The sequence below is a fragment of the Crassostrea angulata genome, chromosome 10 (genome assembly GCF_025612915.1).
Source record: "Crassostrea angulata isolate pt1a10 chromosome 10, ASM2561291v2, whole genome shotgun sequence".
NCBI lineage: Eukaryota > Metazoa > Mollusca > Bivalvia > Ostreida > Ostreidae > Magallana > Magallana angulata.
Genome location: NC_069120.1, coordinates 47,521,159 through 47,747,482, shown reverse-complemented (window position 1 = coordinate 47,747,482; position 226,324 = coordinate 47,521,159). Strand labels below are relative to the sequence as shown.

Genomic DNA, 226,324 nt, shown 5'->3' with positions numbered 1-226,324 from the left:
CGTATCTGAAAAGATGAACTCCTGAACAACTTTCTTAACGTGTACCTAAACGTTACCTTTTCATATCAAATAAAATACATGAATAAGTTTCATTGTTAATTTTTAAAATTAATACGGTGAGAAAGTATATCCCTCTAACTATTTTTTGAATCGGTAGGACAACAAAGTAGTGCCCTTATGCAAAATAATACCTATACTTGCAGAGTGCTTATACATCTATTGGGACACTTTAAATTAGTCAATGCTTGACATGTGTCAGAAAAGAGGTATGCAATTTTAAAAGCAAGTGTCAAAATTTGATTATCATTTGAAGGAAAGAATTGAATTTGTTTGATGTACACCCTTTCAAAAACTGTGAAATTCCATACTTTTACTTTCATTTTCAGAGTTTTTAGATGCAGACGCATTTTGCTGACTTCACATCACTAGATTATTACAGGCGAGAGAGAATTTGATGAGCTTTCATTCAAGAGGTTCTTCGTTGCTGAACGAAAATTATAGCCCGAGCCATGAACCCTAATGTTAACATTACCGTCTATGGAAAACGTATTTGTTGACTATACCTACATGTATACGATGATTTCGCTACCCGCGATGTACATTTTTCACCGAAACCGAGACCGGATGGCGATGTTAAATATGTGCTTAATGGTTACCTAAATCATAACATTAATCGAAAGCAAAAAAAAATTTCATTATTAAATTTAGTGACAAATTCATTCAGAAATATACGAATTGAGCAGAAAAACTCATTGCCTGTATTAGTTTGAAGTCATTGCCAACACTTTGAGAAACGCACAATTTTATTTGCAGGAATAGTGTTAACTAATCGTAGCATTTTGGAAAATCCCAATCTATTTTTAGTCCGATGGACAAAAAATCAAAAGATATAATCAGCTCGAAATATTAGCTCATGAATGTAAATAATTTTAAAATAAAATGATACTCCAATGCAGGATTTCGACTAATCACATGGCTAGAGAAAAAATCAATCATATTACAAATTATCATAAAATCACAAAACGAGCACGTACATTTCAGAATTAAGAACATATTATATTATTTTTTAATCTCTTTTTACATAATTATTTATGAAACAAAATCGATAAAAAGGTCATTATAATTATGATCATGTTGATTATCAAATATGTACAGTGTATATGTTTTCCTAATTTGAATCACTACAACTCTTTCGATTCACCAAAATTTGAATTTATTTTATTCCTCCTCCATCATCTCGTAATTTATCGCAGTGTGTCCAGATTCCGTAAATCATCGAACGCAAGGTGATTTTACTTAAGGTGATTCGAAAAATCGTACAAACATGTCTGAAACCCGTTTAAAACACCATTTTGTTTCGGATTGATAACATTCTGTCGTGGTACGAAATAGTTATCCAACGTTTAATGTCAGTCAAGGGTTTAAATATTTCTGAGCAGGGTAACGCACATTACTGTCGCAAAACACAAATGCTAAGTAAACTGTTCGAGGATACATGTTTTTATATATCGTTTTTATTTTAAAAAATACTAATCATGAAAACTATTTTTAGTGAAATGAATCGTTAGAATAATGTTCAAAAGTATTTTAATCATTTCGCCATTTCTTCAAAATCGACTTTATAATTGCATAAAAACTATTACTTTGGTTTTAATTTGGCAAAAAGTTAACTAAAACATGTTTCTTCCATCGCTGAAAATTAAAAGAAAATCGAATGTTTGTAATTTTTTTAAATATCAAATTAAAAAAGAAAACCCCCTTTTTCATATATATATATATATATATATATATATATATATATATATATATATATATATATATATATATATATATATATATATATATATATATATATATAAAATCCTGTATAAAATGTCGGGGATGCTTCTGACATACGACCAAAATTAATAGATAACTATCCAGTCAATTTACTTCATATTTTACACATAGTTTACTCAGACGTTGACCTTTTCACTTTAAAAAAATACAAGGAAATAGTTTGTTTGAAACATTCTTCTCTGAAACTCCTTGATTAAACACTTCTTACGAGAGAGATGAGATAAAGAATGAAATCACGAAATCGTTATTTTCGTTCTTCCGCTGTTTTGTACAGAAAACGTGAAATTTAAATTGTACATGTATAGTGTCCCAGCTATTGGCAATATACATTTTTGTCATGTCATCTGCCGCACAATAGTATACGTTAATTACGGGTGATATAGGTAAGCAGATATGATATTTTAACGTAAACTGTAAATGTATGATGAAGATAAAACTAAATTTCAATCTTCTGAATTGAAGCTTACTGCACAAATGTAAATCTTTGGCAGTAGAAGACTTGCGTTGGAGGTATGGTAAGAGATATGTTTGGAATTAAACTAATTTTAGTATTTTAATTTTAAAAAGTTATAGTAGACAATTGCAGTGGAAGATTTGCAGACAGATGTTTGGAAAGGAATACATGTATGTCTTTCACTACCAAATCACTATGGACAACTAATGTATATATTGATATCCGTATGGTTATTGATAGGGATGTCAATTTTACTCGGTTGGCTTAGTCGATTAATCGGAGGCTTTAGTCGAGCGATAGTCGAGTACTCGATGAACTAGTAGTATTAGAAACCTTGAGTCCTTTTAAAATCAAATAATTTTATTGGCACATACATCTTATCATCAACTAAAAACATTAAAAACTTATGATAACATATACCAAATGTATTTGATTTAAAATGAATTGAAAAGTATTTTATCTAAATATCCGTTAGAAAATGTCCTAGCTTTTCCTTTTTTCATTGTAACGCTTACATACTTACGGATCAAACATGTCTAGCAAAGAAAACTGATATCTACATTCGTAGAACAGAAACTGCCGGGTTGAGAAAAAATAAGTCATCTTTTAAAAATATATTCACTTTGTTACGAGTAATCGACAAAGAAAATTTTAGTCGATGATTGGTGTGACAGAGCGATAGTCGAGTACTCGTTGACATCCCTAGTTGTTGTTAATAATTGACTGACAAAAAACTGACATAAATTATTCTCTTATAAATGTCTGCCTATGTAAATCCAAAGAAATCAAGTGTTAGCCGCTTCAAAAATGCACAAGGGACATCGATAGAAAAGAGCGTAACTTACGAATCAAACATGTCTAGCAAAGAAAACTGATATCTACATTAGTAGAACAGAAACTGCCGGGTTGAGAAAAAATAAGTCATATTTTTAAAATATATTCACTTTGTTACGAGTAATCGACAAAGAAAATTTTAGTCGATGATTGGTGTGACAGAGCGATAGTCGAGTACTCGTTGACATCCCTAGATATTGTTAATAATTAAAGCTGACATGAATTCATAAAAGCATTTGGTCGCCATATTAGTTTCGATCGCTCCTCTACTGCCACTGGGGTTTATGTAATGGATAAATAACGAGATAGTGTTGAATAGTTTAGAGAAAACATTCCCTCCGAGGGCCGAAGGCCCGAGGAGGGGATGTTTTCTCTTAACTATTCAACACTATCGAGTTATTTATCTTACTTAAAAAAATTCCCCCATTGAACCTCAAAGAAGCATTGACCCATTCATATATCCAACTGTGCTGTAACACAAAAGGATCTAGCTCATTTATGATTCAAATAGTACCATACATAATAGCCTAACCAAACACACCCTTTATTCATGGACGAATGAACAGGTGCGCATGTTTAAGTAAACCATTCCGCTGTACTGAGCAGACTTAAATTTAGATGATGAATTTTTTAACGCAAAGTGCATTAAATGTATTTAGAGGTCTACACTACCGGGAAAGACGCGGATACCATTTGAATGATATTTTAGACTTGCAAGGAGAAAGGACAAATCAGAAATTTGATGAAAATCAACAGACGATTATTCGTTAAAAATTTTGATAGGAGTCTTATAAAGTCGTAGTACGACAATATTCATTAAATTGTTCAAACTAAGGAAAAGGAGTGATATGGTTCAAGGTTCAAAGAGGAAGTCTACAAGTGTTTATGGGAGTGATTTATATGTGATCCCAAATCTATCAAAATTAAGAAAAGGAGATATTTCTGCTGAAATTTCATTCGTGGCTTATCGGATTTATATTTATGGATGACAGGATTCTGTGTATGTTGGATTTATGTTGGAAATACACGTTTCAACATTTTGTCATTTTTATTTGTTTTATGCACTGTTGGATATTTTGAATATCCAACCGATGGGCGGTTGAATATTAAAAATATCCAACTCCCATCAGTTGGATACTTATATATCCAACGACTGTTGGTTGAATAGTAAAAATAAACGTTGACTAAATACAATGGGTGACGTCATAGAAGTTTTTTAAATACCGGTTGAGAAAGTTACGGTCGGTTGCTTTCCGATCGAGGCATTCACGTTGCTCGGACTTCTAAATGCATGGACTACACATTGTAGTAAAATGTAGTAATAAAGAAAACAACAATCAATGAAATACAAAATATATTTATTCTTTGAAAGGATGTCCAAGGTATCCGTATTATTTTGCACAGACAGTGCTACCTTACTTCGCATGCACATCGAACACGTGTTTTGTTCATACAGAGTGTATAACGTCTGCATCTTCTTGAAAACCCCGGCGACACTACATCCAACACAGTAGCTAAATGATAGTCAGTAAATCCAAGAAAGTAACAACGTTTAAATCCGTTCCAACAAAAACGCCCCGTTTCTAAAATCCATGCGATAATTGACATTGCTCGATCTGCCACAGTGTGTGGTTTGCGCATGCGCGATGTTATAACATACACAGAAAAACGGTCTACAATTAGTGAGGAATTTTCGAAGTATCTGCGTCTTGATTTCAGTCCGTCTTGTTTCGTCGTTTATTGGATATATCTTGCCAGTGCAGTGCTTATCCATTATTTTTGTTCAAAACGCGTTTTTACAAGTCTGTTCGTCCAATGTAACGTGTTCGGGTATATGAAATTCCTGACTGCGGTGAAGCATGAATAGTGCTCTCGGCATTATATAGGGGGTGTGTAGCGATGAGCAGAACAATAGAAATCGAAAACTAATATGGCGGTAGTCGGAGATAAAAGGGAAATAATGCGTATTTATGAATTCATGTCAGCTTTTATATGGTACATATGTACTTTCAAGAGTTTACCCCTGAAAGTTTGTTAAAGCGATGAATATATATAATGCAGTCATCAAAAATAAAATTTGTTAGTTTCAAACATTTTTATTAGCACTACTTACAAATGTACCTTATATACATATTAAGCATGGACTTGTTCCTTTTTAATCTATATTGGTGACTTTCATTAAATTGGTACCAAGATATTTGAGACTAGGTAATTTTTTTTAAAAAAGACAACTCTTCAATATGATCTTTCATACAAATTCATTTCTTCATTTCATTAATTCACGAAATTTGTTTCATATTTTTAGATTTTTAAGGATTCCGTCCAACAGTCTGCCTTACAGCAATTTTGTATTTTTTATATTGACAAATGTATATGGATTCCAATAAAAATCATATTTCATTCATGATTATATACTTAATAGTTTTCATTTTAAGGCTTTTAAACATTTCTCTTTCAAAAGATCTTTAAAACAGGAATTTTTGAACAAATTGAAAAAGTTGTTATCTGGAACATGAATGATATTTTAAAAGTTTTCTAGAAAAAAAGTATAATTTACTTTGAGGTCTTTGTTGTTGATATTATGCCTGCTATTGGTATTTAATACATGCAAAATCAATCTCATATACTTCAATTGTGTAGAGGCTCACCTTAACTTGTATGTGAGTCCAGTGACAGTACTCTGCTACGAGAGATGAATCCGTGTGTCTAGAGTTTAACAAAATACACGGGCGATGTTCCACCTCTATACCACAGACTGTGAAGTGTGAGAGAACACATATATTACTGGGAGGGTGGATTTCGGTCAAGTGTTCAAATCACCACCTGAACGAATGTGAATATCAAACAGAGTGATTTAAGGTGTTTTATTTCTTATATAAATAGAACATTAGGATTTCTTTTTTTAATATCAAATTATCGGTTTATTATTATGATATATGATATAAATTCTGTGTAATAATGAAACATGACAACAACAAACCGCCATCTTAAAAATCCTTAAAACGAAATGAAAATTCAAAGCAGAGCAACACGGACCTCTAAAAAGATAAAGGTATGATCAGGTGCCTCGGAGGAGTGAGCATCCTCTGGTGACCGGTCACACCCACCGTGTGTTCTTTGTTGTACATGTAATCAGGTAAAAACGGAAAATTCCATTCATAATTAAGGGATTAATTATGGTGAAATAAATAGTATGAGAAACGTAACATAGTAGTATCAATTTTTGTGGAAAATCGTAAACCTCGATAATAATGATAATAATCGTTTTTGGACGATATATTGATGTGAATCATACGTAAATTGGATACAACTATTAGTTATCAAAACCAATAACTTCTTTAGTCTTTCGCGAAAAGCGAGTTTTCTGTAGCATGCGTGTATGTTTTCATGTGCGCTTACACGTTAATATTGTGGTACCACAGCCCGACTGCAATTCTCTCCCCTGACCTCCATCTTGCCAGACGTGTGCTGCTACATATCTTGTAACTTAGCCTATATCTGGAGGGATTTGTCTGGTAATTTCATCGTCCATTACAACATTGGCGTCGCCGGTAGCTGAGGAATCTACGATAACCTCGTTTTCCAAGTTACCAACTTCAAAACAACTTAATTTCCCGTTAAATCAGACAGCCTCACGAACCCGTGTTGCCAGTTTGTTGATTTTCAATTCGGGGTCAATATTGATAAGTATTGATTCTTAAATTTATTGATAGTTATTTTTGTGACATTTATAACCAAAACCGTAAAGTTTCTTGAAATCAATGCAGAACGTTTGATATTTAGACCGATTTTTTTTGTGCTAAAATTAGTCATGTGACCCAGTTTCCCTCATTTTTGTAAGTAGGGTGCGCAGTTCGTGCCATTATAGTTTACGCATTTCGGAACTGAAACAACTTCTATTATAGAATGATATACTGAAATTTAAAGGAATTTTGTGGCTTTCTTCCAATTTTTTTTCTATTAATCTTACAAACCATAGCCCCATATTTTTTTAGGTATTGGGGCCACTGGCTCTGCTTTCACTCACTTATTCTTCTACTGCAAACATACATATTTCCATAAATAAAATATTTCAAATACCATTTATGGCTGCAAATACGATCAACCTCTGGGATGCCTCTGAGGCTGACCTGAAATCCTTGGATGGCAAAGGACAAGCTAAAGCCAATAGCATCCTTCAGCTTAGAGAAAGGAAAGAGGATTTTAATTTCTATGATGTGGCTGACGTCACCCAGACTGAGCCATCTAAATGGGTAGCATGGAGCAAAGCGGGTATTGTGTGTATAAAGAAGCTCAAGGCGGATTCTTCGCCGAATCCACCTTTGCAGTTGACAAGCAATACACTGTCCACCACAGAGCTTAACTCAATCTTCATGGAGATGAACAAAAACATCAAGCGTCTAAATGATGAAGTAAAGTTTCTGAGGGCAAAAGTTCTCCTAAAATCGGAGGTGGATAAATCTGTGTACAAAACACCTACCGCATTAAACATTGAACTTGAGGATGCAGAGGAAAGCCTGGACAATACACTGACCCTTTCACAGAGCGAAAACCAAGCAACAAAAGAGGTTTCGGACAAAGGTACAGACCAGAAGCTGATCAAAGACAGTCAGATATCGGTAATTCCCTCGTCAGGCTTCATCTCTGATCCATTCAAGGTAGCAAAGCCTAAAACAGGTACACCCATCAATAGGGTGCTGGAAAATGCTGATTTCCAAACCATTTCTCCAATACAATCAAATTCTAAATGCACTCAAGTGCCCAATGCCAATTCTAAAAGATTTGTGAGCAGTGAAAACCAGCATCTGACAAACAGTCATCAGAACCTATTTCCGAGTCTCAAACTTCACAGGACAAACCTAGTGCTGTGGGGTCTCAGACTCCCAGGGAACCAAGCCGGGGTAGAACGACAAAGAAAACCAAGCGACGCAGATCGCGCTCTACCAGTTCGTCATCATCGGATAATGCTTCATCTAATTGGACCCGTACCTCGAGAAGCAGGTCAAGAAGTAAAAGTCCGCAGATACAAACGATGCCGGTATTCAAAGGTAGTGACAGCCCAAATTGGGAATCTTTCATATACCAGTTTGAGCGAGTTGCAGCGCACAGAGGATGGTCTGCAAACAAGAAAGCTTTTCGTCTGCTGGATTGTTTAGGAGATGTAGCTTTAGAGTACGCCCGGAGAGTAAATAAAAATGGCGACTACAAAGACCTTAAACGGCACCTCAAGCAGAGATTCAGCAGGAAGGAAGTGCCAATTCTTGCTCGTCGTCAGTTACCCTTCACTAAGCAGCTGGAAAATGAAAACGTTGAGGAGTTTGCACAGCGCGTCTACTTTTTAGTACTGGATGGCTATGAAAGTTGTGAAGGAAACATGATTGAGGAAATTGCAACAGAAACTTTTCTACTTGGCTGTCGAGATAAGGAGGCCGCCATGATGGCCATGGACAGAGAACCAACAACTATGCAAAAAGCAGTTAAATATGTAAAAAATGCTATTGCCAATTACCGTGCTCTATATGGAACTAGAGGAGCTAGCGGAGCAACTGCCTTTTTTCAACGCCAAGTCTCTATTCCTAGCAGGGAGGGGTCCCCAACACGTGATTGTTCTCCTTGTAGGGCTGAATCCAAGCTGTCTAATGAGAAGGATAAAAACAATTGTTCATTGGATGAGCATGTCAGCCAACTTACCTCCCAAGTTGAGAAGTTGACATCTAGTGTCCAACAATCACTCAGCGGGAATCAAGTTCGACGCAGCTCACTAGTACCAAGAGGCCTTCCCTTTGAGAAAAATCAAAGTCTCAGTAGATCAGCAGCCAGAGGACAGCGCTACCTTTACCCTACCCGTAGCAAGAGTTCCAACGAAGCTAAAGGCCAACCAGCAGGGGATTTAAACAAGAAGGGATCAGGCTATTAGGCCAACACTTGACCTTTGATAAGAGTGGCCTAACTGATCATGTTATTACTATACGACGTACTTCAGGAAGAAGTATTAAGCTGGATATCACCATGGAAGGGGGGAAGTCTATAGGCGCTTATTATAGATACAACTGCAACGATAACACTTATCAACGAGAGCTTAATCCCATATAACCAGCTAGCCACGAAAGAGCTCATCAAGTTAAAAGGAATAGGATCCCAGATAATGCTTGGCAGGTTGATAAAAGGAGGTGGTTTTGCAGTTGGCAATCTTCATGTCTCCTGGGACTGCTGCGCTGTTCCAAAAGATGATGAAATGATACTAGGACTCGTCTTTCTGGCAGCGTACCATGGAATTGTCAACATTAAGGAGTGCACCATTTCGCTGGAGAACAACACATTTCCATTAAAGCTGATATCGGATCTAAAACAGCACCCTAACTCTTATGTCCAGATACAATGTATTCAGCCAAACACCATAGTTAAAGTACCTGTTCAATTAGAAAACCACTTAACAGGTGAATATGTTGTCTCTCCTGTACGCCTAAACTCGGAGTTGCTAGAATCTTATACCCTTGGAAGGGGCAATACCACAGCTATGAGCTTTATAAATGACTCTAGTACTGCGGTTAGACCACCAGTGGTCCCTGATGTGAAGGGACCCAATCCCCAGTCAGTGTCTAGGGTTTCATGCTTTGACACACATTCAACACACACCGGGAAGTACCACTGTACGATCTGTAACACAGGCCTCCACAGGCACGTTAAGCGCCACGTGTTGCGTAGCCACTTGCCGTGGTTCTGGATTGGTAGCCTCTCCTGTTGGAAATGCAGACAGCTTGAAGGATCAGTCCTAAGCCTGACCGTTAAACATACAATGTCCCACACGGGAGAACAGCGTTCTTTTGATGATGACAGCTTGCATGAATGGTGCCAGCTGTTTAACGGATCCCTACATTTGTTGAGAGAGTGGTTTGGGGCCGAGGACTTGGATGAGCTGCTTCATATGTTGTCCGTCTACCATAGTGGTGATTCAGGAGAGTTCACAGTTGCAGAATTACAACTAATGAGGTTCTACTCTGCCCATTATAGCACTACCAGGCCTGCACAGTTCAGCGTCTCCCCAATGAACCATATTGCATGCGTGCTCCACTGGCAAGTTATTTCCACCGTGTTGAGAGCCCAGACAGTAGAACGCCAAGTGGCTTTCCAGAGCCATCAGTGCCGCTTGCTGACCAGTGGAATGACAATAGACAAACCATTGCGATATGAGGAACCCGCCATGCTGGTAGATAGCCACTTTCACCTAGACAAAGTGCTTGGGCGTTCAGGCTACACCAACTGGGACGATCTTCAGAGAGACCTACAAGGCAGAGGGCACCTGGAGCTGGTGGTGGCCAATTACGTATTTCCTCAGGATTGGTGCAAATGGGATAGACAAATAGGATCCTCAAGTACCTAAAGGTTTCCTTTGGGCTTCATCCTCACGTGGTGTGTGATGCACCGTACGAAATATTGGACAAGCTTGGCATGCTTGCTAGCTTACCACAATGGTGTGCAATTGGAGAGGCTGGGGTAGACCTGACTAAAAAGTGCCACTGCAGTCCCTGTGGTGATCCTCACGAATGTCGGCACACTCGACTGTGGAAACAGCTAGATTTCCTGTCTGAGGCCCTCCAGATTGCAAGGAGTTTGGGCAAGCCAGTGATCTTGCATTGTCGAGATGACGGTTCCGAAGAGGCAGCCGCACAGACGCTCCCCACCATCCAGATGATGGACAGGTCGGATCATGTTTTCCACCTCCACTGTTTCACTGGCGAGGCCCAAGAGTTGCGTCAGTGGCAGAAGAAGCTGCCACATACCAAATTTGGAGTAACAATGAAGTCAATCCAAGACCCAAGGACGGTAGCGCTAATACCACCAGAGCGACTTCTTTTGGAGACTGAAGCTCCGTATTTGCCCCCTGCTCCTAGATGTCGCCTCAACCATCCATGGAATGTGTTGTCCCTGGCCAAACAAGTTGCCTTCATCAGGAACACTCCACCCTCACTCCTCCTGAAGGTGGCTAACGCCAATGCCATGGACATATACGGATGCCCCTAAACCCTTCATCCTGTAGATGGTCTACAATACTGATAAACTCTGTATATACCTTTTTTCGTTGCGTTTTCATATGTGCTTAGGGAAAGTATATATAACAGCAATATTTTTGGTGTTGTGATCTGGGCCATCCAGTTATAAAGACTTTACAATTTTTTTTTTATTTTTTTTTTTTGGGGGGGGGGGTTCTCTCTTCGTTCCTTACACCACATACTGCTCCAGTACTATTGAAATTGATTTTTTTTTACTGTGTAGGGGTTCTATCTCTCACAGAACTTCATTTATTTCACACCGAGTACTGCAGAAGTTAAGCATTCAAATGTCTAATCTAAAGCATTACTGGACATAATTTTTGGGAGGTGTGGATTTTTCTAATTTATAGTTATTGGATTCGCCGATATCATCGGCTCTACAAGAAGGGGAGGAGTGTGGTACCACAGCCCGACTCTTCCGTGAACGACTAATGCAATTATCTCCCCTGCCCTCCATCTTGCCAGACTTGTGCTGCTACATATCCTGTAACTTAGCCTATATCTGGAGGGATTTGTCAGGTAATTTCATCGTCTATTACGACAATATTTACATTCCAAATATATTTTGCATGTAAAGTGTGTGAAAAGACACTGCAGATATAATACCGTAACACACACAGGGTACTCAAAGGTTAGAATTACTAGTTTTATTATGACGTCACTAAGGTTGAACGCTGTAAAATGAAACGTCACAAGCGAGAATCAAAGTTCACGTTTGTGGCTGTTACAGTGGCTCTTCCATTAATTTGAACTTACCCTTAGGATAAAACAGAAATTTTGACCTATAAATCACATTTGCAGACAAGGCAAGAAGTTAATAAAATGTAAATATAAGCATTGAATCATGATTTTTTTAAAGATATAGTCTCATAACTGCAGCGGTGTGTGCATACAAATTTTCATAACGCGCTAGCGCGTGTTTCTCAATTTGTATGCACACATCGTTGCAGTTATGAGACTATATCTTTCAAAAAATAATGATTCAAAGCTTAAATATTTACATTCCAAATATTTTTTGCATGTAAAGTGTGTGAAAAGACACTGCAGTTATAATGCCGTAACACACACAGGGTACTCAAAGGTTAGAATTACTAGTTTTATTATGACGTCACTAACTTTGAACGCTGTAAAATGCAACGTCACAAGCGAGAATCAAAGTTCACGGTTGTGGCTGTTACAGTGGCTCTTCCATTAATTTGAACTTACCCTTAGGATAAAACAGAAATTTTGACCTATAAATCACATTTGCAGACAAGGCAAGATGTAAAAAAATATAAATATAAGCATCAAATCATTATTGTTTGAAAGATATAGTCTCATAACTGCAGCGGTGTGTGCAAATTTTCATAATGCGCTAGCGCGCGTAACTCAATCTATATGCACATACCGCTGCAGTTATGAGACAATATCTTTCAAAATATAATGATTCAATGCTTAAATAATACATTTACAAAAATGCCTCCTTTCATGAGGCTATAGAATAACGAAAACGATCAATTCTGTGTAAATCCTTTTACATGTATGATGTCACAATGATAACCGCATGCACTTTTTGCTTGAGGGTTACAATATTGTAAACATAAAAATCACCGTAATATTAATAATTTTGAACAATTTGCCATTCTCAAAACGTAAATATAAGTCATAAAGAGCAATGTTAAAAAGTTTGAAAGGATATGATTTTGGTTGGAACGTGATAAAACCTTCTGAAACGCCCTTAGTGCTTCACAGGATTTGATCAATTAACCCTCAAGTTCATATCCCAGTGCTGTTCTTTTCATATATGAACTTATATTTTAACAGATGTTTTCTGATCATTTTTACACTCAAAATGCCAGATTTTAATTAAAGTCTTTTTATAGATGCAAACATTTCTAATTGTTTTCTTTTAAATAATTAGAGTGTCGTTTAATCCAGCCCAATGAAATAAAAGCACAATAAAATTTTTGTGTTTAAAAGACTTTGTATTTGTTATCAGAATTTGGGATATTATCACATTAAATGAGGGTGAAAACCTTTAGAAATATTTATTAATGTCCAGGCATTAAAAAACAATCTTTTAATAATAAGTAACTACATGTATGTCATGTTCTTCTCATTGTGTCAGATCTAACGTTAGAATCTAGATTCTAAAATCAAAGCCCGTGAATCATAATTCGAATAAAAATTATCCAACTTTAATTTGTTCTTTAAGTTACCATGGCACAGAAATAATTTTATATGGCCTCAGTAAATGATAATTATGATATAAATACACTGTAAAAGTATGCAAATCAAAAACATTTTTAGCACGCAACAATTACCACATAATTTTCTTCAAATTAACTCTTTTTGTCGTTCAAAACAAAACTCTTTGATAACTATTTTTTTCCCAAATTTACAAAGTATAAATAATTTTAATAAAACATGAAGATTTACATATACTGTTAATAAGCAAGAACTTCTACCGTAAGCTTTTGAAGGATTTTTTGCCATTTACTATTAAAAAAAAAAGAAAGAAAAAATCAACTATCTTTTACTTTACATTCGGGATATATTTCTTCATCTTTATACCGAGCTTTTCTTCTTAATAAGATTCATATTATCATATTATTCATATTCATAGTTTAAAAAAAATCACGATTATTAAGCAATCTTAAGGTAACGTGGAATAAATCAGGTTGGATAAAAGTGAAAGTTTAGTTTGTTGGATATTAAAAGTTTAACTTTCTATAAATTCATTATAATATACTATTTGCGGTACGTTCAAATATCTGCCCCCGATTTCAACCAATTTTTAAATAGTATCTTATAAAAACCAAATCTTAAAAAATCATTGTACAGAGGATGCCTATCATTTTAAGGAAGGCGTCTTTTCTAATTTTTGACTTGTCAGACGTAAATTTGATTAATTGTTCATTAAATCAAGATGAAACGAAATAAAATAGTATATTTTACTTTCTTATTTACTATCATACAACTTGGCATAGAAAAACTTATCAATGTTTAGAATCTAATATTTTTGGCGTTATATTGGCGTAGGAAAATATCACATGTTTCGCAATTCAGAGTTGCTGCAGAATAATGAGTCTGATTCAGCATTTTAAAAACAATAACATTAATGTTGGATTTTTTTTACTAATGTGAACTAATAATATGATACTTGTGTTTCAGAATGTGTTTTTAAAATATGATTTGCCTATCAAATTACATTTTTATAAGCTTTTCAAAGTGCCCATTCTTTACAGTGATTTTTGTGAGAGAAAAAATCACTGAAATCAGTTTTTCTCTCTTATTAAATAGTCAATATATTAGCTTTTCTGTCATTTTATATTAGTATATAAAGTCCTCATAAAACATAAAAATGAGAAATATTTTATTATTGGAAGCATAAAAAAATAATCAAAATTTCTTCAAAATTTCAGAAAATTAGAGGGCTAAGCAATATCAATTTTAGTATAAATATTTATTCTAATTTAGTAGTATATGTTAATAGAAAATCTGATATTCTATCATTTCATCGAAAAATAGAATCTTCAAATCTTATACAAAAGTCTACAGAACTACAAAGAGCTACACGTATTTTTATCATCCTTTACGTTGAGGAAAAAAGGTAGTGACCTTGACCTGACCTTTATGCTAAAACAAAAAGGTCAAATGTGATTCAACTGATAGAATCATTTGGTAATATGATCCGTTTGACTCTGTCAAAATTTCATAAATTTCCTATTATAAGAAGTATGTTTGATAGCGAGAAGACTCCTTCCTTTATCTTGATTTTAGTTGTCATTGCTTATTTGCTGTTATCAATGACGTCACTTTTAAAAATGACCAAATTCCTGCAAATTTGCAAACAATGAAAATATTCTCATTTTTGCTTTATATTCTGCATAAAGAAGTATAGAACGCAGTTCTGCTAAAGTAAGATTTTAACATATACTTTTCTTCAGAAAGTTATACACATTATACTAAAAACTGGTACTTCAGCAAGCCTGCGTTCGACGTTTCCCAGTCGAAAAACCATCGGAAAACACCAATATTTTTCATCAATTTATCAAAATAAGGCAATCTTTATGACGTCATTTCTACATTATGACGTCACTGTAGTGATAACCTTTTACAACTTTATTTTCAATATGCTTTTAACTATCTTTCGCCTTATTTTTAAAGCTCTTTATAAAATGTTGATTATGGGGGCAAAAATGCACAAAATCCGCACATAGTCCTATGTTTACAATTCCATTTAATTCCTTTATATCAGAATTTCCATACACATTTCTTTACATTTAAAAGACAGAGTATTACAATTATATAATTAGCCAATAATATAGTGATCATTTAAACACTTCTGTTCATTATGAGTTCGATATACTCGAATATAATGACAACATTCTTGCATGCATGCATTCTAACATTCATTAATAAGAAAAAAGCAACAAAGTAATATTAACAAAAAGAACTAACAGATACAAGAAAAAAAATCGATAATTCATGTAAAAAGTGACAAAATATTAAGGCACTAATTTTATTAACTTGAAAATGCAAAAATTAATTGGGAAAATAAAATTATTATATTCTTTATTAATTTGTTCGTCCTTGTGTAAAATAACAATCCATTTTCCCTCTGTCACATGCACTTAACTTATGCATATTTGTGCAGTTTTATTACACTTCAGTTGTTTCTAAATTTTCATACTGGGGGTTTTGTTCGCTCATTTCCGATATTCTGCCTTTCGAAGAGTTCCTGGCATTCTTCTGTCGTTCGTGTTGACTGAGGGCCAGCGCGAGGGGATTGTCATTCTCGGCCATAGGTCCGTCTTCTTCGAACATATCCATTACGACTTCCTTATCTTCCAAACGGCTATCAAAAGCCATGTTGTGTTTTGCATATTCAAAATCGCTTGGGTCCATTGAATCATCGCTATATAACATAGTATTTGTCATAGAATTAGAATCTGTTTTCATGGAAAATATTTTGTTAAAAAAATCACATCAAGTCTATCTTAAGTATCTAAACTTTATATTTTTTTTATTTCTGTTAAATTACCTTCCACATATGCTTCCGTTATCCATTTTGTCTAAGTTTTCCATACTTCTCTTAAGTTCTTCGTCTTTATTCATTAATGGATTTTTCCTTTATCAATGAAATTTGAAAATCAATTATACTCAAGCTATATTTTTAACAAAATTTGATACTGTTCTATAAGTTCACATATAAACGTTTTGGTTTAGAACCATAACTTTACCATAATGAAAATTGTAAATCATATTCAAAAAATATAAAACTACTGGTGCTAGTATATTGTGCGTGGGTTATTTTGTTATTGCATTTCAACATTGTTTGCATTGATGTATGTACTCTTAATTTCTCGGTTATGATAAAATGTTAATTATAAATAGTTGTTTAAAATGATAAATGTCAACAGGTAAACAGATATGCTTAATAACATTATAGTATTGTTTCAGAGTAGTAGAAATATTGAGAGGCAAACCATGGAGGACAAACTATATTGAATAAACGGCTTATTGATTTTTTCAACACTGTTGCAAATTAGTAGGCAAACTTGTGTCTGTGCCTTGATCAGTTTGCTTTATAGACATGTAAAAAGTCATCTTAGAGACGTATGTACAGTAGGAACTTCAGAAACTAGGTTGAGATGAATAACATCGTCATTTCTTTTTAAGTATATCTTTTATTTTTAAAACGTGTAGTAATACATAATTTTTGCAATATATGTCATTTTCTGATAATTTGTTAACAAGGAATGTACTCGCATACTCATCCGACCAATAGCGCAATTATACCGAATATTTAAGTCTAATGTACATATGAAAACTTACGTGTTTGAATATACGTTACTACCCGGTAGATAAAGACTTTGTTTATTCTCTTTTTTGGAATCTGAAAATATGGAACAATCGTTAGTTAAATTCCGTACTCAAACTGCAATTATGGAATGGTTATGGTGGGCAATGAATGAAGATATATTTCAATGTAAGTCTGCATACCCACTGTTGGCACATTGGCTGCTTTTAGTTTCGTCTTGTATCTGAAAAAGAAGATTTGTTGTAAACCTTAATAGTAACAGAAAACAAAGAAAAAGTTTTTTTTCATATTAATTTATCTTTTTTTTAATATAGAAACAGAGATAAGCCTAATTTTGTTTTGATTTAAATTATTCAACACGAAAACAAAGAGATATTTTCTTTAATTTTAGAATTATAATAAAATGTTCTAACTGTGCTAATAGCTGCCGCCTTCCTGGGTTTTTTTTTAAATCAAAAAAAGCAATGGTAAGGTATGTGTCAGTTAAATATCAAATCATATTTAAACTATGAATTAATTTGACTTTCAATAAATTGTATTCTTTAGTGACATGAGACATCCTACTTGCTTACCTTTGAGTACTCTTAATGTAAAAGTAAATAACAATGCACAAAACCAATGACATCAGAGATATGACAGCAATCAAAATATACGTTTCTTTTATTTTGAATGATTGGACATTTCTTTGAGACTGCATATCCTGTGAATAAATTGTTTTATTATTGATACGATTCAAAAGAAATGGCTTAGAGAAAGTTCACTTATTTGGTATGAGAGTTTTATCCGTTTGATTTTTTCTTGAATTAGTAAATAATCCTCAATGTTTGCGAGCCCAACTTACACTTATAGATTGAATTGAGTATTTGTTCCTTGCCTCCGCTAGAGCATCGCCTTTTAATCTGTCAATTTTTCTGAAACAGATTATAAAAAAATTTATTCAACGTTTCTACAATTTAAAAATATACGCAGCATGACAAGTATTACAGACTTAAATATAAGATTGCGTGTAATTAAAAATCTAAAAGATCACTTTTCAGAACTTCATTGTAAGTAGTTGCAGCTTTACACATGTATAAACGAAACATTCATAGCAATTGTAAGAATAAATGTTGTTGTCACGAAAATTAAAATTAAAAGCATAGATACTGCATACGTCACTACATTGGTGGCCTCTAGAACTTCGTCAGTTTTTCTGTTCACCACATGAAATTTAAGTAATGTTCTAAAAAAAATTTAAAAAGAAATAACATAAATATAGAAACGGTAGAAAAATTGCATAGATTTAATCTGCCATAGGTTTCATGGTGAATTAAATTTTTTATCCATTTAACTAAGAATGATGTTTATTAGTTTGCATTATAAGTGCATATAATTCGACTCTAGCATATGAGGGACAGCCCAAGTGATTTATATAACTTTGTACTTTCAATTAGTACTCATTGGTGAAAGATTGAGGGGATTTTTCAGATTATTCGTATTTCAATTATATTAGCTGTAATTAAACCTTAAAATCAATTGTCCATTATATTTTGTAACTACGTGAAAATTTGTTCACTACTAATCTTTTTTTTTATTTTTTTTTTATATCAATGGGCTTTAATTCATGTTTGTTCTAATTTCTTATAACAACAACGTATTAATACAAAGGGACAATAAATTAAATAAAATTAATTCAATGGATTTGTTTTTAATTTTATGATTTCTTAAGACTGGATAAGATATGCACACGATTTACAAAATATATAGTAACACTTAAAAGGTAATTATTTCCATACGTGAATGGGTCAGGTTCTCCATTTTCCTTCATGTAAGTTTCCATTTCATCAAATACGCAATCATATCCAAGAATCTTTGAATACATGCTGTAAAATAGTCATCATATCAGTGTTAACGACATACAAAACTCTACAGAATTACTGTAAGAAACATTTGTTTGAGGTATATTGTAATTTTGAATTGTTGACTAGATCGAATGTTACTATTGATGTAGGTCTTACCTAAGTACGTCGAATTTTATTTCATCAACTTGTGGTTTTGTTTTAATAATATGCATTGCTACAACCTGTGAATCTCCGATCACATATATCTAAAAATACGCAAATTATACTTTTAAAATAAGTTAATATTGGTAGTTTTATTTCAACCTGTGCTTTAAACGATAATGTCATAAAGGTTTCTTTTTACCTTTAATGAGGCTGTTGTGCTTCCTGCAGAGTCATTTGCAACAAGTTGCAGTTTTGCCACTCCTTTCATTGTGTCAGATATCACAAAATTTGTCACTACTGTACCATTTGCGTTGACGCAAAAAGCCTCGCCACAATTTGTTTTGAAGGTTTTGTCTTTAAGCTCTAGTTTCAATGTTCCTGTATATGAAATGTTTGTAGCAAAGAATTTGTGTTTACGATTCTCTGTAGAGCTGTCATTGTCTATCACAACTTCCTGTAGTAAATTGAGAATAATCTTAGCATTGCATCAATGCAAATCTCGTTTTCTTTTCTGTAGTTGCATTTCATATTGAAAAAGGTATTTATTGTGTATAGTTAATTTTTCAATAGAAATTAGAAAAATTTAGCCAAACAATCATTTCGGCATTTACAGTTTTATTTTTAATTCTGTCAATTTTCAGAGTTCTGTCTCTACATAAAAATGTACATACACAGCTTGAATATTCTATATTTTGATATGCAAATCTTACCGTCAAATCAATGACAACCGTTTCAAACTTTGTGTTTCTCAGAATTCCTTTCGAAAATTGAGAGTTCTTGAAAATTGGAGGATTGTCATTTATATCCTGTACTGTTATAACAACTTCCATCTGTACTGTCGTATTGTTTTGCAATTTGATATTATCGCATTCAGACAAAATATTGGGTTTAGTGACGTCAGTTGCTTCGATCATCAGATATATTTCATCATTTGCCATATTTTCCCTATCCAAAGGTTGATCTATTGCTATTTCACCGGAGGAATCATTGATTTTGAAGAAATTCGAAAACTTGCCTTCTAAATTAAAAAAAAAAAATTAGAGAACCAAGTGTGTAGAAAACATCTTAATACCTCATTTAAAAAGACTTTCAACTATGGAAAATTCTATAATTTTATCATATAATATTCTAAGACGAAAATACCCTAATCTAAAATTACCTTTGATGGCGTATTGGATAACTGCCATAGAATCCTTGTCAATAGCTGACACCTCGGTGACAATTATATTTGTCTGATTTTCTTTTATGTTCACTTTTGTTACATTTGTAAGAAATTCAGGAGGATTGTCATTGACATCTATGACTTGGATAATTATATCAGGTGAGGTTGTAAATAAAGGCGGTTCTCCGTGGTCTGTGCATCTGACATTAATCTATATATAATACATTAAATTTATATCTGCGGTACATGTATGTTAAAATACTTTAATCAATTGAAACATACAGCACAATTAACTTTTTTCAGCCATTTGAAATGACATCAAAAATCAATCATATCTGACTGTAAATTTTCATTCAGATTCATCTTTAAAGTGTTCAAAACACATAAAACAATAGTTTTACATGCAGTGATTTTTATAAAAATGAAAATATATTCTGGTTATTTAATAAAATACCTTGAATGATTGTTTCTCTTCACGATCTAAACTTCCAATGAGCGTAATGAATCCAGTTTTATTGTCAATACTAAAGGACTGAAAGCGTTGTCCAGTTGACGAATTTGAATAGAGAAATTCATACTTAATTAGTTGATTGTTGTAGTCCTTATCTTCATCAGTTGCATTTATTGCTGTTACTTTCGTACCTTTTTTGGCACACTGCAAAAAATTATGTGTATATGTACACTCAGTAATAGTTAACAAGATGATCGGTTATTTTATGATTAGTAAATGATGTCATTTAAAAACCCAGTGTTTCATGATCAATAGAATATTTTATACATGTCAATTATTTATCTAAAATCTCTCTCTCTCTCTCTCTCTCTCTCTCTCTCTCTCTTTCGTTTAATATTTTTCAACAAAGCATAATCAATAAAATAGGTTAAATATTACACATTTACTATGAACTCATTAGTTTCTTTAAATAAAAATTGACAAAATCAACAGCAGCATATGTTATTTATATATAATTGTTTCTATAGTATAAAAAACTTCACTATAGATTAAGACACGAATGTGAATATGGCTTAACATAATATTCTGATTGATGAGATTTGACGATTTAGAGCAGGTCGATTGTGAACCAGGTTATATATTATGCAAAATGGGCTTTGGGCATTTCTCCGTCTATACGGTAAATCTAAACCCGGCTAGGTTTTTAAGTGAAGATTATGCTAGGGAGAAGAAGGGGCCTACATTTGATTAGCAAAAGTATGAATATTTCTGTAACTGACAATAACATGTTTTGACCCATTAAGGTATACGATTACTCAGAATGGGAAAAAAATCCACTGATGATAATGAAAAAAACATCTAAATGTGTTAAAGACCTTTCATGATAGTGCTATTTTTCACTTTCAAAAAAGTAGGTCAATGACTCAAACCCTGAGTAAACAAGGTCCTTAAGCTTCAACAAAATAACGTATGAATATTATTAGAAAAACGTCTTACATTGTCGATGGACTAACGTTTGCTCCTTTACAGAATTCATAGATAAAAGATCAAGAGGCATAAGGGCGATATTGCTCACCTAAACAACATTCCTTGTAAAATTCTATGTTGTGTCATATGCAATTTCTGCTTGAAACTTTGAACCCCTTTCTGGGACCCCAGTATTGGTCCGTGGTTTGTGGTTTATGGTTGGCTTTAACAATTTACACCTCACTACACTATTTGAGGATCCTTGCATAGTAATCTCACAAACTGTACATTGTAGTTCTCGAAAGGAAAATTTTTAAACATGTTTCCTGTATATTTCCATGTTAAACTTTGAACCCCACTTGGGGCCCCAGTATTAGACCGATGGTCACAGGTTTATTAATCTAGAATTTATATTACATGTATTTAAGGAAGCTCCCATAATAATATCACAAATTGAAGTATTATGTTTCCTGAGAAGAAAATTTTAAACATTTTCCCTCTATATTTCTATGCTAAACTCTGGAGCCATTCTGGGCTACCAGTATTAGATCAAGGGTAACAGCTTTTATAATTTAGAATCTACACTATTTGAGAATGCTTACGTAGTAATCTGACAAATTGAAACAATGTAGATTTCGAGAAGAAGATTTTTTGTAGTTGATTTTAATTAACTCTCTTATGCAGTTACTCTGGCAAACCGAAAATGAAACAGTGTTTGAACCTAAGCACAAATCATCACCGCTGACAAGACTTAGTTCTTGAAAATAATCCATAAATTCGATGAAATGTACGCTAAAGCATTTTTTAAACAAGAAAACTTATTTATAAATACCTTGGAAATAGTCAGATTTTAAATAGTACGAACAATTTAGAAGTTTTTTGCATTCGTGTGTATTCCTACGCCAGAGTTCAATATAGTCTCGTTCAACCATCGGCTGTCTTCGTACATCTCCGACAAGCAGAGAGTCAATCCATATTTAGAGGTCGCATCATCAAGGTATAACATGACCCGGTATCTCTTACTTGTCGAAGATTAATGGAGACAGCTGAGCATCTGGTTGCACGAGACTAGAGTTCATTATTGGTTGGATCCATTCAACTTTTGAAATATTTCGAATACCGATACATAGTTTGATGAAATCAATTCTATTTTAAAATATTACACTACATGATTCATAAGAGGTTTTCTCGAAATTTTTGTCGGAAAAGTCGGAGAATTCATAATATAAAAATGTGCGTAATTCAAATACAGCTTATAAACTACCTGCCAAGCAAAATAACATATTGTTGATTTTCAGATAAATAATAATCGATAAAATCAACTCCCGCCAGTACTCCAGTACTTTGATTAAACATGTCCCTCTATACTTTAATGTTAAACTTTGAACCCCTTTTAGGGTCATAGGATTCGTCCGGGGATCACAGTTTTAAAAATATTGAATCTACGTTATCCAAAGATGCATGCATAGTAATCACACAAACTGTAGCATTGTAGTTCTCGTGAAAGATTTTTAAATATGTTTCTTTATATACTTCTATGTTAAACTTTGACCCCTTTGAGGCCCCATTTCAGTCCGGTGGTCACAGCTTTGTTAATCTATAATCTACATTATTTAAGGAGGCTTGAATAGTAATCAAACAAATAGAAGCATTGTAGTTCTTGAGAAGAAGATTTTTAAACATTTTTCTTATAAACTTCTATGTTCAATTTTGAATTTCTCTTTGGACCCAAATATGAGTCTGGGGTTAGGATTTTATCATTTGAAATCTACTATAGGCAAAGATTCTTTCATAGTTATTCCACACAGCTGCACTGTAGTTCTTGAAAGATTTTTGAACATTTCCCCTATATGTATTCCCTATTTAATACTACGTTGAACCCCTTCTGGAGATCCAGTATTTGTCCGGGGGTCACAACGTCCACACTGTAGAATCTAATTTGAAGATGCGTGTATTTAATCTCACAAACGGTAGCATTGTAGTTCTTGGGAAGAATTTAAAAAAAACATTTCCCAATATCCTTTCATGTAAAACTTTGAACCCTTTCTGGGGCCTTAGTGTTGATCAGGGGTCAAGGCTTTTACAATTTAGAATTTTCTGTATTGTAGGATCACAAACTGTTACATTGTAGTTCTGGAGACAAGTTTTAAACATGTTTCTTATATATTTTTATGTTTAACTTTGAAGAACTCTTGGTTCCCAAGTTTAAGTCCGGGAGCCACGATTTTAACAATTTATAATTTACATTTCTCAAAGATGCATGCCTCGTAATATCCCAAACTGTTGTATTTTGGTTCTTTATAAGAATATTTTAAATATTTTTCCAATACATTTCTATGTTAAATTTTAAACCCCACCTGGGGCCCCGGTTGATTTTTTACAATTTAGAATCTTCACTATATATACAAGCTTTTGTGTTAATATTGGCATTTCTGGTGCAGTAGCTCTCTCGAGAAGATTTGTTTTCCTTTTTATATCCTTGATCATCTTTAAACCCCGCCTTCGGCCCTAGGTTTGGTCTATGGGTCAAGATTTTTATAATATAGAATCTTCACTATATATACAAGCTTTTGTGCAAAAAATGGTATATCTGGTGCAGTGGTTCTGAAGAAGAAGATTTATATTTTTTTTATTTTTTATATCTTTGTTCAGTTTAAACCCCGCCTTCGGTCATTGCTTGGTATATGGGTCAAGATTTTCATAATTTAGAATCTTTACTATATATACAAGCTTTTGTGTAAATAATGATTTTTCTGGTGCAGTGGTTCTTGAGAAGACTTTTAAACATTTTCCTTTATATTTCTATTTGGTATAAAAACGTGAGATAGATCGTTTACGTTTTATGGACAGCACTCAATTTGTTTTTAGAATTTTAAAAGAAATGTTCCCTTTAAGTGATCACATTACTTATCAAAACTGTACAGACATTGTATGAGTTATTGTGTGTTATCTGTTTTTTAATTCACGTAATAACTCATACAATGTCTGTACAGTTTTGATAAGTAATGTAACAATTAAGTAACAATTGATCAACAAACCATGCGACAAAAGATTGAACATATAATATTGTCAAATATATTTCTATCATATTCTACATTTACTCATGAGACAGCATACTATAAAAAGCATGTCATTCTTAATCTGAACATATTATATATTGGGAAAAAATACCTCATAAACGCTGACTATTCTATCCTTTGGTAACATTGTGATTTCTGGTCTGTGAATGTTTTCGTCCAAGATAAATATATCTAACAACAAAGAGGAGTTCATGGGCGGAGACCCATTGTCAATAGCCAGGACTTCCAATGTGTAGTTACCAACCATGTCTTTAATACTTCCATTCAAAGATATTGCACCTGTGACATTATCTATAACAAACAATTCCAAAGACTCATTACCGTTGCTTTCAACTCTGTAATGAACAGTACCATTATTGCCAAAGTCTTTGTCTGTCGCTGATACTGTTTTGACCACGGTTCCTAATTGTGTGGTTTCCTTTACTCTAATTCGTTGTTTAGAATTAGAAGTAAAAACTGGTGCGTTATCATTAACGTCAAGAATATTCACGACCACGTGTGTTGAATTTCGTTTTGTATCTGCTTTCTCTATTGGGTTGTCATTTATTGTAACCACTAGCTCAAATTTTGGCATAGTTTCTCTATCAATATTACCGTTTATAAACAGGCTACCCTGAAATATAAATATGAAACATACATGAACATATTGTTTGTCACTTTAATAACTAATATTGCTTCATAATAATCATCGTTGATATTTTTGGAATATTTATATTTTTTTCACAAGTTATTTTTTAACAGTCAAACGATCATGATTATAAATGTTACTTACCTTTGCATCTGAGATATGAAAATATGATCCAGCATTGCCTCCTGTGATCTTGTAAGTAATGTTCTGGTTTGGGCCGGCATCAAGATCCATTGCATAAAACTGTCCAATTTGTGTTTGACTATATTTTTGTTCAGTCACATCAAATATGTATGATTCATTAAGAAAAAACGGCGTATTGTCATTAAAGTCTAAGACAGTAACATTAAGTTCAGCTGTAGCGTTATATTTGGAATCTGATGCTCGAATTGTTATTATCCAAAATGGTTTCGTCTCACGATCAAGTTTTCCTGTTTTTGTGACGTAACCTAGGATATTAACATAATATATTAAAAACCAAATTGTTGGTTAATGTAAAAAGTAATCTTTTAATATGATCGTGTCTCATCATCTCGAAGTTTACCATTGTTAGGATTACTAAAACATGTTATTAAAAGAATTTAAAACAACTTTGTTTTGTTTTTGTTTTCAAACAAGAAAGCCCTTCTAATAGTTGAATATTTTGTTTTAAATGGTACCTGTACTTGGATTTATTGAGAATGGACATTGTTTGTCATCAATGTAGTAGCTAATGTTTGTATATTTTTTACTGACGTCAATGTCGGACGCTGCTATGGGTAGTAGAGTAGTGTTGTCACGAGCATTCTCCAATATCTCAGTTGTAAATGTTGCATTTTTAAAAACTGGTGGATTATCGTTCTCGTCTGTGATCTGTATTATAAGTTCGCCTGAAATTTGAAACATAAAATATGTCAAGAAGATTATATATTTTAATGGTCAAAAACATCATTGATAACATTGTTAAATCAATTATCTGCATAAAAGTAAATTAACATGTGTTAGGTTTGTCTTTTAAGATGAAAATTAATGCATTTTGTATTAATCAAATCCATGATAACTGACTACAAGATGTTTTTTAAAATATCAAAATAAAGTGGAATTACAATAACTTTCTTGATTAAAATAAATGTTTAGATTAAAACAAATATATTAAAACATTTAAAAACCGAGTTTTTTCACTTGCAGGATTTGTTCATGTACATTGGTCATCTTTATTTTGAATTTGAATCTTTAAAAATTTAAATACTGTATTTGAAATCTGTATATTCTTCATAACAATACATGTTTTAACGCCTGCTTGTTTTTAGACGTCCGAATGAGTACAAATTTTAAAATCGGATTATTTTAATGATTAATTACATTTGTATATATAGCAGTTGAATGACTGATATATCATTCAATTTGCTGCTATCTGCTTATATGTTGTACGCATCTTCTTGGGTACCATTTTAGCATATACTTTAATACTTTTGTGCATGCGGTGATGCACTTGCATTGTGATAGTATATTTATTTATTAATAAATACTAGTCTTCATTTATATATATATATATGAACTGCAAATCATCTAATTTGATATATTGTGCGACTTGTCCAACATGTGGAGAAAATTATATTGGCCAGACTAACCAGCTCAACGCCCGAGTGAGAGTCCACAAACAACAAATAAAGGACGAAACAGTGAGAAACACTCCATGTTCCGAACATTTTGCGAAGTGTGGAAAGGGAACATTTAAAATATTTCCGTTTTACAAAATGTGGACTTCAAATGAAATCGCCCGAACCACAAAAGAGGACTATTTTATTAAAATATTTAACCCGAAACTTAATCGAAAATAGATGCATTGCTTACATTTTATGCTTAACTGCATTGATTAAGTTCACGCCATCGCTACCTTGATGTACATTGTGACGTCATAATGAACTTTAAAAACACGACGTCATTGACAACATATATATATATACATATATATATCCAGAGTCTCTTTTTCAATGAATAATAATTTAATTCTGGTTGTAACGCGCTTTCTGATTGGCTAAAAAATTATTTTATATCGTATAAAGAATGTTGCCTACGTCATAGGAAGACTAACGTCTAAAATGTATCAATACGCCTGACGTTACGTTTGAATTTTGTACACTTTTACGTCATTTTAAAGGTAAAATGACCGTTTATATATACAACGAATAATAAAAAAATTAAATTATAAGCAATGAATTCAAAATTTATTAGCTTTGTACGATATAAAATGGTTTGTAACAGTTTACGCTTTTTTATAAACCGCTTCGCGGTTTATAAAGCGTAAACTGCCCCAAACCATTTTATATCGTATAAAACAAATAAATTTTGAATTCATTCCTTAAATTAAAAACTTTTAAAACACTGTTTTAAAATATTTCGACCGTGTTACCGGTCTTCATCAGCCGGTGTTTATTGTCTATAGCAACACAACGTAGAACATATACTATGACGTCACAATGTTAATACAGTCTGGCAAGTGACGTCATTTAAGAAATAAACAACGTTATTTAGTGAACATGGCGTTATGAATAGCAATTGCTCTGTTGGCATATTCCATGATGCGCGCTAGCGCATCATGGAAAATATGCCAGCAGAGCAGTTGCTATTCATAACGCCATGTTCACTAAATAATCGTTGTTTATTACTTATATTTGCATTTTACCACTTGCAAATACCCTGTATTAGCCTAGACCTTGACATTTAGCTATTGCATCAAAAATAAACATTCAGACTGTAATGTATCTTTTTAATTCACATAGATTTGTTAACAGAATCAATGATATGTTATAACAGTAATTCCTTTAAAATGTTATTATAAAACATGTTTTAATATTAAATACATCAATTTTATGGAGTTGGAGAAAAACACTTGATTTATCGTATAGTGGTTTAAATCTATAACGTCATGGAAAAGTATATATAACGTTACACCTTTATGACGTCATAGTATACAGACAGAGCAATTGCGATTATAGAAAAATAATTGCAGCTCCTCCGTATGGGCTTACAGTGGGAAAGAACAATGGGAATGCAAAAATACAACAATATTGCGCCAAAAACATATGAAATATAGGTGAGAGTCTATAGGAAGCACATTGATAGCCGTAATTAGTACATAAACAAGTAAAATATGAAAAATGTATAGATAACGGGACATAAAAAAAAGGAAATGTCTATACAAACTAGTAATAATGTAGTCTAAAGACAATAATGTTCCCTTTTGTTGATACCAAAAGGCATATAAGTATTTAATTTTTTCTTCCACAAATTTTCTCTGAATTTTCTGTAAGTTTCATCTTTGTACAATTTTTCGATACCTATTACAGAATAATCCTCAACTGTATGTTCGTCAGTATAAAAATGCATTGCTACAGGGTCGTTAGTTTCTCTCCTGATCAGTGACAAATTTAAAACATGTCTTTGATATAAAGTCACCCCCGTTTCCCCAACATATGCAATTTTGTTACACTTTTTACAAAACACCCCATAAACAACATTTCTTGACTTGCAATCGATATGATTTTTAACTTGATACGTTTTGCCCTCAGTCTATGAGATTGATCAACCCAATATATTTCCGTAGTGAGTCAGTAACTAACCTAATAAGTGTTTTGTTTTCCCGAGGACTATCAAGCGACATATTTATTCACAAATAGCGTTGATCTACGCAAAGCCATGTACAACATGCCTCCAACATATTTTACTTGTTTATGTACTAATTACGGCTATCAATGTGCTTCCTATAGACTCTCACCTATATTTCATATTTTTTGGCGCAATATTGTTGTATGACGTCACTTGCCAGACTGTATTAACATTGTGACGTCATAGTATATGTTCTACGTTGTGTTGCTATAGACAATAAACACCGACTGATGAAGACCGGTAACACGGTCGAAATATTTTAAAACAGTGTTTTAAAAGTTTTTTATTATATATATATATATATATATATATATATATATATATATATATATATATATATATATATATATATATATATATATATATATATATATAAACTAGGAGCATTGATGTTTCGCTTAAAAGCCTACTATATGGGCTCTTAAACTCTGTTGATAAATGATTCAACACAAACAGAAATATCTTAAAATGCACATAGAAATGCTTGTCGGTGCTAATTAAATAAGTATATTCATACTTGTGAAGAAGTGTGTTAATAATTAAATTTGTTGAGAACGTTGAATCAGGATTAAAAAATCAATCTTTCAACGACAAACGTTTGGTGTGGAGGTGAATAAAACTTTATGTTACAGTTTATATCCATTTAATTTAACTGTCAGTTATAGTAATGATAGGTATTTGTTTATTTTATTGCATAAAAAGTTTTCAGTTCCCTTCATCATTTTAAATCAAAATATTTTCAACATACTTTTGGCATTTGGGTCATTTTTTGTTGTTGAAGTGTCGTTGATAGTAACTGTAAGCCTTATTGTCACTGCCACTTCTGCATCTAGATTATTCACAGACACAACCCCCGTGGTACTGTTGATAGAGATATTTCCCTGCAGAATCTGTAAAAAAAATTTAGACAATTACCAATATTTCTTTTTTTCTTTCATTCTACTGGAATTCAAATATTTAGGCAAAACAAAAACAAAAAAATCCATGCATCCTACCTTAATCAAAGAGAAATTTACAAGGTTGCCATTGCTATCTAAGGCTTCTTTTATCCTAATTGAGTAGACTAAAGTATGGTTGATGTCGGAGTCATCTCCTATACATTTGAATATAGCGGGTTCTGTAGTATTTTCCTTTACGGTAGTTGTGTTAGGTAAGTTCAACCAACGAGGAGGAGTATCATTTTCATCGGTCAAACTAATAAACACTGTACTTGTTCCAGTATTCTGAGGATCCCCTTTGTCTATTGCAATAACTGTTAGAGTGTATTTAGATTTGATTTCCCTGTCAAGGTTTGCTCCCACTTGAACGCTTATTTCTCCTGTCTTGCCATTTAAAGTGAATTGATCTGACCCACCCTTTTCAATAAAGTAGGAATATTTATTATTCGGAGCTGTTTTATCTGCATCTGTTGCAGAGACAACTGTAACATTGGTACCTGAAATCAAAATAATGTAATGTGTTAAATTTGGACATTAAATTTTATAAGATAATTTACATCCAAAATGATATATTTGTAAGAATACAAAATATCAAAAAAAATTATCATTTTCTACACTTTGCTGTCAAATCAAACCTGAAAACTTAGTGTATCCTTGAACAATCAAACTTTAAAAACTTTAAAGTTTGATATCACTATTGTTTTCTTATTATCGTATAACCAACGTGTATTTGTTCTCCAATCTTCTATAATGTTTTAATGCGTTTGCGGTAGTGTTTAAATGCAACAAACCTGACAACAGGGCAACAGTATATCTTCATCATTTCATCATTTGATTAAAAATCAGCACAGTAATGAATTTTAAGATAAGATGTCTCTTACCACTAGCAGCATTCTCACATACACTGGCGTTGTATGTTTTCCCTCTAAATTCTGGTTTATTGTCGTTTAAATCCTACAAATTACACAGCATGGTTTTTAGAAACCCAAGAATATTAATATTATTTGGAACATTCATATTTCTAATGATCTTAATGTATTATATACGTTAATTTAAAAAACGAATTTTGACAAATATACCTTGACTTGAATCGTTAACTGAACGGACGAACTTTGTTGCGGTTTCCCATGGTCAGAGGCTATGATTGTCAGGTTGATATAGCCGTTGGCCTCAGTTAAGTTTTCATAATCTACTTCTTCAGTAATTGTTATTTTTCCGGTTGACTCGTTGATGTGAAAATGAGGAGAGTTCTGAAGTAATTTGTAACTGATCGTTTTGTTTTCTGAGAGGTCTACATCGTCCGCCTTTTCATGTCGATAAAAATGAATAATTGAAAATCAGATCCAAGTTTATAAAACATAGATGATAAGAGTATTGTCTATATTCACAAGCATTGCTTTCAATACTGGAATTACAATGTAAATTGCAATATATATTGCGAATTCCACATTTTGTAGTCTGTAAGTTGCAATATACATATATTTATTTACCTGTATTTCTAAGTCCTCTTTTCCATCCGAAAATGTCTTTCTGTTTTCTAGAAGTCCTATTTGATAGGAATTATAACGAAACTTTGGCCTATTGTCATTTGTATCGTTCAAGTATATGGTTATTGGAAGGGAGGTTCTTCTCCCTCCTCCATCAATCGCCGAAACTGTCAAGTAGTACCTGTCCTTCTTCTCCCTGTCCAGACAACTGTTGTCACAGAGAGAGTTATTGCATCCCCTTGCGCAGCTGTTTTTACATGAGACATAAACACGACCAGTGGTGGCTTCAATTTTAAAACTGAAACAAATAGGTACCTTGAGTATATTATGCTTCTAAATTTTGTTTTAGAAATTAGAAATAAAAGAGTTCTTAAGAGTTTTGAAATAATTATTCAAGTTGAGACACAGTGGATAATACGTTTTTCATATACTCCATACCAAATTAAAATAAACCTATAATTAATATAGCAATCATGTCTTTTATGTATTTTTTTACATCATGCTTCATATAATGACGACTTTGTGCCACATGATACTCTCCTCCCTACCTGGTATTCCTATCTAGACGATATTCTATTTTTCCATAATTTCCAGAGTCTATATCAGTCGCCTACAAATTGTGCAGAAAAGTTAAGTTTTAGTAAAGAGTATCCAATCTTTTTTTTGGCATAAAATAATTAATTTTCAGTTCTATGATAGTTCGCATTTGTACACAGGTAACATAGATAACTGGTAAATTTCTGGTCATTATTAATTCAATATAGTTGATTTTTTACCGTTATCTTTCCAACTGTTGTGTTAAAACAACTGTTTTCTGGCAAGAAGAGGTCATTGTCTCTGCTTTGGAAAACAGGATCATTGTCGTTGGTATCGTTTATTTTTACGTTGACTGTAGAATTGTTGACAAAGCTGGAATTATTGGTGTCCTCTGCTTTAATCTAAACAATGAATAACAATTACATGTATTTTATTCACATAAACGTTTGCAGTTATCCACCTTTTGTAAATCAAACCAAATGCTGTCTTTAGACAGTAATACCCACACCAAGTGTTTGGTAAAAGTGAAGGCTACATGCAATTTCTGGTATTCTTAAAAATCATAATTTTCATAAAGGATGAGATTCCATCCCATAATACACATGAGCGGCCCTTTATGTACAATTTGGGATTGAACCTTCATTTACATGAGAATTTTAAGTTAAATTATAATCTGAACATTTCATGTCATAGAAAGTATGGTTTATATGATTATTAAAAACAAAATTATTTCTCCTTGGCGGTTACCGGCTACAGATCCTTGCATGGGATAAATGTTAATTTTCCGCTACTATTTGACTACCAGTATTAAATTTTATTTTTCAAAACATTATTGCACATTTATAGGCCAGCCATAATTAAATCTCAAGATGTGACGTGTCTATTCATTAAATCTTAAGAACTCTGGTATCTAGGGTTTTTGTAAGTGATAAACATGAATTCCGTGCTATTATTTGACTCCCCGAATGAAATTTAAATAATTAAAACCTTATTGCACATCTATCAAACAGCCCCTATCATATCACAAGATATGATGTGTCTAATCATTAAATCATAAAAGGAGTTCTGAAATTGTTTGTGTGATAAACGTCAATTATTTGCTATTATTTGACTCCCGGGATGAAATTTAAATTTTTGAAACCTTATTGCACATTTATTTATAGAACAACCACTAGCCAAATCTAAGAGATACCGTAGCTACTCCAAAAATTGTAAGAGGAGTTCTGGGAATCATACTTTTTTGGTTGCCCACCGATCCCCGTGATAAAAAAAATTCTAAAACCTGATCACTCTTCAAAAATGTTACCCCCAATCATATTCTAGAAGATCATTTCCTACTTCAAAAAATGTTGACGTTAGGAAACGAGATTTTTTGTGAATAAAATGTCATTTTTAAGCCACCAAATGACGCCAGGACAAAACCAAAATTTCCAAAACCTTATTGTTCATCTAAGGTACATTGTATATGTCATGTTGTAAATTTTTAATTTACAGGGTAGGTGTTATACAAAATTTATTGTAGTAAATTGTGTATTTACAGCCACCCAGTAAATCAAAATTTACAACATTACAGATACCAAAAAACATATTCTAAGAGATGATTTGTCTATTGTTAAAAATGTAATTGGAGTTCGAGGGAGTAGGTTTTTTTGTGAAAAAAAAACCGTCATTTTTGTATTACTTATTTGACCACCAGGACTACCAGAGAATTGTTAAACCTTTTTACAAATCAACATGACACCCCCAATCAAACTCCAAGAGCTGGTTTATAAGATGTAAAAGCAGTTTGAAAGAGTAAAACGTGACTGACTGACAGACAGACGGACAGACGGAACAGGGCAACAAGAATGTACCCGAACTTTTTTTTTAAAAGAGCAAGTATAATATCTTTACAATGTAACAATCGTAGCATTGCAGCTTCTCTTAACCCGGGTATCATTGTGTAATTAAAAAAAACCTAATATTTACACTACATGAGGGAGTTTCGAAATATTGTATTGTATTTTTAAATGTCACTACATTTTCATTAATGATTAAGTATCTCCCCTTTTAGGTAGGCATGGCTTTTGAACAAACTGAATCCCCTTGACCTGAAAATGCTTTATGCCAAGTTAAGTGGAAATTGGCTCAGTTATAATGGAAAATTAAGTCGACGATAAGAAATGCAAAATGTTTACACCAAAAAGGACGACGACGATAGGCAACGGATAATTTAATCAGAAAAGTTCACTTGAGTCTTTTGCTCAGGTGAGCTAAAACGGTAGGCTGGTCATTGTGTGCCCATTTTACTAAAACTAAAATTACCTTACTTTTATTACAAACTTATTTTTACTTCATACAGAACCAGAGGACGATGTCCTTGCATGCTGCAAACATATTAATTTTCTCTACATTTTTGTTCAAACTATTGACTCTGTTATTTTTATCGTTTCATTGCCCAGCTCTTAATCAAAAATCAGTAAACGTTTGTTTGTTTTGAAATAGCAAACATTATTTTTAGCTTAATTTTTTGGGGTGTAAAATGTATGATCAAACAAGCCCAGATTTCTGTACTCTTAATACTTTGGTTTATCATAGGATGCGCTTCAACCAAGCATCCGCTTAAAAAATGAAGTAACAAATGATCAGACACTATATCTATATCTATATTATATCTACATTAAAAAGTATTTATATTTTTACACATCACATTAGTAAATCTGATTTTCTGTTTTTTTCTTTGATTTATCATTTTAGATATTACATTGAAATGCAAGTAGATCATTCGTTGAAAATCATGTAAGTCAATTTGTATTCACACGTACATCACTGTAAGGATGAACTTAACATTTCCTTGTTTGCAATAAATTTGAATCTCTGATATCAAATAAGCAATCTATGATTCAGTATTACAGGGTTTTTTTAAACAATACATTATTGTATTATTAAAGAAAAAATAGTAAAATACCTACCAAGAAAGTAATATTTTTCTCATTTTCATAATCTAGTGGATTAGTAAGACGAAGAAGAACAGTTCCATTGTAGATTACAGAATCTGGTGAGGGTACAACGTCTGTCCTATTGAGTACCGTCAGCTTTATATTGTTATATCCATTCTGTTAATAATCGTAGGATATCATAAGATTAAAAGTTAAATCTTTTCATCTATTTTCATTTTCTGGTACTATTAATCTATTGTTTGAGCAACGTAAATTTTGTGACAATCTCATACTTTTGTTTGTAATATGCGTATTTTCATACAGAATACCTGTGAAAGATTTTATTAGAGGGATGACTTAACATTTTCAAACACAACAAAATATCATAACATATATAATACAATTTATGTATAAATATCTACCTATTCATCAATATATAATTTATGTATCTTTATATATTTTAACTTATTGATTTATTTATTTATTTGATTGTCTATGTTTGCTCAACCATTCAATATCCCTAATCAAATAAAAGTATTCTTTCTTGAAGTACCTGGTCTATGTCAAAAACCTGTATGTTTCCAGGAATCGATATTGTGATATCTCTCATGTTTTCTTTTACGGAACCTTCATATTGTTTTTTGCTGAACTTTGGTCGATTATCATTCTCATCTTGTACAGTGATTGTGAATGGCTTCGTTGTTTGACTGTTTTTGTTGGCAGTTGCATTTGTAATTTCCGATGCCTGAAAGTATTTTCAGATAGATGTTCTTTAAATCAATCGAATGATTTTTTGTCACAAAATCAAACCGACGAAAGTCCAAAATAATATACCTACAGTAACGTTTACAATACAGATTCCGTTAAGACGTTTAATTGTTCCGCCATCTCTGTCCATTAGTTGTTTGATACTTATCACACCAGTGATGCTATTGATCTGTAGAAAGTTGTCACATGCTGTCTCATGTGATTGATCTAAAATGTGTTATAATTGTTTCAGGAGCTATGTCAGGAATAAACTTCTATTAATCTCCTTTTCCTTCCCTACTCCCTATACTCCTCTACCCCCACTCTGTTTGTCTGTCTGACTGTCTGTCTGTCTGTCTGTCTCTCTCTCTCCGTTTTAAAATTAATTATTCAAAAAGCTGGGTGAATGAATGATTTTTCGTTTATACAGAAAAACAAACACGCGCATATACACACATTTGTACAACACGATAAGTTAATGAATTCTATATTGTAAATGAAGGGTAATATCTTACCTGTTAAGCTGTAGGTAATGTTATCTGGGATACCAGTATCTCCATCGGTAGCAAAAATCTTATAAATGCTTGTCCCCTAAGCAAAAGTAATAGGTAAACATAATTATATTAATCAACATAATCAATAAAACCATATGTAACTGGAAGGTCAGATATCTTGCAATGTTGAATGAATGTGGCGTTTTTGAAAAAATACGACATACGTACTATTGGCGTGGTTTCTGAAATGGTTGTCATGAACGGCAGTCGCTGAAATATTGGCGGTGTATCTTGGACGTCCTTCACCATAATGAGAAGGTCTGCCGTACTGTTTAGTTTAGTTTTAGGATCTCCGCCATCCTAGATAGATAGATGATAGATAGATAGATAGATAGATAGATAGATAGATAGATAGATAGATAGATAGATAGATAGATAGATAGATAGATGGATGGATGGATGGATGGATGGATGGATGGATGGATGGATGGATGGATGGATGGATGGATGGATGGATGGATGGATGGATGGATGGATGGATGGATGGATGGATGGATGGGTGGGTGGGTGGGTGGATGGATGGATGGATGGATGGATGGATGGATGGATGGATAGATAGATAGATAGATAGATAGATAGATAGATAGATAGATAGATAGATAGATAGATAAGTAGGTAGATAGATAGATAGATAGATAGATAGATAGATAGATAGATAGATAGATAGATAGATAGATAGATAGATAGATAGATAACACCGTGTAGAATCACACATAGAGGGGCTGCGATTGGTGTAACACTGGGACTGTGATTTAGAAGCGGTGAAAGAAGGTCATCGAGTATTTAAAGATAATTATTGATAAACTACCCCTAGTAACATGGAAGTTGAGATATCTTTGGAAAAGCTGCAGGTGGGGTGAGCGCCACGTATTAATTTCAGGGTATTTTATTCGAAATTTCGAATCCTACCGCAGAACTTCAATGTTTTTTTCGCCCAAAATCATTCAATATGAATATAAACATCTACATTTATAAAAGAAAATCATCTCACATGTATGAATTGAAGAGTATTTGATAGAAAACCCGATGTTGCGTAGGGGCTGATGATCTTGTGGCAAAGAAAGGGGGGGGGCTTTTTTTTAAATTAGAAATTGTCAAACAAAAATCCATATGTATATGTCAACCACTTAGAATTTTTTCTTCATCAAAGAATATCTACTATAACTATTTTCGGTGTAAGAAAATATAATAAAATGTTTTTTCTCAAAACGCTTTGAAAAAAAAATCTGTCACAACAGCGTTACGTTACGATCTTAATTTTTAATAGTATTTTGGCGATACTATATACATTTGTTGTATAATAAAGGGAAATATGAAGATTCATTCCCCCCTTAAAAATCATATTTCCCGAGGGCAAATCCTAAAACAAATGATTATTCTGGGGGAATAGATCTTCATACATCTCTCACAATCTTGAATAAACTGATTATTATACCGAACGACAGGTGATAATTTAGAATACATAGATTTCTAAACTTTCATTTTTTTTTTTAAATTCTAGTAAAGCAGAAACGTAGTTAATGTTTAGTGGTTTCTTTCTATGGCAATTTTCTGATATAAAAAGGATTTCATTTTAATAGAGTAAATCACTTAATTACATTAATCATATAATAACATTGTATGCTCATCATCGAGATTTTTCAAAAGCATGCAATGAAGGGGATGGGATGGGATATGATAGTAAAATGATGATGACAGGGAAATATGAAGTTGTATTACCCTGGGACATGATTGTCTTGAACTAATCAGATGTCGCATTATATAGAATTATCATATTGAGGTATAATGACAGTTTTTACAAACATCTTGCGTAACGTCCGTATTTGCTTTATCCTTTCCGGACTATCTTGCGAACAAGATTATAGGTTAAATTTAAAAAATAAATATCACTAAACTTCTGGAAATAAATTGATAATAACATCGTTACAGGGGCACATTTAGGCACACTAGAGGGGGAGGAGGCATATGGAAAATTACGAGGATTGTTTGTCTATTCACGACACCATTTTACCAAGTCTTTTGAAACCTGCATCGACCGAATTAAAACAAATCTGCTGTCTCTTTATACTGTTTCGTTTTTTACCCAATTTTAGAAATATCAAAAAAGAACACTGTGTATTAAATGTAAAGTTTTGTCTTTTAAATAACAAGTGAACAAATTGTAACTCCATGACACTTGTACATATGTGCTACATGCACTAAAGAAGTTTCTGTCTAAGTTTTGTTGTTTTTCACATCGATAAACACAAGGATTGTTGAATTCATCCTTAAATTTACCTTTGTCGAAAACACGTTTTCCGTCCATAGAGGAAACACGCTGTTTTTGTTTCCGTCTCATGAACAAATCATGCTATTTTTCCAGTTTTACATTTTTTAATTTTTTTTAATATTATTTTGAATTTTTCGTTCTCAATTAAAGTATTTCATTTTTGATCCTCGTTAAAAAAAACAGGGTCAGTAATGTTTGGATCGTTCTCGGGATATCCATGAAATTCAATATAAGAGCACTCACGAAATCTAGATTACTATCCATACATATACATGTATGTTATACATTTACTTTCATGGCAATTTTTTTTTAAAATACAATGTTCAAAGGTAATCCTTTTTATTAATATCATGCATGCAGTTTATATTTAATTTTCCAATGTTTCCATTAAAAAAATCTTTTTCAATATTTTTTACACAGAGCAGCTAGGGTAATACTTTCTCTAATAAATATGAGAATTGATTTTTATTTAATATAAATTTACATATATCATTGTTTTTATTAGCTCACCAGATCTGAAAGCTCGAGTTAGCTTTTCTGATCAAATTTTGTCTCTCGTCCGTCTGTCCGTCCGTCTGCCCGTCTGTAAACTTTTCACATTTTCAACATCTTCTCAAGAACTACTGAGCCAATATCAACTTAACTTGGCACAAATCATCCTTATGCAAAGGGGAATCAAAGTTGTAATAATTAAGGGTCAAACTTTTTTCAAGGGGAGATAATTAGAAAGTAATCAAATATTTAGAGTAATTTTCAAAAATATTCTTCTCAAGAACCAAAAAGTCAGGAAAGCTGAAAATTGTGTGGAAGCATCCTCAGGTAGTGTAGATTATAAGTTGTGAAAATCATGACCCTCGAGGGAAGGGAGGGCCACAGGGGGGGTCAACGTTTTACATAGGAATATATAGAGTAAATCTTTGAAAATTTTCTTCTCAGAAACTAATCAGCCAAGAAAGCTAAAACTTGTGTGATAGCATCCTCAGGTACTGTAAATTGAAAATTGTGAAAATCATACCCCCGGAAATAGGGTGGGGCCACAATGGGAGGGGGGTCAAAATTTTACATAGAAATATATAGAGTAAATCTTTAAAAATCTTCTTCTCAGAAACTAATAAGCCAGATGATTTTTTATAATTGTTAAGTCTATGACAATTCTTAAGCCTCACAAGAAGGTTCAGAGTTTGATGTAGATTTATATCCTATATATAATCAATTGTTAAGGATCTTTTTTGAGAACTGCAATACTCAACATGTGATATGACCATAAAATCATCCTGTTAGAAAAGGGACTAATGATTATAAACATAAGAATATCCTGGGGGGAAATGGATTTTATTTATACATGATCTACATATTCTATTGTACATTGTCCAGATAGTTTGTATAATGACTCCATTAAGCTGATTTTATCATACCTATTGTTCCTCAGGTGAGCGATGTGGTCCATGGGCCTCTTGTATTAAAATGAATTTAAGAAAAAATAAAGAATACAAAAAAAGGGTGAAATTTAAACAAAAAAACGGGACTAAAGATACGTTCAATAGATATAAACTTTATACCACATGTACAACGCTATAGCAAAATGTCAGTTTTGTTTGAAAAATTGGCTTACATGTTTACGAAATAAAGTCACAGCACCCGCACCCCCCTTCGCCACAAGATCAACAGGCCCCTGCGCCACATCGGGTTTTCGATCAAATACTCCTCATTTCATACAAGTGAGGTGGTTTTCTTTTATTAATGTAGATTTTCTATTCACATGGAATGATTTTGAACGAAAAAACTTAAAATTATGTGATTTCATTCAAAATTTTGAATAAAATACCCTGAAAATAATACGTGGTGCCTACCCCACCTGAACATTGTTGAAGTGTTTGAGTTTTTCAAAGATATCTCAACTCCCATGTTACTAGAGGTAGTTTATCAATAACCACTGTCTTCTGTGCGATAATTTTGGTTGTCACAATCGATTTGAATCGATGACCTACTTTCACTGCTTCAACAACTCCCATGTTACACCAGTCATGTTATGATTGTACCTTATGTTTGATTCTAGACGGTGGGAATTGGGGTTCTGTCTCAACAAAAAGCATATCACTTTCCATTCCACATCTTGATTTTAGGTCATACACAGTTAACTCTTGGGTTCAAGTTATAATAAAGTGTAGTGATTGGAATAAACGTTTCACAGTCGTTGTCCGAGTAGTATGAGTAATGTGCATTTTATTTAACCTCATCATCTGTATTTTTTTCAGTTTACTACCTATAATCAGATATATGTACTTGTTATGCTTTTATATACAGCCTTGGACATATTAGCAACTATCGAAAGTCTCGCTTGACGCGATTTCAAACGTCGTTTAATCGTCAATTTTCTTTTTTTTTTAATTGAAAACATTCACGCAATATCCTTTATAAGGAATGTCTCATTTTACTTCATTCCTGTATAGGATGATAATACGATAATTTTAAAAATTATCACAAGTCGTGTCCAAAATGACGTTAAAAGCGAGTTTTTATTTTCCTTATATCTCATTTAGTTTTGAACATGATAATTCGATTTAATTGTTAAAAAATTAAATCGCTTTATTAGAAAGACCATTGTTTGGGTTTTTTGGGGTGATTAGCATACCCCAGTAGCTACCTTGTCAATTAGCCAACCCCACTGCACTTTTTGTGATCGGCTTCGGCCGATCACTATTGTGTCCATATGAGGCATCCGGCAAATGCCTCCACGTGCGCACACATTCCGCTTGCATAAGTAGTTCTTACAAAAACTTGAAGTTTGGTTTAGTAGTTATATAACATTTTACTCAGTTTTATTTAAATTCATTTACCTAGAGAGATGCAAACATACATAAAATACAGTTCGACCTTTTAATTCAAGAATGCACATTTTGTCTCACGCGTAAGATTTCGATCGAAAGATTAATTCAGTAATGCAGTTGACCTTGATGAACTGACCTCAATCATAAGAAGATACTCCATGAACTGACCTAGCTGCAGGACTGTAGCTCCCGGTCTGAAAAAATTCGGATGGACGACCTGGGATCTACAGTGCCTCCCATAGTAAAAAAAATGCAATTTATTGCGCACAAAAAATGCGCTAGTTTTGGACCGATTAATCTCATTTACGATCATATTCTGTACAAATATTTGATCCCAAAATATTCCTCGGACATTTTACTACAGATATTGTCACTTCACTTGCCTCTGATATTCTTTTAAACACCATCAGCAGCCCTGTAAATTAAAGTGGTGCAAGTTTGTTTACATTTAAAAATGGGAAAAATTAACATACCTCATTTTCCGAGGTCGGTTATCATTTTTAAGAGAAAGTCTGAGGCAAGTTAAGTGACGATATCAGTAGTAAATTGGCTGAAGAAATTGATTGTACTAATTCTTTTTACAGAATTTGTGTGAAAATAAGGTTAATAAGTCCAAAACTAGCGCAATTTTTTGTGCGCCATGAATTGCAGATTTTTCCTATGGTAGGCACTGTAGCTCCCAAGTCGTCCATCCGAATTTTTTCAGACCGGGAACTACAGTCCTGCAGCTAGAACTGACCTCGACCTATTGATGTTGCATGATAGAAGCTAGGAAGACGGCTTGATTTATAAACAAGGTTACGTTATAATGCGACCTCAATAGCACGTTATGATGGCATTTAAGGTGGTATGGGACACTTCCATGTTGTGACGTATTGTTTATCGAAATAAACAGTAAAATAAAGTGTAATTATATAAGTAGTTTCTTTCCTAGAATGGTCACCTAACTCTGTAGCGCAGTGGGTTAGAGGGTTTACTACGAACCTGTAAGTCATGAGTTCGAATCCCGCTGGGGGTTTTTACAATTTTTACCTTTTCAAATATTTTTAAAAGCTATTTTTGGTTAAGTATTGTAAAATTTGAAAATTTTAAACCAGTGAAAGTTTTTCAATTATATAGTACTTTAATCCACATTAATATCGACAGATGTCCCATACCACCTTTAGTGTTTTTCAGTCGCATTAAATCATTTTAATACAAATCATTCTTTCTATACATGTTAATGCTCTTTGAAGAGCCCTACTCAGTATTCTGAAGAAGAAGACGATACATTAACATTTAATAATCACGTTAAAAATATAAAACTAGACAAGGAGTTTACGAACGGCTTTCCCCAAATTTATTTCGAAATTAAATTTGTTGACGGTTTATAATGATGAAATTATGGTGTACAGATTCAAAATATTCTATAGTTTGTAAAAATACAGTACTTTTTGAGGTTCATCGCTATCAGCGATGTAGCCTCGTTGCTGTCAGCTCACTTCTCTCGGCTTATATATAAGCGGGGTCATAGAACTCAAATATCCTTAACTCATTACAACAGGTATCTCCTTTACACATTGTAAAAACATTAACATCAATGAAAGAACAAACAAAAGTTAATACGCAAATGAGATAGACTGGCAATGCCTGCAATGCGATGTACGTACGATAGGGATAGAGGACCAGTCAACCGATGAGATAATTTGCATAACAGTTCGTACTTCAATTAAAAAGCGGCGACGTTAATTGTTCGAATACCGGAGGTAAAATGTAATCATTTCGTATATAAAATATTTGTATTAAATGAGAGTAAGTGGCTGTCTTCCTATAGCTAGGAACAGATTTCGTATTTCATCACTTGATAAAACAAATAAGACGATGTCCAACTGAATGAGTAAAAAAGCGCGCAATATGGCAGGGGACAGTTTTTGATACAATTCATTGTAGCCAAGGGATGCATGTCTTCGGAACTCTGTAACTAGAATATCCTCTGTTCCCATTTAGCACAAATACCTTAAATTCACTCATTAATTTCTGAAGAAAATTACTAGTCAAAACCCGTAAAATTCTCTACATACTGGTTTTCATGAGATTTTAACCCTTTCATATTTTGCTAATTTTTCATGATTTTTCAGCTTTTTAGACCTCCTCCAGCTAATTCCCGGCAGAGGGTTGACCTTCTGTACTGCGTGCATGTTGCACTATCACAGTCAGAAACATACCGGTGTATAGTTTACAATGTCCCATCCACCTACTTATCGTGTTATTTTATCTCCTGTCTGTAACTTGCAATTTCACTGTGTAAAGTCAACACAACAGTCATAGCCGCAGGTTTCGCATTTTACTTTTGATTCTCATGTACCTAACATAAGGGGCCTACATATTGCGTATCAATTTCAACAAGAGACACCCCTCTAACTAATGATGATCATTAAAAATCATTACATGAATTTTAGCAACACTCATAAGCCTTCAAGTACAGCAACTCTCAAATTTTACAAAAATATTGACCGGGTACTTTATCCGAAACTGTCCCTTGCTACCCAACCTTCCCCATGTAGAATGGCGATATTTAACAACTTGTAGTGATGTTTTAGCTACCTTCAATGCGATGCGCCGCTCAGGCCTTCAGGCCTTTGATTTAATTATTTTACATCGAACTGATAATGTTGATTGCTTCTAGCTATCAATATATCATTATTGCCGATCATTCCTTTAAAAGGAATACTTGTTTTTCCTTTTCATCGACGGAGTAAGGCAGACGAGAAATTGCATATCCAGTTTGAAATCTGTTTATTTTAATTCTTTATTGTTAAATTTACCCACCCGCCCACACCATTTTTTTACTATAGTAACTGATATAACATAGACATGATTATTCCCAATAGACATGATTGTGAATGTTAATATGTCAATGTGCTTAAGTTTTCTCTGATAACTCAAAATTTATTAAACAGATCCGTATGAAAAAGAAGGACACATTCATTTGCTTTAATTAGAAGCAATGTTTTTGAGATTATTTTCAATTTGAACTTATTTAATTTACGACGATTGACAAACAAGTTCCTATATTTATGTGGTCCTTAATGTGGGTGAAATGTCACTAATGCTTTCGCTCTATGCAAATAACGAACTGCATCTACATTGCAGTACTTCTCACACAAATGTTTTATTCTTACAGATGTTCTTAAAATGCTACTGCAATAGTTTTTTCTCGGCATTATTTTTTTTACGTGGCACCTGTCTCCATTAACACAGAGTGGATGATTCTTGTCGTCAATGAAAGCGTGTTTACACTCAGATATAGTTACGGATGATTGCTTTCAGTTCAGTACATATTTTTTCATAAATGTCTTCAATTTGAAGAGCAGACGAGCATAACATAACGAATATCGGAGTAAAATACAAAAAACACAATCATGTATAAAAACAGAATATTAAAAAGGTGTTTAAAAATGCCGTTAATTTAAAAAAATATCTTCCCACAGATGTAATTTAACCAATGCACAAAAACATCATGTGTGACATAGCGAGTGGTTTCTCCTACTGAGCTATCCAGAACTTACTCTTTTCGATGTTATAATAAAACACAGGATAGAAATCAGTTTTAAAAATTTTGTCGGTTTTTTTTTTATTACAAAATTTTAACCCCAGGTCCTGAGTACCTCTAACAAAATTCTTAGTTTATTCCTTTGAACAAAAGCTATCAATTATAATATTTCAAAATGTTTTAGGGGCAAACCGGGTCTGAAGGATATCTAGGCCAAAGACCGTGCAGAAATATACCATTTTACTTTTGTCAACAAAACGTAGGTACGTTCTTTTCAAATTATAACAGAGGCAGTTAAATCTTATTCGGAAATGTCTACCATATAACGTGAATCCTATATAAATACATTTTTACATGACACAAATCTTCACACGAACAAATGATTCGAAGAAAGGGAAGCGGGTTTTCAATTTAGTCCTCGAACAAGATAATTTTCATTTTGACATTAATAAAGTTTTTGTTCAGTCTTTTTGTTTTAATTTCATTTTTTTGGAGGGGGGGGGGGTGGAGGTGGATGCGGATGCGGATATTCTGTCGGTACAGCGTTAATAATATACAGTAAACATCTTTAAATCCACGTGTCTAAATGTCACGGTTTGTTGTATCAATACCTTTCACGATCGTATTCTTTTAACGGAGAATCGATTTTTCTGTTCTTAAATAATCAAGACAAACTTAATTCAAATATATTTTGCACAATAATTACAATGCAAACATGTTCATGGAAAGTTATCATGCATCACAGTACGATTAAAAGCACCGTGATATATTACAATACTTCGTCAGGAATTATTAATAAAATCATGACTAAGATACTTTAAGTAACATTAAAAGCATGAATTCACAGACCGATCTCCGGTTTCCATGGAAAAAAAATTAATTATAGACAAAACTTATTAAATAGAAAATTTGGTTATTCCTTTTTGTAACGAAAAAAGGGTCTTTTAATCTATCAAATATCTTACTTACGGTGGCTATTATCTTGTACTGGTAGAAAGTTAACGTCTCGTAATCAAGGTGTTGTAACAATTTTATTTTTCCATTTGATGGATCTATGTCAAATGTTTTATTATAGAGTCCAGAAGCCTGAAATATTCAATCAATAAATTATTTTCAAGCATTGCAATTGGTGCTGCACAAACCATAACACTTTATCTTGGACTTTTATATACAATGTATATGTTTTTCCATAATAGTGTTGCATTAGCTATATCAAAATATAATGATATATAATGATGTTTTATGATATTTATTTAGTTACCTGACCAGCAGGCTGAAGAAGAAAAAAAATAAAAATATTAATTTATAAAAGCAAATATATACCGTACATACCAATAATTTGGTTGTTAAAACAAATTTCAGCACTTTAATTACAATATCACCTGTAAGGTGTAGGTCACCAGTCCTCCAAGTCCGTTATCAGGATCCGTGGCGGAAACATTGGCACCGATGTCATTTGATAAATTGTGATTCTGGTAAATCAAGTTACATTGTATATACAAGTATACATTCATACAATAGAGAGGATGATGTTTCAAACGTGTACGGGTACGTGTACGTGTATTAGGGGAATCATCTAAACTCTTCGTGTACTATGTCATCGGTTTTGTGACGACATGGTTTCTATACGTTTTGTAAAATTGTAAAGTGCCGTCTACACGTAAGAATAGATAAATCTTATTGATGAGTGAATATATTCTTGTTATACATTATATAGATTTTTAAAACTTCATTCGTATGAAAATTGATAAGAAATTTACCATTTATGTGGAATAAATTAAATAATTTCATGTCACAAAACTGCGTCGATTTACGTACACGGTTTTTATCTCATGCGTGTGGTGTATACATGTACTTTCCGTATGATAAAGCTTTGCTGTATCAAACGGCCGATGCTTTATCAAATACTTCCGGTCCGAACTATTTTTGACACAGCCCCACGCTTCAATGCTTCAGTGACCTATTTTCGAAGATTTACTAGTTTTTGAACATAATTATATCTAATATCAAATATAAATATTAATATAAAATTGATTTTGTTAAAGATTTAAATTACAAATATGAAGGAAAACACATAACTGTGTAGCAAAGGCGTCTGAACCGGGTGCAATAGGGGTAAAGCTATAACTAAGGCCCCCTCCCACTTTTTCTGCAAACTTATACATAACCGAAACCAAAGACCTTTTTTTGCTTTTCAAGATTTTTGATAAGTTTAGCCCCCCCCCCCCCCCACTTTCAACTTCCTTCCGACGCCACTGTGTAGTTTATAAAACTGAAAATCAAGTAAGCTATCGTGGAGTTTATCCTGACAACGCGATGGAAACAGAACGTTTGGTTGTGTTAAGATACAAAAACTTACCGAATAATGTTACTTAACACTTTTAATTTTCCACCACCAGTAAGCTAATTTAATAGAATGCAAATTTTCATTTTCAAATCATTAGGATAGTGTTTGTTTTATAAAACATCAACATTGAACAACTGTTTCTCGTTCGAGTCAATTTAATCAAGTCTAGCATTCGAAACTGTGTGTATATCAACAAACTTGATTATTCAAGTCTTCTGATCGGCATTTCCACTTAATCAAGTGCATAAGCTCTAAGAAAAATTATTCAGAGCTAAAAAAATATTTCAAGGTTTATTTCAGCGAAACTTTGCATTTAAACAGTAAGATTTATCTCCGTAATGACGTACTAAATTGTATTTTGTACTTTTATGCTAAATACTAAAATCTGATTGGTTTAGACGCAGTTGATAATTCGTTATTACCCTCAGCGTTAGCAACACACTTGGCAACGTGTAACACAATGAATTGTTACATGCGCGTAAATTATGCGCGTACGGTTCGCCGAAGAATTCACATATTTTTATATAAAAGCAGTAAAAAAAAATTTAAATTAAGACATTCAGTATGATAAATTAAATAGAGCCTGCTTGGGAGGATAACAGTTTAAATTGACACCCCTCAAATACCATTGTCAACCTCCGCTTCGCGAGTTTTCTTATGTGTCAATTTTGACTGTTACCCTCCCAAACAGGCACTATTTATATATATTGCGCAAGGTCACAAAAACCACATAACATAATGTTGCATCGTTGTTTTCATTCTTTAAAAAAATCAATTCGGGTATATTTGCTTTACAACTTGTTGAAATGGTTATATTTGCTTTGCAAGCCTCGCGAATATATATATATATATATATATATATATATATATATATATATATATATATATATATATATATATATATATATATATATGATCAATATATATTTATAGATAGATAGATAGATAGATAGATAGATAGATAGATAGATAGATAGATAGATAGATAGATAGATAGATAGATAGATACACCATTCCAGCTCGTTTGATAAAGCAAGTATAAAATCACACAATATAGATATCCTCTAGCTACATGTTTCCTATAAGTTAAGAAATATCATCTGATAAATTTCAAAAACGTGTACGTCTACGTATAGTTTTAACACACGCACGGGTACCCGTACACGTTTTAAACATCAAATTATCTAATATCACATTTAAGAAATGCATTTAATGTGAATATACTATCGCATAAGTCAGCACAATATAATAGTTTTACCTCCAGAAGTTCTTTCCTGTATGCAATTTGACTAAATTTAGGAGGTTCGTCATTGATGTCCAATACAAACAGACTCACTGACAATTGAGACTGGAATTAAGAGTTTAATATACGTAAACATAATAAATACATTTCGCTTCTTAAATGTTTTCATTTCTAATTGTACATGTAACACTTACTGAGGGAAGACTTTGATCATTGCTTATAGCTGAAAACTTTAATGTAAAGCTCGACTTTGTCTGTAAAAAATATTAAAGGGTAAGTTAAAATTAAGAGCACTTAAGTGTGTGTATGCAAAACTTTTTAAATATAATATCATTTATCTAAATTATAGATTAAATTAAAGGAAACTTAAATATCGTCCTCCATTTACTACATTGTAATTTAATTGCATAAAGTATACATTTTACGGACATTAAATTCCATTATAAGATAGGGTACCTCTTATTTAAACCAATGATTGACTTTAAAATGCTTCGAACCGCTGATCATGTTATGTGAGTTTTGCCTTTAATTCCTTTAGCAAGGAAAATGTATGATGGTTAAAACAATACGGAGTATCCTACTCTATCTAATGTTCATTTTATAACTAAATGTTTGGACAAAAGTTCTTCGGCGTGAGCATCTATGCTGTATTGTTTGGTGTTTGTTTTGTTTCTGTTTGTTTTGCTTTTCTAATCGCATCTAAATACGCATGCGAAAAATCATCAAGTGAAATTCTTATTTCAATGATTGTACAATAAACAGATTAAAATTTTGATGCACATTTCTGGGGAAAAGATTTACATTTTGTTCTGGGTTTTTGTAAAGGATAACGTTTACTTACGGTTATGATGTTCAAAAAATAGTTTAACAAAGTTTAAAACCTGAAGTCAGCTTTAAAAAAAAATAACACAGGAAACAAATGTTATGACCAACTCTTAGTATTCTGAATTAACATACTCTAACAAATGTAGATATATATTGGTAAAAACTGCCAAACCTCTCTGTCAAGTGCCTTTTTCAGGAAAACGTTCACAGTAACAGTGGCTGTGTTGTTTGTTCCGTTTATTTTCACAATATCATTTGTAAGCCCAGTCGGTATAACTTCTACATTTCCACCATTTAATTCTTTTGCAGTAATTGTAAAGAGTGTCTTATTAAGACCTAATGAAGAAAAATATTATCAATTTGTGAAAACCATTACATGTATTTGTTGTACTGTTTCGTTAGGGTGAAGAAAGAGGAGTTAAACTTTAAGAAGTTATTCCAATCGGACAAAAGACCACCAATGCATGACATAAGATGTCTCTAATGTATTTTCGACCGTCTGTATCTCTTTATAGACAGATACAGGATACCTGGGCTACTTATAGCCCCAGTCACAACGAAGCGCACGTCCTTCTAAAATCGTAAGATGTACTTGCGTGTCTTTCAAGATTTTAATTAAAATCCGCCCGTGGAGCACCGGTAGAAGCATGTACGCCCAGTTGTGACTTTAGGATTTAACAAGATTTTAAGGCTACGATGAGCCACGGTAGTCACAACTTGCGAAACCCGTCGCACAGGCATGATAACAAAATTCGTTCTGTCGGCTGTGACTGACGCTAATGATGGTATGTTATGTTAATGAGATATTTATGAGAACGAAAAACCATCATATTATCAGAAAATCACTGTTTAAAAAGGCAATGGATCCCATACTTTAAGTATGTCAACGGTCAACAATAATTTTTTATAAAATTACTATTATTTTAAAAATGTTCAAACGTAAGCAAATAAATTTGAGACTGTCTGATTAGCGTAAATTGATCATATCTGTATCAATTATTTTTAGACTTTGTTTCGATGAATTTCATTCTGCTCTTTGACCAGTTCATTTCATAATAAAACTGAATAGAAAGGGTGAATCTTAATACAGTAGACGATACCTATATAAAGAAGTTAGATCTGACACGATTTGTTACATACATCACGTAACAACCTTTACTGGCCCAATACTACCAGCTAAGGGAAATCTTAACGATCAGATATAACAAACGTTATAAATCTAACGTACAAATAGTGTTTTTGCATATATGAAGGATAACAGCATATGCGGTCATTTCAAACACCCTTACTAAAATATATGTCACGTGATGTAATAAAAAAACAAGGATCAGTATGAAACGTTGAGCGAATAATCACCAGGTTAACAACACCAGTGTATAATAGGGATGACCAATGGGTATGTTCACCCTACAGAGGTTAATGTTATTATGTTTCTCTTCAATATTTTATCTAAATAAAAGGGTATAATGAGGAGATTCTATAAGGGTACATTAAAGGTTAAATAAAGGCAACATAAAACAGAAATAGGAATATTCATGGGTTTTTTTTTTTCATTTTAATGGAAGGCTTTAGGTTTATCTCACATATTTCTTACAAAGTCAACAATAATTGAGCTTTAATATTTTATCTAAATAAAAGGGTATAATGAGGAGATTCTATAAGGGTACATTAAAGGTTAAATAAAGGCAACATAAAACAGAAATAGGAATATTCATGGGGTTTTCTTCATTTTACTGGAAGGGTTTGGGTTTATCTCACATATTTCTTACAAAGTCAACAATATTTGAGCACAAACTCATTTACTTAAGTCTTATGAAGTGAAAAACAAATGCAGAAAAATATGTTGATGGAAAGCATAAATAAACGATACATTAATATTTGTTTGATATCATGACACACTTTAATACACTTTATGCTACCATCATCAAATTCATGTTTTTACCTGAAGGTCCTTCCTCAACTTGTTCAAATTGTTTGTCTGCGGTAATACTCGGAGGCAACTTAGATGCAAGACTGGTATCTTAATGATCAAAAGAAAAAATAGTGTGGAAAAATAATTGAGAAAAGTATGACATTTTTATAGATTTACGGGAGCGTAAAAAATGTCGATACTCACAGATAAGCATGAAGAAACTTAATGCTAGTGTGTTGGTAATCATATTGTATCCACAAACGATCAAGTGATAGCCTAAAGAAAATCAAAACACAGAAAGTACTGACGGTAGTTTTTTTTCTTTTTTCATAAAACATACATAGTTTGATACTCATATCGTATAAATATATCTTATATGTAATAAGCATAGTTTTACATACATGAAAAAAAATACTATTGTACATATTACTACTATGTAATAATTATAATAATAAGTATTCATCATGAACATACATCGTAATACTGTATCACATATCATAAAACATATATAATAAATATGGTCCTTTATATACTGTTTTGAAATCATAGAAAGTTTACAACATTTTTATAAAAATCGTTTTTATTTCTACCAATACTGGTGATAATTACATTCTGGAGGAAAAGAGTATTTTTAAGCTTGTGACTTAGATCTTGCTCACACATTCTTTCTCTCTGAATTCTACATTTCATTTTAAATTTATATATTGTAAAAGTAATGAAAGACAAAAAGTTATTCAAAAAAGAAGTCTTCTCGCTAATAACATTGTATAAGCATAGTACAACAATTTTCCATGTGACGTCAAATTTTAAGTAAATGCTTATTCTCTCCCAGATATGTTTGACAATTTTGCAATCATACAAAAGATGTTTTATATCCTCGTTAACATTGCACACTTCGCACAATGAAGAGACAGTTTTGTTTCATTTACTGACACATACATTATTGTTTAATATACCATGAAGGAGTTTGTAATTAAATTCTGAGATTCTTTTTTCATACATTTCTTTGATTTTTGCAACATACACATTTTTAAAAACTTATCTCCATCTATATTCATATATTGGTTTTTGAAACTTTTTATCAATATGCAATGCATAATGAAAATTACTTTTAACACTGTTAACTGAATTTACGGTATTGTTTCGAAATAAACAAGATACACAAGGTTTGATTTTGACGTATTTTGAATAGCTGCAGTCAATTTTTTCCTAATAAACTTTAAATGCTTTTCTAAGCATGATATATTCACATAAGATATTGTTTTTTTCTAACCAGTTTTTGTGCAAAGTACATCATATCATAAACATCTCCATTTTCATCAAAAATATCTTTTACATTCAAAATTCCACTTTTTATCCAATTTTAACAACATAGTGGTCTATTTTCATACTGGAAAAGGTTATTATTCCATATAAATTGACTCAAGAATTCGTCCCTATTTAGCGTATTCACATTTTTTTGTTTTTTACATCTGTTAAAAGCTGAAAATACATTTCCGTAAAAAACAGGAAGTTTCAGCATTTTTAAAAATGATGATTCCAAAAAGTTGTACTGACGGTAGTTGATTTATTCAGAAGTAAATAAAAACATTAGAAAAAATGACCTGACAACATGAGGAATCCATGTTGGATTTCTTTCATCATTAGACATAACGTAGAAAAAGCAATGAAGGTATCCTTTTCATAGCAAACCGAGTTTTTGTTCAAGAATTCGAAAATAGATATTAAACTACTTTACAGATAATGTGTCTCGTCGCTAGGGATTAAATGCCTCCAATGTATCAAGGAACAACTTACTAAAATATTTACGCCTAAACAAAAGAAGAAAAGCGAATAAAAAAATAACATGCACACCAACTTAATTATAATTGATAGCTCTAAATTTAAAGATTTTCCAATATGTGGTTTTTATTATACATAAGCAACAGCATGGACATAATATTTAGCAAGTAATATACGTATTTTTATTTTTGAGAGAGAAGAAGGAGGGTCTTTGTGTTTATATACATATTTTTTCATTCAATGTGTTCTGTCCTTTTCACTAAAAAAATCACACCATCGTGAATTATTATATATGTATGCTTCCATGTATATTATATGTTAAAAATGTAGAGATTCCAAAGGAAATGGAGTTGTAAGATAGCTGTGAAAGTCATGAAACTACAAACTACAACCTAGAATTTTGTGATATTGTGTAGAGTTGTACATGTATATCCAGGTAAAATCCTTTAATTTGCAACAAAGACCTTTGCAAAAAGGCGTCATTTTCCTCCATATGCTTTTTTATGTGCATTAAGAAATTTTTTTCAAAGAGATTGCTCTAACGCTCTCATATAGTGATTTAGGAAAACTTTCAGTTACCATACAGTTGCAACAGGCAGTAATTCAGATTTACATACAAGGTTCTATGGATAAAGACATTCAATAAATATGGAAACAGAAAATAATCTGAAGGAGAAAATTCAATTTATTTATTCATTTAGTGTATTATAAACCTTGCGAAATTCTGAACCCGGATTCTTAATATCGCCGCAAATTACTAAACGCTCCAATCCCACCCACCCCCACCCACAAATGAAAATTTCAACCCATTCAAAATATTATGCCTGCAAACTATTGACCCCCTTTTACTTCTCAATTCATGTTGAAGAGGGTGTTAAATGTTATTGTCACAAAATTTTCATTTTCAATTGGAGAGGAAGTTTAAGATAGTATGGCAATGAAACATTAAACCTCCGTCTATTGACAATTCCTATTAAAAAGGGGATTCAAAATATTTTAGCTGCAAAATATTAACACCCCCACCGCCTTTGACAGACATAACAGCTTACAAACATTATAAATAAGAATACACTCAACACTTGTAGATAGACAAATGTACTTAAGAACCAAGTATTACCGACTAGGAATATGGGTATATTAATATATTTAGAGCAATGATAATTGAATAAGATATGCAAAACGATATTCCAACAAAAGCCATGAAAACTATATTTTATGACTATTATATCTCTATACATAATATAAAAATACTATCCTGTCGATCTACTTCCTCCATTACGTTTATAATGATTCAATAGATCTTATATACTATATGAAAACTTCTAGAAATATCAATGATTAGCGTTTTGTAACATTACATTTGTACAAACGTTAGTAAGCAAAAGGGAAGGGTGCAACACTTGTGGTTTGTAATTTGGGGAAAAGCATAACTTAAAATGAATTGATTTTGGTATAACTTGACTATAGTTTGCCCATTTTTCTCTCTCGCAATTGGAAGCTTTGTGGTTCCCCTTTATCTGTTTAAGAATGTGTGGCTCATTCGTCTCTTATTGACTGTGCATTAAGGTCAAGATCTAGTAAATGATTTCAGATTGTCTTTTTGGTTCTAGAACCATTATGACGTCATAATTGATTTGATGAATTTTTTCCCGTATTTTACATCTTTAAAGGAATTATGTAGAAAATAAAACAATATTTTGACATTCAATATTTAACCAGGGGAAAAGTAATCCCGGTACCTATATTCTATTTGACAACATTTTAAAGGGGAGGTCAAGAGCTTGTTTAATGCCGTTTTTGGAGAGACTCTAGGCATTCTAGATATATTTCATTAGTCAAAAATGGACAAAACTCTGATATTTGTTACTTTTATCCTTCATATTTCATAGAAAATGATTGTTTAAAACATGATTTTTCATTGTGCTTACCAAAAAATTAAGCCCCGGTACACCCTAAGAAACAAAGATATTGTTATGAAGCATCATTAAAAGAGTTTATATCTTGAATTTCATAAACCTGTAGGCACCTTTCATTTACTAGATCTTGACCTTAAGGAGCAGTTTCGGAGTAAATCATTACTTCTACATAGCGTTTTCACAAGAGAAACGGGACTCAGTTAGATAATACATAGATTGCACGAGGCCACATATCATTTCTTTATCAAAACTGTCAACGTAGAAATAAGTCCCAATCAATGTAATCAATATTCTAGAAGGACAATTTTCATATGCATATGAAGATTTTATTATGAATACAAAATACTGACAAAAGCTTTGGTCATAATAGTTTGAGATTTTAGCTCGCATGAAAAAAATATTCAATTACTAGCAACCCTGATTTAGTAATTCAGTATTTAAGTTCCATCATTTTATCAGAATAAGTCATGTTTTTCCAATCAATTTTAATCAATTTTTTCTCATTATTTCAACGCGGATTGTTAACGTATTCCAGTTGGTTGTATGGTCTGTTATAGACGTTTCTACGAAAAGCAGTTGTTGGTAAATCAAGTGCATTCCTAAATGACATGTATGTATGTTTAATAGGTATATTCTTGAATAAGTATATTTATATCAAAGCTAACTTGTTGAAAATTCAAATTCGTATAGATGAATTACAGGTTAAATGAAGTATATTGACTGTATTTTTAGCTCAAGATACACAGGTAGTTGGAATGCATCGTCACTGTTCTTTATAACATAAAACTACTCTTTTCAAACATAAAATTTAATCAGGTTAGTAAAAAAAAACTTCACACACTTGATCAATTTTTTCTGTGTGCGATAATTTCTGTCTAACTCCTCTAACGTCCTAATCTTCAATAAAAGATATGCTTGGTTTAAAGAATGGGGAGGTGCAAACATTCAATTCAGATAAGGAAACATAGGTAGACTTGGTTTTATCATGATTAAGGTTCACATTGAATGGCAAACTACAAAACGTAATACCTTACACAGGAAAAACTTCTGCAATAATGTTTTTATCAAACGTATACAACAAGATTTGGGTTTAAACGGGTGTATTTGAGCTTTATAATGAACGGATTTAACATTTTTATTCAGAGAGGATATCCGGCATAGGCAATGACATAATTGAATTTGCTCTATTATATTTTATATTTCTAATATATTCAATGTTCTTAACGATGAAAAGGGATCTGTCATAGTATGCCAACAATGTTTACCTTTTGATAAATTTACATTGCCCGCCATTAAACCGATGGTATACATGTATATAATTATTATAGCAATTCGCCGTTGTAATGAAACAAACTTATTCTTTAAACACTTAAACTCACCTATGTTGTTCGTTATATTTCTAATTGTATTCCATAATTTGTTTAGTATCTTTTCTTAATTATTTCCAACGCTGCCATGCACTTCCCGTTTGGACGTAAACCAATCGATAACATTGATACCGAACTCACGTGACTGATAACATAAATTCCCCAAGGGACACTGTTGACTCCTGAAATAAAATCAATTTAGAAAAGAATTTAACCACAGGTAATAAGATGGCCTTTTATCTAATATCAATGAAATTGTTATCAGACTTCACGTATTGTCCTTGTAGAAAGATTAACAATTCTTATTAAATCTTTTCCGAAAACTAGAGAGAATGAAACCTTCCTACCCGGTAACCACCCTTGATAACATATCAAGCTGTAATATGAATCTATCGTTCGCTACCCAGCCAATGTTTTAAAATGTTAGATTGTGTAAAGCGATTGAATAGTAAGAACCTTAAGTAGCAAAATCGACCAATTTCCTTATTTAGAATTAGATTTAAAGATTTTTGTACGATATTCTTTATCTTATGGAAGACAGAAAATTTGTTTTAAAAACTTATATCTAGGTAGGTTTTTTTTATTTGAATGTTAGTTATTTATATTTTCTTTTAAAAATATGCTCATTTGAAAAATGGTTAATAGAAAACAAAAGAGTAAATGCTCGAATTCACGGCAACTTTGATATTTTAACTCCCGTTTATTAAATTAAAAAAATACAGTTGTTATTTGGGGTTTTTTCTTGGTCCAATATTAGAATTTGGTTTTTAAAAAATACAGGTAAGTTAGCACTAAATAAATGGCTATTTATATTTAACGTGACACTCAGGTGACGATGCTTCTTTGAGAATTTTTGCTATCAGTCACCTGGGTCCTTTGTTTATCTTTCCGATATGCTGGCGTATATTTGGCAAGTTTATCTTTGAAATAAATAGGTGCATCTATATTACACATTAAAGTAAATCAGAAAGACACAGGTAAGTTTAGACATTCAAATCATTCTACGATAACTTGTTAATTGGTTCACTTTATTTACAGATTTTGGGTCAAAATTTATACACTTATAAAGTATACATTTTACAATCGAAAATCGAAAAAATTATACGGAATAAGTTTGTAATTAATATGCATGAAATGCTATTCTTTCGTTATTTTTGTTTTCATTATAAAAACTTTAAATTACGAAATTCATTGACGCTTACTCACAAAAATGATAACTTACTAGTATCAAACAAAACATACATTAGCAACATTGCAATTTGTAGTTTTGATATATTTGGTAAAATAGTTAAAAACAAAATATATACGATATTATTTTTTTAATATAAAATACAGTCTACTTTATAACTAATGTTCAAATAAGTTTGACTGATACACAACATTGTTGTTCGTGTATAATCAACAAGATTTCTGCCTTATAATCCAGTCCTCGATTCCTTATCTTAAAGCTAACCCTTTGACGTCTAATTTTTTTTTGCAGTTAATGTTCTTCTCTATATAGAAAACATTATACCACCATAAAAATATTTATAAATAATTTCTAACCTCTAGTTAAAATGCAAGATATTTGATCTTGTTTCTTCATTGATATTTGTCGTTTAAAAAATGCAATACTAATATCTGGATATTAAATATGTTATTCACAGATAAAAATTTAATATTTATTTTTAAACATTTTTTCTTTATCGATTTTAAACAAAATTCAAATTTTAATTCCAACGAAATTATTTTCTCTCTTTCCACGTTTCCTACATTGTAGGGACAATGGTCTGAATATTCTAAATTGTACAAGCAAAACAAAATGCTGGCACTAAATTTTTGTCAGGGAAGCGAACTAAATATGTGTTAATGTGGTTGTTCCATGTTTGTTTCTTATCCCTGATTAAGAGTGTATATAATGGCTTTACAGCGATGATACACATATATTACATAGACACAGACATCAGTATGAATAAAATATAAGCACTGAATGTTATTTGTGGATGACGTCGGTCCTATACAAAGTGGTGCAAGTTTGTTTACATTTAAAAATGGCGACTCTCGATCTCGACGTAAATTAACATACTTAATTTTCCGAGGTCGGTTATCATGTTTTAGAGAAAGTCTGAGGCAAGTGAAGTGACGATATCAGTAGTAAATTTGCTGAAGAATTTAATGGTTCTAATTATTTTTACAGAATTTGTGTGAAAATAAGGTAAATAAGTCCAAACCTAGCGCAATTTTTTGTGCGCCGTAAATTGCAGTTTTTTACTATGGGAGGCACTGTAACTCCGAGGTCGTCCATCCGAATTTTTTCAGACCGGGAGCTACAGTCCTGCAGCTAAAATAACTCTACATCCGTCCGATTTCCAACTTTGATTAAGCATTATATAATATACCTTTGAAGTATTATAAACAATAAAATAAGGACAATTTTTTTCCATCTAAATAAGTGACAAGATCTCTTTAACAACTGCTTAGAGGTCATACGATGCGATAATACACGGTGGTTTTCTAATAAATACATCATGTAATTGAAATTCATTTTTTCATGAATGTCATGTATGAAAAATGAGAAAATCAGTGAAAAATCAGCACCTGAAAAAATTGAATACATCGTTCCCAGCACAGTATAAACAATGAATTAATAATTGTGTAATTTCACAGTAGTTTATCGAGTTACTTTTAGCTATTTTTTGCACTAATAAACTGGGGTGGTTTTTTTTTAGCTTTCTAAATTCGTAGTTCGTAGTTATTCGTACAAATTTGGAAAAATGGACCCCTTTGAATAACTTACACTAACTTACTCTCTCTCTCTCTCTCTCTCTCTCTCTCTCTCAATTATAATGTTCTTGGAAAAGGGATTTTTGTGTGATCTGATATGACCTTGACACTTGACCTACAAACATCATTTAAGGTACCTGCACGTTCTTTGACCAATAGACATTCTGTGAGTAAAGTTTGAGCCAGGTTGAAACATGAAGGAAGAAAATATGCCTCCGGCAAGGATTTTATATATAATTCTGCTATGAGCTTATTTATAGACCTTGAAGCATGGTTCAAAGTCACTTCTCACCCTTTACCCATTGGCACTCTGTAGGTAAAGTAATTAAGAGCCAGATTGGACCAAGGGGAAAGAAGATATGCTCCAGACAGACGGACAAAAGGATGGATTGACAGAAAGACGGACAGATGTACGGACAGAATGATCACTTTAGGGTGCCTGCAGAGCGGGGCTCTAGTAAAGTTTCTCAATATGAACCATACTCGTAGAAAATACATGTTTCAGGCTAAAAGTTGATTTATTAACAGATTCAAAATATACAATATACAGTTAAACTTCGGTATCTCGAACACCGATATCTAGAATACCACGGATATCTCGAGGTACGTCTGTGGTCCCGGCCATTTTTACTGTATAAGTGATTATAAAAAAAAAACTGGTATGTCGAACACGACAATCTCGAATACCTCGCTGATTTGTTCATTTTAGATTTAAAAAGACAAAAAAATTTTTTTTAGTGTTTATTATACACAATGAATTACAATAACAGAAATGACTATTTACAAGTGTGTATACGCATGAGTGCATGATGGCTTTGTGACTTTCACTACATCCTCTTATTCATAATACGGGTGCATAAACTTTAAGGTATTTTTGTTTTATTAGATTTTATATATTTATTAGTCTCTAACTTAGAACTGTAGAAATTCAGTATTTTAACTTTTTAAAAGTTTTGATACCATACTTATTGGAAAATATTTAGTGATAGAAGTGGACACATGTCAATGAGGAACCATAAGTCATTCTTCGTGCCGCACTGAATGCCTGAAAAATTGTGATGGACGAACTAGGAGCTAAAATACCGCCTATTATCATTAAATTTTTATTGCAATTTAGTATTGATATCGTCTTTTTACTTGTCTCAAGACTCTCTCCGGAACACGCTACCGACCTCGAAAAAAGAAAAGAAGTAGGTTAAATTCACATCGAGATCGAGAGTCGTCTTATTCACATCCCTGTATTGGGCTGTTGGTGATGGTGTTTAAAATACTCTCAGAGGCAAGTCAAGCAGAGAAATCGACATCGTTTATATATAGACAATTTGTGTTCGTTTCAATCGTTTACTTTTAACACTGCACTTTACATAAACTAGCAGTAGAGCTGTTAGCTGCAGGTCTGTAGCTCCCGGTCTGAAAAAATTCGGATGGACGACCTGCCTGGGAGCTACAGTGCCTCCCATAGTAAAAAAAGAAACTGCAATTTACGGCGCACTAAAAATGCGCTAGTTTTGGACATATTAACTTTATTTTCACACAAACTCTGTAACAAGTATTCCTTTTAAAGGAATAATCGGCAATAATGATATATCAGTGGCGTAGCTACCATGTATGCTTATATGCCTGAGCATGCACATTGTTTGGGGGAAAAAAGGAAGACACGCAGTAAAATAAATCAAGAGTTGTATTAAAATAATTTAATGCAACTGAAAAACATTGAATGCCATCATAACTTGCTATTGAGGTCGCATTATAACGTAACCTTGTTTATAAATCAATCCGTCTTCCTAGTTACTATTATGCAACAATTGCATATCACAGCTAATTGTGCCACATACGTTTCACATATGTTTGAACTTAACACACGTACAACATACGTTAAACATACGTTACACACATGTTACGTCACACCGTATGTTACACATATGTTGAGAAACGCATGGTTAACATACGTGTGATAACATACGTTCAACATCACATATGTTTAACATACGTTAGATTTTACATATGTTAAACATATGTGAACCATATGTTTTACATATGTAGATCTCAACCACATGTTACACATATGTTAATAAACACATGGTTAACATGAGTTCTAAAAACCATATGTTACACGTGCGTTAATAATATATATGTTTTACATATGTGTGAAGGCATGCATTTGAATAACTTTACATTAAAATTATCTGCATGCGCGGATCTAAGGGGGCGGGCAGGGGGGTCGGAGGGATCCCAACTCCCCCCCCCCCAAATGAAAGTTAATGAAATTTACACAGTAAAATTATCGCAAATATGCCTCGGATCCCCCCCCCCCCGGACAAACACAATTATCCTTCAGACCCCCCCCCCCTCCTGGAAAAAAAATTTCTGGATCCGCGCATGATCTGCACGTACCAATCGCAACTTCTCGGGCCTTTCCGGCAAGCTCGGAGTCTGCCGGAAAGGCCCGACAAGTTGCGATTGCTGCATGCACATTATCACTCATGTCTCTGAAATGAATGCATGTGACTGAACATGTGTGAAGAAAAGCCTTGCTACTGTGCATGTTTATTGGTTTAAACTTTATATGTAGTTATGCATAAATAAAGTTGTTTCATTAACAGAAGCCACGTGTCTTCTTAAAATTAATTCGATAACGAATCCGGAATTAATACGAAATCGGTTTTAGTTCTGTCGATGACAAAATACAAAATGTATACGTCACATTTTTACGTCACGGAGGCAGAAGATCGAACTGCAGGATGAATTTAGCAGAGGTAAACTAATGATTGTCAAGCATTCGTTTTTATTTACTTGCATTTGAAAAATATATCGTACAATTACCGATGTCAAAAGAGTAAACATGTAGCACGGAGCTGTAACTGTGTTCTCCGGGAAAATTCGGGTTGAATTAATAACGATAAAAATTATGTTTCCCCAGAGAGCTACAACAAAGCAGCTATTTGGTTTAGTTAATTTAGAAGAATCAATACTTATTAAAACCCATAAAATATATGTCGATCTTGGATAAGACGCATTTGAAAACTGAAATATTTGAAAGCAGAGAAAAACTATAGAGCAAAGTCTATGCAAAGTAACGAGTAGGTCTTCCATTGCAACTAAGTGAAATGATTATTGAATTGCCTTCATTAAGTTGTATTCTTATTGCATGGTAATTAAAAAAATGTTTATAGGCATGCATTGGCTGCTTGACTTATCCCTGGAAGAAGACATCAACTAGCTAACACAGTCAATGACAGATGTCTCTTTGAATTGATAAAATCATAATGTAAGTACACATACCATTGCATTTCACAATTTCATTATTTTTTAAGGGTCATCAACACCGCTGGGGAAATTTTTTTCCATACAAATCCAACCTAATAAATAACTCAAAGGTATGGATTTCTATGACATACTTCATTAAAAGTAGAAGTCACTGGGTGTTCAGGATCATTAATGATAATCTGTTGCATGACACCTACACCTACACTTACATTTGTATTTCTTAGTAAGTAAGTGTAAAATTTTGATATATCTATTTATCTAATGCATGTATTATATTTTGTAGCAAATGGATATAATACAGAAGTTTTTTGTAATGAATGATCCAGGTTCCAAAAGTTCTTGCGGAGTTCAAAGACAGTTGCAATGTGGTTGCTAATTTAGTGACAGATTAAGGTAATATTCAATTTAGATAAGGATAAGGATTAATACAGACTTGTATCCAGTCACCCCCCCCCCCCACCCCATACCCCCCTATTTTTTTTTTTGTTGCAGCAAAGATTTTTCTTAAATGTTCATATAAAAAGTGAATTATCAAGGAGTTGCCCCCCCCCCCCCCCCATGCATGCACACACACACACACACACTTTTCTGGGGACTATGTGAAACTATGTGTAAGTGTACTTTAGAATATCATTTCACCCAACTGATTCAAGCTTATTTGCATAAAAAAATATTTACCTGTATACGTTGTTTTCCGCTTACATGTATAAATTATATTTTTTATCATGTATTTAAATGATTGTATGTACTTAAGTTTGTATTAATATTTTAGAAAGAAGTTCAAACAAGCATTGTCATGGGAAAACATTAAAAAGGAAGAAGTTGGAGGTGGACAAAAATCAGATGAATATACTAGAGGTAAAAAATTATTTTGTCAAATTACCGGTAATACTTGTGATTGACCTATTTTGCCCCCTTTATCTCTCTCTCTCTCTCTCTCTCTCTCTCTCTCTCTCTCTCTCTGAGAGCTTGCAAATAAAAGAAATTATTAACAATTGTAAACTTTCTTCATGTTGTATTTGCAATAAAATCTAAATGGATCCTGCTATTCTTTAACAATATTGTTGAATAAAAAAGCAACCGAGGCATTTGTTAATTTTACTTTATCATAAAATGAAATTTAATGTAAAATTCTTTGGGTTTTTTCCAGAAACTATTAAAGCACAGAAGAATGACAACAATATAAATCTAAATGTAATCATTCAAGGAATTAAATTCATTTTTAATCTCGAAACTGTCTTTTTTCTGAAACTCTAATTTTAGATTAACAAGTAGCTGGAAATGCATAGTGAATGTTTCCAAAGATCCACTGAAGTTACTGAGTAATCAATTAAAGTGATTCAAGCAGCAAGATGAAGTATATCAAGAATGAACTGAAAAATTAAAAACATTCAAGAAATTTAATTTTAAGCAATTTACATGTGATACGTATGTAATTCATGTGAAAAACGTACGTTGGATCCACATACGTGAAACGTATGGAATGTGTCACGTATGTCTAACACACGTGTAACATACGTTTCACATATGTTCATTAACGTACGTAAACACACGTGGTACTTAAATCACGTAAAACGTACGTGAGGTCACATACGTATCACACATGTTTAACGTATCTGAAACGTATGTGGCACATTTTGCTGTGTGATATAGGCCCTGTTTGTATCCTGTCATTATTTGTACATGAACATATTTATCGTTTTGATTTTCTGGTCTGAATAATTAAATAAATGTAAGTATACAGTAGTTTGCCATAAATGAGTTCACAAAATGGCCGACGTTTATTCGAGTCTCGTCATCACCTGAATCTTTTGGACCAGCTATTTCTAACGACAAAGTAAAAATGACTATGGCCCTTTTTACGTAATCATTGGGTATAAAAAAAATCTTTGAAGTTTCTTCGTTAAGCAATTTACAGGCTCCGTATTCAATAAAAAGCTACTCAAAATTTCAACAACATCTCTTCCTACCTCACGGAAAATTCAGGAGGATTTCAATTTTGGACATGTGTACCCTTCTAATAAATATTTTCCTATGCTTTTGATTATATTAATGTCTGAACGTTATGTGTGCCCCCCCCCCCCTTCAAAAAAGCGTTGTTTAATTGGACAAAGAATTCGTGTTATATCTTTTTAAACACACTATCGGCGATATGTAAAGTGACGAACAACTACTGGTTAGAAACAGTCAACTTACGGTTTTATTCAACACATTAGACACCGTTCTTGCAATAAATCGATTTAAGATTCCTAATAGAATGTCTTCCTGTTATTTCTGGGGACTGTTAACTGGGATTAAGTCATATTGCGGTGTCCTTTTTCGACAGCTTTCACTTCGAGTTACGATTTTAGAATAACTCCGTTCTTAAGCATTTAAAAAATGTTGCCTAATAATTTTTGCTGTTTATTCCGATCATCCTTCCAGTTTTATTCATGTAAAATCAATCATTTTACATATGTATGACGACATGTTTCTGCCTTCCCATAATTTTTTCTTCTGTCGGTGCCATGTTGGTTTGAAAACTATAATTGTTTACAATATGGCAAAAACTGAAAATATAAAATCAACGGAAGCAGAAAAAAGTCAGAGAATTATCAGATGAATTTTTAATTCTGGTTATCATAGAAAATAGGCTTTATTTCCTTTTTAAATATATATCTTAAAGAAAAAGGATGTTACGGCGGCCATAATGCGCACTCGTTAAGGCACGTGACTGTCTGATGTGTGTTTAGTTATCCTGAAATGATATAATCGTGAAGTAAATTAAACAGAGAACGAGCCGGGTACAACAACAATACTATACAAGTGACCCTCGTTTTCGACTCACTATATATGACAGATCCCTTTTTATCGTTTAGAATATTAAACATATTATAAATATCATATACCATGATATAATAAAGCAAATTCAATATTTTCATTGCCTATGTTGGATGCCCTCTCTGAAAAAAAATGTTAAATCCGTTCATTATGAAGCTCAAATACACCTGTTTCCACATCATGTTGTATACCTTTGATAAAAAACATTATTGTGGAAGTGTTTCCTGTAGTCAGGTATTACGTTTTGTAGTTTGCCATTTAATGTGAACCTTAATCATGATAAAACCAAGTCTACATATGTTTTCTTATCTGATTTGAATGTTTGCACTACATAATGTACCAACTTATCCGCCCTATTCTGTAAATCAAGCATATCTTTTATTTAAGAATAGAACGTGAGAGGAGGTAAAAAAATGATTGCACAAGGAAAAAATTGATAAAATGTGTAGTGGTTTTTTTTATTTACTAAAGCTGGTAGTTTAAATTATAAAGATCATTAACGATGCAATCCAACTACCGGTATATCTTGAACCAAAGATACAATAACAGTCAATATACTTCATTTAACCTCTACTTCATCTATCGAAATTTGATTTTTCAACAATTGAGTTAAAGTGTATATGAATATACTTATTTAAGAATATACCTACTATACATACAAGCATAACATTTATTTATCATAAAATGCTTTTTGGGAGTTGAGTTTTAATCAAGTCTCCCTTAGACAAACCGGAAGTAAAACGGTGTTTGTACATAATCACAAAATCATTACCGTTGAAAAGAAATAGTGAAGCAAGTAATTGGAAAGCAATTAGCAAGCTTGTTGTTTAGAATTAAAATTGTGTAATGTCTTATTTTTTTCATCACAATTGTACAATTAAATGTCGTTAATTATAGTTTGAAATAAACAATAATTTCTTTGGAAGCTTCCCGTCTAATGCCTCGAACATTGCTATTCAAGAGAGAGAGAGAGAGAGAGAGAGAGAGAGAGAGAGAGAGAGAGATATTACATACATCGTACTTTTCATAAGATAGTATTTTCATATTATGTTTAGAAATATAATAGTCATAAAAATTAAGTTGTCATGGCTTTTGTCGGATTCTCTATTTGCATATTTTATTGAATTTTCATTGTTCTAAAAATGTTTATATATCCATATTCCTAGTCGGTAATATTCGGTTCTTGTTGTACATGCACATTTGTCTATATATGTTGAGTTCATTCTAATTTATAATGTTTGTAAGCTATTCTGTCTGTTAAAAGGCAGTGGTGGTGTTAATATTTCGTGGCCACTATATTTTGAATCCCCTCTTCAATGGAAATTGTCGATAGGAGGAGGTTTAATGTTTCATTGCCATTATGTCTTAAATCCCCTCTTCAATTGAAAAATGAAACCATGAGGGGGTATCAATATATTGTGGCAATAACATTTTAACTCCCTATCCAATATAAATTGAAAAGTAGGAGGGGGATCAATAGTTTGCAACCATAATATTTTGAATGGGTTGAAATTTTCATCTTGGGGATTGGAGCGTTCAGTAATTTGCAGCGATAATTAGAATCCGGTTTCAGAATTTCGCGGGGTTCATAATACACTAAATGAATAAATAAATTTGAATTTTCTCCTTCAGCTTATTTTCTGTTTTCATATTTATTGAATATCTTATCCATATAACCTTGTATGTAAATCTAACTTACTGCCTGTTGCAACGGTACGGTATTTTAAAGTTTTCCTAAACTACTGATTTGGCATTCGTGGTTATATGATACTGTTGGACCAATCTCTTGAAAACAATTTCTTAATGTTCATAAAAACGCATATGGAGGAGAACGACGCCTTTTTGTAAAGGTCTTTGTTAAAGGATTTTACCTGAATATACACGTACAACTCTACACAATATCACACAATTCTAGTTTGTAGGGTATATATTTTTTATTAAGATACCTTCACTGCTTTCTCTCTTCCATGTCTAATGATGAAAGATATCCAACATAGATTCCTCATATTGTCAGGTCATTTTTTCTTATGTTTTTTATTTACTTCTGAATAAATCAACTCCCGTCAGTACTTTCTGTGTTTTGATTTTTCTTTAGGCTATCACTTGATCGTTTGTGGATACAATATGATTACCAACACAATAGCATTCAGTTTCTTCATGCTTATCTGTGAGTATGGACACTTTTTTACGCTCCCTTAAATCTACCGAAATGTAGTTTTAATACTTTTCTCAATTATTTTTCCACACTATTTTTTCTTTTAATCATTAAGATACTAGTCTTGCATCTAAGTTGCCTCCGAGTATATCCGCAGACAAACAATTTGTACAAGTTGAGGAAGGACCTTCAGGTAAGAACATGAATTTGATGATGGTAGCAAAACGTGTTGTAAAGTGTGTCATGATATCAAACAAATATTAATGTATCGTTTATTTATGCCTTCCATCAACATATTTTTCTGCATTTGTTTTTCACTTCATAAGACTTAAGTAATTGAGTTTGTGCTAAAATATTGTTGACTTTGTAAGAATTATGTGTTATACATGCAAACCCTTCCAGTAAAATGAAAAAAAACCATGAATATTCCTATTTCTGTTTTTATGTTGCCTTTATTTAACCTTTAATGTACCCTTATAGAATCTCCTCATTATACCCTTTTATTTAGATAAAATATTGAAGAGAAACATAATAACATTATCCTCTGTAGGATGAACATACCCATTGGTCATCCCTATTATACACTGATGTTGTTAACCTGGTGATTATTCGCTTAACCTTTTATACTGATCCTTGTTTTTTATTACATGACCCGTGACATATATTTTAGTAAGCTTGTTTGAAATGACTGTATATGCTGTTATCCTTCATATATGCAAAAACACGATTTGTATGTTAAATTTATAACGTTTGTTATATCTAATCGTTAAGGTTTCTCTTAACTGGTAGTATTGGGCCAGTAAAGGTTGTTAAGTGATGTATGTAACAAATCGTGTCAGATCTAACTTCCTTATATAGGTATCGTTTACTGTATTATTAAGATCCACCCTTTCTATTCAGTTTTATTATGAAATGAACTGGTCAAAGAGCAGAATGAAATTCACCGTAACAAAGTCTAAAAAATAATTGATACAGATATGATCAATTTACGCTAATCAGACAGTCTCAAATTTATTTGCTTACGTTTGAACATTTTTAAAACAATAGTAATTTTATAAAAATTTATTGTTGACCGTTGACATACTTAAAGTATGGGATCCATTGCCTTTTTAAACAGTGATTTCCTGATAATATGATGTTCTTTTGTTCTCATTGATATCTCATTAACATAACATACCATCATTAGCTTCAGTCACAGCGGACAGAACGTATTTTGTTATCATGCCTGTGCGACGGGTTTTGCCAGTCGTGACTCCCGTGGCTCATCGTAGCCTTTAAACTTGTTAAATCCTAAAGTCACAACTGGTCGTACATGCTTCTACAGGTGCTCCACGGGCGGATTGTAATGAAAATCTTGAAAGACACGCAAGTGCATCTTACGATTTTAGAAGGACATGCGTTTCGTTGTGACTGGGGCTATAAGTAGCCCAGGTATCCTGTATCTATCTATGAAGAAATACAGACGGTCGAAAATACATTAGAGACATCTTATGTCATGCATTGGTGGTCTTTTGTCCGCATGGAATAACTTCTTAAAGTTCAACTTCTCTTTCCCACCCTAACGAAACAGTACAACAAATACATGTAATAGTTTACACAAATTGATAATATTTTTCTTCACTAGGTCTTAATAAGACACTCTTTACAATTACTGCAAAAGAATTAAATGGTGGAAATGTAGAAGTTCGACCGGGTGGGCTTACAAATGATATTGTGATACTAAACGGAACAAACAACACAGCCATTGTTACTATGAAAGTTTTCCTGAAAAAGGCACTTGACAGAGAGGTTTGGCAGTTTTTACCAATATATATCTACATTTGTTAGAGCATGTCAATTCAGAATACTAAGAGATGGTTATTACATTTGTTTCATCTGTTTGGTTTTTTTTTTGGTAAAAAACTTCAGGTTTAAAACTTTGTTAAAATACTTTTTGAAGATTATAATCTTGAGTAAACGTTATTCTTTACAAAAACCTAGAATAAAAAGTAAACTTTGTCCCAGAAATTTGGATCAAAATGTTGATTTGTTTATAGTACAATCATTGAAATAAGAATTGATTTTGCGCATGCCTATTTAGCTTAGAAAACAAAACAAACAGAAACAAAACAAACACCAAACAAAACAACGCAGATGCTCACGCCGAAGAACTTTGGCCATAACATTTAGTTATGAATTGAAATACACTTAACATTATAGATGGAGTAGGATATTCCGTACTGTTTTAACCATCATACATTTACCTTGCTAAAGGAATTAAAGGCTATTCTCACATAACATGATCAGCGGTTTGAAGTATTTAAAAGTAAATCATTGGTTTAATTAACAGTTACCCTATCTTAAAATTCAATGGAATATCCTCAAATGTATACTTTATGCAATAAAATTAGTAAATGGAGGACGATATTAAAGTTTCCTTTTATTTAATCTATAATTTTAATTAAGGATATTATATTTAAAAAGTTTTGCACCTACACTTATGTGCTCCTAATCTTAACTTATCCTTACTTTTTACAGACAAAGTCGAGCTTTACATTAAATTTTTCAGCTGTAAGCAATGATCAAAGTCTTCCCTCAGTAAGTGGTACATGTACAATTAAAAATGAAAACATTTAAGAAGCGAAATGTATTTATTATGTTTACGTATATTAAACGCTTTATTCCAGTCTCAATTGTCAGTGAGTCTGTTTGTATTGGACATCAATGACGAACCTCCTAAATTTAGTCAAATTGCATACAGGATAGAACTTCTGGAGGTAAAACTATTATATTGTGCTGACTAATGTGATAGTATATCCACATTTAATGCCTTTCTTAAAATATTATAGAGGTTGAGATTATAAACGTGTAGGTGTACTAGCTACATGTATACGTACACGTTTTTGAAATGTATTAGTTGATGTTTCTTAACTTGTAGGATACATGCATATAGAGGATATCTATATTGTGTGATTTAATACTTGCCTTATCAAACGAGTTGAAATGGTGTATATATATTCGCGAGGCTTGCCGAGCGAATATAACCATTTCAACCAGTTGTAAAAAGCAAATATAAAATCACACAATTATAGATGTTCTATTTATTTCATCGATTTGATTTCTATGATAACGCTTTTGAGACAGTCCTTTGTAACCCGAATTGATATTTTTTAACGAATAAAAACTATGATGCAACATTGTATTATGCGGTTTTTGTGACCTTACGCAATGCAATTTAGTATGTCATTACGGAGATATTTTTAACTGTTTAAAAGCAAAGTTTCACTGAAATAAACCTTGAAATAATTTTTTAGCTCTAAATATTTTTTCTTTAGAGCTTAATCACTTGATTAAGTGGAAATACTGATCAGAAGACTTGAATAATCAAGTTTGATGAAATACACAAAGTTGCGAATGCTCGTTAGTTTGAATTGACTCAAAGGAGGAACAGTTGTTCAATGTTGATGTTTTATAAAACAAGCACTATCCTAATGATTTGAAACTGAAAATGTTGCTTACTTTTGAGATTGCTTACTGATGGTAGAAAACTAAAAGTCCTAAGAAACACTATTTCGGTAAGAGAACGTGTAGAAACCAAGTCGTCACAAAAACTAATGACGTATTACATGAAGAATTTATGTGATTCACCTGGTGCACGTACACGTACCCGTGCACGTTTGAAATCTCAACCTCTCTATTGCATGAATGTATACTTGTATATACAATGTAACTTCATTTTACCAGAATCACAATTTATCAGATGACATCGGTGCCAATGTCTACGCCACGGATCCTGATAACGGACTTGGAGGACTGGTGACCTACACCTTACAGGTGATACCATAATTAAAGTGCTGAAATTTATCTTTAACTGTACAATTCTGTTTTAACAAATAAATGTCTTTCTAACTACTCTTCTTCAGGCTGCTGGTCAGGTAACTTAATAGATTTCATATTACATTGTACTGTTCAATTTCATTCTGAAACAATTTCTTTCAAAAGAAAAATTTACAGAAACTTTATCAATTGCAAAGAAAAGTAAATCATAACTTGTATTTTTTTAATAACCGAACCTATATTTTGATAAAGCTAATGTGATACTATTGTATATATGTAAAAGCTCAAGATAAAGTGTTATTGTCTGTAAAGCAATTGTTTGAAATAATTTATTGTTTGAATATTTCAGGCTTCTGGTCTCTATGGTAATACGTTTGGCATAGATCCATCAAATGGAAACATAAAATTGTTACAATCCCTCGATTACGAGAAGTTAACTTTCTACCAGTATAAGATAATAGCAATCGTGAGTAAGATAGGAAATTTTCCATTGCTTTGTGTGATAAGGATTCGCTTCTGTGCTATACAGGCTAATAAATTCAAATGACGTATTGTTGGGGCACAAGCGGGTTTTGCAAACTTTAAAAAAATAAATGAAAATCACATAAATATGTCAATCTTCAATAATTAATCGTACAATTGCTTAAAATTACAAAAATATAATTTATTAAATTTTTTTTTAATATTATGAACTGACAATTTCGGTCAAAGTCCTTCGGGCTGTATTGGATTTGACCACCCCCGACCATATTTATCCCCTAATAATACTCAAAGAATGATTCCGTATTCCTTAAGTCATAGTCACAGCTGGTCGTAAGTGCTTCTACGGGTTGTTTACTGGCGGATTTTAAATCTTGCGAGACACGAAAGTGCATCTTACGACGTACGCTTCTCATAAATAAGCAAGGTGGCTGTTGGGCATGCACAACTACTACAACGGTTTCCTTGCGAGATCTGAAAAAGTTCGCTGCACTTGAACTTAACTAAAGAAACCCGTAAGATGTCCGTACGATTTCAATAGCACGAACGACATCAAGAGATCCCACTTGTCCCTTGTGATATATGTATGTTGACTACAAGTCGCATGTGCTCACCATCAACACACAGATTATACACACAGTAAACGTACGTCAGAATTATGTCATGCGTACATTAATTGCTCGTGATGCGTGCGAATTGCCCATAAACAAGATTTTTTTTTTAATGATTATGACAAAAATCCTCATAAGGATAAGAGAACCAACAGTTTTACCATTCATCAACATCAAATCAAAGATTCTAGTATTAAATCCCATTTTAAAAACCAAAATCAAGCAAGCAAATGTGTTCTTTCTTAAAAAAGGATGGAAGGCAAAGAATAACAGAACAAGAAAGAACAGAATATTGAAGTAGATATTAGAAGATTAGAAGTGGTAGACGTAGATAAAAGGCATTAGATTTCTCAATCATTTCGATCTGCAATCGTGCTCATTTAGAAGCATATACATTTTAGGAGTACGGAGAGGAACATTGATCTTTGCGCGCAGAACGATATTTTTAAATAATTAAAAACCAACTACAAAAAATCTCACATTCTATATAATAAGGAAGTTGTTGAAAGAGTACTTTATCCATTTTGAAAATATTGATTATCGTCTCATATGACCATTGAAACTTTATAAAAACGTGTTCATAATTGTAGCAACGTCAATATATCAGAAAAAAATTGCAGACTTTGATTTTAAAATGTATGAAGCGGAGATGGTATCACCATTTTAATGATAACATTTCATAAGCAAAGGAATTCGATGTGGGGGTTGTTTACTTTCAACTGAAAATTTCGTCAAGGCTTTTTTCGAAGATATTGTAAAGTTCAACAAATAGATAACAAAGTTGTAAAATCATTAAATAATAATAAAGATAATACACTGGCAAGAAAAATTTTAAATTGATAATTAGTTCGCTAAAAGTAGATTTTTGCATACATTTTCTTCTAGATTTCAGACAAGTTTTCCATAGATATGGTATTGGATACGAAAGATAAATTGAAGTTTCAAAACATTCTTTATTCGTGTCGACCAGTTAAACTAGTCTAACAAAAAGCAGCAATTACAGAATAATAATCTTCTTTTTTACGAGTTCTCTTGACGTTTAAATATTAACCTGCTTACAGTAAATAACAGTATTTACTTACTTGCAGTGCATGTCTAGAGAAAAAATATTCTTTATTTAACATGAAAACTAATAATTTTCCATGCAGCTATCGTAGGGCACAGAAAAACATTGGTACGATTGACTTGCAGGTGACCTACGACGCGAATTTTATTACTGCCGTTCACAAGGCAAACAACAATCATAAGACGGAAGTACGGTTCTTACGGGCATCGCACATTGCGAGTGGCAACCCGTCTTTAGAGATAATTGTACGTGATACCTAAGACTGGCACGTCAAACGTCTTACGTTGCACTCGCAATCTCTTAAATACTATTTTTAACGCTACAATTACCTACGTAGCACAAACACGTACGGCCACTTGTGACTAAGGCTTCAAAGGGACACTATAGCTAATTTCCTCATTTTGGTTTTTCTTTTTGTAAACCTAGTTCAGTTAAAGAATTGATGATCTGCATGTTTCGAAATTTCGAATCATTTTACTGCAATGATAAGCTCACGACTGAATGTTAAAGATGTTCTGGAATTGAAATTTATTCACATTACGTAATTTTGAAAGACAGCAGTTATCAATGGAGTTCTGACGAAAATTTTATAGAAATAAACAGGTAGTGAATATATTCATGCACGGGATCACACATAACTAACAAAGCGTCTTAATTTTTAATGTTAAGAAATTTCTACAATACAGGGAAATGGAAATTTTCTAGCCAAATCTGTCGAAATGCGTGGTCTTTTCATTCTCTTGCTGAAAGCCACACTGAAATGTTTACAACCTATGAGCATGCAGTGTTGAACGAAAGGCTGGGCTAGCAAAATTTACAGTATAGGCTATCAAACATTAGCAGCTTTAGCGATAAATTGAGAACTTTAAATCATCAGTCACAGCTGACCGTAAGTGGTTGGTGATCATGCGTGTGTCCTTGGTTTTACCAGTCGTGGCTCCCGTGGCAAGTCGTAGCGTTTAAAATCGTATTGAAGGGATTAAGAGTGCAACGTAAGACGGACGTTTGACGCACCAGTCGTAGGTGTCACGTGCATTTTTTTAAAGACGGGTTGCCACTCGCAGCTTGCGATGCCAATAAGAACCGTGCTTCCGTCTTACGATTGTCGTGTACCAGACGTTTGCCTTGCGAACGGCAGCAATATCTTTTCTGTAGTTGCTGCTTTGGTGATTAGACTAGGTAACTTGGTCGACCTATTTGAAGAATGTTTTGAAACTATAACTTATCTTTCGCATCTATTACCATAAAATAATGAAAACTTCCCTGAAATCTAGAAGAAATTATGTGCAAAAATCTAATTTCAGCGAATTAATTATCAACTTATAATGTTTCTAGTAAATGTAATTTATTGTTGAACTTAACAATATCTTCGAAAAGTAAAAATCCACATGGAATCCTTTTTTTTTTTTTTTTTTTTTTTACAAATGTCATCATTAAAAGTGTGACACCATTTACACTTCATACATTTTAAAAATCAAAGTCTACAAATTCTTTTCTAACATTCTGATTTTGATACAATCATGAAAACAATCTTATAAAATTTAAATGGTCATATGAGATGATAGTCAATATTTTCAAAGTAAAGAAAGTATCCTGTTTATGAACAAAAATTATCATACTTATGAAAACAACTGCCTCCAGTAGGATGTGTTGGAGTTTTTTTGTGAAGTTGGTTTTAGTTAGAAATATCGTTCTGCATGTTATTATCATTTCTTCTCCGTACTTCTAAAATGTATATGATTTTATCTTAGCATGCTTGCTGGTCGTGGTGATTGGGAAATCGTATGCATTTTTCCTACAATCTACTTCTATATCCAGTTCCTTCTTACCCTGTTTCATCTTTGCATTCCATATTTTTTGTTTGTTTGAGTTTGGCTTTTAGAAGGAAGTTAAATACTAGAATCTTTGATTTGATTTGATGAATGGTAAAGCTCGATTTTTTTTTATCCATGGGTATTCTTTTCATAATATTTTTTAAAATCTTGTTTATGTGCATTTCGCACGCACCACGGGTCATTGGTGTACGCATGACGTAAACGTGACTTACGTTTACTGTGCGTTCAATTTATATGTTGATGGTGAATACAAGCGACTTGCAGTCAACGTATGTGCAACGCAGCTGACAAGTGAGATCTCCTTAGACCATTCGTACAAGTCAAATTAAGGTCATCTTACGGGTTCTTTGAGTAAAGAGCGAGTGCAGCGTACTTTTTTAGATTTCGTAAGGAAACCGTGGTGATTGTTGTGCATGTCCAAATGCTACCGGAAGCTTACAGTAAGCGTACGTCCTTCCAAAATCATAAGATGCACTTGCGTTTGTTGCAAGATTTTCATTAAAATCCTGCCGATTTTACAAGGCTTTTTTTTGTTCATACTTTTAACTTTGCAAGAAAATTACGAGAAAACTGTCATTTCACGGTATTTGTGCAAAATGAGCTGTAGTGTCTCTTTAAATAAATGATAGATTAAAAGGGGTACATAAATTATTAACAAACCACACTACACGAAATGTATTTAAATGGCATGATCACGATTTTGGTCAAATTCGATTTATCAACTTTTATTGTTTAAAATGGTTTAGTAATTCATTTCTATCATCAGTCAAATTTGAGTGTCAGTTGTAGAGTTGAAAGCAAGATATAGAGCTCCTAATTCTTATATAAATGGTAAACAAGGCTCGTGTCATGTTTTGTTCACATTGGTTCATATACCGTGCACACTCCCAGTAAATTAAAAATTTACAACATAACAGTTGCAAGAATACTAATGTTTTGTTTGCATCTGAATATAGTTAACAGTTATATGTCTATTACCACATTACCTTTCTCTATTTTAATCCCGAATAATATTTTTTTATTTATTTATTTTTATTTTATCATTTAATGTCATAATACGGTATATTTTAGGATGGCGGTTATCCTTCACTAAGTAGCACGGCAGAGCTGTTGATCACTGTAAAGGACGTCTCCGATACGCCACCAGTTTTCCTGGGCTTGCCTCATATTTTATATGTATTGGAGAATCAACCAATGGTACACTGGTCTTAATCATATAATTATTTTATCTTTTTCGTTAACTATAATAGCAATTTTTTGTTATATAGATTTAACAAATCAAATTTAAAGAGAATTTGATAAAAAGAAATTGCACATATGTTCATGTTAAACATTATATTATTGATTGAAACGCGTCAATTATTCTTTTGAGTTCGGTTGCATGCGCGGATCCAGAAAATTTTTCCAGGGGGGGTCCGAAGGATAATTGTGTTTGCCAGGGGGGGTCCGAGGCATATTTTCGCGATAATTTTACTATGTAAATTTAATAAATTTTCATTTTCCAGGGGGGGTCGGGACCCCCCCGACCCCCCCCCCCCCCCCTCTAGATCCGCGCATGGGTTGAATACTGCAAAAACTAAAAATTAAAAATGCAAGTGTGATCTGTACAAAAAATGTGAAGAAAAAATGTTAAGTGTATAATTATTACTTGTATATTTGCTATGATAAAACGTTTAGAAGTTTAGGCATTTTTAAACATTTTAATTTTAATTTATTTCTTCATAATTTTTTATAAATAGCATGTGAAATGCTAGTAAATGGTACATGTAGTTATATTAAAACTTGATATGGATTCTTTGGCTTAAAAAATTCAAATTGATCACTGACGGTCCAAAATCACCCCTTAATTTTAAATAAAGTCATTAATGACCATCAACGAATTTCATATAACTTGTGAAATTATTTAAAGAAATTATTGTTCTAAAATTTTGACGTAAGAGGGCTAGATAATTATGGGCATTTTAAGAGTTTACTAATATCCTGGAGAAAAATTATAGGAAACTATCTAAATTTCTAAGCAAATAGAGTTGGTATTTTTTCAGTTAGTAGCTATTCTCTGTTAATTCAAATCTATGTTCTTGGACTCAGGTGAACATTTCGGCACATAACCCTTTTGTTTCTAATTATCAAAATGAACTTTACTAGGGAACATTGCTCTACAGAGTATTAGCAGTGGATGGCGATTATTCAATCCAAAACAAAATTACTTACAGTTTAATAGCGGGTGAGCACAATTTTTCATAATGAATTAGAATAAAGAGTGAAAAACGAATTTGTGTTTGTGTACCACTTGCAATCTACATTGCCACCATTTAATCTTTTGTTTTATCTATCAATATCTGAAGGAGATTGTATGCCATATTTGATGATAAACGGAACAACTGGGGAGGTTTTTACATCAGCAATACTTGACAGAGACGACCATTTCAATCAAAGACACACTGGATGGTGCAACGTAACAATAAAAGTGTGTTCAATGTTTTACATCTCTTTCTCCCTCAAAATCTCGAAGTTTCTTGTGCACTGCAGAGCATATATTTCTTCTTAATATGAATGGTTTTCGAGAGTTACTCCGAGTTCATATCGTTACTCTCTATGCTTCAATACAATACAACGTTGATTCTTCTGAAAAAGGGATCAAAGTGATTTGTATATTTGTACGCGTAGAGATAGCATATTATTATACCTCAATATGATTATTCTATATAAAGCGACATCTGATAGGTTCTAGACAATCACGTGACCGGGCGACAAAACGTCGTGTCTCCCGGGGAATAAATATAATGTCTCAACTCTTCGGAAATCTCTGGGGGGGTTTTCATCCCAAAGGTATGAAAAAGCCAATATGGGCATACGATGTTGACAAATATGATGAAATCAAAAATATGTAATCAATTAAATTCTCTTTATGCTACAAAAACTAATTTTACTATATTTGACTCGAATTTTGGAAAACAAAGATAGACAATCAGAGAAAAAAAAAACAAAATCACGACGTTATTGATTTCGACAAATCGAAAAATTATTGAAATCGACGTATGTTGTTTAATTATTTGTTGTTCGGTATAATATAACTTTGATTACATGATTGTTCGGGAAATATGAAGATTTATTTTCCCAGAAAAATTATATTTCCCTCGGGCAAAGCCCTCGGGAAATACGATTTTTATTGGGGGAATAAATCTTCATATTTCCCTCATCATCATGCAATAAATGTATACTATTGTATATTGTATATATTTTTGTCCAAACCAAATCATATTATAACAAATCATATGAAAAATTTCAAATGTGTTCAATAATTATTAATGAAAATGAGACTGGATATACAAATAGGGGCAATTCTTACAGAAAAAGAGAAAAAAAAAGAGTCCACCTTTTACATAAATGTGATTTTAGGCATCTGAGGTGACATCCAATCCAAGCAACCTTACCGAGTCTACAACTTACCTGATTCTAGTCGTGATGGATGTAAACGACAACCCCCCGATATTCTCCAGATCTGACGTCAATGCCTTTATACAAGAAGACGTGACGGACACTCTCATTTCTATCCCGGGAGGTTTGATGGTTGAAGATCATGATCAGGTACAATACAGAGGAAAAGAAAATCAAAGACAATGGTCAATTTAAGCCAAATGCTATTAAGGAATAAAAATCCTGATGAGAATTGTTTTAAGATTTGTATTTATCCACTGATAAATACAGTCTGCTCGCATTTAACTGATGTGAAAATGTAGACTATTCAGTATTATTATAAGGAAAAGAAAATATTCGCATCATTGCCAGACTGACTCAAATGTCAATCCAAACACGCGACACGCACAGATTTAAGAGAATGCATCAACTCTCAGTGGATGCGCTCAACATGTCGATAAGGAGGAAAACTGGCAAGATTGGAATAAATTATGTTATAAAACAAGAATTATCCATTTCACAGCTTCACGTTTCACAATGGCAATCTGGAAAAATATTTAAACCTAACCATACAACTTTATTTATATCGACTTAGATTCCTCTGTGATTTTAGTTAAACGGGTATAAATAGACCCTATCTAATTACCAATACAATGAATCATAAGTTTAAGAACCATTTTAACAAAAGCTTGCATTGTGACGTAGGCCTGTCTAATTCATTGCTCACCACTCAGCCATTACTCTCTGAAATCAACACGATTTGTCTGGCTTTTGAGTAAAGACTACACAATCGGGGTATATTTCGCTTGAAACCAGCGTAATTTAACTTGTTTTGCCAAAAAAATAGATAGTTACATTCTAATGAAAGTCCAAGGCCTTGTTAAAATGGTTCTATATGCAAGTGATAAGAATTAACGATATTCGCCAGAAACCTAGTTCTTATTATTATTTATTATATACTTCACCTCAAGTGATTTGCATTGTAGGGAGAAAATAGCATTATCGACTTAACAGTGTATGAAAGAGATGGCGTAACTCGTTTTTCTGGATTAACAGCGTCGCCTTCAGTTGCTGATTCAACTGGACATGTTCATCTGAAACTCGTCAATGGTTTCAAATTTGATTACAGAGTACAGACTTTGATTAATCTAACGGTATTGTCATTTATCACATTCTTTGTCTGCTGTTTTTATAATGCTTTATATTTAAAAATGAAGATTTGCTCTTTTAGTTGGAAATTCCGTAGAGATTTCAAAGAATTACGTTATAAGTATAATACCATTTAAATTCAAAATACATCAAGTCTATGTATTTTTTAAGATTTTTTTTTTTAATTTCACTTTGTTATGTGTTGCAGCTTAAAGCTGAAGACAGAGGTGTTCCTAGTCTGACCAGCTATTGTCACGTGATTGTTTACGTCAATGAAACAAACATCTCTTACCCCAAGTTTACCTACAGTAGCTACCGATTCTCTGTTGTTGAAAACCTGGCGTCCGGCACCGTAATTGGTGATACACGGGTATAAAATGTGTTAATCAAAATTAATATTAAAAATAACACGAAATACGTGCACCCCCCCCCCCCCCCCCCCCCGAATAAATACCTGTAAATGCATGTATGTTTGAATGCTGTGGACTAAATAGTTTCGTTTGCGATAAATCATTTTTGCGTCAAAGCACCATTTATATATATTTCTTTTATTCATTTTTTTTTGCAAATCATAGTTTTCTCGAATCATTGGTCTAAAGTTTAAAGACAGTCTATTAAAGGGAACGCATATTTTGGTAAATTACAAGTCTCGCGAAATTAATTAAGGTGATTGAAATACAGTAAAGATCGCGCATTACATATGAATTTCTATAATTTAACGAGAATGGTTGGTTCGACTTAATTTGCATGTATGCTCTTAGATGAAAAATATATTATGCTTGTGTTTCATTGTATAAATTTCCTACAATTGACAATCCGTTCATCTTATTTTCTTTATCAAACAAAGGCTATCGATAGTGACGCTGGAAGATTTGGAGAAATCAGCTATTCGTTGAAAGGAAACTCCGATATGTACGTTTGTCTATGGTTATGATGTTTTAGTAGCTTTAGTTTATTTTATAAAAAGACAACAAAAAACCCCACAGAGTATTTTTAACGAGGTTGTGTATGTATGTGTGCCACTTTGACTATAAATATGGATTAAATTACATCATATTCAAATTATAATTAAATTTTATTAAAAGATAGTTTAAAATACAGATTTTTGGGCCAAGTATTCATTATAAGTTTCATAATAGATAAAAAGTGTAAAAGTCCTATCCAATCCCATTGTCAAACTTCAGATCATTAGACGATGCTTACAACATTTTAGCTAACCTGTTGGGAGACCAGTATGCCATTGTTAAAATTCTTTAAGGTGGCTCGACACACCAATGCATTATTTGATGGATCGATGAAGAATTCTCTTTGAGAAATGATTATTCAAAAATGACACCTATATCGGCCTCTGATTATTTTATATGATTTTTTTGTATTTTTTTATAGAAACCGGAAACATCGTTTTAGCTGCGAACAAGATATATTAGAGCAAAAAATTTGTTATCAATTAATGCACAATACCATTATCTATAAATACATATCAAAAACGGCCAAATAAACTTTGAAATATTTTTGTAAAAAAAATATTTATGAAAACGAAAAAAAAGGATTGTAGATATTTTTTAAATCTATGGATAAAAACTGCAGATAAACTGTTACTCGCATTTAACAATTGCTGTACAATCATATTTCAACAAGAAATTGAAACCAAATAGTTAAATTAAAGTATAAATGGAAAATTTTAAAATCGAACCGATCCCGATTGTAATTAAACTGATCCCGAACGAAATCACATAATGTAAGAATGAATCAGAATTTTGCAAAAATTTCAGGTTTTTTAACCGTAAAATGGTTTCGTCATATACTAAATTTATAATTTATATCAATTACTTAGAAAAAAACTGCAGTTTATTTGTAAAATTTAAATTTTAAAATAATTCTGATCGGGATCAGTTTTTTTTCAATCGGGATCGGTTCAAATTTGATAAATAGCAATTTTTCCAAAATTTCGCATTTTCATTTCAATTTCTTTGTAAAATATCATTGTTTAGATAATACTTTATGGGACTATATGTTAATTTTAAAATTTTATCCATAGATTAAAAAGATATTAAAGAATTACAATTTTGATTTTCAGAAATATTTTTTTAATTAAAAAATTAAACACTTGACCAAACGATCTTTGGCATGAATTTATTTATAATTATATTACACATTAATTGACAACAAGTTTTAAGCTCTAATATATTCTGTTTGTCTGCAAAACAGTTCTTCCTATTTCACTGAAAAAATACAAAAAAATTCGTATAAAATAACTGAAAGCCGATATTGATCTCTGTTTTGTGGAATCATGTTTCAAAAAAGATTCTCTATCGATCCATAAAATAAAATTTGGTGTGTCGAGGAACCTTAAAGCAGTGGTTGATTTTAATATTATTTATCCTCCGGTACCGGACACGAAAACTCATCGAAAGTCAACTAATCAAAAGTTCTCATCTTATTTTTATCTTATTTGCCTTCGGCAGTAGGTAAAGGTCTAATTTTGATCAGTTATGAACCAATAACTCCCATTTTTTTTTTTATTTAAGGTAGTCTAAATATCGCATTTGTATGAATTATAGTAATTGTTATTTTATATAAGCATACTGGTGGGCTGTACTGCCAAAAGTTGTACTTTTTGAATAAACAAATTTACGCGAACAAACATTCACTAAAGAGAAAATCTTGCTCAGAACCAAAGTTATTGTACATAATACGTGTATTTGTTCTCATAATTTTATATATATATATATATATATATATATATATATATATATATATATATATATATATATATATATATATATATATATATATATATATATATATATATGTATGTGTGTGTGTGTGTGTGTGTGTGTGTGTGTGTGTGTGTGTGTGTGTGTGTGTGTGTGTGTGTGTGTGTGTGTGTGTGTGTGTGTGTGTGTGTGTGTGTGTGTGTGTGTGTGTGTGTGTGTGTGTGTGTGTGTATTTGAATTGGTCGATCATCCTAAGTAACAACTATAAAAAATTCATTGTTTACTTTTACTGTTTCTGTTTTGTAAATCCTGCTTTTCTTATACTTTTGTATATATAATTCTTCTGCACCTCATGTTACATTATATGTTATGAGAGAAAATAAATGAACTTGAAAAATAAAACTAAAGTAATTGATAGGTAATTATCATAATAAGCGTAATCAATTACATTTGAAAAAATCAATGCAATTGTAATTGTAAGTAATTGTAAAATTATCAATGTATTTAAAAGTATGTGATCACATTTCAAAGTAAATGACCCAACCTTGTAGGTTTGCATGTATTTTTGGAACTTTGAATGAAAAAAATGGCTTTGTTTTTTTTTAACAGCTTTAGTATTAACTCACAAAATGGACAAATATTTGTCGCATGTAACACCACCAGATGTTTGGATAGAGAGCGGCAGAGTGTGTATCATTTTACAGTAGAAGCACGCGATGGAGGGGGTAAAGTGTCGTCTGTTCCCGTGAATATCACCCTCTTTGACCTAAATGACAATGCTCCCATATTCATGCATTCAAAGTATGAGTTTGGAATTACTGAAAATTCAAAATCAATATCAGGATCAGACAACATTTCAGTGCATGCAAGTTTTTGAATGCTGTCTCTCTATAAGTTTGTCTCAAGATATTCATGCTGCATATTTAGACGATTTTTAATAAAAATACACATACCTGTGAAAGAAGTGCAATTGAAATCAATGAAAGGGAAAAATTCCAAGATAACTTCATTCATCCATTATCAATTTTCACTCGTAAAAATTCACAGGAACGAAAACAGATTTCTTACGTATTTATAATGGTAATTTTGGCATCTTTTCTCCATTCGGAAGTCACTCGGAATACCTCGCACAATTTTCCATGTTATCATCCGGGCTGTATTATGGCTGATGCAATGCAAAACCCCTGTAGACTTTCTATTTTTAGCCGTGTATTGAAACCTGACAATTAAGCTAGAGGGGGCGTTTCAAAATGAAAATCTTGGAATTGTTTTCATACTATTGAATGAACATCATCTGAATCAAGAGGTATTTATAAATATCGAATTATTCAAGAAAATATGCAGCAAAAATATCTTGGGACAGACTATAAAAACCTACACGAAAATTACACGTCGCACAACAGAATACAAATTCATGTATATATATATATATATATATATATATATATATATATATATATATATATATATATATATATATATATATATATATATATATATATATATATATATATATATATATATATATATATATATATATATATACCTCGAATTCATTTTCTGCTTCAAAGTCGGTTAGTCGGTTAATGCCAGCCAAAGATTTTAAAATATCCTATTTAAAAAGCAAACCTATTAAAACTTTTTAAAAAAAAAACGTTTCTATTACGATATTATTATTAATACTGTATAAGACATTTGCAGGCAGTGGACTATGATGAGCCACTGACTCCTAACAGCATCGTGTCGTATGCCATCCTGCCTCGGCCCGACGATTTGGACAAGCATTTCGCCATCAACAATGCCACTGGAGCAATCCGGGTTGTCTCCACACTACATTTTGACCAATTGTCGTCTGCTTTGGGTGGGAAACTGGAACTAGCCGTCATCGCCTACGACCACGGTTCTCCTAGCTTGACTTCTACAGCTTCTATCACAGCTTACTTTCAGGTATTTTGATGAAAGATTATTTAATTCATGTAGTTGGTAGATGAATATATAGAATATACCCCCTTTTCATTTCTTTCATTAACAGACACAAACTCATCTTGCAGTACCGTGTAATTTTGTGAATTCCACGCCTTCGTCCCAAGTTCATCCAGATTCTCAAATTAGCGCCTTTTCTGGTTAGTAAAATATCTAGATACGAATGAGGTGTCCGTTTCTTTAGGAACAATTCAAAATATATTCTTTATGTGTGTATATACAGGCCAGTCTTTCGTACTGTGTCAAGGACAGGAGGGATACATCCAATGTGGACCAGGAAAAGCCATTCGAATTCTCTCCGCTGTTTATGGAAGACTAAGCGATGTGATTTGTCCATCGCATCATGTCGGGTCCCTGACGTGTCATGCTCCTTCGTCCACAGACCATGCTAAGTGGTCGTGTAACGGATACAGACGCTGTAGTCTGTTTGCTGACAGCAGCGTGTTTGGGGAGCCGTGCAGTGGCGTCAACAAGTATCTGGAGGTATCCTTCCACTGTGTCGACCAGAGCAGCGTGGATAATATATTCGGATAATTTCATTTATAAATGCGCATAAGTCAGCCATTAAACTTCAATGTACTGTTTTCAAAACTTGAGTTTATTAAACATATTGCAGAAATTTGAAAAAAGGAGTATTATTAATTGGTGGGATTTGCTGTCTAATGTAAATGGTTAAATGTATAAAGCTTTATATATTACTTGTGTAATAACATTTTAGGTCTGAGTCACTCTGGTGATCAATTGCTATTAGTGTTCGTCCGTCGTCAGTTACCAATTTTACATTTTAAAATTCTTTTTGAAAACTAAAAGGTCAATTGTTAACATTTTAAAAGCATATTTAGTATAAGAGGAATCTAAAATGTAATTTATTACCTAACCATCTCCTAGCTGCAGGTCAGTATATATTTTTTAGTGCGCCGTAAATAGCAGATTGTTACAATGGGAGGCACTGTAGCTCCCAGGTCGTCCATCCGAATTTTTTCAGACAGGGAGCTATACAGACCTGCAGCTAACCATCTCCAAATCCTGATGGATAGGGTCAAATATGCAAACAAAAAAAAAACCCCATTTTCAAAAATTTCAAAAAAAATCTTGTTGTTTACACTTGCACATATGGGAAAAAATTCAATTTCAGAGCGTAGAGGGGAGCCAGTAGTTAACATCTATTGAACCTAAAACATTCTTCTCTACCTCTCTTATAAATGTAAGAAAAACTAAATAAATAATATCATATTCATAAAACCCTATACCTAAATTGTGAAATTCGTTGCTCCTGTGTCAAGGGTTAAAACACTTGGGCGGAGGCAAAATGGCTACATAGTAAAAATGAATAAAATTTTATAATATTTTATTCTGTACATTCAGTCCTGGGAGGTAAACTAAATGTATTGTTAATACATGTATGCATGTCCATAATGTCCTCTTCTTGAATTGCGAAATTCACTGCCCATGGGGCAGGGGCTCTGCCTTTTTATTTATTTATTTATTTTTTATTTTTTTTGGGGGGGGGGGTGATAAATACTGCCATAAAGTAAACATAAACATGTATATTTTAAAAACCACTTGATTCACGCGGGTAATCGGTTGCTGCTGGTCTGTGGTCTATGTTGGTCAACGCGTGTGGGCCTCTTGTTAAAACAATCCGTATTTTTGATATGATACCACGGTTTAGTTCTAGAAGTTTAGAAAAGCAAAATGTTAATGCCTCCTCTCGATAGAAGTACAGTTCATTGTTTGCTGTATTTTTTTTTGTATTTTAATAAGATAGGAAAGTAAAAAATTGTAAAACGCCTAAGAATTTATCTTGTGGTCAATTAAGAAATTTTAAAATATTTTGATAACACGTTCAAAAATACCTAAAGGTTTCCCATAAAACCTAAAGAGAAGTGAAAAATGTTTTTTTTTTCTCTATTTCAAAATATGTTTTTAACAACATATCGAAAATGGGACAACAGAACATTATATTTATGAAATTGTAAATTTTGAAAAATTCCAACTTTTAATGATAAATATATAACACATACTACATGTTTAAAAATTGCAGCAAAAAATGAAATATATAACAAAATAATTACAATACAATATAACTATAGCATTTATTCAAACATGACAATATATATATATTCTCAATCAAACGTCAGTAAGGTACATCTGTACAGGCAGTGGGTTTACACTTATATGAGATCAATGTGGACGACACACTAAGTACTTTAAAACATTGAAGAAGCACGACTACTACACACAGTGTCTATGGACTCGGTAGATATATCATACCTAATTTTGACAACCTTCTCCAGCCAAACAGACAAGATTAAGTAATTCCAAGAAAAAAATGAGCACGTTCAGATTTACTGTACAGTCAAGATGTTAAAAATACATTTAAAAAAATTCACACAGAGTTAGAATCAAACATTTAGACATTTTAATTTATAAAAAAAGAAAAGAAGGAATTTAAGCAATCTCCAGCATAAAGCATCATAATGTCAAATTTTGAGGCGAGTCTGTTAGAATAATTTTTTCCCACTGGTGTTACTATTTGTGCGATGTCCATTTATTTACAGAGTACAAGTGAAATATTCTATTACATAGAAATCCATACAATGAAAATGAGACATAAACATGATGATGGGGTGAATGTCATTGGTTGTTTTGCCATTTACGTCAACATTTATGAAACAAAGTATTGTTAATCTTCAGTGTAATAAAAAGTGTAGAAGAGATGAAATATAAATTCTTAAATTGAATATGCTTAACTTTTATTACCAATTGAAGATAAGATTAATCCAAGGCTTATTATTTCATTCAATTTTATATATCTTTTTATAGTAAAAAGTGTTTAATCTTGGAAACTTGAGAGACCTAAATGAAAAAGACATTTTCTATTACCTCTGAAGATTAACAAGTCAACAAATTATGTGTGAATGGTTTCTGAAAGCACCTAGTAATCAACAAAACATCACAGTTCAGAATTTGACTCAAAATGAACAGGATTTTCTTCCCCTATCTAGCATTTATAATCTTGTAATTTGAGTAAATTCTTCAACTGGATTGAGTCTTCCAGCCTTAGCACTACTCAAAATGCTATCCATATAAACAACGTAAAGTTTTTCAATGTACATGCACATGAATATGTAAACAAACATCAACAAATGGTTTCAGTATTATCATATCACATAAATTTTCTAGTTTAGCACAAGCTTTGAGCATGGGAAGGTTTGTTACAATGATCATCACAGAAAAAAGCTAGTCACGCATGAAAAAACAATAAATGGGGGGAAGATCTAGTAATTAACAAGCACTCACACAAAAAACAATATACATGTATATAGGTATTTTATATCACATTAAAGGGTTGGGGGAGCAGATTTGTAGTTTTTGCTTCACTATGTTCTGCAAGTTTAAATAGCAGTTGCCATTGAATGATTTACAATGTCCCACTGGAGGAGCTCTATCCATCACACTGACTCGTATAAATGACTCTTCTTCTCCTGTAGAGACCCCTTCCTCTGAACGACGGCTTTCTCGGCCGAGTGAGGGTGAAGACGGTCAGGAGAGAGGGCTCTTCTCAGAAGGGGTGACCCCGGCTCACAACTTTTGGGTCGAGAAAAGGAAGTCTTTCTTGTAATGCTTGTGTTAGGGGATTGCGAAGAGTTCATTTGTGCTGGATAAGTTTGCTGAGGCATGTTGGAGCTTCCAATTTGATGACCAGAAGAAGTTTGACCTTGCGTAAATGCGAGAGGACTGGGACTGCGATTTGGAGAAGTTGGCATGGGTGAGGGGGAGGGGGTTCGAGCCAAGGGAGACAATGGAATATTGTGAACAGACCTCCGACGATGTGGTGACTTTATGCTGTGAGTGCGCTTATTATGGTGTAACCCGTGTAACGAACTTGGCCTGCCGAATGTGGAATTACTCGCAGGGGAGTTGGGGGAGCTGGAATTGGCAGAACTATTTGAGGAATTGCCGAGTGAGGAATCTGGAGACCAAGGAATTGCACCAGGGAAAGACTTTGTTGCCTTTAGCTGCCCACTGCTACTGTCTCCACAAGTCCAGGACTTGCTGAATGCTCCACTGCCAAGAGATCGGCCTGTCACCATCAAGGGAGAAGTGGACCAATCTGTTTTCTTAGATTTAGAACTCAACCTTCGGAGAATGGATCTCCCTTTAGTTTTTTCCCTTATTTTTTCATCCCCCTTCTTCTTGTTGGTTTTTCGGACCATTTTTCCTGGATGTGCTCTACGCTTTCCACCTCTTTTGATGGTGGTACTTTCCATTGGCACACAACGTATGCTCACAACATCTCCTCCTTTCAGTATGTTCTGTATGACTCTGGTGTATAGCAGACTCTGCACTGGCTCGTCATTGATATGGGTGATCAACATGCCCGGGCGTAATCCACTCTCGTACGCTGGACTATTCTGTTCTACTGCCTGAAAAACGGAGGACAGAATTTTTTACATGAAATGCAACAAGTACATGCTCTTCAAAGATTCCCAATTACAGTATGCATACACATTTACTATTTCCTTTAAAGCCTTTTCACAGTTAATTTTGTTATCATCAAATGATGTTTTTTAATCAATAGGTATTCATAGTACGCTACTTCATAGCTATTGAGCTTATCATTCAGTATGTAGTGGAATGTACCACCAAAGCATGCTGTGAAATTAAAACCATTCTTAAAAAGACTAACTTAAGAATAGGGCTGCAAACAGTTCATGAAGAACTTCAGACAAAGCCCAAACTTACTCAAAAATGCTAATTATTCATTGCAACTCCTTAATGCCAGTAAAACAATCTCAATGGAACTGAAATATAAAGCCTTAATGGTTTGTAAGAATTTTGCATTTGATAATCATTCCAAGAGACTGAACTGTGGTTCACAACTCAATGACAACTTACCACCACCACATGCTGTAGATTGTAGTTGTCACTCTCTCCCTGGTACACACGGATAGTCTTCAGAGTGAAGCCGAATCCACGGGCGCCCTTTCTGATAATGATGGGCGGGTTGAGAGACTTGGCCAGGGGGGACACATCTCTGGAAGGGGAAGCGTCCCGAGAACTAGTGCTGGAGCCTCCTGGAGATAACATAGGTTTAGCCACAAACTCATCTGTTGGAAGGAGGAGGAAAAATGGCTCAAGTGAAGCAACCAAAACTGTGTGGTTATAACTGGTGTATTAAAGTAAAGTGAAGTAACCAAAACTGTGTGGTTTTAACTGCTGTGTTAAAATGAAGAAACCAAAACTGTGTGGGTTTAACTGATGTGTTGAAGTATAAAGTGATTTTATGTAATGAAATTTTTAAAAAGTTCAAACATACAGTAAAGAAATGTGAACAAAAGGTGACGCTCATAAAAAATGATGTATTTTGATTAAATGTTAGCTAAAATCAGTGAAGCAATTAAATATATGTGGTTCTGCATAAGATTAAAGTTTAATGCTTTAGACACACTGGACTTTGAAATAAAAATATTTCTGTTATAATAAATAAATATAAACATAATCAGAGCCATATTCAATGTAAAGAGAATCATATAAAAAAATATGAGTCCATCAGAGTCAATCAAAAAATGTCCCCCTCATCCAAGCATTCCCCCGGATGTGATGGATGAGGGGCATTCTTGGAAGACAGCCTGAGGCTGAGGAGTATCAAGTAGCATTATTTCCTGGCTATTATGCTCGGGATCGCCCTTCAAAAAAAGCTAAAAACCTACCTGGAAGTGACGTCACATACCGTATAAATAGTGCTTCCATTGTGATAAACACTCATAATTTTAAAGCAGATTTATTGTCAAATATGTATTTTAATTTGAGGTGGGATAAACAATTCTCAATACCCATACAGGGAGGGAACCTTGATACTCCTCAGCCTCAGGCTGTCTTCCAAGAATGCCCCTCATCCATCACATCCGGGGGAATGCTTGGATGAGGGGGACATTCTTTTCATCCAGCCTTCGGCATATCGGAGTATCAAGTAGCATCTTCAAAGTATTTGACAATAAATAAAAATCCTTCCAAGTAGAGAAGATTCTCAATCAATGATTTAAATAAACATAGACCATTTTAATAAATCAACTTTGGTTTCATCATGTGGAAACACAAAATTGCTTTATCATGTTAGCCACAAAACACATCAAATGTACCCATTATTTTCCCCACCAATTTCTATAATAATTGTCCATATTGTGGCTGCATGATTAATGTTTTCTCAGAAAATATAAATGTTTTAAAACCATTCTGCCTCATTTCTATGTGATATACCGTAATAAAATACATTGTTTGTAAAATCCAAACTATCTAATTTTCTGTCTGTAAGATGTTAATAGAAAGAAGAATGAATTGCATTCATTGAAATGTCAGATTTTACTGTCTGATATATAGGGTACATTATAATACACATATAATACAGCTATAATGTAATTAAATGTATGATCTTCTAGCTTCCAATGTAATGTAGAAAACAAATTTTTTCTTCCTTGAATATAAAGTACCGGTATTATATTCATGCATGATTAAGTTTTGCAACATAACTAAGGTACAATGACCCTCTAATCAGAAAAATATTTACTCTTCATTAATTACTTATATGTCAATCATTCTTTTATAAACTAAAATCATATTTATATATACCGGGTACATGTATGTCCTATTTTGTCTAGCTTATATAGCTATATATTAGGATCAGTTAAGTTTTCTTTGAAACTTAGATATTATCAGTAAAAGCAATAGTATTCACTTGTGTACAGAAGGATGTCAGGTATAATCTTGTCTGATGTCTTTGAACATCAACGTTCCTTCTTTTAAAAATTCTTAAATCAGTATCTATGACTTTCCTGGTATGTGGTATTTATACAAAAATCAAAATGCTAATCTTTCATAACACATCCATTTTGATATATTAATACACTGTACAACCAAACTCTGCATGAATTAATTAGTTTTAAGAAAACTAATTTCAAAACTTGCAATCTTTTCTAAATTTGATAATTATATCTTCAATATGAAATAGGTTAATATAAATGACCTATGTTAAGATTTTAACCTCTAGCTAGGTACTGTTTTCTCTTAAAGAATATGGAATTAATATTTCATTTTCCATAAATCTAATATATGTATCATTATAAACAATCTATTATTTACATATACATGTATATTCATGGAATATATATAACTTTTCCCTATAAAGTGGGAACATTGTATGACATTAATTTTTTGTGTATTAACAATTTATAACAAGATATGAAATCTAATATTAAGTTCTTTGTAATGTCATTTTTTGGCCGCCAATATATCTATATTCATGTAATCACAATAAGACCAACAATTGGGAACTGTAAACAGGACTATTTTTGCCCCATGTTATTTTCTTAGATTGTAAACATTTTTGTCCCAATTAAAACTTGCCCAGACAAAGCTTTGTTTATAGAGAGACAATGTAGGGCATCGTAATTCGCCTAGTCTTCATTAATACACCCACTGGCAAAGAGACAAAAAATAAAACAGGAACAAATGTGTTCCCTGTAATCGTTCTTGGAATTTATGAATGATCAGATATGTTATATCTATGGTAACATTATTTACATATATGCCAGCAGCTAAATATGAGTAAACATTTCTTCAATAGTAAATATTGTACTATAATATCTTTGTCCTTTCACTCAGATCGAGTGATATGATTAAACACAATCACTATCTTGAAATAACTTATTATAATCAAATTTCATATTAAATGAAGTAAGCGAAAGTATAAATCCTGTTAATTCATATATTCAATCAATATGACACAATTAGAAAATACAGAAAAAGAACTTTCTCAATCTTTTGATAAAGAAATTCAATCATCTTTAATATTTAAAAGTTTTCCCCATCATTTTAATTTTCTGTTGCAGCTACTACATAGCCTTGTGTTCACACAATGTCTTAACACATATATCTGTAAAGTTAATATTTTCTAATCTATTCTGATTCAAATTCTGAATAATATGTACCAGAAACGTTCTAAAATCTGTTTTAAATTTGTAGTATCATATATACTAAACACCATTAGCAAGTAAATGCATGCAACATTTGTCTTTTCATGAAGACTTCAGTTCTGATGATAAGTTCTGAAGAGATCGATAATCAATAATTATTCACATATACTGGAAACCATTCCAATGCATCAACTAATACATATATGGTAAGTATATAATAAATGTATGAAAATCAGTTTGTTCTTTGCTTTTTCTCAATATGAACATTGTAAACATGGTGCTAGCTAGTGTATCGTAATTCCAAATTAGAGTTACTCATGTAACCCATCTTGTATAAAGAGAATCTCAAAAAATCTTTCAGTGTCTCTAAATATATAATCAAACATAATCTCATGTTTCATATCGTATATTCAATACTCTATTCAATAACTTATAATTGTATATTGCCAATTTACCATTCAATTATATCTCTTCCATTGCAGTATTCTATTACAAATGTATTTTTACATTTATAATCCTTATCACTGGATTTTTCCTTAAAGAGGAAGGTTGTAAAACAACTGATCTCCATCGACAATTTGTCTTGGTATAAAATTGCTTGACATATGGTAAAAGTTTAATTCACCAAATTCTTAAGATAGAAATAAAAGATGGTCACAAATAGTCTCTTTCTGTAATATATACTGTACTCTTTCATTTCAATCTAATTGAGCATGTACCATACTTTGGTAATAAGTTTTAATGTTTATTTTTAAAACAAATAGGGTTATAGTGAACATTGTATTATTTCTGGATTTTCATTCTGACCACATTGATCCTCTTTCACTCTGAATCTTTTCTTTTGGTATTATATCTCAGGATTTCAGCAATGTATCAAACAACTTCATTTCTTTATATCATACAGTGTCATAACAATACTTATCAAGCCTTAGTTTCCATGAAGTATTCATTTAAATTAGCTTCATTTAAATAAATTCATGTATGGTGTCTGAAATCAAATCATCTAAGTCAATAAATGTTTGGTTCTTTGTTCCTCATATCATCCTCATTAATCATATAATGATGTGCAGGTTTATGACTTTTGTAATAATTATGGATGCAAAAAACAATTAAATAGTAAAACCATATTAATTATTAGACTGCAATGTACATTAATTACCGGTACATGTACTTATTTTAAAAGTACTTTTCAAGTCAAGTATCCTAATGTTTGTTTGAGTTCTCTCTATTACTAACTTAGACATATATATGGCTTTTATTCAAATTTTTTAATCAATACTGGTACTCCTGTTTTCAACATTCACTGTCACTTCAGTCAAACTTTATAACTCTTCACTCAAACTTTATATATGAATAAAACTGCACAAACAATTGATACAATTCAAAACACTGCATGGATTGTCTTTTGCACCCATTACAAACAGTGATCAATTTAATTCTCTAATATTTTATGAATCAGTTCGTCTTTCAAAAAATTCATGATTCTCCAAGATTTTAAGCTTCTTTCTTCCAAACTTCACAACATGCACAACTTCGACTGTACAATGTAATATAAATAATTGTAATGTAGACAATCATCTTTTCTGTGACAATAACTTGAAAACACCATACATTATGTGTAATAGAAAACATACGTATACGTAAGCTTCTCATCCCAGAATTAAAACATTTCACAGCCAATGTATTGCTCCGAGAAGCAAAATAAATTCCTGTTCATTAGTGAAATTTCTTGTTTGGTCTTCAATGACACCAAATAATATTACTGATATCATCAGCTGCACTTATTTCAACCATGTGCAAACTGATGCCTTAAATACTTCTTTTTTATCATGATCAATAAACCAACATTAATTTCATGTAATGCATCAGCCTGTTCCGATGTTCTAAATTGACATCTTCTTTCACCTACATGATTTAGTACAGTTGTATTATTAACCTGACTGTTATTTTGTTCAAACTTCAGACCTTTGGTCATTTTACTATGAGCATTACATTTTGTAAATTGTGGGTTGTAAACCAATTATCTCCAGTATCAGTCAGCAGTTAAGAGAAATTCCATCTCTTGTCTCATTTATATCCCTGATATTGAGATCAATAAAACCATAAGAAAAATCTGAACACAGCGTGTTCTAATTGTACTGTACTATTTAATATATACACAGCGTGTATATTATTCAACTTGCGGTGTAAAATCTTTTATAGAGTCCAAGTTCTGAACACAACGTGTTTTAAAAACTTACTATCAACCAATACACAACGTGTACTGTAAAACTTGCGGTAAAATATATTCATGACAAAATTCTGAACACAGCGTGTTCTTATCGTGCATTCAACAAATACACAACGTGTATTGTACAACTTGAGTTGTAAAACCACATGAACCATGTGTAAAACAAAATGCACGGATTATCAATCCTTTCAAACCAAGACTTCGTCATTGGTACATTTAATTCGTTTTCAAAGGCTTTACAAACCTTGCAACTAAGACCACGTCTTAGAAAATTTATTAACACCGCAATAACCATATAACCGACAAGGGCTCATGTCCCGATGTCGCCAGAAAAAATATGAGTGTTTATCACAATGGAAGCACTATTTATACGGTATGTGACGTCACTTCCAGGTAGGTTTTTAGCTTTTTTTGAAGGGCGATCCCGAGCATAATAGCCAGGAAATAATGCTACTTGATACTCCGATATGCCGAAGGCTGGATGAAAAGAATGCCATGCTTTTAACATTGATATAAATACCAATAAGTGCATCAAGTAAACGTTTTGAACAATTTTGCCGACATATAGATGACATTCACCTGTGGGCTGAATAAGCAGAGTGAGGGCTGTGGTTGAGGCCGATTTCTGCAGAAGCTTCCTACTTAAGGAGCTGGACTCAATATCTCTCTCTTTCTTTTCATCAACAGGAGATAATTCTGCAAACAAAAAAACTGAATTAGCTACATAACTAGAAGAAAAATACACTGTTTCTCGTGCATCATTCTTTCAAAAGAAGTTTGCACTGATATAGGGAACATCAAAGTAGAAAAGTAAAGTGCTGTGAAGATGCAAAAAAACAATACCCTATTTAAACCCCATCACAAAATGAAAAGATATGCCCTCTAAGTCAAAGGAGATAAGGCTCTCACCTTTGACCCCTGAACCCTTGTCCTTATCTTCATCAGAGGAAATGGCCAACTTTGGGATGATACTCTTGATGGGAGGTGGTCGAAGTTCTCTCTTGGAGATCTTGGGAGAGTCGTCGCTGGTGTTGTTGTCTGAGCTCTCTGGGGTGCTGGTGGTAGGGTGACGGTGAGTAGGTTTGGGGGTCTCTGGGGTGCTTGTTTTGGGAATCTGACTCTTTGGTGGCGTACTAAACATTATTGCCAGTGTGCTTTTCCTGGGTGGTGTTCTATAGCAAATGAAAGATGATATTTTCCAGATAAGTATGAGTCTCACAAAACACAATTAGTTTGTAAATGCTAATCTGTCTTTCATGCAAACAATAGCCTTGACTGCTACTCTTACATTATTTTCAAAAATTTAATGTACATGTACAATAGTAAGTAAGGTAACAGCATAATTTCACTAGATACTCACTGCTCAGGTGCTGCTGCAAACACTTCCTCATCAAACTTTGAGCTGCTGCTATCTCCTGCCTTACATGTGTCTGTGGAGTCTACACCACTAATATCCTTCTTCATCAGCTGCTGTAGTTCAAGCGAGGTATCAGAACTCTCCGACTGGTTTGAGTCCTTCCTCTCCAAAGCCTGCTTCTGCAGTAACTGGGTCCTCATCTCATCAGCACTGGAATGTCTTCTTCTGCTATCTTCTCTGTCACGCATCTGTAATGAATATTAAATATTCTGGTAAACAGATCTCAGATGATTTTAAACCTTATTTGACAAAACATTTAAAGATATCCAAACACAAAAAGAATTCAAGAAAACTTGAGAAGAATTTACCAAGTCTCTTCTAATAAACTCAATAATGGTTCAATAGATGAACACGTCAAAGCAAAAATACTCTATGTACACTTTAAGAAAGCCCTAGTCTGCTACTGCATGTACCTACCTCATTCATCTCGTCAATCTTGTAGTAGAACCTGGGAGAGGAGGAGGCAAAACTCTGGAACAAAGAGTCGTCAGCATCATCCTCTGTGTCCTCCGTCTCTATGTCATGATTGTATTTGTCTGACCTGCCTAAAACACAAAAACAGATTCATCAAACAGTACTATAACAGTACAGTAAAACACGGTTAAAGCAAACATGCTTATAATGAATTGACGCTTGAAGTGAATTTTTTAAAATTCCGTTACGTTTTAATATGCTGTAAACTTGACGGATATAATGAACTATGCTTATAGTGAAGCAAAATTGCCCATCCTTGGCACATTGTTATAAGCGAGTTTTACTGCAATATGTTATCCATCAAATAAATCAACTACAAATCTAAGTAATGAACTGAATTCTTATGATCTTGTTTTTTTAACAAACATTTAATTTGGATTGAATTAACACCGCAGCATAGTTTTATAAAAGAAATAACAACAAAATTAAAGAATACAAATTAATCATAAACTATTCATTATTTCAGTTGATTCCAGTAAAAATATAATGTTAGACATTGAATTTGGTTTGAATGAATGGATATTTTGTTGAAGATCAGTCAATGAAATCTTCTCTGAAAGACTGCATCACTGTAACAGCAGACTGCTTTCAAGCTCTCAAAGATAACAACTTGCATGTACTAACAAAGTCGACTTATTATCAACAGTTGACTTACTGTCAAAGTAGCTAGTGTCCTCGTCGCCCTCTAGGTCTGGGATGAACTCTGCCTTCTGTCTGAGAAGCCCGGCCCAGTCAAGGTCCATAAAGAAGATGTGGTCCTTGACCTCCTGGGCCCCACCCGTCCCCAGCCTGTTGATGGGGTTGTGCTGGAGGAGCTGGGTGATCAGGTCGCGGGCATCGTCCCGCACCATCCACTCCTCTTCCTCAGGCCACTCAATGTCCTCTGTGAAAAGGAAGAATAAAATTTTTAAAATTCTTATTGATCAACATGATGTAAGCTCCCAGGTATACCTTTGTTTTTATTCTTAAATATCAGAATTGACTGCATGTTGTGGAATCATTAGAATTTGTGGTGGCTCAATTGTTGTGGTATTCATTGGTGGCCCTCACCCATGATTTTACATCCTTGATGAAAACTAATTACCGTATAAAAGATTAAGATTTCCTACTGAAACTGAAATCGATGCATCCAAGAAATTACATTCCTACAAATAAGCAAAAAACCCACAATCCACAAAAATTGGCCCCCATGAAATAAAATGATTCCACAGTACCTGTATCTTACATTGGAGCAGATATGCAAGCTGTTGATCATGTTTATTCACTTACACTCAATCTTAAAATAAGATGTAGGATGATGTGCTAGCATTTGTAAAGGTGAGAAGACATGGCCAAAAAATATGCTATTAATTACCATTGATGACTTGTGAAAATAACTCCTCAGGAGAGTTTCCAAAAAAAGGTGGACATCCAACAAGAAACTCGTACAAAATAATTCCCATTGACCACCAATCCACAGGTTTTCCTGAGGAAAAAAGAAGTACATTTGATAATAAAGTTAGCATATTCAGATGACTTTTCATCTTTTAGTTTTGTAAATCCACATATTAAATGGTGCAAATGCACATAAAGTTAAGCAACTGTCATCTCATTTTTTTTTAACTTTGTTTATTTCACACATATTTATGATTTCAAAAATGTCCTACCATATCCTTTTCTGAGGATAACTTCTGGAGCAATGTACTCTGGGGTACCAATCACTTGTTTGTCACTGAATTCTGTGCAGTCCTGCTCCAGAGATCCCTCATAAAGATTGGTGGTCACTATGTAAAAAAAAAAATTAAAGAAATGTGATTTAATAACACACCTTTATTTATATTTAGACATCTACCACTACAAAAGTTGCATTTAAATGCTGCTTGTACAAAGTACTTACAGCTCATGAGTCCAATTTTTGAAAGCCCAAAGTCTGTGAGTTTAATGTGGCCGGTGGCTGTTATGAGAAGACTAAAAGAGAAAAAAAATGTTAAAAATAACTCATTTACCGAAACTTATGCAATTAAATTTTATAAGTCGTGTGACCTCTTTGTGACACTTACTTATCAGGTTTGAGATCACGGTGAACTACTCCATAGCTGTGTAGGTATTCCAGAGCAAGCACCGTCTCAGCAAAATACATCCTTTGAATAAAATACAGAGTATTAAACATTATCTTTTTAACAAGTACAATTTTAATCTTTATTTATGGAACTACATGCATGTTTCCATAGTAGATCACATACAACAATTTTAAAACTTTTCCTAACTAATTTTATTCACTTGCAAAAATCTTTTCTGTTAGTACATTTATTGAGAAAACCTTACAGTTGAAAACAAAACAACACAAGGAATCAGGGACTCACCTGGCAAGATCAAAGGGCAGAGGTCCGCCCTTATGAACAAGTGTGGCACAGTCCCCTCCTTCCACATATTCCATCACCATGCAGAGATGTCGCTATAGAGCGAAAAAAAGTAATCAATTAGTCAAATGACAATGCAATGCTAATATAAACAGTCTTAGTCTTAAACTTCTCTTGATAATGCAAATAAAAATGTTGCACTTATTCTTGATAATAGGAATAAAAGAGTTGTACTTATTTTTTTGATTTTCCATACTGTGGACGACACAACATACCTTGGTTTCAAAGCTGCAGTACATGCTGACAACAAATGGATTTTCAGTGAAGCTGAGGATGTCCCTCTCCGTGAAGACCTGCTCTGTCTGATTGCGTAGAATCAAGTTCTGTTTGCAGATCTTCTTCATGGCAAATCTTTGCCGAGATTCTTTATGGCGTACAAGATAAACAGCACTGGCAGAAAATGGACAGAAAAAATAAATTATCAATACATATTCTCAGGTCATACAGTATACAAGTTTAATCAACCTTTAGCTAACCACTATAAACAAGTTAAATGAAACTAAAGTAAATTACTTACGCATATGCCCCATTGCTAATCAGCTTTATGATTTCAAAATCATCTTCCACAGGAGTATGAAACTTGTATACACGTCGTTTCTAGAAAAGAACAATTTCATCACACTTCTAAAATCTTCAATTACAAGATTGGCAGAAAGTAATCTTTTTTAAACTGAGTGAACTGATCATTATATTTCTGTTCTATACCTGTGTAATTTCATCAGTAATGGAGGTATCAAGCTCAGAACTAGCAGTGTCCCCATCAGCTAGATCTGTAAAATAAACAATACATCTAAAAAACACTTTCAAATATTTAAAAATTCTTGTCAACCACTGAATCATTTTTTAAAACATAAAATACAAACATTTCTTGATTTTGCATTCAAATTAAATTCACTAACTTCGCCTACTACAAAGTTTATAATTTTCTCACATTTCTGACAATAAATACAACAAATTCCCCTTAATATCAGAAGTGTGTATTTTAACCCCATAAAACAGAGACACTGACCTTCCAGTGGGTCCCTGTTCAGGCCTAGTTTGCCGATGATGTAGCGAGGAATGTCTGTCTTCAAGTGTTCCTTTGCCTGACCTTCGGCCACTTCCAGTAACTGGTAGAACTTCTCTGGGTCAAATTCCTTAACATAAAAAGTGAAATTGTTAATTACGAATGAATATTAATAAAGTTTTATATAAAATACTTTAAGCAAAAAATGTGCATGAAAATTGTTATAAACAATTCCCAAAATCTCTTGAATACATTCAAATTTGATGCATGCATATAAATTAATATATTCAAATAAATTTCAGTTAAAAAAAAAAAAATTAATTTTACGGAGTGTACTAATTTTGAATCTGACTTTAAAAAATCATAGTGAATGATTAGTTCTCCTGAGAAGAAAATACAGTGTAATAGAAAAACCCAAATTTTGAATCGAGATTTTGTCATTTCATCTTCAGAAAATGGTATCATTATCCAAGAAAAAAAAAAGAAACGTAAAATGTATTCTCACCAAACATTCCAATAGCCTGGATGGCCTGGATATAATTAGGTAAAGGTTCTTGATGAGGGGATACAGAAACTCGTATGCAATATCTTCCCTTTCTTGTGCCTAAAATTGAATATCAATGTATTTACTGCTTAGAGAAAAAGAACATGAATTTCAAACATAAATATGACAGGTAACTTGTCAAGACTGTGAATGGTAAACCCAGTAGGCATAGCACATCTAAACCAACATGTCTAGCAAGCCCACAGAGTCCTGATTATAAAGATAAATAAGTCTAAATAAAAGTCTAAATCAAAAACGTTATTATTATATTTATATATAGAGAGAATAGAATTCATCGCATTTGCCTGATTATCAACACACTGCAGATAGAGAATAGAATTCATCACTTACATCTATCAGCAATTTCTCCAATTTTTCCGAGAGCTCAAAGAAGTAGGAGCCGGTGATTTGTTTGTCCTGTGACTTCTGCAGGCAGTCGCGCGCCAGCTCCATCACCTGGTGGTGCAGGAACCGCGTGATGGCGTCACAGTCCACCTCCTCCAACTTGTTCTGCTCTATGAATTTCTTCAGTTTCTCCTCCATCTGTGCTGTGGCCTGATAAAGACATAATGCTGCCATAAAGGACTATGATAGCACAGTGGTCTGATTTAAGACATGATGCTGCCTCAAAGAACCAGCATAGCAGAGGCAAACAGGCTGTGTAGACAGACTGTACCTCTATGAATTAAATTCATGTAAACTCATTAGGTTTCACATACTGTAAATTCCTTATTTTACGTGAGTGCTTAATTCCACTGTTTTGCATCAAATCTCGAGAATATATATAGCGAGCACCAATTTTTTGTTATGATTTCATATACCGTAGCTCAAAACTGTCTGAAAAATGAGAGCAAGATTTTAAAATCTGCAAGGACTGCTTTTCTCGAATTTAGGTGGAAATTAATTCCTTGCATTAAATAAGGAATTTACAAAATTAAATGTTATATTGTGAATGTTCTTGCGATTTAAAAGATGTGTAATATGGCAAGATATAAAGACAATAAGACCCTCACTTTTTATCTTTTAAAAAATGGGCTTATAAAAAGTTGAAAAAAAAAAACTTCAGCATTATACAAGTGGGAAAAAATTATTAGAGGGATGAACAATATTAAGAATTGTTTAGATTTTAAATAAAAACACCAAAATCCTGTATGAAAAAATTTTGTAAAGCATTTGCTGAGGCCATTTATTGTCTACGTACCTTTGGGAATCTCTCTTTATAAACACTGTTCATCATCACAATTTCATCACCACATGGGGAAATCATGGGACTGCTGTTAAACAGACAGAAAAGAAACGATGAATATATTAATACAGCAAAAATGTCACTTCAAAAATGAAGAATTACTAGGTACATGTATAACTTCTATAATTTGAGAGTAAATGCTCCATTTATTAGCACGTTACAGTATGTTCATTATTGAATTAAAATATATTGTATTGTTGCAAAATGAATTTTAAGATGCTTTTAAATTTCAGCAATTAAATTTACAACATATTTATCTTATTTGAAGTAAATCTCAAAAAGCAAAAGCTTCACTACATTTAAAGATAACATTACAAGGTTAAAAAATGAGAAATGACGAAGATTTATTTGTGTATGAAGAAATGCATATTATTGTAACTATATACTTGTATATATGAAAAACTGTAATGTATTTACATAGTATATGGTATATTTTTTTTGTATAGATTTATACTTCACTAAGTATGATTACATTGTAAAAAGCTGGAAAATCAACATCAAATAAATACAGTATATAAATACATGTATTTTAGGTCATGCACAAAAAGGCTGTACAGAGTATAAAAATCTGTTCAATATGGTAAGTTTATAAGAAGCATTGATTTCAAGTTTCAGTATTTTATATGCATGTGCACACTTGTGTTATAATCACAAGATTCTTTTTGTATGGTATATGAGAAAATTGATGATTTTTATAGGGAGACTTCATCATATAATAAAACTTGCTAAGTGCAAACATGATGGATAAAGCAAAAACTGTGGGATCCAAAACAAAATGCTTAATTTCCAAATATAGCAAACTGATTTGTGCTTCCTAAGTGTGAAAATCGAGTAACAAAATTATGTCAAGAATGTCTCAAAGGCCAAAAAGTTAGAGCAATAACATTTTAATTTAACATAAATCCTTCAATGGAGGACCAGGTAACTTGTTTTAATACAATTTTCTTTTAGAAATACTAACATCCGTCACAGAAATAAAGATAAATAATCATCTAACACGTAAACTACATGTAGAATGACATGCATCATCTGTACCAACCAAAGTCTACAGTCACTGTGTAGCATTTGGTGACTGACCAGAAGGTTAGACAACTCAGAATGTATTGAAGATTCAATAACGTGTGACAGCCATAGCTATTGCAACACTTTCTTATGCAATCATCAGTTTGAATGTACTGATTCATGTCCATGGTTATTTCTTGGAGTGTATGAAATAAACTCTATGAAAGAGTTTTGAACAGGACAGAATAACATAAATGGTCATAAAATAAATGATCTTGCACCACAACAGAACATTTGTAGTTACTCCGATCCATATGAAAATATCAACGAGGCTGAAGTTAACATCATAAACAGGCCACATGTCCTATGGCAAGACATCATTGTTATAAAGCAATATTGAAAATATACAACAGGGTGTTTTAATATATATCAAATACTTCATCATATCAAAATAGTATTTAGATGAAAAAAGATTGTATGCAATTTAAATGCTTAAATTCTAGTTTTGATCTAAATTTCACTTTCATAAATGGAACTATTTTATATCACAGTCATATAAAACTAAATTTTTTCCTGCTTATCCAATTGGGCATTACCACTGGCATAATCAAGACATAAAACAACTGTCCTTAAACACACATGCATGAAGAAAGATGACTGCTATGCAACACAGAACTTAATGTGACATCATTTGATGGACACAGTTATAGCATTCTAGCACAGGTGTTTACACTTAGCATTAGATGGATGTACCAAGTGTACAGCTCTATACATACAAAGACTTAGATACCAGCCAAGTATACACAAAATTAAAATCAAACAAGAGGATGGAAGAAACTCTTACTCAAGTGCAAGCCAGGACAAGCTATTCATTAAAGCAGGAAATTAAAAATTAGTCATGTAAACCAAATAGTCACAACTCTGGAATAAATACACTTATAAATATGGTAACATTTTTTTTCATTAAACATTCATAAGTTTCATATCTTGCAGGGACCTTAAATAATTCACAAGAGGTCAAGTTTCACTGTTGAATTACCCTACTTTTATATACATATGACTTAAACAATTTGTAACCGTTTTTCTATGAAATAAATTCAAGACTTATCCTAATTGTTTTTAAATTCTAAATTTATTCATTTTTTTTTACCTTTTAAATTCTCTAAGGTTTAGATTCTTTTATGATATTAACTTGATATTATTGATAATTGATAGCCATGCATGAGCCCTCTCCTCACAAAAAAAACTCTTAAAATTTTCCCAAACTGAATCATATTTTTTGAGACCATAAATACCGAAAAAAGTTATCAAAATTTTGGCAAGCAATCATTAAAAACCCCACAACAACAAAATAGCAGTCAGTAAAGTTTATGAAGAAGAGATGATAAACAGAGACATTGAATAGACCCACACACCTCAGACTGCGAGATCTGGGTCGTAGGAGGGGGGAGAGGGGCGATTTGCGTCCCTCTTCTTCTCCCTCGTTGCTGCTACATTCCTCAGGAGCTGGCTGGTACTGGTGAAGACGTTCTTGGGATGAGTATTGAGACTTAAAACAAAATGAAACTTATTAGGAAAACAATCGGTTTTAATATTTTCATAACAATAATAACAATCATTCTTGTTTCATAAGAGCTTTCAGGTGTTGTCATCATTCCTTTGATACTTTCAAAACAGCTTTTTTATTACAATATCAATACTCTTGTCATTAGTTAAAATGGATTGAAACTGGAAATAAATCGACTATCAAAACACAGTTACCGAAACATTGGAGCTGCCAGGTGTATTTGTTCCGTATCCTGAGGAAGGTAGGGAGGCAAAGGACCAGCGTCTCCCATCACACCTGATAAAACCACAAAAATAAAATATATCAAGTCCTCTTTCTGCAGTTCCTCTAAGGAATTTGATCAGATAAGGACGAAGATATAATTATCTAAACTGGATTTTCTGTGTCTGTCTGATGTGACTGTATTCATCATACAAGTGCTAGATGCCACTATTTTTAACTGAATCATACCAAAATTAATCCATTAATCTATTGAATATTAGGCTTTGTAGCTTGATTTCTTTGTTGTATTTGGAAAGGAAATATATCTTATAAAATAAATACAGCAATTTTTTCCCCCTTTCATAAAGTGTTTAAAGGTTGGATAAAACTATGAAAAGACAATTAATTAGTGGCTACACCCTGTATTCTCTCTTAGAGGACCTGGGAGTCTAACAAACAAGAGTAATAGCTAAGCGTCTTACTTCCTGACATTTTGGAACAGGAAGTTGCTGTGCTGGCTGGGTGACATGTTCCTGGGACTGTCATGGGGACTACTTCCTGTCAAAACAGAAAAAAAACAAATGAAAAAAAAATTAACATAATTTGTAATCTTCAATTGATTCAAATTTTCTGTATGAGCATTTATTCAAATAAACATAATTACAGTTTCAATGCCATTCCATTCAACACATATACTGCAATACAAATATTTTACACTACATCTATCAATATAAATTAATGTATATATAGTATATAAATTGACTGTTGTTTTATAAATAAGTACATCAATGCATCTGCATGGTCACCTAGTTGAATCACCACATTTTTTTGGTGGAATCAGTTAAAAATGGATGTCAAGGGAATTGTAACTAGTGAAAAGCACTTATTACTGTACATATAATCCCTTGTTTTATCATATTTTGAGTACATTATTTGACTAATCGAAACAACGCCAATTAAATTTAGATTATGGAAGATTTTGACAATTTACGCAGTTTTTTTTTTTACAGAGATATACAATACAAATATTATTGGAAATCAAATTGTTATATATAATTTCAATTCACTTAAACTTCAACATGTACTTCAACGTGTAGGGTTAAAATCTTTAAGGGATCTCTCCCTCTCCTCTCTCTCTCAAAACACAATTTTATTCCTATTAGTCAATCAACACAAATTACTTCTAATCACTCTCTAGCTGTTCCCTTTCCTTCGTTTAGCACATGGTCAATCAATAAAGCCCATTTCTAGAGATTCCTCATCAACACAAAAAGTACATTTTCAGGACTTTTCGATTTATCCTTATACAATATCATTCATTTTGCAAGTTATCACCAATGTTTCAAATCAGAGAAATGCATTTATGGCTTTTACACAATTTTTTCAACAAGGCAACCGCTTCACAGAGTTAATCATTTCTCAAAACCAACTGTAAGCAATATCAAAAAAGTTTTCTGTCAGCTGATCAAAATGGTATTTCTGTCATGCTTTTATTTAATAATAATCATGGATGATAAAGTGTATAATACATGTATTTGACTCACTCTGGACCACAAAAGCCACACAGAATGCTGGAAGCAATTTGACATTGCTGTTTGAATTCCACAAAAGCTAGTCCCTTTTTGTTCTACTCCTGTTGATTTTATATGTCTTAGTCAGATTTTATTTTTTTAAATGGATGATGATAGAGTCTTGATCTTTTCTTTTAAGCATTGTTATTATTTTTACTATTAATATACCGTATATATTTTGTTTTATTACAAAATACTAAATTGTATTTTAAAAGAGGAGTACTGTGGTTTCATTTATTTTCGTGGGTATCAATTTTCGTGGATTTTCTGAAACCACAGTTTCAAGGATACGTAATTTCGTGGCCAATGATCCTGTCAATACAAAATGTTGGTTGAAATTGAACTTCAATGAACATTAATTTTCGTGGATCAACTTAACAACGTACGAAATCCGCGAAAATTGGTATTCAACGAATATTGATGAAACCACAGTATGCTATTATCATCTGGGTCTATTAAACATTTATACACTCTTATACTCCCATATACAGGCAATACTACATCTACTGAGTATTTTCTTCTCTATGTACAAGAAAACAGATTGTGATTCATAGCTCTAAGAAACTGTCAGGGCTTAAAACTACACAATCCAGTTCTAACCAGTTTATCAATCAGTGGAATCTACAGCAACCTAAGAAAAATCACGGATTGCACAAAATAATCATATAAATGATGTCAGACTAAAATTCCCCATATAAGATGACAGGCTATTTTTTTTTATCTTACCTACTAATAAAATACAATATATTAGATACTTTTATTTACTCTTTACGATCAATTCATTATTTATTTTTTTGAAAGAGAGATGTAAATATAAACAATAAAATGTTTTCTTTGATGATTCACGTGGACTATGAAGGAAGCGATCATTACAAAAAAAATATAACATGCCAGCGTTTCTGTATTTTTTCTGCAATGTCACTTAGTAAGATACCTTCATCACCACAGCAGTTTATTGTTTAAATGACTAACAAACAGCACCACTCATCTGTTATATTAAATTGTTTTGTCCGTTTGCTTTTGACCTCTGTTAAACACGTGCAGTCACATCATTTCCTTTTCATGAACAAGGCTTAATCAGCCAAGCATGGTCAAATGAGCAGTGACATGCTAACAATTAATTGACGATTGTGACAGCTACTAATAGCATAGAGATTAATAGAATGTTAGGCTCCAGACAAGCCTTTTTGTGTATTAGTTGTGTAGGTTTTTTTCAGACAGATCCATTCGATTTCCACCCACAGCTGGAGGCTAATAATGGGGTGTCTCCCTGGTCCATCAATTGTTCACCCAACTAATTAACAGCCTCTGACTCTGACAATTCAATTCTTACCCCATCACAGCTATGTCAGATAATTAGATAAATTACACATTATTCAATCCTTCATTTTACCCTATGTACCCAGACACTAAATATATTGGTAATTTGGTAGAACAAGGTATATATAAAATCTGATGAAAAAAAATTATTTCTTTACCTTAAATCCTTTTTATTATAAACTTTATTTAAAAATTTTAAATCCATTATAATTATGCATATTAGTTGAGGGATCCAATGAAGAGTACTGTGACGTTGAACCAAATGAATTCTTAGCTGACAAGACATAAAAATCAAATTGACAAAGTTTCTATAAATTCCTTTCATTTAACATATATGCATGATGCTAATGATGAAGTGTACGTATTATTTTTGTGCAAAAATATATTCCTTAAGAAAAAAAAATATTACCAGACAGCTCCTAGAAAAACAGATTCTGTAAATCACAAACTACCTCACAGAGCGATCATACCAATTCCATTATCTATTATTCAAAATCACTTCAAAGAATTCCATTACGACTGTAATCGATATAAATACCATATGCTTTGTGTAAACATGAGTATATTTTTATTTCTGCATCAGATACCCATACATTTATCTGATCCATTTTTAAGAGATACAAATAGCATAGAAATAAGAATAAGGACAAACGAAAGCACATACCATGAATACCTTGAATTATGCTTCGTTTTCGGAATCGCGACCGACCTCTATGTCGGAGACATTCCTCTAGCTCCTCGAACGATAAGCTCTCCACAGAACTGGACATCCATGGCTTGATATGGTGTCTTTTGAACAACAAGGCATCATCATCCATCTCTGCTTGACTAAGCTATGGCTGATACCCTTTCAGACCTCAGGACAATAAGTCAACATTTCAGTCCATTTGCTTGATTGAACTGTGCTCACTTGGAATCTTGACAAGAAAGCCGATGTAGTGCTGATCAAGGAGTCACCAACACATAAGCAATTGCTTTCACTTTTCTAAGGCAATCAATAGAAACTCCACAGATATAAAAGCAGTTGATTCCTTGCACATTATCCGACAAATGTCACAAAATTCCTTTAATTTTTAAAAAGTTCCTCTAATTCAAAACACAATAGCATTTTCCTGCAAATTTATCAATGTAGACTGCATAATGCAGTGAGCTGTAGCAAGGATATTCTTGCAGCATTGATATTCAGTCATTAGCAAAAAGGAAACAGCATAAATTTATAATGGTAGCTTTTCAGCAGACGTTACCTTCCAATACATGTAGAATGCCTAACCCTGGATATCATATTTTTTTAAAAATGTCCGATTGCTCCACTACTCCTGCTGTGAACTTACGAGAGGATATATCAACCTTTATCACAGACCCTCTCAAAGGAGTCCTCGCGCTACACTGACAAAGTTAAAAATCCGAAAAGTTTCCATGGCAGTTGTTCACTACATACACAATGTCTGGGAAAAGGGGGAAAAAAGGAAACAGTTCTGGATCAATACAAAATCAGAAACACCGCTACAGATACAGTCATGCAATATGAACTGACACGTGATGAATTATCGCATCAATTTTCCTGAATGCTAGAGTAAATTCAGGGAAATATAAAGCCTTACCGAATTGTTAAATTTGTCATCAACACATTATAGTTCATAGAGAGAAACACGCATCAGACTACAGGGAGCACGCAGTCTTTGATTTGTCTTGAAAACATTTCTCCTGTTAGTAACTTACAATAATTATTACTAAACAATTCCTTCTTAAAAGTTTGCTATGGCTTGTCATTTAATCGTTGAATTGACATCTCAGTGAGTGACTGACCATACAATATGGTGAGGAAATATCATGTGCCTTTTTGAGGAAATTCACTGTATGAGGTTAGATTTTTTTTCCTGAATTAAAATCAACATGTATATAGTCCTGAAATAATTCACATTTTCTGAAACATGCCTGAATCTTTCTTTGTACTCTGCTACAGCATTAGCCACAATACACTTACAGAAAGTCACTCTCGTTGTAAAAACCACATGCCACACGTGTGTCTAAAGTGAACCCACTTTACCCTACATTTCTGAATTTCTAATTCCATTCATAATTTCTGGTGACGTACTTCAAATTAAAATATGTGCTCATACTTGATATAGAAAGATGACAAGCATATAGCACAACTTCTGCTTACTGATTCCGTAAGCCTCTGGCCATGCAACAGTACTCTGCACACTTAATTAACTTATACAGTCTACAGATGGGGCTCAGTTACAATTGATTGGGCCACATTTGCTATTCAAGTTATCAGTAAACAACACTTAGTTTCAGTTGAAATTCAGAATTAACATGATTTTCCATTATCCCTCAAAGTTTACACTCTGTTGTGACAAGTGCTTTTCCTCCATCAAAAAGGGAAATTTATAGCCCTGAAGAAAAAACATCGTGAAAATACATCCAATCTAATTAATTAACCCCTTCCTACATGAAAATTGAGTCTACTTTAGTTTAGGATGGCTTTTTTTTCTCTTGTATTTTAGCCATTAAAGAGGTTGAGCAAATTAATTGCTTCACTTAATCACTAACTGCAGTGGAGGCAAACACTGAAATTGAACTGCAAGCACCTGCTTGAGAACAGCTGTAAATAAATGATATGTTATTCAGAGCCTGCACAATGTCTTAAAAACACTACTATCACTACAAGCAAAGAATACAGATATCTTGTTTTTAATAACAAAAAAATATCTGCAAAAATCTTGTGTACATTATTATATTTTTCCAAAAACCAAGGTTAACTTCTGAAGAATCTATTCACATCATTCTTTAAAATTTTTAGATCATCTGAAATATCTTGAAAAAATAGTGTTTTTGTTCGTAACAAATTCCATATATAACCTGGCCATCCTTTTTTGTTTGGCCTTTTACAACTAATCCACTAAAATTAAGACATTACTAAGCATACTAAAATCCCTGGTTATTAAATAACTGATGAGAAAGACATGCAAACTACGCATTTCACTTCATGATGTAGAAGGCCTGGAAACCAAGGCTGTAGAAACTAATGGCCAATTAATGCTATCACCTGATGCGTCTCAATACATCAAATTCTGTATTACCTGACATGTTGTCATAAAATGAGTACCGTAGTTCATCTACTTAATCTCACAAACCCAATCTAGTCAAATCTCAGACACTGATACAGTTAATCAAAATTCTATGTGTCAGCAGTAATGGAATGAAAGCAAAAACTTGAATATTATGACATAACAACAATCTTGTTTTCCTGAAGTACATGTATCCGACTTTTCAAAGAGCAATTCTCTTTATGGATATCACAGGAAGCTATGAAGAGCATTGGATATATTTTTTCTTGTACAATTTTACACCAAGTACAGCTTTATCCCCAGCATTTGACATTAGATAGCCAGCTCCAAACATCAAAATGTCCAAACAGCTATATATGTTTTATTAATACCCCAAGACCAGTTCCTGAAAATTTGCATAACACATGTAGTTGACAATTATTTCCTTCGAATATTTATGTTGAACTTTTTACAAACATATGCTATTAACATAAAACATGGTTTTATAAATAGCATCACTGAGATAATTTTTCATGATCGTTATTTTATTCCAGTTCATCAAATTTTCCCTTTTACAACATTTAATTCTTATCACAAAATGAGAGGGAGGGGTGAAATTCTTCACATAGTAACATTTGCCAGTAACAATATTAGTGATAACTTGATTGTAACTTTAGCCTTTAGGAATAACACCCATATCAGAATTAGTGATAACTTCCATATTACTTCGGCATTAAAAAGGAATCAACCTTTCAGAAACAGCTTTCATTAAACAAGTTCTTTTAACCATGCAGACACATTGAACACACGGCTAACCTGGAAGTTAGTTAAGCTTTCCAAGTTGAAATTCAGGAAAACAAGCTTACTTTTGTGTTAGCTTCTTGCCAGCATCAACAGTGGTCACTCATATGTAAGTTTCTAATTGTGCAGTATCTAAGGTTATGGATATGATAACGGACTTCCTAAGTTTGACTTACCATGTAATTGTGGGGATGGACATCTCTGAGGAAGTACTGGGGAAGTATTGGGACCAACGATGGATTTACGAACTCGACTGAAATTTAAAAAAAAAACTCTAAAGACTTGCATAATGTATTATAATGTACTTCTAAATCACATTCATAACCTCTAAAAATGAATTTTAATCTATTGATGTTTTTGCTTACACCTAAATGTCTAGACAGGGAAATGGCAACACCATTCACATTTCCCTGGACATTTCATGACAGGACCAAAAACAAAGAGTGTAAATGAAATTGACCAATGAGGTTTATGATTTTCTAAAACGCTCAACTTTTACCATTCCTAAATTAGCCAAATAAATATACTCAGTGACCATCATAAAACTTGCTATTCCAGACTAAGTTATCAGCTAAGAGATAGCTATATCGATTTGGAGAGGGTAAATGGTGTCACCTGAGACTTATCTTACAGATCATCACAGGAGTCTCTACTTCTCACACCTCATTAGAAGAAGTCTATAACTAATACATCATAACCAGGCTAAAATTGCTTCAGACTTTAAAAGTTAATCTATTAATAAATCACCTTTGTTAAAGTGATCAATTTTTTCCAATATATACATACATAAAATGTGAAATTAAAAAAAAGAAGGGAAGGCAATTTTTAGCTTGCAATAATTACTTGAACTTATGATAAAATATAATTAATTATATTACCTTGCTCTTCTTCCAAATCCTGGCTCCTTCTGTAAAATGAAAACATAACTGATAAGTTTGCATTACAGTAATTAAGAGATATATTAATCTAACACAAACACTCCTATACACAGATCATGGTTCTAAATAAGAGATCAGACTCTGTACCTCTTCCTGTGACCTAGTTAAATGCTTCCATGGACTAACATGCTGGAATATGTAGTTATTTTGGTAAGACATCCTTGAATATGTACATCCCTGATCACATCAAAATATAAACAGGAGCAGTGCCAGGGTATCTCCCAGACACCTTAAAGGACAATGGTGAAACAGCTCAAGGAAGCGAGAAGTGTTCAGACTCCGCCAAACGATCAGTGCCTAACCCAGCAAAAAATAACCAAATACTGCTTCAAGTCTCTCCATGATTAACACTACTCACTGGGTCAGGGTGTTTAGTGGAAGTAGCAGGGGTCAGTATGGTGAGTTCTATTCACTGAGGAGTGTGTGCCAAAGATGATCAGATAATACACTTCCTACAGTAGCCTGTTTCATCTAGAAAACATCTCCCCCATGCCACCCAAATGATCAGAGGAGCAAGATCTTATTTTTATGTTGATTTAAGATACAGAAAATAGGTCTTCTACATTAATTGGTAATTCCTACAAATTTAATAGATACCATGCTGGCAGGCAGTCAAGCTATCTACTACAACTTTAGCATTGGTTAGCTCTTCATAATCTAAACTGCCAAAATAACACAAATGATGGTAATTACATAGATGATGATGATGATGATGATGACGACAACAACGACGATGACATGAATAGCACTGATGATGGGAAGTGAAGGTGAATGATGATGAGGAGGACAATGAGGAGGAAAATGATACCATGATGATGATGAAGAAGATAGTGATATCAAAAAATCAGAAAGGGTATTTTACACAAACAAAATTGAAAACTTGAAGTCTTACCAATCCTGCGGTGAGGGATGGAGCAGACTGTCCTAAAATGGAATTCTTCATTCGTAACAGATTTGGTTCAATGAGTGCTCCAACACCTACAAATATAAATGATCAGAATTCTAGGGACAGTTTTATCACAACCTTAAACAGTAGCATGCAGGAAATCTATAGCCTACATAAAGCACAACTATTTCATCCGAAAGTTATATTATATGCTGGTGCATTCTTCCACAAAACCTCATACTCTTTGGTCTTCCACAGAGAGATGTGGGCAAAAATTCAATATCCCTGTGGAAATTTTGCCAGAAACCTTACTCTTGCATATTGTAACAGAACATAAAATTTGTGAGATGTCAGTTTCGCTTTTCTCCCCTAAGTTAATCTAATTAAAGTTTGTCATATTGATATAAAGTCCATAATTAATACAGCCTGCAGTCAATTTTTTATTTACTGCATCTAATTTTGAATGAATATGCAAAAATTCTACTGAGCAAAATAAGTGCAGTGTTTCAATCAATTTTGTTTAGATTTTCATTATCTAATTGCCTTTAACCTGTGTTTTGCTTGCACATCAATTTAAAACTAAAGAGAAGAGAATAATGTAAAGAAAAAAAAAATACCCAATGCTATCAATGCACAAAAACAGCTGAGTGCAAAGACCATAAATCAACTAATAAAGATACAACATAGATTTGGTATCGTCCAATGCCAACTTTGTACGTTTGAGCTAATTTTCATGATTCTGACTGCAGGCGAAAAGAATTGTATTTCCTTTCTTTTTCATTATTTATTGTTAATACATCAGTGTGGTGTTGGATGAAGAACTCAGATAAACAATATTTTATACGAGATCTAATCAATCGTCTCAAGGTCCTCACACCGACTTCTCAGGTTCCCCATCTAAATCAATACCTCTCCCTGTATAACCACAGACTGTACGTCAATGAGAACTTGGAAGGCTGAAACCTTCGGTTACTGCAGCTATACAATCGTAATTAAATCTTACATATTTCATGTGATATGATGGTGGTATATATCCCTCCATAACTGAATGTTTCTGAACTGTAATCATGCTAAGAAGCGCTATAAAAGAGAGCTTCCTGGGAGTCAGACGTAATATGCTACGAAAAGATGAATGGAAAATTTACTGCGAGTTCAGAAAAGCAAAAAAACCTATAAATCAAAATTTTTTCAGTAGACATTTGTATCTTCAGTATTACATGCTGTACCGGTATACTTGTACAATTCACGGTTCAACTCAGCAGTTTCTAATCCTAAAAAATTAACATTCTACAAAAGGTTCTACAAAATTCACCTCACAATATGGATCAATTTCAAAATCTGATCCATCTTGTTCACTTTAAAATATTAAGGGACTGAGCTCTTTGTATTTTGGACAATTTAATTCTTTAAGCAAGGAACCACACAAACTTGGTTCTTTTGTACATGTACGCTGGTCTTGTTGCAGCAACATTCAGTACCCCACTTTATTAAGACTTGTACTTTTTTAAGACACTACGTCAAAAGATGGCAAGTTAAATGTTTTGTTAAGGTTGTTTGTATCAATCGATTTTGGTTGTATATCATCATAGCTTAGTGGTTAAAGTATCTGAAGCTTGTAAACCACAGATCATAAGTTCAAATCTGCCTGGGGCTTATGTCCATATTTACTGAATACAATTTTTCAAAAATCATATTTTTATAAAAAATTGCATATCCCCCCTACCCCATTTTACTTATAAAATTCTTATGCATCATGCAATCTATCATAATCAAGTAATTTTTCTGCTGATTTGTGAAAATATTTCAAGGTGTAGTGAGCCACCTTAATAACTTACTGTGTCCCAGCCCCGAGTGACTGGTAATGTTGTTCATATTGGAAGGGAGACTGATAGGGGTGCTGGGGAGACTCTCCCTCCGACGCCTTGAATCTTCTGACAAGGTCCGCTGTAGGCGTCGGATGCTTCCCGGCCGACCCAGGGGAAATTCATCCAGGCTCCGACGAACACTTGGTGACAGAGGACTTGGTGATATGAGGCAGCCATCAGACTGAAAAAAATCAGTACAGAGAACATTTAAAAATTGCTTATAAAATGCAATATCAATGATTTCGCCATCCAACTCTTTTTTTCAGTAAAAATATTTAAATTAAAAAAGTAAGTGATGTATGATGTGGGGTAAAATATTCAATAAATTATGCAAAAACTGTTATTGATTTATCAGCTCTCTGCATAATTGCATGAGGACAAATAAAGCAGATGAAATTAATACAATTTTCATTAAAGAAAATTTTGGTAAATCATGCATGTCTTTGATTATAATTTAAGTCAAAAAATCAAAGTTTGGAGATCCCTAATCCAACTAAGAGTCAACAATTGATGCTGAAGAAAAATCATTAAAATTTATATATATATCAGAAAAAGCTTAGACACTAAGGCATATAAAGGATCATATAAAATTCTGACAAATTTTAATCAATGAATCTTGGCATCTACTTTATTAAATATGTATATCAATTCTTTGATTGAAAAGGTTTAAAATTAACTTATTCGCATTGTGAAAGTTGAAAGAATCTTAATATAATGTAGATAGTCTAAATTGCTTTGTTCCTTTAATTACTGATAATGAATTTGAATAATCCAAATTGATGTCTTAATTCAAACAAATAATACGAATGACGTAATCCGGAGTCTATATATTTAGCCTACTTCCTCGTGACACTTCGAGGTCAACTCAGTTGACAGAAGGAAATTAAGCGGACTGGGAATCCACAGCATGAAATTACAGTCAATTCAAAACTTTAAATCTGTCCTACAAAGGGGATTACAATTTTCAAGGCCAGCTAAAGGAAATGGCACTCAAAACGAAAATATTTTATCCAACACTCAAGGATTTGTGAATTTAATATTCAGGTTTACAATGTTGATACAGATCAATATTTGCCAAATTGGCTTATTGCCCTTTCCCAAGTCTTTACACAAAATCTTAAACATTGACAGAAAGACATAGAGCTAAGAGTGCTGAGGTATTATGGGAGATCCAAGCAAGATCAACATGTGCTCAGGAGGACTTATTTATAAATAATGACCAGCTCTAATGCTTAGTAATATGATTAACACGAATAACAACATACAAAAATATGTTGCATTAAAAATATACTGTATTGATTTTACAGACAATAAACTTTAAGAATATGTAAGGCTTTATGTATTTATGATAAGGGAAAAACATTTCCAAGCTTCTGTTTCATATTATGCTCTGGTGATAAAACTTGTAGATAACTTTGCCATAATTTGACAGATCACCCTAAACCTCCTTCAATAACACAAGGTCAGCTCTCTCTGAGTCACTGAGAGTTATTATAAGCCCCAGGTAAACAAGCCCAACTAGTACTAGTAAACATCCGACTTACAATAGACCCCCAGGAACTGAGCCCTGAGTATACAGGAGGGTGTGTGGCGGGACAGTTACACCTGTGTTTAGTCCTTACTGGACTCTGTCAGGTGTGAGGATGCTGGCCAGTGTCCATACACATATCAAACTGATTACAGAACACCTCACTGTGAATGAAGACTGATCTAATGCATGTACAGTCGCTAACAGTTACTGATTAAGTTTTAATTACTTTCTCTCATAACTTTGACACATAAAAATGAATGAGAGATGCACACAATTTGTTCATTATTTTCAGAAGGCTTATATGGTATCATGATTTTCCCAATGTATTTCATTTGTATAATCTTGCAATCTGCCATATAATAAATGCTTCAAACTCAAATACTCATTTTTCATCAGATGCACATACATTCATATATACACATAGTATATGCCTAGTGATCATTAAGGAGATAGAAATCTTGTTTTCTTGTTTTTGTTTTGAAGGTTAATATCAGCTGACTAATCCATATGTTGACAGCAGAGATAAAAACCATAGTGTTTTCACTGGATACAGCAGTCAATGAACATGCACATGAAGTTAGCTGCTCACTACATGGCTTGCATTGTTGTCAATTAAAGTTTATATTTTATTAAAACATCTGTGATCATTATTTCAAATACATCCAGTTCCATATTATTACTTCCCTGTGAGAACATTCACTGTATGTACATTGACTTTTCTTTCTGGCCTTACTAGGGAGTGTGTTTTCCCCTCTTCAATAAGTGATCACTTAATAATTGTTTTCAAAAGGGAAATGTTTACAACAAATTGTGAAGATTTCCTATCTATAAATGTACAAAAATAAACCTTTGCTTCATCATCATGGAGGTGATTGCTCTACTCTAGGTTTTGAGTACTCTCTCTCTCTCTCTCTCTCTCTCTCTCTCTCTCTCTCTCTCTGAACTTATTGATACATGTATACCAGGTATGTGAAGAGCTAGTACCTTTATGGAGATATTATCACAGTTCTGACCTTGGATGACTTAGTTTCTTTGTACTTTATATAATACCATATTATCCTTCAACAATAAGATGTTTCTAAAGACCCCTCTCAGGAAGATGACACAGTAGAAAAGGAGAAGAAAAAGCCTTGGAGTGTAATGAGAGGGTTACTTGAACTCTTTCAATTCTTACAAAAGATGTCACAAGAGCGATGTGCTTTTGAAGCTTGGGTAAAATCAGTGCTCAGAAATTCAAAAGCCTTTCGTCTGCACTTAAAGATACTTATGACAACCATAAACAATAATCATTCCATAATGCATTATACAACTTCACCACCTCATGATGACACACACTAGAAAGTAGAAAAAAGCTCAAACTAATGAGCAAGTTCAATGTTTGACCAAAATCTTCTCCCACCCCACCCCCTTTCCCCATCAAAACGTAAATTATGTTATGTATGTTAATCCAAATTTGATTATCAGGCAATCATTACTTATTACACTAATACAATAAATAATTTAAGACTTCTTTTGATTCTTTACTCACATAAATCATCATTTCAATAGAATATTGATGTCAGATGACCAAAACTACTCTTTCTGACTCTATGAGTTCAGTTTATTATCGATCATTGATTTTTTTATCCTTAAATTCCTCTACCATTTATCTAGACAAGGACAGGTTGAAGTACCCGCAGATTATCTCCAATATATTAACACATTGCTAAGATTTTCTCCACCTTCAGAATGTAACCATATCCACATTTAATTTAATAAGAGCAGAGAAACATTGTTTTTTAATCTACAAATCAATAACGTCTCATATTCAGTTTGGACTTTACAGCCTATCCCCAGCACACTTTCTTCACGATGACTTCGTTTACATATCATTATCTAGGGATCATAAAGTATACTAGTTTTTCTGCCTTCTCATTGACAAGCACACAAATAAATTAGGTAACATAGAAAAAGCAAGCTCAGTATGAGGATTATAGGCTCAACTGAGTCATGTCAATAAGCTTCAATATTTCATAAAAGTTGAAAGAAACCAGAGACCATTATCAAATATATTTTCATAAATAATTTGAACTACATGGATAATACATTTAGCTAGATGGGACCAAGAACTTTAATCTTTATAGAGACATCAGAGACATAGAGATGTGAGGTTTCAAGATACATTGTATAAGAAGTAAAAATTCATTTAGAAACACTGCTTAGGTTTTCAAACTGATTTTGGGAGATATCCATGGTATTAACCACATCCAAAATCTATTATCGGATATCCCAGTTAAAAAACATTCGGTCACAATTCAAATTCATACACCTTTTTATTTTAAACATGAACAAAAATCGATAAATGAATGCATATATATTTTGTATACATATAGTTATTAAATTTGTATTTCTGGTTTGTGGATGCTTTAATGGATGCAGAAATGAATACATGTTAAACAATGCAACTAATTACTGGAGAGCATTTTATACATACATATCTCGAAGGGTTCAGGTCACATTCTACATCTGACGATGAATAAATCCGAACTCTTAGAGGCACACAGCCCCGCCTCCTTGTGATCACCCCGGGAACCTCGCTCCTCATCCTCACTATGTCAGTCTGACCCCCAGGAATATCACCCTTTGACACAGACAAAGGACTTCCATCCATTGATGGTGTACCCTCCTTACTGTTTTGGGGTAAATCACTAATTGCAGGCTTCATTTTCTACCTATTTCCAAAGCCACATAAAATACACCATGGTTGTATTACATTAAGTTATCACAGATGATTATTGACGTCTCAAGTGTTCAGGTACAATAAGCAGACCTCCAGAAAATAAAAACTAATAAGTTTTCACACTTTGACTCTGAATTTCATTATCTGTTTCAAATGTGACTTGTCACAGTAAGAGTCACTGAGTGCTGCATCTTTTTCATTCCCAGGAACAAAATATCAAAGCTAAATTTTATATTAAAGATCAGTTTCACAAAGGATGATTACAGGAGAGGACAATACACCTTTAAGTACAGTGTCTTCAAATTCCTGCAGCTCTCCACACAAGTAATGAAATTCTGGCACCTTATGACACACTTTCAGAGAATCCTTTGCGTTACTTCTGTATGCATCTTGAAGTAGCCAACTGACTTTTTACACGCCTCATCAGAAGAGGTATAAACCTATGCTGGTATGTAAACATTTTGTTTTTGTTGGCGTAGGTAAGAAATCTGCCTACCTACAATTGTTTCCCATCATAGAAGAAAAAGAGACACATATCTTGCAAGTTGTGTAAAAAATTCAAGATTTTTTCCTCATCGGCAATTTTAATTAGTTTTGTTTCAAACATATGCTGTACGCATCCCATCTGCTCCACTGAACACTCAATAAAATGCCTTCCTCATATTTTCCGAAGAACCACAAATATTCACTTAAACAGATCTCACAAGATTCCTGGACTCAGAACAAGTGCTAATTGGTTCGTAATAAACATTTTAACTTACTGAACATGTAAATGTACAGATATAAAGCCCAGCATTGATTTGTGCAGCCACAATCACATCTCTGAAGTCATTTCCTTTCTGTTAACAGCTTGAAAAAAACAACAAATTGGAAAAAAAGGAGGATGTGAAGTCTCTTCCTCCGACAGCCACTCCAATGTGTACACGACAAAAACACAAATATCCTACTATGGCAGCCAAATCTCAGTCTATGCAGTAGAGTTAATACATGCATACAAAAGTTCCCATTTAAACTAATTGATTTAATTTAGTTTCCAACAGACAGCCAAATATTGATGTAGATGATCCATTAGCGAAATCAAATTGAAGGTCGGAAAGTTTTCCAATATCCAAAATGGGGGCATCAGTGGGATCTGCTTTGATTAACCAGAAAGATGGAATCAGATCTTCTTGGGACACAACAATATGCCCAGCCACTAAGATTTCTCTCCAATAAATTCTCCTGTCCAGTATGGCTGCCTCTATATGGACATAAACAGTCCAACATGCTCTTCTTTACTGTCCAGTTACAAAGCATTAAATGCTATAAACTCAATCACTTGCCCTCTATATATACAGAGATTGGCCAATGACCAGGTGTGCAGATTTCTGTACTTTCAACACTTTGTGTATCTCCTTGACGTCACAGCTGATGGTATATAGATTTCCTTGGGGATATGATACAACACTGGTTAGTAAATAAACGATCTATATAAACAGAGTGAATCAGAATTGTCACACAATACAAACAATCTACAGCCTGCAAGAAGTCCACAGTTGTCAAACAATTGAGGAAGAGCAATGTATAGTTACTTATTAGCTGAATCAAAAATCAAGATAGAATGACAGTCTCCTCGGTGTAATGTCAGCATCAAAGCCCTGTCTATCATGGCTGGTACTAACTCTGTACATACTTCATAAATCTTGTCATGGTTCAGACTACCACTACCCATCAACTATACTGCATATCCAATTCTAGAATGGTTTTTATGCTGGCCTGGTTATCTTTATATTTTCACCTGCTGAAGATCTTGCGTACTTCCTGAGGGACAATAAACGGAGGTAAAATCCAATACACCCAAGATCAGCTGGCTCAAGCAGATAGGTAAATAATCACTGGATCAAAAACAACAGAACGTCTGGCAAGTTAAAACCAAGTATCAGAAGTATGTGTTGTCCAGGTAATATTACACTTGTACCAGGAAATAAAATTTCCTTGTTGGCAGTAGGTAACTATATATGTACATGTACATGGGTTGGCTACCCTTCTTAAAGCGATGAATCTCATGAGACACTATGCTATTGTCACAAGATGGATCAGTTGAAAATTAGGTTAATGTAAAGGCAAAAATTGCGTCAAACTGCAGCCAAGACAACACATGCAACATTTTTTTTTTTATTATTGCGTGCTGCATACAAATCTGATGTTCATTCCTCCACTAAAGAACTCCAGCATGATGGTAATGACAGGATTTATTCGTTACCTGTGACCTCCTATGCTCCATCCATTAATAATCTGTCTGGCTTTACCACAACATGGATGCCAATTTCCAATACTAATGGGGAGTAGCGTCTTTTTAAGAGAGTATTTAGAGAATGCTCGCTCCTTGAATCGATACCAAGCACATCCAAATTTGTTCACCAGAACTGTCACTTAATGCACTGTTAAATGGAATTGAACAACTGATGAAAAACTATCAGTTAAATGGAGGATGGTTATTTCAACTGATCATGCAAAGAGAAAATGCTGCCTGAACTTCAATAGAAGTTTTAAATTGAACTATCAAAGCTGGGATAATGGAAAAGAATAGAAACAGAGCGACACTCTTAAACACCTACATATGGAAATAATGGGCCAGTTCTAAAATTGGAGACAGCATGTGAATAAATAAGAAGCATTTAAATATAAAACCCAATGGATGACGTACATGTACAGTTTTAAAACTAGTTTATGACTAAGAAGACTTAGAATATTTAACAGATTACTCTCATAACCTGACCCAATCAAAAGCCAAATTAAGTGATTATCGAAAAGAAAGCATATTTCTATGTTAAGTTTCCTATTACCCTTAGGCAATTTTTTAAAAAATGCACTCTGTCAGTTTATCATGACCAACCAAGACGTACGTGGGAGTTCACTTGTAGATGCTTTAAGTTATTGCCAGGGGGTAACCATAACTTGATGCAGAATTCATTTTTTATATCAAAGTACAACCAAGGCTGAACATGCACTGCACTGCCGAGAAGCTTGTCATCCTAAGATGTATGTATGTAACTATGTTTACTTCTCTACTGGATGCAATACCATCTGTTTGCAAGGATGCAAAGTAGTAAACAAGATGGGCCCACTAACAAATTACAATGGGCTATGGCTGAGCACACTCCATCACACCTGTTGATTAAGTTATCTAAGGTCATTGACAACCTGAACTGTTGAGTTCAGGGCAAGAGAATTTTGTTTATCTAGCAATTCAAGCTTTATCTCTCTGATCTTCATTGAATTCATTCACAGACACTGAGGTCAAGGTCACTGGACTTGGTAAACAGCCCCTTTCTTGAGCTGTATTGTGTATGTGGAATTACGTTTAAATCATAAACAAAGATACTCTTAATATGGATGTCCGGATGATCAAGAGTTCATTGTCACACTGAAATCTAGATAGAACAGGCTTGTCCCTCATTGACCTATGCTACATACAATAATTGTTCTATGCATAATGCATTGAGTACATAATTCAAGATTACTTAACTTTGATAGAAATTGTGTACAATAAATCTTGCACAGTGTGTTATCTACCCTAAGTGCTTTCATTATATTTCGTCTATCTAATAAAAACCAGACTGAAATCTCATCTCTGAAAGGATAATTCAAGAAATTAAGCCTGGACTGAAAATTATTACAAAGTCTCAAAGAGAACTTAAATTCTCTAAGTACAAGTCCTACGGAATAGCAAGTGTGACAACACTCGTAAAACAAATATGTTCCGGTATATATATGCTATAGTCAACATCGCCAGGGAATGCGCAAGGCATACATAGATTGTACAGGTTGGGAGTACTCTAACAATTAATCAGATTTTCAACATGTGGTAATCACAAGATGTTAGACAACAGAACTTTGATGTTTTGCCTAGCATGACACAGAAGCCGACTTATTTGTTAAGAGCAAATTGTCACACAGAACGATCAATGACAATTTCTAAGCTAATTAATTCCTAAATATTGATTGAAATTTTAGTAATAGGTCTATCATTGCTGACTTTAAAATAGCAAACAAAACATAGTGAGTTAAACTACTTCCATACATCAAGTCAACTTAGTATATAAAAAGTTGTTTCATTAAATATGCAGTGTTTACCCACAAATTTAAATTTTTGGCAACAAAAGCAATTCACTTTTACTATGCATTTATTTTTAAAGTTTTTGCATCAGGGGAATAAAACTTTCAAATGTATTATTCATTCACTTGGATTTACATCCCGTACATGGTTTTTAGATCAATATATGCATGCACTTTATTATCTATTCTTTTAATTTTCATATTAATACACCCTGCTCTGTCCTTCCATTAATGAAAAAATCAACTACTTTTGATTGATCAGTGGACAATCACATCTAAAATGCTGTATGTTCATCCACCTTTTGTTCTGACAATACAAATGTTTCTGGGGTAAATTTTAAGTCAGGATAAAAGAAGTAAGACGAAACTGGTGTTATTATGAAATTAAACTTCTTATGGCACAACACATTACCATAAATTAACTTTTTTCAGTATGTAGGTTGTAAATAACATCATATTGTACTACATAAATTGCAGCAGTTGAATGTAATGTTGGCTGTATTATAATCTTTGTAACTGTTTTGTCCTTAACACAATGTATTATATAAAAACACAACTCCTAGCTAGATTACATCTTAAAGAATGTCAAATGATATTTTCCTTTTTAGAGGCTAATAAAACATAAGCGGGTCCTTGATTGTGTACTAGAAATTTGTCTGGAGAGACATAATTGAGGGCTTGCTTGTTTTCCAACAATTTTTATAATCATGATATTTTGCATTTAAAAAACATTCACGTCAAAATGAAATTTTTCAACACAAAATAAAATGTATATATATATATATATACAACTTTTTTCATCCTACATTCTTAAGAAGGTAACTTTAAATCGCTTTCTAAAACTGTTAATTTTTTTCACTTTCTTCAATTGGCTTTATCTAATTATTTTTAATCTAAAGGTATTTGAACAAATTCAATTACAAATATACAACAGTAAAAGAATAACAAAAGAATTGACTTTTATTACAAACAAGGTTTAAATTGAATTTTCTTCCAGTTTTATCATGTTTATTCCAGCAATGTAAAACTTGTGTGATCCGACTGACAGTTTTCTTGCATTTAGAGAATCTAATCTTATGGGAAGATAGAGACTTTGATGATGATTAATTTTTGAGCTATATTTTATGAAATGACTGATAAAAAGGGGAGATGGGCGCATGAATCTGAGATAATAGTTTAGAAGAAAAAAACTGGTTTCCAAGATGAAAAACATGCTGCTTCAATAATTTAAAATGAAAATTCTTCTAAAATCATACGGGTTTTTCAAAAATAAATATAGAACTGTACAATACTACAAAGAAAAATTCAAGTATTTAAGCCTAGCAGAAAATGTACTGTATACAGGGTTATTTTCACCCAGTGTAATTTTGAAATTAGCTCCTCTTCACTTGCAAACAGTTTTGAATTGGCCAAGACAGTTGTGTAAAATGAAAGATAATATATACGGTATATGTACGAGAAAGTAATTTGCCCGCTGGCAAGGAGGGCGAAAATAAAATGGGGGCGAATATTTCCCTGTAGAGAGAATTAAAAATTCCTTCAAGGTCAGATAAAAATTTCAGACTGTCAGGATCATTTATGTGTAGCTTGTAGCTCATACAGGTATGACAATCAGTGCTCTGTAAAACATACAGAGCAATCCTGTTTGCTTCGAATCGCATTCAAAGTATGTTGAGTGATTAATCTGAAAAGCCTTCATCTCATATGACAATGGACTTCCTTAACTGGTCAGGATGAAACCATTCCTCTGTAGACCAGGGAGTGTAAATGCAATTCATTTTTTATTGATCTGTCTGCTAGGTCCTCATGAATTCCGTAGTGTGCAGCCTCAAAAGTGTGTATGTTTGTGGTTTATTTCTTCTCTCTTTTTTTTCCCCTCATAAAGCTGCCATATAAAATGCTGTCATACTAGCACAGAACTGTAATACTCATGTAAAGCCCTATTGTAAGGTTTAGGAAAATCAATTCATGCCGTCAATAAGATTAATCGACGAAACCCCGAGTTCCTTCATCTGTATAATCAGAGACGTATGTTTTATTCTGCCGACCTCCATCCATATGTAAAGAAGCCACATATTTAAACTTCTCAAAACCCACCAGAAGAAAAAAAATGAGTTTGCTTACATTCATGGATGTCTGACATTTTGCCCTAGGTAAATATTTACACTCTGTCATTGTGTGGTTTAAGCCAAGGTTTCTCTCTCTCTCTCTAAATCCCTCCTTCATTATAGTACGTCATAATCTCATTTATACTCCAGAAACCCAAATCATTCAATATTCACTAATGGTATTGATAAATCATTAACGACCACAGTAATGACAATATATAGGTGTGTCAATCTCTATGTCATCATGTTAACTTATAAATCTGACCTACAAACCTTCCATACAAAAAAATAGCTCATTAACTGCACACTGCAGAAAACATCCACTTAATGTGAAAAAGATGATGTCATTGACATGTGAACAAAAACGCCTACCAAACATAAATGATACTGTTTAATTAACACTACCTCTGTCTCAGCCTCCAGTTCTTCTTTGGTAGCTTGAACTATTGCATGCATCAGTCGCTCTCTCAGCGATGAACTCTCTATCTTGTAGGTCTCTTTCAACTCTTCATTGTTAAGGTTTCTGCAATCATAAACATTATATTTTACATCTTATTTTTAAAATTATTGCAATTAAAATGTTCTCCTAAACTGTTAAGATTAAAATTTACAAATAATCTTTGCATTCAAATTTTTGTCTATTATTTATCTTTAAAATTACTGGCAGTTGCTTAAGAAATAAAGAGGAGTTTAATTTTATTTAAACTTAACATATAAAAACATACCGAAAATTGGCAATGGTCATGTCAGGTGGAAAATGATTCAGACAAGAAGACAGCCCCCTTTTGCGGAGATAATCTACAAACATCAGATGGTGGGACAGTCTCCGAATCAGCTCCCCTCCAGTCTGGGCCTCGGAACTGACCGGTGATGACGATTTCTTTCGCTGAGGTGTGTAAGTTGGTTCCAGAGAGGTAACCACCCTTAGTTGACGATTTAGAGGCACGGTGATACTTGCAACCTCTGCATCGTCACTCAGATCAATGCTTTCCCGCAGCCTTGGACAATCACTATCATCACTGAAATCATCAATTCGATTTCTCCCATCAAAACTTTTAAAACTTGCTGATGTACTACATGGTGAAAATCCAGAGGAGGAGAATGATGCGTCTTCGGTTTCATCCATATGACTCTGTTTTCTAGCCCCTCTGTCATGTCTGTGAGAGGAATCCACTGATACATTGATGGCTGGTGACACAAAATCACCTTTGCTTGTTGGTCTTGTCAGGGTAGAAGGGCTTCCATTGCTGTCCGAATTATGTTCATCTGCAGATTCACTGTCACCTCCAAGCCTAAAAACTGGCCGCCTGTCACAGGTATCAGAATTCCCACTGCCAGGAGAATCAATGCTTGTTCTTTTCCTTCGTTCTATAACATCCACCCTCAAATCTTTCGAACTGACTGCACAAGCAGTTTCTTCCTTGGGGTTGGAAATCTCCACTTTGAGTTCTGATCTATAGGAATAGCGATTGGAACCTGAAGAAGCCCCTTCATCAGAGGACATCTGTTCTCCAGCAGCAGATTTATCAATGATTTTTACTCTCAGCTTTGGCCGTCTGTTTGGTTTTTCAGCAAGTGGTGATTTTCCTGGGGACTCCCTTTCCTTGACCACCCCCGCCAGCCCGCTGGGTGGCTTCCCACCTTTGGGCTGGAGGGGCCGCTTACCTTTCCCCTCGAGGAAAAATAAAGACCTTTTGGAAGTCATTGCAACAGTCTGTTTTCAGAAAAGTGGGACCCAGTTGACAGCATTTTCAAGAGAAGCACCACTTATTAATAAACACATTTATCTAACGTTAAGTAAACTTATCTTAAATTCCTGTTACTGACCTCAAACACGCATCCTCGTTCACCATAACTACACTTACAAACCGAAACCCACGTATAAATCCATCCTATATGCGATTTACACATCCCAAAAATATTCACTGAAACGTCCGCTCTTGCTATATAGTATATACTAAAAAAAGATTCAGCCAAGCCAAAGTTTACTGATAGAGTTCACACAAAAGTCTACACATGTTATCAACCATCTCTCTGATTCCTCTTGGTGAGTCAGACGGCTAATCCATTATCCTCGTGTATGTGTTGGATTGTTTTGACGGCCATGACACACTTTAAACATGGCCAAATCATATTTGATATGCTTCACAATTCCCATACTTATCAGTATGCAAATACTGTACAAATGTCCATCACCGTAGTTTTCTTAGTCATGTGTCTCCATGAGGAGAATAACCCTAAATAAACGTAACCCACAGAGGTAACGTCCCGTGTCGCTTCCTGTTCTCTATCCGCTCGATAAATATTGGCATTTCACTCAGTTTCCGGTTTTTAACGCGCGAAAGTACGAACGTGCAATGTCGTCAAAGCGCCTTTCTGTCATTTTAACGATTATTAGGCTGTCACCAGCGATTGAGGAGTGCTGTTGTTTGTGACACTTATGAAAAATGCATTGATATTAATTATATAAATGCATGCCATAAATTTTGCATCTAGCATCAGGCATGTGCATTGTGACCCGACCCTGGGGCCTGCCCCCCCCCCACTTTTTCTTGCAGCAACAATTATTGTTTAATTTACATATAAAAAATTGAATTACCATGGAGTTTGCCCCCCCCCCCCCACTTTTTTGGGAGTAGGCCCTATGTAAAAAAAATTGATATGAAATGAGGAGTAAAATTGAAGGAATATGCTACACCAGCCCCCCCCCCCCCCCCCCCCCCAGATTAGGATTTTGAAGATTTTGGAAAAGTTGAAATTACCTTTTTTTTTTTGGTTTTTTTTTTGCTTGTCAAGATTTTTTGGATGAGTCTGCCCCCCCCCCCCCCCCCACTTTCAAAAACGATGAGCACTACGTGCCTGCTTTGATAATTAATAAACTCAGTCCGCGTCTTAGGATATATTGATTTTGATTGGAACCCTTTGAAAACTTCGACAGTTCTTTCTTATCTTGGTTATTGTATAGCAAGAATATAGTAGAAATTCATTAAGGAGCCTCAGGCACCGTGACTTCTACTTTTTATGACAGTGCATCACAACACGGCGTTTTTTATGCATTGTGAAACAATATATATCGCCAATATTCGGTGTCTATTACAATGGCGCAATGGGTGTAGTTTAGCTGTTTAGGTCTACCAACACACAGTGCTCTACTGAGTATGTATTTATATAGACCTGAATTATTTCAACACACGTACATGTATGCACTGCGTTATTTGTTAAAGCAATAAGGGCTGCAAAATTATATTGTGGGATTGTAATCTTACTGCTAAAATGAGTTGACAAAAGGATTGAGGTTTATTGTAGGAAAAGCTATCCAGAGACGGACGCAAACGTATGCAACATGATGATTTGATCACGTCCTACCGATTTGATCACCTCATATTGAAATGGTGCAAAATCGAGCCCTCCGATATTTTCTCGGTGTCCATCAGTTTACTCCGTTGCTAGCAGTCGAAAGGGAAAGCGGGTGGTTAAGCTGTAATTGCCACCACAAAATGAATATGTTGTGTCTCTGGAATCGAATATTTTACATGGAAAATGAACGCATCACCAAGCGTGTGTTAATTTATTTGGGGCCGTGAGCAAAACAATAGTTCTAACTGGAGCTCCCAAGTAAAAAATACCATGGAATCGTTGAACACAGAAAGTACTTACACCAATTTTACACCTTGTAATTTACACTATATGCAGAGGTAAAGTTACGTACAAATCTTTAAACCGAATGGCACAACGATATCCAAAGTATACCAAAACTTCGTACATATACATATATCCTTTTTAAATCCATCTATACAGTCAAAAAATACGTTACGCTAGATCTCCCAAAACCCATCAGATCAAACTTGGCAATGTTTAGATGTGGTGTACTCCCCCTAAGGATCGAAACAGATCGCCACAGAGGAGAACCGGTGGAGGACAGAATATGTATTCATTTTATAAAGTTGGATATGGTTTAACTGTTAGTCAAAATAATACAAATGATAGTACTCTGTTCGTTGACCTAAAATGTAACTACACCCGCCAAATCGCTTATTTTATTAATGAATTATACAATTTAAGACAGAAACACTTGACAAAGCCATCTTGCTCCTAAAACATGAAAAATTTATTCACAGTGTAACAGTTTGAAAGTGATTTATAATAGGTCCGTTGGGCCGGGTGTATCGATGTTATATTTGTAAAAGGAATTTTGTAATTATGTTATATACACGTCACTATAATAAATTATTTACTAACTTTACTTACATAATATTCCTGATTCCTTATTACTTATATTTATAACATTTTCACCAATTGTTCAATCAATTTTCTATTTGTCAAAATATCACAAGTATATTTGATTAAATGTTCATTAAATCAAGGTGAAAGAAAATTAATTAAAAGATCATACCCCCCCCCTTTCTAACTGCAAGTATTATACAATTTGACATAGTAAAAGTAATCAAAGATTAGAATCTAACATGAACTATATTTTTGGCGGAACACTGGCGTAAGTAAATATAATACGTTTTTGTAATTCAGAATTACTGTAGAATTATGAGCTTATTTAGCATTTTTTAACAAATTAATGCTGTATTTTTAACCTTCATGTTAAATGTGAACTGGAAGTAGGATTTGTAGAATATGATTTTGCAATCAAATTACCATTTTTAAAGTTTTTTAAAACTCTCATTCTAAAAATAGATTTGTGTAAAGAAACAACTAAAAGCGAGCCTTTCTCTTACGTAACTAAATGGTTACTATATTAGATTTCTGTCCATTTATATCTTTACACGAAGCCGATCTTCATAATATGTAAAATAAAATCATATTTCAATATTTGAAGCATAAAATATGATCAAAATTTCTTCCTGTCTAAACATAACTACAGATAACTACATTTATTGTCCTCATCCTTTAAATTGAGGAAAAAGATAGTGACCTTGACCTGACCTTGATGTAAAAACAAGATGGTCAAATTTGATTAAAATGATACTTTCGTTTGGTAATATGGTCTGTTTGACTGTGTGAAAATTTCATCAATTTCTAAATGTTAAAATTTGTCTAATAACGAGAAGACTCGATCGATCCTTCCTTTATTTCGTTTATTTATGCAAACTCCGCTTGCACCCGACAATACGTCATTTGAAATTTATTGGACTGCCCGTTAGAAATTCGATTGGAAAGATACTGGAAAAATGTAAATATATAAACAGTGAACATCGTTCAATTTTCTCGACGTAAAATATTAGTTTTTGACCAATGATTTTACGTGATTATGAAATAACTGGAAAACTGTGAACCAAAAACTCTTTAATTTCTTATCGATAATCATTTCATATTATCACCATTGAAATGTGTGGAAATGTTGTCATCAAGACGAGATAAGGTTAGCAATATAATTAAATAAATGGGTACATGCGTCTTAGTTATGAGAAAATTATCTTCCATTTACCTACTGGTATCTTAATCATATTTAAAGTCATGGTGCTATCAGACTATTCAATACTACATTTATCTACTGGTGTAAAAATAAAATTTATGCACGTGTATATTGAAACAGTGAGAAGAAAATCACGTTTATTTAGAGGGGAAAAAATACTAATATCTTATAATGGTACATCATACATTACAAACTGGAAATGCCGACACCTGTATCTGCGAGACAAGTGGCAATAATTACAAGCATGTAGCGGGGGGGGGGGGGGGCTGCATCCTCCCACCGACTTTTTGGCGCAGCAAAGTTTTTCCTTAGTTTTGCATATCAAAAAGTGCATATATTATAAATCATTGAGTTCAAAAACGATGCTTCATGCCTGAATGGATACAATATATTTTTGAAGGTCTACTCACTTCATATGAATAATGCATGGAAATAAAAATATTAATAATGGAATGGTTCCTTTGTTAATTCATAAGGTTCCAGTTTCGTTCATTGGTGTTGAAATAGCATACCGTATTCCGTCATTGTATTTTTACAAATGTAGCAATGCCCACAGCTGTTTTCACCTCAGTGGAACAGCAAAACAAGAGTTTATGAATGAAATATTCATTGTGCTCATATTACAAAGAATGAGATATATCGGTAAAAATAACAAACCAGTTTGAAGCTATGAATAAGCTTAAAAATATATAAAGATGAAATTGCGTGGCCATAAAACGATAATTAACCTCAAGCTTGCCATGCAATAAGTAAATGTTAAGTGTTATTTTTTAAAACAGTGTCTCGTAATATGTGGTAACCCACAGTACATACATGTATTGTAGCAACTCGTATCTACGTATTCCTTTATGAGCATGTTTATAAGTTGAGGAATATTAAACAGGTTTTAGGACAGCACGGAAATCTGCATTCATTTGTTAGTCGATCTGTCAACTAAATTAGGATGTATATAACCAGAAACTTTAAATGGGAATAAATTGAAACTGAGGTGTATTTAAATACATTTTATGGAGAAATTACCATTTAATACGCATTTGGACAGCAATTCAGATGAAGGTATTAAATAGTCCGTTAGGCTTTACACTACAACATAACTTTTTATATGTATTTTGCTTAACCAGAGCGTTTGATTTATTTTTAAACAATAAAATGCTTTCTTTGATGATTCATGCAGGATATGACGGTAGCAACCTTGCAGAAAAAATACATGGCCCGTTTAAAAAAAAAATCTGTAATGATCGCTACCTTCATAGCCCGCATGAATCACCAAAAAATAACAATTGTTTATTTCTATATCTTTTTTGTGTTAAGTTTATATCGAAGTATTCATTAAGTTAGTATGTAAAAGTGACTAAATTGTTCATGTACATCAGTACGTTAGATAAAAGAAACAGCTAAGTCGTTATGTATGGGAAGTTGTCTTATATGAGGGTTGTTCGGAAATTATTGAGACAACTCGAATATTTTCTTTTCTAATTGACGAATTTTGGTGACAATTGGTATAGTCACTGAAGAAACGCCCACAAATAATAAAACAAAGTACCGGTAATATAAAAAGAATATTTAATATTTTGTTAACGATAAACAAGTCCGTGGTCGGGGTACCCGGCGCAGCCATGAACTTGGAGATTTGACAACTTTAACATCTATTTTATAAGTGTCCGTAGAATTAGTTAATGATTAAAGAAATCAAATTAAATATGTTCATTTTGCTATTCTTTGGGACTAACTTTTGATTAAGTTTCACTGATGTTCGAGTTGAAATACGAATAAGGTACACACATATTTACCAAACAATAGAAATCTGAGAACGCCTTTACATTGAATTTTGACGTCATGGCGGCGCATTGAAAACCGTCAAACTGGTGGAAATATCAGAAGAAGACCTTTTAAGGCCACGCAATTGCTTAAAATAACTATACGATGACAAGACACGGTATAGAGCTTGATTTCATCCTTTTTTTTCACTGATTGTTTAACTAGAATTAGGCCTTAGGGATTAATTATCAAGTACTTTTGTCACACTAACCGTTGTCAACAATATTAAAATATATATATAAAAAAATGACTGCAGGAGACATTCACAGTAATTTTAATTAGCCCCCCAAAAAAAAAAAACAAGAATGAGAGAAAATGTAAATGATGACATCTTAAAATGAAAACAAAAGATGAGAAATAAAGAATAATTATTATTTCCGTTCGTTTATAAGGTGTTTAAAACACAGGAGCAATAAGAAGCGATAAAATGACGTTGCGAAAAGTTTGCGGTTGCGCCGGGTCACTGGACGAAGGCACGTTGGTCAGCTTACCATGAATGATCTTTTCATGCCATGGTCAGGAAACTTTTCACATTGATAATCTCTATCCTGATTTACGTTTTGGTGAAATTTCAAGAGTTTATCTTTTTTATTAAAAGAATAAGAGAAAATGTCTCAATAATTTCCGAACAACCCTCGTATATCATGATTATTACGTGCAGCCCGTGATTTTATATTTAGGTTAATTGCTATAGGTTTCCACCAATCGATGAACTAGGTAGAACTGATTCATTTTGATTTCAGCCCTGTCTTCATCTATAGCGCTGTTAAAAAAATCGGTTTGCTTAAGAAATAGAGAAGGAAATACTCAGAGAATGTAAATGCAAAAACTGTAAGTCACACTTCTCTCTCCTATTGAAAGCATCTTTAACACTTTATGAGAATGCAAATTGCATTTCTCATTATATGGTTACATAAAACGTGGTACTGATTTGATTTCAATTAGTATCAATTTTCCTTCCCATAAATCATATTATGTATGCCAATCTTTTGTCCAAAAGCCCAGTATGCGGTAGGTAAGTCAGCCATAAAGACATACAGTATACATGTCTATCCATGACTTCTATCATGACCTTGGTTTTTTAAATATAATATTATTGAACAATTAATAAAAAAAAAATTTGCATGAAAAAGTTCGCACAGGAAAAAAACTGTAATTTTGTTGACAATGATACCAGTGAAATTTATCTGTCTTCACCTTTTTATTTTTTACAGTATCTTACTCTGTGTTATTTATGGTAAACAGGAAGTTAATTCTATTGAAACAAAACCTTCTGAATATCATTGATATTCCAGAAATGATTCTACAAAAGGATAGGTAAATACGTCATTAATAGGGTCCTGTTGCTCTAAAACATCCTTTTCTTTGTCATTGCGAAACATTCCAATTACCAAAACTGACAAGGAGACATTTTTTACATGTAATTTTATTTCAATGAGATGTTAATGATCCGCACATCGTCATAAGGCTTGTCTGTTTTTGGGTTGACCTTCACATTGCTGATACTCTGACACACTTCCATTCCCTTGGTGACGCGACCAAACACAGTGTGTTTATTGTCCAGCCAGGGCTGAAATAGAACGCAAGAAATTACAGACTAAATACAACATGTATACAATTGCGCACATTAAAGTTAATTACCGGTACATGTATGTCACTCCTTCAGAACAGAGGAAGGTCAAAGACACTCTCTTACAATTTATATTTAAACAACTGTAATTATTCAAACAGGACATAAATTTACATGTATAGGAGACTAAACTTGTGTACACAAATATAAAAAAATTTAAAGTATCTATTAATGGATGTTATTTTACAGATATATACTTAATATGTAAATTTGAGAGAGAGAGAGAGAGAGAGAGAGAGAGAGACAGAGAGAGAGAGAGAGAGAGAGAGAGAGAGAGAGAGAGAGAGAATAATTGAGTTTTTCTACTTTAGGATTTTGGAGGGGATGGACAGAGAGACAAATTCATAGACAATATTGCGGCAGTTACTTACTGTAGGGGCAACGATTATGAAGAACTGAGAGCCGTTTGTGTTGGGCCCGGCGTTAGCCATGCTGACCGTGTAGGGGCGGTCATGTCTCAGGTTTGGGTGGAATTCATCCTCAAATTCTCCACCCCATATTGACTCTCCTCCAGTTCCGTTGCCTGAAATAACATATCAGAGAACTTTTCACTATCACTCTAATGTTAGAGTTGTTAGATTTGTAAGATTCCTGTAAAAATAAAATTGCAGTGAAGATAAATTATAATAGGGTATATACCAAATGCTTAACTGTGTTATCATAGAAGTAAATACATCGCACGTTAGTTAATATTTAAAAAGATTTAAATAATAACAAGTACTTAATGCTGCAGGCAAATTTACATACCGATGATTTAACAAATATGCATTGCCTTAGCTACAGATTTGAATGTTTCAATTTTTTTTAAAAAGCTAAAGGATCTTTTAGCTCATTCAAACATTCATACCTAGTGGGTCCCCTGTCTGAACCATGAATCCTTTGATCACACGATGGAACACATGTGAATTGTAATAACCATTCTTAGAATGAACACAAAAGTTTTCCACAGTTTTTGGACACCTAAAATACCATAACTGAGATTTAGTACGTCATATTTTTGATAATATTAAATTACTGGAGCTAATTTTCTTTAAAATACTGTGAAATGTAATCACATTGAGAACTGAAACCACCAATATCAAAGAGACTAATTAATACAGAGAATACAGAGATGTACTGACTCCTTGGCAAACAGCTTGAGATGAATGTCTCCCATGGTGGTGTGGATAACACACGACTCAGAGACACGTGTGTACGACGCATCCTAAAATTAGCAGAAATGGAAGGCTTTGTTAAAAAGTACAAGTATATGGAAAAAATCAAGCACATCACTGAAATTTTAACTTGCACACTAGTGTATCTTAAATAAAACACATGTTGAATAGAAAACTGAGCATACATCAATAATAAATATATGGATTTTAGATCATGAAAAATATATAATTGATTTCCCTTTTTACATATTTCCAGCATGTTCAGGTATTAGAATGTCTCATAATCATAATTTTATATTTATAATTATAAATTATATTCATAATTGAACTATTTTTAAGGATTAAATTTAATGAAAAAGGAAACAAACTGGATTCCAGATTCAAACAAATATCAATATTTCTGCTGAATACCTCCAAAGATCTTTGGAACCTTAGACAGAAAATAAAGCTCTTTGGGCAATATACTATTAAATAATTCTACATGTACACTAGATTTGTAATACCTCGGCATTCTTCTTTCATATCAGCTCCTTCAGTTTACAACAGCAATTTATAAAAGTAGTTACGGTAAAATAAACAATGAAAGTTTCACCTGTGTTGCTGCAACAATGTCTTCTTTAGATGGCTTTTCATTAAAGACATCCCTCTCAGCATCAGCACTGTTTACAAGAAATACTGAGATAAGTACATCAATAAAAGTTAAATTTTCTTCAACCCAAACAGCAACATTTGTACACATGTACCTTTGAACTTAAAAATCTACTCTAAGATTGTGCTAAGACAACAACATCAGTGTAAACAGGCCCTACCTTTTTGTGTCCTCAGGTTCCCTTCGAGTGAACATGTAGAAGCGATTCTTTTTGAATGCCGTACAGAAGAGGATGGGATCAAACAGGACATTCTGTAGGATCGGGTTGTCTGAGGCCACCATCTCCACATCCACAGCTGCCTTCTGCTTCTTCCCCGTTCCCTGGAACAAACTCACTTGGAGGAAGCGAGCATTCTCGGACTTCCCTAATGTCCTCACACAGCGATTGGTGTAGAGATTTATTACTGAAAGTAAGATAAATTAAAGTGATTTGTGTAGAGACTTATTAATGACAGTACAGTAAATAAAGTGATTAGTATAGAGAATTATTAGTGAAAGTAAGATAAACTAATGTGATTGGTGTAGAGATTTATAACTGAAATTTCAGAGGAAAGTTATATAAATGGTGTAGAGTTTTATTACTGAAAGTAAGATGAACTAAAGTTCATGGTGTAGAGATTTATTACTAAAAGAAGATAGAGTTCAAAGACATGTATAGAGATTTATAGCTTAAAGCAGGGTAAAGTAAAGTGATGGGTGTAGAGATTCATTACTGTAAGTAGATAAAGTTAAATGATAGGAGTAGAGATTTATTACTAAAACAATAATAGAATTCCAGGGTCCCCCGCTGGTCAAGCAGTATACTAGTATCGTGTCTATCGACCAAGGCTGATTTAGGAACTTGACCAAGGTATAAGTGGTATAAACATTTGGTATAAATTTAATGAAAATCTGTCAAAATTTGTAGGCATGAGAGCACTTACAAGGTCAATTTTTGGAAAAAAAACGGAGTCATGATTGTGGTCAAAGTCCTATAACTCCAACAAAAAGTATCGACCAATGCTGATTTTCGAACTTGACCAAAGTATTCGTAGTATAAACATTTGGTATAAATTTAATGAAAATCTGTCAAAATTTGTAGGCATGAGAGCGCTTACAAGGTCAAGTTTTGGATAAAACGGAGTCGTTATTGTGGTCAAAGTCCCATAACGCCAACAAAAAGTATCGACTAACGCTGATTTTCGAACTTCACCAAGGTAATAGTGGTGTTAGCATTTGGTATAAATTTAATGAAAATCTGTCAAAATTTGTAGGCATGAGAGCGCTTACAAGGTCAATTTTTGGATAAAACGGAGTCATGATTGTGGTCAAAGTCCCATAACGCCAACAAAAAGTATCGACTAACGCTGATTTTCGAACTTGACCAAGGTAATAGTGGTGTTATAATTTGGTATAAATTTAATGAAAATCTGTCAAAATTTGTAGGCATGAGAGCACTTACAAGGTCAAGTTTTGGATAAAACGGAGTCATTATTGCAGTCAAAGTCCCATAACGCTCACAAAAAGTATCGACTAACGCTGATTTTCGAACTTGACCAAGGTAATAGTGGTGTTAACATTTGGTATAAATTTAATGAAAACCTGTCAAAATTTGTAGGCATGAGAGCACTTACAAGGTCAATTTTTGGATAAAACGGAGTCATGATTGTGGTCAAAGTCCCATAACGCCAACAAAAAGTACCGACTAACGCTGATTTTCGAACTTGACCAAGGTAATAGTAATGTTATAATTTGGTATAAATTTAATGAAAATCTGTCAAAATTTGTAGGCATGAGAGCACTTACAAGGTCAAGTTTTGGATAAAACGGAGTCATTATTGCAGTCAAAGTCCCATAACGCTCACAAAAAGTATCGACTAACGCTGATTTTCGAACTTGACCAAGGTAATAGTGGTGTTAACATTTGGCATAAATTTAATGAAAATCTGTCAAAATTTGTAGGCATGAGAGCGCTTACAAGGTCAAGTTTTGGATAAAACGGAGTCATTATTGTGGTCAAAGTCCCATAACGCCAACAAAAAGTATCGACTAACGCTGATTTTCGAACTTGACCAAGGTAATAGTGGTGTTAACATTTGGTATAAATTTAATGAAAATCTGTCAAAATTTGTAGGCATGAGAGCGCTTACAAGGTCAAGTTTTGGATAAAATGGAGTCATTATTGCAGTCAAAGTCCCATAACTCCAACAAAAAGTATCGACCAATGCTGATTTTCGAACTTGACCACGGTAATTGTGGTATAAACATTTAGTATAAATTTAATGAAAATCCGTCAAAATTTGTAGGCATGAGAGCGCTTACAAAAAAGTGTGACGGACGGACGCATAGACCCACGGACGCACGGACACACAGACCCACGGACGGACGCCCGGCATTTCTATGTCCCCCCTCCGCGTTGCAGCGGGGGACAATAAGGTAAAGTGATGGGGTAGGGATTTGTTACTGAGAGTATGGTAATAAAATAAAGCGATTGTAGAGATTACTGAAAGTAGTGCAAAAAATCAATTCATGTAGAGATTTATCACTTAAAGCAAGGTAAAGTAATGTGATATGGATGTTACAGTAGAGACTCTTTACTGTAAGTAGTGTCAAGCGTATCCCTATCATTATGCATCTTTATCCAAAACTTGTCTAATGTTCTGAGATTCATGACAACTGCACTTTGCACTAACACAATAATAACATGAACTTTTTAATATTTAAGCTGGATTCCTTTTTAAAACAAGATAGTAAGCATATAAATAAAACTCACCTTTTACTCCTAACATAGTAGCATACAAAACAAAATGTCCACTGTCATCAAAGACTGAAATCAGAAAATTTTAGTTGAATCACTGACTATCATTCATTGAAAAATTTTCGAACATGGAATTCATTATTTGATTTTTAAAATAACAATATTTCAATGATTTTTATTTATAAGTACATGTATAGTATACCATAAGTGTCCTAGGTGATTATTGACAAAACTACATGTGCTAATCTTATAATCAATAACACAGAATAGAATATACCTGTAGTTAAAGTACTACACAGTAATTTGGTTTTATAATCCTTCTACGTCAATATCTATTTTAATATAAAACGGATTAACAGTTAATAAATAATGTATATTTCGGTATGACCTACATCTAAACAGTCTCTGTCTCACAGATATTTATCACACCCACATAACACTTGGTTTAGGGTGTCATCCATGTCCTTATTAATTTGTTATTGAACATGTTGCTGAAAGTATGAATCATGCAACCATTTGAAGAGAACACCATTATACAAATGTAGTATTTCCTAATTGGTTTTATAATCCTTCTACTCTAATGTCTTCATGTTTTATAAAGCAGATTTTCAAGTCATATACCGTTTATTTATATTACCATTATGTATCTACATGTGATTTTGCATTACTTGTACATCAAGGTTATGACCTATGACCTATGGATAAATCTCCAAAGCCTCAATCTCACCGATATTCATTACATACACATAACTACTGGTTTACAGTAAGGATCTCTTTACCAATTACTGAGAAGTTCAGAATACACCAGTAATAAAAATATAGTCTTAAGTACATGTATTTGTTAAATTATAATTCTCTTTCTCCTTTAAATATATCTTCAAACATATTTCATTCATTAGAGTTACAGTTTATATGTACATTTATCGTGTGCATCGACCTGTACATGTACTACTTGAGGTTTATTTTTTATCTACATAGTCTCTGTCTATAGTTAATGAAAACCTACTTATATTGCATCGATTGAACTGATCTGACTTTTCCAGGTCCCTCTCTGCTGCTAATCTTCTACCAAACTCCATGTTGGGAAGCTGTTGCTTCATCTGAAAGGAATGAAATATGTAAACAAATGTTATCTCCGCAATCTTGGGTCTCATCAGTAAAATAAAGCAACTCCCATGCAGCAACAGCACATTCCTAACATTTTACACTAAGCAAATCTTAAGAAAAAATAAACTTATATAGTCTATTTCAGTTGCCCTCACAATACTTTTAATCACCCATATGCCCACTGTACCAGCAATATTTTCAAAACAATTCAACTTTTGAAAAACCATTTTATGGTTCATTTACCACTATCATGTGATATAGGACAGGAATATCTCCACTTTTCAATCATTTAATTGACACTCACTTGTTGAAGTTCTGTAAACTGTTGAAGTGATTCATCTAAAACCTTGGACAGTTTGCCTGTCAAATACTTAAACACTCGTACCTACAAAGAAGAGAATCTTGTCATACACAGACTGTATATACATGTATGTGAACTGGATATATTCTCATGGGACAATTGAACATCCTTTTTTTTGTGGTAGCATTACAAGATAAGCAATGTATTCATAGTTGTACAGTTGTACAGATATATAACAACATTCAGTGATTTATAGTTGATTTTAAAGATCAGTTTTATATAGGATAAGTTTTGTAGCATGTCCAACATTCAAAACCTCTAGATATAGAAAAACAATACAGCTTTTATGTATTTATGAATGATAATTATTGTAACAGAATACATATATATGAAAAACCATCAACTTTACCTTTCTATCTTTGGCTATTGTTGCCATTTGTTTACCATCTTTTGAGAATGACAGTCCTGTTGGGATGGTCTTACACTGAAATACAAAAATATGGTCTATGTATTGTGTACATTACAACTTCAATTGAGCATCTGCATTTTTGAAATGTTTTTTTTTAAATCTAAAAATATATTTTCCAAGTGTACATCATAACAAAAAAATTAATAACTACACAGTCTACATTCTCATGAATTCCAACTTCCTTTTAACCTTTAAACAGAATGTTTGTTTGAAATCTTCTTCAATTTTCAAGTGTTTGTTGAAAATAAAACACACATGATTACTAGTATATTTGGTATTTTGATATCTTTTTAAAAAAAATACGCCTAAATAACAAGCCAAACTCTAAAATTACTGGTAAGAGGATTAATAGGGGAAAATATCATATATACCGTAATAATTACAGATATATATCAGCCAATAAACAAATTGTAGAGAGTAAACTTTAACTAATAACTTGAATGTTCCTTTCAATTGTTTAATATTTTCTAAAACTGCATGGCAGACATCATTTAATAACAAACTTGTCTAATCTGAATAACAAACAGTTTAAATAAATCAGAGTTGTCACCTTTGCAAATTCATACAGGTCTGTGTCTGTCTTATATTCCCATAATACTTTCTTAGGGAAGGCAAAGTCTGTCTTTGGTCCAGTCCAGTACTCCAGCATACCGCCCATGTCCACAGAAACTGCAGCTTCAAACACAGCGTTGTACTGTAACAATAGACGTAACAGATTCAAGATTGAGTAATGTAGTCACTCAGAACTGCTGTCAACTAGTTTAACATCAGATAAAGAGGGCAGTACTGCCTCTATTACTAGTGGTACTGTCTCCAAAGGGATTCATTTTGTTTTAGACAAATATCTCAACAGGACATGAATGCCAGTCCACTGGTACATTTGTATTACAAAATGAAAATATATACAGCCTACTCCGGATAAATTGAAATTCAGGGGACCTTGCAAATTATTTCAATATATCCGTATTTCAATATAAGTGAAATTGACTGACATGAAGCTGCCATTTTTGAAAGTTCAATCCCGATGTAAGCATAGAAAACCAAACCCGAACAAATTATTTGGTCATCATTTATCTATTACAGTGAACAGATTACATGGAATATTAGTCCTTGAAAGTTTGATTAAAATTATATCCGTAAGTTTGTTACTATCTTAAACCTCATCATCATCTCCGATCGCATTCTTTTACGTTTTAGAGAAAAATCACCAGACTCAAACGCTTCAAATACTGCTGAACACTGCTTGTATATGTATATCATCGTAAGTGTACTTGCGATGATCTTAAAATTTGTCCTTTTATCCATAGCCATAACTAGTTCGTATTTAGTGCCCGTAGATAAGTTGTTTTTTTTTCAGCGGGGTTTCCATGTCGCGTCTAGCCTCAATACATCCGTATACGTAGAAACAAACAAATCAACAGTGAATAAATTTTACTATTTAAAAGAAGTATAAAAACACACATGATGAGAACTTATCAATTCACACCTTTGTATATCGACCGGTCAGTCTGGCATAATTACTGTCACCAACAGTGACGACAGCCGCCAGGGAGTACTTCAATATAACCGTTATAAAAACAATTAATTATCACCTATAGGGACCGATCAGTGGCTTCAATATAAGCGAAATTTCAAAATAGCCGATTTCATTATATCCGTTAAATCAATGCAAAGAAAATGAGAGGCAAAAACCGTGGATTTATTTCTATTTCAAAATAAGCGGAATTTCAAAATAAGCGATTTCAATATAAGTGGAGTAAGCTGTATGTATCTTGTTTTTTTTTTCAGTCTGAACTAAAAGTAAAGTATGAAATGCAGATTTCACTTCATATTAAACAGCAGCTACATGATACACTACAAAATTTTGAAATGTGAAATCAATATATCACAATTTAATGGCCCACCAAGGTTGAAATGCTTTTGAGATTTCTTTATCGAGTGATCTTTTATGGATGCAGTCAGATGAACTAAGAGCTCAATGGGAGAAAAGTCCAATTCAATGCCATGGAGAGAGCCAAGATAAGAAATTTTGCATTTATTATGCCCTCAGCATGTATATGCTGATACATAAAATGCTTTTCATATATATATATATATGTTTTCCATCTTTTTGTGTTTTACATCCAAAGAGCTAATTACAAAGAAATTGATCATGGTATATATAATTATACACCAAACTTCTTGTACTTATACAAATTTAGGGAACAATTAAACCATGTTGTGGATAAATATGAATACAGAAACATGCAAACAACTGATATCGGTATGAAGTATAAATAATAAATTGTATTTTGGTAAAATTATTACCATAGCACGAAATTAACAAATATTGTTACAATGTCTTTTATGTTGAGGTGATCATACCGTAGGATAAAGCTAAATCAATAATGAATTTAAAAGGACTAAAATAACAAGTATATAAGTACCTTAATGAGTGTGACAGGTTTAGAGTGGAGCTTCTCTACTTTGTGAATACTTTCATGGCTCCCTCTTCCATCAAAGATATGTATCGTGGGATTCTCCTTTTCAGAGCTGTTGAAAAAAGGAAAATTAAGTTCTGATAAGAAAGAAAGAAATTAGAAAGAGAAAATAATTGAAGGTAGGGGACCGGTATGAGTTGTGTGTGTGCATGATACATGTACATAAATTCATTCCCATTTGATTTACTATCTACAAAATCTCAGGGCTTATATTGATAGGTTCCTCAGACTAATGCATGTACCTTATATTTGTCATGGGTTAGTACACATGTATGAGTAATATACATTTGTTACAATAAGCCCTAGACATTTTGAAGATGTTCATTTACCTGATGACCATTGATGACTAATCAGGTAAAATGGCTACAATGGATTAAACTACTGTACAGCCTCATCATCGTGAATATTTATTGCTACAAATGAGTCCTAAGATGACCCTTGTATCTTAACTTCTAGATAATCTACATCTTGATTACAAAAATAAGTTGTTGCAAACCAGTTCATATCCGATAAATCGCGAAATAAAATCGTCTCTAATAAAAGTTGGTTTACATTATACCGGGTAAATATGCAATGTACTATCTACTAATGTACATGTATTATCAGTTACATAGTCATGTGGTGACTGAGTACGGAATGATACCTGGTTAGTGAATTTCACCGAGCCAGGTATGAAATTTACTAACCAGGTACCATCCCATACCTTGTCACTACATGACTATGTAATGATTATATCTTACTGACTGCCTTTGTGTAAATGACATAAAGCTAATTAAACTATGAAAAATCAAGTGTTTTATAACAAAGTTACAAGTTTCAATTTGGGAACAAAACCTGACATCACAATACTCTAAGAATGACGTCATAATGTTCAAATTAAGTAATATTTCGTACTGATTGTGTATGGAATATACACAGTCTCCATGTGACAGCTGTTAGCCAATGATCTCCTTACAAATTAGCAGGAGGTAAGATATATCTACTTACATTGCAAGTGCTTGGATAATGTCCCCTGATCTGAAGAGCCAGCCACAGGCCAGGGGTGCAAATGTCAGCTTGATCATGTTTATCATGTCTAAATAAAACATTGAGAAAAAGCAATTAAATTAAGTGCTTCGCGTATATAAACATGATGAAATTGTCAGTATTTCTAGTTAAGAGGATTTTCGTTTACAGGTTTTGTACATACCAAAATTAACTACATCAAATATTTTGGCTGATCTGTCATCGGATATGGTACAGCATAGCTCTCCATTATCACTCATTCCTAGATCTTCAACATTTCCTATCAAACACAAAACATAAAACTTATTGATAACCATTTATTAATATGTGTTTATCAATTCTTTAATACTTTAAAATATTAACAATCCAAAATTAAACACTTTTATATGCACTGGTATATACACATACCCAAATGGCTTCTGAAATGTTTGACAAATTCAATTCCTTCCTCTTCGTTTTTCTTCCAGAATTTGACATGGCCATCACAACTTGCAGTCACAATGAAGTCAAATCTATAACAACAACAAAAACTTAAAAAATATTTGATGACATTTCTTCATTGCATTTCTAAAAATAAAAACAACTATTATACTAAAATATGTCCATGCCATGAATTTTCCACTTTATATTATGATGTATATATTTAAGTTAAACATTGAAATTGCACTTTGTATCCATAATGTAATTAATAGTAATTATGAATATAAAGAGGCAAGGAAATATCTTTTGGGTTGTTTTTTTTTTCTCTTATCAATTTTTAAAACTTAAGTAATGAACAGTTAATGAAACTGAGCTAAATTGTTATAATGAAGTCAAGGTCAATAGATAGGCCAAGGTCTTAAAGGGACTTGGACACGATTTGACTTAAAATTTTTCAAATTTTATTTTTTCATTTTCAATGTTTATACTGATAAATATAGAAGTTTACAATGCTATGTCAAAATTTGAAAGTCAAATATCAAGTTATATAAGCAAGATACAGAGTTTATAATTCTTTGTTTTGTAAACAAACCTCGAAAATGTCATTTTTTACAAATGTGTTGAATTGGTGTAAGTTTCAATCAAATGTATCTTTCTTTTGTTAAAAATAGTATTCATGAAGATATTGAATTACCAGTAGTTAAAATTGTATTTTACATGTCATTTTGTCTACGAAATGGTAATTCTCTACATTACATTTTTGTAAACAATTTTAAGACTCGAGCTTTGTTTACATAACAACCAATTCTTACCTCTGTATCTCGCTTGTAACTTGACTTCAACATTCAATATTTTGGTCAATCATTTAAAATGCACCAGTTAACCATTTTATACATAAAAAATAAAATTTTTGATCTCAAATCGTGTCCAAGTCCCTTTAAAATAATGATTTATTTAAAAATATATCTTTTTTGACATTTGATAATATTTTCTTTAACTTTTTTTCCCTTTAAACTGAGCTCAAAATAAGGAGGAGCAATAAAGTCAAGGTCGTATGAATTATCAAGAAAAGATTATGAAATTGAATTTCCATCAACAATTCAAATCTTTGAATGAAGCTTGACAAAAATGAACACTTGGTACTAGATCGATCTTGGATGTTTATTCACATTCTTTATGCATCTTGCTACATTTTTTTTTTGATTGATTAATTAATTGCTCTTACTTTGAGACAGCTATGTGAGTAACAACATCTCTGTGCATGAAGCTTTTCTCATAAGCTTCTGCATTAGGTAGATTGTCGAGGTAAACTTGTTCATATTCCAAAACTGTAATGATAAAAATGTTTGTTTATGACAAAATTCTATGAAAACAAGACCTTTCACACAGATTCATACAAATTAATGCTTTGTAAAGCCTTACAAAGTTATAAGTACAGCAGGGTTGTCTCTAAAAACTGAAGTAGAAGGAAGAAATAAACAAGTAGAAGGGGGTTTGGGGGTCAAGCTTATAGCTAGATTGTGTTTTAAATGCAAAAGTAGCCAGGTAATAAGGCATTATAGGCAGGGGAATTCCCCGCCCCCATATCTTAGAAACAACCAAAGTACAGTATGGGTATAGCTACTGTTTAATGGTTTTATTCTCATTTTAGAGGTCGAACTTCTGAACGGTACTCCTTTTTATATCTTAAATTCAGATATACATGTACATATATAATATGCATCAAATGCTCAGTTCAATGATCATTGTTATCATTGGATGCAATTGTAAATGTATTTTTCTTTAGTATGGATTTTGAATAATGATGGCGGTCTAACCACCAAACATTTTGCAATGCCTAACCAGCATAAAATAAAGTTCTATTTCACAGGATCTTGAGTATTTGCTCATGAATATGTAAGATACCTATGCATATGTATTGTAATAGGAAAGGAGGAATGAATACATTGAAAATATACGGCAGTACCGGGAAATGACAGGAATTGAACCAGTAACCCCTGCAACTCAAGTCAGGAGCTCTACCAATGAGCTACCCAGGCCGATATCCACGATCCAACTACTTCAGTAATAAAACAATATTGTACTGGACCTGACCTCTCACTATTTCATATATAATTAATTTAAGTATCATGCTCATCACAACTTCAACATGGTGATTATTGACTGTATAAGACAGAACCAGAACTAAAGAGGGATTATTATTTACACATAATTTATTATTTACAAAATTTTATTCAAATCCGAATTTTCTCTACTTTTACATTATATGTCTGAAATAGCACTTTGATTTAACTATTAAAGATTTAAAAAACAATCGCCTTACTTTTCCTTTTCTTTGTTTTCACTGCTTCTTCTGGCAATGGTCCAATGCAATCGTCATCATCGACTTCGCCGATTTCACGTTTGCCGCTTTCTGTTGACATATTTGTTTAACTTCCGGTTATTCCATTTTAAGTAAGTCTTTCAATAACTAATTCGAACTCAAATGATAAACTTCTCAAGACAATAAACTATTTCAGATTGTCAACAATTGCGAATTGAATCTACTTTAACCAATAATATAAATTTCTTCAAAATCTGACAAAAATAACAACGGAAAACCTTTTATAAATAAGTCTTGTTTTCAATGAAATATATTTGGGGAAAAAACAATAAAAAATGTACATACATGTACTTTTGGCTTGCAAGTGTATGTTATTATAATGTTTTAAATCTGATTGTGTTCATATGATACTGTAAGGTAACAACAATTTATATGACATCACCATGCAGTTAAATCAAAATATCTGCATAGAACTGTCACACAGTGATTTTGCCTCTGTTTGGGGTTAAACTGGGTCCATTGGCATACAAATTTTGCAGAGGCATCTTTGCTAGCCAAGGATTTCCGATACAATAATGTAGTGTATTAATAACCTTTGGCTAGCAAAGATGTAGATAAAACTATAAATCTTACTCTGCAACATTCATTTCCCCTTCCTAAGAAAGGGTCCTCAAACTTAACCTTACAGGAGTGCCAACCTGTGGGGGAAAGTTTTACAGACAATATCTTTCACCTGACTGAGAGTACCAAGGCTGATAACAAAGACTATATTAACCAACAAACCACAGCTAGTAAGAAAGCCATATATACTATCATGGTTTCATCAAACTTCTTTGAATACCAATTATCATGGTAAACTATTCAATGTTGAGTTGATCCATAAAATTTAAATAATGTTCATTGAAATGCAAATTTTTTAATAAACTTGATGAAACCACAGTAACTGACTCTACCACATGAATAGACACTGTCAGATCCTTTGAGCTGTTTTAAATGCATGCATCCATAAGCGGTGTTTAGTTCAATCATTTCTGTGACAATGTTTATTCGATTTCTTAATTATTAATAATAAATATACATGCATATTCAATGTTACACGATAAATACTTGCACATGTATTCTGATCAATTTCTGCAATGTTATGTAATATGTTACCACCGGTATTTTGTTCGGATTAAGCATTATTGTTTACATAGTCTGAACAAACCGGTATATAATGACCAACTCTTTAATAGGTGACAGAACCACATATAGAAGTGTCTGTATATGTAGCTCCCATTCTGAAATATTTGGATGGACAATCTGGGAGCTATAGTCCCTCATCGGCTAAATAGTTCCAATTTATTAATATGGCTCACAAAAGCAGGAGCCACATGTACACCTCCAGATCAACAACAACAATAATTTACTTTTACTCAAACAGACAACTGAAGAGACTTTCTCACGAACACAGAGAGAGAGAGAGAGAGAGAGAGAGAGAGAGAGAGAGAGAGAGAGAGAGAGAGAAATGAATTTGGCAGGTCAATTTGATAGTTTTGAATTACAACTAGGGGGTCACATCAACAATTTGCTGTATATCCATTTCATCAGATTTTTTTTTTTTAACTTAAAAATCCAATCACAAGGAATATTGTAAAAATTGCTGTGAGAGGCCTTCTTAATATATGTGCTTTTTCCATATCCAAAAGATTTACTGTAACACTTTTCAACTGAGTTAGTTGGTGGTATTAGAAAGTTAAATTGGAAGAGAACATATAATTTAACTTTAAAGGGGCATGGTTACGATTTTTGTCAAATTTTATTTTTCTTATTTTATTATTTACAGTGCTTTATGAATGCATTTCTAATGATCAAATGAAATTTGGGTGCCAGTCGTTGAGTTTTAGGCAGGATAAAGGGCTCGCAATTCTTCTTCATGTAAACAGGGCTCGTGCCCTGTTTTTGTTTACATAGGTTCAATTTACCAGTAAAAATCTTTTTTTAAACTGATTTGTCTATCCTCTTATTCATTTTAAGCATGAATTAACAATTTAACAGTTCCAAACGATTAACACATTCACTTTGTGTTTAAAATTAGAATTTTCACTTCAACATTCAAAATGTAAACAAAAGCTTTATTTACATAGCAAAGAATTATAAGCTTTGTAACTCGCTTATAACTCAACAAATTACACTCAAATTTTGGTTGCCTTTTTAAATGCCTTACTGAAGCATTGTAAACACTTAAATTGAAAAAATAATTTTTGACCAAAATTGTGACCATGCCCCAGCCAATGTGTAAAAAACATTTTAAGACAAACTGACCAAAAGTCAAGATTGATCTCACATATAGTAAAACATACAGCTTGAGTAAAATGAAAAGCAAAAACTAATTACAATTTCATTGTTTTAATGAAATGTACATATGTCTCTGAAATGTATAAAAATGCACCAGTATGATTCAGCTCACAAGAGTTATATTGCTTTCTTTACATCAATCAATGGAATAATGATGAAATATTCACCAATTAGGAGTACCAGGCATTTAAGACATATGCACAACTAAGGAATGATTCCATCTTGTTCGCTTCGTATCATTGCTTATATGAGAAGCTATGTTTTGGGAATAAGCGGCTTGATTTTCATGGCATATTCTGTCGCTTTCTTGGCCCCTTCTGTCATCATCTCCTTTGACATGTACATTTGTCCTGGAATATTCATGGATAGTGATTGGTCATTGCGAGAGAACATACTTTCTAAGACATGTCGGAATCCTTCTGTTGCTTTCAATGAATTTTTCTTGAATCTCTTATGGACGAAAGAACACACTGGACCACTGGCTCCAAATCGTAAAGGAGAAGAAATCCATGCCTTCCTTTCACAAACAACCATATCCTTGTTCTCCGGATCTTGTTTGTAAACAACTTTCTCCTCAACAGATACGATATGTTGCATTGCAATGTTTCTAGTGTAAGTCGTAATAAGTTTTCGTATGGGATCGACAATTGACTCTTCGACGATGTACGTGAAACTTTCACCACCCGAAAATTTCTTCACCCAATTTGTCATTTTGTTGGTTTTCCGCAGAAGGCGTTTCGAGTATAGTTCTTGGTCGATCACTTTCCTCGAAATCACATCCTCTGACAACACATGTTTAGCAAATGGATTCGGATATCGCTGCCAAAATGATACCGCTACCTGTTCCCAACAAAAGTTCAACATAGAACTATCACTGTAGAACTTCATCTTCCACTCAGCACGCCGTCCGTCACCCAGGTTCGCAATCGACCTTCGAAAAGGACGTGTTCGATTTCTAATTATTGAACATGATTTCAACGTAATATGTAATATCTTAACCAATTTATGATAAATTAATCATAGAAAAAACCCAAACCAATTCGTATAGAATATAAATGTACCTTGGTTCAAAATACGATACTGGTCTATTTTCTATTAGTCATAAACAAGTATCGTGTATTTTTTGTAAACTGATCGAACCTTCGAAGCTCTCCAGTGAAAAAAGATTTTCAAGCGCCTGCGTAACATTGAACATGGAATGATAACTCACACACGTGTTTATTTTTATCATACTGACAGCATGGGGAAAAAGAACTTCAAAAAGAAGTTAGGTGCCTCACTTGGTAAGAATAAAAGAGAAACAATACATATGTCGATTATGAAAATTTTCCTGTTCGTCTCAGATAATTTCAAAGCACCTACCACCAAATCTGTGAGCCCTGTGACTGTGTTATGTTCACAATTTATGCATTTCATAGAACTATTTATCCTCTTATACACACGTTCATTTGCTTGGAAGACTTTGGTTTGATGTAAATTTGTGTATGTAAACGGTTAAATTTGTTTATAATCCATTAATCTGTTAACTATACATTTTCAGTTGAAAGAAAGAAGAACTTGCAAGAGGCTAGAAAAGAACTTGCAAAGTCTTCATCTGCAAAGACAAAGATGCAGTACAGCGCTGACCAGATACTGGACAAGGTGTGTAAAAAACGGTAGCTCCACGGCAAAGCGGGTTGATGGACTGTGGAGATACAGTTCCATCCATACAAAAACCTGTATATTTATTGCACACAATTTAGTTTGAACTTGTTAAACTTATTTATGTATATTTATAGCACACAGTTTAGTTTGAATTTGCTAAACTAATTTAGGAATATACTCTGTTAATGGTTTTATACCAAAAAAATCCCTGGGATGTTTTACTACTGGTTCATCTTTTTCATCTTTTTACTTGCCTCAAACATTTTCCTAAACACACTAACTGACCTAATGGAAAGTGAAGTATGTTAAATTCACATCAGGATCAAGAGTCGCCAGATTTACAAGTGTAAGCAAATGTTTACCATACCATTTTAATTACTGGGCTGGTGAGGGTGTTTAAAAGATATTCAAAGACAAGTAATTAAAAGTAATGAAATCTAAAGTAAAATGTGTCCTGGAGTTTTGGTATCAAAATGTTCACTGAATATAGTCTTTGATTAGTTTCTAAAGTACACAGTTTTTTGTTTGGATGGATCTGTAGCTTCACAGTCCGTCAACCCGAACTTCCCACTGAGCTACAGTTCTGAAGCTAGTAAAAAGGGAGAATAAGTACATGTATTAGTATTATTTTTTTTTAAATCTATTCATACCATATTCACCATTTTTGAACAGTTGAAATTTCAATCTCTCAGTTGAATGCATGCTAAAATCAATAACTGGATTTATTCTTGTTTTTTGCAATTTTGAGGTAGGGGATAATGTTAGCATTATTTTAAATTTATGAATTTTCCTATTCATCAATTAAAGCTTGAAAAAGTAAATGAAAAAAAATAGTGATAAAAAACACACTTTAACATGTTTAATCAGATATCAGATTGAAATTAGTCTTAATCATTGAAATACCTTTTCTGTTGAATTTGGTGTACATGATTTGCAATCACATGCATTGCCGTTTTTAATTAACCCCAGTTATTCCCTCCAAAAAGATTACGGTATTTACTGTAACAGGTCAGGAATTTACAAAATAGTGTACAACATTGCTAGAACTTATTGTAATGCTGGGGATCCCAGGTAAACTTTTGGGGGGGATTAATTTTTTTTTTTTAATCCAAATTCTGTATTCAAAATCCCAACAGTGAAATAATATATACATACCATCTTTATGTATTACACAGGTTGATGAATACATTGATCCAACAGTGAAATAATATATGCATACCATCTTTATGTATTACACAGGTTGATGAATACATTGATAGTTTCCAGTATGAACTGGCTCAGAAATTTTGTCAGCGGGCTTTGGAAATGGAACCTGACAATATCCGGGCCTTGGAAACAGCAGGAAGCTTACTTCTAGAGCTGGGAGACTCAGAAGCTGCAAAGCAGGTCCAGTTACACTCATTATATTTAATGAAGTTTTCGTGTTGAAAATTATATTTGCATTTTTTATATATACCCTAGTACTTAACATTTTTATAAACCTAAAACAAAATTACTGGTAAAGCTGCTTTGACCGATTTTGTATTAACTTCTATATTAGCTTTAAAATGATTTTATTTAACAGTTTTTTTACCGCTAATATGTGTATAACAATAGCCATTGCACTAGTTTTCCTGGTCAAATAAGCCATATTTCAATGGAAAAATGGTATACAAAATTTGTTAACAAAAACAAATTTTACATTAAATGGAGCCACATTATTTTGCTCCATATTAAGACCGCGGAACATTAACTGGCAAGATTGGAAATATACAGCTTACGTCAGTTTTACTTGTTTGAAATGGGCGGGAACAAATTGACACGGACGTCTGAGAAAACATTGGATTGAAACTGTAGTTATAGGAAATGTATTTTCAATCCACCTCAGCATTTCTAACTTGCATACTAATGTAAAGCGATCGGAAAACATTTTAATTAGTATCAGAAAAGCGGTTGAAAAACATTTTATTTCATCAATAAGTATATAATCAGCAAATTTGAAAAGATACCAATTCGGAGATATCATACGCAGGGCAAAAGCATTGTCCGATGACTTCTTATATGAGACATTTTATATATTCTATTATTGGATATAATTGGGAACTTTAACTGTTCTTCTCTGTGAATACACCCCGTTTCAATTATGGCCCCACTTTATATCAGACTTGTGACAACTGATTTTCTGAAGTCATCGGACAATGCCTTGCCTTGTGTATTATCTCCCGAATTGAGATCTTCTCATATAATATGCTTATTATATATTATTGGTAAAATAAATTTTTTTCAATCACTTTGCTGATACTAAATATTATGTTTTCCTATCGCTTTAATTAAAATGTATATAGCAAGTTAGAAATGCCGAGGTGGATTGAAAATACATTTCCTATAACTACATGTACAGTTTCAATCCAATGTTTTCTCAGACGTCCGTGTCAATTTGTTCCCGCCCATTTCAAATGTTTTGACTGCAACAAGTGAAATTGATGTAGCTGTATATTTCCAATCTTGCCAGTTAATGTTCCGCGGTCTTAAGATTCGCCTTCAACATCGAGGCAGATATGATTGTATTACGACTTTGACAATCGCTATTCATATAATAGGAATTCAGATTTCAAATAAAAGTTTTGGCAAATCAAAAATAAACTTGTCTACATTTTGTTCACTAATCATTCTGAAGTTTGTTGTGTTTTCAATAAATTCATAATTTGCATATTGAATAAACCCAATCAATCAGGGGACAAAACCAAATGGTGCCCTTTTCATGAACATGTGTATATACATGTATATGTACTGTAAACTCACTTATATTCGTAATTTAAGAAATTTTCATGTGGTTTGTTATAGCGGAAGGTGTTGCAGTTATTTTTGGAAAGCCTTGATCACGAAAATTAGTCATTGAACCTTTTCTTCTCAGGCAAATGTAAAATAAAATTGCCCCGAATGAAAGTTGGATGATTCGACATTATTGGTACATTAATTTTAAAGAACTGATTGTTTGTAGTGCTTTGGTCGAGCTGTGGAAGTTAATCCTGACACTGGACACAGTAAATATATGTATCTTGGTCAGCTGTTTGAAGGAGCAGAAGCCATTCAGTTCTTTCAGAAAGGAATTGAGTTGATGGTTAAAGAGCGAGAAGCACAGAGTGCTCAAGAGGTATACAATTACATTATTTTAGATTTAAGGAGAATATTATACTATGTGTTTGTAAAACATAAATGGAAAATAAATGGAGCTTTATTAAAATCATAGTTAAACTAGTCAGTACCTGTGCTACGTACATGTTTGAATATTTTGTGATTGAATACCGGTAAATGGAGATACAATTATAACTTGTAAATTAGTTGGAAGAATTATCTGATAAATGTGATTGTAGTGACATGATTTTCTTGACACAGTTAGCAGCAGCCTGTGGGGGAGAGGAAAAGATCAGTGGGAGGGACATCTCTACTGCATACTGTTCTCTGGCCGAAATCTACATGACAGACTGCTGGTAAGTAAAACATACAAGCAGCATCTTTCTGGGTTTTTTGGCATTCATGTATAGGCTGTTGATGCTTTGAATAAATATGCATATGCAAAGGAAAAAGTTTTTTTCATGTACCAATAGTCAATGTTGAAAAATAATGCATCCAAAGAAATCATGCAGATGTTAATGATTTAAGTGTTGATTTTAGTATAATGATGCTTTAAAGCCTTCACATATGATTCTTAGATAGTGCTTAAGTTACATGAATCGAATACATAATATTTTATATGAACAGAATTAAAAAATTTTTGTAGTGATGAACCTAATGCTGAATCAGAGTGTGAGACCGCTATCAACAAAGCTATAGAGGCTGATGGGGAAAACCCCGAGGCCTACCAACTCAAGGCCAGCTTCTATCTATCTAAGGAAAATAAACAGGTAGTGTGTGACAGTGTGATAATTGATTGACGAACAAGATGAATGTAGAGATATTGTGTGGACCATCTGCTTCATTATAACTAAATGTAATTTTCAAAATTAAGTCACTCTGTAGAATGAATGTTTTTTAAAGGCATCTCTATTGATAAGAAAATTTGTTGTTCCTTACTACCAGGTAAGAAATATTAGATAGTATTTGTGCTGGATATTCAAAATTGTTCAGTTTTTTAGGAGGCTTTATCCATGATAAAAAAAAGTGCATCACTATGGTTACCACATTATCAAGCTGTTGACCAGGACAAAATTACAGATGAAGAAAGTGACCCCGTGGAGGTAAGTCAAACCCCCAAATTGTTGTGTTGCATCTATAGGAAAAGGAATTATTCATCAGTATGTTAAGATGACACTTGACAAACATATCATATTCTGTAAGCATGTTTATATACATGTACATGTACATTTTGTAATTGTTTGTGTAAACTGAACTTCATGTCAACTTTTCAGGTTTGAGGCTAAAATCTATCGTTTTTATTGCATTTCAATAGGTAGTGCCTCTATCCTATGATGCCAGAGTAACAACAGCCAAAATATTGATAGAAGTAGAAGAATTTGAGGTACAATTCCATTTTGCCCAATGGTGCCATTTAATAATTTTGTATATTTGATTGTGGGAGTCAGAGCTGAGAAAGAAGAAAACATTCTATACTTAATGATTTTTTTTTTAATTAAAAAAAAAAAATTAACAAATTCAACTCAATTATATAAATTCGGGTTTGAAATTGTTTGAACAATTTTATTGATAACTTCTCTTCTCCATGCATATATCTAAATCAACATCTTGATTTAGCAAATTAGAATCACCCGAGAAAACTCAGAATTTTAGCTAAGTGGGAAGACACCTTATGATTATAACTTTGAAAGCTAATTTGTTGAATTGAATTGACACCTTATGATTATAACTTTGAAAGCTATAAACTTTATAATTTGTTGAATTTAGGGCCTACAGTATCTGACAACATTCATACATGGAACTTTTATCTCTATAAGAATATAGAACCATTTTTAGTGGTCATATTTATAGATATTTCCTGTTGATTCATATTTGTAGACTGCAGTTACTGTTTTGGAAGGCTTACTGGATGAGAATGAAGATGACCCACAGATTTGGTATATGATAGGATGGGCTAATTATTTACAAGGGGAGGATTACAAATCAAATGCAAGATTTTATCTCAAGAAATGTAAAGAGGTAAGTTACAATATTTAACAAAAGATTTTCTTCTTTAGGCCAAAAAGAATTAATGATTTGTTTCTCAGGCACCACCGCATCAGTAAAATCACCGCCGCATCAAACTTTTTTATCGTAATTTTTCCGGATTTTTCATATTTTATCAATATCGATTTTCTCTATTATAAAATCAATGTAAACAAACGCTCAGAATAAAGGGTTGTCTCTGTCAGTAAAAAACGTTATTTTATCTGACACATCTACCCAGTGACCAACCTAAGGGGCTACTTGGGCTAAATACAAGTTTATGTGAATATAAGTACCCGCTTTGTGGTCGGTAACTTCGCCAGAATTTCCTCAGAAAGAGAGGTTGAAGTTGCCCTGTATTCTGAGTTCACGATCGTGAAAGTTAACCCCAAAAGCAATAAAATGATAATCATCTAATTCAAAAGACATTTTCATAGCCTAAGTTAAATCCTGTTGTGATTAATAACCAGCGACTGTCTTATTTTTAGAGGTTATAAATACGATGCATTCTCATACTGTGCACTGAAAATTACAACGGATGTTTATAACTTTAGGTGCTGATATTACAATTAGTTAATAACTTGTAATTAGTTAATAACTCTGCCAAGTTCGTGCCAAAATAATTTTAAACCGTTTGTCTACAGTTATCTTTAAAATAAAACAGATCCAACTATATGACAGTTGTAATTGGGTCAAAGGGTTGGACTAATACATGTACCTCAAAATACACTGAAACACATAGACTGATTTCATTTGTCATTTGGCTAACACAATTACGAAACATTTCATCTACAAAATGTATGAATACACCTAATAGATTAAATTAAAATCAAAGGCCTGAAGGCCTGAGCAGCGCATCACATTGAAGGTAGCTAAAAACATCACTACAGGTTGTTAAATATCGCCATTCTACACATGGGGAAGGTGGCGCACTTTTCCTCATTCAGTTGGACATCGTCTTATTCGTTTTATCAAGTGATAAAATACGAAATCTGTTCTTAGCTATAGGAAGACAGCAACTTACTCTCATTTTAATATGAATTATTTATATACAAAATTATTACATATTTTTTACCTCCGATATTCGAACAATTAACGTCGCCGCTTTTAAATTGAAGTAAGAACTGTTGTTATGCAAATTATCTCATTGGTTGACTGGTCCTCTGTCCCTATCGTAAATATTGCAGGCATTGCCAGTCTCTCTCATCTGCGTATTAATCTTTGTTTGTTCTTTCATTGATGTGGATGTTTTTTTTTTCAATGTGTAAAGAAGATATCTATTGTAATGATTTGTTGATATTTTATAAACGAATACTGAATATATGTTCCTGGTTGAAAATACGTTACAATCAGAACGGCACTATACATTTATTGGCGCATTGATACTTGAGTTCTATGACGCCGCTTGTATATAAGCCGAGAGAAGTGAGCTGACAGCAATGAGGCTACATTGCTGATAGCGATGCGCCTCAAAAATGGATAAGATTTCAAATTTTTTAGGAGTTGTTTTATTTTTAATTGACTTGCTTTTAATCCAATTCAAATTAAGGTTGAATCTGTATATTCTATACATGTATTATCATTAGCATTATGCCATTTTCAAAGCTGATTTCTCAAATTTCTCCCTATTTTTCTGTGAGGGAGAATTTCAGAAATGAAGTCTTCCTAAACTAAATTTGCTCTAGGTTGGTCCCTGTTAACACTACCACTGAAATTTCTCTGTTATCTTAAGAAATTGAAGCCTCTGTGATATTGCCTAGTAGCAGGAATAAAGGACAATTGTATTGTTCGAGAATTTTATGATGTCTAATTTACTTTTTCTTGATTTCTGTCCTCAAGGCACTGAAGATTGATAAGAAAACACCCCAAATGAATGCTTTATTTGATACATTTTTAATTGGCAAATTCAAATAGTGAAATGCCATAGAAATTCCCCTATTTCAGTTCAGACTTGTGTTGTTACTGTGGAGGGGAAAGATGGGCCGCAAAACGAAGCAGGGGCACAAACCATTTGTCATGTTTGTTCATCTGCAAAAACTCAACCTTTGAAGAGGAAACAGAAACAGCTAAAAAGAACAAATTAAAACAAATATTTAAACTTTGCCAATGTATCAGCTTGATGAATATCTGCTGATGAGTACACAAATAAAAAAAAAAAACCTGCCTGCCTCATCAAAATTTCAAAATTTTGGGTCGAGAAACTAATGATTAATTTTTTTTGGCCTTAAAGATCAGTTATATTTAAATTGTAAGAGTTTTTAGCTCACCAGAGCTGAAAGCTCAAGTGAGCTATTCTGATCACATTTTGTCTGTCGTCCGTCTGTCCGTAAACTTTTCACATTTTCAACATCTTCTCAAGAACTACTGGGCCAATTTCAACCAAACTTGGCACAAATCATCCTGAGGCAAAGGGGATTCAAAGTTGTGAAAATTAAGGGCCACACTCGTTTTCAAGGGGAGATAATTAGAAATTAATGAAAAATTTCGAGAACCAGAAAGCCAGGAAAGCTGAAACTTGTGTGGAAGCATCCTCAGGTAGAGTAGATTTAAAGGTGTGAAATTCATGACCCCCGGGGGTAGGGTGGGGCAACAATGGGGGATCGAAGTTTTACATTGGAATATATAGAGTATAGAGTAAATCTTTAAAAATCTTCTTCTCAGAAACTAGTCAGCCAGGAAAGCTGAAACTTGTGTGGAAGCATCCTCAGGTAGTGTAGATTCAAAGTTGTGAAATTCATGACCCCTGAATGTAGGGTGGGGCCACAATGGGGGTCAAAGTTTTACATAGGAATATATAGAGTAAATCTTTAAAAATCGTCTTCTCGGAAACAAATCAGCCAGGAAAGCTGAAACTTGCGTGGAAGCATCCTCAGGTAGTGTAGATTCAAAGTTGTGAAAATCATGACCCCCCGGGGGTAGGGTGGGGCCACAATGGGGGTCAAAGTTTTATATACATGTAGGAATATATAGAGTAAATCTTTTAAAATCTTCTTCTCAGAAACTAATCAGCCAGATGATTCTTTATAATTGTTAAGACTTTGGCTCCAGGACAATTCTTTGGCCTCACAAGAAGGTTCAGAGTTTGATGTAGCTTAATATCCCATATATAAACAATTGTAAAGGATCTTTTTGAGGACTGCAATACTCAACATGTGATATGACTATAAAATCATCATGTTAGAAAGGGGATTATAAACATAAGAATATCCAGTGGGAAAAATGGATTTTATTTATACAGGATCTACATGTATTATTGTACATTGTCCAGATTGTTTGTATTATGACTCCATTAAGCTGATTTTATCATACCTATTGTTCCTCAGGTGAGCGATGTGGCCCATGAGCCTCTTGTTTGTAAAAGGTACAGGAAAATTACTGAAATACAAGAGGTTTTTAATTAAAAAATTATGATATCATTTTGAATACAAGTTCTTCCCTCTTTTGCTTCAATTGAAGTTTTTGTTTTACTGGATTTATTGAAACCAAATTTTACATTCTTTATTCAAAGGTATATGTGAAAACAAAATATGAGGATGAAGGGTTATTGAAGCACACAGAAGAACTGCTTGCAGAGCTTGGTCCAGGTAAGGCATACACTATTTGAAGTTTTCAAATTTATATAACATACATATCAGACAGATAAATAATGGTGTTACCAAACATGTATGATAATTTTGGACAATTTTTTTCAGTGCTTTTTATCATGATACATGATTATAAAGAGAAAAAGTTGTAAGTTTTGCATTCATTGTATTGTGATATTGCTGACAGGTAATGATGATGAAGATGATGATGCTGAGGGAGATGGTGATGATGTTGAAGACTTGGAAATTGACAGTGACTCTGAAAGTGAAAGTAACACAAATAATGACAGTGAAACAAAAATGGAACATTGATATGATTGATATGATTGTCTCAAATGGTTGACTGGATCTGTGGAACATGATTTAATGGCTTTTGGGTGCCTAAACTGTTATAAAACTGCATGAGGATTTTTCCTGGATTTAATCATGGAATTTTACAGTTTGTAAGACATGTACACAGTGCATGCAATATTTGTTCTTTATTGTTATTATTAATAAAATGTTATTTTAAGCCTGTGTTTTAATTTTCTAACAATTCATATTGGTAAACTGTTTAGTTAAGTTTTGTATTCATGAGTGGTTGAAGTTGATCTGTGTACTGAGATGAGATGTTGAAGTTTATTAGATGCAGCCTGTTTAACCCAGGCTAATCTATCCATGTTTAAGATACTTTGGTTATCATTTGTAAATGTTAAACAAAGGTTGAAAAAAAATGAAATTGCTTTAGTAAGGAGCATAATAGGTAGACTGCATAAATGCAATTTAAGGAGTATTGTTACATTAAAAAAATTTCCATGGATCTTTTCATTCTCTCTTATTTATTTATTGGTACATGAGTTTTAAGTAGGAATGTCACATTTTTGTTTTACACAATGTATCTTTAATTTATATCCATCTTCAGAAGGTATTGACAGAATTTTACTGGTAAAATACCAGGTACAAATACATGGTAGTTGACCATTCACACTGTCTGATCCCCCTTGATACAGGGTCTGAACAAAGAAGGGAAGATTCTATATTAAAATATACATGTATAAATCTTATCACAGAGTACCATAAATTTGCGGACAAAGCAGATTCTATAATAAGATTACTTTGACCTACTTAGATAATCAGTACATGCATGTTTACATGAAATATAGTGCATTATTGCCAAGATAACATAAGCAATTTGGGTCTGTAGAAGATATCTATAACATCCCACATTACTTTATTTTAATTAACACACAAGCATCTGACTCTGCTAAAATAATATAAAGGAAATATTTTGTACATCTGTCATTTTGAAACAATACCAAACTGTATCTTAATTCAATGAATTTATTTTCAAGTAGAAAAACATGCATTTTTATAAGCATTTAATTTATTCACTGCTTATAATTTAATTTTTTTACTCTTCATTGTAGATAAAAACGGTCATTTGACCTTTAAAATGACATAAAATTGTACAAAATTCAAACGTAACGTCAGGCGTATTGATACATTTTTGACGTTAGTCTTACTTTGATGTAGGCAACATTCTTTATATGAAATAAAATTATTTTTTAGCCAATCAGAAAGTGCGTTGCAACCAGAATTAAATTATTATGGTATACTAGACTTTGACCCGTGCGTGCACGGGTTGACATTGCATATCGGACACTTACGAATAGGTACATCGACACAGTTTATTATTGAAATTTGCATAACAAAGCTATAAGCCTACAATAATGGTATTAATTTCATTGAAGCTTAAGTTTGTTTAAGCGTGGTTTATTTCTTAAGAATAGTGTTAATTCATATTCATCCATTATCAACCTTTATATTTTACTACAGCTTTGTACGTAATTATCATGTCTAAAATATTGCAACTGTATCTGCTATCAAGCACTACGAATTGATTACTTATGTAATGGGCAGATGGCCGGGATAAATGCCCCCTAGCCATCGGTCCAGTCACGTGACTTCTTATCTCGGATGGTTCTTGGACAGCTACAGCACCAGCTATTATCAATTCCTTACAATCTTGCGGATTTAATCTATTTGACAACCCATCGACGAATTTTACGTTTGGAAACTAATTCTCTGAATAATTATATTCAAGAAGACGTGAACATTTTGTGTAAAATTTACATTCTGTGTTCCTGAGATCGAACAATTTCTTGTGTAGTGAATCTTGTGACGATGGCACCAAAACGTTCAACGAAGAGACAAAAAACAACGGGTAATGCTCTGGATATGAGTAATTATCTTAATTGGCCGGCATCGACTCTGCGAGAAAAACTCACGGAAGCTAACATCAACACCTCCCCGAGTTTACTTGTATCATTTTAATTGCTTGTACAATTCAGTCCGTCTCAGTATTCTCGTACTGACGAAGTTCTACCTCGTAGATCTTCCAACCTTTGTCACATGCCCTGCAGGGTTCAACAACTATCGTTGTGGCGATGTCACACACATCGGGTAGCTTCTACCACGTGGATGCTTCAACCCAGCAGGTTCTTCTTTCTTAAGTGAGTGACTGAGCCAGTTTTTACTCCAGTATGTGTTGATAAGCTTGTATATATATTATTTGTAGATTTGTAGATGTTTTCTATATAAAATGTTTCTTTCTTAAACTATATCTTTTATTCTTGAGAAATAAATTGAAGCTTAAGTTTGTTTAAGCGTGGTTTATTTCTTAAGAATAGTGTTAATTCATATTCATCCATTATCAACCTTTATATTTTACTACAGCTTTGTACGTAATTATCATGTCTAAAATATTGCAACTGTATCTGCTATCAAGCACTACGAATTGATTACTTATGTAATGGGCAGATGGCCGGGATAAATGCCCCCTAGCCATCAGTCCAGTCACGTGACTTCTTATCTCGGATGGTTCTTGGACAGCTACAGCACCAGCTATCCACCACCATCCCCGCCACTCACCTTTATCTTACTTTGCCATGGTAATGCCAAAAAGAGCCGGCTCAGTCAATTTATTTGCCCTAATATTTCATATTTTTCCCCATTAAGTATTCATTTGCTAATTGCAATATAATTACTTGTATCATTTTAATTGCTTGTACAATTCAGTCCGTCTCAGTATTCTCGTACTGACGAAGTTCTACCTCGTAGATCTTCCAACCTTTGTCACATGCCCTGCAGGGTTCAACAACTATCGTTGTGGCGATGTCACACACATCGGGTAGCTTCTACCACGTGGATGCTTCAACCCAGCAGGTTCTTCTTTCTTAAGTGAGTGACTGAGCCAGTTTTTACTCCAGTATGTGTTGATAAGCTTGTATATATATTATTTGTAGATTTGTAGATGTTTTCTATATAAAATGTTTCTTTCTTAAACTATATCTTTTATTCTTGAGAAATAAACTACACTTTCCTTAGTTTGGTAAATCTAAGGTGGCAGGGGACAGTTTTTTTGATACAATTCATTGTAGCCAAGGGATGCATGTCTTCGGAACTCTGTAACTAGAATTTCCTCAGTTCCCATTCAGCACAAATACCTTTAATTCACTCTTTATAAGGCCAATCACCAATTTCTGGAGAAAATTACTAGTCAAAACCTGTAAAATTCTCTACATACTGGTTTTTATGAGATTTTGACCCTTTCATATTTTGCTAATTTTTCATGATTTTTCAGCTTTTTAGACCTCCCCCAGCTAATTCCCTGCAGAGGGTTGACCTTCCGTACCGCGTGCATGTTGCACTATCACATGTCAGAAACTTACCAGTGTATAGTTTACAATGTCCCATCCACCTACTTTTCGTGTTATTTTACCTCCCGTCTGTAACTTGCAATTTCACTGTGTAAAGTCAGCACAACAGTCATAGCCGCAGGTTTCGCATTTTACTTCTGATTCTCATGTACCTAACATAAGGGGCCTACATATTGCATATCAATTTCAACAAGAGACACCCCTCTAACTAATGATAATCATTAAAAATCATTTCATGAATTTTAGCAACACTCATAAGCCTTCAAGTACAGCAACTCTCAATTTTACAAAAATATTGACGGGTACTTTATTCGAAACTGTCCCTTGCTACCTAACTGTGTCTCGGGAAAGGCACTCCCCACAGTTAGAATGCCTCCGTTATACCCGTAATGTAGCAGAAAATTGCAGAATCGCTCCGGAACGATTATGGAGAAAGTTAATGAAGTTGCCTTGAAAATAACAGTCAAATTCATCACAACAAACCTTTTTCAGACTGCAAATACCTTTTATCTAAAAAATTTAATCCACAGAATGGAAGAATTCAACACCTTTTCACCAACGTACACGTATTTTCTTTGTAAAACTGGGTCCGTGGGACATTATTCATTTTTACGATAAAACATATTCTATCTTCACTCTAACAAATATCGTGTAACTTTTTCGCATGTAATCAAATATTTTTTGTCATCACGAAGACAAAAGTAATTAAGTACTTACATGTACTTGAAATGTATATTTGTTATTTTATACTTTCTCTCATAAGAAATCATTAATATATATGAACAGAATATATAGCAAAAGTCCAATGAAAATTTACCCGTATATGTCAGAGGCGGATCCAGCAATTTGGAAAAGGGGGGGTTCCAATTAATGATAATCAATACGTGCAAAATTCATTATTTTTCAACAAACAAGGCCTTTTGAACGTTTTCCATGCGTAAATTTAATTAACAGTTATCTCGTCAATATCTACATGTATTTCATACCTATCTTAATATCAGAGTGCACTGCATTTATTCATCGTTTTGGGTTAGGTAAGGACGATTTGCACAATTTCTAGCCTTAGAAAAAAAAACAAGTCTCCAGCAATGAGAACGTACGTTTATGCTTAATAGAAAGAAACACTAAAAACAAAAAAAAAATGATTCAGACTTATTACGACAAGCTATTATAAATATAAATTTTTTGGTAATTTTTTTATGTCTTTGATGTTTAAATTCTAAACTATTTATCGATTTTGATTTCTATTGATTGCCTTCTTAAATAAAGGTCTAAATGATAGGATATGACAAAAAATGGGGATACTTAATGTGCTGAATAGATTGTACATGTGTAATACAATGGTACAAGCAATAGTCGTCCCAGGGAACTTGATGTGACCTCTGTAATGGGTGCGCAACATCACCCGGCACTAGTACAGATGCGATCATATTCAAGAAAGTTGTGAAAAGTTGTGCATTTACATAATGGTTTACATATAAACCCCTTACACGGTATTTTTGTAACGTAATTTCCGATTCATGGGGGATTGGGGGGGTTGGGAAGGCTTCGTTTGTGATTCAGGTATTAAGGCAGCTAGCATTCCAGAAAAATAGCATAACCCGCATAAGAAATTCTTTAGATGAGCAATTTTAAAAGCATTTATTTGAAATAATTAAAGTATTTATGGTATAAATGGGAAAAATTGCCTTTAAATAGGCATTACAAGTTTTCAAAAAAAACATATGTCTCAGAGAAAGGGGGGGTTCCGACCCCCGGAACCCCCCCTCTGGATCCGCCAATGTATGTATTATCATTTCTGAGTTTATTCATGCAGATGTGATATTGTGGAAACGTAAACTAAAGATCCCGTTAGCGTGAATGTATTGCGCAAGCGCAAGATTGTAAAATCCAAAAAATCCAAGTGATTTCCGGGAATTTTTGAGGAATTTTCGTTGATTATTAATTAGCGAAGCTTAACTGAGAAAAAATAAAAACAAATTGGTAATCTTCAAGTACCAATTACGTTTAAAATATATAAAACAAAAGACAGTATTCTTCCGATTTTTCGGTATTAAAGACAAAAAATTCGAGTCTATTATTTTAATATAGTAGTATAGATATAATAATTTGTGAAATATGCAAATATAATTTGGCCAAGTCCTCCTCTTGTGCTACGATTATGCACACACATTATACCAATAGAGAAAAGGTGCTGCTTTTAGATATGATATAAAATAAAAGTTATGAACTATAGTTATGAATTTTCCATGGCGCTAGATTGTTGACATCCTCCAGCTTTTCTGCTGGTTCATTTTGCTCTCGTGGAGGTCCCAAAGTCCACGGTTCTTCCTCCATGGCATCTCTTGGTTCACACGGTGAAGTCATCGTAGTATTTCAGCTTTTCTTGAACAATCTGGACAAAGCCAGATTTAAAACCAGACTCCTTCATAGTTATACCAGAACAAAAATATTTGAAATTCAACACAAGCCATAATGCGACAATGGTTGTCTTCACTAAGGCACCTTGTTCAGTCAGGTAGGGCATTTCAGAGCTTTCCAGAAGTACATCATTGATACAGTCATAAAAATACACAACAATTTTGTTTTTTTGAAATCCCTATGCTTGGGATCATGTGATTAGTATAATCAGGATTAATCCATTTTTGATAGAATGAAGACACAATACTCTGTGCTATAATCTGTTCTCTGTCTGTTTTTAAATCTACAATTTCGGCTTCATTTCCATAACCATCAGAAGCACATGCCTTTTCCTTAACAAACTTGATTGAAATGTCCATCATGGCATCTACATTTCCATGCCAAAATATCAAATAGAAAGTCAGACTCTCCACATTATACTTTTTAAGCCATTATTCATTAATATGGCTATGAACATACATGTACCATTCTTTTATAATCACTGAAAAATAAGAGCCTCCTTTCATCATCTGAAAATATAGTATTAGGTCTTCCGGTCCGTAATTTTGGACCACAAAAAGTCATAGCACATAATAAAGATATTTCTATAACCTCATTTCTTTGGATCAAAGAAGCACTGGTTGGTTGAAATATTGACTGGGTGGTTTCTATAAAGTTATAATTGTGTAAAAGGTTTAAAAAAGCTGAGAACTTCAAGTAAATTAATTAAGTTTAAACAGTTGTCAGGTCTTCCTCATATACCGGTATTTAATTTGTTGTTAGGTTTGGATGAGTTTGAATGAAACATACCAATGCTAGTATCACTATATATCCCACTGGGATGTTCACCACACTGGCAGGGACATGCATGTAAACTGCTGCGTCTTATATCCACTGTCCATTTTGTAAAAGGATGACACAGCTAGCGCTAATTTGGAAAGTAGATGATGAGCCAATATAAAAGTACAGTCTGATTCCTGAGCACCACATTTTATTTTCATCAATGATCTTTTTGCATCTGAAAATAAATGAAAACTAACTGGTACTTTATGTTTTACTACTGCATTATTTATAAGTGCATACATTCTCATTTCAGAATAGTATATACATGTATATGCCAATAACTCATGAATGCACGTAGCTACATATAATTCTGTTTGTACTGACCTTCTATATACCGGTAGTTCATTAGACAAGAAATGTAATAACTTGGCAAATGCAAGTCGTGCACCTTTCCTTTGAGGCAAGCGAGACTCATTTCTAGGTTTGACATAGTTTGTCAGTAGTTCTTCTCCATGCTTGAAAATACTTGAAAACGAGAACTTTTTCACAATTTCAGAGTTATGTATTATCCTATGCTCATGCTTGTATCGCTCAGTCTGACAAAAAGCTTTTGAGAAGGTGTAGGGACCATGCAGTTGCATTACAATTGGAAATCTTCAGCATGCACAAAGAGTAGTCATTTCATTTTTGAATAGCTTTGATACAAATTTTCAAAGTCTTCCAGTAGTTTTACATCAGAGGAGAATTCTTCGAATATTGCATCTTCTTCCAGACTTTTTTCAACGTGTGGCTTTTTTGGGTTTGGAGACTCATCTTGATGATTTCTTTGTGGATCAATGTCTGCCATTTCTATATATATAATCAAATGTAGATTCATGTATATCTAATCATCACAGCTTTGTTGTGCTAAAGATGACAAAAAAGCATGAATTTACTTAGAGAGCCAGTTTCAATTTAACAATATAAATTTTGGATTTGCTTGCAGTGGTTTAACATTTGTTATGCAACATAATTAACTACATGTAATTAATACAGTAACACTTATTTCCATTAAATTTTGTATAGACATGATAAAAGATTTGAGAAACTCAATGATAGCACAGTCATATACCATTACAACTAATCTGAGCAAGAAAAAGCCAATGGAAAATAATTCTTAAATGGTCTAAAACTTGATTTTATAGAAATCTGCTATGACCTTCACCAGCTGTTCACTATGCTCTGTTTAAGTGAAGTATGAGCCAGATAGGGCCAAAGAGAGGGTACATACTATATATATATATATATAACACTAGGCATCTTTAAAGTGTCGGATCTAATATATAGATACTAAGCCAGTAAACTGAATATAAAAGGCACTAAAAATGGCTAACGACACGAACAATAGAAATTGTCAAATTTTCGGGACAACCAGTCCCTTCTTCAGGACCAAAAAATAAATTACATGAGTACAAAACAAAGAAAACAAAATCTAAACTACTTAAGAAACTATAAAAAAGAACAGCTACATTATAAACATTTGTTCACATTCTTAAAGAAGGTGTTGCTACTGTCGCCGATCGCTCTAAAGTATTCTAATACTTTAAAGCGATCGGCGACAGTAGCAACACCTTCTTTAAGAATGTGAACAAATGTTTATAATGTAGCTGTTCTTTTTTATAGTTTCTTAAGTAGTTTAGTAGTAGCTTTAGATTTTGTTTTAGAGCGATCGGCGACAGTAGCAACACCTTCTTTAAGAATGTGAACAAATGTTTATAATGTAGCTGTTCTTTTTTATAGTTTCTTAAGTAGTTTAGTAGTAGCTTTAGATTTTGTTTTCTTTGTTTTGTACTCATGTAATTTATTTTTAGGGCCTGAAGAAGGGACTGGTTGTCCCGAAAATTTGACAATTTCTATTGTTCGTGTCGTTAGCCATTTTTAGTGCTTTATATATATATACACACACACACACATATATATATATATATATATATATATATATATATATATATATATATATATATATATATATATATATATATATATATATATATGCAGGGCCTGGGAAGGGCCAGGCAGCGCTCTGCGCAATATGCACATGCCAAAGACTTATTGTGTAATGAACATATGGTGCACTGTAGCAAGCGGCGCACCTACAATTATTAGCTCACCTGAGCTGAAAGCTCAAGTGAGCTATTCTGATCACTTTTTGTCCGTCGTCCGTCTGTCCGTCCGTCCGTCCGTCCGTCTGTCTGTCCGTCTGTAAACTTTTTACATTTTGAACTTCTTCTCTAAAACCGCTTATCCAATTTCAATCAAATTTGGCACAAAGCATCCTTGTGGGAGGGCGAATATAAATTGCAGAAACAAAAGTCCGATCTGTATTCAAAGCGGAGAAAACCTTGAAACTGTAGAAAAAGGGGGGTGCATTTTTAAAAATCTTCTTCTCAAGAACTACTGGTTCCAATTCAACGTAGTTTAGCATAAATTATCCTTATTGGAAAGAAAATGTAAATTGCAAAAATTAAGGTCTAATTCTGTTTCAAATCTGAGTTATTACGAAAATAATAATAAAGGAAAGGCGTGTTTCAATCAGTTTAATAGCTTCGGATTCGGCATCCGGTAAAATGGGTAGACAAGACTTGGCCTGGGCAAAACAAAAGATTGGCAGTTACTAATCTGCCAATCTCATTAAAATTTCAGGATATTTGATGGACAAGTATATTTGTATTTGCTGTAAATATTGCTGCAAAATAATGCGTATTTGGCATTGACGATTGCCGATCTGCCCCGGCTTTTATTTTGCCACGGCCCGGGTTTGCGTACCCATTTTACCAAGACTCGTATTCCATACTTCTAAAACGAGGTTCTTTGTTTAAAGCAGCCATGACATTATGCGAAAAAGGGTCGATCTGACTATGATGAATTTGCTTGTTGTGCAACAGTTTGCGAATGAAGGGAAATTTTTGAAACATGCAAAATATATTGGTGCCGTTTTGTGAAGTAAATTGAGGCTAAATATTTCAATGCGTTTTCACACATGACGTTAATTGGTGTTAGCTTGTTCTGATTTTCGTTCCGTTTTCATTATTTATGCTTTGTAACCTGGGAACTATCGTCTTAATTTCGTGATTTTTACGTATCAAATCAAACAGAGACTTCGGTAAATCAAACAGTTAACCGTTTACCTGCGCAAATTAAGCAAAATCTGATGTATCAAAAAAGTACTGAAATACAATTCATTCTATCGGTAATTCGGCATTATCTTTTGCGTAATGGTAGATTAATGCAATAGGTTTTGTTGAGATGCTTGGCATTTTCTCGAGTTTATTCAGTTTAAATAGAGTTTGATATCGCTGTCGGAAATATGTAGGTATATGTACATGTTTATATATGATTCATTTCGAAAAAATAAATTGTGTTCTTTATTTGTTATAGTGCATGTTTCTTGTGTTTAATTGTTTACAATTTCTATTTACTAACCATATTTGAGTGTTAAGCAAGATACAGAGATTTGCTCACAATTCTATGTTTGTACACAGATCTTAAAAACTAAAGATTAAAAAAGTAAAAAAAATTGTCAAAATTTATTAAGAAAATTTTCAAAGTCTGTTCTTCCAGAAACAAACTTTAACAACTTATTGTATTGTAAACTTAACCTTTTTTAGCTCACCTGAGCCAAAGGCTCAAGTGAGCTTTTCTGATCACAATTTCTCCGTTGTCTATCGTCGTCGTTGTTGTCGTTGTTGTAAACTTTTCACATTTTCATCTTCTTCTCAAGAACCACTAAACAGATTTCAACTAAATTTGGCACAAAGCACCACTAGGTGAAGGGAATTCAAGTTTGTTCAAATGAAGTGCCACGCCCTCTTTATAGGGGAGATAATTGAGAATTATTGAAAATTTGTTGGTATTTTTTAAAAATCTTCTTCTCAAAAACTATTCGGCCTGAAAGCTTAAACTTGTGTGGAGGCATCATTAGGTAGTGTAGATTCAAGTTTGATCAAATCATGGTCCCCGGGGGTAGGGTGGGGCCACAATAGGGGGTCATGTTTTACATAGGAATATATAGAGAAAATCTTTAAAAATCTTCTTCTCAAAAACTATTAGGCCAGGAAAGCTCAAATTTGAGTGGAAGCATCCTCAGATATTGTATATTCAAGTTTGTTCAAATCATGGTCCCCGGGGGTAGGGTGGGGCCACAATTGGGGGATCAGGTTTTATATAGGAATATATAGAGGAAATCTTTTAAAAATCTTCTTCTCAAAATTATTTGGCCAAGAAAGCTCAAATTGGCATGTAACCATCCTTAGGAAGTGTAGATTCAAGTTTGTTCAAATCATTGTCCCTGGGGGTAGGGCGGGGTCACAATGGGGGATAAATTTTTATAGATAGAAATAATCTTTAAAAGTCTTCTTCTCAAAACTATTAGGCCAGGAAAGCCCAAATTTGAGTGGAAGCATCCCCAGATCATATAGATTCAAGTTTGTTTAAATAATAGTCCAGTGGTATGGTGAGGCCACAATGGGGGATGAATTTTTACTTAGGAATATATAGAGAAAATCTTTAAAAATCTTCTTTTTAAAGACTATTTGGCCAGAAAAGGTTTAAAATTGTATAGAGGCATCCTCCGGTAGTGTAAATTCAAGTTTGCAAAATCACAGTCCCTAGTGGTAGGGCGGGACCGTGATGGCGAATTGAATTTTTACATAGGAATATAAAGAGAAAATCTTTAAAAGTATTCTGGGGAAGTTTTCGGTTCAAAACTCAGTACTTAGTGTGAAAGCACAGGTTATGCAGATTTAAGTTTGATGAAACCATGATTCCCTAGAGAAAATTGGGGCCATGAAATGGGGGGGGGGGTATATAGGAATAGAGAAAAATCTTCTTACAGGTACAACAACAAAAGGGGCTTTGTATTTACCAAAAAATAAGAGGTGGATAAAAATTGGCAGATTTTCAATTTTTTTTTAGCAAGATCTACTGTACTCAGTTGTCAAGATATTTTGATACTGTAATGCTAATTTGATCAGAATGAAGGCAATTGTTGCTCAGGTGAGCGATGTGGCCCCTGGGCCTCTTGTACTGTTAAAGGTGGAAACGCATTACTTCGTATGTGTAACTGCGAACGCTAACGCCCGTTTCCCGCCTACATTTTACATCCAAATATTTCGGAATTCCTGTCAGATATTCAAAAACTAAGTTTTCTACTAAAAAGTATAATCAAATCCTAATCAATTTATATCAAAATAAAATTTGTAATCAAATTACACATGTATTCATTTTTAAACAAAAGTTTTGCTAACACGGGGTCTAAAAACAATTTCATTGAAATCGGTCTCTATGAGTGAGGAAAATATTATTTAGCGGCCAATATGTGCATAAAAACTTAATAATAACATATTTAAGTTATATATTTAAGTAAAATTTCATATTAATTCATATCTGTTAATTAGTTTTCAAAAATTTCAAAGCAAAATTTTTTTTGGGGAATTTATTGCGGTCTGTAGACATATGTCCCCCCCCCCCCCCCCCCCGTGAAACAACAAACTTTTTGGTAAAAATATGCTAAATAGCAATAATTAAAACCCCTCAAAAGGAATTTTTGTTTCAAAGGGGGGGGGGGGGAGATGTTTTAAAAAACATTTCCGTTTTCCGTTATTTTCTATTATGAAATGAGCTATTTTAACCCAAAATACAAAGTTATCTCTCTTTGTTTGACCAACTCATTTATATTAAATGAAAATATGCATAAATGTTTACATTATTATAAAAAATTAACTTTAATTAGACAACTTTCAATAAATGACTTAGGCGGCTAGACAATGCTATCGTTCGCAGTCCTTTTATCATAGTCTATGTTTTCGGTAGTCAACAATAGAATTGTCCAGGCTTTATTTATACTATTCTATTTTCAAAGATGCATGTCATGTTTTTATAATAATCTGATAGTATTTTCCATTATATATGACAGTCAATTTAAAAAGATGGCCCAACCCTTTGTATTTTTTCCCCGGCCCCATAAATTTTCAAAATGGCCCCATCATTTTACTAAATATTTAAGGTTAATTTATCAATTGGTAGATTTATTAAAGATTTATATGCACGCTAGCATATCCTTATACAGTGACATATTAGTAACTATATTTTTATTCACATGCATTGATAATAAATGAAAATAATATATGTTTTTCAAAGTACATTTTATTTATTTTTCATCCATGCTTGCATGCAGGCCTACAAATTTCAGCATGCGCAGTCTAATATTTCCTGACACGACTTCCTACTAGATTGTGAAACTTGCAAAGTTGCGTTAGCGCGACGGCGTGTTGTGCAAAGTTGCGTTAGCGCGACGGCGTGTTGTGCAAAGTTGTGTTAGCGCGACAGCGTGTTGTGCAAATTTGTGTTAGTGCGACGGCGTGTTTTGTGTTAGCGCGATAGTGTGTTGTGTGTTAGCGCGATGGCATGTTGTGCAAAGTTGTGTTAGCGCGACGGCGTGTTGTGCAAAGTTGTGTTAGCGCCACGGCGTGTTGTGCAAGGTTGCGTTAGCGCGACGGCGTGTTGTGTGTTAGCGCGATGTCTCGTTTATCTGAACGCGATGTCGCGCTAACGCGAATGGCCCTATCCGGACACCATCGATATGATCTTGACCCACTCTGTATGAGCCAGACTGGACCAAGAGAAAAGAATATATGATCCTGACAAGAATTTTTCAGATAATTCTGCTACGACATAGCAGTAGCTTAACCTTAGACCTAGAAAACTTGGATTAAGGTCAATGAACGCCCTTCTGTGGGTGAAGTATGAGCCAGATTCTGTAAAGAGGAAGGAAAATATGCCCTGGACAAGCGATCTAGGACTGACAGACTGACTATAAGTAGCTCACAGAACGGGGCCCTAATAAAAGTTGAATACAGAAAATTTTTTGCTAACCAAGACAATGGCTTGATGACTTTGAAAAAAAAAGGCCATTCTAGACTGCACACAGGCAATGTAGTGTCTCAATTTTGAAATAATGAGAAGTTTTAAACTTTTTAAAAATTTATCTTTAAAAAAATCTAAGATCCTGGAGAGCTTCGGTACGGAACTCCGTTGGGCCTTTTTAAGCACAAAAATTCTACACCAAAAGAAAGCAGTTATAATACATGTAAGTTATATTAAAATGCAAATCGTATTATCTTTTTTTTTAAATTCAAAATTAAGTTTTCTTCTATGGTTATTAGCATTATTTTTAACTGAACTTTTTATTCAATCTGATCAAAGGCGCCCTCCATCTATAATAAATAACTACCGGTATGCCCCGAGTTTTTGTTTCCACCACTTTCGCTTGATATTTTGATAATAATAAATACCTTTGTGCTCAAACTACGTTCATCCACTAATATGAAAAAATACCTAAATTATCTGTTTTGAAACGCCCCCTCTACCGCTTCAGGTTTCAATACACATCCCAAAATAGAAAGTCTACGGGGATTTTGCATAGCATCAGCCATTAATAAGCCCGGATGATAATGTTGAAAAATTGCGAGAGGTGTCCCGAGTACTTACGAATGGAAATAGATGTAAACATTTTCTATTATAAATCTCCGTAAGAAATTTGATTTCGTTCCTCTAAACTTTTATGAGTGAAAAGGTATACTGTAAAAGCAGGAAAATTCGTTGAGGATTTAATTTCGTTATTTTCGTCGGCAGTATAAATCAAATGAAAACAAAGAGAATACGAAATGACGAAATTAAATGCCAACAGAATTTTCCAATGAAGATATCTTGGATGTTTCCATTTCAACTGTACTTCTTTCACAGGTATGTGTATTTTTATTAAAAATCATTAAAACGTGATGGAAGCAATAACTTGTGACATACTTTTTTATTTTTTATAACGTTAATTTTGTAAATGACAAATGATGTCTATAAACATACGCTTACCCTTTAAATTAAAAAACAAACTTTGATTTAATCCTCTATACTTTAAAATCAACGTTGATTTTATAGCATGAAGGCTAACAGTACGTGTATATGGTATTAGACCTATTATTCGTCATTTACAAAATTAGTAGGTGGGGGGGGGGGGGGCGATGAATCTGATCGAAAAATTTACTGGGATATCGAAAATCTAATTTCGCGTGTGTGGGACCATCTTCGCTAGCCAAGGGTTTCCGATACACTACGCTTCTCATAAACGTTTATGAGAAGCGTAGTGTATCGGAAACCCTTGGCTAGCGAACATGGTGTGGGACTGGGAGGGAGGGGGTTCTTATTACATGTACATGTGTATATACAAGTAGGTCTTTTAGGGGTCAACAGGCAGATAATACTCCCGTCCGCTTGGCAAATAAGCACTTATTTATATATAACAAAACGCCAAGAGCGCATGTAAACTATACAAATCAACAATATGAATTTTACATACGAGTTTATCGGAATGTAGTTGGATTAGAACCATATAAATTTTACATTTTTATTTTGTCTTAATTTTTTTTAATTTTTATTTGATGATGAAAGTTTACTTAAATTGTACAAAGTTCTTATTTTGAAACTTGATCTTTGCCGATATAGCAAAGATGATTATTTGAGTTACATTTCAAATATATCTTTATGTTCTCTATCTATCTAGTATCCATTCAATAGGAAAATCAACACACAGACAAGGTATGTGGGTTTATCATGAAAACCAGTATCTTATTACATGTAGCTCTAATTTATTTTATTGTATAAACTATTCAACAGCATTTGATGCAAATTTTACAAATTTCAAACAAATTATTTTAAAACACTGTAGATTTTAAATCTCAAAACAAAGCAAATATTAAGAAGGCTGGGGGTCGAAATATAATATAATATAAAACCATCAGATTTATTTGAAAATTTTATATGCGATTTCTGAAGCTATCAACTACTATTTGATAAAGAAAAATTTCATATATTTTTTTTTATAAAATTTAAACATTTTCCATCATCTTTATATGGAGCTCTTCTTTTAAAGGAGATCAATATTGTCTAAAATGGCAGCCACCCCCAGCCCCCTTAAAATATACAAAAATAATTTTATAAATAAATTTGTAGAAGCGGGTAGGAGATTCGGGTTTAATCAAATTGATAAAAATCAATAAATCATTAACAAACATAAACTATGTCAGTACCTATGCAAAATGTAGGGATTTATGTTCTGCTTGACATGAAATTACGTGGAAAACAACGGACGATATTCTAACAAAATTCACTAAATTCAACAATGAAAAAAAATCCTAACAAATAAGCACATAAAAAACTGCAACAAGTAAACATTTTTTAACAACCAACAATTAAGATATGAATAAAAGAATGATGTGTAACTAAGATGACACTTTCTAAAATGTGAACTTTACAGCATAAGACAGTTAGCAAGTATTTTCATTGATTCAAGTTATTCAAAGTCTAAAAGTTAAACATAAATGCTAAGTTCATCTAAATTAATTCAATGATCAGATATTTTTTTTTTTTTTACAAAAATGAATAGAACACAATTCTATAGAAAACACAACACAATTTTCAATTGAATGTAAAAAATCTATTGTTGTATAAAATAGAAGGAAAACTATTGTTCATCACAGACTGTTCCAGAATGTTGTATACATGTACTAGATTCTGAACACTAAATAAAATTGTTTTGTTGAACAATACTCCGAAATATTTTCCAAAAAGTCTAAACGTTTGCATACAAAGTGTCATTCTGTAGGTAGTCTGAAATCGTGTCGAAACAAAACTGGTACTCCTCCTAAAACAAAAACGAAATAGTTAACAAAATGCTACTCCTTCTAAAACAAAAGAAAAAACAAATGATACACCTTGTTAATAAAAATATGCTGCTTTCTTGATTCAATTTAAATATCGAACCCATTATATTAATTACTATTCAGAAAAGCCTTTGCTGTGACATTAACTGTAACATTCAATTTCATTGATCAAATATGTAATACAGAAATTAATCGCATCACTGGTTTTCTGAACATAACAAAATGGAATAATCGCGACAGCTAAAATGTATAAAAACGGTTTAATGTTACCAGACTGGACAAGAACTCCGGTCGCCGTGTCTGAAGCTGCCGTGTAATGGTAAATAAATCCACTCCTTCATCCAACATCATTTGTTCCAGGGCATTAAATACCGCACAAAATGGACCACACCGTTTGGCACCATCACTGTTAACAAACTTACAGTATTTTATCTTTGCTACTCTGATGGGCATTAAGTTGGATGAATCAACTATTATACTAGTATATATCAAAACAGATTCATTCTAGAGTAGAAACAGTATCGAATCACTGTTTGGGGGTTTGTTAATAATGAAAGAGCGTATGCTTGAATATATCAAACCTGGAGAGGACAAGTATTCTCCCAGTAGGATGGGTCCTTTCCTCTATTTTGGCTTCTTGAACAAGGTCGATCAGTATTCTTCTACTCTTGCTGTCATACTCATCTTCCCATCCTTTACACTCCAGTACAGCAACTCGCATGCTGCTTCCTCCCTGTAAAGATTGAAAAGGATTATGTATTATGATATTCATTTGTTCAGTCTTTATTGATATTTGCAAGTATATTGTATAACTGAGTACGTAGTATGAGAAACCTTTTGCTGTAGCGTAATGTTAGTCTTGGTCACATATTTTGCCTGTGTACTCTCAGCCAATTTGATGGTAAAAGGTCCAACAGTTTTTTGTTGATTCTTTGTTGGTAGCCAAAAAGAAGTCTGCAATACGAGATATTAAAATCAATATCTTTCATAATTGCATGTAATACCGTTATGTAAAACGTAGAATTTTAAATCTTAAAATCTACGTGAATGTAATTTCACTATTATGGTATAGAGGAATATTTTCCTCTAAAGAATATATAAGACTGTACCGATTTCACTTCCCCTAGAGGATACAGCGATACGATGGTACATGTATAGTAAGTCTTCACAAGAGTCAGGAAGTGTTCTGTGTAATCCGGTAGAGGGAACTGGGCGCTGATGAATCGGTCACATCGGGTAAACGACTGTAATTCAACGATTTTTAAGTATTTGAGATACACATTTACAAGTGTTCATGCTTTTTCAGTGATATCAACGCATGAAGATAAGCAAAGAATGTTTAAACGGATCATTATCTTTTTGACTAAGAACAGTCGGAGTAAAAATCTGATTGTCATCGCTTAGATGTAGGGGATAATGGTGTTCCTCTTCAAAAACATAAATACTAAAATTTGCTCAAGAAAAGCAGACACTTTTCTATATAGTCCTTAAAGGCAGGTAAAGCCAGATGTAATTCTGTAAATTCTTATTTTTTTAACTATAATGATAAATGTATATGTTTATACCTGTAAACAGACTGCGTTGTAATATAGATTTTCTGTTGTTAATGGACATAGGTATCTCTCAACTGCATTCACATGAAACAAGCAAAACAGTTAGTGTGAACTAACTCTCAACAAACATACGATAGATAAGACCACCTATAGTTATAAATATCACACCCACAGTGAACAAGTGTAAAGATAGTTGAGCAAGGAAAACAGTTGAAAAGAGTTCAAGATGTATTTATTGCTTGCCGTTTACTTCACACACCATGCATACAATATAGGCATGCAGACAACTTACCTGGTAAGACACTTGGAACATAGTTTGCTGCTATGTTCGACATTCCAGATTTATAATCCTCATGTGTATACACTTTTCTAAACGACAACAGTTCCTAAAGGGGATACAGTAATGTTAGAAATGCAATTTAAAAAGGTAGGTTAGTTAAGTTTGTCAAAGATCAACATACATACAATCCTAAATTGGTTATTTTACATTGATTTAGACTAAAATAAACATATTTCATCTTCCAAAAGCAAGAAATAAGCACATACCAAATAACAATCTCCTCCAAAATGACAAAATGTGTTTCCATAAAAAAACCCCATATGAATGATTAAGGTTCTCAGAACTTTTAGTTCAGGTGAGCAAAGAACCAGTTTTATGATATAAACTGTCAAATTATTTTTACTTTAAAGTACATGTACCTCAAACTCTAAAGCAAATGGTGATATTTTGGAGAAGTCTCCATGGTTCAGATAACAAGAGTGATCCTGAAATTCCTTGAGAAAGAAATCCACAGGTACAGCACGGAGTCTGCCTCTGAAAGCCTCAAGTAACGCCATATACACAGTCTTGTATTGATCCTGGTAAAAATATTGAAATTCTTAATTATTTTAGCAAAAATACTAAAACTTTACAAAAATTTAAAAGACCTTTTATGATGCTGATCATTAGTATTTCATGGTAATTATTTCTTTAAAAGGGATACTCTTTACACTTAAAACCCAACAAGCATACTGGTTATAAATAAGATAGATCACTTAAAAGTTTAAAACCCATCTGTTTATTTTTTTAATAAATATGCTCTACAAAGAATTCTTATCCACATCAACGACTGAAAGTCACTTACTTCTCCTTGTATCATGTTCATCCTAGCATTCCTCATCTTCTCTACATATACTGGAACGTTCACTTTTCCAGTTCTCTCCCCTTCCTTATACAGGGCATCTAATGCTATAAAGGTTCCCGTCCTACCTATACCTGCACTGTATGAATATAGTAACACATTAGGACACCGTCATTACACATACAAACAACCAATAAGTAAATTCATGTAGGTTCATGTTTTACGAGAAAATTACCTGCAGTGTACCACAATGTATCTCATTGGATGATCTTCTACAGTTTTCATCACGTGACGATGGAACACCACTAGACTGAGTGGTTCTGGGACCCCGTGATCTGGCCACTGTGTGTAGTGAAACATGAACACCTCGCGCTCTGTATTATCCTTAAATATGAAATAGTAAATTGTAATTATTATTAAAAAATGTCAGTAAGCAAAATTGCCCAGCCACCTAAAAAAAATGGCTAGCGTTGACACAAGTGTAATAACCAATTTGACGGTATCAAATCCAATACAATGGAACACAATTTTTTTGCAAACATTTTCTAAACTGTATAAGAAAAATGCTGTGTTTGATTTGCTTTCTTGAAATGCATAACTTTCTCTCACACACATGATATGGATTACGAGTGTTTCACTATAATAACGATTTTGTTCTTCTGCGATACAACTTTTAATAACAGACGTTTCATCGCCATTTTTAATGATTATCAGACATGCTGTTATATCAGATGAAGGGTTGATTCAGTATCAGTTAAGTTTAGTTAATCAATGCTTGCTGTCGAGTCGATTGAAATAAGATCAGTGTACATATTCATACAAACGTGGTCTAAAACAAAAGAATATATATCAGTATACTGAATATTTGCTCAGCGCTTTTCTGTCTTGCTCTCTTTTTCTCTATCAATCAAATGAATATGAAATGATATAAATTTGGATGATAAGCAATTATAATGATCATGATGTATCGATAAAACTGTCCGAACATATCATCATGCTCCAAGGAGTGTACAAATATCCAAATATCTGCAAAACATCTCAACACATGCGCAACCATTCATTACTTAATTATTTTATATTTTACCTTAATTCTGATCGTTGTAACTAAAAAAAAGATAGTGACAAAAGAGGCATTTTTTAACTTAAAACCATCTTTTTTTGGAAGTGTGATTTGTTTGGTTTTTTAAACTTAATTCCCTGATGCAGCGCTATTTTCTTTAAAGATCATGTCTCGGTCAATTTAATTATCCAGAAGTTAGTCCAGAGAGCTTTGCCAATCCAAACGTAGTAAAACTTGTATTTGAATGGCATTGTTAATTTAAAAAACCGAGAGGAAGAACAAAACCCTTCAATAGATTGTTTCCTCTAAGAAAAAAAAATCATTGGCGAATTTATTCCTTGTGGCATTCATTTCTATTCTATATAATAGTCAAACTATATGAGCTCGACAAAGTCTTGATGAAAAATTAAAGAAACTATCCAATAAAGTTGTTCAACGTACTGAATTGTTTTTTATTCTAAGATGTCTGACGACATTTTCTGCATAGGTTTGTTCTTTCTGGCAGCGTACGCTGATGTCCCCTTCCATGTGTTTATCGTTTAGGTCCGGCCAATACTTGGCACATTTTTTCTAAAATAACGATTGCAGAAACTTATATAACAATTTCAATGCAAAAATTTATACAATATACTCTCTAAATCTTCATGACCAAAACACAAAATATATCTCTTTTGTTTCAAACTTATAAAAAATAAACATACAGTCTTGGCTTCACTAGTATTTGTGAGACAAACGATGATTCGTGCGTTTTCTTGCCAAACCATTCTCCAGAAATCAGTGATTGTTCTATCCTTTGGTCCTATTTAAAACAACGATATTTAGAAAAAAATATGTCTCTTAATCGGAAAAAGCATATGTATTTCTAGTTTTAGGAATCATTCACCTTGTGTTGCGATGTACTTTTTCTTTCCAAATACATCCTGTTATAAAAAACACAGATAATTACACATCCATGTTTCAAACATTCAAACGGTAATAGTATTAAAATCTTTTTGGTATTAAATAAATTAACGTGATGTTACACATCAACTGACCTCGATGTAGTTGGCATTAATGTAGTCCGACTCAGTTGTAGAGGTACGGAGAACAACCCGAGAGTGATCATCTTTGAAAAATATATCCTCAAACAATTGATCGACGTTTGTCATATCACGTTCTAATTTATGATGAATAGATACTAAGCAACTGATTACAAGTATAAGAAAAATGTATTAATCAATAAGTCACCAAAAAAACTTACATGGAAAGATTGTAGTATATCTGTTTTTGGATTTATTTTCTTGTCTTTTTCCTTCAATGCATGAGTGTAACTCTCCTTTTGGAATTGCCTGTATAATTGTATCTAATGAATTAATTCATCAAACGTTTAACTATAAATTATTAAGTTATGGGAATTCTATATGCTGGATATTAATATCTTGTTCAACACACCTTATATTCTTCTTCCATTTTTGAATTGTTGATTTCAGAAAGATATTTTGTCAAACCATTCAAGTTTTGAGAATCTTTTGATATCAATCTTTTACTCTTTTCTTTCGTATTTGATTTTGAAACGTCATTTTGGATTCCGGCCTTAACATCTGGCTTTTCTTTACCTGTAGATTGAATACAGTTTATTTAACAATTTCTTAAAAATAGTTTATATATAATTATATATATGTTTTAAATAATTACAAATTCATAGACATCTACTTTTGATCAATATTTCATCCATGGCTGAAAATCCCCTTGTCTCATCCCTTTCATCAGCCTTTTTACTTTTATTTCGTCTCTGCCTGTAACGTAAATCCAAAACTCAATATATTTGTATAGACAATGTTAAATATATTCCAATGACTTTCAAATTGCTTTTAAAAATGAAATATCGACTAAAGTTGATGACTAGATGTCATATCGCTCACCTTGGAATCAGTTCTAAAATTACATTTGTTTCCCTTTCTTTATTTCCATAAACGTTGCTCTAGTACTTGCATAGGAATATCATAATTTAGAACTTATAATTTGAGAACTTCTCTCTTCGTAAAAGTAAAATGAAATGCATCACTGTCATAATCCTTTGAAAAAAAATTAAAATTCTCTAAAGGATTACTTTTAATCATTCCACTAGTAAGAACGAAAAATAACTTATTGTACATTATAACCCTACTACTGGGTGCTATTTTTTCCTTTCAAATAACTACGCCAGTTAGCTACTTTTTATGCTATGACCTCTGAATTTTCATCGAAAAATCCCTCAAAATCATAAACCCTTATTAAATTTTTCTTTCAATTGATATTATCACAAGGAACAAATTCGAGAGTGGAAAACAGTAAAATTTTGTGGGTTTAGTTTGACGTATTTATATTAATTCAACATCGAAGTTAAAGACTTAAATGTATTCTGAGTTCCTTTCATCATTTTCTAAATTTTACACACTAATAATTCACTGTCGAAAACTACCCATATTGTCTTTATTTGTTGGTTTCATATTTGCATATGATTTGAAATAATACAGTCACGATATTATATTAACACAAAATAATGTAAAATGGTACAAGCCACCCCCCCCCCCTACCGAACTTTTGCGATTGTATATCATCAAAAACTTTATTTAGTGAAATAAAATAATAGTCAAAATTTACTGTATTAAATATAAATTTTTCTTTGTCATTGCATATCTTCCTCAAATTAAGAATATATCTAGTAAAATCGACAGTTTTTCTTTAAACAATATTTTACTTCTGATAATAAACTTTAAAATCATATCCAGAGTGAAGGCAATCCTTATTACTTAGATATTTTGAGTCGCTTTTCATTGAAATGAGTTCAGGGGGATTTGAAAATATAAGTATTGAGAAAAAATGAGGACAAAGTCAACGACAGACGCCGGTCAAATTATGATGAAATAAAATTATATTACGTTAGAATATACAAGTTGCATGAATATTTACCTTAATATATACAAAATGACACCAAATAAAATTAAGAGAAAAACACCAGCTCCAAGTGATCCTATAACTACTTTAAAGTGTGAGTCAGCGGTTTGTGGTTCTAAATCTACAAAAAGTATATTCTTTTACATTAAGAAAAACGAGAAATCAGCAGATGCCAAGATAGGAAGCAGAAATGTTGTTTTCCCATTACTGATTATTTAAAATTTTTATTACTTATTACAACTATTACTCTTTTTTCTTCACGTGAGTACTGTTGTTTAATCAATACTAGTATTCAGTGAACGGCATTGTTTGGCAATAATTGAAAGTAATCAACCGGATTGCTTTTTTTAAAAAAAATATAAATATATTAATCGAAGTTAAGTCTATGCAAATATTGCTATCTTTCAATCATTAATTCAATTTAAATCATTAAATCATTAAAATATAAATGGAAATTCACAGGTTCGACACAAATAATTTTTGATACAAGTGACAAATAATTTGAGGTATGATATTTATTTGCAGAATCAAAGATTCTAGAAGAAAGAATGTTTTTGTATATCCATTTTTGTTGTTGCACAAAATCGTTTGATTCACTTAACTGTTCTTGTCACACCTTGGTCCTTCATTTGAAAATGTGCATCCATTGGTGCAGTTCATGTCACATTTTCTGTCTATACAACCTTTGCTGCATTTCGTACTACAATTCATTCCATAAGCATCCGTAGAGCAATCTACTAAAAAATAGTGTTTTATCTATGAAGTCTTAGCAAAAACAATTTAAATACATCTTATTGTTAAATTATCAGATAGTTCCAGGTAAATGAAATGAATGAAAACAATCGTAAAAACAGTTCATAAGCAATGAAAATATGAAGTTATAGCCTAAGCCCATCTTTATCTAAGAGAGTAGACATATTTGGCGTATATGCATTACTTGTTCCCAGAACTTGTTTCAAACTCTATTGATTAAAATAATTTTGAAACGAAAAGGTCTTCATAATTTTTTTCAGTAATCTCTTTGTGAATAGTCGAAGAATTGCTTATTGCTTTTTAAGGGTAAAAACCCATTGATTTTAAGACTTCAAAGTATATACACGTGATCTTAATGGGATGAAGTTTCATTTCAGGATGTCGATTTGGGGTTTTTTTGTGGAAAAACTACAAAAGCATATTTTTTACCATAAATAACTTTAGCCAACTCTGGTTTATTTGCAAAATTACAAGAAAATCGCACGTTTGGTTCTTTTATGGACCATCTTAAAATACAGGTATATTTACTATAGGAATTTATAGGAAATTATCATTTTCCGCAATTCGAAGCAAATTGAAAACATCTACAATAGCTTTTTTCTCAAATTGTAATATGTAATATGTGATTAGTAATATTATTTTCTTCCTTAAATATGAAAGACGATTAATTCTAACGTCTGGTTTTTAGTGGGGGGTTATCTCAAAGTATCAAAATTAAGAATATTTTGCTATATATTTGGAATATTACAAATGTAGATCAGAATGTTGGATTCCTTTAAAAAAATAAGAAGAATGGTCCCGAGGATAGCATTATTCTGCGTATAGATTTTCAATGGCGTAAGTTGTTTGCTTTTTCTTTAATGTTATTTCTTATAACGCATACCTAAAAAGCTGCATTTTATCATTATGTCATAAAAGCACAATGGCAACACTCACCTACCGTACAACAGAAAAATCGTGTAAAAAATAAAAGTAATATACATATTTTTATCTGGGTTTTGTTCGTTGTGTTCAATTTTATAAATGATAATTATAGAAAAAAATCATTAAAAGTATATATACACTGTATTTTATTAGAATGCGAAAAACCGTGCGCAATGAAAACTTAAGTCGGCCTACTTAATTAACGCATGCAATGATGCAATGAATTAATTGATAAAATAAAAATTGATAACATTCATACTTTTGTTGCAGAAAGGCTCTTCGTATCCCGAAGCACAACCACTATCACAGTGCCCAGTTGTTGAATTGCAAGGACCGTTATCTAGACAGTGTCCACTGCACTTGTTGCTGCAACCTTTACCAAACGTTCCGATTTCACAACCTGTCAGCAATTACAACATATTCTATAAACTTATAATAAACGACGTTTTAAACGTAATTTTAATTATAATTATATATTTTCTATTTTACCACTTTACACTCTGCAAATTTCAGTTATATATCCTTAAAAATTTGATTTAAAATCTGATATATTGATTTTAAACTCAATGTACTTAATCAATTAAATAATAAAAAATTGAAAACATGCATACTTTTGTTGCAAAAAGGTTCTACATATCCTGAATCACATCCATCATCACAGTGCCCAGTTGTTGAATTGCATGGATTGTTATCTAGACAGTTTCCACTGCACTGGTTGCTGCAACCTTTACCAAACATTCCAACTACACAACCTGTATTCAATATTACATTTCAATCGTTATAGATATTCATATTTGCTATCTCATTGAAGGGAACGAAAACAGGCATTTGGCTTCACAAACTAAAATGTCTGTATCTTCTTTTGCAGCCTCTCCGTTAAAGAGCCATTAAAGCCAAATATCATCTTCTTGGTTATTTTTAAAACACAGTTAAACATAGAAATAGAAGTCATGCATGTGCTGAAAGTATGTATTGTATTACGGTAGTAATGAGCTGGCATTAGCGTATTATAGTTTTAAAGAATTCAAAATTATAACATACCTAATCGAATTATTGTACAATAATTGCTGTTTTGAGGTCAATACACTGATTTAGCTACCCAAGAAGTACAATATTAATCGAGCCAAAGGCGAATCGTACTGATCGTAAAAACAACAATAATTGTTTCATTGTATTATTCAGCTACGGATTTATACAGAAATGTCAAATTGAGTGTTGTCAGGCGAAAATGTTATTATGAAGCAATACCTAAACAAAATGAAAAGCGCGGTATTTCAATGGATGATCTAGTTTAAGTCCATTGTAGAGAAAATCAAATTCTTTAATGACTTCCAAGGTCACGTGCTGGTGAATATAACATTCCATTTTTTTTTTCAGGATTGTTGGATATAATCCAATCAGAGAGCTAGGGATTAAGCAATCATATAATAATAAATTTTATTTGCGTCACGTTATTTTGAGCGACAACAATCGTCATACAATAGAAGTAATGTAAATGAACCGTCGAAAGAATGAATCCTCTGATCATCAAAATTCGATCCTCATAATTAAAAAGAATCAAATTAAAGATTTTCTACGTATTATACCTCATAATGTTCTACATATTATGCCTTCAAACATTGAGGTCTTTTAAATTCAATTTCACTATTGAATGCACGACAGAAATTTTATAATTAAAAAGTTCTTGTCTCTATAGTAAAAGTAGATGTTTAACACATTTTGATCCGTCTTAACCTCATGAATAACAAAGCCCTGAACACGTGACACAAATGTATCCACATAAATACGATTTGAGCACACGTATGCAAATCAAAACATTTAATAAATATCCTACTAATCACCTATTGAATTCACGACAGTGTAATTGGGCATTATCTCGAATACTACAGCAGGCATATGTTGTTCACGTCGATTTCTTATAAATTTTAAAGCACACTTTTATTTTGAGATACTTTATTCTGTATGAGCGCATTAATCTTTCGAGTTATCGTAAATATGGTCAATGAAAATATTTTTATTAATCATTCACAAAGAAAGAAATAAATTGAAACGTTCATGTGTTCATGTGGATTTTTTTAATTAAAAAGTTCTTGTCTCTATAGTAAAAGTAGGTGTTTAACAAATTTTGATCCGTCTTAACCTCATGAATAACAAAGCCCTGAACACGTGACACAAATTTATCCACATATGTACGATTTGAGCACACGTATGCAACATCAAAACATTTAATAAATATCCTACTATTTTTGGGTAAAGTTTGATGCATCGGATAAGAAGAACCCTATCGCATATTGGTACAGTCAATGCAAGTCTGGAGCACGCTTAATGGGTAGCTTTTCGCAAATTGCATCAGTACTTTGGAACATTGGACTTTAGAGATATGCAGACAAAGTACTTCAAAGTCAATTTATATTCGAAAGTGTTCTGGACTCTGCAAAAGACACTGACACTTATGTTTCCAGTAGTCGGGATTTCGCTGTTAAGTATAAAATTTTATTTAATAATTAATATATTGTTTATATGAAGAAACTCTCTGACAGAAATTTTATTAAATGTTCCATACAAATCATGCTTGGATTTTTCAGTTAAAATGTCACAATATTTTTGTTTAAAGGGGTCAGTTTTCGTGTAAAAATGGTGCGAAAACCCATTGTCTAAAGGATTCATTTTTTATACAAATAAACAAAAAATGAGAATAATTCAGGCACAGGACAAATGAAGTGTCACAGCTCCAGATGTAAAGAATCCTCACTTGGTTCGACTTCGGTTTTATTTTTGTTAATTAAGGCACCTAGCGAAGAGAGAAAAAATGGAAATAAATGTTTGAACGTTTGATCGTTTTTTTAACCAAAACCAATAGGAGAGGAACTTGTAAGTTGTTAGAACTTGTTTCTGATCCTTTTGTTTAGTCAATAAAATATGTTCAAAACAAAACAATTATTTTTTAAAAACTTTTTACAAAGCGTAACTTTTGAAAAGTTATCACATTACATTACAATAACATTTTAGTTTACAAACTGTAGTTTACAATTCATTTTAGTTATAGAAATTGAATAGTTCTATTTAAAATTGGTTGTATTATTTCTTTTAATATTGATATAGCTACATGTACATGTATATACTGTCGTGTTTTGACGATTGGCGTTTTTAAGAAATGTCACCAGTTTATTAACCATACTTGTCCGTTATCATATTAATTATAAATATGTTATATTTAAATATCCCAATAACAGCCAAATAACACTTTTTATGATAGCAGTTTTTTTCTCCAATAATACCTGAGAATATTAAATCTTTAAATTTGAAAAATCAATCTATCAAAATATCACTGTCGTGTATCCGCGCCGGTATGACATGTTTGGATAACGTGAAAATGGCGTATCCATTGCAAAAACAATGAGTGTTGTGTATTTTTTTCTATCGACAACGAGGTAAATATTAATTAAAATATGGTAATAATCATTCATATTTTTCTGAAGGTTTTGCAGTTGAAAAAAGTGTGCCTTATTTTTGTTCATCGTTAATAAAAACGACTTATTTATAGGAAAATCAATCGTTAACGTGTCATTTAAACGCTAAAGCTAAGAACTATTTCTAGATTACGTAGATAACATAACACATACTAAAAATCTGAAGCAGCCAAAATTAATTTTAAACATTACATTAACCAAATAAAATCAAACCAAAGTCTTTTTAATACATTATTATGTATAAAAATAGCAATAACTTCATGCATCTGCTAAAGTAGTACGGTTTGGATAAATAAATTATTCCGGTTTGGATGCTAAAATATAAATTGTGCAAATGGTACGGTTTGAATAATTTAAATTTATAACATTTTTTTTTATATTTTAGACATAAATAGAACAGTTTGCTTTTCATCGGTGTGCAACCGAAGATACATCTTTGTAAAAAATAGTGGATCATTCAATTACACAGCATGCAAAAGATGTATTTAAAGCTAGGTAAAAAAAACTTAACATACAGACGGTGAATTTTTCTTTCCTGTCCGACATATTTAAAAACGTGATGAAACCAAAGAGGGGACTAAAACTGGAAGACTGAGTTCATTTCTTTAGACAAGCATGTTTTTTTCCTCTGATTAAATGGTATACAGCAAAACTCGTTTATAACGAATTTCAAGGAACCATAGAAAAAACTTCGTTATAGCCGTAATTCGCTATACGTTTATAACGAATTCGTAAAAAAAAACATAGCAAATTCGTTATAAAAAATTAAGGGTTTTTCCGGCTAACAGTTTTCTAAACTATCGTAAGTTTAGTAAAATTAGTATTACCGTCATTTACAAAAAATGTGAATATAAACATTTCATTTCAATTTTTAAAAAAATTCCGTATACTATTTGAATTTGAGTATTTTATATATGCATCTTAAAATTGCAAATTTTCTTCAATGAAGTTTGAAATGGAAAAAAATCGTTATAAAAATGATAAAATACGTTAAAATTTTGCCAGCGGGGGTCTTAAAATCACTTCGTTTTAGCCGTAAATTCGTTATAGGCGTGTTCGTTATATACATCAATTTTCTATAGGTTTATATAAGAAATTTGCCGGGACATGAAAAATAATTCGTTATAGCCGTAAATTCGCTATATTCGTGTTCGTTATATTCGAGTTTTGCTGTATTTAGTATTTAATTGATCAGAAATGGATTATTTTTACGAATAAGGGATCATTCTTTGACCGAGTATCATGAGTTGATTATTTTGGTCGGGGCGTGGTCAAATCCAACAAAGCTCGAAACGAAATTATCACCTCACAATATCCAAAGAATGATTCCTTATTACTTATATTCATTTAATTCACAGCAATTGTACGCTTAAATATTTGAATATTAATAAGCAAACGTGATTTGAATTTATTGGACTGAATATGAACAAATTGATACGTAGTGTTATCACATGAAAAAACACTGAACAATGTAAATATAGTTATATCAAGTATTTTTTTACTAACATCTCAAAAGAATACTTTCTTTAATTTTAATTTATAAAGAAAATATGAGTTAAAGCTCGAGGAACACAATGAAATGTTTTAAGAAAAAGTTTTTCACCTTTGACCTGAAAAGCAATACATCATATAAACACCTTAACAGACAACTATCTACTACTTTTATGGCAATCGACAATATGATGTGGTTTTTTCGTGAAGTAAGTTGAACGGAGAAAGTGCTTGATAATAATACTATTAACGTGAGCCTCGTTTATATTCAATACAAAGCCAGTACATCGCTAAACGAAGAAAATTATACGATTATTTCACTCCCAGTGATATAATACAAAAAACCATAGTTGTCTGCCAAGTCATATATTTACTCTGTTGTTAGAAATAGTCCAGAAAATTCAAGTGATGACGAGACCTAAATAAACATCGCCATTTTATATGTACATTTATTCAATCATAATTCTCACCAGACAATCAAAACGATAAATATGTATCTATGTATATCAAGAAGTTTTGGTGACTCATGCGGGAATGAAGGTGGCGTTACTGCAGAAAAAGTACAAAACCCGCGTTAGTATATAATGATAAAAATTTCTTAGTTAAAAATTTGCTAAAGCGCAGTTGTTAGGCTGGTGGAAAACTAAAAAGTTGTTTGGGAACGTTTCAATTTTTAATTTAAAAAAAAAGACAAGTATGATGTTTGATAAGTTAAATTCTCTGTATCAAAAGTGATTTTTTTTTTCATTTTCATGAAACCCATAACGGGATAACAATAATTAAGAATATCCACGTCATCACAATTTGTTCTGTGTAGTGTACCCATATATGATATCGTTTCAATTTTAAAAGAGAAAAAAAACACATTTGTATCATTAGACGATTTTACAGACGTTAAACCTTTTAAAGTTGCTATAATTCTGTATTTGACTGATCTCTTTTATTTTTTCACGTTTAAAGCCGATAACGTTATAGAATCATAACTTATAGAAACTGTCGTTAACACTTGTTTTTTTTTGTGTCGGTAAAGATTTTTGTAAGGCTGAATCTTTCGAAATTTATATCGATAGAATGATTATACAACAGAATTAACATATCTGTAAAGCACTCTGTATGCAATTTTTATAAGCCAATTGCAAGTTATTTGGAGCTTTTTTAAAATTGAAATTCAAATTACGGTATATTAAGTTTTGTTGACTTAAATGCATCAGTCTTTAACGTGTATCTTTATGTTTTTGAACAATGTGACTTCGTATGTCTATCACATGACGATATCCATGTGTATTGAAAGCATGCTTTGCAGTGAGGGCATGTATATAGCACAGTAGCAATGCTATATTCTCTTCGTGAGGGGTAATTCAAAGAACTGTTTACACTCTTATATTAACCACATCCAACCCGTATCAGATGCGTATCCAAACCGTTCCTATTTTAAAAAACAAGGTCATCCAAACATGTTCCGTTGTTCACAATTAATCGACATAAACTGCTTGTTTACATAACTTTAACACAAACTTCATAGAACTTTAAAGATTTTATATGCTTTTAAATAGATCTGACGATCTTTTTAATGTAAAAATAGACAATGTAAGCCTTAAATAACACGAAAACTTATCAAGAAGCAAACGGAGCCTCCATTTTCACTTTATCCAAACACGTCACTACCGGCACGGATACACGACAGTGAGATATTAGTATGATTCAATCGGCGTCTATCAAACATGTTTTAGACAGTTCTCCGTGATACCCAAAATTGCAGTCAATGTCGCAATTTCCGGTCGTTCTATTACACGTAAAGTATTTTTTACGAACTTTTTGATATTGAAATAAAAAAACATATGAAAGCTTTAACAGAAAATGAAAAAAATTAAAGTTGTAAATTCCTTCTTGATCTTTAATGCATAAACAATATGCATTAAATAATTACTATTAATGTGTTTAGAATTGCATATGCATAGAAATATGCATTAAATTGTTATGTAATCTGCTTATAAACAATGTTTTGTTAATACTGTTAATATTGTTGAATATTCTGGGAACCTTTTGTACAGTTTGATCCAGTCCAACCATCATCACATCCATTGTCACACAAACCGCTGGTGTGATTACAACCGACGCTGTCTTTACAATGTCCAACACACTTTGATTCACACTGTAGACCAAACTGTCCTGCAGGGCATGCTTTGTTAAAAAAATTAAAATATATTTATAATAAAATATGAAGAGCTTCATTATGTTGATTCAGGTTTTTTTGTTTTTGTTTTTATAAATTACCTTTGTCACAGTGTACTCCTAACCAGCCAGGTGTGCAGCTTAAACAGGTCCCATTAATGATATCACATCTACGTCCCTGACAGTTGTCTGGACAGACTTTATTACAGTTTTCTCCATAAACGTCAGAAGAGGAACAACCTTTTTACAGATTACATGCATATAGGTGCTGATAATATCATGGTGAAAAATTGAATAAAATATATTTAAAATACTTAAAATTATTTAAATTGTCTGTAAAACAGTTGAAAAGGGATAAAAATAGGTATATACCTGTAACTGTCACTTCACACAGCTCTGTAAAAACTGACGATACTTCATAATCATAAGGATAGGTTGTTCCAGGTAGTCTTTCATTGTAAAAGATAACATAACGTCCATGTGTTATACAGTTGGTGTTGAAATCTAGGGGAGGTAACTGAGGTCCGTCCTTGTAACACAGGTGTCCCATATGTCGATTAGTTGTGTTAGACACATACAAGGAAAACCCGGCAAAACGACCTCTCTGTCTCATGGCTGTTAAATAATACACGACGTCAAACAAAGTGAAGGAGCGAATGATGAATTTTAAATAATCAACATGAAATGATTTTTTAACACAGGTTAATTCAGCATTGTCAGGTGTTATGATTTATTTTTTCTTTTCATGTTTTAATCTATCAGGTAATTAGAAAACGATATTTATGATAAAAATAATAATTGCTAATGGGTACAATTGTATTTCCAAATTCAAATAAGGTAAAACATTTATCGATGATGACCTAATGATAAAAATATGTTGATTGTTGAAGTACTTACTATACCCTTCATAGTCCTTGAACTGTATCCTGATATTAACTACATTGTATGTACTTCCGAGATCTACATACCACCAGGTACTCCTATTGGTCGCGGTAGTTCCAATATCTTCCATCCTGGCACAGGTTTGCATGTCTCTATCAACAGTGTTATTAGCATCACACGACTTTAGTAGGCAACCAGCGAATGTTTTGTATTGCTGTGCGACCTTATTTGCTGATAAATCATCTGTTAAAGAATTAATGAAAACAAAACTTTAAAAAAGAAAACAAAAGCTGTATATACGAGAATTGAGAACTGGAAGTACTACGTACAGTTTGGATTTACACTTACACTTGTTCGGTATCTAAATGCTAATAACAAGAAATCTGATTTTGTATTAAGTTAATGTATCTTGATTTTGAAAGTATGTGATATACTGATTTACTAATAAATATCAATACCTTTTTTTCTAAAATCGAATATTTTATCAATTCACAACAAACATAAATAGAAACAAAGCACCATGACATGTGACTAAACATTTACACAGTGAGCCCAGGTTGATCTGTCAAGTGATCTTTGTATTAAAGATCATAAGCCTGCTTTGTGTATAATTGGACAGAAATCTTTGGCGTGTTTATTTAAAAAACACAGAAAACAGAAATAAACTACAGGTGCAGGGAATAGAAATAAGTAATATCTCTTATCAGTTTTATGATACTAATCCAAATCCATATCATCAATATACTTCCGGTGCCAAAACTGCTGACCAGAAAACAATGAAAATACGTGTATGCAGTCTTCCGTTGTCAGTATCCGACACAGCAGTCCTTGAAATGCTTCAAAATCTAGGAGTGAGCAAGATCTTATACGAAAAAATACGACATCCTGAGACAAAAAGAATGACCAGCATTCGTAATGGCACTCGCTTTATGTTTGTTGAACTCTTGGCCGACGGTAAATATCTACCTAGAATTAACCATTGTGCAGGTGTTCAATGCAAAGTTTTTCATTATGGTCAACCAAAAAAACCCCAGAAAACTTGATCTGCACCAACTGCTGGAAACTAACCACTGTAGCAACCTCTAATGATACAGCGTCCACTAATGATATAATGTTGCATTAGTGGTCAGGATGTTGACCACTAATGATATAATTTTATCCTTAACGAACAACCTATTCGTCCGCTAATGATATAATTTCAGATTTACATCATTAGCTGTCAAAAACCGTAACCTCTAATGATATGAACAAAAAATGAGAAATAAGTACTATCTTGACCACTAATGATACACATTTGCATACATTTTCAATTGCATTAGTGGATGGATTTGAAACCTTTAATGATATAATAAGATATGATTTAATATAATATTATATATATATATATATATATATATATATATATATATATATATATATATATATATATATATATATATATATATATATATATATTCGAAATGTTAAATCGTATTTGAGAACACCTGCGCCCTATACTTACAAAGGCAAAGTATCAAGGAATAATGACGATATTTACATTTGGAAAAAAAATGCTGAAGTGACGTCATAGATAGACAGGTCAGGGACAATGGTGACTAACGTTGAGTCTAATATGTTAGAAAACCTCTGTAAAACGTTGGATAAAGATTTGATTCTGATAGGATACTACAAAACAAAATTGGTTAAAATTGTGAGGGGGGGGGGGCAGTTATTTGATCATATATATAGTCCTTTATTGTAAAATACACCATTCTGACATTGCCCCTGATATTTTGCCTTTTTACTTGAACTGAAATAGTCGCATACAGACAAAATACATACAATTTATGACTTCGTCGGTGTACTTGAAGATCAAAATTGATTATCATTAATCAAAAAGGAGTTGTGCTAAATATTTTTAGTTGAAGAAAGTTTGAAGAAAAGCAATTTTACGATATTACAAAATTATTGTTAAACTTTTAGCGGGATTTTATTAGCATAAAAAAGGTCCAATTCATAAGACTATTTGCTATTGTAGTCTGTAGCACAATTTAATATCTAATCTGTTGTTAAGTTGAATATGTGGGTTTGTTAATTATATATAAGAACAACAAGAATATTAATTAAAGATGGCTGAATTAAAACTACTCCAACAATGGTGATTATGTCGGTGTAACAAAGAATGTTAACCCCGGTTGAAAATTGACCCGGGTTTGATAAAATTATATCATTAGTGGTCAACATCCCGACCACTAATGCAACATTATATCATTAGTAGACAGTGTATTATTAGAGGTTTCTACATACCACGTTTTCAGTCTAATGAAATATTAAATGATTGAAGTCGGAAAAATCAACCTTTGAAATGTCAAATTATCCAAGACGGCAAATATAAGCGGATAGTATGAAAGAGGTAAAGTTTTGAAACCGACACTTTTAAGTACACACATGTACAATTAAACTGTGAAGAGCAAGTTACACTTCTGTTCGAAGACAGTTCAAAACTCTGAAGTCGGAGTCAATTTTTAACAGGGTCAGTTTTCAACGTGTCAATGTCATTAGAGGTTTGAAAAATATTTTTCAAGCTGTTGAAAACTGACCCCAGGTATAATTTCACGACTTTTGGTATCAATTTTTCAACGTTGAAAAATGATACCCGGGTCAAATTTCAACCAGGCTGAAGCTAGCAGCCACTAACAGCAGCCACTAAGCCCGTAGAAGCTAGCAGCCAATAAGGAAATTCATCAAAGTACTGATAGTACTGGAACAAAAAATTATATTTTCTTAATTATCGACAAATAATTAATTAATATCAAAATGATTAATGCTCAATAATTTGTACGAGCATTGACGACTTCCGAAGCAGTAAAGCTCGCCCGGATAAGAGTTATGAATGCGTCTTTGTTGGATAGAAATGAAAAACGTCTAAACTGGTAATAAGTAATAAAAATAATGTTATCCTTAGTGTAGACTTATTGATACAAATAGAAAAAACTATATGCATCGTATAAAGTGATATTATGATATAAAAGATTGATTATGATGTTATGATATAAAATGACATGATAAATTAAAGTAAATTGAAAGGCATAAAACGATACAAATAGAATAAAAACCCCAAGCCAATCCAGTGTGGCAAGATAATTTGTTTACATCGAAGTTGATCATGTGCGTGTTAAAAAAATATCCTTGGGCCTTTTTACTCCCCCGGAAACAACATCAATCGAAATTTAAAAAGACATCGTATTTTACGAATATGAGACAATAGAACACCAAGCATTGTTATTTTATTCTCAAAAGAAAATTATCATATGTGGCAGTCAAAAACAGCGAAAATCATCGGGTGAAATAGGGATTAATTTGTTTCAGCCAATTTTTGACGTGAACCTTCGAAAACAACAAAAACAATGAAAAGGGTCGGTTTAGCTCACCCGAACTTTGTCATATTTGAGCTAACTGAACCCTTGTATGGGTCATAGGTGCCCTTAAAGGCTTATTATGAATACCTTTTGGGGCCTTCTACCTTATCTTACTGTTTCCAGGTTCTTGTGATCAATCTCAAGTGAGATATAAACCCCTGAAATGAACCAGAACCCCTGGGAGCCACTTGGTGGTACCCCTACAGCCCAAATTTGATACCGGAAAATAATAGCCCCCTACGTCCCCTACACTACCCTGGTATCCGTTTGATGCACACTTCAAAGATAAAAGAGATAATGACCCACCTTTCACCCCTATATCATTGTGAAATGCTAAAATATGACAAAGTTCGGGTGAGCTAAACCGACCCTGTTCATTGTCCTTGTTGTATTCTTCGTCAAAACATGACTGAGACAAAATAATTCCAATTTCACCTGATGATTTTTTGGGCCGTTTTTGACTGCGACAAATGATAATTTTTTATGAGAATAATGCTGGGTGTTCTATTATCTCATATTCGTAATAATACGATTTCTATTTGGTTTTCGATTGATGTTGTTTCCGGGGGAGTGAAAAGGCCCGAGGATAAATTTTTGTTCGATGTAAACAAATTGTCTTGCCACACTGGATTGGCTTGGGGGTTTTAATGTATTTGTATTGTTTTATGTTTTTTAATTTACTTTATAATGTCTTTTATATCATAATACGTTTGAATATCACTTTATACGATGCATATAGTTTTTATATTTGTATCAATAAGACTACACTTAGGATAACATTATTTTCATAACTTATGACCCGTATAGACTTATTTCATTTCTATCCAACAAAGACGCATTTATAACTCTTATCCAGGCGAGCTTTACTGATTTGGAGGTCGTCAATGCTCGTACAAATTATTGAACATTAATCATTTTGATATTAATTAAAAAATGTCGATAATTAAGTAAAATATAATCTTCTGTTCGAGTACTCTCAGTACTTTGATGAATTTCCTTATTGGCTGCTAGCTTCTACGGGCTTAGTGGCTGCTGTTAGTGGCTAATAGTTTCTGTGTAGTGTTTGTATCTGTATTAAACACAATAATTTTTTTCTGTCAAGTCAAGATCAGTAGCTTATTATTTATTATTTAATATTGTTAATCTTGCAAGTTTAAGAAAAGTTATTGTTACAGTACGTTGAATTGATTAAATAATCACTGATCGCGACTTGTCTGATAAAAATATGACAACTGTTTATTATTGTTTTGTTAGTTAATTATCGTGACTTCTCAGATTAAATTAAAGTTGAAGCGATTTACCGGAAATATTACATAAACGGCTGGTATTGGTTTGACAATCTGAGCAAACCACGGCCCACATGAACGATCATGATTTGGATAGGTATACATAAACGGACTCCGGACCATGGCTTGAGACGATGTTGTTTCACATATATTCCTTTTAGCTCTATCTACACAGTTTAACAACAAGAAACAGAGTTCTTAGTCTTAATAACAAACTGTTGCTATCGGGAAAATAAAAAACAACAAAAAAACAGAAACAAAAATCCATATCGGCATGAATATCGGACAATGTTGGATATAAAATATGGATCTGAAATTTTTTATCAGATACATAATAACTGCGTAGAGCAAGTTCCATTTCAGAGACAGTTCAAAAACCTGTAGTTGGTCAATTTTTAACGTGTGAGGTCATCAGAGATTAGAAAAAACTTTTTTAAGCTGTTGAAAAATGACCCCGAGTATAAATTTCACGACGTTTGGTCTCAGTTTAAAGGTTAGAAAAGCCCCCCCCCCCCCCATTTCCAAAATCAAAATTCAGCGTTGAAAAATGAAATCCGGTTATACATTTCACGAATTTTATTTTCAATTTTCAACGTTAGAAAAGCCCCCTCCCCCCATCCCCTCCGCAATCAATAATCAATGTTGAAAAATGAAACGCGGATCAATTTTTAACTCGGGTTGATATTATTTGTTACAACGACATGATCCCTATTGTTCAAGTAGTTTTAATTCAACCAACTTTAATTGATATTCTTTGTTGTTCTAATCTATAATTAAGAAACCCATATATATATATCATGTTATATCATTAAAGGTTTCAAATCCATCCACTAATGCAATTAAAAATGTGTATCATTAGTGGTCGAGGTAGTACTTATTTTTTATTTTTTTTCCATATCATTAGAGGTTACGATTTTTGACCGCTAATGATATAAATCTGAAATTATATCATTAGCGGACGGTTAGGTTGTTCGTTAATGATAAAATTATATCATTGGTGGTCAACATCCTGACCACTAATGCAACATTGTATCATTAGTGGACGTTGTATCATTAGAGGTTGCTACAAACCACACCAGATTATGATGCACATCTGAGACTTGTTGCAAAGTCTGTAAACAACCAGGACATACCCTTGGTGATAGAACATGTCCTCACTATGAACCACAAAAGCTGCTAACCCCTTTATGTGGAGAAGAGGACGTGTTGTCCAGTTTTTCCCCATATGAGCTGGATTTCTGGGGCATTAAACACAGTCTGCTGAACACGCTTTTCAGTACACAAAAGCAGTGCGATGTGGGGATCTTCAATCCGCAAACATCATTAAAGACGCAACTGATGCGATCTCAGCCCTTCGACATGGAAAAAAAAATCAAAACGAATGAACAATGGGAGTCGACAAAAATTGCGGTTATGGAAGAAATTCTTGAAAATAAGAGCCTCCAAGCACCAGTCTTCCAGGAAAAACTGCGGATCGCCAAACAATCCACAACCTTTGTTTAGGCGACATCTAACAACGAATGGGGGTCAGGTTTAGACCGCAAAGGGACTCAAAATACGAAACCAGAACACTGGCCTGGGTCAAATGCTCTTGGAGTTCTTTTGAAAAAAATCTCCAATAAAGTTAGAAAAAGTAAACTAAACGACAGCGCGAATCGCAAGCAGAAACAAAACAACCGTGAACAATCACAACAGCGTAACATTGTGCAGATGTTGAAGGAACTCAGAACTGCATCAAACAGCGACGTCTCGGGATGCAACCTTGATTCTGAGAGCTCTGAGGAAGAGAAATAAACTGTTGCGGTCTTCCTTAGTGGCTTCAGAATAATTAAACTACCTAGACTATATAATAGGTATGTTATCATATAATTACGTCATTATTACATAAACAAATGTACTTTGAATAAATGCATTTTCTGACTCTCTATATAGTAGAAGAGTCTCTATTCTTTTTCGTAAAGAACTTAATGTAGATATCCTCAACGTGCATAAATCCAAAGATTCTAGACAACTCTTAGTAAATGTGAAAATAGACGATATTTAATTACGTTTATCAATGTGTATGCACCGAACACAGAAAATGCGAGAATAGGATTTTTTAATAGACTTAGGTCTTTTACTTCTACCCATACAATTCTGGGGATTAAAGTTTTTTTGTGTGGTGATTTTAATTGTAGTTTTGAAATGAAAAACGATAAATCACAGAAACGATTTTCTGAAATCTTACATAAATAAGATCTTGTTGATATTTGGAAATATAAATATCCTGATAAAAATGGTTTTACGTGGTGCGATGCAGATAACTGCCCTAAGAGCAGAATAGATTACATATTAATTAGTAAAGAAATATTAGATTTGACGAAAAATATGATTATCAGACGCATTCCAGGTACACATAACAAAAAACACGAGAATGAGCGATCATAGATATTCAAAAGCTTGTTTAGATTTTAACAAATTAGAACGGGGTTCGGGGTATTGGAAATTAAACATTTCTCACCTTGATCACGGCGAATATAAAAAAGGAATCATTGATAAATTTAAAAATTTAGATAAATCATTAGATTCAATCTCAAGATGGGAACTCTTTAAAATATAAATTCGATACTTTTCAATAAATTACGCTAAACAATATAAAAATAATAATATAAAACTAAGGATTAAGCTTACTGAAAATAAAATTGAAAAAAATGAAAATCTTCCATGTGCCCTAATTAACATGAATGAAAAAATAACTCTTGAAAAAGAATAAGATGATATGTACAATCAAATAGCAAAAGGTGCACAAACTAGATCTCGTTACGAGTAACGAGTAGGTCTTCCGTCCGCTTTGTTTTATATGATACGATGAAAAATCGATACTCTCTGCCAAATCTCAGATCCTGGTGAAACTAGGTTTTTTGTTTCAAGACCGGAGACGGACAAACGGAAGTGATTAGTGAAAATAAAAGCCGGTATTTTGTGTACATTTTCCTAGTGTTCATCACTGTTTGTCATACTAGATGAAACACCCATGGAAATCTGTTAAACATGTTAAAAACATGAATAGTTTGAACCCTTCAGGTGAGGACCGGAATTGACGATTGACAAAATAAAACCCGTTAAACACATTTTCAATCAATTGTCTATCATTCATAAAAGTTTTGTGTCTCAATCAATTACCGTGACTAAAATCTCGCGAATATCAAATTTGTCAGAAAGGATATTTACCTTAGATATTTGATATATCTTACCAAAAGTAGATATGTTTGCTTATTTAACATTGTATAGTAAACATATATAAGAATGTGTACTGATATATTATTTCCATGTAAAATAAATAAAATAAAGAAAAAATAATTTTATAAGTACGTCCGATGACGACCAGAATTGATGACGAATCAAACAAAATAATGTAAACACGGATACATACTTAGGACTATTATCCAACAAAGTTTGGTTGTTTAAGTCGTCACCGTTTTTAAGATCTCGTGGAGTCTTTGTTTTTTGTCTCTTGACAGAAAATAGACAAACGGAAATGCTCAGTGAATATAAAAAGTTAGTGTTTCTTGAACATTAGACACTTCTACTTTTTTGTTTATCAATTTTACCAAAATTGTCAAAGAAAAACAGTTAAATTTTAAACATCTTGATTTGTTTGAACCCTTCAGGTGAGGACCGGAAGTGACGGTTGACAAAATGAAAGCAGTTAAACGCATGCTCTATCAAATGTCTGTCATCCGTATAAGTTTCGTGAATTGATCACTTGACTTTCTAAGATCTCGTGGGTATTTATCAAAAAAAATCTTTTGGGTTTTTTTTTTGGTTTATTTAACATCGGATAGATAAAATATGAAAGGAATAATACTTATATTTCAACTCTATATGAAACAAATAAAATGTGCTTCCGGTGACGACCGGAAGTTATGACGAACAAAAGAAAATAGTTAAAAACATCTACAAGTATAGGTCTATAATCCTACAAATTCTGAATGCTCACGTCCTTATCATTTTTGAGATCTCAATGTCACAAGCTGTTTGTCTCGGGACAGGAAACGGACGACAGGAAATAAACTTTGGAAAAAATTAAAAAAAAAACCTCGAGATATAATTTTTACTATCACTCCTGAAAATTTCAAGAAAAAATCTATTGAGCATTCGTTGAGAATTCTTGTGGGCACAAAAGGGCAACAAAATTCGTACCAAGTTTTCGAGCCATAGTGAGCTCTTAAAAATGGCGCCAATGGCGTAAACCAAAAACAATAGGCACAACTTCAGACTATGGTCTACCTATCCTTAAAATTTCATATTCATATCTCGGATAATATTTTAGAAGAAGCGTGTACAAAATGGGTCGTAAAAATCAGCGATAAATCGGTACCGGAAGTGACGACGGCAAAAATATTGAAAACAAAAATAAACAGATCACTTTCAATCATCTGTGAACAAATGGTTTAAATCGGTTGGATAGTTTTCGAGAAATCGCGTGCACAATATTCGTGGAAAAAAATAAGAAGAAGAAACAGTACGAAAACTATAAGGTCTTCCGTTGGAAACGGAAGGCCTTAATTAGGTCGAAAGCTCAGTGGATAGGACAAGGTGAAAGAAATACAAATTTTTTCCTCAGTATGGAAAAGAAAAATCAGATAAACAATACAATATATGAAATAAATAATGATAATGGGACGTTTTCTTCAAACTCTGAAATCTTGAACGAAATGTGCAATTTTTATGAGAACCTTTATAAAAGTACGTCAATAGAAGACAATAACAAATCAAACTATTTACATGATATACATTGCCCAACACTAGATGAAAATGAAAAACAAAACCTTGACACATTACCATCAATAGACGAATGTAAAGAAGCGGTTTTTATTATGAAAAATAACAAGTCTCCAGGTTTAGATGGAATACCATGCGAGTTCTATAAATGTTTTTGGAGTCATATTGGCTCCTATTTAATGAAGTATTATTATCCGTATTTTATAATCAGGAAATTTCCTTTTCACAACGCCTATCTCTTATTACACTTTTTATTCAAGAAAGGAGATAAAACCGATTTTGAAAACTATAGACCGTTAAGTTTAACAAATACAGATTATAAAATTACAAAAAGTTATTGATAAATTAATTAGCAAAGAGCAATCTGTATACATGTACATCAAAGGGCAATTTATTAGTTATTTTAGATATTTATGAATATTGGATGGAACATGCAAATGATGGTATTCTTTTATTTATAATTTTGAAAAAGCGTTCGATTCGGTGGAATGGATTTTTTTATTTCACGTTCTTAAAAATTTTAATTTTGGGGATAACTTTATTACCTGGGTAATCATTTTGTATACAATTTCAATCTTTAGAATTAAAAATAATGGTTGGGTTTCAAAAACGATGTCTAGAGGAATAAGACAGGGTTGTCCTATTTCAGCTTTGTTATATTTATTCTTAGCAGAAAAAAAAAACCAATAATCAAATTAAAGGCATTCAACTTAATAACTCATCTACAGAAATAAAAAATTTACAACATGCAGTCGATGTAACTCTAGCTTTGAGAAATATAAAGTCACTAGAAAAGGCAATCGAAACTGTTGAAAATTTTTGCAATCATGCTGGATCAAAAATAAATAATAAAAGAAACAACACAGTGCATACTTTTAGGAAATCTCAAAGACAGGTACACAGAACTTTGTAATATTAGTGTCACCAACAATGCTGTTCGTTGTTTAGGTATCTTTATTGGACATAACAAATAACAATGTTATAATTTTATATGGTTAAAATCTATGAAGATATGGAAAAATGATTCGAATCATGGAAGAAAAGAAAATTTTGAAAAAAAAGAAAGATTTTTGGAAAAACATGTGTTGTAAACACCTTAGCCGTATTAAAATTAATATATGTTGGTTCAATCTAACCTATTCCAGAAAACAATTTAATGAAAAAAATTAAAAATAGTATTTTTAACTTTATATGGAATAAACGTGATAGAATTAGGAGAGAAAAAGTTATAGGAAAACAAGGAAATGGTGGTTTAGGTTAAGTAGATATAGAGCTAAAACTAAAGGCCCTTAAGGCATCATGGGTTAAACGATTGACTGATGAATCCAATGTCATTAGTAAACAGCTACTTGAATGTCATGAAAATAGATTTGAATTATTTACTCACACTGTCTGAAACAAAAACCGAAAACTTTACACTAATATCTAAATTGCCTATTTTTTATAAAGAAATATTTAGTTACTTTAATGAATGTAAAAAGACAATAGATGTATCTAATTTATCAGACGTCAAATTTGCACGGCAGCCATTGTGGAATAACAATTTGTTTCAATACAAGGGTAAAACATTATGTTTTAAGAATTGGATGGCGAGTAATATTTTGTATGTAAAAGATGTATTTAATGTACATGGTGTGTTTAAATCATTACAGGAATTGTCAGAAAATTTGTCAAACAAATCCAATTGGTTAAGTGAATATAATATAATTCGAAATATAATTAAGAAAAAAAGTATGTTGTTTGATATGAAATGCTGTGTTTTTACTAGAACAGATTTTGTAAATACATTCAATTTTCATAACGGTGTTCATTTTATCTTAGAGAAAAAATGTAATTTTTACTAAGAAAATATGTTGTCAAGAAAGTTTAAACCTCCTTGCCATCAATCTTATTTAAGCAGAAATTATTGTGTAAATAAAGAGTATTGGCCAAGCATCTATACAAATAAGATAAAGAACATGTATGACAAGCGTTTAAGTGAATTCAACTACAACCTGCCTAACAATATCTTATGTACCAATTCTTTTTTGCAAAAATTTAAATTAAGACAAAATGCAAAATGTGACTTTTGTGATATCTCAAATGAAGATATTAAACATCTTATTTTTGATTGTAATAACGTCAAACAGATACGGTATAATTTGAACAATACTTTAAATTGTATTGTTAAATGGAAACATGTTGTTATTGGTTTTTATGTTGAAACTAACCCAAAAAGTATTGTTTTATAATACAATTGTATTTTATATACTTTTAAGATATACAAATTCAAAATGGGATGTTGATTAAACAACGAGTGTCAAGAAGTTTAAAATTAAAACAGTTTGTTAAACATTCTTTGTATAAGGATATGGATATCATGCTAGAATTTTCAAACATGAATTTGTTTAAAAATACAGTAAAGCGTTTGACAAACCTGTTATAAATTACTTTTGTTCTGTTATTTTCATTATTATTATAATGATGCCAACTTTCCTTATACCCGGGATATCTGGCTTTTTTAAATGGATATTATTGTTGAAGTGAAATAAAGCATAATTGGAAAAAAAAATAGATGGGCCAAACTAGTCGGAACTGTGAAACATAAGTAAAATGTTATATAATCCCCTGTTAAATGATGTTAGACAGAATTTTATTTAGAATTTTTTTAGATCTGTAATATTTGGGCCTATAATTTAGATCTTTTATTTGGGTTTGTTTTTAATTGATGTAGTAACTTTGACAAAACTATACCATCACGCTTGTTAATAAACTGCTTGATAAAAAAAAAAGAAAAAAAAAAGGAAAAAAAAAGAAAGATCATAAGCCCGAGAAAGAAAAATCCCGTCCAACACAGCGGACGGTCTGTGTAGAAGTGCTGAATGATAATGCGAACGAATTAATTTGCTAATTGGGGGCTGCTGTTAATAAAGTTGTGCTAGTAAATTAAAGATAATTCGTAATGAAGGTTTGTAGGGGAGACAGGATCTTTAAATGACCACATAAATATACGCAAAAGTATTAACAGCAACCCCAAATAAGCAAATTAATTCGTTCGCGTTATCTTACAGCACTTCTACATAGACCGTCCCCTGCGTCGGACGGGATTTTTCTTTCTCGGGCTTAGGTAGCAAATTTTGTAAAAATGAGAGTTGCTGTACTTGAAGGCTTACAAGTGTTGCTAAAATTCATGAAATGATTTTTCATGATTATCTCTAGTTAGAGGAATGCCTCTTGTTGAAATTGATATGCAATATGTAGGCCCTACATGTACATGAGAATCAGAAGTAAAATGCGAAACCTGCGGCTATGACTGTTGTGCACAGGGGCATTATATACGCTCTACACTCTATGACATATATATATATATATATATATATATATATATATATATATATATATATATATATATATATATATATATATATATACTTATTAGGTTAGTTACTGACTCACTAAGGAAATATATTGGGTTGATCAATGAAATTGATCAACCCAATATATTTCCGTAGTGAGTCAGTAACTAACCTAATAAGTGTTTTGTTTTCCCGAGGACTATCAAGCGACATATTCATTCACAAATAGCAGATTCCATGCAAAGCCATGACAAGATGCCTTACATCTCGTCCAATTAAACTCATTTAAACTCTTCAGAATTATCAATACAACCTTTCAATACGCTTTAAAAATCTTCGCTTCACCCATATTACATACAATGTTTTGTTGCTATTTAATTTTAAACCTCTGCAGAGATTTGAGCAAATTAAGACGCTGCCATTTTGTTCTGCTCCAGACACAACAATGTGACGTCAATATTCAAAGGGCAACTACTCAAATTTAAAAATAATTCCAAAGGGCCACTACTCTAAATATTTTAATGACTTACTGAACACGATTTCTGTGTTAAATAATATGAAATATCGAGATGAGTAGGTGAGGCGGCGGCCAATGTCGGCCATATTGCCTAATATTAATCCTCAAAGAACCTACATATCACGTGTCATGTTTAATCCAATGAAAATGTGACATTTCAGTTCAAGGGAAAACAAATATATATATATATATATATATATATATATATATATATATATATATATATATATATATATATATATATATATATATATTTCTTTTCCCTTGGACTGAAATGTCACACTTTCATTGATTTAAACATAGCACGTGATTGCCTCATATATCTCTATATTTGTTCAGTGAGAAATAATATTAGGCAATATGGCCGTCATTAGCCGACGCTTCGTTAACTTATTTTGATATCTCACAGTAATTAATACATAAACCGCATGCCGTAAGTACTTAAAGTATTTGGAGTAGTTGCCCTTTGAAATTCTTTAAAATTAGAGTAGTTGCCCTTAGAATATTGACGTCACACTGTTTTGTCTGGAGCAAAACAAAATGGCAGCGTCGAAATTTGCTCAAATTTCTGCAGAGGAAAGGGAGAAAACATTCAAAATTGAATAGCAAAAAAAACATTGTAAGTAAACATGGGTGAAGCAAAGATTTTTTAAAGAGCATTTGAAAGGTGAGATTGAAAATTTTGAAGAGTTTCAAATATGCTTTCAATGAGTTGAATAGGGACGAGATGTTAGGCATCTTGTATGCAAGGATACATGGCTTTGCATAGATCATCGCTATTTGTGAATAAATATGTCGCTTGATAGTCCTTGAGAAAACCAAACACTTATTAGGTTAGTTACTGACTCACTACGGAAACATATTGGGTTGATCTATCTCAAAGACGGCTCGGCTTCGCCTCGCCATTGCACCACTGCAGATAATGAGAGTTGTTGGTTTGTTAGTGCTTCTTATATATATATATATATATATATATATATATATATATATATATATATATATATATATATATATATATATATATATATATATATATATATATATATATATATATATATATATATATATATATATATATATATATATATATATATATATATATATATATATATATATATATTATTATTATTATTATTATTAGCAACATCGATTGTAGTTGACCTAATATGGTTTATACATGGTCAGTAAATTCCATATGGGGCGATATCGTACCGACTGCCTTTTTTTAATGATATATAATAAATTAAAACAATGGAAATCAAGCTTTTATAATAAGTCTCAATTTGAGTACAAAACCTGACGTCATAATGCTCTAAAATCACGTCATTATGCTCGAAGGGGGTAATATTTTCTACTGACTTTGTATGGAATACACATAGTCTCCACGTGACTGCTGTTAGCCAATGATTTTCTTACAATTTAGCGGGAGGTAATATATATATATATATATATATATATATATATATATATATATATATATATATGTATATATATATATATATATATATATATATATATATATATATATATATATATATATATATATATAGATAAATAAAGCCTTGGTACAGCATAAAATACTTAAATAAATAAAACAGAATGCGACAGTCCAAATTAAATTTATTTAACCCTCTGGCTGCGACGTTATTGAACAGAAAACTTTACGTCACTGCGACATTAAAAACGACGTCATAAGTTTTTGACGTTTTTACGCGGGATTTTCAAAAAGTTCAAGGAATATAACAAGTGCGCGTTCTATTGCAAAGTGCGGATTACAATGCCGTAATTTTTTACGTGTCTTTTCCACTAATTTTCCAAGATTTTATGACTGTATCCTTGGATTTATTGCAGTTGCCCGGAAGCAGAAGCAACATTTGTTTGATACATAATTATAAAAGATCATAAATGCATGTGAGGCTTAATAATTATATAAACTTACAGTATTCTCAATTTTAATGAAAGCAGTAATAGGTTACAATTAAAAGAAGATCAGAAAAGGATGGCTGCGATGATCGCCGCATTTTGGGTCCTTTTTCGGTCATTCTTGTTGCGTTAATTCTTTTTTAAAAAGTTTGGTGAAATTTCAATAGAAGTTTATTGTCATACTTAGTAATGGTTTTAAACTGCGTTGCAATAAATTGAATCTTTTTTTCCCTCTTACTGGTCTGCAAAAAGCTGGGATTTAGTTTATGATTAATCTGCCTTTGATTGAAGAGAAGATTCATAAATATACATGGAGGGTGGAACTAATATTGTGATGAGTGGTCTAAATTTAGAGTTGCGGGACTATAATCACAAGTTACATTGACTTAGAAATCACGTGGTGAATAATACATTGTAACTGGTCGGAGAATACCGTTTACAACAGAGAACGCGAGCACAAAAAGAAACAGTGTTTCAATAGTCACTGTGATCATTACATATAAAGCGGACTGTTTTTTATGTTGTTAGAAAATAAAACTTTGTTTTTGCTAAGATATTTGGTTATAGTAAAAAAAATATTTTTTTTATTTAAAAAAGTATCGTGTAGCACAATTGAAAATTGAATTATTCTTACCTTTAAAGTAGCGGAAACGGACCAAATTTTCAAATCTTATTTGGAGTGTATTGTTTGAAATTGCTTGAAAATTACAAGTAACGATTGATATGATAAATGCAACATTATAATTGACCATTTTTAGGATATACATGTATCACTCCCAAACGTTCTCCAATACCAAAATATGATGTAGATTTTGATAAAATGTTGCAACTTAATTCAATCGGCAGTTTAAGATAAAGAAATTTGACCATTAATAGTTCTAAAATGGGACGGACAAAATCTTTTGAATTTATTGATAAAAAATACTATGAATATGAATACAATATCATGTAACTTGGGTGCATTTTTCCAACGTAAGCTACAAACATTACCTTAACAGAACACAGTGCCCATCTTTCAAAGTCAAGGGTTTCTGATCCGCCCCGCTTCTCACAAAGAGGCAGAGCGGATCAGAAACCCTTGACTTGGGAAGAAGCACAGTGCCTAGCGTAGATAAACAGCTTTTTGAAATTTGATTCCTTCACCTTTTTGTTTTTTGACTTATGACTTCCGACACGTTGTTGGATCTACTTAGTATATCAGGCCATCATCATCTCGCAATTTGTCGGACAAGCATATTAATATTGACTAAAAACATATTGATAGCTCAGTTTTAGTCTTTTGCATGGGAATTACATGTATGCTGCGATATTTTAAACAAATATATATAGAAAAATAATCAAACATCCCTAAAAACTATTCACTTTACGTTTTATCAAAATTTAAGCCCAATGCTTCATGGTTTCGTTCGTGGAAATCTTCTGATTATGGTGTTTTCTATTTGATTCTTGTATTTACATGAAAATAACTAGATTGATGTAAAATTGTTTTTGATGGATATTTAGGTTTTAAAAAATGTTCATCAATAATTCTATTGAAAAGCGTGGACAAATGTGTAACTGTTTTCTATTACAATAGCATAGCGTCAATATGGTACTTTATATATATACTTTATATATAGTATCAACACAGATCGTTTCGTACATGTAATAAGTCTGCGCAGTGAACCCGATAATCTTTACCGAAAACTATGATAGATTACAAGGCCACTGTCTTTTATATGCAAGAACATAATATATTTATACATGTATAATAACTGTACGTGTTTTGATGAGGCTTTTTTGTCTTTGACAAAGTATTTTAAATGTATCTTTATACATTTGTTGAAGAACAATCATGAGATATTCTCAAGCATGTAAACAAAAGATTCTTAGAAAATATACAAAATCCGATATCATTTCTTGTTGTATCAACCAATTTGTCTTTGTATGAGTTTTTTTTTTAGAGGGGGGGGGGGGGGTGGTGGTTACATGTATATAGATCTAGATCAAAGTGCACAGACACTACATATCACTCTTAGAATTTCGCATGGCTGCATCTCATCAGAGACAGATTCAGAACACAAAAACAATAAGGGTTTAGAACTACGATTCCCCATTCAGAGAAAATTCTGAGAGAGAGAGAGAGAGAGAGAGAGAGAGAGAGAGAGAGAGAGAGAGAGAGAGAGAGAGAGTGAGACAGAAAGAGAGAGACAGAGAGAGAGAGAGAGAGAGAATTCGCAACCCCTTAATTTATTAGAATATACCAATTGTTTTCCGTCCATATCATTTCTTTGGCATTGTGCATTTTTTATGTACATTCTTTCCTTTTAATTACATTTATGCAACTGTTACACAGCATACAAACGTAGTTTTTTTCAAGTATAAATCTTTATTCTTGATAATTTCTTAATTTTACTGGACTTATGCATGTAGTGTTATACTGTGAAAAATACTGGATTATTTAATCTTGTTAAAGGATATAGTGTCTGATATCTGGCCAAAAAACCCTTTAAAATCAAATGTTTCGAAACATGTTAACATCTTATTTCGCCGTGTATATATAGTATATAAAGTATCCACTAACAGCGATTTGTCAGTTCGTCTTTGTTTTTTTAAGACAATCTAATTAAGTCTCAGGTTTACTTAAAATTGTTGGGTTTTTTCTACATAAAATACGACTTTTGTACTTTCGTTCATGTGTGCTTGCTATGGCTGTTTCATGCACCACGATTGTTTGATGTCATGATGAAAACTTGCATTGCCCTTCTTTTAGGTTCAAAAATTATATTGAACATAAACTACGAAAACTAAGTAATTAAACACATCGGAATACTTTAATTTCCAACTACATGTGTATATGTGATTTAAATATTTGTAGATGTTTATTATCGAATTAAAAGCTGTATTTTCGTTAATTATTTTTAAATCTTAGGGTTAAGCACTGGACTTGTATAATAGGTATAGCACTAGCAATAATAATAATGTCCTTTATATGGCAATTATATAATTGAAGAAGTTGCTTGCAAAATGTTAATCACATTTCAAACATCAACGTATGTGATCAATTGTGAAAGTAAACCTTTCAAGAAATAAATTATATACGTAGTAAATCAATACCTTTATTTTGTTTTTACTTTGTTGACAATTGTTTAAAAAACACCACTGCTACAAATTAAATGAGTACATTTCCAGTGAGAATTTGTAAGCATTTATTGTGTATTTCAGGGATCTCCAAATCCAGTGCCTAGCGTGCTATATAATTATATACGGTCAAAATGATGATAGTCGTTTAATTATTTACTAAAGTAATATCTGAAAAAGAATACGTAGATTTAATGACACCCCCCCCCTCTTAAAACAATTTTTTTCTCAAAAATTTTCAAATTAATTTTGAAAGTTGTGCTTTATATCTAAAGTGGATGAATGTACATAATTGTTCAAGTATGTGTACAGGTAGGAGTATCTATGTACAAATAAACCATCACAAAATCATTGCATGACGGCCAAGAAGACATCCAATAATACATGTGTTTGTATATATGGTTAGTATGTTTGAAAGTTTCTACAAGACATAATTTATGTCAGAAAGAATCGATGATGGATCGATTTCTCCATTTATTTCCTTCAAAACTTTCTTACAATTGATTCTCGCAAAATGTATATCAGACTTCTACCAGGGTCTCATATGCATACATGTACTTTTAGAAAATCTTAGATAGGAAAACTTCGAGTACGGCACTAAAGAGTCCATATTTCTGAAAACGATCTGATGACTTGCAAATACCGCTAGTCAACATGGAAAACCATACTCTGCATTTTGTTTCATAGCAGAGGAATAACACTTTCATATCATTCAGATTAAAACTAAAAATGTGATTTCTAGTGTGCATTCGGATATCGGTAATTTGTGTAATAATAAAATTATAATGTACTCTTACAATTTACGAGAAACTGCATGTATTAATCATTGTTTATTCTGATGAAGATCCGGGATGGGGGGGGGGGGGGGGGTTGGAAAGGTAATGACGACTGAATAATTCAATTTTTGGTAATGGCGACTTAATAATTCATTTTTTTATTTTTTTTATTTTCTTGGTTTGTATGATGTGTTCATACTCATAACCGGGATAATTGAAAAGGAGAACGAAATGTATAGGTATGATATACTTTAAACTTTCTTATTTTCGTGCGACTCCGTTTCACGAGAATTGCAAGAAGCTCAAAGTCACAAATATATATCAGCTCAAACCAGTCTTTATTTTTATTTCACATTTGTCTGATATATAATCCACATTAAAGGCTGCATGAGTCTCGGAGATGATAACCGCAATAAAGTTAAAGCAATACGTGCTCTATTTTTTAGAATTTTATTTTGCTGTAAAAAGCTGCTAGTGCATATATAACTTACATGTTAACTTTTATGATAAATAAGGTTTGAAAAAAAACATTGATTTTTGTAAGAGGAAAGATTTCTTTTCTCAGGAATATACAGCAAATCAAATATTGTACAGGACGACAAAAAATCAGTTATGCTCAAATTAAGCTTCTTAACGGCCTTTTCACACAAAAATATGGCTGAAAGATATTCAAAAACCCTGATATTTTTATGTCATTTTAGTAGAAAATAAGATTCTCGTAAAAAAAAAATATCAACATGAAACTTGCAACTCGTATTGCTTTAACACTCATTACTTACGACATCAAGTCGTCGAGTAACTGTATCTTATGCGTATTTTCAAAATGTTTGCTAAAAAATTCAATAATTTTTATTAACTATAACAAAAGGTTGATGTTTGTAAAAATTAATATCAATCTATATAGTAAAAATCGAGTAAAAATGATATAAAATCCATTGAAAATGAAAGGGAGAAGTGACTTTACGTTCGTGACGTCGTGAAGGACATATATGTCCCTCTCGCAGCCAGCGGTAAAAGGACATATATGTCCCTGCCGCAGTCAGAGGGTTAATTTGGACTGTCGCATTCTGTTTTATTTATTTCAGTATATATATAAATATACATATATATATATATATATATATATATATATATATATATAATAAAAAACTTTTAAAACACTGTTTCAAAATATTTCGACCGTGTTACCGGTCTTCATCAGTCGGTGTTTATTGTCTATAGCAACACAACGTAGAACATATACTATGACGTCACAATATGAATACAGTCTGGCAAGTGACGTCATACAACAATATTGCGCCAAAAACATATGAAATAAAAGTGAGAGTCTATAGAAAGCACAGTGATAGCCGTAATTAGTACATAAACAAGTAATATATGAAAAATGTATAGATAACGGGACATAAAATAAAGGAAATGTCTATACAAACTAGTAATAATGTAGTCTAAAGACAATAATGTTCCCTTTTGTTTATACCAAAAGGTATATAAGTATTTAATTTTTTCTTCCACAAATTTTCTCTGAATTTTCTGTAAGTTTCATCTTTGTACAATTTTTCGATACCTATTACAGAATAATCCTCAACTGTGTGTTCGTCAGTATAAAAATGCATTGCTACAGGGTCGTTCGTTTCTCTCCTGATCAGTGACAAATTTAAAACATGTCTTTGATATAAAGTCACCCCCGTTTCCCCAACATATACAATTTTGTTACACTTTTTACAAAACACCCCATAAACAACATTACTTGACTTGCAATCGATATGATTTTTAACTTGATACGTTTTGCCCTTCGAATCTTGAAATTGGCCAGAACAAATAATATATTTACACATAACACATTTTTTTGCACCACACGGCTCGGATAAGTGTTGTTTTTTAAAAAAGAGGTTATTATGTTTCTTATGGACCAATATGTCTTTCAAGTTTTTGTCTCTCCTGAATGCCACTATAGGTGTGTTATGAAACGCAAGTTTTAGGCGGTCGGAATTTTCGAGAATTTGTTGACGTTTCTTTAGTATTTGATGAATATTTGGTAGTCCTCTGGAATAGTTTAACACAAACGGAACACGGTTACACTTTTTGTTATTTTTTCTGTAGTTCAATAAATCCGAGCGGTTGAGTTTATCCACCTTCGCCAGCTGATCCTCGACATCCTTGTTGGAATATCCACATTTGCGTAGATTAGTTTTAATTTTCTCCCGTTGTTTGAAATATCCCTCATCTGTTGAGCAGATTCGGCGCGCACGGATACCCAGTCCAAATGGTATAGATTTTTTTGTAGATTCAGGATGGCTGGATTTTTTATTTAGGTACATGTGTTTGTCAGTGGGTTTACTGTACAGGTCGGTAGAAAGATATCCTTTTTCAATAGAAACATTTACATCTAGGAACTCTATGCTAGATTTAGAAAAGCGTAGATCAAGTTGAATATTTGGATGTATACCATTTGCCATTTCATGGAAATGTAGGAGATCGGCTTCTGTCCCTGACCAGATTCCAAATATGTCATCGATATATCTAACATAAAAAAGAGGTTGTACGTTACATTGTTCCAAAAGAATACGTTCCCAATCCCCCATATATACACACGCATAGTTTCTGCCAAGTTTGGATCCAATAGCAGTTCCTTCTGTTTGAATATATTGTTTGTTGTTAAAACTAAAATTGTTATTTTCCAGGACAGCATCCATCATCTGTAAAATGGTATTTGTGTCAACTTCTTTTTTCTGTCGTTGATTTAAAACTTTTGCTATTACTTCCCGCGCTTCTTGTCTGGGTATACTGGGATACAGCGCTTTCACGTCCATACAAAATAATATTGAGGAATTGGATAATGGTTGATTTACGGTAGAAAGTTTTCTTAAAAAATCCGTAGTGTCTTGTACATAACTTTTTAACGATTGGTTTGCCTCCTCCAATTGCGATTCTACATATTCTGCAAGCTTCTCTGTTGGATGTTGGCGGCCATTTACTATTGTTCTCAATGGATGGTTTTCCTTATGAATTTTTGGATTTGCCTGTAGTTTTCCTGAAGATATTTCTGTAGGTAAAAGATAATGTCGTAATTCAGACGTGATGGATCCTCTTTTATACATATTGTTAATAAGTTTCTTAATTTTGTTGGTGATTTGTTTGCTTTTATCTACTTTAACTTGATCATATGACGCACTGTTAATCATTTCGTTCTCCAACTGATCGACGTACTTATTGGTGTCCATCACTACTATCCCAGATCCCTTGTCTGCTGCTCTAATAATAATGCTTTGATCATGTAATAATTCCCTCATTGCTTTGTCTTCTGAAACAGTTATGTTACTTGAAAATTTTCTATTTAACCCCCGGATAACGTCTTCTTTCACTTGTCTGATGTATTCATCCAACCACTTGTCTCTTCCCTCTTCTGGTGTCCAATTACTTTTAGAGTTTTTATGATTAACAGTACCTACATCTTGTATATATATATATATATGTATATATATACATATATGTATATATATATATGTATATATATGTGTATACATATATGTGTATGTATATATATGTGTATACATATATGTATATATATGTATGTGTATGTATATATATGTGTATACATATATGTATATATATACATATATGTATATATATACATATATATATATATATGAAAAAAAATCACAACACCGAAATAAACTCAACTAGTTTCATTTTAAATCATCAGGAGTTTGAAAACATGTTGCTAAGTTACACAAATACACATACATACGAATACATATTTCTTATTGTGACGTCATAAAACGCTAGTATTATGTTACGTTATGTAGCCGAATTGATTATGACGTCATAATATAAAGATATACATTAAGTACGGGAAAATAAAATTCTCCATACAAATAATAGAAATATATAAAATAATTACGGGAAACAGTTTTTATCTGATACATTATATAATTATCAGGCATTTAAAACAGGTCTATATTTGTTGATAAACAGTTTTTCTTTTGCCTCACGTTCTTTTTTCTGTGGTATCCCTCAGAAACTTGTAAAAAGGAAAAACGGTAAAATTAGGACTTTTATTCCTTGCACAGTTCCTTATATGTTCACTGACGGACGTACATTGGTATTTAGGTTCCCTGATTTGTTGTCGGTGCACGGTCATCCTGTGTCTCAAGGTGTCTCCTGTCTGACCGATATAATTTTCACCGCAACCAGCGCAACGTATGACATAGATAAGGTTTGAACTGGTGCATGACATGGAGGTTTTGATGGAAAAATCGCTTCCGGTTTTAAATTGAAATGTGGATCCTTCTGTCAGATATGGGCATGTACTACAACTGGGTTTGTCGCATTTTTTGATGATAGGTGGTTCCTGGATTTTACTGGAAAACGATGCTCTGGTAAGAATACATTTAAGAGAAGGGCTTTGTCGTTTACTTTTGATGATATGTGAAGTATCTAATATTTTCTTCATGTCTTGATCCTCCTCTAGGATAGGTAGGTTATTTCTAATGATGTTGAACATTTCTGGATTTCTAGGGTCGTGCGTTGAAACGTATGGTATAACATTTTTGACGGGTTTAATTTTAACTAAAAGAAGGTCCTTTCGTTCATGGGATTTGGCTTTGTTAATTCCGTTTTGAATCAGTTGTGTGGGATAATTTCTTTGAAGTAGTAAATCTTGTAATTCTGTGAGACGAAAGAATTACAAGAATCACAGAATTACAAGATTTACTACTTCAAAGAAATTATCCCACACAACTGATTCAAAACGGAATTAACAAAGCCAAATCCCATGAACGAAAGGACCTTCTTTTAGTTAAAATTAAACCCGTCAACAATGTTATACCATACGTTTCAACGCACAACCCTAGAAATCCAGAAATGTTCAACATCATTAGAAATAACCTACCTATCCTAGAGGAGGATCAAGACATGAAGAAAATATTAGATACTTCACATATCATCAAAAGTAAACGACAAAGCCCTTCTCTTAAATGTATTCTTACCAGAGCATCGTTTTCCAGTAAAATCCAGGAACCACCTATCATCAAAAAATGCGACAAACCCAGATGTAGTACATGCCCATATCTGACAGAAGGATCCACATTTCAATTTAAAACCGGAAGCGATTTTTCCATCAAAACCTCCATGTCATGCACCAGTTCAAACCTTATCTATGTCATACGTTGCGCTGGTTGCGGTGAAAATTATATCGGTCAGACAGGAGACACCTTGAGACACAGGATGACCGTGCACCGACAACAAATCAGGGAACCTAAATACCAATGTACGTCCGTCAGTGAACATATAAGGAACTGTGCAAGGAATAAAAGTCCTAATTTTACCGTTTTTCCTTTTTACAAGTTTCTGAGGGATACCACAGAAAAAGAACGTGAGGCAAAAGAAAAACTGTTTATCAACAAATATAGACCTGTTTTAAATGCCTGATAATTATATAATGTATCAGATAAAAACTGTTTCCCGTAATTATTTTATATATTTCTATTATTTGTATGGAGAATTTTATTTTCCCGTACTTAATGTATATCTTTATATTATGACGTCATAATCAATTCGGCTACATAACGTAACATAATACTAGCGTTTTATGACGTCACAATAAGAAATATGTATTCGTATGTATGTGTATTTGTGTAACTTAGCAACATGTTTTCAAACTCCTGATGATTTAAAGTAAATCCACCCTCCTGTGACGTCATACATTTTACATAAACCATGAATTCATTAAAATTCTTGCAAGTAGATTTGTAATTTCTATGTTATCATAGGTGCACATCAAAAACTCAAATCGTTGTTTACTTGGAGATATGTAATAAGCATTTTTCATCCTTATATTCGACATAATTCAAAAATGACAAAGGGAAATAACTCTTTTCTACATTTCTCTAAGTGATATATCTAAATGCTATAATTTTTCAAATGTAAACAATTTTTTTCTTTTTTTTTAATTAAATTTAGTTTTCTAACAAAGTAAGCAATAAGATTTAAATAGACAAACAAGTATCCATCCACTTATATTTAATTTTTAAACAAAAAAAGTGGGATTTTCAGATGATAATTTTAGCCTTTGTTTTTTATTACCTTACGTCTTAAATAGTATGGATACATACATATTTTATTTATTTTTTTATGAAATTCAAGTCCAATAAGTTAAAAAAAAGTTAAGTTTTTAACTTTAAACCCATGATTTTATAGGTACGGAGCTTCCTTAAGGTAATTATCCATACGTCACAAAACAACGTCTGACGTAATTCACGCGTTATTACGTTTTTTCCGTGCCCGATCTAATCGAAACCTAACGCTACGGTGTACATGTGTTTCAAAACAAAAATATCAAGCTGATCTAGAAATTAATTCAAAACAAATCTATTAAAAATCCTGAAAACTGCAATCAATTAGCCTATTACTCAGCGAAATGAAAATTTGACTGGGTTGTGTCGATTGAGTACTCGTTTTGAAAATATAGACCGCTTACTTTTGTCCTGCATAAACATCAATTCATTACAAGGCTGAACTTAATCCAATTCTTTTAACGTTAATCCCTGAAAGTGCATAAACATCCTGACCGAGATCTATATTCCAGTGCATAAGGGAGATAAATACACAAGGGGAAATAATTTGACTTATTTCATCTATATCCTATTTTCGCTTAGCAACGAGCATAGATATATTTTCCACAAAAAATGTTTTTAGAATTAAAATCATGCGCTTAAGAAAAGTTATTTCATTTTAAGAACAGTCTTTAAAACCAGTAAAAAAAGGTTGAATAGAGGTTTTGTCTTACAGGCATATATCAGGTAGTTAGCATTATCCACGCGTGTGACTGCAATTTCTAAATACCGATCTCGATCCATAATACTTACCGATATCCAAAGATACAATCTTTTGCGGTTTAAAAAATACAGATTAATCAACAGTTTGTTTAAATCATGTTTTCTAATTAACAATAATTTTAACATATTTTTTTAGAATGATGAAATAATAAACCTATGCACAATTTAAATTTTACGGATCTTTTTTCAAAATATATATTTTAATGATTTTTACCCAAAATACGCCCATTGTGATCCTGAAAAGGCCGGTCCCTTGGGTAAATTAATTTCCAGTTGATTAAGGGCGTTAAGGTTTAAATAATATCAAAATTTTAGAGAATTCTGTACGTAAATAAAATTATAAGAGCTTAAATTCTCTTTGAAAATTTATTTCATTTTATCTCATTTGTATGCGGATTTATCTTTTTTTGATAAATAAGCAAGTGTAACATAAAAATTTTTGATTTGAAATAATAATTCCTTTATTTTACATAGGATATAAGTCAAAAAATGATTTTGTGAAATTCAAATTTCAGGCTTAGGCTTATATTCTCTATGTATGAAAAAGCGCCATTTTCTGCAATCGGTTCTATTTTTAGCAACGACCCTAGCTCTTATAATACCGATGGACCACCCAACAGGGTAAAATTTGATGAGAAGATATCCTCAGATACATGTTTGAAAAATATGAAAAAATTCTGTACGCATTTTATTTATCTAGTGGGGCATGGACCATTACCTTAAAATGAAACTAGTTGAGTTTATTTCGGTGTTGTGATTTTTTTTCATATAATACTACGTGTGTGGATTTATACTATTTATTTATATATATATAAAATAACAAACAATTTATTTAATTTGGACTGTCGCAATCTGTTTTATTTATTTAAGTATTTTTTGCTGTACCAAGGCTTTATTTATCTACATATATATATATATATATATATATATATATATATATATATATATATATATATATATATATATATATATATATATATATATATATATATATATATATATATATATATCAATCTCCAGCTTTCAAGTTTACATGCACTTACATGTATATGATATGTGTACATTCCTTAAAAAATTGAATTAATAAAATAATTGAATTTCAAGTGATATATGTACATATATGTTCTAGATCGTAGAGAAGACAGACATTTCATCTTAAATTTGTACGTTCCGTTTATAAATTTAAGATCAGCAGCGAAAATCAAAGTTCATTACTGATAAGATAGCCTAATTAATACATGCATGCTTCCATTGAATAATTTCGTTTAGTCATGCAAGCTTTTTGGAAAGCTATTACTTGTAAGCAATATTCTTTTAGATATTCCTAGGGCCACATGCACACAAACGGAGGAACACGTGCTTCACATGTCTCGGTACAACTGATTAAAAATTAAAGAAATGTATTGTTTATTTATTAAAAGCTTTTTGAAAATAAGTTTCAGTGTGTACAGTAAAAGAAATAATGTGTGTGAAAGTTAATAGCAACGCCTCTGATTTACACGGCATGTGTGTGTGTGGATAGATCTTTGATCCGCCTTAGGTTGAAAACAAAATGGCGTCTTACAAGCAAGCAGACGCTCGGTTTTCTTTCTTAAATATTATGTATACTAGATATGATATCGTGCTTATTTTTGTCAAAAATCATAACACGGAGGTATATATTCTTTGAATTTGGACCTAAACAAAAAATGCCTTGTCATCAAAGTGGATTTCAAGTCAAACATTAAGTGGCATGTGTCATCGCACGGATACAATTGAGATGCGTTTTCTTCATAGGCTTCCATTGTTAAGGTGAGTTCCGAGATGTTTGAAGTAAATTTTCTTCATTTCAAATATATATATAAAATATTTTATATATATATATATATATATATATATATATATATATATATATATATATATATATATATATATATATATATATATATATATATTTTACAATATCCAATGCAAGGAATAGCATGACATATATTTATGAAATAAAACGAAAGTAAACAGTAAACAAACACTGGTTACGTTTAGAGTTGTATATAAAAGAAATGTTAACTTACCATAGCCCTTAGTTACAATAAAGGTTAGGAATGTCCAAATTATCGTTTTTAGGAGCATAATGTCAAACTTTCATAATTTTCAAAACGAATAATTTCCACACGATTATGTAATATAAAGGTGAACCAGGAAGTTATTTGAAATTCTAGGTAAGGCGGTATGTTTTTGTCATCTATCAATATGTTTTGAGTGATTAATCTTTGTGTAAAAATAAGGTTCCTCAGCTACATTGCAAACGCTCCTTTATCATAAATTCATGACCAGATAAAGGACAAGAGCGTACAAGGCCTGATAAATCCCCCGTACCCAGGACTTTGAAATGGCGTATGAACATATAAAAAATCTGTTCATCAGAACATGTACATGTATAATATAGAACTGCATTCTCTTACAAATACATAATATACAATAACACATGCACTTGCTACTTGTCCCCTTTGTTTTATTTGATGCTTTCTTAGCATTACAGTATGATCTCATATATGTGCTAGCGCTATTTTTATCCGACATTGTGTGTACAGATTATGAACATTACGTAATTGTTGTCATTATATAAATGGTATTAGATATTTTTTTTTTTCATAATGATCCAATAAAAAAGCAAAACATGTTTTACTTAAAAGCAAATGAATTTTATAGAAAAATAAAACGCCGTCTATACGATTCTAACACCCTCTCCGTGGAGAAGGATGGACTACAGGCCTCCGCCTATCATTCTGGGCTACGTTGACTCATTGGAGTAGGTGTGAATAAAGTAAAACGTTTTTTAAATAAAAGTACCTTTAGGATGGAGTCAGGACCCATTCATACCTAATTTTGCAATTAAGAACAGTGAGTGGTCCAAGATTTAGGTAAAAACGGCGTGCAGCTTAATTTGGAAACCTATAATTGTCGTGTTAATAGAATGAAATCACAATATTGACTTCCATCGTGGTATTTATAATGAAAACAATGCATACAAGTCAAAAATTAATATTCTAATTTGAATTAAAATTCTTTCGTCTTCATTGCTCTGAGTGGGGGATATACAACGCCTAATTGTACACCCCTGTTCTTTCTATCTCTGCTATATCAAAAATATATAACATGTCTAAACGTTCATTAAGCTTATGAATATGGAAGGTAATCGTGTTCAAAAATCCAGACACGTAAACTTGTAAATCTGAATATGCAATCGTGTTGATGTGTGAGCCTGAGCATGAATATGTGTAATTATGATCGTGTAACCTATAAAAACTCAGGCATAAACACGTGTAAGATTTGACTCAGTTCCTTCGCATGATGCATATTTTGCAACTTTATTGTTTACATTAGTTAATTAAACCTTCAACTTTGCACACTTTCAATCCGTAGTTTCTGCGTTTGTAACTTTAGGCTCGGCAATAGCACATCTGACATGATACAAATTGACAAATGTAAAGTCTACAAGTTTGTCGAATTTTGACATGACCTTATATGGCAACTGCCTTGCTGCGGGAAAAGGCATGCCGTAACCGCCGGACCGGAATGAACGAAAAATAAACATAATATTCAGCTAAACTGTTGCAGTAAGCTTTTAATGAACGACACCTTTTTTTATCGAAAACACTGGTATTATTTTTAGAAAAAAAATTGAGGTGTGATTGAAACTGGACCAAACAGGAAGAGGTTCATGTAGAAAAAAATTCGTTGCCGATGTGACGAATGCGCTAATTTCCGTAATATAATTCTCATGGTATTATAAAAGGAAATGCCTAATATCTTATATCTCTAAAAAAAAAAATTGGCATGTAATTTAAACTGGAATATAAGTAAATGCGTACTCTTTTCTAGAAATGAGATGGATCAAGAAATTTCCTAAGGGGGTAAATATATTTTGAGCAGCATGGGGTTCGAAGACCGCCGTGAGGTCCCATGTAACTCCAATGCTTCTGAATTCTAAGAATTTTGAGAGTGAATTTTTAACTGGGTTTCCGATTATTGAAATAGTAAAAATTGCAGACGGACGAGTGTCTGTCAAAAAGGTACCCTTATTGTACCGATAAATCCTCGAACAGTTTTCAAGATAGGAAGCTGTTCTTTTGCAGATCATTTATACATATATATCAGAAGTATGCAAATTGCTAGGATATTGATTTCTGATAATTTATAAAAATATCAGCTGTTGAACTTAGTCATTTTTGGGCAAAAACATTGCATATAGAGTACCCCATTTTTACTCTTGTTATTTTTCTGAATTAGTTAGAATAAACGACCTGCAAGGATTTGGTAATTTTTCGCGGAAAAATTTATGTTACTTTACATGTATTTATACTTTTTGTTGTTGTGTAAGTGAAAGATAAATAATAACACAATCTTCAATAATAATAAAAAAAAAACTAGCGCATATTTTTTGTGCGCCGTAAATTGAAGTTTTTACTATGGGAGGCACTGTAGCTCAAAGATCGTCCATCTGTATTTTTAGACAGGGAGCTACAGACCTGCAGCTAGTTCACAAGTGGCTGTAAAGCTGTATTATACTAGCTCTCCAGAAAATTTTTATCAGCCAACTTCACAAAGTGAGTCTGTATATTGAACCGACATTCAAGACGTCATACTCAATCCCGTAATAATTGCTTAAAATAATTTTTAAAAAATGTCAATTTTTACCTGCATGATAGGCTTTTTTCCCTATATATTGCCGACAATGCAAAGAAACATTTCTTAAAATAATTTATACACATTTTAATTTCACGACATTTAACCTTATCTTCGGAATTTTTATTCATTTTTTTAAAGAAGTTGTCGTTTCTTATGTCTCATATTACCGGGTAATCACAATCTAAAAACCAATGTCTTTAAATAGTTTGTTTTTCTTATCGATAACTTTTCAACTCAGCTGACGGACCCCGTGTAATTTTTCGCGTGGGGGGGGGGGGGGGGGGGGTTCACAACTTGTCACAACTTTGTGGTAGCGATAAGGATGCATTTGGAGATATTTTCTTAATTCAGCCGCGAGGCCTATACTTTAACAATTTGTTGCATGTACTCTAATAACAGTGGCGTCGGAAGCAAATTGAAAGGGGGTGGGAGTGGGGGGCTAAACTAATCATGAAAAATATTGACAAGAATTCCCATAATCATGAAAATTCTAATCCGTGGGGGAGGGTATACCAATAACTCCGATCTTACCTGCCCAATCCCCCCCCCCCCCCCCAAATCATGAAATTCCTAATCCGTGGTGGTGGTGGGTGCTAGTATACCTACATGACTCAAATTTTCAATATCACTATTAATATTTCATTCTCTTTAAGGTCTTTTAAGGAACAATTTTTTTTGTTGCGAGGAAAAAGTAGGGGGGTTGAATCCTCCCTGTTGCTATGTTCCTAATGGTTAGGTCTAACTTCGCAAAAAAGTGGGGGGGGGGCTAAGTCCCCCCCCCCCAGCCCCCCCTCCCGGTTCAGACGCCTATGAATAAAAATGCGTATATATCTTTATACACGTGTATTCAAACAAAGTCATTAAATGGGATTTTTTTTCAGTTCTAAGAGGATATCTAAAGCCGATCAAATTCTTTACTCGCATCTTTTATACATTCTCTTGATAAAATGTACACCAATCTCATAATTTAATTTTCCGAAAAATAATACTCTATGAAATGTTGTTATCCAGAGATAATATGATTATAGGCTTACCTAATATTTTTGTTTATTTATTCCGTTGTTGTATAGCAGTTTTTCCCCCATAGTAGCTTTTCCCCCCGGAAAACCTACTATATAGTAGCCTTTCCCCCTGGGGGGGGGGGGGGCTACTATATAGTAGCTTTTCCCCCATAGTAGGGGTTCTCCCTCACGTTTTTGGTTCAGATTTTATAAAAAATATTTATGGAAATCCAGTAAGGATTAAAATCAATATTTCTACACTCCCAGGTTGCATACATGTATATCTGCATTCATCTGTACAGGTTAAGTTTCGTTTTGCCGATTTATTATTTTTATAGACAATGCTGAAAGTTGAACATGTGTGTAATGGAATTACACATAGAACTTAATTTAGGTAATTTAAGAAAAGTAATAAAAGTTTTACAAGTTATACCCTTATATGCATAATTATGTGTTCTGAAATTGTATCAAACGAGAATGTTTTAAGAATTTTTTGATAAATTTATCAGACTGTTTGTCTGTTTTTGAAAACTTCATCAAGGCTAAACCTCTGTTTTAGAGAAATTTTGTTTCCGATGTTTCAGAGCCCGATTTTTAAAATCCTATTACAATAATTATAATGCATATTCTTTAGAGTCCAATGTCTCATAAACTAGAGATGACCATATCACCATATTTTTATAGTGGCAGGCGTTAACCAGGTGGGGACCCGAATCTCAAATTGTAGAGATGACCAATTAACCATATTTTCACAGTGCTAGAGGTATACCACTAGTAGATGACACCGAAAATTTAAGCTCCCATGCAGGGTAGGAGCCTTTGTTGTTTTCGAGGCCGATGTTTGAAATCCAATTATAAAGAATATGTATTTTTTAGGGCCCCATATCTAAAAAACTATAGATGACCACATGAACAAATTTTTACGGTCATTTAAAAGTAAAACATCATTTAAAAATACACAATCACTTATATATTTCTTTATCGAAATGATTGAAAATTACGTTTAATTCTGCTGCTTTTGTTCCTAATTTACGAACAAATTTTTTTTAAAAAGGTACGCGGGTAAAATTCATTATTCTTCAAAACATTTAATCAATTCATAAGATGACTAATGATATAATAAATAATTAGATAAATAAATCAATGAACTTTTATTCATAAAAGGAGAAACCGAAAAAAAAATAGCCAACCTAAGCGCATATACGACTTTTTTACTTGTTAGTTGATAAGAAGAACAAGCTTGTATTTTAAAAAAATGTCAGCTCATCACAATATGTGTTGGTTGTTTTTTTGTTTTTGTTTTGTTTTTTTAATTACCCTTGTTTAATTGTTCGAAGAAATAATATTGTACACATTGGCAAGTAAGTCTTTATTACAAAAATATGAAACAAATAGTATAAATTTTTTAGGTAATTGAATCGTATATCTTGATTTATATAGCATCTTTTTCCAAATTGTATATTTATAAATCACGTTGCAAACTTAAAAGTGGAAAAATTAGCAAATAGTGAGTGACAATATAAACATAAAGTTAGTTCAGGTTCCATTTCACATTTCCAAAGTAACCAGCAAAGATACCGACATTGTTCTGGTTGTGAAGACATTTCATTGTTGTTTAAAATGTTTACATCATAATATCTCGCGTTTCGTAGAAATGTGCTTAAAAATATGAATATGCGTAACTTTAAAACGAAATGGTAAACACTAACTTTAAAAGCATGCTTTTAATACATAATTAAAATACCCCTTAACCATGATTTAGAACCCCATCAATCAAAGTAAAACTAAAACATTTCAGTTTCTCATCATATCATTGCACCCTGTCTCCCGTTTGATATTTAGAAGAAGAAATATATAATTGTTTTTAAGATCGTCATTTCTAACAGTATTAATTTAAAATTGAAAGCCTTTTGGACGAAGGTAGAAATACATTTCCACTTTTTATTCTCTTCCTCTACAAAATTAAGTCAAGATTGGTCAGTTAGTTCCCTGGGAGAAGCTTATAAATTGATGGTAATACATTGGAAAATTAAATTTCCAAACCGGCGAATTTTCACTCAAATGTGTTCTCACGTGTTCATAACGTCGAAGTCAAAACTGTAGATAAGCATCGATTAGATGAAAAAGATTAGAGGTATTCCGAAATCCGTGTAAACGGTGTTCCAAAAAGGGGTGAGAACAGGTGAAATAAACGATGATGACACATGCATGTTATGAAGGCGCATGCCTTAGTTCATATTTGGGGTTGAAAAACCATGTATTTTATTCTATGTATTAATAAATGCCATAATTATCCATTTTTGTGAGAAATTAATATCATATCAGTTATTGCTAATTATTGTCACGAATGGTCCGCAATAAACATG

At 32.7% G+C, this 226,324-nt stretch overlaps 8 protein-coding genes, 1 long non-coding RNA gene and 1 pseudogene across 15 annotated transcripts; 3 read left to right on the top strand and 7 right to left on the bottom strand.

Moving 5' to 3' along the window:
* The first annotated feature begins 10,112 nt into the window (after window positions 1-10,112).
* Window positions 10,113-11,149, top strand: LOC128167352 (3'-5' ssDNA/RNA exonuclease TatD-like). Its single transcript, XM_052833031.1, has 2 exons — window positions 10,113-10,439; window positions 10,511-11,149. The coding sequence occupies exons 1-2, from the start codon at window positions 10,113-10,115 to the stop codon at window positions 11,147-11,149; spliced, it is 966 nt and encodes a 321-aa protein (XP_052688991.1).
* A 4,234-nt stretch (window positions 11,150-15,383) lies between these two features.
* LOC128167347 (cadherin-23-like) lies at window positions 15,384-56,254 on the bottom strand. Its single transcript, XM_052833023.1, has 37 exons — window positions 56,119-56,254; window positions 51,246-51,317; window positions 51,072-51,149; window positions 49,302-49,465; window positions 48,499-48,558; window positions 48,320-48,409; window positions 46,097-46,186; window positions 45,976-45,987; window positions 45,684-45,800; window positions 36,254-36,385; window positions 36,047-36,122; window positions 35,623-35,759; window positions 35,338-35,529; window positions 34,818-34,961; window positions 32,106-32,267; window positions 31,878-31,939; window positions 31,333-31,627; window positions 30,922-31,146; window positions 30,724-30,796; window positions 29,900-30,339; window positions 29,653-29,794; window positions 25,916-26,125; window positions 25,401-25,705; window positions 24,720-25,241; window positions 20,586-20,786; window positions 20,129-20,342; window positions 19,680-19,987; window positions 19,169-19,423; window positions 18,982-19,070; window positions 18,760-18,846; window positions 18,138-18,206; window positions 17,826-17,895; window positions 17,557-17,684; window positions 17,167-17,207; window positions 16,999-17,059; window positions 16,205-16,291; window positions 15,384-16,078 (listed from the first exon to the last, which is right to left on the bottom strand). The coding sequence occupies exons 2-37, from the start codon at window positions 51,286-51,288 to the stop codon at window positions 15,823-15,825; spliced, it is 5,637 nt and encodes a 1,878-aa protein (XP_052688983.1). The 5' UTR covers window positions 51,289-51,317; window positions 56,119-56,254; the 3' UTR covers window positions 15,384-15,822.
* A 753-nt stretch (window positions 56,255-57,007) lies between these two features.
* Window positions 57,008-84,816, top strand: LOC128168192 (protocadherin-like wing polarity protein stan). The gene is made up of 20 exons (XM_052834371.1): window positions 57,008-57,083; window positions 67,052-67,123; window positions 67,227-67,304; window positions 68,736-68,899; window positions 69,629-69,688; window positions 69,778-69,867; window positions 70,835-70,924; window positions 71,014-71,025; window positions 71,277-71,393; window positions 75,991-76,116; window positions 77,065-77,143; window positions 77,265-77,386; window positions 78,319-78,507; window positions 79,323-79,490; window positions 79,694-79,855; window positions 80,333-80,397; window positions 82,812-83,071; window positions 83,908-84,149; window positions 84,235-84,325; window positions 84,409-84,816. The coding sequence occupies exons 2-20, from the start codon at window positions 67,081-67,083 to the stop codon at window positions 84,717-84,719; spliced, it is 2,469 nt and encodes an 822-aa protein (XP_052690331.1). The 5' UTR covers window positions 57,008-57,083; window positions 67,052-67,080; the 3' UTR covers window positions 84,720-84,816.
* A 1,448-nt stretch (window positions 84,817-86,264) lies between these two features.
* Window positions 86,265-127,443, bottom strand: LOC128164461 (microtubule-associated serine/threonine-protein kinase 4-like). Of its 6 annotated transcripts, none has more exons than XM_052828283.1 (29): window positions 125,863-127,443; window positions 125,543-125,660; window positions 114,652-114,862; window positions 112,823-112,908; window positions 111,871-111,899; window positions 111,169-111,245; window positions 104,730-104,805; window positions 104,241-104,322; window positions 103,895-104,028; window positions 103,324-103,344; window positions 101,433-101,505; window positions 100,583-100,786; window positions 100,193-100,291; window positions 99,691-99,817; window positions 99,387-99,451; window positions 99,199-99,278; window positions 98,897-99,071; window positions 98,625-98,716; window positions 98,322-98,402; window positions 98,159-98,229; window positions 97,929-98,045; window positions 97,637-97,747; window positions 96,938-97,165; window positions 96,226-96,353; window positions 95,752-95,996; window positions 95,301-95,563; window positions 94,971-95,087; window positions 89,088-89,299; window positions 86,265-88,615 (listed from the first exon to the last, which is right to left on the bottom strand). In XM_052828283.1, the coding sequence occupies exons 1-29, from the start codon at window positions 126,840-126,842 to the stop codon at window positions 87,641-87,643; spliced, it is 5,277 nt and encodes a 1,758-aa protein (XP_052684243.1). In that variant the 5' UTR covers window positions 126,843-127,443; the 3' UTR covers window positions 86,265-87,640. The 6 variants fall into 6 exon arrangements, with proteins under 6 accessions (XP_052684243.1, XP_052684245.1, XP_052684244.1 ...); XM_052828285.1 differs by having other exon boundaries at window positions 89,088-89,266; XM_052828284.1 differs by lacking the exon at window positions 103,324-103,344 and having other exon boundaries at window positions 125,863-127,442.
* A 6,345-nt stretch (window positions 127,444-133,788) lies between these two features.
* LOC128167974 (peptidylprolyl isomerase domain and WD repeat-containing protein 1-like) lies at window positions 133,789-146,800 on the bottom strand. The gene is made up of 17 exons (XM_052834008.1): window positions 146,656-146,800; window positions 145,558-145,660; window positions 144,321-144,424; window positions 144,097-144,192; window positions 143,895-143,982; window positions 142,854-142,959; window positions 140,978-141,121; window positions 140,368-140,442; window positions 139,962-140,042; window positions 139,557-139,650; window positions 138,566-138,619; window positions 135,974-136,217; window positions 135,757-135,823; window positions 135,132-135,214; window positions 134,858-134,970; window positions 134,382-134,533; window positions 133,789-133,950 (listed from the first exon to the last, which is right to left on the bottom strand). Exons 1-17 carry the CDS (start codon window positions 146,753-146,755, stop codon window positions 133,807-133,809), a joined length of 1,848 nt encoding a protein of 615 aa, XP_052689968.1. The 5' UTR covers window positions 146,756-146,800; the 3' UTR covers window positions 133,789-133,806.
* A 2,227-nt stretch (window positions 146,801-149,027) lies between these two features.
* LOC128165525 (PRELI domain-containing protein 1, mitochondrial-like) lies at window positions 149,028-149,940 on the bottom strand. Its single transcript, XM_052830160.1, has one exon. The coding sequence runs from the start codon at window positions 149,878-149,880 to the stop codon at window positions 149,248-149,250; it is 633 nt and encodes a 210-aa protein (XP_052686120.1). The 5' UTR covers window positions 149,881-149,940; the 3' UTR covers window positions 149,028-149,247.
* A 207-nt stretch (window positions 149,941-150,147) lies between these two features.
* LOC128165522 (uncharacterized) lies at window positions 150,148-159,870 on the top strand. Its single transcript, XM_052830159.1, has 11 exons — window positions 150,148-150,275; window positions 150,533-150,633; window positions 151,876-152,022; window positions 153,617-153,769; window positions 154,012-154,106; window positions 154,397-154,520; window positions 154,752-154,853; window positions 155,066-155,134; window positions 155,629-155,769; window positions 159,284-159,359; window positions 159,547-159,870. The coding sequence occupies exons 1-11, from the start codon at window positions 150,191-150,193 to the stop codon at window positions 159,669-159,671; spliced, it is 1,218 nt and encodes a 405-aa protein (XP_052686119.1). The 5' UTR covers window positions 150,148-150,190; the 3' UTR covers window positions 159,672-159,870.
* A 5,289-nt stretch (window positions 159,871-165,159) lies between these two features.
* On the bottom strand, window positions 165,160-166,548 carry LOC128165523 (uncharacterized; annotated as a pseudogene).
* An 8,331-nt stretch (window positions 166,549-174,879) lies between these two features.
* Window positions 174,880-183,400, bottom strand: LOC128165521 (receptor-type tyrosine-protein phosphatase alpha-like). Its single transcript, XM_052830158.1, has 19 exons — window positions 183,245-183,400; window positions 182,658-182,763; window positions 181,419-181,501; window positions 181,158-181,321; window positions 180,967-181,054; window positions 180,761-180,831; window positions 180,610-180,646; window positions 180,428-180,525; window positions 180,168-180,296; window positions 178,902-179,050; window positions 178,670-178,805; window positions 178,245-178,403; window positions 177,838-177,931; window positions 177,558-177,619; window positions 177,102-177,236; window positions 176,827-176,946; window positions 176,574-176,725; window positions 176,263-176,398; window positions 174,880-175,973 (listed from the first exon to the last, which is right to left on the bottom strand). Exons 1-19 carry the CDS (start codon window positions 183,351-183,353, stop codon window positions 175,902-175,904), a joined length of 2,100 nt encoding a protein of 699 aa, XP_052686118.1. The 5' UTR covers window positions 183,354-183,400; the 3' UTR covers window positions 174,880-175,901.
* Window positions 183,401-184,494: 1,094 nt separating this feature from the next.
* Window positions 184,495-191,712, bottom strand: LOC128165526 (uncharacterized). Of its 2 annotated transcripts, none has more exons than XR_008241065.1 (3): window positions 191,555-191,712; window positions 184,931-185,071; window positions 184,495-184,719 (listed from the first exon to the last, which is right to left on the bottom strand). It is a non-coding gene; the product is annotated as an uncharacterized LOC128165526 (long non-coding RNA). The 2 variants fall into 2 exon arrangements; XR_008241064.1 differs by lacking the exon at window positions 191,555-191,712 and adding an exon at window positions 191,321-191,455.
* Window positions 191,713-226,324: the final 34,612 nt, after the last annotated feature.

Excerpts from the sequence above, each read along its gene's own strand:
- LOC128167352 (XM_052833031.1), top strand. The coding sequence starts at position 10,113 with ATGAGGTTCTACTCTGCCCATTATAGCACTACCAGGCCTGCACAGTTC. Across the intron at positions 10,440-10,510 it reads GAGGGCACCTGGAGCTGGTG|GTTTCCTTTGGGCTTCATCC; the intron begins GTGGCCAATTAC and ends AAGTACCTAAAG.
- LOC128167347 (XM_052833023.1), bottom strand. The coding sequence starts at position 51,288 with ATGATTACCAACACACTAGCATTAAGTTTCTTCATGCTTATCT. Across the intron at positions 31,628-31,877 it reads CGTCTAGATAGGAATACCAG|TTTTAAAATTGAAGCCACCA; the intron begins GTAGGGAGGAGA and ends TATTTGTTTCAG. Across the intron at positions 17,208-17,556 it reads TACATTAAGAGTACTCAAAG|ATACAAGACGAAACTAAAAG; the intron begins GTAAGCAAGTAG and ends CTTCTTTTTCAG.
- LOC128168192 (XM_052834371.1), top strand. The coding sequence starts at position 67,081 with ATGATTACCAACACAATAGCATTCAGTTTCTTCATGCTTATCT. Across the intron at positions 71,394-75,990 it reads AGTATAAGATAATAGCAATC|GATGGCGGTTATCCTTCACT; the intron begins GTGAGTAAGATA and ends GGTATATTTTAG. Across the intron at positions 83,072-83,907 it reads CAACATTTCAGTGCATGCAA|TGGACTATGATGAGCCACTG; the intron begins GTTTTTGAATGC and ends ATTTGCAGGCAG.
- LOC128164461 (XM_052828283.1), bottom strand. The coding sequence starts at position 126,842 with ATGACTTCCAAAAGGTCTTTATTTTTCCTCGAGGGGAAAGGTAAGCGG. Across the intron at positions 100,787-101,432 it reads ATAAAGAGAGATTCCCAAAG|GCCACAGCACAGATGGAGGA; the intron begins GTACGTAGACAA and ends TGTCTTTATCAG. Across the intron at positions 96,354-96,937 it reads GGACACTAGCTACTTTGACA|GCAGGTCAGACAAATACAAT; the intron begins GTAAGTCAACTG and ends TTTGTGTTTTAG.
- LOC128167974 (XM_052834008.1), bottom strand. The coding sequence starts at position 146,755 with ATGTCAACAGAAAGCGGCAAACGTGAAATCGGCGAAGTCGATGATGAC. Across the intron at positions 140,443-140,977 it reads ACCTGTATGAATTTGCAAAG|TGTAAGACCATCCCAACAGG; the intron begins GTGACAACTCTG and ends TTTGTATTTCAG. Across the intron at positions 135,824-135,973 it reads GAACCTGAGGACACAAAAAG|TGCTGATGCTGAGAGGGATG; the intron begins GTAGGGCCTGTT and ends TCTTGTAAACAG.
- LOC128165525 (XM_052830160.1), bottom strand. The coding sequence starts at position 149,880 with ATGAAGTTCTACAGTGATAGTTCTATGTTGAACTTTTGTTGGGAACAG.
- LOC128165522 (XM_052830159.1), top strand. The coding sequence starts at position 150,191 with ATGATAACTCACACACGTGTTTATTTTTATCATACTGACAGCATGGGG. Across the intron at positions 150,276-150,532 it reads GAAGTTAGGTGCCTCACTTG|TTGAAAGAAAGAAGAACTTG; the intron begins GTAAGAATAAAA and ends ATACATTTTCAG. Across the intron at positions 155,770-159,283 it reads ATCTCAAGAAATGTAAAGAG|GTATATGTGAAAACAAAATA; the intron begins GTAAGTTACAAT and ends CTTTATTCAAAG.
- LOC128165521 (XM_052830158.1), bottom strand. The coding sequence starts at position 183,353 with ATGAATTGTAGTACGAAATGCAGCAAAGGTTGTATAGACAGAAAATGT. Across the intron at positions 178,404-178,669 it reads TGAACATGATACAAGGAGAA|GATCAATACAAGACTGTGTA; the intron begins GTAAGTGACTTT and ends TATTTTTACCAG. Across the intron at positions 175,974-176,262 it reads CGGAGTTCTTGTCCAGTCTG|GAGGAGTACCAGTTTTGTTT; the intron begins GTAACATTAAAC and ends TTTTTGTTTTAG.